Source organism: Agelaius phoeniceus, chromosome 1 (genome assembly GCF_051311805.1).
Source record: "Agelaius phoeniceus isolate bAgePho1 chromosome 1, bAgePho1.hap1, whole genome shotgun sequence".
In the NCBI taxonomy this organism is placed as follows: Eukaryota; Metazoa; Chordata; class Aves; order Passeriformes; family Icteridae; genus Agelaius; species Agelaius phoeniceus.
This window is the reverse complement of record NC_135265.1, coordinates 39,270,456-39,558,813: the sequence shown is the minus strand read 5'-3', so window position 1 is coordinate 39,558,813 and position 288,358 is coordinate 39,270,456. Positions and strand designations below refer to the sequence as shown.

The following is a 288,358-nucleotide window of genomic DNA, read 5'->3' as shown; positions in this document are numbered from 1 at the left end:
AGCTTTCCAGGATCAACAGATTATTTTTCTTTGCAGCTGGATTTTGATGTTCTTTGTTATCACTCTGACTTTTCACCTATCTTATTTAAGTGTCTTTAATATTCTCTACATTCCCCTCAGGTCCTATACAGGTATACAACTTAGTCCCCTCAACAGACTTTGTTGAAATGCTATCCTTTCACCTTTCCAAGTCATTAATGAACTCATTAAACATCATGGCACATCATAAGGAACACCTGGGGCAATTAATCCACCACTGTGATGGGATCTGGTCATTTAATCTTACTTGTTTTTCATCTCTAATCAGGTCTAGACTGCAGCAATCTTAAAATCTTATATTTAAAAGGTTCAAACTGTGTCCTGACCTATCTGTTAATGTACATTTATTTCATATTTATAATTAATTCCCCTAGGACTGAGTATAATTGAAAGCCAAAATTCAAAATTCTGTCTAAAATTCTAAAGCCCACTTTGAAGAAATCCTACCAAATGGTCAGCCTGCTGTGTTATTACCTGGTTAAGCCTTTTACACAGGTGCAGTAGGGACTGTATGAAAAATACTTTCTGCTGCTTAAAATATTCCTTTGCCAGATACAGGGTCTTATGCTGCCTTGTCCATCTACTGTTCTAATTTCTGTGTATTTTTTTAATCTCTTAGCATTTCATTTGTTCTAACTAACTAAATGGAATGCTTCAAATCTACCATAGAACTGAAAGGTGGATAACACGAGAACATAAATAATTCGTGGAGCAGAGATAGAAATCCAGGATTCCCCTATCTCAAGAGATCAACAACACCTATATCTCTTGATTAATGATCAGAGGAACAAGAAATTTATCATAATTCCCCAGTGATCTCTGCCCTGATGTTTATCTGTCATTTTCTAATTACTTTCTTCATGTGATATAGCCAGTTCTATTAGAGCAATCTCATATTTCTAAAACTCTTATCTATAGTCAGACTGTCTTGTACTGTAATTTTTCATACAATTTTCCCATCTAAGTTTTTTGTTGTTGTATGTTATAGGATACAAATGAAACTGCCAGTTTTGCCTACTTTTTGAACAATGGCATTTCTGATTTTCTATTTTTTAAAATGTAAACTGATACAAATTTTTCCAAGTATGGGCAGACAAAAGGCAAAACAGCATCTCAGAATGGATGCATATTCTAGTTACTCTTCTGCCTCCTGGGAAACTGCCCACAGGGACAAGGGAAGACAGGATGAGGGGGTTGGGGTTGTTCAGCCTGGAGAAGAGAAGGCTCCAGGCAAACTCATTGCTGCCTTTCAGTACCTAAAGGGGCCTGTGAGAAAGGGAAGGTGAAAAAGTTTTTATGAAGGCCTGTTGCAATAGTTTTGAACTGGGCAATGGTTTTGATCTAAAAGAGGGTGTATTTAGGTGGGGTATAGGGAAGAAGGTTTTTACAAAAAGTATGGTAAAATGCTCTTTGAACAGGTTGCCCAGAGAGGTGAGGAAACCATCAGGGTTTGGTTGGATGGGGCTCTGAGCAATCTGGTCTACTTGAGGATGATCCTGTTCATTGTAGGAGGGCTGGACTAGATGACCTTTAAAAGATCCCTTCCAATCCAAACTGATTCATGATTCTATGAATATCAGGAAATTAATCAATTAAAAAAGGAAAGGAAGAAAGGAAGAAAAATAGTCTTCTTAGAAATCTTGAAATTACCTTCTTTTAATCAGTTCTTCATCAGAATTCTTTAAATTTTCCAGTTTATTGCGAACGATTCAGTTTTCTCCTAACTTGACCACAAAAGCCCCTGCTTGGCCTCTCTAAATCAGAAACTTTACTTCATCTACTAGAATCTGCTTTTTTTTTAGCAAAGAATAATATCATTTTAGTTGTATTAATCACCTCTGCTGAGCTTCAGTAACTCTAGCAAGGTTAGTAAATGTGTAGATGTAATGGGCCTGTAAAAACATTCCTTATTTCTTTGAGTCTTGGTGATTATTTTTCTTTGTCTGCTGAATTAACCAAGTAATGATTAATGTTGGCCTGATAAGTCTTACATAAAAGTGAGACATTAATTTTATCTCTATCATTATAAGGCTGTCTAATGTCGTGAATGGCTGCAAGAGGTCTGAAAAGATTAAATAATTTTGAGAGAAGGCTAACCTTTCTGATCTAAAAAAAAAAAATAAAATCAGGACTATTTTAATTATTTCCTCTTCTTCTAGCACATATGTGAACTGCAGCTGAGATTTATGTAGTTTACCTTTTTTTTCTGAGTTGCAATGGCCCAAAGGGGGCTGCTTTTCTTCTTGAATAGTTAAAGCATACCTTTCATCAATCTTTTTCTCTTTCTGCCATTCCAGGGCACCTCTCCATGCCGTCCAATTTACACATTTCAAGGTGGAACAGGGGAAATATGTACCAAGAAACCTCTTGCTTTGAGAATACTCCTGAAATACCATTTGTGCTCCACTGTTTACCTGGGCAGCCTAAGAACACCCCACGATCGCAGCCTCTTTTAGATAAAGTAATTTTCTTTGGGCGAATGTTTTATAAGCACAGTAATACCCACATCCTGCTACTGCTTAATTCAGTAGAAGAGTGACCCCATATTTTAAATATTATTCACAGGCATCCATTCAACCTCACAGTGGGAATCTTCTAAAGCAGAAATGGAGAGTAAGTCTCAAATTCTTTTTTACTTCCAGCAGGACTGAGACTCCTTGTGTCTCAGAACATCTTCCATAACCAATAAAATGCCAAGCTAAAAACATTGCACTGCAGTGAGGTTGACTTATGCTGAAGATAAGACAATGTTTCTGAGTTTATTGAAGCTATTGTTTTGGGTGGTTTTATAGCTTAACCTTCAGTAAGTGTTATGAACACCATATCCTTTAAGATTACAGGGAGAAGAAATTTATCTAAAAGATAAAATGCCTGATAAGTAATGAAAAGAAAATGCAGGTTTTGTATCAAGTTCAAGATTTAATGCATACAAATCTGAACTGCCTTGATATGGTTATTGTAGTGTCTGCACTAGGACACATTTGCAGAGGAGAGGGGGCAAAGGCAGAGGAGGTTTCCCCATGAGCAATGCCCTGTGAGGTGCCTGACCCAGGCACATGGTGGGGGTCCAGCTGGGCAGTTCCCCTTGTCTCTAAAGTACACTGAAGCTGCATTCCAGTCTTAGTATCCTTTCACACATCCTTAATTGGGGTATTTCAGTTTATTGTACACTAATTAGATAGACCTGTTGGTTGAAGGAGAAGAATCAACACCCCGTAATTACTTCATTGTAAAATGTAATGAGCTTTGGAACCTGGCTTACTGTAAAAATTGCAGCATAATAAATAGAGCACGGTTTTCCAACTATAAACCAGCAGTGAATTCTGTTAGTGTATTTCTTCATGAAACATGTTTATGTGATAGTCTTCCAATTTTATGGCTGAAGTTTATCACCATAAGGTGCATTTCATGACAGCCAAATAACTACATTCAGTTAGACTTGTCACCATGTGCCTTCAGTATCAAGACACATGCTGATTGTATCAAATAGTGTTGACTGTCTTTGGCTGCAAATAGAAAAGATGATTACACTGTTCTCTTTAGATGTGATGTAATATTATTCACCTCACTAAAAACTGAAGGTCAAGGTTGTCTAAGAACATGAGAAAGATCATCAATTGAAAGCTTCATAATGTGATGATAATGCACTAAGAGAGACAGCAGTAGTTTTACATTAATATTTCGGTGATTTCTTATGCACGAGGCAGTGCACAGCCTACAAACTAAGCAAGTGACTACTGGTACATTTATACAGAAAACAGAACAATTCCAGGAATTCTGATGCTACCATATTTTGCAGTCACTTATTTATCTCAGAAAGGTCAGTAAAAACAGTTTACACTCTTGTGTGAAACTCCAGCAAAGGATTAGCACATTAGCAATGTATTTATGCCAGAATGTCATTATCAACTCCCTGAGCCTGTGAGAAAGCTCGAGCAAAATAAGGGATCACGAGGGAATCTAGTGAAGTAGTTTTAAGGAAAAAGAGTTTGCTCAGGATCATAGCCAAGCCTTGTAAAACCACTGGCAACACAGTTTGTACTGAACGTGGGTACTGGAAATGTTTGAACCTCATTCCAGTAGTAAACACAGAATACATTGCACACCATGGTACACACTGTGGAATTTGAATGGAAGCACAAGACCCACGGCAGCTTTAAGGGGAGGCTGATTTCTGTCAGTTGCACCTCAAGCAAGCAGTGCACCACTGGATGAGAGGCAAGTGGAAGGCAGGGTGTGGAATCACGGTGTGCCCCCCACCGGAGCCTGGTGTGGGGATGGCTCTGGCTGCCATGGCAACCACGAGAGGAGCTCCTGCTCTTTGCCCTCAGCTGGAGACACTTGGTCCCCTGCTGCCTTGTCGCCTGTGGCCCTGTGGCAGCCAGACACTCACCCCACCTATCTGAAAAGAGCAGAGATCCGGGAGAGACAAACTGATCTCTGGTGGGTTTTCAGCTCCCCCCACTAGCAATGTGAGAATAGGAAAATTCAGAAAATAAACACAGCTTTTATATTGAAAAAATAATCATAAATAATTAGAACGTAATCTGCTTTGAAATGACAGTTTAGTCTAATTTAGGACTGCATACAGAAGTATTTTTATGGTAGACGTTGAATGGCATTGTGAAAGCAAGGGAGGACAGGCATTTTCATCCTTAAAATGTGTCATTGTAATCTTTAACCTTAATTTCTCTCATTATAGCACCCTCAGCACAAGGATAACATATAATCTATCTAAATAATTTTCATCTAATAATACTGATCTATATTCTTAACATCAATCACACCTTAGTGTATTTTAGTTTAGGAAAACATAGAGAGCCTGGAATAATGACAAAAGTTGGAATGATCTTACCTAGAAAATGTTGTATTCAGGGATTAATTTCAATGAGGTTTTAATATAGATTTTATTGCTTTAATTTTAATTTTTCTGTTTTGTTAAATGAGATTTGTCCCCTTAAGAACACATTTAGAAAGAGAAACAAATCATCTTACTAAATAATTTTGATAAAATGTCACCCACGACGGTGCTGAAATTTTGGTAAATGTTTCAAAAGATCAAATAATATACTGGCATGATCATCCCAGGTTTTCCTTTCAATAAGCAAAGGGAAGTATAAGGAGACATCACAGAAGTTTTAAAAAAGGGAGAGGGAAAGAGAGAGAGGGAAAGTAAATGATACAGCGAGAAAAGTGAAATTGAAGTCATTGGCAGAAGGGAAGAAAGAAGCAGAGGAGCTGCCAAGTGAGTAATGAGCTAGACCCACAAAGACATGGGTGGGTGGCTCTCAGCTGGCAGCTACTGATGATGCTCAGAGCACCTCTTGCCCCATCCCCATGCCAGGGGATCTCTGTTGGGTGCCTGTTGTTTCTCATCCTTAAATTCTTAACCAGCAGGTATTCAGACAGAGATTCCTTCTTCAGATCGCTCGACACCAAGATCTGCATTGTGGCATCAGTTTTCCTGGCACAGTGGTTTTAGAAATGTGAGCTCACAGAACTGCAGCTGAAGGCAGTGACTGCTGCAGGTGCTCAGCTGTCTCATCCCCTATCCTTTTCCTCTTCCATGCACCTGCCCCTGCAAGGTGCTCTGAGAGTTCAGTCTGAGTGAAAGAGAGCTGAAAAGCTCCAGACACACCGTAGCTTCCATATCTCCTGTCCTGCTGCATTCCTGCCCCTGGAATGGTGTTTGTCCTGTGTGTGACAAGGAGATTGTGCTGTACCTGTCTGGGCACCTAGACATGGTCAGGGACATATTCTGTCCTTGGCATCCCTTCAGAGAGATGCAAGCTGGATTACTCATGTGGATAGAGTGGCAATATCACTCCTTTAAATAGTTACACAGGGGAGTTTGAGTTTCTCATATATGTAAACCATTATATTTAAATAAAAAACGCTTTTTCTTATAGCAAACATGTTCCATGCAGGCTTTGTTTATTCCCACAAAGGGGCCAGAGTTCAATTTTGTGTAAAAATATCTGGTGATCAGAAAGTTTTTGTTTCGTCTTTTTTAACTGAAAACAAAAGACTGCATGGAAATTAAAAAAAAAAAACCAAAACCAAAACCAAACCTGAACACTACTATTAAGCTTTATTGCTAATAACCCTATGCATAATAATCAGTATTTTGTCCTCCTGATTGTTTTTTCCTATCATTCAGTTTTCAAAGGGTCTAAGTCAGACTATGCAGTCCTTATTACTGAACACGCATAACACTGTCTTCTAAATTCCCTGTAACTATTCAAATAGCAGCTTGAAAAGACAAATTGTCTATCACTCCAAAGTCTTAAAACAAAACAAAAGGCACCATATTGGCACTTTAGGGACACATTTGTTGCCTGCTGTTGCTATTATATATGTCATTTCAGTCCTGCAGTTAACCATAAACTACATCTTTTCTTTTTCCAGAGAGAAATAAGAGATGCCTGAAGGGAAGCAAGAATGGAAAGCATCCTTAAAATGACTGATTTACAATTGGTAAGAAGATACAATATGAAAATTATAGCTTTCTGAGTGTGTCACATGCCAGGTTTGCACAATGCTCTCACTTTAAAAGCTGCCCCACAGGCCAGTGTGATGGCTCAGAGGACAGCATGGCACACATGCAGCTGTGTGACAGGGAGAGACCCCAGGAGAGACCCCAGGAGAGACCCCAGGACAGGCAAGAAGCTCCTCTCAGGGGGTGAGCTCATGGGACGCCTCTACTGCAGAGGCTGCTGCACACAGCCCCCTGCACAAAGGAGAGACTGCAGCAACTTACCTCTCTGCAGCACATCTGAGACTGGAATGGAAACAATAATGAAGGCCCCAAAAACATCAGCTGAGAGGAAAAAAGGCCCCTGTGATTCAAACCAGAGGCTGTTTCAGGAAGCAAGCAGCCTCTTAGCATAAAATCCTACCCAAGTTCAAGTAAATGAAAACCAATGCGTATTTTATGTGACTGTGAAAAGCAAACATACAGAATGCTATTTTTAGGCTCCTGGGATTTAGGAGTCTGATGTTAGTTAATCTGCTTTAGCTCCTGTGCAGCTTGGTCTCTAACTTAGGTTGTTAAATAGGATCCATTGCTGCAGCCTCTGCAGTGCAGGATGGTGATCTGGAGCATCTACCTTTACTTCATCTGTGGGGTGGAAGAGGAATATGGGCATTTTGGGGTGTATGAGATGCTTTATTAACAAACAAATGTAAAGTGTTTGGCCTTTTTACACTCAAACCCAATAATGAATAGGGGAACTGCTGATTTTCTTTGCATTTTAAGCAAAAAGCATGTCCATTGTGTAATTTTGGGGGAAATTTGGCCCAGTCCCAGGGCTGGTATGGTGTCAGGTTCAAACACTTTCAGCAAAGTAGAGATGGGTGCCTTGAGTCTGTATCTGAAGTTTACTGAGTTTATTTCATAATCTAGTATTTCATAAAAATCCTGCTACTTCCTACTAGCATAAACAATTCAGGATTGTGTTGGACTATCACATCTATTATTTATTAAAATGTTTACCTTCCATAATTTCAAAAACTCCTCTTCAACACCTTTTGTATTTTTGCTGTCTGGATTTTACTGTAGCATGGGATTCCACATTTTTCTTTCATTCTTTATGAAAAAGCACTTCACTTTGTGTTCTGTTGGTTGCCTGATAATTTCATTCCATGCCCGCTTGTTCTGATCTTACCAGAAACAGAAATTATTCTTTGGCAGTGTTGTTCTCCAGTCACTCAGGACTGCAAAATCTTTTCTATAACTTTCATGCTCACATTTAGGATTAGCTACTTCGAATAAAGCAGAATAATCTGCATTTTTATTCATTCCAGATTTACAATGGTTTGCAAATAATTTATGTATAATACAGATCTCATATGTAGCCTTCCTCTATTGGGCATCTGTAATTTATTCCTGATATTTTTTAGATATTAATATTTAATTTGACATTAATCCATGACAGGATCTTCCCTCTTACCAAGTAATAAACTCTAGTACTCCAAATATATATAGATTTTCTTTATTTAAAAATCTGTTATTCTATAGGGAGGTCCTGAAGCATGGAGCTAGCTGCACCAGTGTCTCCAAGAAGCAAATTTGGTTTATTACAGCTATAAGTGAGCTACTCCACGGAGCTTTACTAATAAGTTGCACAGTGATTATCACTCTGGTGTTCTTATTTCCCCATCACATGCTGGGATGGTTGTTTAAAAGTCTTGTGAACTTGTTTTGAAAAATGATCCTTGTTGCAGTAACCCAAGAGTATAAAACAGGGTGACATTACAGTTTGTGTGTCTCCAGCTTTAATTTGTATTTAATAACCTAGTTTTTGTTAAGTATATTAAATTTAGTTGACTTTTAAAAGAGCACCCACTGAGTTTTATGCACATGCAAATTGTATGTCTGTTTGCTATAGAATTAAACCCTCAATTATAATGACAATAAAGATGTAGTTATAGTTTTAATAATCAATTATCAAATAAGTATCCTGATTAGTGCTTGAGATTAAGTTACTGATTAAAAATTCCCTTATATGGGAGCTTCGGGAACAGGTTTTCTTAAGGAGATTGGTCCTGAGACCCAAAGAGGAGTACCTGGATGCAGATTTATACTTTAAAAAAAGGGTAAAAGAATTTGCTCTGATATTTTCACTTGTTGCCACAATAAAAAATAGCAGGTCTGTGTCGAGATTCCTACCTGTATCAATGATCATTTAATCCGCACCTGTTAGTCAACTGTAAATGGGAATTTAGTGTTACTTTTTGAGCTGTTCATGAGCAGTTCTGTTGTTTGAGACAAATATCTTCAATTTCTCCATGGGCAAAGTGGAAATAACAAACAGGTACTACCTATAGATGCTGTAAAAAATGCTCGAAGGCATGAAATGGGAAGAGATAAACACAAAATACCACTGGGCTGAGACGTAACTGTGATTGAACAAAAAGCTTGGGGGATAGGAAACCAAAGTAGCTAAACTATTTCTCTGGCCTTATTGCTAATTGGCTGTTGATCCTGGGTAGTGTCAGGTAGGAATTGCATATGAGACCTTCTTCACAGGGTGTTGAACTGCACACCTCAGTGCTCTGTACTCTTCTCATCCTGTATCTAGGCCTATGGCGTGTTTTAGTGAAGTGCTTGAAAGGGAAGTTTGTTCACTATTTGACATTTTGAGCGAGTTTATTTTCGGTACATTGTTAGAATTAAACCTCCAATGTTTTCTCATTTTTGTGTGCTGTTCAGAGCATCAATGTTTGCCTTGTTGTTTTCCCCCTAGGAAGATTGCCTTGTCTACTAATTTGAATGTTTTAGCCTTTTAATCTACATGGATTTTAATGAAAACTCTTTTGACTGTTAGTTCACAGATTTTCCTTGCATTAAAAAGAGCCTGAGGTTTTTTTCATTGAAGTAATTTTCCTAATATGGTGAGAAAATGCCAGCATCTAGAAGTTGTGACTTAAAAGGAATGAATTAATATTTGAATGAAAATACAACAGGATACAAATTCTGATTTTACAAAACTTTTCTAAACAGTAGTGCTAAAACCCAGTAAATCTAAGGAGTCACATAAAATCTTAGACTATAGAGAAACCAAGAATACATGTAGAGATTGCAGATTCCTGGAGAGAGCAGTAATTTAGAGGGCAAAATCTAGCATCTGGAGTTGGGAGAGCAATAGTTTGGAAGTGGGGAGATGGAGTTGCTGATTTTGGAGAGCAACCACAGGAAGCTGCAAACAAGCATTTCTTGTAGGTTCCTCTCATTTTAAAAAAAGTCTCATCTGGCAAAGAGATCTTACCTTGCCTCTATTCTGGAGCCTTTGGTTTAACAGGCCCTTCCAGGCCTTGCACTTCTTGGCACATAATTGTCTGTCTAAATAATAACTGTCCAAAGAGGTCCCTGAAAGTCTTTCTTTCTCCCCACCAGGATTTGTTATCCTTCTCTGAAAATAATACTGTATGAAACACTTATGTTGAGAAAATAATAGGTTAAAAAATTTTAGAAGTGGACAATGCCTTTCTACTTCCCAGAAAGGCACAAAGTTAAGCATTCAAGCATTTGAATCTCTGCAAGAAAAACCTCACAGGTCTTAGGGTATTCCCAAAGGACTTACTTATGGTTCCTGTTCTCCTGATAGCACTTAGCACAAATCATATTTTCCAAAGCCTTCTGACCTGCCCATGGCCCTCTGTTTTACTGAAAACTCTTGCCAGTATGCAGGACATATGCAAGTGAACAGGGACATCATTAATTACTGTAGCTTCACTTCAGGTTTCACAGATGCTGATGTCCTGGAATTTCTGCCCCCCTACTGACTCAGACTTCTCCAGACACAGGAAATTTGTCCTACTTTACAATAAAAACTTCTGTCACAAAATTTAAGGATATCCTGAACATTTGTAAAAAATGAGTGCTAAGGTGGGAATGTTTTTATGAAGATCCATAATCACCACCAGCCCATGGGGATAATTGAGTCTATGGACATAGAAAGATCCATTCTAGAGAATTCCCCAGTTCTTTTGTGTGACTAAGAGACAAGACAAATAGTGCCTAGGTTTCTGAAATTTTTTTTAATTTCCATCTCCTTTTTGTCACTATGATTGCTATGAAGCAATAAATGTTTCAAAATGCTACAGAAAAGGGAAAACTAAAGATTTTCTGACCTAGAGAATGGGCAGAAAGGGAAAAAAAAAAGGAAAAGGCAAAATCCTAATATTTAAGAATTCAAAGTTTCAGTTTTAAATAAATCACCTGCTTTACTGAAGAAGGCAAAATATTCCTGTTGAAGTTTTTGGTGTTGAGAACAAACACATCATTTCAATTTGTGGGAAAGAGGATGCAAACATAAAATTCTAAGTGGAACTGCGTCAATTGTGAATAATCATGAGTAAGAGGAAATGATAGTTCTGTAATACACACTTACTGTGCAACAAAAAGTGGTTTTTTCCTTGTGATTGTACTTAAGATTAAGGCTACATTCTGCTTTCATTGGAGTAACTGAGTGTCATTATATAAGGGACCTATCCCCCAATCTCTAGACCCTGGAACAGAGAGTGGGTGAAATCAATTATGCATCTGCTTTCTTCTGCAGCAGCCTGTACATTTTTGTTGTTTTGGCAGCATCAAATATGTATAGCAGATGCCATCTCCTGGCAATATCGTTTTCGGAAAGTAGTCCTAATCTTACACAGCTTACATGCAGGAACTGATTTTTGACTATTTTTGAAATATGCTTAATGTGAAAGCAAACTGTTATGTCCTTGGAGTTTCATAGAAAGCAGTAACAGTTCAGGGACATTAGTTAAACATTCTGATTTTCACTTGACAGTTCCTGATGGTTTTGTAGCAAAGAACTCTATAAAAGTTTAAACACATACATTTAAATACGTATTTAAAAAAATTTTGAATTCTTAAAATGACAAAGTTAGGTAGGGGTTATTTTTTTCTTTAACTACCTGATACAGTTGGAAAGAGAACAAGCTTTAGGATTCAAGAGGGGGTTTGTAAGCTTATCTTCAAATTCTTGTCTAATTATATACAGAAGGAATAGGAATCAAAGTGTAATGATTTTAAAGAGACACATGTCTTGACTAGCAGAGAAATCTAGTACAGTAACATGGAAAAAAACCCCAGAGTTCAAGTGAGTAAAATGCAAACCAGTCTGATTTGACTTGGACGTATTTAGAATATTTTATTGCATTTCATGAATAATTATTGAATTTCAGAAGCATCCCTAAGTGGCAAACAAGTATGATAAGGCCACACAACAAGCTCATGGAAATGAGCTTCTGACATGCAGTGATCAGCTTTATTACACCAACAGATTGCCTGGCGCTCAGCAGAGCATCTCCATGGGGTCTGTGGCCCTGCTGCTTTGACAAAGCTGAAGCAAAAACAATAGTGGTGAATCTTCCAGCTAACTGTAATCTGTATTCATTTTGTATTTCCGAGTCCTTTTGGACTTAGTGATGTTAAAGTAAGGAACTAGGAGTAGGTGTCTCTGCTCTACCTCTGTTTGTACCATCCTGTGTTTTGTGATTTCTGATACAGACAGATTCACACAAGACACCAAATTGGGAACAGTAAGGAGCTCAGAAATAGGCTGCAAAGTGGTCTTAAGATGTCAGGGCCACTGGGGCTTCAGGGAAAAAAGGAATTGGTAGAAAAAAACCTGACATTGAGTACCAGATCAACATTACTACACTTTAGACAAGGAGAAAACTAAAAGCTACAGACATTGCCATTGTTTCCTCTGTTAAGGATAAGAAAGTAGGTGATAAAAAAGATGCTGATGCTCAAAGAGTATCCTACATCATTTGCAGCCAATGAATTCCACGGCTGAGAAAATGAGCATTTTGCTCATTGTTGTCAGACATGGAAGTTGCAGTCAAACACTGAAGCAATAGTGGTTAAAGGGCTACCTCCTTTAATTGAATCCAGGAGTATGGTGTCTTTCTGGATAGGAAAACTGATGGGAAAATAAAAAACTCTGACAGCTGGACACTCCTGCCCCTAGATGAGGTTTCTTACAGGGCAGCACAAAACCCCGGTGATCCATGCTTGAAGCAGGGTGAGTTTCTCCCTTGGAGAATCATAGTAAAGATCACAACTGGCCCAAATAATGGCATGAAAAGGCTTGGGGTCTTTGGAGCAGACCCATCCATTTGGAATATCATATTCATGTAGAGTAAATATATCTGTGAGGGACTTTCAGACCCAGGCAATCCTGTGCATTCATGTTTATGACAAGCAGAAAACTATCTCAGCTGCTGCAGCTGGAATTGCTTATACTACATTTTAGTAATAAAGCCAACAAAGAGCTGCTTACCAAAATCATATCTTTTCCAGTGGTTTTAGAAATTCTCAAAAATTTATAGTGCTTTTTTTTTTTTTTTTTTTTACAGGGCTTTTTTTTGCTTGATTTTTCTATCATTCTGCTCAGACATTTTTTGGCAATGTTTTGCTGATGCAGCTGTATAGGGAACAGAGTCCCAGTCAGGGGCTGGTTTTGCCATTGTTGCCTATCTGGGAGCTGAGAGCCCGTCTCTCTGGAGCATCCCAGCTGAGCTGAGCGCTTCCCACCTCTCACTGAGCTTGTGATCTTGCTAGGGCAGAGACTGTTTCCATAGCCCTAATTGCTGGCTTTGCAAGGCTCCTTGTTACAAGTGTTTTTGCGCTCACTGAGGCATGTGAATCAAACTTGTCTGTGTTTGCTTCAGCCCCATAAACAGTGCTTGTTACAATATGGGCTGTTTGCCTGATTATTCAGAAGTCTAATCATTGTAGGCTTCATTTTAGCAGCACTCACACTGAGCTTGTTTTGCAAAGCCCTCTCACTACTTCCATTATCGTTTTAGTGCTATGAAATTCTTTCACATCATACCGTTTTCAGAAAAGGAGTGGGGGAAAAAAAAATCAGAAAAAGCCGACACCACAGAAACAGCTTCTTTGCACAGCACAGTACAGTACTGTTTTCCAGGTCCTGCCCAGAGCTACTACTACTTATTTTGCTCTATGGGAAAAAAAGACTGTTTCCCTTTGGTAATTCTCATCTGCCCAGTCCCGAGCCTCATTATAATCTCTTTTTCCCTGCTTAAGTAATTATTCCCTGGCTCTTAATTCCAAAAGTAGAATCAAATAATAAAACCTGAAAATTGCTGTCATTGATGTAGGGAGAATATAAACCAGCCATGTTTTCCTCCTGGAGGTTTTAACTTGAAAAACTGGAGCGTAACTGTTGTCATTGTCTGAAACTTCTGTAGCGGCTGGTAATTTACATTAATTAAGTATGCAAATAGATGACATAAACAACAAATTGGCCTCAGCGTTAACAGTTTTCCTCCCACATTTTGAGACAAGCAAAGTGGTATAATGGTATGGAAGGGATCTAATTCATCCTAATTCTGATCTTCCTCTGGGAGCAGAAGGAATCCAGCTGGGCTGCTGGTGCTGTCAGTAATTTTGACACATGGAAGATTTTGGTTTTAATGTAATTTCAGATGAAGACTGCTTGACTATTTTTTTTTAGCAACATTTACAGCAAAACAAAATGTGATGAGAATTAGGGTGTTGCTGGTCAATCATGTTACCTCAAACATGCAGAATTCCTGTTTTGTAAGTGGAAACAGAACTTTGTCATTTTTAGGAGGCATCAGATTAGTGCAAATTATTTCTAGGTTAAAGAATCTTGGTTGCAGTTTTTAGTGCCCTGAAAGGACTGTCTTGTTGGAGCTCCGGAAATTAGTACTTAGGGTTATTGATCCATTTTCTCTCCGGCCGTGGTAGAGAATGTGTGTCAGAAAAAATTTATAACAGCAATACTCATTTATCTTTAGACATACTCTTCTTTTACAGCTAACCAAAATGAATAAAGAATGTATTCACATTCAGATATCTGTGTGCATTCACTACAGTTCCCCTATCACTCTTTCCTTTATGTCCCATCCATTTTTCCCTCCCAGAAGGAGGGATGCCACAACCTGCCTCAGCCCCCAAGTCCTGGCTTGCTTCCCCAGCTGCCCCATATTGTCCCACAGACCATTTGTTCTGCTCTCACGCGTTGCTCATCTTTCAGTCATGTCATGCATGCTGTTTGCTAATTGCATCGTGGCTAACTAATCTGGGTCTCTCACTCATTTGGGGTGGTGGGGGGGCCACTTCTGCCCTGCTCACCGGCCTCTGCAACATCCCTGGCAATGTAGCTGTGGGTAGAGGACTGAGCTGCGTTTCATCAGAAGCTTAACTTTCTGGCTAATGCATTTTCTTTGCAGATCTATTTCTACAACTATACAGTGCTGAACACTGCTCTTGTCTTCATACCCATACACATTTGCTGCATATAAATAAATGGCTGTAAAGCAAAGCCACGCACTGGTGCTCTCATTGCCTCCTCATCTGCAGATCACTGCAAGTTTTACATATTTGAAGTGAGATTTGCTTATTTTGACTGGCTGCATCATTCATGTGGTTTTGTATTGTCTCTTCTAAGTGGAAGTGAGACCTAAGTGCAAATTCTACATTCTGAGGTAAGAATGTTCCATGCTTTGCCAGTACCTTTGTTCATCAGGGCACTGGCAGAAACCAGTAGAAAGCAAACCCAGATAAAAGCATATTCAGTAGTTAAAAAATCATCACAGGTATTAGCTTGGCTCCATTCATAGCCTTTTAACTTCAAATATAAGATGGAAAATCTCATATTTAATAAAGAATGAAAAACAAAACCAAACACAGCTGTATTCTACATTCTTTATTTGACGAAATTATTTACAGTTGCAAATATTCTAAGCCTTTTATTATTAAACTTTGCTATTTTGGAGGCTGATAATTTTCTTTATATAGCTTTCTGCTCAAAAAAACCACAATAGAATCATTTGATCCCATATGCTATGAGGACAAAATAAGGACTTCTCCAATAATAATTCAAGATTGTTCTTCAGAGTTTTCAGGTTATGAGATGTGAAGACAAATGCAAGTGAGTTATTTTAACACTGCTTTGGTTTTGTGTAATTTTGGTAAGTTACATATGAGCTCTACAGACTAAAGCAATCCTGTCACAGACTAGGGTTTTTAAAGATCAGTCCTAGAGAATTTCTGTGTGACCATTACACAAAAAATAAAAAAGTATTCTTAAATAATCAGCTATGTTATAATTTCATGTCAAAACTGGAGACATGGTGAATTTGCTATGATTTCACTGCAGCAAGAACTACCAGAAGACTTAGGCAGCAGCCTGGATTTCAAGGAATTAAATTTCAACAGAGTGTCATACTCACATTTTCTTGCTCTAATCTAGGTTTGTTTGAAGTGATGATATCTGGAGAGAAAGGCCTTGACTTCTGATACTAAAGAAAAATCAGTGTCAGTGAAGTGCAAACTCAAGTGATAGGGCAGGCATGAGCTTCTTCAGAGAGGAAAGAGCCAAGGAGTGTCTGCCATTTGGGACAGGCAATTCCTAGGGCTGGCAGGGTCATCTATTTGTGGTTGTCTAGTAGCATATAAGAGCAGCTAAGTTCTGTGAAAGATGGAAGGAATATGGCCATGGACTTACTTTTCCTTTGGTTAGATAAGGAAAATAGCTGTGCATAAACCTGACAAGCTCTGTTCATATGGAGATGCCATTTCTGCTTAACCTCAGACTCCCACTGCTTGGATCTTAGTTAATTGTATCATGGTCTGTTTGGACCATCTCTCTAGGCAGTGTCCGTGGGGAGCACTGCTGGAACATACATTATTGTTTGTGCAGAACGTACTGAAATACAGGTCTTGATCCAAAGAGATCTGGTCCAAATCCTACCTCTTCCAACTCTGCCTACTGTGTGGTGGTGACCACACAGCTCTGAATCATCTGTTTCTCCTAAAGGGAAACTGGCCCTGTGCCCAGTGAACCACAATGACCTCCTAAATATATGATGCAGTAGAAAACTTGATGTTGAACTGTACCATGCATACTGGACTTGAAGGCTTTACACCATGCCAGGCCACTTTTATAAAAATAATAGACTGTGGTTTTAAAAAAAGTATTGGCATGCAAGTACATTGACAGCCATCTTCACAGGAAATATCACATCTCTGTATTAAAAAAAAAAAAAAAAAAGAAAGAACAACAATATTCTTTAAAGATGTCTGTGCTTTAACCCATCTTGGCCTTGTGAAATCTTTAAGATCGCAGTGGAGTATCTGAAGTCTTTGGTGAGGTGTAATGAAATCTTTATGCTGAGGTAACTTTCTTCCTTAATAGCATGGTGAGAGAGAATCCATTATGTTTTAAATCTGTCTTTGTCTCTGTGGAGACATTTATTTTAAAGTAACATTTTAATCATGGCTTCAGCCTGTGGGGAAAAAAGATACCCAGAGCTGAATAATGCATGTCCAACTACCAAAGGGGATGCTCTATTAACTCTGATTTACATATGACTGATTGTTTAAATTTGTAATATCACCATTCAGATGGCATTTTGGAAAGGTGAAGACCTCATTTAGGGCAACCATAATTCAAGGAGTAAATGAACATAGTTTAATAAACATTATTTGAATGTATACATTGCCAAAATAAGGCTGACTCCCACCGCAATCACTTTTAAAATAAATTAGTTTCCAGGGCCCTTTTCCTACCACATGGGCTTAGAAATTATTTGCCTGGGTGTTCTTTACTGTGCCTATTTTTATGGACCATGGGCAATTTTGTGGTCAGAAGTAACATACATCAGCAAAGAATGTGAATTTAACAAATGTCACTATAGGCATGCATTTCTCATACCCATTTTCTTTCCAGAATCAAATAGTTCTGTTCAGTTCAGTTTGGCCACTTGTCTTCAGTTAATGGGTCTATGAAGAGTGATCCTTTATTTATTTTTCAGTGGTCTCTTCTGGCTTTTCGGGGCCGTGTGTGCAGGGGGGAGGCGTTTTGCCCTTCTGGCAGCGCTCGTGCATCAGTAGTGGGGTGTGCCCTAGTTTGGGAACGCCTGGTTAAAGGCTTCCCCCTCTCTCCTGGCACTGTCTTCAGTGACAGCCCTGCAGCTCCAAGCCCTGAGCTGCCACTCCTGCCTTTGAGAGTAATTGTGCCATCCAGTGCCACTTGTGCTGGGCAGAGGCACTAACAGTGCCACAGGCACACATAACCTAATATCTTATTCAGAATGCTTGCACAGTAATCTCAATGAGAATACTTTCAGGATTTTTTTTTATGAGCTAGAAGCAGTGAGCACTGTTATAAATGCTAGTATATAACACTCTGAGAGGAATAATTGCAGCACATAGTTACTTATGTTAATACTATCACATTATCTTGTGATAGCTGTGCAATTAAATGAGTCACCACTACGCCAAAATCTCATTTGTCTCCAAGCACCCTACAAATATGCTGCATTCACTGTCTGTGCTTCGGTCTGATAGCTTTTTAGTCACTGCATTCTCTTTGTGTTTGGAGAACAACAGAGCTGTAGAGCCTTTGAAAAGATGGAGCATGCTGTTTGAAATTTAGTAATAGAAGGATATTAATCTAATGAGTGGTTTTCCCAAAATGTATTTAAGAAGATGCTTTTCTGAGCGATATTTATACAGCAATGTCTGATCCTTGAAAGAGTGTTTTAAGAACAAAAACAATGTTGTGACACAACAGTCTGTATCCTATTTATCCTCCGCTCTGACTACAGCCTGTGTACTCCATATTCCACTGAAGCAAATCCCATTGGCACTGTTTTTAATTTTCAGATATTCCCAATAATATAGGCATAAGTTTTGTGATGAGCAATACTGGAAGATCCCAAAAGTGAGCAAATATTCCACTTGAAGAGTGGTCAGCTCTTGGTTTCTCGTAGGAAAAGAAAAGGAACCCAGCAAGCAGAGAGGAAAAAGCTCATTGGTGTTTGGGGAAGCACATTTTGGACAACAATATCATTCGTCCCTTTTGTGTTACCAATTTTTGCTGAAGAGATTTTATCATGAATGAGGAAGAAAACTGATTGAAAAGCATTCCTTTTCCTTGCACAGAGTCTCTTCTGTTTCTTTTCCTAATTAAAATCTGCAGTCTGTTTTTTGCATACTTGAAGATGCCTCTCTGGCCTGAAAACACAGCTAGGTATAAATGTGGGTAGAAATTGCTCAGCTTCCACCTAAATCAGTGTGGAACTAGGACATTGCCTCAATGCAAGCGAGAGCTAAGTACAGGCACAACAGCTCCTCTCCTGGTTGCTGTAGCAGCTGAGAAATGAACTGAGGATAAACAAAGAAAAACAGAGTTAAGCAGCACTTGAGAAAATGTTCCCTGTGGCCTCAGGACACCATTCTGTTCTGGTCAGATGCTGTTAAGGTTTAAGAAAACAGAAATCGGGAGTGGTACTTTTATACCCCAGAGTTTAATTGTGACCTTTTGTATTTAGGCAATATCTTTTCCCAGCCCAGGAATTAAATATAGTGCAGAGAGACACTCCTCAATGTGACATGAAGTATCTTTCTTCCCCTGAAGAAATAAATGTGAATGATGAAAGCAGGAATGTGGAAATAAAAGTGTTACTTCCACACTTATAATGCCAGCTAGCACTTGTTACCAAACTTGTGAAAATAACACGATTTACTGTAATAGTTTACACTTGACTAGTGAGGTATAAAATATCTTTATCTTATAGCCATATAAACTATGGTTAAATTAGGCTGAAGAGAACACACAGAGCAGTTCCCACAAAAGGATTAGGAGTACAAAAGCATTACAAATACAAGAGGCAAAAGCAGAACATCCTGTTCAAAATATATGTTGAATGGAATGGAAATTAAAGGAATTAAACTAAAAAAGGATGAAGCAGCTCACCTCTTAATCTAAAAGAGAAGTTGATTTAAGCTGATTTCCTTCCCTGCAGCATTTTGACTGATAATAAAACAGGGTCTCTAAATGTGAGAATGCTTGGAGATAATGTGATTAGTCTGATCACTCAGATTTTTAACCAGAACAACAAAAGCTTTGATTGAAGTGGTATCATTGTATTTGTATGCTCTCACCTATCTAATTATTTACATTGAATACCAGAAATTTTCAAGGCTTGTTTTGCTTTATTTTCACATCAGGATTACTCAGAAATCTGAGGTGAGAGTATTCTCTATTCTTATGTTTGAGAGAGATAGAGATATCAAGCTTTCCTTGCCAGGTATGGGAATTGGAGTTTCAAAAATAAAAGTAACAAACCAAACAGCTGAAAACAGCCTGAGCTGAAAAAACATCTCAACTGAATTACACTTTTCCCATTTCCCTGATGTGATAAACCTTACACTCTTAAAAGATCTGTCTTTTAAATGGAAAATCAAATGGAAAACCTCAGCGCTTTGGGTTTTTTATACTTCATGAAATATTGAACAAAAAAGAGGTCATAAGCCATTTTACTGACTTTATAGGTCTCGTGAGACTTCTTCAGGCTCTCTTCTTGTTTGCTGCTGTACATCTGGAGTAAGAGTCATGCAGAGACAAGATGGCAGGTGTAAGTTGCTCTTGGAGATGTAATACATTTTCCTCCACAGCATGCAAGACAAACACTTCCTTTCCTGTTTCCACCAGAAGGATAAAAAAAACTTTAGGCCATGCTCTTGCCCCCAAAAACCAAATTATTTTTTCCAGGAGTTCCAGCATGACTGGAATTTCCTCCTATAAAGTAAAATATGCAGCTTCCTTTAGTTGAATTAAAAAAAAAATTAGTTACTACCATGGGAAAAAGAAAAAGGTTTCACATACTCTCCTATAACAATTTAATGTTATAATTGCACGTCTAAAAGAAAGACTAAGCCATGGGAAGAATGAACATAAGTGCACTAAAATGAAAAAAGTCTATGTCTATAGCAACAGCAACCAAATTGCTCGGGAATCGTGGCCACGGTGAGCTTGTGAGAGGCACAAAAATGTTATAATCCTTTCTGACGTGCGAGCGGCTCCCAGCGCCCGCGGCGGCCCCGGCTCTTCCCAAATCGTGCCACCGGGTGCCGCTGCAGGAGAGAAAAAGGAAATGTTGTCCCTGCCTTGGCCAAGGACGAGACACGCCAATTGTCGTGATTCCGCACTCGCGCCTGGCTGAAATAGTGTTTCCCTTCCTAGTGCACACGCAGCCTTCTTGTATTAAATTTCTGTATCGTGAGTTATTAATTTTACTGCCCTTGAAAGTTATTGAGGAGAGAAAATAATGTCGTAAAATCTGTGTGTGACTCAACCGAAGGGCAGTGCAAGAGTTGATGGACCAAAATTATTTCATTTTGCTTAGAAAACCCCCAAGACTTCACTATGTAATTCTGTTGCAGTTAAACCTCTGTGGTCAGTTCTGATTTCACATTCTTTTAATTTGTTTGTTTTCAAAAGAAACCTCTCCAAAACACAGCTGTCAGCACAGCTGATTCTCCTAAAATTTTTGCACATATTCACCAAATAGTTTGCAGCTAAAATCCAGGAGGGGAGCCCATCAGTCCTAGCACTGCTGACCTACTCAGCAGCATTCAGACCTGCTGGAGAGGGATTCACTCACTCTGTGCTGTCTTACCTGAGGCCTGGTTGATTCTCATTTCATTGACAAGTTGGTTAAATTCCCCAAGAAACATAGCAGGACTCTGGCAGAAACTAACAATGTGCAGATGTTATTAGGAGTTGTAATTAAAAAGAAATTCCTATGTTATGAGGATTTGCCTAGGAACCAAAAGGCAGTATCAAAGAATATGTCTCTGCTGTATATTATTAGACTATTATGTATTATTGAAATATGCAAATCATGGCTATTAAGGAGAAATTCAAAGCAGCAGCCAAAGGAGTGGAAAGTTTGCAGGTGGTATGCCGATTGTTTCAAGATGCTGCACCAGAGACTAACAGCAAACATTTACTGCTTATCAAAAAAAGACTTTAAAAGGACCACACGCACACAGAAAGCTGGCATGACAAAACAGAAATGTGAAAGTAGTTGTCAGAAGTAAGAGGCAGTCTTCAAAAAGTGGAAATTGTGTCGAAATGAGGAAGACAGAAAAGAACATAAACTCTTATACGTTTAATATAAAACCTTTATAAAGCTGGCCAAAAATATTTTGACGAATAACTTGTGATAAGCATAAGAGTGAATAATAAAACTTGCTCTAAACACATCAGAAGGATGAATTGTGCCAGATAGTTTATAGGCATTCTATAACGTTTGGGCTATAAAAGAAGTATTTAAAGAGATAAGCCCAGAGCTGAAATGCTAAATGAATTTTTCACAATAATGTTCTCCACGGACAAGCTTAGGCAGGTTTCAATAGCAGAACATTTTTTTGGGTCCCAGTCAAAGAAATTATCTCAATTTAAAGTGTCAGAGAAGAAATTTTAGATTAGACAGAACCAAATGGTAACAAATCAAGTAGATTATATCAGGTTTTCAAAACACTTCTAAAGAAGTCTGATATATGTGACAAATTATTAATGCGATGTAACTCGACATGTAGATTGGCCTCTTTTCCAAGGGAAGGGAATGTGGCAAATGTGATGTTCATTTTGTTCTTAAATTCAGTGGGACCTCAAGAATTACAGTCCAATGAGCTTGACCTCCTGTATCAAGTGGATAAAGCTTTTTCAAAAGAAGGGTATAAGGAATAAATGACTGGAGTTTATTGAAAAATTCAGCATGCAAGAGACTGAGAATGATTTGGATGATACATTATGAAGGATATATCATAGATGGATTTCCTAAACCTTTAACCAAAGATCCTTCATTAAAGCATGCTGAAGAAAGCAAGCATGAGATAAAGTAGGTTTTCTCAGGTGTCCATGCACAATTGAAACAAAATCTTCAGGAACCAGGATATGGAATGAATGGGTAGCATTCCATTTTCACAGTGCAGGGGTTTACTCATAGATTTTCTCCAAGATTTGATGCTCACTCCCAGGCTACTTTACATTTTGAATGTTTTAAAAAAGAAGTAAATAGAGAGGCCATAAGATCAGCAGATGATGCAAACCAAGAGCCACTTGTGATGGGATGCAGGGTGTTCTCTCAGAGCAATTTGGCTATAAATGGTGGAAGAAATTCAGTGTTAAATACTGGAAAATACCCATGGGGAGAGGAAAAGCATCCTTATGCTTATGCAAGTGCAGCTTTAAATAGGTAATAACAACTACAGAAGGAGGTGTTTGAGTTCTTTGGGAGATACTGTATGCAAATGTCAGATTAATATTCAGCAATAGCAAACAAACAAAACCCCAAAGTATTAGCAGAAGGAAATGATGAATAAAATAGAAATCAGGATGCAATTATAAGCATGATATGATTTGCAGATCCAGAGTTATAAATCTGACCCATATTTTGAAGACCATATGTTGTTCTAGTTGGACTTATTTTAAAAATATTGTGGAACTAAAATATATAGTAATGATAGCAATAAGTGTGGTCAAAGATAAGGTATGGCTGCCACAAAAGATGGAACTTAATAGAGAGGGCATACTTTAACTTGGATGAGAAACATCTACTTGGGATATGAAGTAACAGAGATTATGAAATAATTAGTGGCATGGAAAAAATGAATAGGGAGAATAGGAAAATCTCCTCTTTCTGTCACAGTGTAAGAACTGGACTCCCTGAAGTGCCTCTCGCAGATAGTAGGTTTGAAATCAAAAGAAGGGAGTAGTTTTTTATTTTTAGTTGCCATGGAACAATAGCCACTGTCTCAGCAGCAACTCCTGCTCTACAGAGATTTGAAAAACCCCACAGAGACAAAAAAAATAGATAAAGAGCTAAACTGTACCTCAGTCAAGTATAAACAAATGTGGTTGCCAAGTGTTTATGAGAGACAGACACTAGCTCAGGGAGTGTCAGACACTCACTCCCTCTCTGCTGTGAGAGGGAACTGAAATCTGTAGGCTTGAGGAAATGGTGTGCTGGGTTCATCTAAGAAAGGAGTCTATTGCTTGTCCTGTTCAGTTGTACCCCTCTCATTTGCAGTAGTCCAATCTCAGCCAAAAGTTATGATTATCGTAAGAAAGCCTGGAGAATGTGTTTTCACTAAAATCTTGACTGTTACTTCTGAGTGCGATACGTTCCAGGTTTGTGATTTGTAAGTCAGTGGATGTGGCCTGAGGTATCTTCAACACCCAATAGACAGAACAGCATGCCTGCTACATGCAAGAGGCACAAATAGGCCCTGCCACAGGATTTCTCCTGTCCTGAACTACAAGCCAGATGTGTGACTTATCAACTTCCAGTGGGAGTCTCAGGAGAGACAGGGAGCATTCAGGTCTTATCAGCACTGCAGTCCTGTTGTCTTTGCTACAGAGCTAACTCGAGTTAAAGGGATACTCTGTGCAGTTTTTGTGCAGGGGCTTTTGTTCAAGACAGCATGAAAGGAGGTAATGTAGATTACAGTTTAACTCTTCAGGGAAAACAGCTCCCACGACCTAAGTATCAGTGTTCTCCCAATGTGTATTTCTGCATAGCATTTCCTCTTCTGCAGAGCAAACCTCTACTGTGGCCAAAGAAAATGCTAGGCACTGTGAGGTACAGGTTGCAATGACTAAATGAAATTAAAATAAATGTGTGCACAATCAGTGCAGGTGACCGTGAAGTTTCATGCAATCCAGAAATCTTTTTACAGTAGTTCAGAACTATGTCCAAGCTAAGTCCTGGGGGTTACTTACATTTTTACAGATTTTCAGCAATTTGTAAGGATTAGTAAGTTATTGCTGAGACTTCTAGCTAATTAAGTACTTAGTTATGATAGCAGAGTAAGAGTAGGATGGTATATGAAATGGCTTACCTCTGACACAGAGAGGTCACCTGGTTTTGTTAATGACACAGTAAGGCCATAAACTTTATTACATATGAACCTGTTAAACTCTAGTGTGTGTGGAATGGGAAATAGAAGTGCAATATCATCAAAATCTCTGAAAAGACTTTTATAAGGTCATGATATGCTGACACCAAGGATTTTAATTTAAGGTTAACATCTTCTAATAATACATTTGATAGCTATAATGAGACTTTCAATGGAAAAATTATTTAACTGTTATATTTAACTTTAAAAATTATATACCCCAAATGTATTGTGGCATATATTACCACTATAAATTAAAATTAATGTATACATTAAATAGCTACAAGAGAAAAAGGGGCATTTTTTGATTAATGGAATGGTAATAGTTCAGTATCTTTTCTCTTGTTCCTGCAGAGTGAAAGATGTTATGAATATGAAAGAGAAACAAACCAGTAAGAGGTTTAGCTTCTCAACTTCTCCTTTACTTCTGTCATGCAAGCATAATATATTCTGTACTAGTTTCCTGGGAACTTCAGAAGGATGGACATGAAAAAGGAAAAGAAAGGCTGTCTTTCTAAGCAGCCTTTGTCTAGAAACCAACATTCATATTAAAGGCTGAACTGTGTTATTTCAAGCTTTAGCATATATACCTCACCAAATAAGGGACCAGCCAACTTATGTAAAAGAATAACCTGCCTCTGAGCAGAACTTATTAGCTTGGGCACAGTTCCACAACAGCGTGTCCAAACAGCTTTTGGATTGAATGTATCTTCCATTTTGCACCTTAGAAAATGATCTAAGCTATTCCACAACTGTCTCCACCTGACTCCAGAGACATGCCTTCATAATACAGCTTGGACCAAGGCCCTTCTCCAGCTTGCTGACACAAACTGGCTGTCAACTGCTCTTACTTCCCAGCTGATGTGAGGCAGTTGCAGCATGATGAGTTCAATATCTAAATTTACAGGAAAGTCATTAGATGGGCATTAAATGAGCACTCAAGAACACATAGCTTAGTTTCTGAATTTTGTAGGCTCCTTAAAAAGTGCTGTGTGAAAGTAAACAGCTCTCTCTGCTTGCTTACTGCCTTAAAATAAGGATTGTCTGGAAAATAATTGCAGTTAAAACTGAAGACGTGAAAGGGGCAGAAGTTCCTGTCATTAGCCCGACAGATCAGTCATCCTCCAGTAAAACATAAACCGTGCTTGAATAAAATTTAGGAAGTCTTCCCTGAAAAGCACATCTTTGTCTGAGGAGCACCTATATTTCAGAGGAGAAGGACCATCCAGCAGGAGCTCTGCTCTGGTGAGTGCCTGTGACACACTCCATAAGTATTGTGTGTTTGGCATTACAGGGGATGTGCATCTTCCCAAATCCCCAGTTCCTGAGTGCATGCACTTCAGTCTGCTCAGCTCCTCCCCAGTCCCTCTTCTCAAAACCCAACGCATTTCATTTATCTGGCGTGTATGTAACAATTTCGGCATTATGGGAACATTGTCTAACGGAGTGATTGCATGCTACAGAGGAACTTGATGAAGGCCCAAAGCAGAGAAGGCTACATAAACAGGGGAAATATTAGAAAGAAAAGTAGAGACAGGGCTCAGCAGCCAGAAAAAAAGTAAAAGTGCACCCCTCAAAAACATAGGAAAAGAGAAGGGGCAAGGAGGAGAAAGAAACAATAAATAGTTTAAATATGACATTGATTACAAAGTTGCTTCATTGTTCATGTTTGGCAGTGGAAGAGGAAGGGGAAAATAGCTTTTTGGAATGCTGCATGAACATTAATATTGATGGCCTCATAAAAGTAAATTTGGGTTTCTCAAGGGAGAAGAGTGCAGCCACTCCTTTGCCATTTAAAGCTGAAGTTCATGTGGAGGAGAGTCACAAAAGTCTTCAGTCTGTGTACCACGAGTGTTCAATAGACCAAATATTTTTGGCAATGTGCCTGCTTAGATGAGTGTGTTAGTGCTGCCTGCTGGGTTATGTAAGGGGGGATACTGCAGCAGACACAGTGAAGCAGGAAGCCTGAAATGTTCCAGAGGACCAACTGGGATTTCCCCTGCTGCTGTTGTCACAGCAGAGCCACTATTTTTAATTTAACTAGTAAAAATTAATTTACTTGTCTTATTCTAAACTTAGTCTGCTACCAAAAAAAAAAAAAAAAAAAGGAAAAAAGGATTCAGACAATGCTAGTGGGATTTTAAACATGTTATAGTTTAAACACAGTAATTTCCTGACTGGAGGGGAGAAAGCTGGAAGACCGAGCAGCACAGACACACCATGTCTGCCTCATGCAGTCCTGTGATGCTCGGTGATGGGGGAAAATACTTGGCTGTGGTGCAAAGGTGGTAGAAAGCCAAGTGAAGCTGGCACCTCTGCTAACATAAACCAGAAAATAGCCAAAACTCTTGAGGGGATGCATTGTAAAAAAAATAGAGAGGGCAATGTGATGTAATTAGTTATTATAGCAGAGAGAGGGATGAGAACCAGAATGCCTTGATTTCCAGTGTTGTCCAAGTTACATACTGAGAGCACAGTCATGCCAGGTACTAAATGTCTTCTCACTCAGGCTCTTGTCTATTCAGGATATTGTTTTATAGCCTTTCCACATTCACCTGCTTTAGCCAAACATTTGGACTACAAACACCATTCAAAATGCTCCTCTCACAAGCTAGAGGTAGACACTTTGTGATGTCATTTTTTCTAGGATAAAAGCATTATCTCTTCAAAGTAAAGGTTTTAAAAGTAGTTACTTCTGAATCTGGTTTCAATAAGATGCATTGTCTTTTTTGATATTGCCTTTTTTGAGTGGTGATATATGCTGCAGTAACATAGATCCTGTGACACATCTCTGCAGGGTGTGTTTGCACATGATAAATATACAAAACAATATTAGCTCTACCATGGCTGAGTTGCTGATGCAAAGACACAGTAACCAAGACAGTGAAGTGTAAAAAGTCATGCATTAGTCACATATGAAGCTAGAACTAACAGTTCCTGGACACTGACCCAGTGTACTTTCCCTTTGGCCAAAGGGTAAATTTGAGTGTAAAACAGACATAAAAGGTTTAAATGTGTCCATGGTTACTTGAATTTCAGAGTTGAATACATGACCTAGGAGAGAGATGACTTCAGAGATGCAGAGGAATGTGGGAGAATGTGATGAGTACTGATACATTCTGAAAAATTAGGAAGTGGCCAACAAGTACTGCAACGCACTTACAAATAATTGCTTTTCAGATATTTATAATTTGTTCAGTGATTTCCATGGCATATCCCATCACAATCCCTGGCTCCAGTCCTGATATCCCCACTAAGTTCCTTGTCTGGTCATTCTGTCTTCCCTCTCTCCTCCCTGATCTCGAAATCCTACAGTCTGCCCATTATAAATTATTGACCCAGTTTTTCTCTTTTTCCACAAGCTTGCAGTTTCTTTTTTTATCAGGTTTTCTCATCATTTACCTTATGCTTTAGCTTCACACCCATTTGTACCTTATACTTCTGTCAGGCAAGCTTTGTCCTCTATCTGTAACAAAAAGAAAAAAATGAAAATAAAAAAGCGAAGATAAAACCCCAGGAAAAACAATCTCTTGGTCCTGATAGGTAAAATCCCAAAGCATCAAGTGTAGTTAGGAAAAGCTGAGAATATCATTGCACCCTTTGGATTTTCAGGTGAAAAGTGAAGTGAGTCCCTTCTGAGCACTGATGAAGAGATTTTTCCAAAGACTTGGACCCTGGTCAAACTTGGTGTGCTTTTTACTGAACACAGGAATGGACATATTCATTGCACAGAAATTGTCCCCTTACAAATTTCACATTTTCCAAGATGTGAAGTGCTTCAGCTGTTCAGAGAAAAGGTTGTGATCAGACACGAACCCACCATAATGGTAGAAGAGCAAAGTGTTAAAGCACTGTGAAGTTATAGCAAGACAATATAGGGTATTATCCCAGAAAGTGCCAGACAAACTTTCTCATAGCTGATGCTATCAGCACAACCTCTTACTGCAATTCACACATAGTAAACTCATACTTTTTCTGTCATAGTTAGATTTTATGTTTCTGAAACACATTGGAGGGTGATATTTTTCTTGCACGCTTATGGCCAAAAAAATTCTGCTGTTGATCCTTGTGATTTACATACCAGTTTGCCATTTTAAAATAAGTGCTGTGCAAACAACTGAGAGATTAATATAATGCTGTGGGAAATTCTAACCCATTCATATGCCAAGATTTCATCAGACTTTTAAAGGCAGGAGCTTCAACTACATCTTTAAAATAATTGGCACTTCTTTCTCTGTAGCCCTGAGTCTGCAAAATATCAATTGCCTTAGATGATGCCTCAAAATCTGTCAAAACATTCTGGATCAGATACTCAGCTCCTGGAACACTAAACTTCAATATGCCAATTTTATGTGGATGCTGTGTTTGGTCTCCTGTCTTTTGCCATTATAATTTACACTCTCGTATAGTCAGCTTGCAGACACCATTTCTGTTGATCACTTAAAACTTTGGCATGACTCTGATTAAAACATGCAGCATACCAGATGTGGATTAACTAAACGGTGCTTGTGTTCCTAGAAATCAAAATCCAAAAATGTACTTGTGCTTATTCATTAAATATCTATTTAATCAACCATTAAATGATTTAACTATGGGATATTTTAATCAACCATTTCCCAGACCACAGAAACATGGTTTTTATATGGTAAATCAGTCTGTGTGAGATAATCCATATTTTTCAGATTTCCCAAGGTGCTTATTTTAAATGGCATAAGGTTTTTCTTTCTTTTTTTTCTTTCATCTGCAGTATCGCAAAGTGCTAGACAAACTATAGCATTGAGCAGTAGAACATTTCTGTGGGGAAACATGGCAAATAGTGACAAACAGGAAATCTGTGTGCCATTTAAAGAGAGACTGAAAAATGAACAAAAATTCCCCACACTCCGACTCAGGATTAGATTGAAACTATTGGGATGGTTATCTCCCTGGATGTGAATCTTTGACTCACCTCATACCATTCTAATATTTTAACTGAAGAATTAAGTTTTATTACAAAAAGGACAGGTTTGCACTGGGGAGTCCAGGTTCCCTACAAGCTCTGCTTGTGCTCCTTGCTCCTGACTTTATTTATGGCAGAGGCTGCTAGGCGAGCTCAGTTCTGGGTAGTTTTGCAACGTGCATAATCACCCTGAAGAAAACAGAATTATTATTCCCTCTGTTTAATAATTATTATTGGTTGAATGGAGCTTTACAAAATACAAATTGAAATACATTCATTTCCATGCAGGCTCTCAAAATCAAATGGATCTAACTGTGATGAAGACAGAGTCTGTCCCCTTATGGGGCTGTCACTCATCTGGGGCTGTCATCTGCTTTGAGAAAGGTTTTCAGGGAGCAAAGAGTGTGCTGTGGACAAGACACTGGAATGGCTCCTACCACAGCAGTGCAGCAGCTCTATCACATTCCTGGTGGCACCAGGCAGTTTTGCTGCATGTGCATATCTCTGCTTCTGAACTGAGAGCCTGTGTAGGTGAGCTCCCAGGAGACAGTGCTGGTGCCAATCTCTTTGATTCCTGACCAAGACTCCTCAGCTTCCCATTCCTTCTGGGTCCCACTGCCAAAGCCTGCAAATAAAACAAAACCGTCTTCTCCTTTCATCCTGATGTTTTGACACTCAACTCTATTTTCCGCTGGAAAGCCTCCCATTCCTTCTTGCTTCCCAACACTCCTCCTGCAGCCCTGCAACAACCACAGGGCCCCCAGTGAGGAGCACCCTGCCCTGTTTAGCCTTTCCTGACCATGTCTGCCACTCTTTCTTTCTCTGTCCATCCAGCTGCTGCTAGTCCCCCACCTCCTACACTCCCTTACCCTCTCCTTCACTGCCATGACCCCCTAAGGATGGTGGCCTATCTGTGTCATGCCCACCTATTCTCTCCTTCCTGCCCACCAAGCAAGACTTAGCCCTTTTTCTGATATAGCATTTCACAAGAACAGGTTCCAGATATGCTTCCTGGGAGTCCTCTCTGAGAGCAGTATCAGAAAATGTATTCTGGACACAAGAGGGGCATAGGAGTAATCCCATTAATCCCACTGCAACACTAAAGAAGGCAGGAAGAACTGTGAAAAAGAACAGAGGGAAAAAAAAAACAAAAACAAACCTAAACAGAGAACATGGGTCTAGTCAGCATGAGAAGGGGAGAGATGGAGCTTCAGGACCTGAGAGAAGATAGTGCTGGTATCAAAGACTGAGTGTTCAGGTGATTTTGATGAGGGCAGTTGAAAGTAGGGAATGGAGGGAAGGAAACAAATGTGCTAATGCACATCAGGAAGGTTGTTTCATTCTTGTAACTGTAGAAAACCGCGAGGAAAGGGCTGTAGGAGTAATTTTTTGTTTGCTATCACCAAAAATAAACTAAGCAGCATTTTCCTGTGCTGGGAGGGGAATGTTCAGCCTTGGACAAAAGTTGCAGTCTGCAGCATCCAGCAGATCTTGTGTTGGATCCCACCTCAGGATGTGGACGTGATGCCACTGCCTTTGAAATAAAAACCATTTGCTTTTCAAAGCTGTGGCTGAGAGCCGCTGAGGAGCGCGGGCTGCGGCAGGCACCTTGCGGAGCGTCCCGCACCCGCGCTGTGACACAGCTGCACAAAAGCTGCCGGCCACGTCCCCGCGGCCCCGCTGGGCACGGATGATTGTCCCCTGCTAATCCGCACCCGCAGCTGACCCTGGGCTCTGTGCTGAGCACCGTGAATCGCATGACTGCACCCGCTGCTCCCATTGTCTGCGCCCGGCTGTCTGTGCGAGCCTCGCTCGGTGTGCTGAGCTCTCGGGTGCTCTGTGCGCTGTAACTCGCCTTTTTTTGCTCCTGGCTTCCATTGTCATGACACTAGAGGGTGACAAAGATTCAAGCGAGAGCCACAATGAAGCCATTAAAACTGGAAACTTGAAATTCAGATGGATTTTTTAAAACTGACAAGTCGTCCGGTGGAACGGGCATGAAGAGTCAGTGATGCTAATGGCATTTTAATAGAAGCTGGTGCCACTCAATGGAAATTTGTTTGGTTTGGATCAACCCTGAAACAGATTGTTTAAAATTAAGAAGATGATTACAAGATCTTTTTCTGGGACTTTTCCAGAACAGGGTTGAAAAAATTGAGCATTTTGTTGTGGTTTTTTTACGTGGTGCAAAATAAAGCAAATCTGAAGTAGTGATGGGAAATCTGTGTTTGTGGAAAGTGTGAACAAGGAGAAGACAAAAAACACATAATCAAATTTAGGCACAAAGAAGTACTGCTGCTAATAGGAAGAGCAGTTTTCAGATATAGAATTATAGAGAAAAAGAATACTTTTCTGTAAGTAATGCTGTTTACAAATGTGGATATATTGGCTAAGAAGTGAAAAAGGTTCAGTTGTTTTACAACACTGAGGAAACCAACCTCATTTTCTGAAACAATCTCATTATTTGCTACTGCATTTTTACCGGCATACAGTTTATTTTTCACATGAAAACAGGATCTGGATATGTATTAGCCACTTGATAACGCACACAGAGCAAGAGATTCAGGATCAAATCAACCATGTTTTCACTTTCAGACACTGTAGCAATCATGTTAAGCCTTGCATCACTTAAAACATGGTCTATTATGTATGTCAAATACTTAAATTATTTAAAAATAGTAAGAAATGCTCTGCTGAGTTAATTACCCTAGCTTTATTTCCCAACTCCAAGTAATTTTTTGAGTGAAATTTGCATGATGTTACCAGCTCCCAGGGTCTTATCATGAAATTTGGTAGAAACTGCAATGTACTGGCACTAAGGAGTGTGTAAATCTCAGCTTGCATGTCTACAAAATATTTCCAGGCTGTAAGACAGTGGAAAAGGAGTGGAAAAGAAATGAGTCTAAATTTACATCCTCTGAACTGCAATGAAAAGAGCTTCCTTTTGTTATTTTAAAGTGTTATTTTAAATTTTATTGTTATTTTAAAAATGTTTAGGCGGTCTTGTGATGTTTGGGCTCTTTGGCCCACTCTCAGGGCTTGCTGTTGGCAATACAGTTTGCAAATGGCACCAGTCTGTGCTAGCAGGATTGCTGACTGCAGTGAGGAATTTACTCCACCCTGCTCTGAAAGGAGCTAAGGATGTGTAAACCCCTTTCATGGAAACTTTGGGAAGAAATAAGAGATTTGGTTAAGGATTCTGGCTGCTTTAAGCACTTGGCCAAAAGTAATGATGTTTAGTGGTCAGAATAAGGCACAGACTGTAATATCTGCTGTTGCCAGAACTAAACCAACCCGTCACCTAACAGACCAAAAGTGCCTTTGCTCTCCTCTGTCCCTCTGCATAAGTGTCCTCCTGGATGATGAAGCATTTTCTGGCAGATAGGTTGGGATCCCATTTTTGTGACACCTGTGCACAAGGCAAAGAGAAGATGTGTTTTTCCCAAGGGAGGATGAAAGCCCCCCACAGATTCTAATGCATGTGTTCTCCACTTGGGATAACCCTGTGGGAGAGGGAGGGTCACCTCCTTTGGGGCTCCATGTGCTTTTTGAGTGATGCAAAGAGGGCAGGACACTGGTGTAGGACACAGGACTGGGAGAGGGACCCTTCACATGCTTTAATAGTCCTTGATTTGCTCCAGTTTTCTCTCTGAAATTGTGTTCCTACTATAAAAACTTCTGTAATGTGTTTTGAGATCTCTGTGGTCCAACAGAAACACTGGTAAAAGCTGGAGATGAAGTTGCTGTTGTGGACATGTGTAGGCTGAGCAAAGAGGCCTGAAGTCATCCAGCCTAGCTGCAGGTGCTCAGCCACCATGGGTCTGTTGGGGCTGGAGCTGCCTTTGGTCCCCAGATAAGCAGTGACTGGAGAGATACTGGAGTTTTTGGGCTTGAACTGGCCCTTCTGCCCAAGTCTGTCCTTTGCCTTAGTGCCATGTTTTCTGCTGAAAGAGACACCAGAAAGCATTCCAAAGAAAATATGTTTTAGAACAGTTGCTTTATGCAATCTTCTCAATGTTCCAGCAGCCCTGACTGATCCTCAGTGGTAAAAAATGAGGGGGTAGCCACCCAGCAGTTAGCTGGTCTGAGAGGAAGAGAGGGAGCTGCTTTCACACGATGCAAGGACTTAGCCCCAGCAAAAGCAGGCAATGGCAATAAGATCCCCACATAGATGGTTCACACAGCCACTGGTGGTTTGGGTGCAGAGAGGAGGAATAGCACTAATGCACTCAAGATGCTGTCCAGAGAGAACAATCTACACTGGTGTCTCAAAGGCCGTGCCCAAGGGAATATAAATGAAAGTAACCCAAAGCACAGCATGGGTGGAGAGCATCTGATTTTGGTGTGGGATCTGGGGCTCTACTTGTATATGCAGGACACTTGAAAGAACTGTAGGTGGGAGACACCAAAAGCCCCCATGGTTAAAATAATGCTGCTGAGTATAACAGAAAGGCATTTGTGTTTGTTTTGCTTGCAACCTCTTTGTTATCCCAGTTGTTTGTTTTATTAAGCCACTCAGGCCATGGGTAGGTATGCGGACAGCCACACAGTGTCTGAGGTATCTGTTTGGCAGCCCTGCAGGCTGGGCAGTGATGCCTGTGAGGCTGCAATGCCCACTGCTGCTGGGATGAGCACAGAGTCCTCCCTGAGGAACCTCACAGGAGCTGGCTGTGGTCCAGATCACCACCCTCATGTAGAAGCTGCTGTCCGCTGCTGTAGCCGATGTAACGAAGCAGTAGATCACCAGATTTGTCAATGTGTGCTGTGGAAATCTGTTTGTACTCACACAAATGGTCCCTGGAAAAGGGGCTTCAGGAGAAGGAATGAACACAACATCTTGCCAGTTTGTTTTATTCAACAAGCTGATTTGCCATTTAAAGGAAAACGCCTCCTTCGTCTCAGACACTTCTTGTCTGTGGCTATTCCATTTTTCAAGAGAAAGATGGACGGCTTTTCCCCCCCCTTTTTTTCCAGACATTTGCATTTTTCTTTCTCTCACCTAATTCTTCAGTACTTTTCCTTTTTCCTGCCAAAAAGTAACTGCTGGCGTAATTTTTTCTGTAAACTCTCTTTGTGGGAGATTAAAAATTATTATCAGTATCTTGGAAAGAAGAAATCTAGACTATTCTGCACCTTTCTTTAAGTGATGTTATGCTTTGGCATGAATTGGAAATTGTTTATAGCATTATTAATGTCAGTACCTCATGATGTGCTTTGCACAGAAACTATGCAGACACAGCATATTCCTCCAGAAACATATGGTTTTGAAGATAGTTAATAAAGATTAAAATACATAATACAGAAAATCAATAAGTACCTTGTAAATTCTGACTAATCTGCATTTTTGAATCTAAAAAGATACACTTCCTGGTTTTGATTTCTACAATTATTTTAAGGTTCCATCTATTTTTAAAATTATCTTTATAAGTGTTGCACTAAACTACACATAATCTCACCATGATAAATTTCTTGAATTCATCATTGTCATCCAGTCCTGTGCTGCTAGCTTGAAAACTTTGATGATGAGCTTGTAAGTCAGTGATGAAGTCACTAAGAAGAAATTTTTTCATAACTTGTGAATTGATGGTTGGGGTCATGATTCTTTGTTGACATTTACCATTTGTCACCACTGTAGCTTTTGTGAGCTGGATCTTCTGTGGTCCAGGAGTTACATGACTTCAGAAGTAGAGAGCTTATAACACAATGATAGTGGGGACTTCACTGGTTTTCAGAGAGATCCATAGAGGAAGAGAGCAGTTTAATGGGTTTGTGGCATCTCTTCTACCTCCCCGCTTTGGAACATTGGGCGAACAGATCAGGTTGGAGCATTACTGGGCTCTAGATATGCCTTGGCTGCATCAGAGATCTGCTGGGAATTGCCTCAGTCAAAACACTTTGGAAGTCTGTAACAGTTCTGGCTTTGGGGAGAGAGCCTTCAACAGGGTTAGAGGAAAAAGAAAAGGAACAAAGTTGCTGCACATCTATTTTCTCCCTTCCCTTCTGGATAAGCGTTAAGTTTGGGTTGTTAAGAGTGGAGGGTACTCTTCCACAAAGTTGTCTGTTGATGCTTTGCATGATCCCTAAGTTCATGATGCTATTGGTCTAGGAGTAATGTCCCTAGCTTATTACAGATCCTTCTCTCAAGTAAAGCTAAAGGAGCAAGAAAATTTAAATAGGCTAGAAGAAGCCAATTGTGGAGGTCTCATGGATTGACAGAGACATTTGGGGAAGTTTCAGAAAATGGATGACAAGTAATGTACAAAACTCCATGAGCCAAATCCTCATCTGGTTAATATAACTTTTTTCCCTATGAAACTGAAACCTCTAGATTCATTAACACCAGATGAAGATCTGGTCCTTGTCTGAATTTTTCCAGCCAGACATCTATTACTTTTGCCCTCAAATACTAGCCCTATTCCTTCAATAAAACTAAGCAGCCAAAAATTAAAAATTAGGGGGAGGGATATAGGGGGGAATTTCAAATTCAAGCCAATAATGAAAAGTTTCTTCAATCTAGTCTGGAGTAATAACATACTCCATAAGTGCTTCTCCATAATGGTCACACTGAGATGGTAAATTAATTCAATTGTAAGTGTAATTGGTAGCAATCAATATGATTGACTGCTGGCAATACATAGGTTTTGTTCAATGTCTCATGTTTTCAAAAAGAATATAAAATCTTCCTTACAGATAGATAAAATAGATAACAATAACAAGAAAATACAATTTCTTGTTTGCCCCTTCTCTGAAAGCAATGAAAAAATCCTGCTGGTTTTCCAAAAATAATTCAAGTGAATTCTGAGAAATATGGTTAGCATCTGAAAGGTCTCTCTTTCATGAAAAAAAATTCAGCATAGGCAAAAATAAATTTTTTTTTGCCCTTTCTTTACTATGCTGAGACTCTCTGAGCAAAACTAAAATGTTACTGTGGTAACTGTACAAGCTGCAAGACACCATTCTCCAGAAAATTGCATTCTTGGACATTTCTAATGTCTATATGCCAACATCTTGCTTTTTGTAATGTATACTTTGTGGCTCTTAAAATGGATCTTTTGTGATTGTTCTTAGTACGCATCTAAACCCATGTATTTCCTCTGGTTCATATAAACTTGACACTGTTACACAGACTCTTTCCTTTGTCTGGGTGTCTGTGTAAGAAATATTGTCTATATTGAATTTTATCACCAAGAGACACCCACTGTACTTCCTGTGTTATGTGCTAACACATACTCACCAGTATTTACATTTGTTTAGATTAATATAAGTGGATAAAATTCTTTAAAATAATGGGTTCCTTCAGAAAGTCCTAGTACTCTTAGGGATCTGGACTGAATAGGTAAGACCCAGCAACTCAGAGTCAGAATAGAAACTTTGAGCCCTGGATCATCCAAAAGCACAGAAATGGGTGAGAAACCAAGTATCCCATGAGTCTTCATTGCAGTGTGTAGAGCCAAGTAAGGTCACAATCTTTTTCTCTCTACTTCAGTGGTACCAAGCAACAGAGATGACAGACAGAATCCTTGTCTTTTATAGCCTTGGGATTACCCAAGAAATGAACTTCTCAGTAAAAATTAAACTGTTGAATGTCATCAGACACATTGAGTCATGTTCTTATCTCAAGACCACAATATATACAACTTTGTCAGATATGGGGTTTTCATAACTATTGTAAAATAATTAAATAAAAGGACTTTGTCTGTGATTTTGAGTCTGTTAGCAGACGGTCTTAGAACACAGCAGCTGTTTGGAGGGGTTTCCTGAAAGTCTTTGTTCAAAGAGAATTACAGCCAAACAAAACATTACTAAGACAGAATTAGTACTAGCTACAAAAGAGGATGTTAAAAAACCCACACATACATGTCAGACACTTGAGAGCTGATCATGGGCAAGATAAAAGACATGCAAAAGCAGCCAGCTTGTGTGAAATACTCTTACCCTCCCTGCCTGCCTGCTTTCCCAGGGTAATATCACCCAGGCTACCCCTGTTATGGAGCAATATGAGTGGCAGTGATGAGCAATGGTGACCCCTCTGGGCAGAACCACTCTTTTGGTCACCTCTCAGCCAAGTGTCCATTTCCTCCTTCAAATAGCAGCTGGGGTAGAAACTCTGACTGGACTCTCTCACACTTAATTCTTTGCCTTTCTTTGATATGCATAGAAAAGAATTAATCTGCAAGAATTATTTCTACAATAATTATTTTATTTCTGGGGGGTTTTTCGGTTTGGTTTTTTTTTTCCTTCTGATTTCTGTGCAAAAAGCCTGGGTGTGGTTTCAGTACTGTTCTATTAAAATAAGTGCAGTTCTTTGGCCAAAACAGACAAAATTACATGTGACACCCCAACCTATTTTTTTCTCGATCAGAGAAATCAATATCCATATTCAAATAAAACCCCAATAAATTGTCATGATGCTGCATAAAGAACTTAAATGTTATTTCATAACTAATAAGGTCAGAAGCCTTTTGAATATGTTTAGTTGGTAATTTGTTGTTAGCAAATGATAAGATGTCAATAGCATCCACTAAGAAAGAGAGGGAGTCTTCGTGGCCTAAAGTATTAACAGCTCAGAAATAAAATTTAAAAACAAACAGACAAAAAACCAAGACCTGAGTCTTCCAATTTGATGAAGTGTTTTGTGACTTCTGGAAGTGAACTATGATATCACTTCTGCTTTCTGCTGCTGTAGTTCCCATCACTGTGCTCAATGATAATTTTTTACTAAGAACCCACCTTATTTCTAAATCAGTGAATACCAGTTAAGGTACATTGACAGATGTGATAAATGGGATGCAGTAATGCCCAAACAGAGTTCCCTTGGCTTTGTTTCATGCAGTGAACTCTTGGTATTTTCAGGGAATGTTAATTTTTAAAGATGTTAGAGGCTGCCAGTAAAAGTACAAGTCAGGTTCTTTCGAAGCATTACTTATAGAATTCAGAATTGCTAGCATGCTCCTTACAAACAATATCTGCATATGATTAATAGAGTTACTCACTGTTGCCACAGGTCTCTCTAGAATGCATGCAAAAGTGCCTCCAGCTGAACTATATAATTAATGGCACCATAAAATCTTATTCATTAATATCAGAAAATGATTTATTACCACAGATATATGCATTCGATCAGAAAAAAAATCTTGCATTGGATGCACACTGTGTTGGATGAAGTAATGTGGCAAAATTATCCTTAATACTCTCTAGATGTTTATCTGAGATCCCTAATGAAAGTTACATGAAATCACCTTTCAGTGCAGTTGTTTTTAATATAATTTTTATTAACTGAGGACATTATATGCAAAGAAAAGAGAACTAAAAATGCACAAACCTTGCAAAATTGCTGTCCATTTAAAAGAAAGCTAGGTCTAGACTTTAAAAGACTTGAACTGATAATCAAATATACAAGCCAGTTAAATTTCTGATTTTGTCATTATGGAAAAATACTGAAATATGTCCATTATATTCTGTGTTTTTCCCAAAAAATACTTAATAATTTATCATTGTCAATAGTTTCAGTGTGAAAACAGATGTATTTCTCCAAGTCCCTATGGTATATTTGAGTTCCCCACGAAGGAAAATCACTACCAGAAGATAAGCAGTTCTACATGGCAGTTCTGCAAAGTAATGAAACTTCACTTTTCTCATAAAAATGTACTTGAAAAAGAAAAATCTTGATTTTTAAGTCTGTCTCAGTTTTTTCTCAAAAAAAAAGTTTAGGTCTCTGAATATCCTGTGCATTAGTCTCTGCTGGAGTTTAAAATAGTTCAGACATAGTTTCAAAATGTCATGTACTTACTGTCTGAAAACATGAAATAGCAGCCTACTACTTTTTGTGATATTCCCTTTTCCAAAATTCACTGAAGTAAGTGGAAATGTTTCCACTGATTACATGAGTTTTGGAACAGATTGTGTTTGAGCTGGTTAAGGTTCTGCCTAAGGAAAGATTACAGGAATATGATTCTATGCTGAGAATTTAAGAAAATGCCTATTTTAAGAGATTTCCATTTAACTGTTTTTTTTTTTTTTTGCTGGACAACTGAGTACCTAAATGAAACTGAAAAAAAAAATGGAGCTAAAGAAAGAGTAATCTGCTTACTGGATGGCAATCTCTTCTTCTCTATCTTCTTATTTTATTCTAAATTACACTTTTCTTCATAAATATTTAGCATCTAAAAATATTCAAATTTCAAGGAAGAAAATGGATGGAATTATTTGACTAATATTTCAATATTGCTGATATTTTGCAAATTATTAATTTAATACTCAGGAAAGTTTAATTAAGTATAAGTAAATTCTGGCATTTGCATTGCAAGATTTAATTGACTTCTTTGACTAATAAATACTTTCCTTTTCTCACATACAGTGGATTAGAAAACTACTGGAGGTAAACTTTTGAAGTATGGAGAATTGTCTGAGCTTCATGACATCAATTATAGGCTAATTATTCTCACCTATTTAATTTCTGTTGGTTCCCCCTGTATTGCAATATCCATGTTTTGCAATTATATCAATAAATACACTAAAGCTAAAACATTAAATTTATAGCAGGTCCCTTCCTATGAAATAGATATAAATGAAATAAACTTCTTCGTGTCTTATGACTAGTGAGATATTATATAAAGTGAAATTTTCATTAGAAAGTGACACATTTTTCATGTGTCATGTAAATAGCAAGGTTACAATACAGAAGTTCCACATATGGAGAGCAATCTGTCAGTATGATCTTTTTCACTAATGAGTACATATGGTTTTTCCTCATGTTTTCTCTGAACACTTGTACCTAACCCACAGTATTCCAGAGCAATCAGATATTGTGGCAACAAGCCCACACACAGAAAATAGAACTTTGCTTATGCAGGGAAATCAAAACTTTGCTATCATATGTATATATATCTACGAAGGGTGTTTTTCCTAGGAGGAAAAGAGGCAAAAACTTCAGACTACATTGAACAATGAAGACTGACTGCCCTGCCAAGTGTAGTTGCCTACGATAACACAGAACTGGACTAGATGACTCAGTCCCGTATTCCTGTTTATGACAAATCTGATTTGGTGTATAGAAAATATTGTAGGAAATCTCTAGGAGGCAGCTAAAAAGGAATTGAATAAAGGTAACTATACTTTATTCATTATCTATATGTAGGCAGAAACTAGTATGTTTGGCATATGTTATGACTTGTATTTCATTTCTTCTCACGAATCTCAATAAAGTATGGCTTTGTAATTACTTGTGCATGAGTTAGCAAGCCCTGAACCTCCTAAAGAGGAAGGTATTTTATTATTCTTTTTTTTTTTTATCCTAATGCAAACTCTATGGTGTGAACAGAACCCTGGTTTTGGCACTACTGCTTTGGCTGCTGTCATGGCTGTGAAGTTTCTTTGACATTTGGTGATGCCACCAGCACACTGGGTACCAAGGTCTGCTTTGGAGATAATCTCTGTGGTACAGAACCCACGTCCTGTTGAGGCTGGGTAGGCATAAAGAAAATCTCCCTGGGCTTACCTGAACCTGAGGTCCCAATCAGTTAGACTCATTCTACTCTTCCTTGTAACACAGGAGGAGTTTGTGAGGCCCTACTGAGTTTCAGCCCCTTTCTTCAGGGTCACCAAGGAACCTAAAACTGAGTGAAACACAAAAAGGAACAGCTTTTGTTCCAGCCAGGAAGACTATGGCTAGCCCATCTGGCACTGGTCCATCATCTGCCTGTGCTTTGGTGGTAGACATCGGTAGAGACTTTATACCAAAGGTCTGGGATGAAAGGAAAGGGATGAAAGAGGAGGTTAGCAATCTTGCTGAAATGCTAACTGGAACTGAGAGATCTGGGACATGGATGAGAATTGCTGCCTTAGTGGACATACTTCTGGGTAGCACCAAGAAATTCTACTGCTCAGCTCTGAGGATGAACTCAGGTAAGGAAAAGGAAATGTGTTGCATGGCTTCCATCTCACATCTCTGCATCATGCGGAAAGATAATCTTGAGGAAATATACTGTCACCATTAGGGGAAAGAAATTATAATGTACCTGTATCACTTTATTTCCCATTGGTTTTATGTAGTTACAAGATGTGGATAATGCTAAAAACTTTGCATGCAGTTTTATTTCTCTTCACTTTTTCTCATCTATTTACATAGCAATACACAGCACAGTCAAAACCAAGTACTATCAAACATGAGTCCAAACTGAGCATTTTTTAAAGCCATTGCAGGCTTTATCTGCCAGCTGTAGAGCAAATCAAGGCATGGAGAAGGCTGCTGATGCAACATGAAATCAGCCTCTGCTGACTAGCTCTGCCTTAAATATATATATATCAGACTATATCTGATAGCTCATCTATTTTGTCTAAAGCTACCACGAGTATCTCAACTGAACTCTCCAATCTACAGGACAGATCATTACAAATCACAGCATTCAGCAGAACTGGGCTTGGAGCAGGGTGTTTTCCAGCCCATTCCTTGAGGTGGCTGTGTCCAAGGCTACTACAGGGTGAGTTAAAATCAAAGTGCTGCTCATAAAAGTTGTTCTTTCCAAGTATTTTTAATCTGAACAAGAACAACAACAAAGATTATTTTTCCCTGGACCGATGAATTTGTGGGTATAAAGGATAGATTTTGCCTTGTTCCCATCATTTCATGGGTGACAGTATACATAACAGAGCAAGACATCCTTTCTCTAAAGTCTGAGCTCTTCTTTAATTTTGCAACACTGCTGGTATGGAGAAGGCGTTCAGATTCCCCATTCATGCCACAACACATGGACTGGAATGAAACTTGAAGAAAATGGGCTGGTTTTCAAGGGCCATTATAGTAATTTTTTCTAAGCTGTGCCAGCACTGTTCTGAAACTACCAGAGGATTTCATGACAAAGTACTCTACAAGTAACTTAGGCAAACTTGACTGTAATACTAGTCCATGCAATTTCAGAGACTAAATAAATGCTATGACGATTATATTCAGTTGTTATGTCTAATTTGAAGCCATATCTAGAAACTGAATTGAATGTGACACAAGATCAAGAAAGTACAGACTACCAAAGCTTTTTCCTCATCCACTTTTGCCTAAAGTTTGTTACTGGAGATCAGGGCTTTAGTGCTTGGGTGATAGCTGTTTTTATTAGCACTAGGGGAAAAGCCAAAGTGGAAAAAATGATGAGGCCTGTGTCTATCACATTTTATGGATTGACATAAGGTTTATTATCGTTTAGCAATATTAATGGGCTGACGTAGAAAGAGAGATTTATTGGAACTATTCTAATATCAAGACGCTTCTGCAAACACAAAAATAGATTTAAGACCCAAAGGGTATCCAGGCTCATTTCAATGTCATGTACAAGTTTGGCAGTCCTCTTTGCTTTGATTTATCTCCTCTCTTGCTGAGTCCACAGTCTCTAAGACTGGCTCCCTGCTTATTATCATAGCATTATGGATTTCATTTGCTGTAAACTAGTGGGAGAACTATGGGAGAACTATTTACATAACATTTTCACAAAATATTGTTTTATTATTAAAATGTATTTTATATAATAAAATTATAGCAGTAGTTATTAATAATTATTTCCTTTTAGCTACGTTGTTTTATATTACCTTTTCTAGAGATCTCTTAACTGCACAGGCAACAGAAAAACAAAACAAAATAATGAAAATACAAATAGATGTCAGCTGACAAAACAACATATAAGGTACGGTATTATTTTCTTTTCCTGTAAATATAAAACAGATTAAACATACCTTTCCTGTGTTTATCTAGACTTTTCTTCATAAAACTTTTGACTGCAAGGGCTTGCAGACCTCAGACAAGAATTATTTTTGATCAAAAATTTCACAAACATCCAGTGATTATTTTGTTAGCTGTGTGGAGACTGTGAAATCAATAGCCATTTCAGAGAGTTGTTGCCTGTCAGAGATAATGTTTGTCTAGCACAGTTCTGGTATTTTCTGCTTTTTACTGTTTTCCCACTATCTGATTTTCACTTCCACTTGAAATATTTTTGGACACTATCTTCCTACTGTTGTTGTGCATTGTCTTCAATAAAACTGTGCCTAAAGAGAAAATAAACATTTTTCAGCTCTCTGCTCTGATAATTTGGCAGCACCCTCTCACTGTTTTCACTGTCTCAGTATAAAGCCCAGTTTCTGTTCCCTTGTACACAGCAGAAAGGCTAAGCAAAACACTTTAAAGAACCTAAATATATGTTTGAAATGGCAGGACTGGAAGGGGAAGCAGGGAGTGTGGGAATACATACTTGATATATTTAATCTCTGATCTATTGACCCAAGATAGAACATGCCCATTTCATGACTTGTTTCTTGTGCTGATGATCTAAGAGAATTTAATGTCCGTAAATCCTTCTTCAAAACTCACCTCCGCCCTGATGTATACCCTGACCTTTGCAAGGCAGCTGGGCTGGGTTCTCTTACCTAATTTAGTCATCTAAAAGGCATTTAAGCACTAAATATAGACCAGTTACCTAGGTGCCTTCTGCAGTCAATGGACACAACCACATGCAGAAAGTGATTCATCACATCCTAAAATATGTTGGATGAATGGCCCATTTCATGGATCTGTCACTCTCCATGGACTATGGCAACAGCCCAGGTGTCTAAGACCAAATGCTTTACTTTTATACAGCTGAAGTTAGGTGAGTTAATCCCACTTCTGGCATCCACATTGGTTTTCCTGTCTTGATTGAAACAGTCCCATTGTTTCTTTGTCTATCTTGTCTGTGGTAACTATACATAGTCTTATTTATTTATTGTAGACATACGTTCTGGGTTCAGTTGTTTTTCCTCCTACACATAAATTTCAAGCTCTTTAGAGAAGGGACATGGAGAAGTCCCTCTTTTCCCAGTTTCTCCCTCCTTTCCCCCTCCCCCCCCCCCAAAAGAACAATAAGAAATAATTCTGGTGCCAACAAAAAATCATTTTACACATACCCTTTAAACTATCTATTACTGCTAATTTAGTCAGTAGAATTTATGACATCTGTTCCTGAAAAATCACCCCAAATAATTTTAAAATCGTTACTGGAAACTCTTACTCTCCCAGTTAGCACTACTAATTGAAGCAATTGAAAGATTTCTATAAATAAGGGTGTGAAATCAGTGAGAAGGCATGCAAAAATAAGAATTACTTTCATCAGTAAGATTTGCTGAATTCAGTCTTGAACTTATCATTTGCAAATGTGGCCCAGGGAAGATGTAGTAAGATTTGCTACCCACTAGTTACAGTTCAGACTGTGTTATGTGATAGCCCATGATTGAATAAGTGCATGGTATTTCTGAAGGATTGGTAAGGGATATAGAAAGATTACTTTCCTTACCACTCTTCTAGTGAAATTTCATGTGTTTAAACAGTGTATAATTTCAAGCTCATTTATGGCTATTTCCCTTTTTTAAATTAAAACTTATGAAGGTGGAAGCCAGAAACAATATCTATGGGTTCATTATGTGGCATGTAATAGGATTAAACCTTCAGAACCAAAAATGTCATTTTCAGAATCATTAAGGCTTTAACTGCTTTTGAAGTTGACTTAAACAATCCACAATGACATTGTCCTACACTAAGCTTACTGGATTCTAACAGTTCCCATTCCAGACTGTCAAATTTATACACTTTGTGCCAATTCCTGAGAAGAACTTTCTAATACTATTACACCTAGCTTAGTCTTTTCTCAGGGTTTCTCATTATAATTTAGAATTTCATCATTTCAGTTGGTTGTAGTAAATGCTTTGGACAGCTGGAATAAAAGAGGCTTTGTTTCATAAAATCATTTAGGTAGTTTCATATGTTTGGAAGAGTCGTGCTGGAAGGAGTTTGAAGCAGACTCAGAAATTGCAGCTCCTTCCACCACATCACATGTGAAGAAGTAATGCAGAGAGAATTCCCTTTGCTGAGCACAAAGCCAGACTTTGTGGAGCACTGAATCACTGCCAGCTCTCAAATTTTCTCAGCAGTTACTGTTCATCCTCACCTTTAAACATGTACCTGCAAGTGTAGTTCTGTGGAGTAATTTCCACCAATTCCTATGGCGACTAGATATTACCTATAATCAAAAAGAAATAATATCTTCCTCGACTATTTATGTGGGAAGTATTTTAAATATCGTCTTTTTCAGCTTTGCAAGAAGAGTTTGTAAATACTGAAGTGTTAGGTTGCTGTCTGTGTGATTGAACCATCTACTAACCCATGTGTCTGTGTATTTAAAATCTCTGAACCAAACTGGTATTTTCTCACAAGAAAGAAACTTTGCACTTGCCTCCATAGGAACATCTGAATAGGAAATCTCACAAATTTCATGCTGATGGTGGTTTGATGCTAGTTTTTAGAAAGCAATCTAAGACTATGTTATTGGGGAAATCCCTTAGGACAGAATCATAGAATTATAGAATCACTGAGGTTAAAGAGGACCCTTAAGATCAGGTCCATATGAGTCCAAAAGTGGAAATCAAGTCTGAATTTGTCTGTTTTTCTGGAGTATCATTTTACTTTTTCCATTATGAGAAGAGATTAATCAGGCATCTGTGGAGGATGATTCACAGTAGTCAGTGAATAAAAAAGAATTTTAGGATCCTCTTCAGCTATGTACTGGTTGAAAGTTTTCAGTCTCCTGGAGTCAAGTGGATACATCCATGACCAGTTTTCAGAAAAGCTGTCATTGTGCAGCCACATGGCTCCTGGCCTCAGGGCCCAGGTTTCTGTGGAAAAAGAATGCAGCTTCACCAAATGGAAAAGTGCTACTGTGCTCCTGAGTCCCACCTCTGACTTGAGTGACTGAAGAACCTGAACTCTGGGTTTCAGGCACAGTGTTGTGTGAGAAATGCATCTCTCTCATTTCCCCAGCTCCTTTAAATTCTCATGCTGCTGCCAAGTCACGTTGTATGAAATATGTTCTTTGGTGCTCAAGTATTCCTTGCAGGATTTTCTTATGTAATAATTTGATTGCCTTATATTTACTCTTGCATTTATAAATGATCCATCTCTTTTTAATTTAGGTAATGAGTTCCTTCTACACTGTAACATCTCATTTTACTCATAGGTACACATTTCAGCAGAAATCTTAAAATATTCATGAGTTTCTCTAGTTGTTTTTTTTTCCCTAGGCTGTGAATCAGTCCCTGATAAAAAGGACCTGACCCTGCTTCTGTTTAAATCAACAGAATAACTTTTAATTCCCCTTGGACAGAGATGAGCTCATGATGATACTGAGGAAAGTTTGTTTTACTTTTTTTCCCTAGCAAAGTATGTTTTCCTGTCCTTCTGTAAGACTGAAGTACTTGCCAATATTTAAACTTTATTTAGGCAAAGCTCCCATGAATATGGGTGTCAAGATAAGCCACAATCAAACAAAGCCCTGATTTTTTTTTGCTATTAGAGAAAAGCAGTAAGCATTTTTCCTCAGCTCCTCATACCTTAGTGTCCTGGGATTATCCCTCAGGGCAGTAGGAAGGGTGTGGAGAGGCCCAAGCTGCTGCCTCTGAGATTTTGGTTAAGGCTGGCTGCAATCCATGGCATGGGGAAGCTGTGGAGGCTGGTCCCTCTGTGAACAGCCCAGTTCATATTTATCAACAATCCAGTTCAGTATATATTTAGTATGTTTTAGAGAGCTTCACGTGCTTTTTCAAAGGAGTAGAAATATATATACATGTATTTAAAGATGGATTTTTGTGTGGGGCAGTACAAAGAAGGCTATTAACCCCCTGAAAAATCTGCCATAGTCTTCCTTAGCTAATGCCTTGACTTGTGCTTTTTCCTTAAAACTTTTTTATTTCTCCTCTGTCATATTAGGATTTAATTATTAAAGTGGAATAACCAATACACTCCAAATTCAGTGCATGAAGCTTTCCTGCCAAGTCCCACAAACAAAATTACAAGGTCTGGTGAAATCGTACACTTTTTGGTTATTAGCCCTGTCAAATGAATCATGCTTCTGGGGAATCAAATGTTCTTAGGATTTAAGCACTCATAGCTGTAAATGCAGAAAAATATCAGAATAAAAGTTTGCTGTTTAATGAATTTCAGCACATGATTTCTGCAACCTGTCCTGTTACAAGATGTAGGAATAACACAAATGTAGCATGACACAGATAATAGCTATCATAGCCCTTGCCAAGTCATTGTATGAGAAATGAAATTTATAATTAATAGTGACCCGTCTCTTGTGGAACGAGGTCCTGTTTTGGATAGTTTCCAAGTCATTCGCTGTGTCCCTAGGCATAGACTGACTGCAGAGTGTCACAAAAATTTCTTGCTTCAGAAGCAGGAAGGATAAAATAATGCAAAAAGCAATTTCAAAGCACTTGAGATGCCTAAGCTTAGGACAGGTCCATTTTGTAAAATTCACAAAGGAGAAAAAGCATGTATTGAAATATTTTCTTGCAGTTCTTTTGATTGTTGGTTTATTCATGGGTTTTCTTTTCATCTTCTCTGATGTGTAAAACATAAATAAATATATGACTGAGCAAATATAAACAGTGTAACCAAATTAAAAGGATTGTCAGCAATTACCATTGTATTTATCTTAATTTGCAAATTTAGTACTTACTCTGAAAAAGACAGAGGCAAATCCTATTTGTACTACTTTTTAGGAGAGAAAGCCCATTGCAAGGATCCCTTGTACAGCAAAGCCTCAGATGGAAGTGAGGGACACGGCCTGACTCTAACCCAATTTTGACGCCTTCTCCAGCAAATAATTGGGGAGTTCTGGAAATGTTCAGCCCTTTGGTGGTACCTAGTGTCCAATTCTACAGCCACATTGCAATTCAAGCCTGTGACAGCTCTCATTTCTTACAGTACGTGTCAGACAGAATATGCTGGCCAAACCTGCCCTAAATTATTGAGGCAAGGGACAGAAGCCCCTCATCTGCTACTTTTGCTAAGTTTAAGTGGTACCTTATTTCAGAGCCATCTCTCTGGAGCCAACGCTCTTATGCACATCCCTGCTGGCAGCTGTGTGCCCTGCACTGTCTCTGTGCAGACCAGACAGGTCTGTGTTCCAAGGATAAGCACGGAGCTGCCCACACTCCTGAAGCAATGGCACCATGCCAGTTAATCTGCTAAGGAGATGACATCAAGATACCAGGGAATCTTTCATGCCTCCCTTCCCCATGCTGTCTGATACACACAGGAATGGAATTTAGTGGTTGTCTTGGCTATCAGCCTACTGAAATCAGTACAGATTATGGCCATTGTGAGCAGCCATCAGTTTGCTCCAGTAAGGAAAGTTCCAGTCCAGCCCCAAAATTTTCAAAGCTTTTAAAGCAAAAGAAAGAAACCTCAAAACCCCCTACAAATGAAGAAGTAAAACAATGAAAAACCCTCCTAAGACATTTAACAGGCAACTGAAGTATTTTTTCCAAGTACTGGATGTGCAACAGCTTTGAAGAAGAACATGCAATAAATTGTAGGATTTAATTTCTTACTCGTATTCCCATTATGGAACAGAAACTAATTTGGATTTTGTGGGGTTTTTTTCGAGCTTGACTCTGACCAGTAAATTTCTTTCTGCTACAAAATGTCCTCTAATGTTTCCTATTGTCATAAGTAGCCTTACATGGTCTGTTCCTGAGTCTGCTATGTTTTAAAATTCATTAAAAAGAATGGCCATCTTTCTCCACTGTTAAGTTCATTAAACCTGAGAGACTTAATCTCTGTAGGAAATACTGGTTTCAAAGAAATTTAAAGTTTTGAAGTTTTAATTTACTTTTTGTTTGTCTTCTCTCTGATATCATTCTGATATCTTCTCATTGGAAAACTAGTGTCAGGAGACCTTGATGGTGTAGTTTGTATTTCCATTAATTTATTCTTGCCAGATAAATTATTGCCAGAACTTCTCAGTCACTGTCTTTATTAACTCAGTTAAATTTCTCCTTTGGGTCATTGTCCAGTAGTTTGTCCAGCTCACTGATCTGCTGGCAGACTGAAGTAACCGGTGTCAGGAAGAGCACTCTAGCAGGGAAGATGATGAAATCATAACATTTTTGGAATTACACATTTTATTTTCATTGAGAAACAGTTTTATGAAAACCAGTCACTGTGGATCACATTTGTCTCAGAATACAAAGGACAAAACAACTCTGTTTAGTAAAATAATTTGTTTGGGTCTGACTAGTTGGTTTTAAATACAGTTTTTCTTTGAACACAAAGCTTCTATTCACAAGAACAACCATAGCCTGCGCTGTTATTGAGGGGTGGTGCAGCATCCAGCAGGACCCACTGAGAGGCTTAATGTTATCTTCTTATTTGTATTTACTACACAGATAAAAGCTTCTTCCCTATCTAAATCTTCTCCCACCATGTTCTCACAAGTCTGCATAATGAGATTAATAACTAAAGCTTCAAAAGGTAACCCGATCAACAAGACTTTGTATTCCTCAGCTTTTGGTTGTGGTGAAGCAACCCGATGGTGAACTATGGTGAACTGGCAAGCTCCTGGTGCTCCCAGACACTACAAAGCACCTTAAATTACAAATCTATTTTCCAAAGAGTGATGCTAGAAAAATGATACAACCAAGTTATATTTTTATATTGTTCTAATTTGTTCCAGACAAAACATATCAAGTTTACAAGTGGAAAGGAAAGCTATCTCCCTTTTCAGTCCTAATGTATTAACTTGCCAATACTTGGCTCTATCAACTTGCTAAGAAGCTGAATGTCATTTTGGATTCTTTCTCTTGTTTTTCCAGTGTGTTGCAACGAGCAGGCCAGTTCCGCCACCAGAAACACTTGGCAATCAGATTGTCTTCAGTAGCTTTGCACACATACAATGGATTCTGACACTGCACAAGACAAATAACAGAAACCATTTCACTTCCTCTGGTCTGTGCAGAGCTAGCAGGAGTCAAAACAAACTGCCAAGCCTCCAGGCAAACAAATAACATGAACACACATGGAGGCTGCAGCAACAATGGCCAAATTTTGCAGGATCCTATAGGAAGCTGCCCTGCCTTTGAAAGCAATGGGGAGCTCTGCCTAAGGCACAGGCAGTCTCCCTCTCACCCCCTTGCAGCTCCTCAAATTGCACTGCTCAATGTCTGGTCCACTCAGCGAGGTTGGAGCAGACTTTTCCTGGAGAACTGGCCCAAATTATACATCCATCTTGGCACCCTTTCAGCCTGCAGTCTTTCTTCCCTGGTTGCCAAAAAGCATGCTAGTAATTCAGATACACTGGTGGGTCTGGGATATGAATAGTTGGCCACTGGGAACAGTATGAAAACTTTATTGTTATCCATAGCCCATCATAAACCAAAAATGATTCGCCACATGTAACTGAGCTGGTTTTGGATTTTAAATCCTAAGACATCAAGCCTTCCAATCTACTTCAATTACTTTTTTTTTCCCTTTCCATTGCTCTGGGAGAGAAAGGGAAAAAAAACTTCACTCCAACACAGTAAAAAAATCCAGAGGTTATCAAGAGGCAGTTCAGGGATTGTTTGTAGTTTGTCAGGCAAATTTATGCAGTCCTTAAGTGTACAGCTGGCACACCACTGAAAATGGGTCATTTCTGTGTATGTCTTTTGGGACAAGGAGTTTAGCAGGTTAGTCAGATGGAGAGTTATGCAAACATGGTTAAAAAAGCCACACTTTTGTACATGGTTTCAAAAAACAGATTCAGAATTTGCAGTTCATCAAAAGCTGACCAGAGAGAGATGGGGAAATAACATAGCTAAAAATCAAAACATTGGAAGATAGATAGGATTTTCTTCAACAGTGTGACGAAGAACTGACAGTGAGAGCTGACTCTTTGTGGATTCTGCTGTATTATGCTCTCAAAGCCATTAAAAGAACTGTTGAAAAATTAACCACCATACAGGAGTTCAAGAAATCTCTCAACCGTGTGTTTATTTTTCCGTCATGACACAGCTTTATGCATGCAAGAGAAAGAAGCAATCTACCATTCGTTTAAAATAGCAGAGTCCCAAGAAACCCTAGCTCTTATATAATCTAAAACCAGCAATATTAAAAATCTATCCACTAATTTCTCTAACTGGACTTCTTACAGCATATTTGTGTGTCTCACAAGCCTGCAGAAGAAGAAGAGGCTGCTCCTCTCATAACTGTCAAAGCTGTGGGCAGGTTTAGGGATAATGCCATTGCTGCAGTGGGTGGATACAGCAACATGGAAATCAGCTGAGCTTTGTCATTCTGAGTTTGTCTCATTCCAGGCAGGAACCTCACTGGTTTTCTCCACCTCACCTTCTTATGGTCTCTCACAGCGTTCAGTACATGCCAGAGCATCCTTCAGCTGTTCCAAGTCCTCATTCTCTTGACCTGTTGGCAGCTAGTAATTGCTAGCTCTATTAGACACAAACCATTGCTTTTGGTGGAAGAAGGAATAGCTCTTCCAGTCCATCAGAAAATTACAATGGAAACCTGTGTGGACAAGGTTGGGTGCTGTCCACCCACACTGCTTTCAGTCAGTGACAGCATTTCCTCTGTTCCTCCCTATTTTCCTCTTTTCCTAATTCAGCCATATGTTTGTGTTTTGTACATGTAAGTGAAGCTAGCAGGAGGCTTGCTGCTAACTTCAGTGGGGTTGGAATTTAACCCGCTATCTGCATTTCTGCTTGTAATATTAAATGAAGGAACTGGAATTTCAGCAGCACTTTTACAGACAGAGAGATGCACACTTGGGTTAAGATCACTCGGGTGAAATTCAAGCCTGTTGCAGTCAATGTGGGAGCTATTTTTTTCACTACGCCTCTGTTTAGCCCACACTTGAGAAGAAAACACACACAGACACCAAAGAATTATTTATTTAGAATAAACATCAGTTGAGGGAATTGAATGTAAATTGTTCATATCCTTAGTCACAATTATAAAAGCTGCCTCCAAAAGGGCATAGCATAGAGATATAATATTATTCCTTTGGTCTTTTTCTCTTTTTCTGTAGCAATCTTCTCAGTAATAATCTTAATGACTTGGAAATGCAGCAACAGTTTATTGTAGTACTAATTTGAGTATGGAAGAAAAGTATTTGTTGTCAGTATTAACCTTTGTTTATTACTGTGAAAAAGCCACAGTAGCATGTCGTGCAGATCTAATTTGAGAATTATGTGCTGAAATTATTATGTAATTCTTTTGTTTCCACCCTGTTCAGATGTTCTAGGACTGTTTCTGTGTATTTTGTTTTAAAGTGTTTATAAGATTGTTTACAAGGCTTTGTTTGTTTATTGTCTAGTAAGGTAATAGATGCCAGAGCTGACTTTACCTTGGTTCCTCACCATTATGTAGTATTTATAAGTAGGGTTAACTTCCAAAAATTCAAATTTTTTCAACTGTCTTTGTTGTGCAAATAATGTGGTGCATTTGGTTGCTCTTTTAATTCACTGATTTATCTGCATATTAGATTCTGGCACCAAACTGAAAATGCACATAAATTTATTAAATTGGCAGTATTTATTGGGTTTTCTATGTTGTTTTTTCATGGTTTCCCTTTCTTTCTCAGGGAAAACAAGAAACAGAGTGAATGAAAAGCCTGTGGAAGGACACAGGCAGTCCTAGTAATATCACTGCAGTCCCTTGGTGCTGAGTCTCATGCCACTGCCCTTCACTGTGGTGCCATTTGGGAACTCAAGAGAACTAGAGGTACCTCCTACTGTACACTGGGCAGGGAGTGATGCAGGTTTGAAGACTTATCCTTCAAGGCAAACCCTCCAGTACACACATGGGAGGATACTGAACAGTAGATACACAGCTTTGCTTTAACCTGCTGGTAGAGGGCTAATATTCTGCTCCCCAGAATTTCCTACAACATCCATTAATTTCTATATCTAGAACATTAAGTCCCTCTCAATACAGAGGTCCACCTGTAAACCATGTAAACTGCTCTGGGAAGAAGATGGAACACATTCACTTTTCATGAAAAACATAAATATATATAGATGTGTACGGGTATATATTTAGTATATTTTAGAGAGTTTCACGTGCTTTTTCAAAGGAGTATAAATATATATACATGTATTTAAAGACTTAGTTCTAATACTCAGCTCTGAGTAAGGAAACAAACTGGTCTAAGAAGCCAAACAGCCTGTGCAACCAAATTTAAGACTCTTCGGTTTTTTTATTGGAAAGCTTCAGGTGGGTGCTTGTGATTACACAGCAGTCTGTGCACTGTAGCAGTTCCTATAAGAAGAAGTGGTTTCACCAGTTTTGCAACCTTAATAAAAAAGTCATTCTATCACAGAGAAAAAAAAAAGCTATTTTAAAAAAGCATGCCATGATTCATCTGTGTTTAAGTTAGTTATAAGAATAAGCAAAATTTGTGCTTTTAGAGCACCAGTCTCTACCACTCCACTGCTGGTAAGATACAGCAAACTGCTGTGCTTCAGCTTCCCTGAAGAGCAAACACTGGGGCCTGTGGAACCAGTATGAACTGATTTTACATAAAGGTTTAACTCACCCATGACATGGGAGACAAAATAACTCTCCTGCATGTTTGCAGAGCCTGCTGAATCGTAAAAAATGCAGGCAGTCTGGAAAACACGCCATACCACGAGTTCAGAAATAATTTATGTTTCCCTTCTGATTATATGCTGAATATTGGCAGGCCAGTCAAGGAGGACTATTTATAATACATAGTAGTTGCAAAAAGCTATTTCTTATTTACACGAAATGAAAAAAAGCTAAGTTAATAAGTTGGTTAGAAAGGTAAGTTGATAAAGAAACTTTTTATTTTTAGACAAAAATAGTCAAATAATTTATGATTATGATTGACATTTCAGTCAAAATTCTGAGTTTGGGATGGCTTATTATAGTTAGGGAGTCAGAATTTCACTGTGCAGTGAGTGTCAGCAATTTGTCCTTTTCTCCTCCTCACAAAGGGATGCTCTTATTGAGTGACTTTCCTGTGGAAGAGGGATGACCAGGCTTTTAGTTTTTGACACTTGTTAAGTAACCTGACATGTTTTTCCTTTGTTTGTTTGTTTCTGTGGCTTTCATTTCCAAGACATATCCTGTGGATTGTTCAAGTGCACTTCAAAAGTGAGAACTAAGTATATCTGCACAGTGTCTCACTCACTGCATGCTGTCTGAAATGAAATGAATGAATGAAATGTCTGACTCTTACATTAATTGAGTCCATCTATAACCATACCAGGGTTCACATTGTTAGCCTTCTTAAAGGCTCCAAAATTTAACCCTATTTTGGAGGGCAGAGGTGGAGTTTTTTTCCACATTCCAGATGTCTATCCTAGTAGAGCACTGGTTTTGGCACAGAAAAAAAGTTCTACCTGTGAGGTGTTAACTTTTCTTGTTGGACCAGTGTCATCCTTCCTATCCTAGAATATGAAAAGTTCAAGGATTTTTTCTGGGACAACTGAGCTAATTAAATTTATAGTTTCACAGTGTCTCTGACCCTAAGATAATTTGCTTGGGCACTTTTGCCCCCTTATTAGGTTACTTTGTCATAGATTTTTATTTGGTTCCAGGAGACATCAGGGGCCAGTGAGAAATGGGTGCTCTGCAAAGGCAGGGGAGCCTTGACTTTATTCTGGTTGCAGCTTCAATTGAGGAAAGAAGAACATAAGACATTTCCCTCTCTACAGCAGAAAACCCAGTGATTTGCATAGACTCTGATCTCATCTGAATGTGGTTTTAGCATGGCTGCTTAAGATATTAATAGACTACTTTTAACTTGGACCTCCCTAAATATCCTCACAGTGGTATTGTTACTGTAACAGAGCACACTCCTACATGATCCTCTTTGGTTAGCCTTAAAAATACCTTAAAACCAGGAAGGAAGAATGGAGTCTTTGTCTATGAATGCTAAAATCTATCTTCATCCATGAGAAGCTGTCGATGATTGCCATGGAAACATTTACTAATTGTCCATGGAGCCTGTAAAATAGTAAGAAAAAAAGGTAAGATTTGTCAAGAAATAACACTTTGTGAGACGTGACCTGAACCAGAAGATTCTGAAAAGCCAGAAAGACATGGTGTGGTATAACAAGGCCTTTTCTTCTCTTAATCCTCTCTTGCACACAGACCACCTTGGTGTCCTCCCTAAAGAGACCACATTCCCATTGAATAATAGTGTCACCATGTCCCTTGATATCTGTTTACATCTTTCAAAATACAGGGGCTACTGGACTGTGACTGCAATCAGAAGGCAGGACAGCCATCCACTCTGTGTCATAGTTTGAAAGATTTGATAGGTCACATTTCTCACTTTTTAAAAAATGTAATTCTTGTCCACTCTGTAAAAATGCCATTTTCCAGGTCTGGGTGAGATGTGATGCAAACCCAGTCACAGCTCTCAACCTGTGGAATTTGCAAGGTAATTTAAAAGCTCAGAGCAAATCAGTGCAGTAAGGAAGCGAGGCAGGACAAAAGAATACACTCATGCATAACTAGGTTGGTCAAAAGTATATCTCAAGGAGCCTCAGTAGCTGGTACTTGATCTTTGTTTCTGTTTTTTTTTTTTTAAATAATCTTGAAGTGCTAATGCTAAAATCTTGTATTTGCCATTAGTTCTCCATTGGCCAACCCAAGAGGCATCTGGGCTCTTAAAAAAACACACTAATGCTCTCTGGATCTTTAAAGTGTTAATCATCAGGTAGCAAAGGAATTATCTGTTCTAGGAAGTACTTTTGTGGCTGCAATGGTTTAAAAAAAAGTTATGAATGACAGCACCAATTTTGTTCATCATCAATTCAGATTGCCAGCTATCAGTTGTTATTGACCTAACCTGCTGTGTACTACTCAATTTAAACAATTCTTTACTCATTTCATGGGTCATTTAACATGGGCAGAAAATAGAATCAAACACAAGGAGAGGCTGCGCTTTGCCTCTGTCTTCCCATTCCAGAGGACTCTGTTCCCTACTGGGTCCCAGTGTGAATGAGCAAACAATGTCTTCTCTTAAGGGGAACAGATTCCTTACCCACTAGGAAAACGGTGGAGCTTAGACTTAGTTTCTGCTGAAAGGCTTTCCTCCTTACTGTTCCTGCAGGGTTTTATAAGAAGAAATATACCTATATATAATTTGCTTAAAAGGGGATGCCATATGGACTTCTGCCATGTGGGCACTCAGAACATGTATGACAGCATATTACTACAGAAGAATTCTTAAATAAAATTGCCATTTCAACCACCACATGACTAATATTGATTTTAAACCAATGAGGCCCCCTAACAGAACTATAGCAATGGAAATTTTCAATGTGCTTTGGATCAGAAAGAAGTAATGAAATTGCTTTATATGTTCCTACTGGAAACATCACAAACCCACATTTCTTTACTATCTGAAGTCCATATTTTGACACGTGAACACCTGTGCTTTCCTGTGGGTGCAAAAAACCAGATCACTTAGGGGTTTAGTGAGTCCCTTAATATCACCTCTTGCAGATTTCACTGGTGATCTCATGAAGAGAAAGAGGTAACTGGAAGGGTGAGAGGGAGGCTTATTAGGCTGAAGACAGAAGCAATGGCAAAGGCAGAGCTGTGTGAGGACAGGAGCTGTCCAGGCAGCCCACGTTTACTGGATGAGAGCCACTGCACAGCTGAGGGCTTTTCCCTTTCCAAAATTTTTCAACTCTCAAGCCTATGTTCTTTCAGTAACAATACCAGAAAAGTCCATTAAGTGACCTGTGTGAAATTTGTCCGCTCCTTTATTTCTTCTTTGTGGATAAATCTTTTCATATGGTGAGCTGGCTGAGGCAAAGCTCATGGCAGAAACTTTGGCCCAGGTGAACTTTATTAGATATTTCCCTCACAGGACCACTGATGGCTTAGAGATAACTAGTTTACTCCTAGCTCCAGCATACACTGTGTGGTGATCTCACCTGGGACTGGTCAGCACATGACCTTAGCAGGCTCGAGTGCATAGTTTTGTATATAAACACTCGCTTATTTTTTTTGCCAGTGTAGAAAAGGGCACTTGGCCTTGTTCATGCATAATTTTTTCTGTCATGCATAATTTTTCTATTATTTTTTGTTACTTTAACTTTCCAGAGTGTGTATCAACACATTCTAAACACAATCATCAGAGGAAAACTAAATAGCAAAAAAATACGAATATAAACCACGCACATTTCACAGAAGCATTTTATATTCTCTGTTCTGATATATTTTGTTTTATCTTGATGAAATGTTTTATATCAAGGACAGAAATTAATATCAACACAGCTTTATATCCAGGTGCATCATGCACAGATAAAACATAAGTGAAAGGAGATAAAATATTCTGCTTGATGATTAACATTGAACAAGATTGTAATGAACAAAGAGACGGCAGAGTTTTTTTATATGAATGCACATCAACAAAAAATGACAGTGCAAAGTATTAAATGTTCTGGGGTTGCTACTGATTCACTATCAGAAAGGTTTAGGCAGACAGACTACTAGATATTAAATGGCTCAAGAGCAATATGTTGAAATTTTGTTCAACTAGAGACTTAGACCTTCAGTATCCACTCAGACATGTAAAACCATCTGGAAAAGTGAGCTTAAAAGCTACTGAGCATGACAGTAAACATAGGGTTAACAAAAATAATATGCAAAAAATAATTCCAACAAGAAACCTAAAATTCAAGCATTGCTTTAGAATGCAAAAGAGTGCTAGAGATGAGTCAGTCTCAATACCTTGGCAATAATATGCAAGCCAGTGGGGATATCCAGAATGAAATCATGTCACAAATTGGCAAGGCAGCAGCTGCATTTATCTGCTTAAAGAAGATTCAGTCCTTGAAAATCTACAACTTAAAGAACAAGTTGAATATTCAATTGATGTTATTTTCAACTGAACAGATGGATGGGAAAGCTGGAAATCTACCAGAAGTATAGGCAGTCATCTAAGAAGTCTGATAAAACACTCAGAGAACATAAATTTAGAAAAATAGTAATTTTTAAAATAGGTGGCTTTCTAATAAATTTTCCAAAATTTAACAGTATGTATTATCAGATATTAACAACAGCAACAACAACAAAAAGATAGCTGTATCTGTGACACGTGTTGGTAACAAACATGGAGAATGCCAGGGTAAAAGTACATCAGAAGTGTAAGAAAAAGGGAGAGCTAAAAGGACACCTTCTGCTGAACACTCAGAAGGACTCCCCACCATGAAGATCATAAAAGGTGCTGTGTATGAAGCCCACCTGGCTGCTGCCAGGAGGCTCCTGGTGCTCCCCACCAAGGAGAGCTCTGGCCAACCTCCCCTTGCCCCCCTCCCACAGCAAGGGCTCCAAGGAAGCCCTGGGTGGCTGCTTCCAAGCTGAGCAACAACCACCATCTCAGAAAGTGAGTGTCTGCCTTTCACATGGGCTTCTATGAAATCCAAGCCATAAAAAACTGAGGGTGTTTGTGAGCTCCTTTGAGTTTGTACGACGCAGCAAAGCAGGTGCTCCTGTGTGCTGGATGGAAGGGTAAAAGCTCTGCAATGGCTCAAATAAACAATGCCCGCATGCATCAAGCTTCATCTGGTTGCATTCTCTGCTTGGGGGTTTTTCCAGTAGATTCACCCTACTCAAAATTTTAAGGGCAAAATATGCAGGAGAAGATATCCCTTTTTTGTAAGCAAGTACAGAAAGACAATTCTAGTAATTTTTATTTGTATACTTTAAATTAAAAAATCATCATTATGGAAAATAGTGTGACAGTCTAGTAGGAAGCATGAATAGCAAAATTGTAGACCCTTCTCCAGACACTATTTTTCATTACACTGGGCCTTGTCTACTCTAACATGCTTCCCAGTTCTTCCTAGCTCCAGCCAGTTGCGTGTTCCTATCTGGTCCTTCAGCAAAGAGAAATATAAAACCCCATCAATAGTAAAATCCTGTAGAGTTCAGATCCATTCTTTTGCTGCTGGATGGAACTCTAGAGATTCCATAAAAAACCCAGGAACTTAAAATGTACCTCAGGGAAGGTCTTGAAGACATTTTTCTTTCCTGATGGTCACTGTCCCTCCTTGTGCTCCTGTCTACAGCACCCCTTTTAAACATCCAGCTTGTTTCCCTTGACCTACTATGTTAAAGTGAAATTTATCCTTAGTTTCCTTCACCATGCTGCTTTGTCATTGATTTTTTGATTTTATTGTCATCACTCCCCTCACCTTCTCTCATTTAACAAAGCATGGAACGTCATCTTTTGTTGGCTTCTTATAGTCCTAGCCTATAGACACCCTTCTATACAGAGCAGCTGGACTTGCAGGACGCCTTATGTATCCTTGCTAGCTGAAAATCTCTACGTTTGTATAAAAATGAATAAAGGTAATTCAGTTCATCAGCCCTAGATATTTTAAAGTACATTCTTTTTTTCTCTCTAGAGTAAGAATGGTCCTTCTTCAGGTCTCTAGAATCATTCAAACTTTTCTAGACAGCTGATCATTACGGCAGGTTCTGAATTTGATAGATCCACAAACATGATAGAGGTAGACCCTGTAGCAGTGGGCTGCCAGGACTCAGGACCAAATTCATGTTTGTTTAAATACATAGCACATTTCACCTGGATTATAAGGACTTATACTTTTTTTTTTTGAGAAAAAAGTACACTTCTCCTTTAGTGAAGACTTGAAAATACTGAACTGTGTATAGAAGTTATATTTTAATTTATTTCAATACGCTGAACTTGAATAGTTATTTTATTACTTGAAAAGAAAATCCCAACTGGCGTTGTAGGATTGTAATTCACTGGCAACATCTTCTACATATAAGCTGAGCAGAAACAGGATGCAGAAAGCACTGATACACAATCAGCACGTGCTATCCCATTTTCAGAGCAAAATCACATTATAGAGTAACTGTGTTCTAGAAGCTTAAATACTAAATGGGATGGAGCTTTAATCCTTTTACTGCCTTTGAACCACTCTCCTGTCTCAGTTGTGATATTATGAGGCTGTCTAGTCAAATTATTAGTAGGAGCCATGTAGGTGCTTTTCTTATTTCTACATTTATAGTGCAGGCAGCACTGTGACACCTAAACTACGTCCTTGTGTCTTTTTATTTCCTTTTATACTTTATCACATGTAAAATTGTCTGTAGAGACGTGAAAACCAGAAAGAAGCGAGACATTGAAAACGTGTAAGAGAAATGGATGTCTATTTTAGCGGCTCCGTAGGTCGGCCTCCACACCTGGCCACTGGTGAACAGTGGTGAGAAGGAAAAAAACTTAAAAATAAAATAAAACAAAAACCTACAACAAATAAAATTCTTTGCAATCTGTAAAGAAGTCCACGACATGTTTGCAAAACCACCTCCAGTGGGCCCGGGCGCAGCGGCCGCTCTTACGCAACCCGCTGCTGCCCTGCTGGGCGGCTCTGCGGAGCGCGGCTCGGCGCCGAGCGGCGGCAGCCCCGAGCGCTGCCGCGGCTCTCCGCTGCTAACCACGGCACCGCCCGCACCGCTCCAGCCCGCCGGAATTAACACAATTCGTTCGCCGGCCGTTCTGGCCGTGCAGAAAGGGCGCATTCCCGCGGAGAGCTGCCGCGGCGCGGGGCGCTGGGGCCTCCCATCACCGAGCCACAGGGACGCTGCAGGTCCCGTCCCCGGCCGAGCCGGCAGAAGCGCTCAGGAGAGGCGTGAGGAGCTCCGGGACCCCGCGCTGTGGCCGGCGCTCCGCGCCATCCCGGCGCGCAGCCCCGCAGCGCTCCCCGCCCGCCGCGCCGCTCGTTCCCGGCGCTGCTGCCCGCCCCGCTCCGCTCCTCTCCGCTCCTCTCCCGGCCGCCTCCCTCCGCAGGGAGAGCCGCCCGCCCGCCTGCCCGGCCCCCCCGGCCCCGCGTCCCGCAGCCGCCCCCCCGCGGGGTCACCCGGGGACAGCGCCCGCCTCCCGCCGCAGGAAGCGCCGCAGCCGCCCCGGCGCCTCCCGCTCGGCGCTCGCCTGTGGCAGGTGAGACTCGCCGCGTCCCTCCCCGCTCCCCCGGGGGCCGCCCCGCACGCTCTCCCCGCCGGCCGAAGGGACGGGGCCGGGGGGAGCTCCCCCGGGCCGGCGTGTGGGGCGGGAAGCCCGAGCGGGGGTTCCGCAGGCGGGCCGGGCAGGGGTCCGGGCCGCGCTCCGCTGCCGGCGCTGGGCCGGGGCGGCCGCGCACGGCGGAGATGGAGCGGCGCCGGGCGGGAGCGGCGCCGCCGGCCGCCCCCGCAGCCCGGCCCGGCCTGCCGCCCCGGCGGGGAGAACCCGGTGTGCCGCCGCCCGGGGAACGCCGCTCCCTCCCTTCCCAGACCTGCCGGGGCTCCCCCGCCGGCCCCGGGCTCCCCGCCTCAGCGAGGACCGGGCTAGAGCTTCACTCAGCTGCTGAGTGTCCCTCGGCCCCGCGTTTTGCCAGACGTATTTACTGGCTACACGGGAGGAAAATAGGCTCCAGGAAGGGCTACGTCGTGTTTGCTGCTTCTGCAGAGTTCATTCCACCCCTGGGAACTGCTCAGACCTCGCAGGAGGGGCCGGGCTGCTCCGTAGGGAATTCGGGCGCTTTCCCTGCGCGTCGCGTGTGGGAGCGCTGAGCTCAGCTGGGATGGCAGCATGGGAGATGGCTGGGAAACCCTGGGGAGTTCGGGTCACAGATGGCAGCGGCCGTGTGTTATCATTCCAGACTGCACTCTGTGACCAGCTGACAAATTGAAACAAGCTGTAAGAACCTCTCTGCGAATGTAGTAAGGCTGTTTGCTAATCGTACTTGTGACTGCAAAGGATCGTTTTTTTAATGGGTGCTACCGGCCTCCTACCCGAGTGAAGTCAATGCCCCTCATGCAAAAAACCAGAGTTGCATAGGGTGCTCTGTGGGATGCTTCTGCGGGAGTGATGTAAACAAACTAGCAGAGAATATTATGTGGAAAAAGGAATATGGAGTAACTTAAGTCCTGCAGCAACAGGTGGCAGAGCTGAGGAGAAGAAGAGAGTGTATGTCCTGTCTCTCTGCCTTGCATGTCTGTCATAGCACAATCTTCGTCCATTAGGGGTAGGGCTTTGTCTCACCAAAACAATGGCAAAACACGCGGCGAAGACAGCGCTGCCGTCGCAGGAGTTCGCTCTGCTGGGTCCTGCAGCATGGAGCACTTGTGCCCTGGGGCAGTCAGGAGGCGGTGAAAAGCGGAAAGAGCCTCAGCAAAAAGCAAGCACTTGCAGAACATATCCGATAATCGAATCACAGTTCTTTCCCACGTTAAAGATTTTTCTTTCCCCCCCGAAAGTACACCTGAAACAAAATACTTCAGGATACTCAGGCACTAAACCAGTGGCAAAGGAAAACAGAGAGATACTGTGTATCGTTAAAAAAAGTTCACAGAGTCAATCTATGCGGGCAAAGTTGCCAAAAGGGGTAAGGCGTGCTTGAGAATTTAAAGCACAACAGCATGCTTGGCTACAAAAGCTTAAGGTCTTGGCCTTTCTCATTGAATCAATAAACATAAACTGAAAATAGACAGATTTAATATAAATTTATACTGAGCAGTTGAGATAAAACTTGAACAGAATAAATGAGAAGGCATTGTTAGGAAAAAAGGCTTGGGAAATGGTATCAGGATTTATTAGGGAAATGAAGAAAGACATATTGTCTCAGATTTAAAAAGGAAATCTCTTAAAAAAATGAGGCCTAGCAGAAAGAAAGAAAGGGAACCTGCTAATGCAACAATACTTTGTTTTCATGGAAAAAGCAGCAGTGAAAATGTTTTGAGAAAAAAAGGGCCAGGAAAAAAAGTTAAAATAAATGTCTTTGATACTGATGGAAACATGCTATTAAAAAGAAATTGAAGCTCTCCAGGTAACATAAACATTTTAGAAAGTAATATTGGAGTAAGTTGACTAGCTTAAGAGAAACAAACAAAAAGGACATGGGGTAGTATTACTCAGAAGGAAGCTGAAATGCAGGAGATAAATTACATTAATTTTCATCACACAAATTTTCACAATCTGGAGATCAACCCGAGTAAGACACAAAAAGAGAGGTAGTTTGCAGAAAAATTGTGGAAAAGGATTAGGAACAGAGTGGGAACCAGAGCATAAGTAGATAGCTGAAATGCTACAGGCATTTCTGGAGACTTTTAAATGGGAGGGAAGGATGCCACACTGCTGTCCTATGGAATTGTGAGCTCATTTTGCTATGTGGAATGCAGATAAAGCTAGAACTCCAGACCCTGAGACTTTACCATTTTATCTTCTTGGCACATGAAGATACTCCAGAGAAACCTGAGGCATTCTTAAATGTACTATGGGCTGCACTTCCAGAAAAAGGACTAAGCAGGGAAACAGCTGATATAAGATGATGTATCTGCCATGGCAGGGGCATGTCAGAAGCAAGGCCAAGAAAGCTAAGGAGGGAGACCTGAAACTCCCTTATGGGGCATGGAAAACCAAAGCTACTTACAGAAAACACAGATTTTATATACACCTGAAGGAAAGACAAAAGATTGTGAGGTGATTTCCTGGAAAGTATTACCAACTAGAAGGGGCAACTGTGATAAGGGCTGAGGTTCAGCCACTCTTGTATAGCAGCACGTACGCAGCTGTGAGGTATGTTGTGTTACAGGATGTCCTGCAGACCAGGAACAGCCTAACAGCTATCCTGTACCAAGCTGGGCTTTCTAGGCCATGACAGACCTGCATTTCATGTAAAAAAAGGAGGCAACTAATTTCTTCATCTACCCAAAGGAAATGTGGCATTTTTAATGGGGTGTTTGGCACCATAACAGAAAAAAAGCCAAACCAAACCATGAATAAAAAGGAAGGAAAGCTTTTGCAGAAGGACAAATGTAACAATGTGGTGCAGTTATGAGAATATAGACAACTAAAGAAAAGGCATTACATAAATAAAATTAGAGAAAAAACAGAGTAAAATTCCTGACCTTTCCAGGTCAACAAAGCAATTCAGCCCCATTTGCAATCAGACATAAATTATGGCAGTCATTCTAGTAAAAGATATCTTACATTAGGATACATTCTCACACAAACTTTACACTTAGGTCTGACCTTGGCTTTCTGAATATGGACCAGTTTGTTTTCACTGCTTTTAAGACGTTCTTAACACTTCCATTACAATTATTCCATTTGCATTTCAAAACATGTGCTATGGAGGGGAAAACAATAATATCATTCCCTATCAGTTCTGTCCATACAAGTTTAGCAAAATGAAAAGGAGAGCACATGGAACCTATGAAACCCAAGGAACCTATGGAACTTAAGCTGAAAGACAGATAGAGATATGCAGGATGTTCCAAACATTTCCTGGTTTTTATAATAATGGACTAATAAACCAATAATGGGAGGAAGAAAAGCACAAAACTTTCAACATATTAGCTAAAATGTTGCGCTTGTCTGACATGTAGCAGCTATAATTCAAATGAGATATTGGGGCTGCATTCTATAAATGGTACTATGAGTTCTGTCCTCTTCCTAGGTGAATTAAGGTTTTAGCCATAATTAATATATGTTAGAAGGTTTGGTCTAGCTGTTTTTGGAAAACAACAGAACACAAAAGCTACATGGTTATTTCAGAGAGGTGTTTTCCTTTAGGTTTCTAGAGTCATAGGCAAGAGAAGCCCTTGACTCTCTTCTGTATGACTAGGTCCTGGTGGTTAACCTCAATCAAAAACATGGTAAAGTAAATCTACAGGAACTTTACCTGTCTTCCTAGTGAAGGTAAGGAGATTTTTGTTAAGAGGTTTGATTTCTGAATAACAGGTAACTGCATCAGGCACGAGTCGAGGGAATGTAATACTTGGTGTTGAGATAAACTGCAGAGATCCTGTTTGTAAATTAGCCAGTGGAAGATCGAATGACAAAGAAAACTGAGTAGCTAAAATACATAGGAGGACTTTTAGAGGGTTCTGAGTCTCAACATTGCAATTAAAGGGCATTGGAGTGGAAAATGTTGTCAATAACTTCTATGACTTCGGCAAAAATACGTCATATAACACCACCTTCCTAATTTTGTTGGGATAATGAGAGGTTAATAAAAAAGTAGAAGGGGACTGTAAATAAGTAAGTAAGTAAATAAATAAATAACCAACTAAATAACTAAGTATGGTAAAGTGTTATGAAATGGCAGAACAGGTATACATCTGGAACTGGAAACTCAGACTCTACTTACTATATGTGTGCACATTTTGTTGTCCTTTACTCTGGCCAGGATATATGGATTTAAGTTAATTTATAATGATTTTTAAAAAAAAATTAATTAATGGTCTTCAGAGTAAGGATGAATGAGTTTTTTACTGTTTTGAGATATTATGGATGTTCTTAGGATCTGAGATCTGTCCAGTCCTCTGGGATTTAGATGGATGATCTCATTAGGTTCAGAGTCATGCAGTAAGTCCAGAAATATACAGATGCTAAACATAATGCAAAATCTTAATTATTGTTTGCAGTTAATTAAAATGCTATTTTTGTTTGTTTTGCCTCCCTCTGGCATCTTCAAGTCCTAATTAATTCTTAACTGTGGGTGGTGGGATTAGGATTGGCAGCAAAACACACCTCAAACAGCCCACCAGCACCATAGGGCTGTACGTGCAGAAGCTCTGCCGAAGCAAAGATCACATTCTTGAGAAGTAAGATAAAGGTGCCTATTGTTCTTGCCGCCAAGATTATTTTTATCACATTGTCAACATAGTTGTTAATGTGCAAACATGCAGGTGAGATACAGAACACATGAAACTCATAAAAAAGGCGGAGACGTTGTATGCACGTGCGATCAGAGCGCTGGGGATGAGATGTACATAAAAATGCTGAGGGGGAGCAAGTGTTCGCTTGACAGATTAAGGAGCTGGCTGGCACTGTTCCTTGTGGTGAACTGCTTGGTGACATTTATGGCACTGATAAATAAAATTTGTGAGCAAATATCATTAATTGATGTAGTTCAAGGGGTGGCTGTTTGGCATGTTTCTATGGAGGTGGTAATTCAGGTGCATAACCAGAGCGACACTGAGGGGTTTTGGATTTTGTTCTGGTTTATTTTTTCTATAATGTTGCAGTTGTTTCAGAGTACAATGAGATTTTTTGGCTTAGAAGTGCTGCTGTAATTGGTTTCTGGGACTTTCTTGATTTGACCTAATTGGACATTTTGAAAAGTTGCCAAAGTACAGGGTAGGATTTTGCCAGTTTTCTATCAATGATTAATAAAGCTCATTTGGAGGATCAATTAGAGGTTCAAAAAGAAGATTTTGCACCAGGATTGTTATAAAACCTATGAATTCTGTTTTATTAGTGGACATTTTCAATGTTGAATGATGAAAAATGGTGCTACAGTGAACACTGAAGGCACATTGTTTTAGAGATAATTTCCTCCCTTCAGGTTATTATTATGTTATTTCAGTAATTCTATAATCAGGGTGGGGAAGCACTTTAATTCTGGTTTGTAGTGATACTTTTGGCAAAATTCAAATTGTTGTTTTTAAAAAATCATTAGACTATTAAAGAGTGGTTTAAACAGGTAAGATTTCCTGAAATGTTTATTTCCTTTTCACAGTGCTTGAAGTTTAAGTAGCAGCTTTCTAAAAGTTTTTGGAAAGAATAAGTAACTGCTCTTGGTGTGTCTGAAGACCTAGTGAATTTAAAGACATGAAGTGATATGTTTGGAGGAAGGAAAAGCTTCTAGTGTATGCAATCATCAGTTTCTAATCATCCCAGCTCCTCCCCAAGTTCTCGTTTTCATAAAGATAGTTTAAAAGCAACATGCAAGTGGTTCATCCTGTCTCTGTGCATTTATAATTTGTTTGTTTCCCTGGTACACAAGCATAGATTTGGTGGATTGTTTTTTCTACAGTCAGAGGACTGACTAGGTGGATAAGTTAACAAGCAGGAGGTTCCTGCATGTTGGAATTAGCAACTTATCTGTCTCATCCATTGCTTGTTTGTTCATGTTTTGCTCATTCAGATGTATCCTAAAGATATGAGATACCCAGCTATTACAGTAGTGCCAGTTTCTAATTTGTTCCAGGAGTTCATAGCCGTGGGTCTGAGCACATCAGGAAGGACCTGTAGGTGTGTAGGTGTTTCCATACTACTTCTTATTGTATTTGGGTCATAAGTAAGTTTTTAATCTTCATGTTATTGGGTTTCAGCTGACCGGGTATCTAAATAAAAGTGTAGCACTGCTATGCTGTGCTATGCATAGCTATGCCATGAGTTGCTATATTTACTCTTTAGAAGTCAAGCAAGAGCTTTTACTGAGGCACTTCCCTCTGCAAAGCTTTATGCACACCAGGTAACACTGCCACTCTGCTGCAGTGCTTGAAGGTCACTTGAAAAGCCAGAGTTTTGACTAAAGTGGGACTCTTCCTTCCTTCTTCCTTCCTACAGAGAGATTTTTCAAGCTGGCCTCCAAAGTACCTTCTGGGATTCCTGACAGATCAGGTTTTCTAGGGGAAGGAACTGCTTCTTTTGCAGACACTATTAGCATAGATATCACAACATGAAGCCCATAATCACACTCAGAGGACTCTTTCCTCTTGTATGTCAGGCAAATTTACATCTACTGAAATATGACTGTTGAAAATCTACCAGCATTGCATAATACACGGAGCAGGTATATATACTACACTATGTGCTACACTTGAGGCAAAAAAATGGCAACCCATTCTAAACTAATAGAATTATAGTTTATAGCATTTCTGCTAGCACCAGGGTAATATTTCTGTCCCAGTTCTCTCAAAAGAATTTAGGAACCAAAATACTTCCATGAAAACACTGTGCATATTTCCAAAATCTTCCAGAAATTCAACTATAAATGCATTCAGGATGAAGATGGTAAAGTGATCTTATTTGTTGCATGTGTTGGGCCTGCTAAAATAAAGCTTAGCAAAATACTGCTAAAGCAAGAATGGAGGATGAATGGGAAGATTAAAGAGCATTATTTTACATGTTTTTACTTACTGAAATGAATAGATGACCTAATCTTCTCCAGAGTAGAGACAGCAGGCTCCTGCTCTCTGTTCTTAGTAGAACAGGTAGAATCTCTGAACTTCTGCTGCTTCTGCTCTCTGAACTTAGTAGAAGTGTAGAATCTCAACTCCTAGATTTTGTTATTTTTACTCTGAGGTGGAGGTTGTTTCCCAGCATGTCTATGTTTCTTGCTCTCTTTTCCATAGTAATGATTGCTTATGAAGAACAAGTTGGTTTAGAATAGGACGAGCTGCACGATCCCTCAATTAATGCACCCACCCACCTGGTAGTTGAGCTCCATATGGTCTTGGATTAGGAATGAGAGAACTTGCAAAGCTCTTGCTTCTGTCAGGCCTCCAAAATCAAGACTCTCCTCAGTGTGTTTTAGCTTTGCCTCAGAGTAACCCAGTTATAATTATTCCAACTGAAGGAGCCTTTCCAAGCCCTAATCTTTTAACTGAAACCACTGAAGTTTGGGACAAGGGATCTGGTTTCAATAGGACCTCCACACATCTTCCCACTCCACCTTCTCTCCCAGCTGTGTTCACTCTTCATTTGATTCTTCTCAAAAGAGATGCCCCTTGTCCACTGCTGAAAGGGAGCTGTGTGGAAAGCCTTTGGTGCTGCCACAACCACTTCAAACTAGAGGCCAGTTAAATGCTATTTCTTCTTGCCTGGTGGGCTGTCCTTACTAGTGTGCTCCTTGACCATCCCATTTGGCATGATGGAAAAGCTACAGATCTGAGCTACTGAAACCTATCATTTGTCATCTACTTTTTCCCATTAATATTAATTTATTAATGTGAATTTGCTTCTGATATGTATTTTTGGAAAATCCAAACTAGGTCCACTATCATGAAATTTGGAGCCATGACTCATTAAAAAAATTATCACAGATGGCACTAGGACAAGAATGGTCTTGATTATCTATTTAGAGAATAAGAATGAATTACTGGTTTTGTTTACTCCAGTAGCCCATCTAGCCCAGTTGCCCTTGGCTGATGAGTAGACGATGCTTGCAAAAAGACTGGAAGAAATAGAAAAAGTGTAGGATTTCCTAACTTCTGGCAGTCAGAGGATATGGGAATTTCCTAAACCAGAAATTTCACTGGATTGCATCATCATGTTTATTGGCCATTGATGGACTTGTCGACCATAAATTGTCTGATCCATTTTGAACTTTCTTGAACCTCCACATCATCCTTTGATAACAGTCCAAAGAGCCTTTTTTAGTAAAATAGCTTTTGCAATAAAAAGGAGAACATACACAAATTCCTGTTTAGTCTGGAAGCTGCCTTCTGTCTAGGAGAGCTGAGACCTATTTTTCCCAATACTTTCTTGCTGCAATTTAGAAACACAGATCTTAAAAATAATTTTTTGAAAATAATTTAATCTTACTGTTTTCTTTCAGTTCAGATTTTTTTGCCTGTGTTCATTCGGTTTTGTGGACTGAGCACTAATTTCCTGTGTCATGTGCAACCCTGCATAACTTGAAAAAAATTCCCTGCTGTGTTTTTTCATGACAGATCGAAAATGGATATGAACTGTGTGTTGGAGGTTAGAGTGTGCCTCCAGATTTGTTTCTCTCTCTTTTGCTTTCCTTCTTGTTATTTATTTTTCTTTCCTATTTGTCTCAATTTTCATTCATTTCTCTTCTGTTCTCATACATCCGCTCTGGTTCCCCTTGAATTCTGGTGGTAGGATGGAATTGGATCTATGTACAAAAGCAAAGTATTATTACATTAGGTTATTTTTATATTCTCCAGAAATCTTGAAACAGACATATATTACACTCTATTGGAAAAGGGAAAATGAAGAGGAAAAGAAAGAGTATATAGTACTACTGGTTTATTTTCTATTTTTTTTCCAGGAAATGGATATTTGCCCCAGACAAAGACTAGAGGATGTTGGCCAAATACCTTCAGTTAACACCAAAATGTTTTGAAGTGAATTTAGAGAAGATTGGCCTCAGCATTAATAATAAATGAAATTAATCTAAAGTCATTGCAGTCACGTACTGTCCATCAGTTTTGTTGTGTGTTTAAGCACTGCTTATCCATCATTTAGAGAGGGACTCACACAGGATGCTTTCCTGCTGTGCTGACTCACTCCTGGTAGTCTAAAAAATGAAAAGGGGCATGTATGCTTCCTGATTTTCACATTCCTTTTAACACTTTTAAAACAAAATGTTTTGGATTCTCTTTGTCTGCCAAAAGGTGAAGTTTTCATTTAATCAGCAGACTGGAGTAATTTTGAAACTGCTTTACTGTGATTGTTTTCATCTTTAATCACCATGTCTTCATGCACTGTAGTACTCAGGAAGTAAGAGGCCTGGGAAATTGCAAATAAACCCTGTATGGCTTGTAAGACCCTCCTTCATTAGAGGGTCCCCTGCCCGCCAGATAATGTGTGCTGGGTGGTCAAGTGATTCAGCTTAGCTCATGTTTCATTGCCTGTGCTCTCTGCCTGCTTGTGTACAAATGAATTAAAAATGGAACAGGTGAGGTGTGTAGTACTTCTGAGAAAAACACAAAGTCATTTGCATCAGAACTGATGTGCCAAACAACCACTCTAAAATCAAAGATCTGTAGAGCAAAACAGACCAACCAGTAATAAGGAAATCTGGTAGCTCATGTCAGATGCACAATGTCCATTACCCTTAGAAAGCCCAAAGAAACTAAAGCTCTCCCATGCCTGCCCAGCCCTGAGGTGTGAAAGCCAGACAAAAATGACTTAGGGGGAAAAGTAAATTGAGAGCAATAAAGGATAAAAAGCTGAAATCCACCAAGTTACCAAGCTAAGTTGTTGTGTTAAAATGCAAAAGAAGGAATACGGTTTCATTGACAAGAGCCTTATGCCCTGAAAGGTGTAGAGATTCCCTTCCAGCTCATCTCAGAGCTGGACACATCCTAGGCATGCCTGGACCAGCTATCAGGCATTTGATGAGGTCAGTGCTAGGTCACTTTTTGATTGAGGAGAGGTTTCTGGCTCCTGCGTTTGTGAGCACAGTCACAGGCTGTGCATAACTGATGCAGTGGGAAATTGTGCCTGTACATGACCTGAACTTTGCTTCTCAGAGAGGAGGAAAATGCTGCCATTACTGTCCTGGTACAAACTATGCACTGCCTCCCTCTGCTGCTCCCTCCCTCTTTAGTGCCCGCTCCAGGTCAGGCAGCACAGACACTGCAGGGTTTCAGAGGCTCTTTGACATGTCCTGCACTTGTACTGAACCCTTATTCCAGGCATAAGAAAACCATTTATGTGAATGCATGGTAGTCACAGCTCATCCCTGAAACTCAAGGAGAACAACAGGACCTTTCCTTCTGCCAGACAGGAATGGTGTTTCAGGCACTTGGGGGGGGGGGGGGCATTGATAATGAAAGTTGCAGAGGGCTTAGGGTCCTGGATTTTCCAAATCTGGGGACTTACAGTTCATATGCAAGTATCATCTTCTGCCTAAGCAGATAGAAGAGAAACTGTGGTCATGTGAGGACCCAGGAGCATCTGTCCTCATGCAAAGTAGGTGCCTAGAGGAACATTTCAAAATACTTTGACATATCTATTCCAAAAGATACAGGGAATTGGAATCAGATTATAGGAGGAAGCCGTACCTCTACAGTATACACAAATATTTGCTCTTGCCATCAGTGAAGGGTGTTCTGTGTCAGTTTCATTTGATGGGGATGATGACACATTTTAAGGCTCCCATTCTCACCATCACATGGCTTCACGTCCCTGCATTTTAGTCATTTCAGAGCAGTGCATCACCACCCTACTGGCTCATGCTGCGCTCTGTGTTTAGCAGCACATATTTATGACATGGGGAGTGAAGAATGAAGTCTAACTCAAGTCCTTAACTAACCCGTAAGTTAGGGAGGGGATTAACTGCCTTCTGCAATCTTCTACTAAGTATTAATCACTTAACATTATTTTCATTTTTTTGAAAAGTCTTTTGCTGCCTTAGTATGTCAACACACAACTGGATTTGAAATCACATCATTTGAGGGACTGCTGATACACTGCTGTTGTTAGCCTGACAAGGGACCTGTTGTGTTACTTTCTGGGTGAAGGAAGAAGTACATGTGGATGTGCTACAGCTATCAAGGTTTGCTCTTGCTTTACAAACCTGTCTTCCTGGCTGTGGTAGAGTTAAAAAAATAATTACAAGTTTTTCAAAGGATCACCCACATACACATGGTATGAGAGCTCTTTTCTTTGTTGGTTTCATTTTATTTGTACATGACTCACTCTTGGCAAAATGAGTGAGCCTCATGAGCCTGTAAAAATTCTGTTTGGATTAAATGATTTGCATTAAATGATTTATAACTGCAAGAAGACTTTAATATTCCTGTAATTCCTTAAGGAAAAACAAACTGATCTTATTCTTTCAAGTAGCTATTTCTTTCACGCCTGTTACTTCAGACGCCATCTTACTCGCTCAAGCTGATAGCTGCTAATGAGACTCTGGGTACTTCTTCCTTGCTTTCCCTGCCTCATGAATTAGAGATGGGTGGTGGGGATGTACTGTCATCTTTTTCTGAGAACATTCTTCTGAGCATCACTGAAGGCCAGGAAACCTACAGCCTCCCAGACCTGCTTGCCTTGCTAAGAGCAAGGAGCAGCATTTGTGCTGGCCTGAGGTGGGGTGATCATGTTTCTGAGACCCAATTTACCCCGGTTTTGTAGCCCAGAGGCCCATCAGTCTTCATTTTCCTGTCAGAGCTGGTGTGCTGGTTACAGCCACCTCATTCCTGACTCCTGCATGGATCAGCTGTCAGCTGCCCTCACACCCTGACCCTTGGTTCTCCAAGCTCAGAGATGTGGGGGCAAGGGGAGAGCCCTCACTGGGCATTCCTGCAGAGAGGGGACTGCCAGCCGCCGGCAGCCACCGAGGCTGCCCGCACCCTTGGGTTAGAGCCTCGCAGCAGGGTGTGCCTGGTCAAAGCCCATGGGAAAAGCATGCGAGTCAACAGCGGGACAATCCAGCCGGATGCGGGACGTGCCATCAACAAGCCCTTTAACTTCGTGTTTGCGCAGCGCCGCGACTGCCCTGGCTGCCCACTCCAGAGGCTGAGGCGCGGCACAGTTGTTAGCGGGGGCGCTGCCTTCGGCCTCAGAGCTCGGGGAATCCTCCTCCTTTCCCGCGCCCGTGTCCCTCTGACAGGACGACCCGCGGTCGCGGGATTTTACTACTCGAAGAAGAAAAGCGCCGCGGTCCCCGCGCAGCGGCTCCCCCGGGGCCCGCAGCCGCTCGCCGCGCCCGCACCTCTCCGCCCGAGCTCCCGGGGCGAAGCGGTGACCGGCGGCGCTCCGGGGCCCGCCCTGCCGGGCACCGCCCGCGGGGCCGCGGCGCAGCCGGGGGGATCCCGGCTCCAGCGGCGCTACAAGTGGCCGCCGGGGGCGGTTTCGGCTCCGGCTCCGCCGCGGTTTCCCTCCGCCCCGCGCCCGCCTACCGGCGACCCTCTCCGCGGCGCGGAGGGGCCGCGGGGCGCGTTGCGTAACGCAGCGCTGGGCTCCGCTCCGCCGCGCGTCGCTCGGGGCGGCGGGAGGCGCGGCGAGGCGGGTCGGCTGGCCGCGGCCGGAGGTGAGCGGTGGCGGCGGGGCGGGCGGGGCCGGGCCGGGCCGGGCCGGGGGGGCGCAGCGCGGCGCGGCGTGTGCGCGGCCCCGCGGGAGGCGGCGGCGCAGGCGGGGGGAATCCAGGTCACGTCCGCATCCAGACGGCGGCTGGCGGGAGGGACGCGGCGAGAGGCACCGCACCGCACCGCGCCCGGGAGGGGCAGGCGCGGGGCAGGCGCTCCGCCGGTAAGTGCCGCGAGTCAGTCCCCGGGCTGCCGCTCGGCGGGCAGCGCGCCCGACCGCGGGCGTGGGCGAGCGGGGGGTGCCGGCTCCGCAGGTTGGCGTCCCGGAGCGCCCCCGGGCAGCTGCGGGGCGAGCGCGGGGGAGCCGAGCCGCGCTCCCCGGCCACTCACTATATTTAGCCGTCACCGGCGGGGAGAGCGGCGGCAGCGGCGCGCAAACGCTGCCGGGGACGGAGCTCCGCCGGCCCGTCGGGGCGCCGCCCGCCCGCCCGCAGCAGCAGCAGTAGCAGCAGCATCCGGGGGTGGCGGGGGGCGAACGGCGGCGCGGCCCGGCGGGGAGGGCAGGGAGGGAGGCAGGGAGGGAGCCGCGGCACCGCCGGTATTCATCACCGCGGGGGGAGCGGCGGCGTGCGCGGCTGCCGGCGCTTCCTGATTTATTTATGTTTGCAGCATAGGTGGTATTTCCCCGTTAAGAGTTTATCCATTGAAGTTTTGTATTTGACTTTCTAAAGCGGCGGCGACAAGAACGGCAGAAATCCGCGAAGTTAAAAAGCCAAATGTGTTAATTGTTAGCTGGATATAGACGAGGAAGGCTTGTAGTGGGTGGATTGATCAGGCAGCGTACGAGTAAAAAAGAAAAGGCAAAATTGTCGGCGAGGTGCCGGTAGGAAGGAGGGATCGCACCTGTTCCGGTGAGTGGTAGGAGCCCCATTGCCCCGTGGTCCCCCGAAACCTTGTTTACCCTCCTGTGATGCGGATGGAAGGCGAAACACAGGTTAAAAATGCTGTAAAAATACCAGGTCTGACCAGGAAGGCAAACGGGACATTTTTTCCTACAATATAAGCTGTGTTCCCTTTAGTATTTTAACACAGAATTCGTGCATTCGAACTGAGCCATCTGCTAGTTATAGTAACATATTTAGCGTTTATTTACAAAACTTAGTCTGTCGTAAATATATGCTTGCATAATTGATAGACTGGATATTTTTGTGAAAAATGGTTTGTTTTCCTTTTACAGTTCAGTTCTACTTGTGTGTTGAGACAATTTTCTAGATTTTCTGGTTCCTGTTTTCCCTTCTGAATAAACATATGAGAAGAAAAAACAAAACAACAGAGCAAAGGGTTTGCTCTTTTACAAGAAATTTCTGTAATAACAAGGTAATTTTCAGGAGATTTTACCATAATCAATGCAGTTGCATTGATTAGTTGCGTTGCCTCACAGAGAGGCTTGAGTTCTGTCTCTTATTTGAACTCTAAATATCCCAGCTATCTGAATGTATAGCCATTTTAAAGTGAAGAACCTGGAGGAAATCACTGGAAAGTATAGCCCTTCACTTTCTCATAGAACAGCTGTTTAAAGTGCAATAACAACAAAAGTTTTGTGAAACTGCGTTTGCCTACTTCCTTCCTGACAAGGCTTTTTTTCTTTTCTGCCAACTGGCATGAAATCACCCTTCATATTAGTCCCAGGACCCTTAAATTAGTCTCAGCCTTCTTCCAGTTTATTTGAATTGGTGACCTTTGGATGAGCTGGTGTGTTCCATTGTTACTTGCTAATGATGGAATAATCTAGTCCTGACGTACCAGTTGTGAAACCGAGGGCGCTGCTGCTGGATGGAAATTCAAATGTCTTATGGCTCCATGGTGGAAAAGGCAGCATTTAGCTGTGGTTTTCATCTGCTTTTAACTCTGTGGACTCTGATTTCCAGAACTTAAAGGGCTCAAACCGAAATCTGTTAGAGTTGATGGAAAATCTGCCATTGATTTTTACTGGTTTTGGATAAAGTCTTGTATGAGCTGGTGTTGAGCTCATCATGGCTACTCCAAATTGTTCAGTCCTTTTGAAATTCTTTGCATATCCAAGTCATTATGTAAAGTCTTTTTTTTTTGTGTGCTGTCTCTTTCTTTGTGAGAATGTTCTTTTGCTTAGTAGAAAGTGGTGGTGTTTTTATTTGCTCTCTTACATACTGCAGCATTAATTTTATTATCTGATCATTTCCTATTATGTGAGTATGACATGAGCAATTTCAGAAAAATTGAAAGTGCTTTTGCTGAAGGCTGCTTACACTGAAGACTGGTTTCTTCAGGTATTTTTCAATGACCTTGCAGCAGCGGGACGTCTTATGTCATAAGACATGCTTTCTCTGATGTCCATGTTGTACTTCCCGTGTCCAGTATATATGATTGTTTGCTGTCTTTTGTGCTTTTGGGTTTTTTCCTTACAAATGTGAAGGGGAGAAAGTTGTTAGTGATAACAGATACTGGTGTTCTGTGAAGAAGCTTGCAGAATAACACATACCTGTGGTAGGCATATATCCTCTCCTGGCTTCCCTGTTGTTGATGATGAGCAGGATTTTTCCTCTTGGCTATATGTAAAACCCCAGCCAAGAGAAAGTAGGGAGGAGAAGGACTGCTAAACTTAAATCATGGAAATTTGTCAGAGTTTGTTGTCTAGTGTAGCCTGTCTTGAAATTTGATTCCATTTGGAAGGAAGTCAAGGGATGAAACCTCAAAAAAACCCACCTGATTTGAGGCAGGACGTCCTCCAGCAAGAATTTCATTTGCCACCGGAAGGGTGAGACCAGGAATTTTGGCTCCTTGGAAAAGGAAATTCTGGAGCTCATTATCTTTCCACCATCATATTCTGGTTTACTGATTTGGGGTTTGCTTGTTACTTAAAGTTGAAGAAGGCAAAAGAGACATGCATGTGAAAGAAGCTCAGGTAAATAGGCTGAGATGAGGGAAGGCAGGTGAAACACAATTACTGTGAGCCCTCATGCCTTGGATTTCCTTCTAAGACTTGGAAAGTGCTAATTTTCCCAGCCAAACTAATTTGCTCTTAAATGAGAGATGGCTGTTGTGGTAGAAAGCAGAGCTGTACTGCAAGGTGCAGGGTAGCAGTGCAGAGCTCCATCTTTTCTCCATCTTGTCCTTTTTCCTATGGGATTTCCAAAACACATGAGAATCTGGCCTCTGGGGGAAGGGTGGAGATAGTGCTGGGGCATTCTCCACCTACCTGCAGGGACTGAGGCAGCACATCCATGCCTTGGGTTTGCAGAGATTATGGCCAGGATCTAAATGTGTGAATTCTCTGTCGGAAAGGGTCAGAGGATCAATCAGGAAGGATTTTCCTAATATTTCCACAGTTCATCTTCATTCCCTTCTTTCCAAATATCAGAAATGTCTATGTGTGTAATACTAGATTCTCTCCTGCATGGCCCCATTTAAGTAAATAAATAAAAGCTGTTTGGTAACTCTTCAGGTATATGACAGCAGAATTCTGCCAAGTCACCGAGGTGCTTTCCTTCTATCTGCTTAACTGAAGGAATGCCTCTGGGTGGGTGAGGAAATCATAGTCCAGGGAACTCCTTGGCTTAATTTAGCCCATCTAAAAAGTTAGCAGAATAATTCACATGGCCACTAATGTGGCAGTGCTGCTGCTGGCGTTTTTTAAACTTTTCATTAATGGTGCAGTGGAGAAATAATCTCCCTTCTTAGGGATGAGCTAGGATTTTATGTATTGTACAGGGATAACTAAACAAACAATGCATGTGTTATGAGAACCTTCGTCATTAAAATCAAGGGCAGACTATAAATTTCTGTGTAAAGATTAAACAATTGTATTCCTTTAATTCTGTGTTGTTCCATCAGTTGTATGTGGTCCAAGAGGACATTCTGAATAAAGTAATTGTGTCTTGCATAAGTTGTTTCTCTCATTTAATTCACAACAAGTGAATGAGATTGTTTCCACTATTCATCACTACTTAATTTAAATATGGTCATGGTAGGGGGACAATGCAAGTAAAAAGACTGGTTGGAAAAGTTGTGTCTGTTGTTAACCTTTTCAGTGTATGGTCACACTGCCAAAGTACATGTAAGCCTGCAACTAGAGAGGAGTAAATTGAAAGCAAATAAAATGGGGTTTTTTGACATACAAAAGTTAACCTGAGAATTCAATTTTGAATGCCTTTGGTAATAAAAATTCTTATTTTACTCTAACCCATTTTAGCTTATTGGAAATTAAATATCCTGTGAAACTAGTGAACTAATGAAAGAATAAAGGATTAAACCACAGTTTAAAAAATACTTTATATCCTCACATGTCTTAAATATAGAGAAGCTGTAATAATTTTTACTGATGCACTAAAATACTCTTATGTTATAATTAGATTGTAGGCATGAAAGTGGTGTGATCATTCAAAACTACAGAACTGTTCTGTGTCCTCTGGTGAACCTAACCCAATAAGTTAGGGTTCTGTTTTTCCATTGGAAGAAATAAAAGGACTGATTATCAAGCTGCCTAGCAGTAAGGTAGAAAACAGAGCAAGAAGATCAATGTCTCATCAATTGTATTTAGAGCCAAACCAAGCATAAGTCTTTCTTCTTCTGGGTGGAGTGAAGTTGGTACATGTAGAACTAAAAATCACTTGTATGTTTGCATACACAATGATTACTGTTTTATCTCGGGCAGAAGTTCATTCTGCTCACCTGCTAATTTTTTTTTTTCATTTTTGATGTTCGACTGTCTTGGACACTTCATGAGAGTTGGGTGGCATGAACTGCATGCCACAGGTACAGCACCAATGTTGCTTGACAGTAAGATGTGCTTTGCAAGAGCTGTGGTGTAGGAAAATAAAGGAGCTCTTTGAAGAAAATTAGAAGTATCTGTCAACTACGTAAGTAGTTGGATCCTTGAACAATTGCTCACTAACTGATATCTTAGTGACATGCATATGGATGAACCATTTTCAAAACATTCACAAGAAAAAATATACTTCTGTGGGTAAGAAGAGCTTTTTTCATCACCATTGCAAGTTGGCTTCCTTGAGTTGTGTGTCATGTTTGCTGTGATTATCTACATCTGTACAAGGTTCTTGAACTGTGGGCCTTTTCCTTTCTTACATTTTCATTTGTAGACCTTCACATCTTTCTTCCCCTGACTTGGTTTTGCACCTTGGCCCCCTTTAGTATCCTGTTATCTCCACACCTCCCACTCATGACTTTGCATTGTTTCTCTTGATTCTGCTATGCCAGCTCCTTGCCATATGCTCCAGCCCAGCTGTACTTTGGCAGGTGTGGAGTGCTGCTGCTGCTTGGTTTCCTACCAGTGGAAAGAATGACCACTAATAAATTGAAGCTATTTCTTCTTTAGCATTGCTTTTTTCCACTGACCTTTAGCACAAAATCATTCCTGGTTCATTTGCCTACCTTCTTGCAACTTTTGACAGGTAGGATTGCTTTCATGTGACTTTGTTCTGTTTTCTAGCTTTACATTAAAATAGTTTTATTCCCATGATTTATTAACTTGTCCCTGGCTCTGTTTTAAAGATGTATGAAATATTAAAAATAAAAAAGATGTGGTATGTTTGTGTGCAAGGTGCTTCAAAGTATAATTATGAGCTGTAGCATTTATGTATAATTCTTAAAATAACTGTGTTCCTCCTTTCAGGAAATTGAAGGGTTTATCTTGAGCCTTCTTTTATAAGTTAGGTGTCTTGCTTTCCACACTGCATTTTTTCTCATTAAAAGAAGATAAAGTGAAATGCATTATCCAGTTAGATAAACAGGGAAAGAGTCTGTACAGGGTTGTATCTGTGTAATTCCAGAATATACATGAGCACGCACATATGCACTGAAAGAATATTCCCCTGCAGAGTATTTGTGACAAATTTAATTATTAAAGCAAAATAATTACTTCATTAAATATTAAAGTATAATTTTATTTCTAAAAATACAGAGAAAATTGTGTCTGGAACAGAGAGTGCTTCCTGTGCAGTGCTGAACTGCATGTATTTTGTGTTGTGCCCAATTCACTGATGTGACTTACTGAAGTGATTTATTTTATTGAAATTTTCTATGTGACCAGAATAAAACAGCTTGGGCCAGAGGACCAACTATTTAACTGCAGAAGTTGCTGATTATTAAGGTTAAAGAAAGGAGAAGAAATACCATAATTAGGGTTTGATATGCAGCTTTAATTCAGGCATCTTTGAATATATGCAGGTAAACTAAGCTTTAGAGTCCATGGATGGTATTACTTTTCTTTTCAGGGTGTTTAGCCCTATGTAATAATTGCCGTCCTTGAAACCTCCTCTTAAATTTATTTGAAACCAGGAAACTTGGGATCAGATCACAGGGAATGCAGTTGGTTATGTAGAGTATTGTGGGCATGTGGTCCTTGCCTGTGAGTTACCCAGTTGTAACAGTAATTTTTCACTGGTTGTGAATTTTAGTTGAAAATCACCTCTGCACCATGAAGGTATCTAACCTGACTACCCAACTTTGTATTTAATTGTTGCAAACTGTTTAGCTCTCTTTATTTCTCTTGCTTCTCCTGTTTCCCCTGCCCCAAGTCCCATGCCTCAGACACTTTGCACTTTTCTCCTTTGCCAGAAATGGGAGAGGGATGCTAGAGACATTTCATTTTTTTGAAGAGTCTTATGCATGGGGATAGCATCCTTGACCTTCTTTCCTCTTAGAATATCCTGTCAGTTGGTCCAGTTCTTGTCCCACTCGCCGTTTTGTTGGCCAGAACCTGTGCTTTTGCCTTCTTGACTTTTTGCATTACCGAGTATTGAGTTATTTGGGGTTTTTTTTGTCTTCAGTCCCACTGCCATTTGGCACCTCCCTCCCTGGCAGCCCTACTGGGCAGTTCTGCTGGCTGTGTGTGTGAGCACTGCCCCGTGCTGTGAGACTTGGACAAAAATGCTGATAGCCTCCGTAGCCTCCAAAAATGCATGAAGCCTTCTTTCTTGCCGAGTAGGTTGTTGCACAAGATACCATCTTGATGCCAGCTGTCTTCATTTGCATTGAACTCTGGGAGAACCCAGAGACTGCTGTGATAGTCAGGCCTCCTAGGAAGCCTGTGTGCTTTCATCCTCTGCCCAGGGAAGATGAATCTCACCCGCTGCCACTCTCACGGTAGGATGCGGGGAATGCGCTCGCAGCCATTCTGGCCGTGACTTTCCAGTGGGTGGATGGTGGGAGTGTGTTTTGCAAGGCAGAAGGATCTTCTACTGTTATCTCTTCAACAGACCTCATATCAAAGCACTCTTAGATTTGGGAAGTGCTTTCTGTGCTTGGAGGTTAGGCATGAATGGGAATAGCATGACCTGGGGAAAGGAAAGTGCTGGATTCTATAATTCCCAAGGGAGGAAGGGCTCTGGTCGAACTGTCTCTATAGAGCAGTTCCCTGAGCTAGCCATCCTCATCTCTCCATCCTACTTGCAGTGACATGGGTAAGTCTCCCTGCTTTGGCTCTGCAGTGGCTTCTCTTCAGTGCCACTTTCCTTGCATGGAACCATGTACATGGAAAACCATACATATATAGAGTGTGCTCCCTTCTGTTTTCAGATGTCTTAACATCTTCTCAAATACCTGATAGCTTGTAAATTCCAGAATCTGGATGAAACATTTTTTTTCCCAAATACTATGGGAAATGTTTGTGAAGCACAAATAAACTGAGGCAAGCCTCTCTCCCCCACTTTCCCTTTTTGACTAGACTTTTATTTTCACTGGGACAGCAGAATTCATCCTTGTCATAAGGTCCTTTCTTGCCAAGTTACAGGTTCTCCTCCAAGAAATCGAATTCAAGTAGTTGAAAGAAAAAGAATATAATATTTTGCATATAGAAAAAAGCCCAATCCCAAACATTTCCTTTGCTACTTCTGCAGAAATAGCATGACTCTTTGTACAGGTTGCCTAGAGGCATTGTGACATCTCCATCCTTGGGGATACTAAAAAAACAGGTGGACATGGTCCAGGGCAATCTGCTGCAGGGGGCCCTGCTTGATTGAGCAGGGTGGTGGAATGGACAGTCTGCAGTCTCAGGCATTCCCTGACTGAAACTTTCTGAAAACATTTTGAAAGAGAATTGTTGTTCTCTTTGATAGAGCCGAGTGAAATACAAAATAATTTAAGGTAGATTCATTCAATGGAAAGTGTAGAGCACACTTTCAAATTAAGCTGGTCTGCCAGGCTTGCCCATAAGTTCAGGAGAGTAAAAAAAAAAAAAATTATCAATTTATACCAAATTAACAGAGCAAATCATATTGCTTCTGTCTACACAAACAACTGAAGTGCCTCTGTAACTTTAAAAGGTGCTCTAAATGTATTTTCCATGCACAGATCAGAGTTATGAGCTTACTTAAAACTTAGAAAGAGAATTCATGCTCTCACCTTTCACATAAGAGGCCAATTCTCAGGATCATTGCCTTTGATCCCATAGGAAGAATCATAGGATTAAGAAGGAGCCAGAACTTGCCTGCTGTTTAGTAGTAATTTTCTGATTATACTTTGCTCATACGAATGTAAATGTAAAGAGCTAAATTTACATAAGCAGACTATTCTGTGAACCTTTGCCCTCCTCTCTCCCTCAAACTTTGCTGTCCAGTTTGGCTCCCAGTGCATTTTCAGAAGTCTCTTTCTAGGGTTACTCGCCTCTCTAGCAAGAAACCCAAGTTCTGAAAGCAAGAAAGTGGCAGAATTGCAGCCTGAGCTGCAAAAAAAACCTGAGCTCAAGCAATCTTCTCTCTCCCATTCCTGCCACACCTGCTCACGAGGCAGCCCTGTGGGGACCAGTGTGGACACTGGCTGGCAGCCAGGCATGTACCAGACATCTCTTTACCTTTGCTCATAGATAGAGCTCATCCACAAATGGCAGCTAGAAATTCATGCCTATAATAGAAGTTCACATTAGTTTGACCTGTGTTTTACAATAACAGTGTAGGCTGCCTTTTTCCTGAAAAAAATAATTTCTCAATATTTTTACCAGTTTATTCCCTCAGCTTAGAACTAGCAGGAAGGTTTATCATCAATTTATGGTGGAGATAGAAGGGAAAGGGGAATTGGATTGCTGACAGGGTATTGCTTGCTGGCTGTGCAAACATAGTGTGCAATAAGACAAAAAGCTTGGACGCCTCTTTGTGAAGTTCAACTCCAAGCCAAATTAACTTGACCTCAGCCTCTTCAAAACGTGTCTGTATAAATATAGCTGTAGTCAGTTTTGATGATCACAAGTCTGCAGCTGAATTAATTATTTGATGGTACGAGAAAGATATGTAAAGGGAGACTTTTACCACTGAAGCCCAGATCTACAAGATCCAATCTACAGACTGATTTTCTTTTCTAATGTTTTCTTGCTAAGTGTTTCCTTATACATCATGCCTAATCTTGTGAATATTTCTTTAGGTCTTGCTCCTTTTAATAGCTTTGGTTGGGTGGAACATCCCATATTTTTTCAAAGATCTCCTGGAGTCAGTGAAAGCTGTTTGTGTGAACATGGGCAGCTGAAAGAAGCAAAGGCATTGTGAGCCCTGCACAGTCTTAGGACAGTCTGTGTTTGGGACATGAGAGTAGTGTGGCATTACTCTGTTTGCTTTGGAGGGTAATCTAATCTAAAAGAGCTTGAAACAATTTGCAAATTAGGACTGTGGAAACCTCAGTGTCGGGTTTTCTCTTCTTTAAGAGAAGAAATATTTAAACCCAGAAAGAGCATTAGGCAGGAAGAATTTGAGAGATTCAACCTGGCAGATGTTGCAAGGCATGTGATAGAATAGGACTGAGCTTTTACCTATTGCTGTGTGAAGTTAAAATCTGCAATCTCTGTTAGGAGCTCCAGATTTCACAACACTTGGGTGATGGTGTAACAGGAAGAAGGGTGTGGGCAAAACTACAGAGCTACATATGAGTAATTCAAGACCTCACCTGTTTTCCCATATGGAGAGCAGGACAAAGTGGGGAAAGCAGATGGACAGATCAGAAGTTAGAGTTTAATCGCTTAACTTTTGTTGAGCTTATCTGTATTGAGGATAATCTTCAGGGATTTGTGTTTGCTGCATGCTTTTTGCATTTTTTTGGTGGATACATTTTGAGTCAGAAAAAATGATGTCGGGTGTCACACCTTTTATATTCTGTCTCAGCATAGCAAATCTGAGCTACTAAGTTATAGCCAGCAGATGCCAGCAGTCTTTGTGGTACTATACTGTTAGTTTACTTGGAATTGTGTTTTCTGCAATGATGTTCCCAGTGGTGAACAAGCTACCGTTTTAATAATATCAAAGGGGTGGAATTACTGCCTCACTTCCATGTGAAAAAGTCTGAGTGAATATTACAGGCAGATTATGACCTTAAGTAGTGCCCAGAAGTGAAAGGTTGGAAAGCAAAAGCAATGATCCCTGCAATGATTTTTGAAATTGGGTCAGCATTACATGTGTTAAATAGATGCATGTCTTCCTGCAATGTTTGAAATCGGGGTCAGGACTCCAAAATGAAACTTAATGAGATTGTCTTCAGTGGCTATTATGGCTGGAGAATCGAGAAAGGCAAAAATAAAGGTAGGTGATACAAGCTTGCTGTTTTCCAAAGCTCAGCAGTTTTGTGAGCAAAATTATCTGCTTACAGGGTGTTTGTAAGATGGAAGTAATTTTATCTACAGTGCTAAATTTGGAATCAGTTTACCCAGCCATCTGCATCTGTGTATATGGCAAGTCTAATATCTTGATTTGGGGATTAAATTTATACCATGCTCTTATGTATTTTTCTTCAGACCCTTACCTCAGGTTTTGGTTTTGTTGTCTTTTTTCTTTTTCTGTTATAATGTGGAATCTCATTGTTGAATATTGTTGCATTTCATATTTACTGATATCTTTATGAAAAACTTGGTGAAAGTTTGTGAAAACTCAAGGCTCCTTATACTCCTATATGTCAGTTAGCCAGTGGTATTGATACTGAATGCAATTAATGCTCTTCTCTTTGTAATCCAAGCTAATGTCCTCTAATCAACATTATGTAATTCAACAAATAGAGCAAAACCTACTGAATTAAGATAGTGTTCTGTCCTATTATCTCTGGACGTGCAGCATAGCACATATTTTTGTATCTTCTGAACATTTTGTAGATCAGCAGCTGAATTTCTGGGAGTAAACACATTGTATTTTTGAGTTAATGAATTTCACTTTCTTTCAGCACTTATGTTCAACTTATGTTTCTGCTGAATTACACATTGTTAATTAAGAATAATTTTATCTCTTTGGTTAACAGAAGAAATTGGGGCATTATTAGGGTGTTGGCCATGCTGTTTCCACAACAGGTTAGCTGCTTTGATCTGGCCGTGTTGACAGTAAAATTGGGTCTTCTGCTTGGACGTGTAGAAGTATGTGTTTGTTAGACTGTTATCAAATTGGAGGAAATTACTAGAATCAGTAAAGTGAAGACAGGCATAATAATGAAAATTAAGCAATGCAGGGTCACTCAGAACACTGTCACTTTGCTGATGTAATTTGTGGCTGTAAACAGAGCTCATGATGTCATGCTACAGCTATCCCAGCTCTTCTCAGTTTTGTACCATTTTCCTGTAGCTCACACAAGCCCAGTCATAGAACACTGCATTCCCTTTTGTGTACTGCTCCTTATTTAGTCTTTTTTTCTTAACGAGAAGAGATTAAGCGGCAAAGAATTCAGGCAGGATTTTGAAAAATAATTGAGTATGAAACAAGAATTAAGCTAGAAAAGACTGCAAATATACATATATATATATATATATATATACACACACACAGAGTCTGTATACATCTGTTAGTGATCTTGTATTTACTGAAAGAATTGTTGAAAGGTTACTGCAAAACATGAGGGTTTTTAAAATTTTAACAAAGTGATTTACTTCCTAGACTTTGGTCTGTGTGTGATGGAATTACCACCCTGGGAGTGGTCAATAGGAATTAAGCTGTGTAAAGCACCTGCAGCTGCGCATTATAGAACGGTAAAACTTTGGTAGAATGAGGGGTAGGCAGCTACTGAAATCCCCTCTTCCATGAGCATTTTTGGTATTAGTGATATGTCCTGGTTTTGAACACTAAATGCATTTGCCCTAATTTAACTCTAGTGTAACAACATTGGGAATATGAGGCATTTCCATCATGGAAAGGAGGAAGGAAAATACATTGAAGTATTTCCTTATTTAAGTATAATATTTTTCCTTAGTTAAACATATGCAATAATATAAAGCAAGATACAGCAAAAATAGGATTCAGTGGTATTTGCCTAAAGTAAGCATATGCAATCTTATAAGCACTGTGTGACATTTTAGATTTTATTTAATTTTTCCCTTTAAGCTTCAGACTGGAAGTTAAAGTGCCCTAAAGGAGTCTTTATTCTAGCTGAAGTGCTCTGATTGCACTGATCTTTTCTTCCTTTTCCTTTTCCTTTTAGTACTCTTTTTGGTAGTATTTGAAGGTTTGTGGTTTGTCAGGGAAGAAGTGCCATCTCTCTTATTTGGAACATTGGCAGCTAAAGCTACTCAGTGCCTTTTCAGTGACCTTAACAATCACCACTCAGCCAGAAAAGGAGGAGGACCTTGCAGAATTGCAGGTTATCTGCGACCCTAATTCAGAAGTGTGTCTGTAATTTAGAAAAATTGTGGGGCAGGTTGTGGGATCCATGCTGTGGTTGGCCATCTCACTGGCTGTTCGGTTCTTCTCAAAAGAAACACTGTTTAAAATGTTACAACAGCTTTCCTGAAACTTGTGATTTAAAATCACAAGTTAAATTCATTTAAAATCACAAGTTAAATTCAATTTAACTCAAGTTAAATTTAATTTAAATCAAATAATCCGAACTCTAAGTATATGAATATTGTAAGTTGGTCAAAGCATGAGAGATCACATTTCAAGACCAGTGCTAGGAGAAGTAGACAGGGAAGAAAGGGGGGAAAAGCTACCCTGTCTCCATGTCAGAATTACCAGCTTTTTTCCCCTCTAGTTGCTTGGTATTCCAGCTGGGCAGCACTCCCCAAAATGGGGTGGTCATACCTGGGTTTGAACAGAGGTGTCGTGGTAGAACTCCAGTGCTTTTCAGTGCAAAGAAATCCAATGGGACTCTTTCATCCTCATGAATTTTTCAAATATATCCTGACATCCTTAATTTCAGAATGTGGCATGTCAAATGAAGAGCATCAGTCCTAACATTTGGAAAACACCCATTTCAACTGGATCTTTTTCTAACACAGCAGTGTTCACAAAGAAAGCAAGTTAGGTGCTTGGTGTTTTCTATATTCACATAATTCCTTATTGTTCTTAATATTATTTTTTTAAGAATCCAGCTTGTTCTCGTATAGTCCTTACAAGGAAACATTTCAGAAGAATAAATGAAAAGTCACAGTTCTTGCTGCAAAGTCACAAAGGATCACTAGATACAATTTAATTTGTCTTCTAAAACTGCTGATGAGCTTCACAGGTGTCCGGGTGGTTCTGCAGAATAGCTGGGAGTGAACTGTTTCAGGCAAAATCCTTACAGGTGAATAGTGGATGTAAGCTTATTTTTCATAATCTTCATTCTGTCATCATACTCCCCTGAGGAACTTCTGGAGCCTAGTGATGGTTTTAGAAATGTATAAGGTAGCATTAGAAATAAGATGCATATGGAAGTAGCAATAATGAAGGAGAGACTATTTCACCACTGTTGATGGTCGTCTGGAAGTGAATTTCCTGACGTTAAATTCCCAAAGTGCTAGGAAGTCATCTGATAACATATAATAAAAATGAGCAGTTTGCATCCCTATTATAATTATGGTGTTAAATTTGTGCTGCTTTCTTGCCTGAATTCCAATATGTTTGGTCTGAATTGTTTGTAAGGATAGAGTAGTAATCCATCAAGAATGACAAAATTACCATGGTCTGTTTGTGTTGTGTTGTCCAAATAAAAATCTCTTTTCTGTTTGTACCTGCATATATTTAAGACTGAATGTACCTATTTCTACGTTACCCATTTGTAAATGGTGCTTTACAGTCATATGAAAAGAGATACAGTCTTTTCAAGATCTTCCAACATATTTTTATATAATTATGTCTATTTTCTAAAGCTTTTCTGGTTTTTAGCACTTAATTAGAACAAATGCACCTAAGTGATTCAATTTTCAGTGCTGTCTGGTTACCCATGTTAAAAATTATTCTTTAACTCTGTGTGTTTGCTTTTTTGAGGATATCATGACTCATTATTTACTCGTGGGTAATCATCTTTAGTAAACAGTGCATCTTGTGAGAGCTAATACAGAGCTCTGTGTGTATCAGTTAGAAAGAGACCCTTCGAATCAAAAGTTCCTGCCAGCTGCCACCTCCTCAGCTAATATCACCTCATAATATCGAGCTAGTCACAAAATACAGAAGTAAATGTTTGTGTTTCAGGAAACAGGAAAGCTTGCAAATAAACCAGAACTCAGTAACATCTATGACTTCAAGGCTGCAGCAAAATATATCGGGGCATATAATACTCCGGATTTCTATTTTGTGTCTGGTATCTTACTGCTATATTTAGTGAGTATTGTATACATTTTCAATTAATGGAAGCAACAAAAAAATGGCAAAAATTAGAAAATCTTAATCTTGTCCTTTTTCCTGCTGTGGGAAGAAAATATACTTTGTATCTATTACCAGATACTTTCCTTAACATGATATCCTAGGTTTAGATTTTGAATCATTCCTTGGCTGACTAAGTGATGACTCTCTCGTTTTGTCTCCTTTTTATAAAAGAAGTGAAAAGATTTAGCTCATGAATTTTTCAAACAGACCACAGATGTACTGGTAGGGGCCAAGTGCTGTCCTCAGTCACAAGTCAGTGTCGCCGGTGAGCTGTCGATGGCAGTGCTGTGAATGCATTTCAGCCTAGTACTGAGATTTAAATGTTGTTTCTCGTGTGCATGTGGGGGTAAGAATTAAGGAGATGGTAGATAAACTGATTATAAAAATAGATAGGAAATAGAGGTTCATTTTCCAGTCCAACATGCTGCTGCCAGTACTGAAGCAAGAGTAAAACCATTACTCACTGCCCTGCGGGTGCTGCACCCTGCAATGAATGAGTACCATATTTTAAAATATCTAGTAACATTATGAAAAACTGAAGTCGAAGCAGAAGTTCAGATCTTAATTAGTGAAACTGCCTTTCCACCTTTGGTGCTCTGAGCCAGAAAAATCTGATTATATTTTAAACTTTCCCAAACGGACTTTGCCTTTTCCCTTCTTACGTTCTGCCTGTGAAACCAAGAGCAAGGAAAGGTGTAGCACAGAAGGCAGCTTTACTTGCCTTCATAGCCTGGTTTCATGTTGGAAATATCCCTCTGTAGTTTTACTGTATTCTTTCAACCACCCTGTTTTTCTGTACTTTGAAGTTAAAAACCAAGTTAACCTTTGACCAAGAATTTCAAAATCACCTGGTAGAAAGCCCTTCCCTTTCTGCTGCCTGATAAATGAAAAACTCTCCTTTGCATATAGGACTCAAAAAACCTCTGTAGAAAAGACGTGAGGCTTTATTAATTCTGAATTGCAGTTTTTCTGGATAATTCTCTTTAGGATGGGGCACCTCTTCCAAGTGTTTGAAGCTCTTCCTTACTTTTGGACCTGGAGAACAGAATACTGAGCAAAAATAATTAGAGGGAAAATGTTAGCAGCACTGTCATGATGTAAAGACCTTACCTGCAGCTGGGGTCTGCCAGGTAAAGGAAGATGACTGTCAGCCTCACCAGCTCAACACCTGATATAAAAGAAGAACCAGCACAAAGAAAGCTAAATGAAAAAATGCCTCTGCCATGTGGTTTTTGTGCTGTAATGAAAAAAAATCCCTTTGTGCTGAGCTTCAGGAATGTTTTTTTCCCATTGCTTGTCTTATTCAGCATGTATTTTCTGAAAAAGGGCAGAGCATGGGCAGAGCATGGGCTGGTTTCACAGCCCTCTCCAGCTAGTGGGCATAGGAAGTCTCAGCCCCTGTGCTAAATTTCAACACAAAATGAAGAGCATTGTCTGGTTTAGGGTAGATGGTACATTTCATATTTGAAATTCCAGTCACTGCTCCCTGCATGAGCAGTGGAGGAGCATCTTGAGGTTTCTGACTGAATCTGTTAGCAGTTTCAAAGATTTCTGTCCTCTTGTAAGGCTTTTTCAAACTTTTTTTCTGATCCTGTGTCAGGATGGCGCACAGGGGCCCTCATGAGCTCTGCTCTGTGTGTGGGAGGGTTTTGTGTCAGGGGAGGGCTGTGCATTGCTACCTCCTGGGCATGGCACCATGGGTGCTCCATGAGCTAGTGCTGTGCCAGCTGCTGCCTTACATCCCCCTCGGTGCTCCCAGCAGAAGGCTTCAATGGAGGGGGCTTTCTGTCACATGCACGGGGTAGCATCAGTGGCATGGCTCAGCAGACGGGTAGTTCTGAGTGAGAGGGGGACATTTACAGACTGCATCATGGGCTGTAGAGCTGGGTGAGTGGCCAGCACCTCCCTTGCACCCATAGGTGGTCCAACAAGCTCTGCAGCGTTGTCTGTGCATACAGGCTGAATGCTCCTGCTTCAGGTTGGGAAAGCCAGAGATTCCTGCTCATGGTGCAGCTCTGAAAGCATTGGGGTAGGACATTTTTAGTGCCTTTTCAGGAGGTGATTTGTACCTGGGAGGGACACTCTTCTAATGGAGGCAGTGTGGTTTATTGTGAGATACACAGGTGGGACACAAACTCCTGAAGTACTACCAGGATATAATGCAAGATAGGTCTTTTGAGGGAAATCATAAACATGTTTGGCACATACACACAATAAAGTGTCTCCTGTAAGACTCATTCTTCCAGTGTTGCCTAATCAATTTAGTACACTGGTTTTGAAGGTTTGATTTCTTTTATGCCTTGTGTCTCCTTCTGGTATTCAGCTGTCTGGCTGGTGAGGCCTTTTGATGCTATGTGTTGTATTTATAGCCCTTATGAACTTGTCTTGCAAAATCACTAGATTTTAATCACTTGCTTCTTTGAGAACTGAATCTTAAATGTGCAGACTCCTTGGCACTTAAACAGCTTTATTTGTCTATCAAAATATATTAAAGGCAAGTCAGTCTATCAGAGCTGCTTATCTTGAAAGGGTTACTGGTTAAGCTATCAGCTTTTTCCAGGGGCAGCACAGAGGTGAGTAACAGTAGACAGATGGACAGAAAGATTGGAAAAGAATTATTAATTTAAGTATCTTGGACTCATAAACTCCTGTTTTAACAGAGCAAGTCTGTCATTATCTGTTTTGCTCTTTGTGCAGGAAGCTCTGGTCTCTCTCAGGGTGCTGCTGAGTGCCATTTTGGAAATCTTGTCAGGGATAATTGCTGTTGCGAAGGTAGACGTTCACACATTCTGGAAGATGCCTGGGATATAAAAATGGTGATGTCTCTGACTACCCATTTTCTTGCTTTTTCTCCTCTTTTCCTGAAATTTTGAAAAAGAGGTGTTAGAGAATGATGCTGGTAAAATGGATTGACTGCCCTTGAGTTTTTCTTTCCATATTTTCTTTGTTTTGTCTTTTGATTTCTTCTTTTCTTTGAATTTCCTGGATTTGTCTTTGCCTTTTAAATTATTTTCTTTGGAGAGTTAAAATTCTCAGAGAGGTTTCTAGACATAGAGTATGAACTGTGCTAACTGAACAAAGAACAGTTCCTATTGAAGCCTGTCTGTGTGGCAACATGAACACAGAATGGAAGAAAATAGGATATTAAGAAGGAGTCTCAAAGATGTGATAAGACCCCCCCCCCTTCCTTGCTACTAAAATACCTTAAAAATTGAGAGAAAGCTGATAAGGCAGTGTGTTGGAGATAGGCAATACACTGTATGAAAGCACAAGTTTAGCTTTCAGCTTACATAATAGACAGGGGAAAATGTCACTCCAGATTATACTAGTTGCACTAAATGCCTGTCTATTAAAAGCAATTGAGTTTTTTTTCCTGCTGTGCTGGTGTATAGAGCTGCTGTCTGCTGTGCTGCAGCATTCAACCAACACAATTTCAGCTATGTTGATTTTTTTTTCCCTGAAACACTATGTCTGTCAGTCACTTTGCAGAACTTGCTTGGAATTACAGATATAAAAGTTGTGTGACAAGGAAGCAGGCTGCTGTTTCATCAGTCTCTCCTTTTCAGTGCCTTTTCTCAGGGCAAAGCAGAGTTTTAAGAGCTTTGGAATGTCAATTCTTCAAGTGTTGTGCAGGCAAACTGCTACTTATGCTAATTTTACTAGGTAAATTTTGGGGAATTTTGATCCTTAGCATTTATATTCAGTCACAAAAATATGATATGTTTAGTTTAAACTTTCAGAGGCACAGTACTTGAAATGGGCTGATGTAGCATTACATGCCATGTCAAAAAAGGAGACAAACTTTTGTTGTTGCTATTATGATTTTTTTTCTGAAACAGGCAGAAGCTGTTTAATTTGGGAGCAATCTAAAATATTTTTTCCTTCATTCAGGAAAGAGGCTTATTTTTGTGTTCATTTGTTTGCTTTTAACTGGCCAGTTTAAAAACTTGATTGTTGTGGGTTTTTTTGCTTTAGGAAAGAAACTAGCCAAAGTGATCTTTCATTTTCTCCAAATTATGGTGCTACTCTGATAATAGTTAAGGAATTTATTTTTTGGTGGATTAGACACAGGATCTTAAATTTTCAAAAGTGACTCATGATTTGGAATAAGGCCATTTTAGAGTGCGTAACCTAAAACATCTGAAAGATGGTATTCAGTTCTTACTGGAAACAAGATTCCATTAAAGACATTTCAGTTGGTCAGAGAAGTACCCAGGCATCCAAAATCACCACTTGTATGTGCAAACTGAGCTTATTAGATTTAATAAGAAATTAGATTTGAAAGCTTTAAATAGTTTGAAAAAGTTAGAAGATTAAAATCAATCAGATTTTTACATCTATCTGTAATTACATAATACAGTGTGATAATAGTGTAGTTTATGATATAATGTCATTTATTATGAAACAATTGTGCTATTATTGCCTGTACTAATGCAAGGAAAGCAGGCATAACTGATGGCTAGACGGTGTGTTAGGTTCCACTGTTTTGTATACTGCAACATAGAATCCCCTGTAATTTTCTGTTTACAGCACTTACAACACTGATTTTGTGGCTATTTCATGGAATCACAGAATCATAGAATGGTTTGGGTTGGAAGGGGCCTGCCATGGGCAGAGATGCCTTCCACTTGATCAGGCTGCTCAAAGCCTTATCCAGCCTTGTGTTGAATATGTCCAGGGCACATAGAGCATCCAGAACTTCTCTGGAAAACCTGTTCCAGTGCCTCCCCATCCTCACAGTAAAGAATTTCCTCTTAATATCTTATCTAAGCCTACTCTATTTCAGTTTAAAGCCATTCTGCCTTATCCTGTCCTTGTAACAAGTCCCTCTTCAGATCTCTTGTAGGCTCCCTTTGGGTGCTGGAAGGTGCTCCAAGGTCACCCCAGAGCCTTCTCTTCTTCAGCCTGAACAACCTTAACTCTCAGCCTCTCTTCATCAGAGAGGTTTTCCAGCCCTCTTATTATCTTCTCGGCCTCCTCTGGACTCACTCTAACAGGAAGTTGCTAAGCAGCCTGACATAAAAGAAAAAACTAAATCTTACAGAGCAAAATGTAAGACCTAGCAAAGGCTCTTAAAGCAGTAGCTTTAAGATCAAAATCAAAAGTTTCATTGAATGACAATTTATACATTGATAGATAAAAGTGGCGTGCTGTGTTTATTTCTGCCAAGGAAACATTGTTCAGATTTTTGTCACCAGTAACTACCTGTGAGAATAATCTCAACCAGTACATTGTCTTCAAAATACATCTGTGAAGACAGTCAATAAGCATGAGCTTGTTGGTGTGTTTCATTCCCAAACACTGGCCAATTCTCTTAATTGCTAAAACAATTGGGAAAATAATTTCAACATTATAGATAAGAAGATATGATTTCAGATAGATGAGACTGTCACAGTCATATTTGGTGTTTACAGCATCATTTTCATCACAGCATAAGATGGAAATAGCATAAGATGGAAATAAAAAAATTATTTAAGAGTTCACCATGGATGTGTTGTATGGGTCAGGTTTTCAGTTCATTACTGTTCTGAATGAAGAAAGCAGGTACAAAACAGAAGGAAATCTAAAACAGTTCCATGAAACAAGAAGCTGCTCATCAAATAATCTGATAGTAAGTGTCAGCATCCAGTGGAAGATGTCTTCATAGTTAATAATTTTGATTCTTTATCGGTGAGGAAACCACGGGGTGTTCTATCCAAGTTTTTAAAGATGCCATCCAAAATGCCGTCCAAGATTTTGATTAAAACAGCGTATGCCTTTTGCACAATGAGTTGTTGTGGCTGGATCTAATTAACAATGAACAATTGCAACCATGAGAGAACAAAATAAAATCATGATCCAGATAAATTATAGAGCTTTTCCATTGCGTAGTCCATATGACTGATCCCAAATACAAAAATCGCAGATTGTTTTTTGTTTTAATTTCAGGGTCAAATACCAACGTTGAGATATTATATGTAGCAAAAGCTCTTCTGGTTTGTAAAATTGAAAATGTGGCTTTCTAATCCATTGTAGCTAAGCTGTTAAATTTACTTGCTTTGTCATAGGATCACAGAGTATCCTGACTGGAAGGGACCATGGAATTGGACAAGGATCATGGAGTCCAACTCCTTGCCCTGTACAGGACAGCTCCAAGAATCACACCATGTGCCTGAAAGCATTGTTCAAACACTTCTTGAACGCCTTCCTTTTGAACAAGAAAGTAAACAATTATAAAAACATTGTCTGAATGAAATGGAAAAGAGAGAAAGTATAATGTTTAGTGTCTTACTATTGCCTGTGGACATGGAATCATGCATCAGCAGGATCAGGCTGGAAGACTGTGAACCTCTGCCTCTGTCCCCTATTTTCCTGTCCCTCTCCTCTGCAGCAGGTGATCCTCCTGTCACCACCAGCTCTATGCTGCTGTGGAAGGATAGTAGAGGTGATGCTGCCCGTTCCTCCCTCCAGTCAAATTGGGACCATTCAGCCCCCTTGTGCCTTGGGTTTGTTCCAAGTGCCTCCTACCACTTTATTTCTCCCTGTGCATTCCTGTCCCACTGCCTTCCTGCAGCCCTGAGTGGTTCAGGGATCCATGACAGAAGTCAAAACATTGTAATTAGTATATTTTTAAAAAAAGGTTATAATTGGGAAGCATATTACTAGTGCAACTGGCATCTTTTGCATGGATCTGGAATTCCCTTGACCATCTAATTAATGCCTGTCTCCATAAAAGCAATTAATAAGAAAGTGGATTTTTTTTGGTCATACATTGCGCTAGTAACTGTTCCAATGTGTTCAGGTGTAGCCATAAAAAATCAGAACTGCATGTTACTGATACCAATAACCAGTTATTTAAAAAATCTAAACTAGGAAAATGAATCACTGATCTTCGGGAAGAGGTTTGGGAAAGTAATTACAATTTTATTTACTGTATTTTCTTGGATAATTGTCAGATTCTCCCATTTTCGTTTACCAATAAGCTAGTAAGGTCAAAATTATCTCAGAATAAATTTATACAAAATATTTTGATTTTGTGATGCCCAGCTCCATGTGAGGAGATGTAGAAATCATTGTGACTCAACAAGAGTAGGAACTGTGGTGACCATTACTAAATTAAAAAATGTACATCATATAGTAAAATAACTTCTCAGCTACATTCTGCTCATGGAATATAGTGAAGTAAAACCTAACATCATCTTTAATTCAGACAGTCGGATGCTTGAAGTCATCTTTGCTTTTGTGTTTTCTTACTGTTGGGACAAGCTGGCTGGCAGCCAGCTTCAAGGCTGTAGCTGGAGTGGGTCCCCTAGAGAATGCTGTGCAATGAGCCACAGGTCTCTGGTGCACTGGGAACACCTGTCCTTGGGAAGCTGCTGGTGAAACAAGACACCCAAAATACTGGCTGTGTCCCCCATGGTTTAGACCATCCTGCTGCCGTGTGTCCAAATGCCTGTCATGGCCAGGTGGACCAGTGCAAAGGCAAGAATATGGTTTTTGTCCTTGGTGGTGTGTTACTTGGTGGGTGTGTTGTCACTCGTGCTGGTGTCCCTCCCTGCAGGAGCCTGGAATTCTGCAGCCAGGGTGGGCTCCTGGCTCCGTGGTTCTGCCCATGCCTGTCGGGCACCCACCGGCGCGGCCGCCGGGCACGGCCCGCTGCCCCTCTGGGCTCTGCCCCCCGCTCGCTGCCAAGGCTTGCAGCAGCCGACGCGCTGCGCCTGCTTGCTGGAGTGCATCATCTGCCTGTAGTGTGGCTTGTTTCGGGCTCAGGGTTTGCTCTGCTTGCTCATCATCATTAGCTAGCCATAAAAACAGGTATATTCTACCAACTTCAGCCTACGTAGGGGAGCTTGGCAGAGTCTGCGGGCATCCTTTAGCATGGAATGCATTTAAAATCCCTTTTATGGTGAAAGAGTCCTTATTATAAGCAGTGGTAACGCTCAGAGGATTTCTTTTAAAAAAAGTTATTTTGTGTATAGTATTTCTTTTAATACATCCTTGTGCATAAGCCCTCTCAGTATAATTACAGCTTTGTAAATCCCCATTATTTGTTCTCTCTTTATAACAAAGGATTTGTCTGTTGAGTTACAATTGCAAGTACCTCATAAACCCAGCAGCTGAGTATTATCTTGTGATATACTGGAAGAAACAAGCAAATACCACCATCTTTCTAAAAATACAGAAGTGTAAATGAAGCCTTTTTTACAGAGCATCCAAAGTGAGGGAAATACCACTTTCCCCTTGCCTGCTAGTTGTGCATTCAGAAGTTTTCAGTGTGCATGAATCCAGTTTTGAATTTGAATACCTTGATATTTTTTTTTGTTCTGTTTTCCTTTGATAGAAATAAACACAAAAGGCAGTTCCAGTGGATTGGGTTTGGTACATTACTACATAGCTCCTAAACAAATATTTTACTCTGTCGGTTTGTCTCTTAGTTGGAGTTTAGCGCTATTTCACCTTTCAAAAAAAAACCCCTGAAGCTTCAGCATACTTGACTTTAGCTCCAAAAAATAAAGCAAATATCATTTCTTAAGTCTTTTATCCTGTTAGCTTAGCCAGAACACCTTGATTCAACAAGATTTTGAATTTATTCATAGTTGGTTATCACTGGCAAACGATGTCATTGTCACTAACAATGGTGTCCACTGCCTCTTGACAGAAGATGAAGAGAAGTTGGGCAGCTGCAGACACTAATGAAATATAACTCAGTTTAAGTGAAGATTGATCTTTGCTCTGTATACTGGGCACAGGGAGACATTTTCCAAAGCCCTTTTTTAAAAATACATGTTTCTGTTTCGTTGTGTATTTCTTATATTGGCAACCAAAACTGCCATTTGAAAAACACTTCCCAGCAGGATTGTGGGCCTGATCATTATACAGTGTTGTTGTACAATACACCTTCAAACCTTTATGGAGTTCCATAGATAAGAAGAAATAACTCTTCTCTTTAACCTTGCTTTCACTGACTTTCAAATGTCAGGTTTCCATGTTATTTATTCTTTGGGTACTGTTCATATCTCTCAATATGCAGGATGCAGAGCTTAAGGCCATTTCTTGCTCAAATCATGCAGACTGTGCCACAGTTCTGTACTGCACTGGGACAATTTACTGGGACACATGCTATACATGGCACAGGCCATACAGGTAGGAAAAAGCAGAAGAAAGAAATGTTGAAAAAAAAAAAAGATCCTAAACTCAAAGCAGTTAGTGTGCTACAGATCAGTTCCCCATATTTTTCTGCCATTAAATGTGTGTATTAAACATTTGCTTTCATGGAACTTGCCTCAATTTTGGATGGAAAAATACCCTGACAGCTGCATTCCAGTGTGCAGGTGTGATGGTTGTCATCCACCATCCCAAGAAAGCAGAACAGCACCAGTTATTAGAAAAAGCAGTGCAGGGAAAAAAATTACATGTTCTGGATGAGTTGGAGGCTGCCAGGCTTTATTAAGTTCTAAGATGTGTTGGGTTGGTAGTGACACCTTGGGAAAGATAACATAACAAAGTCTGTCATATTTTATTCTAGGACTCAATAATGAACTTTACTGGCTGGGGATATAATGCATCAGTACTTACTGTACGTTTGTCCTTCAAGATACTAGCTTATTTAGTTTGGCCATCTCACAGGAGATAAACCTGGAACAATTAAGAAAATCATAATCATTCACTTGTCAGTGGGGTGATTACAAGCAGAAAAGTATAGGCTTTCTGAGAAAAAGCATGAAGGTCCAAGTCTTGTCTCTGCAGTGCATTTTTTATGCTTACTCAGACATATGGACAATGATTAAAATCTGGCATCTGGTGCAAAGCACTCTGAGGATGATTGAACGGCTGAAGAAACCTTGTTTTGGCTGTCTCAGCTTATCTGCTACCTGGGTTCCTCTTCAGTAAGCTGGCAGAGGAGGGGAGAATATTCCAGGGTGCTGTTGGTACCATCAATCTCAGAAGTGGTGACCTCCACCAATAGTTGCAGTATGTGGTTAAACACACATGGGATGAATAGCCCTGAGTTCCCAAAACTTCCCATATCACCATCATCATGCATTGCATATAGTTCTTGAAGGTTCCCCTTAGATTTGACTATTAGCTGGTTGGGCTTTTTTAAGTTTTTAAATTTAATAATTAAAAAATATGTGTGAAGGGTTCTTTTCAACATCCTGATGCTTTTTACACTTTAGTCTTTTGTCCTACACAAGGTTTTCAGGCCTAAGGGGAATGCAGGGTTTCTCATCAGCTATAGTGTGTTGTGCTTTCTGTGGCACTGGGCCTGGCCCTATGGAGATGACATCTTTAAATACCTTTCAGAGGAAGAAAATAACTGGATTTAGGGCATATGATTATGTTATGTACAGAGAAAATAGCTGCCCTTTTCTGGGATCTGCTTCGTTCTCTTAAATTCGGTTAATTCTTACCTTACAAAAATTCAATAGCTTTTCTTTTTAATGGCATAAGCAATGTACTTTTTCTATAAAGAGCAGTAGAATAAGTTTGAAGATTTTAAACAATTATTTTTGGTACAGTTTTTATTTTAAAGGTAAATTAATTTATCATTGTACTTTTCAAAGTCAAGAAGAATTGTGACATTAACATTCTAATGTAAATACAATGTACTGTAAGAGACCTTGAAGGTCTACTGGCCAAAGAGTTCTTGTTGCTTCTTCATTAAAACAGAGAATTGTAATGGAAATGTTGGCAAAACAGGACTGCAGACATTACTGTCTGTGGACTCATCATTTACTGGAGGGGATAATGGCTTCTGGACAGCATTTTTGTAGGATTTTCTGTAAGGCAGCTTTGAGCTCTTTAGTAAGGTCTGAACAAACATACAGCAGTAGCAATGGTTATTTGTGTTTCCACATTATTCCATCTCTAAACAGTTGGGTCAAGCTACCCGGCTGATGTTTAAGTCTTCTTATATCGAGGAGGATGACTAGCTTCCAAAAAAATCACTGAGGTCCTTGATTGCTATGACAGCCAGTCATCAAGAGCATTAATAAATGGTAACTCTTTCTTGGGCACTCTTTTGGGCAGCAGGACAGATGAGATGAGGGGCTCTTGGCTGGTCATGCTGGTGGGTAGCAGAGCACATATTCCACTTGTATTTGGCAGTCCCTGCATAGGCAGGTAAAGCTGTGGGTGGGGTTACGTGCAGTTTTTTGGCAAGAGTGGTTAATTTTTAATCTGTATGTATGCTTTAAGTGGAGCGATTTTATGGGTTTTCTGCCTCCCAGCTATGATCTTGTTCTTGCTGTCCAACCTAAACACAGGCTTTCTCCTGCCCTTTTATCCTGCAGAGAGCCTATACCTGCCTGCTGGTGATTAGCATTGCACTGCTGGTAAACATTCTCAGGATGCATCCCTAGGTCCCAGAGTTCAGGCTGAGCACATTTGGTGCCTCGCAGCGCCGAGCAATCCAAGGCACGCTGTGTGGAGTTCCAGAACTGGGAATGCCTGTCACAGATTAGACCTTGGCATGCTTCAGTCATGGCTTTTCACTCTGCAGAGTGCATGGCATGACTTGTTAACTACTGCAGATACTGGAACTGTGAAATCAAATGGCCTTGAGTCAAGACTGGTGGGGCAGGAAGAATTAAATTAACTTTCTGTGCCAGCAGAGTTCTTTGCATTTTGAGGAAGAGCTTTGTCAAGGGAGGTCAGTGAGATTTTTCCCTGCTGTCCTTTTCTTTCCCCTATGTTTTTGTTCTTTTTTATTCCACATCCACTGTCATGCTTTTAATTCTGACTGGGAGCTGCTAAACAGAAGAACTGAAAGCCAGACTTACTGGAGCAGCTTTAAGAACAAATTTATCTCCTGGTCAGGAGTGCTCATCCCCCACTCCTCTCTTTTTCCTTCCTTGGCTCTGATGGAATGAGAACTCTCTGGCTTTTCCAGGCCTGGGTGGCTTTCTGGGATCTTTTGTGAAAAAAGGAAATTGTAGTTAGTTTGTTCAATCAGCCTCTTTGTGGACTTCTGAACACCAGAGCATCCTGCAGGGACTAAAAAAGTAAACTGAAATAAATTCTGGGGCGATTCTGTGTGGAGGACTGAATAGATGCTATCTTTTGGTAACTTTGATTTTTTTTCTAAATGAAGATGTCTGTGATGGGTGTGAGGAGCTTGAAAGTAAGTTTTAATAGGATGAATAGGATTTGATGGATAAGAAGAAAAGTATAAGAAGAAAAGTACTGCTCTCATCCCTAATCCGATATCTGTTCAAAGACTTAGGTAGAATATGCACTTTATATCTAAATTTTCTGAAGAGCACTTGGATGTCTTTTCTCCTACTGTGTACTGGATAAGTGTTGAATCATATGAAAATAAGTTTTTTTAGCTCATTGTGTGTATTCCTTTTTGGGATCAAATCCATATTTTAGCTAATGACAAGTTATCTTCTGTTTTTCAGTTTCTGCTAAACAGCATACAACAAAAAAGGTGAAATAATGACTGAAACAAAAAGGAACATTTTTACTTGGACAACTTCATGCAGTCAGGAATTTTCTGTATGTTTAAGTAGGAAATTTTCATCTACGTCTATTCTGCTGTCTGGTCATTTTAGCAGTATTGGTTTCCTGTGGTTCAACAAGTCAGTGGTGAATCTTCCTTAAGAAAAATCATGGACAGCTTCAGTAGCAAAGTACGTTGTTTTAACAATCTCTATCAGTAGGTTTTTTTAGTGTTAATTATAGTATTTATAAAACTGAGAAGGTTCATAAGTTGTTCTGAAAAAGATGGAACTTGAAAAAATGTTTACAATTATTTTCTTTTTTTTTTTTTTTTTTTTTTTTGGTACCGGGATTGAGAGGATAATTGTAAATACCCTGATGAATTTACAGAGCCTCTTGTCACTGAGTGTGGACAGTTGTCTACTTAGTTTAACTTAATGGTACTGATGTGCCTTTGAGGCAGTCTGGTAGAATCCTCCTAGAGTCTGTCCAAAATTAACACATTTGGTGACTGGCAACAAGTATAGTTTTTACTGCAAAGAGGCATATGCTTAGCAAGATGACACATCTGAATATTGCAATGTAAATGTCCTCACTTTTTTACTTTTTTTTTTCCCCTGTAGCGCTCTCCCCCTCCATCTAAGCAGTAGGCATTAAACTTGAAGGCAGTGCAAGCAGTTAACAGGAGATATATTTTAATTTTAAATTCTTTGCCAAGGTGTCCAAGGCAGATAAGGCAGGAAACTCAGTAAGTCTTCTGCAGGGACCACTGAATGCTTGAACCTCACTTATCCAGTGTTGTTTGGGCACACTGGAGGGGAGGTTATCTCCACTTGGATAAAAGCCAGATCTTCTGAGGCTAGAAGCTTCCTGCTACCTGATGGAGATAGTAATTGGTCCTCTTGAACAAATGTCTACTGAGACCATTGTTCAATGGGCTAGACAGGCAGCAGGGCCCGTGAGAACCTGAGGTAGGAGGTGCTCATGGCCCTCATTATAGCTTGTCCTGTTATCAACAGCTAGATCAGATAAGGAAAACTTATGCAAATTGTTTTTTTAAGCATGCTAGGGTGGTTTTTTGGTTTTTAGATTTTTTTTTTCTGGGAGTCATAAACTCTGCCAAAGTAAGCTTTCATTCTTCTTTTAAAAGTATGTAGGATGCGTTAAATATGCTTCAAAGCAGCTTGCACTGTGAGTGTTTCTAGCATAGAAATACTTTTCTTTAAAACTGTGGATCTTGTCACAAGTCCAAGATGACTTTTAGTCTTCTTCAGACTTGCTTCTGTACCTGCTTTATATTTAAAACAGGCTAGCCTGTAAGGTACTCCTATCCCTTCCCAGAAAGAAACATTCTGTTCCCAGAAACTTGGTGCTGTGGAACGCTGTTGTATTGTGACAGGTGAGTAATAGAGAATCAGGGATGCAATATGTCCTCAGTTGCACTCTGGCTAGCTTCAATGGGTGTTTTGCATGAGAAAAGTAAGAAGGATTTGGCTCATGCTGTAATAAATCCCACTCAATCCTATTGAAACCCTGCATAGCATCCAGTGATAAAATACTTACTGGTTCTGTCCCTTGATTTCTGCATGCAAGATCTTTCTTAAATTACCTTTTGTGGGTGACCCACACCTGTAGCCAGAGGTAAATGTGAACTAATCTGGTACTGATGCATTTTTTTAATAGCTGATTATTGGGGGAGCTGTAGAAAAACTAAACCTATGAGGATTTTGTGTTTGACTAAATAATTAAGTGACCTTATAGTTATTCTTGTTCCTGTAAAGGTAACATGTGCAGGTACTCTGTTGTGGGAAATCAGACTTTGTAAATGTCAGCTCTCATGAGCTGACTCATAAAAATGGGATCTCATGGCTTTTCTCAAAACGGATTTTAATCCAGTGATTTATTGCACTCCAGGAATGCCTCTCTTTAAGTTTACCTGTTCCATGTGTAAAATAGTCTCATTTTATAGGTCTCTCAAAAATATCAGGTGACCATACTGTAAATGAAGGGAAGAGGCACTTCTAATAATCTCTTAAGCTTTGTTTCCCTCTGATTGACAGATTCATTCCTAGAAGGCTCTGTTTGAACCCTGCTGTCGCCCAAATCACAGTATTTTCACTGCAGAGCAGTGAAGAGAATTCATCTCTTCAACCATTGCATTGATTGCATGCTTTGAGGCCAAGCTTCGAATTTGTCCTTGGCAAAGATGAACAAGGTCTCTCCTTGTTTTCTCTTCATCTGTAAATCTCTAACCATACTGACTGATGGCTAATGAAGTGTACAGAAAGTGCTAGAGGTTGAGATGCTTTGCCTGTGACTCAGCATGATTTTCTCTGCTTTTCAACAAATACTGCTAATAATTGTCAGATTTTATTAGACTTGGCTTTTTTGTTTTCTTTTTCATGCTGTACATTATGCTGATTTAGAAAATGAAATAAGAAAAAGCGTGGTTTTATTCTTGCATGCATTGGTGACCAAAAATCCCCATTTACTTCAGAGTTACCAGAATCCAGTTCCCAGTTATAATGCAGATAGATGCTTCCAGATAGTTCTCCCTGGTTGTAAAGGACTGAAAAAAAATCATGAAGAAACAAAAGGTTAATGAATATTTTTGCATGCCTCACCATTCATTGATTGTTCTGAGTTATGCCTGAACTTTCCCAGAATACTCTTAAAGCTTTTTTGGTTTTTGATTTTGTGATGTGTGTTGGTAGATTGTTGACAAATGTCTCCTACAGAGCAGCTGAGTTGAAGTAGGCGTTTATTGAAATGGCTTGATGCTTTCATTCTTCTAAACTGCCACTGACCCTACCTGTTTGGGGTTTGAGCAGAAAATAGCTACTTTTAAAAAACCTTCCTTCCAGGCTGAGGAACTCTTTAAATGGGCATACTGCAATGAAACCCATCCTATAATAGAAAATACCAAATGTCCAATAAAAATAATGGCAACACAAACAAAAATACTGTTCATGAGATAGAGCTTGAAGTGAAAATAAATCTACTGAATGTGTCTAATCAGCCTGTAATTTAGGTGGTGAATTGATGAGACCAGTTGTTTGTATTGATATTTCCAAAGCATTTGAAATGTTTGTTCAGAACAGCTAATTAAGATGGCAAATAAATAAAGGCCAACTCCAGAGTGTTGAGAATGATTAACCCTGCAAAATAACAGAGACTTACTGCAGTTATGTAAAAGAACCTTTTAGTTTTGGTGTTAATTGAAGCGAAACGAAAATAGTTACTTCAGAAGGTTCTTTTTACCAAATGGATCTTTAATACAGATTTCTTTACTCTTTTCAGTGAAAGAACAGAAAATGAAGCTCTAATAAGGTAAGATTTTTTTAAATTCCACTTTAGTAAGATATTCAAGTTAATTTGAGATAACTTTAATGGATATACTCAGTATTTTAGGCTAGGTCCTGGACCAGTAGGTTTCACATTTCACTAGTAGATCACTAGTTTGTGTCAGTATGTCAAAGCACAAAAAAGAAAGAGAATGAGTCTAACAATATTTAACTTTTTTGTTGTTGTTGTTATTGAAGCACTATTTGGTCTTTAATCAAAATAAGATGCTTTCGTAGATTTGGAAACTTTTTTTTTGCATGTAAGGAATTTACAGGTAATTATTTGTCAGCAGATGATATAGTTTTCACTATGCAGTCAATGAAAATCTTTGTTTTCTTCTAGTTTGAAAATGAAACATTAGAGAATGTGCTGATAAAATAAGTAGCTTGGTCACAGATTCTTGGTTTTTGCGATGTGGTGGGGGGAGTTTATGAATTACATAGTTCAATAAGTAAAGGAGAGGTGAACTCTTCTAGGAGTGAATATTTCCCCTTATATCTAACATAGTTCAGCTGCATTCTGTAAATGGACTCTCTGTCATCTGCTAGATGGGCAAAAGGCAGAAGGTCTTTCAATACACTACCAACTGCAATGGATGTTTAAGAAGTGGTTTTATCTTTCCATTTCTTCCATTGCTAGTGAGGATGCTGACATTCATGTGGTGTGTCACCTAGAAATGAAGCATCGCTGTCGAATAACAAAGCCAGGTGTACAATAGCAAGTTGTTCTGACAGGCAGCTGAAGTATGAACCTGTTCAGAGCATTAAAAAAATACATAATTACTTTTCTGTCACAATTAATATTTCATTTATAATAGTCATTCTCAGGATTCCAAGGAAGGGAGGTGTTGTTGGTTATTGGTGTTTTTTCCTCCTGTATTTGCCTGGTTTGGTTTTTTGCATCAGTGGTTAAAGTAAAATTTTGCAGAGTTGTTAGCTGGATTTCGTACACCTATTTCAAGTCAAATGACTTCCAAATGGAATTGTGTTCATAAGAAATTTTTTTAAAAGCTGTTAACATCCATAAAAGTTGATATGTCTGCATAAACTGTGTTCCTGGTTTGCAGAGGGGCATTCTTGGAATAGGGAAGAGGGAGGCTCAAAAAAAGGCATTTAAGCTATGCAAAATATAAACTGCTGGAAACCACAAGTGAGTAGAAATGTGAAGTATTAATGGAAAAAACAGTAATGTTGTGAAAAAGTAATGAGGTGTCATAACAAATGGTGGTGTTAATAGCAGACTATCTTTGCCATTCTTACTTTGCATTGGTACATGGAGAGTATGTGCATCTATTAGCAGCTACAAAGGTGTGTGCTTATGTAATACATCTTTGAGACAGCAAGATGCTGCTAGTTTTCACCCAATCACTGAAAAGGACTGAACACCCTTCTGGAACAGGGCTAATGAAGCTAAGGAACTTTATAATGTGTTGAGAACCACATGGGTAGTGCAGGGATTTAGTAAATGCCAGAAGAAATTCTCGTTCTGAGCAGCCTTTGTACACTGATCTCATCAGCATCCGTGATGCAGGAAGAACACAAGTCCTCCTTCTGTCTCTTTACCAGGATTCAGCCATACAAGCACTGGGCAAATGTTACAGAAACAAATTAAACTTGCTGTGTCTGTAGGTGATCACCTAACACAAGGGAGCCTTATGTGGAGCCTCTGAAGGCCACAGTAACACAAATCCCTAAGTAATAAGCCTAAGTAATATAGCATGACAGCAGTAGTGGAAATTTACTTATTTTGTTTACCCAAGTCACAGCTGGAAGTATTTTAAGGTGTACATTGCTCACTCCTGGATTTCTGCCTTGGCAGTGCCTGCAGAAGTACCAGGTCATTTTTATGTGATTTGACATATGGGCAGTAGAAAACCACCTGCCATCAGCCATCTTTTTCTTTCTAAGTTAACTGTAGTGTTTAGTAACTACTGATCCAGTTTGAGCTAGAAATTTTCAGTTAAGCTGAAAATGAAGCTATGCAGGTCACAGTGCTGTTCATCCCAAATTTCCAGGTCATACAAATGGGTGCTGCAGAAGCTGGAAAAGCTTGTTAAAGATGTTTGGTGCCTTCCCCTTGCATTTGAATTGAGTTTTCTCTTTTAGTCTCTTTAGTCAAAAGCTATCTCTAATACACCAGAGCAGATGCTGCACAATTGGCTCAGGAATCCCTGTTTTGTTTTGCCAAGCAGGCAAACTATTTATCTCAGATAAGAGAATTTTGAGGTGTGATGTGGTTAGTATCTAAAAATATCAGTATAGGGAGATGGGATAGGGCTCCAACAGACAAAAACATGGCAAGATAAGGAAGAGGAGTTCACGTTGGAATTACGATACTGTGGGTGTAATTAACCACTGGAAACGCTTAGAAAGGAATGTGGTAGATCACTTGGAGTAATTAAATCAAGATTAGATCTACTTCTGAAATATCTTCTAGTAGAGTTACAAGTTCTTGTGCTTTGTAAAGAAATTGCTGCATAAGGTATTACAGGCTGTGCCAGGCAGGAAGTCAGACCAGATTACCATAAGAGTTCCTCCAGGCCTTTTAAATCCACATCTCGACCAACAAAGGCTCTTATGTGGTACAGGCTGCCACAGAATTTCCAAAATCTGAGGTGGAGCAGGTCACTCTTGTTTCAGTGGTGAAAGGTTGAAAAGTCTTTGAGCAGATCCTTGCAGAGACGCTGTGGTGGGTACTCAGCGCTGCTGAGCTTGTACATTGTGTGCTTCAGCCCTGGGCACCAATACTGGGCCAGTTCCTGCTCTGTCTGATCAGCCCATAAATTCACTTTTCTGCATAATCTTATAATATTTTACCTGATTTATTTCGTGGTTTGCATTTTTTATTGCATTGAGTAAATATAATAATTTTTCTATAAAGCTTATTGAATCCCTTCTGTGATACAAGTAAAGTCCTGAAAGAGTTCAGAATTTTCTTCAGCTACTCAGTGAGCATAATTCCATTGTCATTAACACAGGATCTTCCATAGCCACTCTTAATATCCCTATGAGTAGAAAGGGCAGGGGACATTTTTAGCAGATAATGTAGAATTCCTAGGGTAAAAGAATCTGCTTTCCCCAAAACTGAAAAAGCAATAATTTGTATGCTTGCTCTGGGATATGCATGGAATAGTGAGAGTAGAGGACACTCATCTTTTAATTCTCTTCAGCTACAGGGAAGTGTATTCTTGTCTTACTGGGTAAGAGGCAGCAGATCCTTTTAATAAAAAAGAGATTAAAATATATCAAAAAGTAATTTTATACCAGAAGAAATACAAAACACAGTGGTGAACAAGAATAGCCCTTACAAGAATAGCTTACTTTGATAAGCTCATTAATTTCAACATTCAGAATTAATCAGGAATTACTGTGCAAAATCTTACAAATGGAAAAATCCATCAACTTGAGCTCAGAATTATGTCACCCTACTGTACTTAGGTTGCATAGCTTTTGTTACAGGAATGTTTAGTGTAATTACACAGCAGCATGACAGGAAGAACAGCTAAGAGTTGTCCTGGCCATATGGGGGGATAAAAACTTACTCAGGAAAGTTTTCATGTAATTCTGGCTCTGTAGAAAGATCTGTGAAAAAGCTTTTCTGTAAAATTAGCTAGGGTAAATTCAAGAGTGAGCCCAGGAATATTAGAAGATTTTTTTTTCCAGAATACCTGATACCCATCCTGACAGCAGGTAGTTTGCACTTGGTACTTGACCATCCCTATTGCTCTCCCTCCCTGGACTGTGTACTTATGGTTTACACATGGCAGCCTAGACCTGAATTGGAAAAAATATTGGACTAAAACAATAGTAGAACTAAAGTAGAGAAGAGAGATACCATTGTGTTTGATAAACCAAAGTAAGGTGGTTGAGGTTAATAAGTTTGTGTTCCTCCATGTGGAGGCACCACCTGCTTTCATGGATATCCAGGAAAGAGGACAAGATGCTGGAAAAAGAGAAAAAAAGGTTAATAACCCTTGCTAGTAGGTTAGGGATTCATGGCTGTGGTGAAAGGAGAGAAGACTTTGGTTAGTCAGCAATCAAACATGGTTGCTTGGTTACCATGCAATAATAGTTGTGATTTTTTAGCATGAGGGTTTCTTCTGTACCACATCTCTTGAAAGTATATTACATGCCTATGGTTTTTACAAATTCCTGATAGCCATAATACTGACTATGGAGAGTGTTTAAAAACAAACTTCAGGATGTCTCTTTTTCACATGTTTTTTCAACCAGTGAGTCACTCTTAATGGATACTTCAGTTCTGAAAAGGAGTGGAGAAGGCAGTGCCATGGAAGAAAATTGCCCTCTCCATTAGTAAGGTATTTGAGACATCATATTGCTTCAATTTCCTTCCATGTGAAAACTCATGGCTAAGTCATTTAATGTAAAGCAAAACAGTCTTTTCTACCACAGAAGAAGTGCCTCTACTGGGCAGTGGCACACAGGCCTGCAAAATTGACTTTGGTTATCACTGAGGGTTTCCTTGGCGTTTCTTACTGTTCAGGGAATTAATGCTGTAAAAGCATTCCAGATGACAGAAAAGAGCAGTTGTGTTGAGGTCTGGGGAGTTCCTTTGGCGCATCTCCAGTGCACTGCTAGTCCCAAATTCATTGTTTGTATCTAAGAACTGCACTTGCTTTAAAAGCTCAGTTTTACTGCATTTGAAAGCTATTCAGTCTTGTTTCCTGCACTTCGTTTACTTAATAACCCCTATAAAGAATCCACAATTTTGCCTGGGTAACTTGCTGCTCTCTTCCAAGAGAGAAATATACTGGTTTTTAAATTTTTTAAATCCACATGCTAGGTTGGAGCACAAGTCAGTGTAAAGAAGTACCTGGTGCTTAACCCTGTGGTCGAAATGTCTGCTCTGATGAGATACAAGCATGCTGTGCTCACTGTTACAGAACTCTCCAAAAGTGTCAATTCAGGGAAATTCTGCTGCCGTGAGAGAACGGGACCATCAGGAATGTTCTCTCCCACTTAATGGAAATGTGGCTTTTGGTCACCAGTGCATTTAAAAAATAGCAGATTGCGTGTTTGTGCTCACTGACAGAGTCCAACTTGAACATCACAGTGATGTTCAGGGCAGCAGATCCTGCTGTGTGCTGCAGCCCTGGGAGACTGGAGGAGGCTCTGGTAGCAGCAGGCTGGTACAGCATATGTCTGGCTGCTACCAGAGGGATTTGCAGCTGTACAATTTTTGGTTTTGAGTAACCTTTAGAAAAGTGCATCTGAAAAATGGCCAGGGTGGCCAAACAGATTAATTCCCATCAGCAGGAGAGACAGCTGTTCATTTGACTACATCTGCTTCATTTGACTGTGTAGATCATCTTACTGGATGGAATGGGCTCCAGAGACCTGACTGTGGAGAAGAGAGGTAGGTAGGACAACATGCACTATGTCAGAAATTCTCTTCATCTTTGACAGAAATGGCCTTGCCTTATGGATGTGGTGGAGGGGTAGATTGCTTATTTAATTGTTTGACCATTGCCCATTTGCACATAGCCCCTCTGTTTCAGACCTGAGGGATCCCACATCTACAGAACAGATGGGTTAACTACAGAATATTTCAGATGGCTGCACCCTGCTGATAGCACTAGTCAAAGCCTCCCCACCCGCCCCAATATATTACTGTGAAAACATGGATAAGAAAAAAAAGACTGGAAAAGTCAATGTTGGCTGAATAATATTAGTCCTAATCTCTCTAAGCAATATGTATTCTCTGCCTTTTTGCTCACTTTAAGGGTCAAAAGCCTGTCAAGAAGGTGCTAGAGATCTAGATGGTGTTAGCTAGATTTGCTTCTAGGTCATTCTCATTCAGCACCATCAGAGCAAGCTTTGGTTCTATTGTTTCAGTTTCCCCATCTGTGGCTTTAATCCAGTTCTCTTTCTTTAATCACATCCTATGTTAAATTGTCCCGCAGCTCTTCTCTTCTCCAAGTTTAAGGTTTCAGTTGCTGTGCAGGAGACCCTGTGAATGATTTTATTTCGTCAACTGAGATAAAAGGACAGTAACAACATACACTAAGGCACAAAATCTTCTCTAATCTGTTATTTGACAAGTGCATTTAATTATTTAGCATGGCTTGTAAAAGTAATGAAGTCCTTGTAACAGGAGATCTAACACTCTCCTATTAATTTTTCCCTAAGAGGTGGGAAAAGACTGCCATAATTTTGTGTGCAAACTGAGAGCATGAAGTTAATGAGATTTGACTGAGAATACGTAAAAGGGGCTGGAACCTTTCAGTGTTTCTTAAGAGTTTTGCTAATAGGTAGCAAATCCAAGCACATCCCACAGTTAGATAAGATTCTGCCTGTGTTGGCAAACCAGAAGGTGCTGTCTGATGCTTTGCCAAAGCAAAACAGAGTTTTCTTGGACCAGCTGTATTTTTTTTTTTGGAATGTTTAGCTTAGTAAAAGGGAAAGCTGTAAGTCGCAGTCTTGCTCAAGAGGTATCATTCAAAACAATTTTTTATAGCATGATAGATTTAATGTTGCTACAAAATAAATATTTAATCGGCACTAATATTTTTGGTTCCCTCAGGCAGGCAGAGAAGTTCTAACTTTTTACTCAAGTGAGTGCAAATGGAATCTAGCAGGAAGTTCAAAGTAAAATGCATGTATATCCTAGAGATTTTTTAAATGGATTTTAGGTCCAGCCTGCCAGGATTGATGGCTGATTTTGTTCCTGACAGAGAGCATTTTATCTCAAAGTTAAAAAGCCCCTATCCCCAAAAATGGAAAGGAACCCAAGAAGAATCTGTGTTTGATTGGTTTGAGTTGTATGGTGAACTAGATCAGTTACAATTACATTGAAAAAAGAAAAAAAAAAAACAAAAAAAGAAAGGCAGCCTGAAATGCTTTGTTTACAGTCACAAAGCTGCCTCAACCATGCCAGCCCAACTCCATGACTGAAGGGAACAGTCTAGTGACTCTGTAGAATTGCGCTTACTGGTTAGTTTCTAATTCCTCCATCTTATGTCATCTACTGGGCTCTTTATTCAGGGGCTTCACTTTGTAGTACAAAAGAATATTTGTAGAATATGCAGAATATGTGTGCAGTGAATATTTCTTACCTTGACAGCTGCTCTGTCAAGCACGGTAGCAGAGTTTGGCTTTTGGAGGACATGAGCCCTCTGTGGGCTTCCTGAGAAAGCTCCAGCTCCCATGATCCTCACCAGACAGGAGGATGGGAGACAAGCACTTGAATTTTGTGCTCCTCATGTAGGAGCACAGGGGGAGGACTAAATGGATTTTTTTCTTCAAAATGTGAGCCACTGAGTGAGGCTCCTTCTGCTGTTTTCCCTTTCTGCTCAAGAGTCAGTAAGAGCTCTTCCCTGGTACCATGATGGGCAGATCTTTATTTGTAATGCATCAGTCTTGAGACAGTCATCATGCTTGCATTTAAGAAAATCTTTCAGGACACATCTGCTCATTAGTGCTCTCTATCTTTTGATCTGTTAAAAACTCATTCCCATCCTTCTAGCCATCAGCATCTTTCGTTGTCCTTTCACAAATTAATTTAAAAACCAATCATCCCTTCTTTGATTTAATAATCACCAAAAAGAACAAACAGAAGTAAAGGTAAAATAATACAATTTCAGGAGGGAAATTGTGTGTTCTGAACTGAAACTTTAATGCATGTGCATCTCACAGAAAGGCAGCAGGTTTCTCTAATGTTCACCCAGAAATTAGGGAAAGTATCCCCTGCCATGTCTGACTGTCACCAAGGAAAAATAGTACTGAATTTTTGCTGACTCTGAGGATGTCAGGTTAAAATTTGACACAGTCCTTTAGTTGTAGTAGATACATAATACAGAGAGAGAATACTATTGAGCAGTTATGACAAGTTTTGACATTTCTGATTTCCTTTACATTAAGATGCTAACCATAGACACTATTAATCTCACCCCCTGACTGGGGCTGATTCAGACAGCCTTAAGTTTTCAGATACAGATTGGTTTTGTAAAATGATAAGATGTACAGGATAGTAAAATTTTCAGTATAGAGCTTTAAAATACAGTGACAGTACTAACCCATCAAGACTTCCAGTTAAGTAGCCACAGTGCAGGTGTTCACCACCTTGATTTTCTTGAGGTACAGGATGTTGTGCTTTTTCTGGCCTGAAATTCTATTTCTGAAAACAAATTGATTGGAAAATACTTGGATTTATAGGAGGAGCTCCTGCTTTGCTGGCAGCAAAAGCTAAGTGAAAATGCCAGGGAGCCTCACTTCTTTCTGCAAGTTCTGTCTTCAGTAGGAAAATGGCAGGCTGACCCTGGTGTGTTCCAGCTCTGCGTGGGAGGATTTGATGTACTTTGTTTCCAAAACTTGGTTGTAGTTGCAGCTTTCACATATGGAAAGAGACAGAGTTAAACACGAGACTGCTGTAAAAATGTACTAGCATTCATAATTATGTTCGAATTTTATTATTCCTTTTGTCTGTGAAATAAAATAATTAAAGAAACGTGAAATAATAGCAGAAGAGAAAAAAGTAATTTCTTGTTCTTATAGACTCATAAAATCCTAGAATGGCTTGGGTTGGAAGGCACCTTAGAGGTTATCTAGTTCCAACCCCTCTGCCTAAGATATGGACACCTCCCACTTGACTGGGTGGCTCAAGGCCCCATCCAAGCTGGCTCTGAACACTTCCAGGGTTTGGACACCCACAGCTTCTCTGGGCAACCTCTTCCAGTGCCCCACCACCCTCACAGAAAAGAATCCTAACCAGGTTCCTCAGTCCTGGTTCTGATAATACTGCAGTCATTGTATCAAAACCTTTTAGATCCTATTAACTTCTTCTGCCTTCCTTAAATTGCCAGTACAGTTGCTCCAACTAATTCTTAAATGGAGTGGAAATTACACAAATAGGAGTTATTTGAAGCTGCGGAATGATTTTACACTCATTCTTATGTAATGAGCTAGAATTGCACAGCTGACCAAAAAACAGTTCTTAATTCAGAATTCCAGCCTGTTTTTCACTTCAGTGGCTTTGTAAATTTCCCTCTAGTCTTTATGCACCATTTTATGTGGTTTAACTGAAATTCTGAGAAAATAAAGGAAAATTAACCATGGACATGGAGAAATGTGGAAGGACAGATGAAGTGAGAGATTTCACACAGGAATTGGGCGTAGAGAAAGCAGTTCTGTAAGAATGGTTTGATCAAAATGTTTGGGATGGTAAAGTGACATAGAGAAAAAGTTTTATTAATTGAGAAAGAATGCATGACAGGAAAGATGTGATTTATTGGACTGAAAAAGTCCTCCTCAACAACAGCAAGTGGCATCGTCTCTGAAAGAAAGTGTCTGTCTTATTTGGGAACTGAAAAATTGTTTGAATAAAGACTAGGAAATATCAGTGTAGAACCTGTGCTTCTGCAGGTGAGCACTCTTGAAGCAGAAACCTTTCCTAAATCCATATTCTGACTTGCTTGAGAGAGCTCCATGAATCTGATTCAGGCTTGGGATAAAACCATAAGGTATGTTTTCTCTGCTTGCTCCCTTTTCTCCCTAAATGTTATTATACTGCAGCTTGGCTCTGTCCACACAGTCTGGAGCAGACTGTGTTGTAACTTGCTTTAGCCGCCGCTGAATTTAACAGCTTTTGGCTTTGTAAGGAATGCCTTAGGAGAACTCTTGCTCATCTGTTCCCTGAGCCAAAGGAAAACTCCTCCAGTAGCTTTCCCAGTGTTTTCTCTGGCTGGAACACATAGTTACCGATTGCTAGGTGAAGATACACTATCTTTAATCTTATTTTCGTATTTTTGGTTTGTCCAGCTGACATATTCCAAGATAACCACTTTGACTAAAGCAGTGAAAGAGGACTTTCACAATGGATTTTCTTTTCTTTTCCCTGTACTCCATGTAATTAAATTCTTCCACTGGTGAGAAAAATGCTTCTCCTTGATGTAAATGTGTGGCAAGTAGTTGAATGCTGAGCCAGTCAGTCGCATTTCCCTGCTAAGCATCCTATTTCCAATATTTTTCATAACAGATTTATTTATCTTTGTTTCCTGGCCCTGTGTGGTTTGCTTTCTGATCCTATTGTCATTTAATCTGTTGCAAGAAATGCATCCATTGGGAAATTATTAAATAGGATCTCAATAAACATTTGGATTATATTTAGCAAGTACAAATCACTAGGAGATGTTTGCATATTTATTTGTTGAATTTCAGCTTCCACTTCAGGTTAGATGAGACATAAACAATTATACAGCACCTCTGGCAAAGAATTATTCTTCAAAGCAAGTCAAAGTAACACTGGGAATTTGGAGGAAGATTCCTGAAGTTTTAGAAAGATCTGTGAAAGGCTTGTGCTTTGTTTTAGCTCCATACATTTTGTGTCAAGTATGGAATTAATGTTGTAGACTTTTACTCTGATACATCTTGTTTGTTTTACTCTAATATATATTTCTGACAAATATTTATGGTAGCACTGGTCAGAGTCTGCACCTTTGCCTGCATCATTAATGTAAAAATTACCCTAATTTAAAGCCAGCTAAAATATTTCAGGAGTGGTGGTTTGTTTGCTTGTTTGTTTTGTTTGAGGTGGTTTTTTGTTTGTTTGTTTTTTATTTTCCCTGGGTCTAGTGATCAGACTCTCCATTGTACTTTGTAACAGAGACCACAGATAACTCTGATCTGCCAGAAAGGTTTAATAGGTTTTCTGCAAGATCCAGGATCAGGAGACCAGGTACCACTGCATGCTTTTGTGCCCTAGCAGAGGAAATACCTCTTTGGATGCGTTCTTGGCCTGCTTCATTTTAGAAGAATCTCTGTGTAAATTATGGGTGAAAATTAACGTAATTAATTGTAATTAGTATAGTGTTTATAGTGGATACATGTTCCAAAATCTTCAACAACAGTGCTGGAGACTTCATAGTTTCCAGGAACTGTAGATTTACAGTAGCAATTAGATCATTTAGGCCAACCCTGAATAACTTTTGAACTCTGCATTTACTGTCCATTTGTGTCTTTGAAAATCCACTTATTGACAATTAAATTTGATGCCTTGTTACTTGTGTACATGAAAGCAATTGGCATACTCTTTCTGTTTGTGCCTCAGTGTGCCTTATTAATTTAGTAGCATTGTTGGATTTTAAGTTCTGGAGATAAACCAAAGCATTAAGGGCATTAAGGCATAAGACTTACCTGCTGTTCATTGCTTGTCCTTTCTTGCATGCCTAAAGGAAAGACTTGCACTTAAAGTGAGATTGATAAGCTTCCAATTCTCAAAACAAAGTCCTATTTATATTATATAGTAAAAGACTTGAGACAACACTTTGCTTGGTACTCTGTTCCTACACATTCACGTGTTCTTTGAACTCTGTCCTTAATATTTGTCCTATAAAATGTGTTGTTTAAAGGGGAAAAAAACAATAAAGTGCATTTTAGAATGTGTGAATCCCTTAATGTTATTTCAAACTTTGATGAGAATAATCAAGGGTTGGAGTCTGTACTTTGGCAGAAAGATATCCTTGTTAAATCCTTGAACTGTATTTTCTTTTTAGCTACGTGTTTCTGCAATCATTTCCAGTTTTGCAGAATAATATGCCCAAAATACTGTGTTCTGTATGAGGTTCACATAAACTTATTTTTCCTATTTCCCAAGCATGAGGAATCATTTGTTAGTACCTAGCCTTGTCTCAGAAAATTAAGATTACTCAATCTGCATTTGTGATCTATGGCAATAAATTCTTCCCACTACTTCTTTCATTTTCTTCCACCTGGGGAGGCATCCATTTTTCTTGAAGTTCTAGAAGAGCGTCGTGTACAAGAATCCCTGCCCTACATTGTGACTACTCTTCCTCTTTTTTTTTTCTTTTTATTTCCCTGGTGTTTGCAAGACCAATATGTAGTTTTCAGTGGATTAAACTTGTAGCTGAAGAAGATACGAGAATTTTTCTGCCTTTGATCACAACTAGAACTTTCCACAAAGAAAGCTTTGTTCAGGCAGATAACTGCCTTTCAGTCAGTGGCCAGAGGAAGCCAGCATTTAATGAAAATTTAGAGTCTGGATGAATTTCATCTGGGCTATTTATTTTTCCTTGAAGGCAGAGATGAGGAAGGATGTGCAGTGATGCAGCACTGAATGAAGGATAGCAGAGGAGACACCAAGACTTGATGCAGGAACAGAAGGAGATTTACTTTCTTCAGTGTTACCTGATAGAATCTATTTTTATGTAGAAATGTCACCTGACAGAAGTCAGGAGAGAGAATATCCAAGTAGTTTAGATGCAGCTGGAGGCAGGGAGCTAAAGCCATGAGGGAATAGAAAAGGCAGTTGAGGTGATCTGAGTGCACAGCTGTACATAAAAATAGTAGTTGGAAGGAAGAGGTCTTAGTGGGAGCTGACCACGTACTGCATGTGGCTATAATCACAGGATAGAAGCTGGCACTCACTGGTTGTGGAGAAATCAAGTGAAAGACTGATGTGTTATGATGGAGAACTCAGGAGAAAAAGTGAGAAACAGATGACTGAAAGAAGAGTGGCACCAGGAGAAAAGGAGGATAAGATGGAAATAAATAGAGTTTTGAGGCTGAGAAGGAAAAAGGATGTGATTAGAGAACTGAGGACAGCAAATATAAGGTAGTTGGGCAGCATCAGGGAAAAAAAGGAAAAAAAAACCCAAACCCCATGAAAATCTGGGTTTCCTTGTGGCATGAGAAAGACACAAGTGTATGAATCTGAAGACATTTTCTTTAGGTGGAAAGGCACATCTGTCAGCAGAGTTTATCTGGGGAAAGAGCAGTGTTTTGTTTTCCAAGACTAAACAAACACTATGGGAAGATAAAACTAAAAAACAGTCCCTGAGAAGAAATTTGAGACAAAGATCTCAGAATCCCTTTCGGAACAAAACGAAGATTAGTATATCACGACAGAGAAAACTCTCCTGAAATCTGTGGGTGGTGTGGTTTTAGTAGAATTGCCTTGGTCTCTGAGTAGGAAGGTGGGTGAATGACAAGCTAATGAAGGTGTACCAAGAGGCATGAAGACCTCAGGGTCATGCAGGCTTGAAGAGGTCTTCATGCAATGGGCATGTCTGTACTAGTAAATGAAATTGAGTCTAAAGCAGTCCCTGGCCCTGGAAATTAAATGTATCCACTGTTGACTGTCCCTGGCCTAGTTTTGGTGTACACTTACGGGAACTCACCTGAACTATTCCCAGGTAAGGTTTGAGAGTTATCTTGGGATTCTTCCCGGTAGGCAGTTAAAAGCAGCCTCCCTGTTTTGAAGGGTGATAGACTTTATTAGCATGGCACCTTTCTGTGCCAGTTGGCCTCAACATTCTTGGACATGTTTATTTTGCTTGTAGAAATAGAGCTGCAAATGGCTCAGTAGATGCAATCCCTTAGAAACTTAGGACGTCGCAGTCTTTGATGCAAGCTGTGACAGGTAGTGAATATGATTTCTTCTTTAAAATGTTGCTGAAATGAGATGTTGATGGGGTCTCAGATTTTGTTTTCATGTAGCACAGTGACATTGTAGAAGAGTTGGTTATACAAAGTAAGTTTGTATGAAGCGTGTATTTACTTATTTCCATTTAAATGTTATACAAGTATAATAAGCAAACATAGGTCATAAGTAACACTCCATCTCACAGAAGGACAGGCTGTGAAATTAAAGAAACAAGGTCATGAGGTTGGTAGGTAATTCAGTTGACTGGACTAAAAAGTAAAAGTAGAGAAAACATTTTTAAAAGTTCTTGAAACTTCTATAAAAACAAGGCAAATCTCCAGACCTAAGGAGATAAGATAAATATGGATCTAGAATGGAATAGGTGTAATGGGAATGTGATGGAAGCATGGAAACTTTGCAGTCAGTGTAGAAAGATGTGTAAAACAAAATTTCATGTGTTGTTCTGGATTTTGAATTCAGGAATGATTCAAACTAAAACAGGAACAGCAAGAAAAGTGTCACTGAGAGCCTTTATCTTAGCAGAACAGGCTAGCAAAGTGAAACCCAGAGCATGATAAGTTCCTTGATAAATACAACAAGGAAGGGGCTGAGGAAAGCTGGTTAATAAAGCAAAACAGTGTTGACACGTGAACAAAGTTAATAGCACATGCCAATTTTAGCAGAAAGCAGTTGACTCTGAAACTGAAGTTAGATTGTCCATGTTACTAGAAGCAGCATGCACCTCAGCTCGCATTTGCTAAATGAATTCATGAGTGTGACCTGTTCTTAACCAGGCACAGTGTTGGTTTTGTGAGGAGCTTCAGAGATGAGCAGGAGGATTTGCACTTTACTTTCAGATGCCTTAGGCTGAAGAGCCAAATGCAACATTTTTGGAAAGGACTGTGCAGGGTATTTGGCAGTTCTCCTCCAGCATATCATCAGTCTTTCAGCAGTCATCCTACACTCATGGATCCTTTCCTCTTCAGTTACAGAATTATAGAATCATAGAATGGTTTGGGTTGGGTCATTCACTAGACGGGGTTGCTCAAAACCTCATCCAACCTGTCCCTGAACAGTTCCAGGGATGGGGCATCCATAGCTTCTCTGGGCAACCTGTTCCAGTGTCTCAGCACCCTCACAGTAAAGAATTTCTTCCTAAACTAAACCTACCTTCTTTCAGTTTAAAGCCATCACTTGTCCTTACACTGCATGTCATTGTAAAAAGTCCCTCTCCAGATCTCTTGTAGGCCCCTCTAAGGGCTAGAAAGTGTCCTACGGTGTTCCCAGAGCCTTCTCTTGTTCTGCCCTTTAGATTTGCTGCATTGAGGGTTGATGTATCTTCTCCGTGGTCCTGCCATCACAGGTGCTGTGCTGCTTTCCTGGTTCAGCTGTATGGGAAATCAAGCCCACACAGCAAGTTCACCTGAAAGAGCTTGTCTCCAGGGGGTGTTAAGTTGTGTCAGACTGTGTCAAACTGTTGCACTATTGTTTTTCTCGGTTTGCCCTGTTGCTGGAGCAGGATTTCATGGAGAGCATTCAAAATGCATGTCAGTGTAATATTGGGAAATGTTTTGTTTATATGTGACTGAATGTGAATGTAAATTGATAACCCCAAATTGTGAGAGAAGATGATTTTAATGTCTTTCTTATTATTTTTGTTGGCATGTATGTATTTCTATAAATACTGTGTAGTTGAATGAATACCAGACTGATGAATGTGGAAGCCCTCCATGTCTCTAAATGAAACTTCCAAATATAAATAGCTTTAAAACTATTAATAGAAAATATTTTTACTATATTTATCACTAACCACTTTTTCCCCCTTTCATTGCATCACCCATTTTATTTTTAGTGATGCTTACTTAAAATAGTTTCCCTGCTTCCCTGTTGGCCATTATATGGCCACTGTGGAATCCAAGTGATTTCTAAGCCAGATGGTAAGGAAAGTGTTCTTTATTTGAGCAGTGTGAGCCTGAAGTCTTGTCTGTTCAGACCTTCTTCACTGATGGCATCAGCTTTGTCTGTCCAGTTAATTTCATATACATATTCCTCAGCTGGTTTCAAAATGTGATTCCAGCATTGTTCAGGACCTCCTATTCTTCTTACATTGATGTTATTCTATGTCCCCCTCATAAGATGATAGCTTTGGTTTTGCTAACTAACTAAAGTCCATACTCTTCACAAAAGTCACTATGTTGGCAGCCATAACAATTTTTAAAATTCTAATTTAATTAGTTTTACAATATTGATGTGTTGGTGGTGACCTCAGTTGCACACAAAGTAATAGGAATAGCTTTAAGTTTTGATGGCCCTCAGGCCTTAGCTTTGACTTCACTGTTGAAACTGCAGCTTCCTGTGCACTATTCCATCCCTTTCCCCCTTTGTGTCTGTGTTCATAGATACATAATTTAAAGTAGGGTTGAATGTAGTGTAAGCCACATTACTGTTTGTTAGGGTTTGCAGACCAGAGTTGTCTTCCAACACCATGTGATTGAAGAGGCTGCAAGGGCACCACATGGTTCTTTTCTCCTGAACTGTCTCAAAAGAGGGAAGTAAGTGTCTGTAAGGGCTGGCTGATTATCTGTACACTGCTCAAAATGGCAGACAAAGTGTAGAAATGCAGTTATTTAAGGCAAATAAGATCATGGTTGGTTCCTTGTAACTCTGACTCTGCATGCTTTGGTCTCAGCCTGAAACGCTGCTGTGGGAAGGAAGAGGAAGGAAGCAAGATTGGAGGTCTTATGGGAAAGAAGTAGGAAACAAGTAGGACAAGTGGACAAGTTTTGTCCCACATCACCAGCACCGAAAGATTTCCTGGGACTTCTGAGGCAGCAGTGGTTCCCTCTTGTACCAAGAGAAATGCCTTCTCCTGTGTCACTTTGCAGGAGCTATGTCTGTATGAGCAGATGAGCTGGGCCCAGGATGCACCTCAGACATGTCAAGGTGCTTGGCACCATTTCTTGTGGTGTTAGTGGGGTCCCAAGGGCAGCAGATGTGAGAGCTGATGTGATGAGATGGAGTGAGAGGCGATGTTCCTGTCTCTGCCCAAGCCTGTGCTACTGCAGTCATTGCCACGAGACCACTCGTACCTTGGACTTCTTGCAGATCTGAAGGAGCAAAGAGAGGAGCAGAAATGTGTTCTGTCATCTTTGAGAGGTGGAGGAGACATTGCTGCTTGTCAGATAGGAAGTTCCCAGCTACTACTAGTAGGGTCATGGACTGAAACTGTTTTCCTGTCCTTATCAGGCAGGAATTTTTTCTCCTGCCAGTAGGCCATCATGAAGGTTCCTTAACTGCACATCCAAGCAGATTGCTGTTGCACCCAGCCAATGACAGATGAAGTGGTCTGTGTTCATGGGGCTCTGAGACTCTGAGGAATCATGGACTCATTTATCCATCAATCTTCATGCTTTGAGGCATGCCAGCATCTGCAAGCTTCTTAGTTTAAATGTGATTGATGTAGTTTTATTTTTATGCGGCGTCTTGGGATGCCTACTGAGAAGGGCTCTTAAAATAGGTGTAACTTAATGAGCTGTTCAGACTTCTCATTAATCTGCTTGTCTTTACTCTTACCCAGAGGTAAAATACAAAAGCTACAGAGGGAGGAGTATGGAATAAAATTATATCAAAGGGGGCTCTGAAATAAAGACATTTATTATTGAGGACTAAGACTAGGAGTGGAAGAAACAGAACAGGATGTTCAGAAAGTCCAGGCCCTTTGGCATGAGTTAAGGAGCTTGGAAAATAAGCAGGGCTACAGTGAATTTGTGAAACAATGTTTGTCTTCCTAAACTGAATACTGGAAAGGATCCATTTCACACTTTGCCTTTGCCAGCACCCTGATATCTATTGTAGCACTCATCTTCTGGCCTCTTTATTTTCAGAGAAAAGTTTGACTTTGTGTTTAGAAGTTATTTGTGCTTCCCACTTTCTTATGGCACTAACACGATCATGTTGTGGCTACGGGGCTAAACTTTGGAGCCTTAATCTTTGGTCCTGGTGTGCCACCCTGTTTCTGATGTTTGTATTTCAACTGCAGCGATGGCTAACGGGCTTAAAATACTCCACTTCCACTTTGCTTCACTGCTGCTTTGTCTGCATGGGTACATTAAGCAGGGCCAGGACTTGTATCTTATGATTGTCCATATTGTTTAATTTCTAGCACATTCCATGACATGATTTTGGTCCGTGCCAACTAGCACACTCCCAGATGACAGCTGTGGCAGGATGGCGTGGGAGAGAGACTGTTCTCAACAGGCATTATTGAAGAGGTAACCATGTTTTGCAGGGGAAAACAGTGTAAAGATGTGGATTGGAACTGGCTTTGCCTTTCTCCCCAAGCCTCTGGACTCTGATGTATTTTATTCACTAGGACCAGTCTCTCCCATTCTTAGCATTTGTGAAAGATACTGAAATACAAACTTTTGCTTCCTCATTGCATCGCTAGGTGCTGTTATCCACAAAAACATCCAGCCACCTCCTCCTTCTCCCTGTGAGCCATCTGCTCAGGCTTACAGCAACACTTCCATAGTGATAAGATTTTATCTTTGAGTAAGAGTCAGGTTAGGGGCACAACTCAAGTTTTATGTCAAGCTAGTTCACGACAAAACCAATCCCTCTGAAACTGAGTGAGCTTTCCAGAAAGTCGTCTTCCATCATGCAGCATATCTGCACCCAGAGGTACAGCAGTGGCTCACAAAGCCAGTGTTGTCACAGGCCCACAACACCAAGTTAGATAAGTAATTGCTGTTCTGGTATGTGTGTATTTGCTTATCACACAGGGTCATGATGATTGCACATACAGATTGTTCATTTGCTTGCACACATGTTTTTTTTTTTTAATTTCACACCTATAATTCACTCTTCAGGGTTTGTTTGTGGCACTTTAAATGAAAATAAGGAATGTTTACTTTTCCCTGTGGGATTTCTAGTTTGTGAAGCCCTCTGCAGTTCTCTGTTGTGTAAGGGATCACTGAATTCCAGAGCATTGCTCATGCTTTGGCTGAATGTGTTTTTCTAAAAATTGTTTGTATAAGGTAAAATATTCTCCATGTGAAATATTCTTTATAAACCTTGATTGCTCTCTTTCTGACTTCATTTTTTAGTGTCTGAGCTTTTAGTTGCAAATGGAAATATTATTAAAACTCTAGTCTTCCTCACTCACTGTTGCAAATATTTTTTCATTTAGGTAGAGCATGGTGTGATGTTTGTAGGATGTGCGTCAACAGTAGCTACGGGCTGCACAGACTTGGGGTTTTGTCTTGAAAGTGATAGGATTAGCTGCACAGTGAGCCTGTATCTATCATGAAGATTTAAGCTCTTGAGCCTGTTCTTGGTGCCACTGGAGCAGCAAAGGAAGAAACCACTGCTGAGTCATTGGACTAACCAGTGTAGGTTTCTTCATCGTGACAATCTATGTACAGCACTGTTATCAAGGGGATTAGGAGCACTGAGCAGCAAAAGGGATTTTGTTGTGCTAGTGCTAGATAAAAGGGTGCTTTTACAAACTGGTGTAGTGGGCAGGTTTGAGGCTAGTGAGAGCCATGAGAGCCATGACAGTAACAGTCACACAGAAATTGTTAGGAAAAAAGAAAAGCTGTGAGGGGTGCAGGGTCGCCTGTGTAAACTCTGTTTACAGTTGTTGCCAGTCTATGCACTCCTCTCAGTATTCATTAGCTGAAGAGACTGAAAAGTCAGTCTGGAAGAGATTTGCTGACTACAAGTTTCTGTAGCCTTTGGTGGTGCCAGCTGCAAAAATAGGCAAATCTGGCTGCAGTGGAGGGCGTGATGGGGCAGCTCCAGCCCAACTGCTACCCTGGAGGTGTTTTGGAGGCTTTGGCTGGAAGCCCTGAAATGCATCTCCCTGGGGAGGACTGCATTGCAAACAGACCTTGCCCTTCCCTGTCAGTGGATTCCTTTGGCAGTAGGCTGGCATCAGAACACCTAAACATATTTATGATAAACTGCAGTGATTTTTTTTTGCCCCTCTTTGAGATGGATGTGAGATTTGCATTGTGTTCATTAATTCATCTCACATATGACCCTTTCAAAAGGTCTCATTATAGCAGCCATTCATTACTGGTGGCATTGTGCCTGGCTGAAGGCCAGGTGAAAACATGTTTCTCAATTTCTCACTCTTACATGACCTAAACCAAACATTAATAGCTCCCCATTGATTAAAGTGGCTCTTGATTGGACCAAACCTACTCTGTTGTAGGAAACAAAGGACTGGAGGAGTAGTTCCTATTTTTCCTTGGAGTTTGGCTTTCTTAAAGGGGAGAACTGAGAGGTCCTCTGCACCCCAACTTGAAGGAATACCTTTGAAATAGGATATTTGTTTACATGTATAAAGAGATTAGCATTAAAAGTAACTTACTTAGAAGTTACTTTATGCATGCTTTAGAGGACTTTCTCTTTTCCCACAGAATTATGGTCCTTGGTAACTTGGTCAACTCAGTGAAGGAAAAGTCTTTCTGAGAAGGGGTCAATGTACAGGGAGAAAAGCCCACTGAACAAAGCAAGCTCTCTGCTGAAAATGAAGAGTTTAAAAAAACCACAATGCTGCTTTATCTGTTATAATGTTATGCTTTTTTTTTTCAGGGAATAATTAATCTTTCCTGTTCATCTTATTTACTTACTTTTCATAGGAAAGGGAAACTGTTGGGATCACTCAGTAAACAAGAAGTCTCAATAAGAGCCAATGTTTGCTTCAGGCAGCAATTGGACCACAGCAAATGTAGGCAGGCTGGTGTTAGCTCCCATGAACTGTAATGACACTTAGATTGTTGCTGAGCTAAGTATGCAGGTCAATGGGTAGGTGTCTGCATCCCATACTGGAGCTCTTACTGCTGTATGATTCACTGCTTTTAGGACCTGCATTAGTAAGATTAAAGTCAGTGCTGCTTTGCCTACCTAGCTCCTTCCTGCAGGGAATGCAGGGAAACAATACTTGTGAAGTCCTGAGCACACAGAAAAGAAAGAGGTCCACACTTAACTTGTTGCAATGATTTTTGAGGCTTTTCTGCACTTTCCTGTGGGACAAATTGCTGTGTTGCTTCATTTTCATTGGTGGTGTACAGACATCAGTTATTCAGTTCCTACCCTTGTACAAGTGCCAAAAATCACAGATGTGGAAATCTTGGGCACTGTGATTTTTCACAGCTTCCATGACAAAAAGACAGTTGGCTTCAGAGATCAGAGGCATCTTTGAATATGAAAAAAGCTCTTTTAAGTGTGTTCTTCCTTTGTAAAGGCAGTTGCTCATGCAGCCCACAGTGAAGTGTGAGTACCCTTAGCTGGAATCCTCTGTGCAGTGTGGTCTTGCTCCTGTTTAGAGTCAACAGGGTTGTTTGCACCACTGCAGCTCATTACCCAGGCTTTTCATCAACTGCTGAACTTCATTTGTTTTCTGGAGTTTACTCCCTTAAAAATATGGTAGCCATCAGTAGAAAACCAACTGAAACAATAAGTGTTGGACTTGTTTTCTATTTTAGGTAATATGTGGTTCTATAGCAAATAAAAGGTACAGATTATTTCGTTTTATTCAAGCAAATAATTTGCAGCAGCTGGTAAGGAAGGGGAGCAGCCATGAGCTGAAAATAAAATTTACAGCACAATTCCATGTATGTTGTCAGGGAATCATTCCCATGCAACCACCAGTAATGGCGCAGAGATTTCAGGGATTATGGTCAGATTAAATGTCATCAAGAGCTGAGCCTTGGCAGTATGCCAGCAAGGTCATATGAGGAAAGTCTCAAACTTTTACACTCAAATAAAATTGTGTTCTGCTTAATAGCCGTAATACACTGCAAATTTTAGCACAAATAATAACTTAGGTTAGGAAATATCATAATTTTATTTTTAGAAAGTTTATTATTTAATTAAGGTTCAGGATTTTTCACTGATTTTTGGGATTTAAGACTATGCCAGCAATTTTATTTGGGGGTACAGGTTTTTTCTTTTTAGCATGACATTAAGAATCTTCATACCAAAGCTTTTACAAGTTTTAAAATTTGAAATATTTCATTTTCAAGTTAAACATGAATGGAAAAACAGCCTGCTAATGCTTCCACAATTACTATTATTTCCCAGAAACATCCCTGTTATTTTTAAGAAGTCTAACATGCTATAATTTCATGGCATTTATGATTACTTTATTATTGGGAGGGAATGAGAAAATAGTTAGCAAATGAATAGTTGAGAATTGCTTTTTCTTTTTTTTTATCTGTGGCTGGTCTGTACCATTCCAAAATACCTGTGGAATTATGAAGGAATATGCTGACAGTCTAATACTGCATTGAGAATGTGTCATTTTGGTTTAATCTGATCTGTTTACAGTGGATTGGCTTCAACTACGGAAGGGAATTCTTCCCCTAGGGGATATCTATACATGGAATTGTAGAGCCTTAGCTATACCACTTGAAATAAACACTCTTTTAATCTACTTGCCATCTCTGAAAAAAAAAAAAAGCTGAAACTATTTAAAAAGTGATTTCTTAAATCTCTCAAGTGCTCTCAAACGTGATCCTACTATGCATATGCCTAAGGGTATATGATGATTTTTTTCTGTATTGTTTCATTTGCTGCCTGGCACTGACCCCAGCAGTGGTGTGGGCACACCCCTTCCTGCTGCCCTTGGTGGACATTGGGTCTTACAGAGAGAATTGTCACAAGACTTTCTTTTGGGTGCAACAAACCTCCTGAGTCACAGCACTGCTGTTGGATTTGATTTACCACTGAGCTTCAATAAAAAGGGAGCAAAACTTGGGGTCATTAGCCAAAGCAGTGATGAGACTGTGGACTCAGGGCTCCACCTTTATTTTCTAGTTATATATGCATCCCATATTTGTAAACCTTATTTTAGGTACACTGAATATACTTAAGTATATGCTTATATACCCAAGCATGCATGTGTGTGTAAACATATGTGTGTATGTGGATGCTGAAGTTTATTTTCCCCTTTCCCCTCCTGTGCATGCTGAAGTTTATTTTCCCCTTTCCCCTCCTCTCCACTTTGCTCACCTTGCCTGCTGCAGCGAGACACAAAACAGGGAAGAAAATTGCTTTAGCTGACAAAGGCCAGCTTTGCAATGGGAGACTCTACAAGCTCATCTTCAGTTCCCTGAAGTGTAGAGGTTGGGAGGTAATGATCAGAGCTATTAGATTCTGGAAAGGTCACAGTGATAACAGTGGGATCAAAAGCCAGGCTGGAAAGCACCAGGACTGGGTGCTGCAGCAGGACCCCGGGCTGGGCGCCCAGGCTGCTGAGGCAGAGGTGCTGCCAAGTTCAGCAGAGCAACAGATTCAATTGGTTTGTTATTTATGAAGGGTACGGTATGCAACCCTAACATGGCAACAGTTCTTTAAAGTGCAGATGTAAGAAATTCCAGTTAGAAGTCAGTCCTTTAAATACTATGAATAAACAAGGTAAATTCATTAATTATTTCAATAAACTTAAAGACCGTATGTTGTACCATTAATTTGTCCTGAATTATTGATAGGATTTTTTCCATTACTTTTCTAGACCTTTATTTAAACTACAGTCAGTAAAATTTTACCATCCCACAGCCCCAGACATACAGTAATAAATCAACCCTTATTTCCTTGTTTGCTTGAGGCTAATGAGACAACAAATAGTCTGTTCACATACATTATTTCTTTGTACTACATCATATGCAAATATTTCAATTATTATCCTTTTATCTCTATAATATTTTAACAACATGATACAACATGTTTCTCTGATAAATTGAGTTACATGAAAGCAGCTTCACATCTACATAATGCTTTAACAAAACATTCCCTCTATTTCAAGTTAAAATGTGTGTTCAGCTTGGGAATATCCGCATAAAGAAACTTAATTTGCCTTATTAAGAAACACTTGTGTATTCTTATAAGTTTCAATTTTATGTTTTTTTAAATAATAATTTTATCACATTTTGGACTCCTGCCTGCCCAGGCTGCCTGGGGCTGGCAAAGGTTTGGTAAGTTGAGTTCTGCAGTTAAATTGAGTTGGTTTCTTGTTTATAAAGGATGTAGCCTGTCTTCCTTGCACCTTTTTTTTTTCCCCTTCTGTGAATATTTCTATAACTGAATGTTTATTTTCTAGTATTAATCCTTAGTGGCTTGAGAAGGATGGCTTTCCCTCTAAAGCTGGTAGGACCCTGAAAACTGATGTTACCCCAGCAGGGTTCATCCAGCTTCGTACCTGTGCAGCGCTGCATCACCAGCATTTTTTTTGAGAGCAGGATTGATCTGAAGGTCTATGAGATTCCTTGGCATGGTGCAGCCTCCCCCAGTGTGGGTGGCTGTGTCCTGGTGCCCTGCTCGGACAGGTGGGAGTTTCAGTGCCTGTGCTGTCACAGGGATGGCGATGGCAGGTGCTGCCAGGGTGCTGGAGCTGACCTGGGTGTGCTGCCCACCCAGTCTGCCTTCCTCAGGAGGAGCTGAGTATCGGGTATTCAGGGCTGTGTGAGCTTGCACTGGTTGTATCCTGAAGTATTTGAAGTGTTTATCCTAATGTGTAAAGCAAAATATGCGAGGGAGGAGCAGGTATGTCTCCCCCCTTCCCAAAGAAGGGGAAGAGAAACACATAATGATAGAAGAATTATTTCCTCTTAACTCTGCCTGTACTGTCTCGAGGCTTTTTATAAAACTAAATAGCATCTGTTTGCTGGAGGAGTGTGAAATAGCCAGGTGTGCTTTGTGTAAAAGCAAGTGATTGTAGCCTGAAACATCGCTGCAGACACTTCATGAGTCAGATCATTCATGACTGCAATAACGAGATTATTCATGGCAGGCTCCTCATTGTGACAATGGTCCTTTGTTTGAAGTCTGCATTGTGTATGTGCTATACTTCCGATTTGAAGATTCCTTCTCTGCTAGAAAACAGCATTGCAGCAGGGAACCAGAAGTGAAGATCAGTGCTGCTAAGTTCAGGATGTTACTCCGTGCTGGAAATAATTGGGAAAGTTCATAGTTCAGTTAAAACCCGTAAACATGAACTTCAGTGGGATGATACTCCTTCCTGTTGGTCCCAAGGTAAGTTCTTACTTGATTTTTAGTGAGTCGTCTCTTGGTTTTGTGGGTTTTTTTAAACACTGTCTTCTGATTAGAACTGGTTAAATACTACCAAGACAGTTTTGTTGCTCATGATCATGTAAGAGGTGTTTTGTCTTGTTAGTGACAGTCCTTTATGTACACAGCCATTTTGTTTAAGGAAAGAAAGAACAAAACCACAGCATTTCTTTCGTGTTCAGAGTGAAGTTTATTTTTAGCTTGCCCATATTCTTAACTTTTTATTAAATTATTCTTGTTTCCATTATATAACTTTCATGAAGTCCCTGTGTTAGGAGGTGATTACACTTTGTGGTGGAACCATGACCAGGGTGTTTTAGACTTAGGTGCTATAATATGGCTTGGATTTGTCTCCTGTGCCCCTGGGTGGTCAGACTGAAACCACGGCACGTTGTGCTCCAGATCTTTCTCCCAAATGGAGCATCCTTGTGTGATATTCCTGTGCCTGGTGCACAGAGCAGCTGGGAAGTTCATCCCTGGTGAGGCAGGCTGGGGAGCAGAGGATTCTGGAATCCTCCTGCTCTTCCATCTTGAGGAGTCCCACAAAGCTCACAAGCAGCTCTGGTGGCTACGCTGAGAGGAGACAACCTCTGCCACCACTGGGAAGATGATGATGGTGAGCTGGGGATGACTTTTGGGAAAAGGGAGAGACCATCCCAGTGTGGCAGCAGCACCTCAGAGGGAATCACCAAAGCTGTTTGCTACAGTAGTAGAGTTGAAAATAACTGTGTTTCCCATGGCCAGCAGCTTGTAAGGAAAACAGGGCAAACTCGGTTCTTGAAAAGCACATCTGAAACTAAAATACTGATTTTGTTTTTACTTTTGATTCCAGCTTTTGTCCTTGAAGCTCAGAGGTTTCCTGGTGTTTTCTTTTGAAACTCTGCTGTTTCATGCAAGGCAAACAAGACTAAAATAAATCCAGTGCAAGCATTACAGAGACTCTGTCCTCTATTTGGGCATGTGATTTTTAATTTTTTTACCCCCAATTAATTATTACAGTCTACAGCAGAAGATTGTTTGAATTGTTATGGATGTTAGCAATTAATTTTGAACTCCAGTTTAAATTTGAATTCCAGGTCATTTTGTTGCAAGTTCACATAATATTTATATGCTCACATTCAAAAATAAAAAAGAAGGAGTTAATTGTTTGACAGGAAGAATAAAGCATTTGAGTATTCTGTATAGTGTGGGGTTGTTATCACAGACTTCTTTGGTTGCACAGCATTCAAATTATAAATCAGTAGGGTAATGTTGCATTATATCATCTGTTGGTACTTCTACAAGCAATTTCATTACTTCATTAAAAATTTACAGTGAAATGAAAGGCACTTTGTGATAGATATAGTAATAATTATACACATGTGATTTTGTATAGTATTATGTAGATCTACATTTTCTGCATACTATAGCAAGAAATAGACTACTATTCCTCTTGAGATACTTGCCAGGTAATTGAATTTAAAACCTGATTTTTTTAATGAAGCTTTTAGTACTTGGATTTTAGCCATTTCAGTTGCAGCTGACAAAAACACTTTCACTGTTATTGTGAAGATAATCAAATTGAGTTTGCTGAAATGGAGATAATTTTTTTGAGACTTGATTTATTTACAAATGAGATTAAATGGGAATGTAATAATACTTTTTGCCCTGAGCTGTCAAAGGGAGCAGTGTTTATTTATTACCTTTTCCACACATCTAGATCAGGGCTGTTTAAATTCCAGGTTTGATTTCGGCTTGAACCATGAGCGTATTTGACCTTGCTGTGATGACATTAACTTTCCCTGATGGTGTTGGAAATGTGGCACATCTTGCTGTTTTTTCCACTTTCTTGGAGAGTGGATTCACCATTCCTAGGTGTCAAAGACTGTGCATGACTCTTGGATAGCCATGAAGATACAGATTGATCTCACAACAAATAGCTGAATAGCCCTTAGTAAATTAACTGAGTAATGCAGATTAATACAGTGTAAACTTGTTATTTACTGCAAAAGCTTATTTCTCTTAATGAAAGGAAAAAAATAAACTGTAGAAATCTGTTGTCAGTGAACTTTTGACAGTTTTATTAAAAAATGTTGTTTTCTCTGAAAATATATAAATTGCTATGAAATTGTATAAAACCTTTGTTGTGACCAGAACTTAGTTACTAGTTAATTAGGTATTAATGTAATTTTTGCTATGTCGTGCTTGAGGAAGCCCTAGATCTTATATTGGTTATAAGGATTATGAATGTCAGAAAACAGGTTGGGAGTGAGGGATATTGGCTTCTGACATAGTCCCTCATGTGTAAAAGTGCAAAATGAGCAGTAATTACATTGTGACTAGGATGACATATAAAGAGCAGTTGTTGGGATAGGGAAAGGTCTCCTTGGAGTTACTAAGTATGTGATTTCAGTTTTCTTATTTCTTTTTATGTTTTGAGAAGTTCTCAGATTTGCAGTTGAAATTTTATAGCAAATACCAGGTTTGAAACTCTTCAGCAGAACTACTGAAGTGTAGTTACTACGCGTACACAACAGAGGAAAAATCTTGACAAGAAAATCCTCCCATTTCCAGTTTCCTCAAAACTCTTAAATGGAAGAGTCATGTGAAAATATTTTCTTTAAATTGTTTGACAGTGCTGTTCAAAAATGAGATGGTTTGTACTCCTACTTGTTAGCTCAAGCACAACCAGATAATGATAATCTTAGACCTGTGATTATTCATTGCTAAATTTATTAATAATGGTACTCTTTCACTCTTATACAATTGCTTTCCAAAGCAATCTCTGTAGTGAAAGGCAGCCTGCTCATGTTTTCTCTTTTACCACCATAGCGGTTTCCTTTTTTTCTTTTTATCCTTTTCTCTTCTTTTTCTCTTTTTCTTTTCCTCTTTTTCTTTTTCTTTTTCTTTTTCTTTTTTTCTTTTCAATTTTTAGTTAATTATTGTATAAAATTATTGTATAAAATTTCATATTGTAGGAAATTTTAATATACAGCCTTGCCGGGGAAGAGAATGGAGGGAAATAAGATCAATTGGCCTAAAAGCAAATTGAAGTCTAAAATTGAAGTGAAGCTCTTAACTGAACTGAACTTTGAAATATTTGTCTAGATCAGTAATGATTTCCTCTGTGAACACTGTAAAAAAAAAAAAAGGAAATCTGGAATTATTTGCCTAAGGTTGAAGCATTTCATTATTAGATACATGTCACCACTATCTGTGGGTTATTCAGTGGTTAATATGTAACAATCATTCTTTATAGTGGTCAGTTTATTTGTATCAAATTTTGCTCTTTAAGATCTTCACAAATGTTGAGGAAAGAGTGGGAGGAGAGATTTATTTTCTTAATGTGGTGGGATTAAAAGAAAAGCACTACCACTAAACGTATTTTAGGACTATTTAGAGGATATTTTTTACACATGCTTTCAACAATACTTTATCCAAAAACATCTTTTCCACTTCTCTCATTTTTTCTCAGTCTGCAGTAACTATACCCCAAGGGTGTCTTCACTTCCTTCCAAACTTCTCCTGGGCTTGGGGTTATTCCACCCATACACAGAGACCTCAAAATACTTGTCCACGGAAGTGTTTTTTCTCAAGACCTCTGGAAATCAGTCTTTCCCTGAGACTGAATTGGTCCATTGTTCAGTTCAGCACTAAGTAAACAAAGAATCTTCATATTTATTAGGAATGGAAATGTATTTCCATGCTCATGAACTTCTACAGAGAAATCCATTTGCTCAGTCTTCAGTGTAACAACACCGTTGACACAATTTCTGCATGCTTAGCATCCTTTTTTGACATTACCAGAAGAATTTGGAATATGTGGTAAAGGCCAATGCACCACACCACAATAAGGCTGCATTTCTCTGTTTTCCTCTATCTGAACAGTTCTGACTTGGAACAGGTGATATTACCATATGAGTGAAATATTTAAAGTCACAAATGTGAAGAAGGGCTGTTTTAACTAGTTTGTCCAGGAGACAATGCTATTAACTCATCTGCATGTACACACCCTTCTTAATTGCTGAAAACTTCTTAAGGAATTTCTGGGTTAGTGTGAGAGCTTGGCTGTAGAGTAACTGAACTTCAGAGCTGGAGAAGACCTGAAATTTAGCTGGTGGATTGTCATCTGTAGACCACAGAGATTATCTAGATCAAAACTTTTCCTGTCGGAAGGGTTTCAGAACAAATAAAAGTAAATGGAATGCAATTTTTGAACTTTGATTAATTTTATTGGATTGTTGCACTTGGAAGGATCCTGGGCAGCCCATTTACAACAGCACCAAAGTGGGCAATGATCAAGACAAATGTCTTAGTAGGCAGATTCCCAGAAACCTTTTGGAAGCATCCTTTAATCTGGTGGTGTGGCATGTGTGGAATCCCCCAGGGGTTACTGTCATTAACTACTCCCATGAGACTCCTGACAGAAGGTTTTTCAACACCAAATGTGAATCATGAAGCGTGCCTTTGATTGATTGCAGCCTCTTGTTTGGGAGTGTAATTAATGCCTGGGTTCAGCTGCCAACACACTGATGCACGGTGATACTTGAGATGTCACAGAGGGTGTCCCCTTGGCCTCCAGCCGTGGCCCTAGAAGGAAGGGTGTCTCTGTGAGAGATGCCCCATAATATTGAGGTGGTACTTGGAAATAGACAGTTGAAAAAAAGCCCTTCTGTCAGGAGAGCCTTGTGTTATTTAAATTCGTATGAGAATTTGGGATGTTTTCCATTTTCATCCTTTTGCCTTTCGCTTCTTCCTCCATTGTAAATAAAACTTAAATGTTGCTGTAGAAGAGGACTAGATTGACAGCAAAGATACCAGCCACTTCTCACAAGGAAAGAATTGTTAGTCTTGGTCTTCATGATGTGGAATAATGGCCAAATGATAAAAATATAGCATTTTTTCATTAGTCTTTTTGATGTGGAGATTAGTAATTCATAAATTATTTTCTGCTTTGGCTGCTGATATCCTCATTATGAAACTGAAGGGTTCTTAGGGCAGTTCAGTGACGCCTTCAAAGTGTTTCCTCTTGGATGAGATCCAGAGGATTCCAGCATGGTCGTTTTGGCACAGTTGGTTGGTTTTATAAAACAGGTGTCTACATGTATGTAATAAATCCAGTTATGCTGATAAATCTGAACAGATAATTGAAAAGTGTGTTTTACAGTGAACAAAGCTGGTAATTTACCATGTCAGTAAAGCAAAATATAAGCAACATTTCTGTAATGCGTGTAATGTTCAGTAATTCTCTAATTTAATGGCTCTATTGTGTGAGACATTTTTAAATTCCTGCTCAAGATGTTCTTGATCCAGATGTGAATATATTTTATTTTATTACTAGCTGCCTTTCAGTTAAGATCTGCAAAACTGATTCTCTTCTTGCTTTACAGTGGTACCAACCAGTCCCTGATAAAGGATATAAAACTAATGAGGAAGTGGAGAACTGAATCATACATTAAAAATATATGTAGTAAATGAAAATCATCAGTAGGCTTGTATTACCAAAGAGTCACTTTTCCAGGTGATGTTCCAGTCTATTCTTTGAAACCAAAAAAGCTTTTTAATCCTGCTCATATCACTTACATCAGACTGTTGCTAGTTAAGTTGCTAAGATTCAGCAATATCTCAGATGGCCTGGAAATCTTAGAAAAGCAGACTGGCTGTTTTACTGTAATGAATTTCATCATTAGCATTGTGATGTTTTGGGCTCTTTTTATACATTTCCGTCCAAAGTTTTGAAGTCTCAATCCTTATTTCAGATTAATGCCTTGACCTTATTATCACCATATTCATGTGTAGTCCCATGACCTTCAGAGAAAGGTAGAGGATCTTCAATGTTTTGTAAAGCTCATTAACAGCTGAAAAAAAAATTAAGCTCAAATGTGATAACCTCCATGATTACTGCTACTGAATTAAACAAAGGAAGCATTGCAAGGAGACAGTTTTATTGCACTTACAGGTTAGCAAAAGTTCTTCTAAGACCCAAAGGATGTGCTGTAGTTTGGTCTTTGTTCCTCAAGTGTGTAACAGATTTCAAGGGTTGCCTACAGCTCTGGGAAGGGCTAGGACCTGTGACCAAAGATTTCAGAGATGCAGGAAGAACTGCTAAAGAAAGTCCTGAATTCTGCAGTGATTTGGGGTATGTGCTGAAGCTGAGGATCAGTCAGTCAGGACCAGTAGATGAGTAACTATGTGGTGTAACTGTACCCATAATGTATATCTATATTGTATCTGTACATTCAGGATCTCTGAGTTGATGTGGCCTCCATAGCTCATCAAATGATAGTCCAATCCCTTATTCCTTTAAATACTCTGTAAAAGTCCACTATTCTTAAGAGGCCACCTGGATGAGAGGTGATAAATGGGATTGTAACAGATTCTTTTCTCCTCTTTAAGGTGTTTTTTTCCTTGCACAAGCTCTGAGAATAGGTCTGATCCTGAGGAGACTGATCCCAAGTGCCTTTGTTCAGGGAAGTGCATATATTGCTCCTGTTGCCTCCCTTCCTCCTGCTCAGGATATCCAGCTAGAGCTAAGGGCAGCTTGGTGAATTGACAGCTTTTGCACTTTATTTTGAGGCTGTTTTCATCATCATGAGTTTAGGAGCACAAATTCCCTTTAGGATCTCTCTGCACTGACAGGTATGAGTGAAGGAGCTGTTCAGTATATTGTCTGAAAAAGCAGGTATATAAATCCTCTTCAAACTGGGAATATAATTTCAAGTAAAGAACTTCTTTTATGTCCCCTGATGCAATGATAGTCAGTTAATCTAGTTCTCTTAGCTGAGTATTGTGGGGGGTCTTCAAACCTAAATTCAAATATCTAAGGAGAGTTAGGATCTGTAGATGAAAGCCTTGATGTCCATGGAAAACACTGTGAGAACAATTTGTGTGTTGTGCTTAGATTCAGCTGTAATTATGTTTTGTGACCAAGAGGAGGAAGGAAGTGTAATTTACAGTGTTGAGATTTGTGAAGCTTTCCATTAGTTTTAACACAAAAGCAGTTTTGGAGCTCTTGTATTGTGTGCTGCAAATCTCCCCTAGATGAAACTAATATGGAGAGAGCAAGAAAACCATAATATTGACCACCATGCTTATAACAGTGTTGTGTGATAATCCATTCTAAATTGAATAGTGATGTACAAGTTGTGTATATGTTCTTGATTTGGGTTTTGTTGGTTCATTGGGGTTTGGGTTTTTTTGTTGTTGTTGTTTTGTTTTGTTTTTGGGGTTTTTTTGTTTGTTTGATTGGTTGGTTGGTTCGTTGGTTTTGGGTTTTTTTTGGGGGTGGTGTGTGTGTGTGGGTTTGAAATCTAAAGTTCCAAGATATAAAACTATTGAATATTTTTTTTTAAGAATTAATGTTAAACTCTATACTTGCTGCCAAGTCAACACATAAAAATAAATGAAACACTCACACAAACATTCTGCTTACCATTTCTGTGCTCAGAAAGATTTGAGTATTTATTGCCTCTCTCAGCCAATATGCAATAACCCAGCATTTCTGCTGCTGAACAAGATTGTTTTGTTGTGCAAAATTGATGATACTAATTATTCTACCTGAGCTGTTTTCTTATGTCTCTGCCCAGTACATTGGTGGTGATGTGGAAGTAAGATTCCAAGGCTTAAGTGCCTGAATTTCTTGCAGTAAATCTCACAAAAATCACAGAATATTCTGAGTTGGAAGAGATCCACAAGGTCCAACTCTTGGGGATGGTCCTGTGCAGGACCATCCCCAAGAGTCATCCATGTGCCAGAGAGCATTGTCCAAATGCTTCTTGGACTTTGTCAGGCTTGGTGCTGTCACCACTTCCCTGGAGTGGTTCCAGTGCCCAACCACCCTCTGGGCGAGGAGCCTTTTCCTAATATCCAACCTAAACCTCCCCTGAGTCAACTTCAGGCCATTCTTTTGGGTCCTGACACTGGTCACCAGAGAGAAGAGATCAGTGCCTGCCCCTCCTCTTCCCTTCATGAGCCTCTTCATCTCAAGAGCATGCACAGGGTGCATCAGAACATGAGTATATGTTATGGGTGTTATGCTTGGAGTGTCTTGGACCTTATCTGTATTAGAATATTGGAGGGTTTATGCCCTACAGATTGAATATGAGCGGAATGAATGAAGAATTGTTGTTGGATCCTATGTTGGATGGGATTCCAACACCAGCTTTCAAGTGTAACTGGATTGAGATTACTCTGCTTCTGGTTTAGAACTAGAAAAGTTTTTAGAAACCTCAACTAAACAGAAATGGGGACTTGATTTATCATCTGGTAAATCGAGAACAGTCCCATGCTTTTGGCTCAGCCACTGCATACATTATCCATAGTAATATGATCAATGCAAAAGTAGTTTATACCATATATTAGTGTCTTGTTCTTGCATGGGTACAGCCTCAAAGTTGCATATTATCTTTAAAACAGTGAATGGAGATGGACAGGAAATATGAGACAGACCAGACTAAGGAAGGACAATGCAGGTTTTATTGATGATACCTCCAGAATTGCACTGTTTTTTTGTCAGTGTGAAGTACATACAGTACTAGCAAGCCCATTCATGCCAGCCTTGCCTTGTGATTTTTTTCATTGATGATGCATACCCTTTTGTACCAGAAGAGAAAGAAGTCTGCAGGGAAAGAAGTTCATTAAGTCCTTTACAGATACATGTGAAATATGCAATAAATAAAATCTTTTAAGAGTGCTACTTATGGTTATAGTGTTCATATATCAAGCTCAGAAGAAAAGTCCAATTACAATTCCCATACAATGAGTGGTTTATGTTATGCGTGCAGTACAGGTGTCATAATAATTTTCTTCTCTTGATATATTGGTAATTTACTGAATAGTGGCATGAGGTAGTGATTTTTTATGGCTGTCTAAGATCATGGTGTACTGTTAATGCTTCATAGCCTTCAGACTGAAATTATTTGGATGCCTTCTCTATTTTATTGAGGTCTAGTGCTATACATAAATGTATTTTACCTTACTGATTTATCAGCTTTTCATAACCCTATCTGAATTGTCTCAAATATCTCCTATCCCAAATCATTCAGCTTGTGTTGTAGTCACTCAGACACCTTCCTCACAGCTGCCTGTCCTGTATAATCATCTGTGCTTTTATTCTCTGACAGAAAGTGTAATTAGAGAACAATGATTTAACTTTTGGTTTGACATACACTTAAAACTTATTACAGTATGCTTTCATCTGCTACTGTTGTCTTATCCAAGTGTTAGATATCTCTTGTTTTTCTCCAGTTCATTTCCCAGCTCTCTCAGAGGTGAAATGCTCTGTCCATTAGCCATATAAAACATTGTTGTCTAGGCGGGGAAGAGAAGAGTTATTTCTCTTAGTCAGCCTAGTGTGGGAATTTGGAGAGACAGAATGTAATTAATTATCAGACTTGAATTTTGGCCAAGGCTCTATTAGAGATGAGAGTTACAGTTTATGAATTTCTTTCATTCTTGTGATGATAGGATGAGCAGGGGGGAGGCGAGAGTGGGGTTTATGCAAACATAGAAGTTTGGGCTCTTGCTGTGGCAGCATGTTTCAGTTGTCATCATGTTAAACTGGACTGTTTTATGTGGCTGTGGTAGGAGAATGGGGGGTAAAAATGATAGCACAGCTTCGAATGAAATTGTTTGCAGGGGAAAAAATGGTTAATTATACATAAATCAAGCTCACAAAAGCCAACCAGAGCATGAAAGAGCTACAGTGCCTGCCCTCTGCCTTTCATAGACTCTTTCCAATTCACTTGGTGCTTTGTGTTGCTTTTCTGAGGCAATTCTTTTCTCTTTATGTGCACCAACACACATTTTGTCATAGTTTGTTGATTGTAATTTTGGGACCAGATCTAGCAAGTCCCTAGTAGGCTGTTTAGCAATTAGATCAAATATAAATTAAGAAGTTGCTGTATAAGTTATATTATATAATTATTTTATATAATAAGTTATATTATATAACTATATTATATATATATATAATATTTATTATATTTAAATTATTATATTATATTATATATATTTCATATAATAAGTTATATTATATAATTATATAATTATTTTATAATTCCTCTACCATGTCTAGAGTTAATTTTGTAGGGAAGGAATAATCACAGAGACAAGTATTAAGACTGAACACATCCAGAACTGGAGGGGAGGAGAAGCTGTGTGCCCACCAAGGCCATTTTTCTGCTGTGTTATTGGGAGTATATGCCACATCAACCAGCACTAAAGGAAATAGTGTTATGCAATGGGCAAACAGGACTGGAGAGTAGATGATCTGTTTTTGACAAATACCTCTCTTGTGAATTTTCAGTTGTGCTCCTTTTTACCATTAAAATTCTTCAAATGTTATCTAATAGTTTATATTAAAATGATGGAAGGAAGTAATTCAAGGTTCTAACTTTTCATAATCTCTTGCTTTTATGAAGTTGTCTTCTGAAATGCATGGTATGCCAAGTCCCAGTATGTCTCGGATCTTAAATAAGAAGAAAATAATAATTCACAGAGAATGAGATCTGTTTGTCTTCTAAGGAAATGCTTGCATTCTGAAAAGGTTGTAGTGGTGTACTGTGTAATGGTTCCCTCGTCCTTGTAAAACAAGATGTACTTTCTCCTGTTAAAATTAGAACTAAGAGAGATGCCACACTTGGTATGAAATTGCAAATAATCTCTCCTGGGAAAAGGTGATTTTCCTTGCTGAAGGAAAGGGCATTGATAAGCATATAATACATGAAAATAGTGTTGATATAAAAATGGATATTGAAGTTTCTATCTGTGGGAATAAATAATACTGTAGGTGATAGGAAGAAAAGCAGGGTGCAACTGCACAGCCATTGCTCCTCTCCGTCTCCTGCCTTTAGGACTAATTCATCACCTAACCAGCTAGTTGGGTGAAGTGGAGCTCATTGTTGAAAGGAGAACAGGTGAATGAGCTAGAAAGTGAGCCAAAAATTGAAAGAAAAAAAATCTGTGTATCTTTCAAAGACTAATCACTGGGTACAACCTTGAACCCCCAGTCACAGGAAGTTTTCTGCCTTACTTTGTTCCATTTCAGCTCTGGACCGTGGTGTAGTTGCACATGCAACGCCCTCTCTCTGTTGAGCAATCAGCACCATAAAGGCCAATAATTAACCAACACTTGGCTACTGATCAAAAATCACAGCAGAAATCAGTGAAAACCATCACAAATTCTCCCGTGCTGAGGCAGATTCCCCATGGCACTCTTTGCCCACAGAGGACAGCAGTTCACGGCTGCCCTGTCCTTGCCACTGCCTTCAGACCCTGGGTGTGCTGGCACGGTGCAGCTGTGGTGGAGCAAACTCTCCAGGGCAGGGTCCCATCTGAGGCTGCAGCCAAGGCAGAGGCAGGGGGTTTCTGCCCACACGGATTGTCTGCTGCTGCTAGGGCTGGGGAGAAGGTGGTGTGTGCCAGGCTACAAGTAGCTACAAAATAAACACACGGATTGACCTTCAGGAGGGCTTTTGTTTGATGTTTTGTTCTCAGTCATGATGAGTAGCTCCTGTGTCCTCTCCGCAACACTGATAAAATGAAGTTGTACATAGCTCGATTTTTAAGGGAAGATTTACAAAGGCATATTTCCTTAAAAAACTCTGTGAAACTATCTACCTGATTGCTGTAAGAAGTACCTCAGGCTGTGTTTCTCATTTTTTATATGTACATTTCTAACCATGGAAACAGGGGGTGTATTTTTAAATACATGTTAAAAAGAGGGATCTTTTCCCAATAAAGAGAGGTTTATTTCTGACTGAAGTTTTGGGGATGTTTCGAGTCTCAGTGACAGGAGACCTGTGTGGAGGGGCCTAAATATTTAGGAGCAGCATGTTTTAGTCAGTGTCTGAGAACATTAGCTTTGAGTTGTATATTTCTGACTTAAAAGGTTATTATTCATTTTATTCTTGCTTAAGTGAATAAAGTGCACACACACAACAAACAGAGTTTGCAAAATCAAGTGCTGTACCCCATCCGTGACCCTGTCTGTTTCCTTTCATCATAAACTCATTATCAGTCAGCTAAATCCTCTTCTTTTTAATCTCTTCAGGGGATCCCACTCTCTTCTTCTGCATAACTGGCCTGTATGGGCCAGATATACCTTAGCTCTCCTCCTCTTTCCAGCAGTTTTTCCCTGCTGGAGTGTGGGTCAGCCTGGTCCCACTCTCTGTGCTGCCTGACCTCCATCCTGGGCTGTGGCACAGGCAGCAGCAATGGCAGCAAAGGCATCTCAGCTTCCTCTCTTTGCATGAGGATAATGCTTGTCAGTGGAACCCAACATTAAACCCAGTATCTAGCAGACATTTGGAGTGTCATCACATTTGAACTGATTTTTACTGGCCTGGCAAGAGCCACTTCCCTGACTAAAATGAATCCTCTACTATTTAAAACAAAAGGCATATTTGAATTCTTGAATATAGTATTTTCTCCTGGCAAAACAGTGTCTTTTTTTTTCCTGGCTTCTATCTTGTAAATAATCGAAACATTTTGGATAATGTAAGAAAAAAATAGCCTGAACCATGCATTCAATGTACAAAGTTTCAGCCCAAACAATTAATCTGGCAAAATTATAAGCAAGTAAAAATCAGATTTATAGGAAGCATTGGATAATCCTTAGTAATGGTCTGTGTCACAGCTCCCACCTGTGTGTATTGAATTCACAAGACCACTTTCTTGTCAACATGCATGCAACTTGCACACAGTCTCATCCAGTATATTCTGCTGAAATGCATATCTCTTAAATAAATAATCCACTTAACGTGCATAAGAATCACTCTAAATATGACTGCAGCTAATGGCATGTGTTGTTAAACCTGTTAATTGCTTATCATCTGTTTGCATAGATTGTGTTTTATAACAGCAAATGGAGAACCAAATGCTCAGTTATCCTTTTTAATTGTTCCTGTTAGACATCTTTTAATAATTATAAAATTTTTGTCCATCCTCAAAAACATACAGTAAATTTATAATATGAAAGCTCAGTAATTGAAATGCTATTGTGACACAGAAAGCTGTCTAGCAATTAATGGTTCAGGAAAACAATAAGTTAGTGCAAAGCCTTGAGTCTTCATTCTCCTAATACATCATTTTGTTTATTTCCATACATATTTCATAGTGTTTTTCACAGTGGGAGTCAGAGGAAGCCTTTGGCTGAATATTCTCTACCCCTAGCAAAGAGACTCTGTTGTGTTTTCATTACATTTGCCTCACATAATTACTCACTGTTAATTTCAAAAAGCCTTTGATATTTCTGCATGTGTGTGTCCTAAACAACAAGCTGATCCATAATGCAGCATGATTTATTGCCTTCTGACCTTACCACAGCTTCTCCTTGTGGAAAACAGCTTACAAATCTGGGTGTTAACTGCAGCTTGAGTAGCACAGAAAACTTTCTTCCTGTGTGCAGTACCTGCATTCCTGGGCAAGGTCAGTGATCTGGTCAAGTGAGGCTTTTTTGTTTGGATGGCCTGTCCTGCCCACATTCCTTATAATTATTTTTTTCCCCTATATTCAAGTATGCTTCCCAAACCAACTCTGCCTTTGTGGAGAAGTCTCACTGTTTACTGTGACTGCAGGCTGGCGATGCAGTGCATCTAGGCTGAGTACTCCTAGGACCAGATGGAAAATGCCAGTGTGCTGTGGAAAAACAGCAGCAAGCATGAACACCTTTCCTTCAGCTTGTTTGTTTTGATGGGCTCACACTGTGCCACCAGAACAAGTCTGATGTAAGGGATGCTGGGGCAGGAAGGCTTAAGCTTACCAGGGAGACATGGAGAAGGAAGGTGGTGTGCAGAGAACATTGCCTTAAAGCTTATAATTTTCAGAGACGCTGTCTGCAGGAATGCTGTAGGCGTGGAGGAATGAAGATCTCAGGAGGCTGCACTGGCTGTACCCTGGGATTTACACCCATTTGTGGGAGGAGTCTTCTCACAATCTCTACCTTGTAGGTAGAACTGTGTAAATTTAAGTGGCCTAACTGAACCCAGAAAATCATTGCCCAGCGTTAAAAAGTTGGAGTTAGGAATTTGAGTCCAGGGATCTCTGCTACTTAGTTTTCTGGTAGATAGATACTTGCTGCTTAAGGTACACAGGAGGGAAAGGGTTAGAAGAAAAAAAGTAAGCAAAGATTTTGGAAATCCAGTATCTTTACACAGGACATATGATCAAAGTCTGCTGGAAACCTTTTGTGAGAGAGAGAAGGCGCAGTTAAAATAGTAATTTGTTGCTCAGGCAAGTTCTTCTGGAAGAAGGTGGCTGACTGACTCTCCAGGTGCTAATGGTGAGAGTGGCAGTGGTTACTTTTCTGGTTCTACCAGAACTGATGCCTTGCGAAGGCTGACCTAGAACAGAGGCTAGATGGAGTTAAAGAATAAAGTAGGGATTTATTAAAAGGCCTCAATGGATGCACCTTGGGCAGTACAAGAGCCCAGCCAGGGCTACACCCAAGATGACCCAAAATGGTCACAAAATGAATGACTGGTCATGAGGTCTCTCACTTTTATAAGTTCTGGTCCATCAGCATATTGGAGTTAATTGTCCAATTATAGCTTTAGGTTATGAAGTCTCATCCTTCTTGTTTTTCACTCTTCAGTCCACATTGTTTATGCTCTTGGGGCTGAAATTTGGATCAGTTGTCATTGGTCCCAAGTTAGAAGAGGAATTGTTTTGTCTAGCTACTCTGTGAAGGGAGCTTACCATCCCTTAATATGAAGCTCAGAACTGCACACTAAAGCAGCACAGAATCTGAAAAATATAAAAGCTAAAACCTAAGGCATCATGCTCACTGACATGGCTTGGCCAGTTTTACCTTCTCTGTCAGTCTTTTCAAGGTGAGCAGAGCCAAGGATTTTAAAATGGCACCATGCCTTGCAGTCAGTTCCAGAGTAAATGGAAATAATGGAAAAAGTAATAAGAAGGTGGCAGTAGTGGGGCAGGGAGAGAAAAAAAGAGAGCATAGTGGTACTGCTCTGTTCTGTGGGAATGAACATGTTAGGGGAAAATCTGGCTCTCATGTGTGTGGAGATCTGCCACACACATGCTCATGTGCTGATCATGGTCAGTGACCTCATCCATATGCAGGCCTGGATGTCACAGTGGTTGGGGTTTGCCAGCCAAGGACTGACTCTGGAGGAAAGTGAAGACTGGCTGGTTTTGGCAGAGAATCCCCTCTCTTTGCGGACTCACTTGGAATCTTGTGAAGGTTATGAATCTTAGAGTCTTTTCTTTCAGGGCTTTAAAGGTGCATGGCAGATGAAATAAGTTCATTTGCTGGTTATTTTATTCCTCAACTAAATCTGCTTTCTATTTGTACCTGCATGAGCTCACTGATTTGCATTCCTGTGATGTGCTCTTTCTCTTTTCTTTTATTTTTTTGGGCTATCTTACTGTAGAGTCCCCAAATCCAAAACCCTACTGAGTCCACTGAGACACAGAGGAATGGTGATACCCATTCCATGTGCAGGAATGATGGGAATGACCTTGGAAAGGGTCATGACAGTCTGGATCAGCGCTACAAGTCTAGGCTGAAGCCTCTGTTCCCTGCAGGTGCTCTCAGTTGCATGCAGGGTCACCAAGCTGTGTGAGCTGGGACTTGTCCTGTAACTCAGCGTTTCCAGGCAGGGAAAGGCATGCTAACAGGACTGCTCTTTCCCAGCAGTGCTGCTCAGCTCTGTCCAGGACGTGCCAAGTCCTCATTAACACCTTTTGCCCACTCTTGACATAGGTCTGGGATGGCAGTGGTTGGTATTTCCATTTAGAGGGACTGATTTTTAGGTTCCTTTCATAGTTCTCCATCTAGCAGTCCTGGCTAAAGCATACAATAAGTATATATTAAACCCTCCTGTGGTCTCCACAGCTCTGCAGTAAAGGTAGAACTGGAGATCCCAAGAGACAGAGCATTTTCCCATAAATTCTTTGCCCTGTCTGTTTTCAAATTAACTGGTGATTGATGAGGGGGAACAGGAAGAGAAAGAATAGCATAATAAAACTCCCCCGTTGCATCACTTAAAATTCTCAAGGAATGTTCATAAAAATCAATGTTTCTTCTCTTCAAGCTGCTGAGGGGCACAAGTCTTTAATCAATTAAATTCTCATTTTTAGATATATTTTTTTTAGCAAGGCTCCTTAAATGTCTTTGTGCTGTTATGTGTGTCTGGTGTTACTTTTCTAGCTAAACTATTGGGTAAGTTTTGCATATTTTAGGTATATACTACATAAGCAAATAATAATGGGAAACATGAAAGTGTGGTTTACATTAGGAATTAAAAGTTGATGTAATCTGAATGGGAGCCACATGAGTTTGAATTGTTTGGCCAGTTTAGTTCATGCAATTGGGAAAATAATGGAAAGGAAATGTAAGTATGTGTGGTACATTTGGTTACCGTGGATAAAGCAGAATATCATCTAAAATTGCGTATTTCTTTTTGTGATAATCCTTTCTAGTCTTAGGGGGCAATCAAGATAAAATAAGATGTGTGAACTGCCATTTTCCCTGTAAGCTATAAAAAACTTATTCTGGTAATTTGTTCATGAGTAGGTGAACATGGCTGTTCCTATTGTATTCCTAATTTTCATTTTGAATAAGGATATTAATCTAGCAGGCTGTACTTGATTTGTGTTTCATAAAAAAAAACTGGTGGGATATGTGTAGGCCAGATAGGAATCTGGAGATACTCACTTCTTTAATAACAAGTCATCCCTTTTTCTCAGAGTAGTTTATCCCACTACTTTTTTCACCCATTTCAACTCCACCAAGGGCTGTTATCCTGAGGAGACCTCCATTCCTTGTGTTTTGTGCCTGACCTCCCAACAGTAGTTCTTGTTTATCTAGGGAGATGATTGTTTTCTGGAGAGCATCCAGCTGATAACTTACTTTCTCATTAGACCCCTTTTTCCTATTAGTTATCTCCTGTCAGTTGATCTGTGTCATTTGATAAAACTAATTAGGTAATAAAAGACTGTTTCTGAGCTCCTCCCTTTAATTTTGGCATGGCGAAATGTGCTTCTTGGCACCTTGCTCTTTCCACATAAAGACAGCCTTCAGTTGACAAACAACATTAATCCAAAAGAAAACAAGCCAGTTCACGCATCCTCTCTTGATATATCCTTGTGCCAGAACAAAATAGTTCCTAACAAATTATTTGTACCAAAGATAGTGACATAACCCTGGCACTGTTTTAGAGTTTTGCAAATGTTTGCAGAGCTTCTGAAGAGGCCAGGCTAAAAATACTCAATGAAACCATTCAGAATTCTACTAAAAGCATTTTGTTTCCTAGGACTTTCTTCCCTTCTGAAAATGCCCTCCCACAGCTGCATGGCATTTATTAGAAGGTGATGAAGGTATAAGGTAGGAAATCACATTTTATATTTTATTTTAAAAATTGGGCTAATTTTCAGCCTTCCTTTTTAGATTACATATTTTTTTGTAAAGAAAGAGATATCTCAATGGAAGGTAAGCTTTTTAATTAGCTTCAGATTGAAGTATGCTCATCCAATGAAAAAGGCTGATCAGATTGTTCTTCATGAGAGTTTTCAGTGTGGGGGTTTGAGGTGTCATGGTATGCAGCATTTCAAAGACAAATGGCCAAGAATTGCCACTCCTTTATGGACAATGGCCTCTGCTGCACCCTAATGATGTAGGAATTTCCTGTGGATGCTGGTGGATTTTTTTTTCTTGATTTCTTGCTGCACCCCAGAATAAAATTCTTCTTCCAAATTTACTTTGAGAAGAGTATAGAACATGCTATGCTCAGATGTAAGACCTGAAGAAATCACTGTAATCATTTTCCATTCACGCCAGAGAGAATCTATCAGAGCCAGTGAAATTAGACTAACAAAAGGATCTCCACGGTAGCTGCTCTGTGTTTTACACTCAGAAATGTCATCTCTCTTTAAAGAATGGCTCCTACCTGTTTGGTGTTGAATGCAAGCAGTGCTTTGGTCAGGTCTGAAGAACTGTTTTGGTGTTAGTTGCATATTTACTGTGTGTTGTATTTATTTCCATCTCAGAAAGATCTACCATGGGGATGTTCCTGTTGTGCTTGCAGGGATTTGGAGTATTACATCTTCTGGGATGCAAGAGCCCTAAAATAGCAGTGTACGAAATTTTAAAATCAGTGGTATGATAAACCTGGATAGTACCAGCGTGTGTTTGTGAGTCATGTGATAAATACATGGTGGAAGTGATAGTGAGAGTCAGTTACAGCAACAAGAAGTGACTGTTTTAAAAACTAAGAGGAAATAAAAGTTTGTACTTTCATTTGTCCTAATTAGATGCAGAAAAGGTTTTTACTTGCTTTTTGAACTTTTTTATCGGAACTTTTTTTATCTTCTCTAGATGCACTTATAGCCAATAGTGACTCATGGGCATTCAGCTAAGATGCCTGAGATGGTTATTATCCTCTGGAGCTGCTGCTTTTCCTAACAGGAACAGTCTGAGATACTGCAGTTTATAACCTACCATAATGCTAACTACAACTTCTTCTGTCTGTTTTGACTATCATACCTTGTATCTCAAGCAGAGTTGATTTTGCATTTCTAGCATTAAACATAAGAGCCTTCCAAGCAAATGGTAGTCACCACTGCAGGGGAATTGAAAGCATGGGCTAGCCTGCCATTGTGTCAAATCTGATAATTGGTTTTCACACATAAGCAGCTCTAGAAATCCAAACTACCAAGCCTGTTTGTCCTGTGTGTGCTTTCCTTTAATGTACTACTCATTTTCACTTCAGATAGTTTCTTAGCTCTCCTGGCCAAAATTCAGTGCCACATGAAGCCCCTGTGAAAGCCTTGCTCATATTGTTCCAGTGCTGTGCTTAGTGCTGCATCAGTGAATTGTATCCTGTGTGGCATGATTTTCAGCTGTGACCAAATTCTCCAGGATTTGCTAAGAGGTAGTGTTGGGAGTCTCTGTATTTATAGGCAGCCCTGTGGTGCCCAGCAGCATGACACTCATTTTCCCTCAGGATCCTTTCCCTGTCTGGACTCTGTGCTGTCTGCCCCTGTTGGAAGTGAAGATGTGGAGCAGTGCCCGAGGTGCTCTTGCCAGCAGGGTTATGGGCTCATTTTGGCTTGACTCCAGAAGAAAGGCAACAGATAAGGAATAGAGGAGGCTACAGCCCAGTTTTGCATGGAGCTGCTCTTGGTTTCTCTGCCTTGGCTCAATGTTTAGCCATGGTCTCTGCACAGCTGTCAAGACGTGATCCATGGGAAGGGAGGGAGGGAAGCTGCTTGGCTCACACTGCTGCAGTCCTGTCCTAGGCACTGCAGAAATACATGAGGAAGGGTTGTTGGGCAGAGGCACTGCTCTGGCTGTCCTGGCAGGAGACAGCATAGCACCTCTACTGCTTTCTTGGCTGGACAGGTTGAGAGAACTCACCAGCCTGCTGCTCATCTGTGCTGCTGACAGATGCTGCTTGTACAACTGGGGGGGAAGCCAACCTTTCCATCCCCAGTCTGGCACATAAAGACAATGCAGTTTAATATAATCGTGTCCTTTTCACTGCTTATTAAAACAAAGCTATATGTTAACATTTTGTGAATTAAACCATTAATATTCACATTTTCACTCCTATGGGGTCCACAAATGCTATCTGTATGTGGAATTAAGAGTGCATAGCTGTAGGAGAACTGTCTGTACTGGATAACTACTGTGCAGCATTTTCTGAATTAATGAGAAATCCTTCTACAATTCAGTGTTGTTTTTTCTAGTAGGGATTGCTGTTGTGACACGAGATTCTTTTCAGGTTCAACTGCATTGTGCTTAAATGAGACAATTAATTGTTTTGTTGGATTTTTTTTAATTAACACATCAGAGAAGTGCCTAAACGCATCTGAAAATTAGAAGAGGAAAAATACACCCTATTTTACTGCCATGATATTGTGAGCACTACTGACAGGTCAGCAGTCGATGATGTTTTACAGTGCTTTTGTTTGGTGCTAAAAAAAATTTTTCTGTTTTATGCCTAATTCACATGTAATACATATAAGAGCTAAAATTGAGTATATGTCTTGCAAACGAGAATTAAAATTGGAAGGAAAATACATTAAATTGTGGTGTGAGTGGGTTGTGGCAGTGATTTTCTTCTATGCAAAATTTAAGATAAAAGATGAAAAATGCTAAAAGCTAAGTAACAGCTGATGCTAGTAAACAGTATTTGTGTTCAAAGAGCCATAGGGATTTTCATGAATTTCAAAAGATCCATAAGTGAAAGAGATTATTTGGCTTGACTTGCAGATACTGCTGCTGAAGCAAAGAACTTAAATAATCGTCCATAGCAGAGCCAAAATGAAATCTGACTCAGGTATTCCTGATTTCTCTCCTTGTTCTCCAGCTGCTTGACTGTCAAGGCAGACTGACACAAAATTGTCTGCAGGTTGTTCCTGATTTTATTTTAGCCATTAGAAACATTGGTTCTCTGCAACAGACAATGTTTGTACTACAGACACATGAAAGTGGTTTGAGCATGTCTGCTTGTGGATATATTTTATTTTTAGATACTGCAGAATTTTCCCCTGTTCTTACCATTTCCTGTGGTTTTACTCTGGAGCATGATGGATAAAGAAGGCTATTTGTGTGATTAAGTTATGAGAATAGCAACTGTAGGTCTTGGGTTTACAGTTGCAAGTCAGATGTGACGGTCAGTCCCTGAAGTGTAGTAGCAAAAAGTGAACTTCTTCATCTAATAAAAGAATATTTGTCCTATTAGAAGTGCATTGGAGAAGTGCATTGGCTGCATTAATATTTTAAAAGCCCTGTGGGATCCATGTAGGAAAGTGTCCGTAGAAGTGGTATTAAGTCAGTGAGAGTGTAGAAACAGTACATTCACCTGCAGTAAGCAGTGAGAGAATTAAGCTAAACAGGAACACGATGCACTGGAATAAGTGTTGACACATGGAGTTAATTGAGAGCAATTAGGTCTGTGCATAGACAAGATCTACACAGCCCGTTTGATGCACGGCATTATGTGAGTAAAGGGTGCAGGATTAGACCTTTTGTTTACAGATTTACCTAATGCTTTGAACTATTTGGATGAATGGTGTTACACAAATGTTAGTCATAATTATTATTTAATTATGACCGCATGTTTACTTTGAACATAGTCCTGTGCCTAATATGTAGGAAAGCAGGGATAATGTTGCAGCTCCAGTGTGCCAGCCACTGTTTGCCAAGCAGCGTTTCCCTAATGGCTTCTCCTTCCATGGGATGGAAATGCCTCCCTGGACGGTGAAGTTACACCAGTTGTGGTATGTAATAGGCAAATAGCTTACATAAGAATACCTTCAGCTAGAACATTTTAGAATATGCATCTGAGATAGAATGCTAACTTATTAAAATTGAGGCTATTAAATGTGCTGCTTGTATATAATTTCAAAATCCCTGGGATGCCAGTATTTCATTCTGTTTCCACTGAGAGTGCAGAAAGCAAATTTCGTAGTATGATTCATAATATAGGAGTGCTACAGAATTTCTATAATTCATGTGTTGCTACTTTAATTTGCATTTAAATGTTTAAACTGTTATAAAATTGAAGATTCTTTAAACTTTAGTCTGGTTTTTACACTCTTAAGCAGAATGAAGCTGTTCCTTGTTTAACTCTGTTTTGAGGTTTTCTTTTGCTCTGATCTTCCATTTCAGATACTGTGGAGATCTTAAGATAATTGTATGAGTGGCTACACATATAAGCAAGAAAGAGCTTAGTGGGGTTTTTGTTGTTGTCTTTTGTTTTGCTTTGTTTTGTCTTTGTTTTGTTTTTTGTTTTTTTTTTTGGGGGGGTTTTTTGTTTGGTTTGATTTGTTTGTTTGTTTTTTTAACCTTTTTATTTTTTCTTTTTTTAAAGACCCTTATAAGAAATATAATTCTGATAAATGTATGGTATCCTAGGTTGCAAGAGATGGAATGCTTTCTGTCCTATCCTTTCCACTAGGTTAATGTGGGTGGTTTTTTAAGTGACCAAAGGTAATGGTGAATATGAACCTTTTCCTTGGAATGCTCTTAGTGCTTTGAATGGAGATACCTCAGTTCCTCCGTGCCTGGCATTTTACAATTATTGTTGGTCCTACTGAGAGGGGGGAAAAAGACTTCTCTTGAGCAGACTGTGCACATGGACTTGTGTGCAGGATCAACCTCATTAATTCAACAAGTATCTGTCTTTTCTTTAACCCAAAATGGGAATCTTCTGATTCCTGACTGGGTTACTGAATCCCATAATTGCATCCCATAATTGCAGCTTATATTTTTCTCATTGTTTAAGGCACTTGATCTTCCCTTTGGGCCTCCCCTGACATGCTTGGCCCTGCTCACCAGTCTGTAGTAGAAGATTTGTGAATCTCCTGATGGTGACAGGCTTAAGGTGACATGACACTTCCCACGTGCACCAAAAAAGCACGTGTATTTCTGTACTTCAGTTTTCCTGAGCACCTGTTGGCTTTGGTGAGAAATTACTTATCCAGTAAATTTAAAAAGAAAATTAAAATAGTTGATAATTTAGAATCAGCATGTCTCCCCATTTCCCTTTTCTAAAGGGAAAAGGGGAGACATGCTGATTCCTTCAGGAGAGAAGAAACTTTTTTTCAAGTCTAGGTGTCCAAAGTTTACTTAAACTTTCTTTCACACAAAAGGCATTCTGTTCTACATGATTGTGTCTACCTGGAAATAAAGTATTTTGGTAGAAGTAATTTATGCTTGATTTGAAACAATTTCTGAAAAGAAGTTTGGTTTTAGAAAATTATTTCACCCCTTCAATTTATTATTTTGGTGTAGAAACGAAGGTAAAAATAATTTGTGAATGCAATTTCCTTGAGAGGGCTTGAGTTTCTGCATTCCTTTGCTTTTCTCTGTGTTTTTCCAGCCCGGCCATACGACTGAATGTTTGAATATTGTAGTGTCAACAGCTCCTTGTATTTTCACTTGATACAGTTGAGCAAAAATTTTGACATTCAGCTGAAATGTTTGAGGAGCCATTACCAGCATAATTCTGCTTCTTAAGTAAATCTCATCTCAGTGCTTGAAATCTAAATGGATTAATATTTTTAATGTCTTGTTTACAATGCTGCCTATGAAAGCCTGTATTTGTCTACTTGCCAGCCTTCCTTCTTGGCCAGGAACCATTCTGGCGTAAATCTCAACGCTGGGCTCCCATCCATTTTCCTTGAGTCTCTCTCTGGTTCCCTCCCTTTTCCTCAGGGGCTCTCTGGAAGATTGTCAGAAGGGCTTTAATTTCTTGAGCAAGTCAGCTTTTTTTGACTCCTAAATATTTCTGCCCCAGCCCTGAATTTCAGACTTTGCCAGCCAACCGCAGATGGCTTGCCCCAGTGGTGTTACAAAAAAATACATACGTTCTCTGGTTTTGCTGAAAACAAACCTAAAAACAAACCAGTGTTAGCTTTGGAAGGGGGCAGAAAAAGATGCTTAAGAAAAAAGACGCTTATGTGGTGTGTGTGTGGGACTTGCCAGGGTGCTCAGCAGTCATGCTGGAGTAAAGGTGAGCCAGTAGGTAATTCCTAATGTAGATTGTATCCACTATAGCGTCCTATACCATTTATACATTTTACCAGCAGAGCCATACTAGCTAGGAATGCCCCAAATTTTACTAAAATTGAAAAAAACCGCAGATATGACCATTATGGTGGCACTGGTTTAGCTGTGATTGCTGACTGTATTGCTGAGTGTCTTCAGGGATAGGAGGAGTCTTTGAGGAGAGTCTGGGGACTTGGCAAGTGCGGCATAAGCCCAAGTGCTAAAGCAGCAAGCAGGTTAGTAGAGAGTAGAAAACAGGGGTGTATGATATCAGACTACATTGCAGTAAAATTATGCAGCTGCAGGTATGGTGAACCCTCTTCTGAGCAGGCCAGCAAATCCTCACTAGTGGTTATTTTGATATGTGATACTCTGATGCTAATCTAAGGAGTTGAATGCGAAACCAAAGAAACCCCAGCAACAATGAGAGCCCTTAGCTGAGCAAGGAGCTCTTGGCAGTTCCTCTGCCTTCCTAGAAACAGAGAGTGAGCACGAGCTCATGCAGTGACAGGATGCAAGGTTCCTGGAGAGGTGTGGACAGTGGGTCCGTGCGTGGTGCCCTGACTCAGGTACATGTGGAAGGAAGAGGTGGTGTCCCCACACTACAATACTGGGACTGGTAATCAAACAGCTCCCCAAAGCAACAACAATTTCTGCTTGGTCTGGCTTGAGGTGGGGGTTTTCTGCCCAGTCTGGCATTAGAGGGGAGTGCAGTGGAGTGGCAGCCCTGGAGCAGAGTCTGGCCAGACACTCGTTTTGCCAGCCTGCCCCTGCCCTTGGAAGAGTGGGAGTCACTCTGACCCCATGGTGGAGGAGAATCCATATTGCCCTTGCCATCAGTACAGTGCTGGTCTGTCTCCTGCCTGTGCTTCCACTCAGCTCCAGCCTCATGGGAAGAGTCCCCTGCACTGGAGGTGAAGATAGACGGTGTGAGTGAGAGGAGCCAGCCAAAGCCCTGCGTGCCTGCCCATGAGACACAGGTGGGGGCCAGCTGCACCCCAGGAATGAGTGAGTGAGGGAGTGAATGCATGTGTGTGCGTGTAAGATGCTGATTTCCAAGGAGATTTTAATTTCTGGTTCTTAACATGCCATTTATTTTTGAAAACACGGTATTACTCAAAATGAGATAGGTTGATGAGCCACAATAATCTTGACAATCTTTCATTATAGATATCTGAAGGAATATGAGCTTTCTTAATGTTTTATAGACTAGTGTGTCTGGCTCTGAGAAATTATAAAGGAAATATAAATTGCAGGGATAAAGAAAAGGGAAATATGGATTTAATATATGAAGCAGCGAAGTATTTGGCTACCCTTTATCATTTATTGATCATTCTCTCTGCTGTTCAGAAATTATTTGGAGTCAAGGATTCTCAGATTTTTTTTTTTTTTTAAATCTCATTGTCTGTCTCAGACATCAGGCTTACAAGATGAATGTACAAACATGAGTGTGTGAGTCAGGAATCATGTCAGTGGAGGTGGCTGTGTGAGCAAGGCTGTAGGTAAACAGAAATAAAGTTAATTGGCACTTTTCTTGTATGCACGGGCAGCTGAAGTCCTTTTCACTGGAAGAAATTTTCTTTTCCCATTATCCTTCAACATTCTCTTGGAGGAATTGTCTCAAGGGAAGTGAGTGAGTCAGAAAATATGCCAAGTTCATGTCATGGCTGTTTCGGCGTTTCTTTCTCTTGCTGGCCTCCAGGAGCTTTATTGGCAAGTGTTTTTAAAGGAAATATTGGCACAGGAAGGCCTTATTGTTTATGTCATGAAAGTCTCTTGGCTTCTTCTGCCTTGTTATTTTCTCCCTTAAATGGGGAAATTAGGAGTGGGGGGACTGAGAAAGGAAAAGAGGAGAGAAGCAGAAACTATTGACGGTTGCTACCAAAACTCTTCCCCCTACATCAGGATGTATCTTGGTGAGTCCTCTCTTTGCTTTTTCTCTGTTGCTGCTTTTCAGGGTTTGCTACAGCTGGTAAATGGGTTTCTAAATGCACAAGTCTCCTTTTTATGCTTTTCAAGATGTGGCACTTAGAGAGTTTTTTGAAAGAAGCCAGCAGTTTTCTGCTGGACTCTCCTCTGCCAGAACGGGGCAGGGAGAGGCAAATTCAGAGCCCAGCCAGGGTCAGATCACTGCTGCCTTCTCACATGCAGATCTGAGCTCTGTGATGGGCTGTGGAGGACATTTCATTAAATTCTTTTTAGTTCTGTGTAAGGTTTGCATACAAAATACAATGTGATTTACAGGAAAAAAAATCAAATCCGTATGTTCTGCTGAGCAGATGCAGCGGGTACAGAGAGAAACAATAGTGAGATGGTGCATGGTCAGAAATGTTGCTTGTTAAAAACCAAAGCAGAAAGCAAAAGCATTCCATCAAATGTGTATTCATTCTTAAAAAAAAATAGCAAACCAACAAACTACCCCCCTCCCTCTACCTAAACTTACTCATATGCACTCAGGCAATTTTGGCATAACATAAAAGCACACAAAAAAAGAATTATGTCCAGTGCAGCAATAAAAATTGCTCTAACCTATTACCCTCAAATTAGGTGAGAGTTGGAAAGTCTCTGAGGATACTATTAAAGAATTAAATATTAACATTTCAAAGAATGTTTCAGTATTTAATTTTTTTTTTATTTGGAAAGTAAAAAGTTAACTCTCCTTGTGATACGTCATGGCAGAAATTCTGTTTCTAAACCAGGTTTGTTTTTATCTATGATATTTGCCTCTCTGATATTTGTGTATGCAGCTCAAAGATCTAGGATAAAAAATTCTTTCAGGTTAATGTAACAAAGGTATGCATTGATGTACAAAAAAAGCATAACCCTATTTCTTTTGGATTTGTTACCACAGAAAAAGAAATGTAAAGCAAATGCCTATTTTTGTGAGCTAAACAGAGAAAATGACATCTAAACCACTTTTCTTTGTATCCATTTAAACTAAAGATTGTCTGTGGAATTAAATATCTATTTCAAGGCTGTGATGCAGTTTTTGTGATGTCTCTTCAAACACTAAGTATTTGTTGGTACATAATAATTCTTTTTATTGTGGCATCTTCCTTGCATTTTGGTGATGCCTTTTTGGAATGCTCTTTTTCAAAGGAAAGAGACATGATTAATCTTGGCTCTTTAAACCTATATTGTTTCACTTTTCAATTCTTTCATGTTCTTTTGTTTTCTCACCTACCTATTTGCAGCATCTGTGCAAAATTCTGTAAGTGCATAACAGTTTAATTTGTGGAAGCTTTTCCCTTCCCCCCTCTGCTTCCAGCTTTGTACTTGATTTGTACAAACCTTGCTTCTACTTTCTTTAAAAATGTATATACAATTGAAGGTTAGTTCAAAGTTCTCGTGGAACATGCATTTCTAGACCTGAATATTCTTAGAGCTTGGTATTTTTTCAGATTTGGGATCTTGCTCAGCCTGTTACAGGAAAAGTAACTGCCTGCCAACATTAGAATCCAGAGAACAGGAACCTGGATTTTGCTTGGAAAACATCTTTAGGAAAGGTGGCTGTGGCTTTTATATTCCTGCCTTCAAGTGTTTTTACCAAGACTGAGCCATAAGAATTATATTGTAAAATGATAGTTAGAAAACCAGGAAAAAAATACCCCTTCTAGCAGCACTAGCATATTTTGTTTATAATTCATTTGTATGAATATGAATCTGTAACAAAGTAATTACTTAAAAGGATATCATAGTTTCATAGAGAATGTTGCAAGTGAGCAATTTTCACTTTGTTGTAATTGCTATCTAGAGTGAACCATAATCTTTTTCTGTTTTTTTTTTTTTCTGTGTGTACATATACCCATATCTATAAATATATTTGAATAGTTATATCAAAAGATAGGCATGGTAATACTTATGGTAATATCACCATGGATTTTTCTTCTATGTAAGGAATCCTACATTTGTCAGTTCAAGCAGACAGAAACCTTTGTGCTGTGTTTTTTGTGTCTCATGTCATAACACGAGAGAAAACAAACCATAAAACTGGGTGTGAATAACTGTACTTTGGCCTGTGTTTGCTATCCACTTTACCAGACAGCCAAAATTCTTTAGACATGGCAGTAAAAGCTCAATATTAAATCATCAGCCCATATCTGCTGCTCCAGTGTCAGGTACACTGTGACAATATTACTTTATTATTATGCTGGAGCACCGAGTAAAATCACCTGTTTCCTTAGGGACTTCCATTGGAGATGTATTTCTCCTCTATGCCCTGAAACTTTAAGGTCTCTTCTGAGCTAGGAAGCCCCCAATTTGGGCTACTCCATTGGTATTAGGCTTGTTGGTTTCCTTAGCAATGAACTGTAGGAAAGCTACATTCTCCAAGATCTTCCTCCTCTCTCCCACAGCTCCATTAATTTTTGTTGCATTGAAGAAATAGAAGAAGATAAAAGTTGGATATGGCTGATAACAGTCTTGTAAAATCAATTTCCATAATTCAGAACTTTTAATTTTTTTGACAGCCGGACTGTCACATGCGTGTAGAGAGCTGATCAGGATGAGCGTTCTCAAACCACAGCTACAGTTCAGTGCTTCAGCATGAAATGAATGAGAACAGGGAGTCAATTATAATTTAGGATTGTGCTGTTCCTCATGCAGGCTAAACAGCCTGGCTTAACTTGAAGAGGTCAAAATTCACAGGTCTACTCAATTCTTCAGGGGAGGCAATGATTTGGGTAAAAATCATGATCCAGTTATAATCTACTTGAATTTCCATAAGTTATTAATAGGGTTCTTTCCTGAAGGCTTATAAAGAATTAAAGCTCCTGTGCACTGAAAGGGAAACTCTTGTAGTGAATTAATAGCAGGTTAAAAGTTAGGAAGCAATAGGGAGTAAATCATCAAGTTTTACAGTGGGGGAATCCTGTAAGGCATCAATCCAACATAAGGAAAAGGGCTTAATATTGAAGTAATAAAGCCTGATGGTGGTGCTTTAGTCAGCTGGGAAGAATTGTACAAGGATTTGACAGTATTGGGTGTGACTGAGCAATATGTTGGCAGAGGGAATTCAGTCACAATAAATGTTAATATTTTTAAAAGGAGAAGAATTGCAATCACAATGGACTTATGACCACTTAGGGAAAAGGTGCTGGTGTCTAATAGATTTTTTATAAAGGTAACAGCTGAATGTGCATCATAAGTCAAAAGCAAACATTGCAAATTTTTAGGAAGGGGACAGAGAAAAATGTCATATTCTCCATGTTTTACTCTACATAGGACTGCATCCAAGTAACGTGGTCTTTGTTCTGACCTGTTAGATTTTCATGTCTGTAGTGTTAAAACATGTATAACAGCACAGTATTTTCCATTCTCAGATGCATCTTTTTCTGACATGATCTAAAAACCCTATAATACGAAGAACAAGTGAAGATAGACTAATGCCTACCAATGTTGTAGCACTTTGATAGAAGCATCTAGCAGTTTCTTACTAGTAATTAAGAAAGGAAAACACTGAGAGCATATCTGAAAAATAAAAGGAGTGAAGGCTGTATGAAATTTTAAGCTGGGAAAAACTACAAATGTAAACAGCTTTATGGTGAACAGAAGCCCTCCTTAATAAATAAAGATAGTTCATCTAGGGACTTTGCTGTAACAAGCCTGTCTTCCATAATGTTTTATTCTGGAATGGGTTAGTGCCAAAGGACTTTTTGATTGTGTGGATTCAGATGTATGTACATATAACTGCTGTACCCATCAAATCCTCTATTTATTCCAGAGCAATTTTACCCAGCAAAACTTATACCTGTTAGGTACTAAGCACCAGTATTGTGGCCATAAATATGCAAAATTAACCACTTTGCCAGGTACTTTCCACGTACAATAACTGCTACATATTTTGTATATATTTCAATTGTTCTCTTGGTTACAAACTTGCACATGAAGTATGGGATGCATACTGCATGTAATGATTTCTACTTTTCCCTCCCCATCCATCTGAAGATCTCAGAGATTAAAGAGAAGAAAAATATTCTAATCATGCATTCAAGAAAGTCATTGGTCTTTGGATCATTTTACTTATGGTTTTATATAATGTTGAAATTTCACAATTTCTGACAAAAAAAAAAATTACAAAATTCTTTTTCACCTGCAAAAGGCTTGAGATTACACTGACCAGACTGCTCTTCAGAATTACATAGGTGTATTCAAACAGCTTAAAAGATTATTATCGTTGCTTCCCTGATTAAAAAAAGAAAAAAAAGAAGAAAAAAAATTATGCTAATGTTGTTCTAGGATTCATCTAATATGTACTTAGAAGTAATTTTACAGTTTACACAAGTTTAAATAGAAAAAGATTAAAATTAAAAGCAGAAAACCCGATGGATAATCAAATGTGTTTCTTCACAGAAAAAGTAATGCAAAGATTTCTACTATATAAATAGACTCTGCATAATGACAGAAAATGTTACTTCTACATTGCTTAATTTCTCATATTTCTCCCTGGCATTTTGAATCCTGCATTAGTCTGTAGAACAGATTCAAAATATCAGAGGTAAAACAAAAAGCCAAACTTTGTCTTCAGGATGTAGTTTCACTAACTTGATTGGGCATTACTCAGAGCAGATCCATTTTTAGCATATTGCAATTTGCATACTGACCTTTTCTGCACTGTGAATGAAAATGATGCTGTGATGTGTTGATGAGTCCTGTAAAATAATGTTTAAGATTTCATTTAACTATATTGTTTGATGAACAATAATGACATCTACTCTATTATAATAATAAAATTGTCCATTACAATAAAAAAATAAATCTAGATTACTTCCAGATAGCTGAAAAAGATGATCTTACAAAGCTAAGCTTTGTTTTCAGAAATGCTCACTGACATTTTCTGTCTTTGGTAGCTCTCAGTAAAATGCAGAACTGTTGAAAGTTTAACAGTCTTATGCAGGATGGATGTAGACATCAGGTCTGAATTGGGGGAATGTGTACATTTGCATGTGTGCATATGCTGATGATAATAGTTCGGAAAATTGTCACCTCAAAACTTCAGCCAGAGCAGCTACTCCAGGTGAGCTACGTAAATGGATGCTTTTATTTCTCTTCCAGTGGGATCACTGCACAATTTAATATAAACTGAAAGCAGACTTACTTCAGGGAGAATAATCTGGAATAGTTAATGTGTAGATTGCCCTAAGTAATGACTGCAAAATATGTGCATAATTACTTCAACCTGCTGAGGTCCCAGGTGCAGCACCTGCTCCAGTTTAGTACTGTAGGAGAGAAAGTGAGCAACAGGAGACTGTCTAGACAGGAATATCAAGAAATACCAAGGGCATGGGAAGCTTGAGTTCTAAGTAAGGTTTTAGCAAAGCACAGCTGCTTAGTTTTGTGAAAAGGTGATTGGGAAGACCACGATAACAGTTCTCATGAAATGGATATAAGTTAGCTGTGAAGAAAAGCCAGCATTGGTTGTGGATCTAGCAGGACACTGACACTTGTGTCTACAGTAAGAGAACCCTGTGCTGGGAAAAACACTCAAAAGAAAGGAAGAGATGAGCAATAATACAAGACGTTGCCTAGGGTAGGTGTGGTGTTTGAAGCTGGCATAAATGGGACTGGGTGTGCAGGAGAGACACACCAACTGACAGATCTCTCTTTGTCACATCTGGTGAGGTGCTCACTTTGTCTCAGGTGAGACATGCTATAGCAGTCCTAATAGGTAACCTCTAGTATACCAGAATTTATATAAACCCCTAGAAGATGAAGCTCCTTTTGATCATTGCTGTCCTTCACTACTTCACCCTGCACTTATGCCAATCCTGCTCACAAATTACAGCAGTGAGTCTGTATGAACAGAAGGAGTAAATCCACTGCTGGACTGGAGCTGATCCTGCATTGAAAGAACAAACTTTTAATTGTTGAAATGCTAAAAGCCTGTTGAATGCTGCAGTTAATTTCTTAATGCATGGCTTTAGGATGTTTCATTTCTACACAGAAATTGGGAAAATAGATGCAGATTGTACTGTTTCAGAGAGGTCATTCTGTGTTTAACTTTCAGCTACATGTCTTGAAAAAAGGAAGCAAACTTTCCATCCTTCACACTCCAGTGTTCATTCTGAATGACGTTTAATGTACAGCCTACTTGGCACCTCCTTTAATTAGCACTTGCTGCTTTTCTTCTTCTGAAGACAATTGTGATAGTGGCAGACTTCATGTCTTTATTGACAGCAAGATGGGAAAGGCTCCTGTAACTTCTGTAACTGATGGGCTGAGACAGTCTGGGTGCCCGTAGCTCCTAATGAGCAGCGCATGACACGGTGCAGAGTATTGGCAGGATTAACGAGCCCCGATTTCCTGACCAGCACACTGCCTTGTCATAGCAGCATAGAGAAGGAGCCAGAGAGCATTAGCACTTAGTCTGCAATGTACTTTTGTACTGATGGGAAAATCCTCTGCAACCAGCTGCAGGAATAGATGTGAACAAATCTTCAGGTTTCTATTTGCAAAGGAGGATTTGTGCAAGTGGTTGGGGACTGATGATTGTTATCAGACTGAAGCCCTGAAGTGGGAATCTGCCATTGACCTTGTTTTGGGAAAATATTCCCATACAGGAAAACAGATCAGAATACGCTCCCCTCCAAAACTGTTCCCAGTTCTCTTGGCAGCATGAAAGGGTGTTTTTTCTTTGTTGAAGTCCCTGTTAATAATTTTCTGACATCTTTAACAACGTGCTCCATTTCAACAAGAAAACATTATCACATAAGCACCCTGAATTAAATAATACTAATTCTGATGTTTTCTAATCAATAGATTCCTGCTAAGTTTTCCTCTGTAATGAAATTTTTTTTTACATGCCTTAGTTTGGAAAGCTAATGACACTTGCAATGCTTTCTGACTAAGACTTTGCAAACACCTGATTTTCTTCTGAAGGTTCTGATTTTGTGATACAGACACTTCTAAGGAAGTGTAATCTTTTGGGCAATCTTGAGATTGTGAGGATGCAGAGACACTCACTTGAATTGAATCATATATTATAACCATTCAACTCATAATTTGGCATCTAAAGTGCTTAAAAACACCCACTGATTTCTTATATTTCCTGACTCTTAAGGAAGAGCAGAAAGATGAATTGTTAGGAGGCTGTATGAAGTGGGATGAAAGAAGCCTAACAAATTGAGTATGTGCTTTACCTTACCTTCCTTCAAGGAGAGGAGCAACTGCACATGGGAGAGACCAGAGACTTCATTTGAGATCAAAAAGCTAAGTGCTGTACAGGACTCCTGTGTAGGTAAATACATGAAGGGACTGTTTTGTGACCCATATTTCTCAGACTGAAGGTTATTTCTGGCTTAATTCTTGGTGTTCTATATTGCTTTTACACACAAACCCCTTCCAGCTGCCCATAATGAGACATGCCTTGGAGAGGAATGCAATCAAAGTCTTACCCCTGAGCTGCTGAGTTAGGGCTGACTGTACTCAGTTCTGGAGCCAGGCAAGTTGTATCCCTCCGTGTCTCCCAAAACCAGGAGGAAATGCCTGATACACAACAGAGCAGGCTGGCAGCACTGAGGCTTTCTTATTTCTGCCTGTCATCTTGTTTGATTTGATCTCTGACTGTGACTCTCCTTGGTAGGTAGGTATGTAGGTAGGTAGGTAGAATTAGCCAGTGTGGGTCTCCCAGCAGCCCTGATGAAGCTGTTTCCCTTTATTCACAAAATATTTAAATATTCCTTGAAAACACAGAAAAAAAATTATCAGTCTTTTCTGGGAGAAATCTGTGCAGTATGGAACTAAATTCAGTTTGGAGATGTCTTACATGGATTTAGAAAACAAAACAAGACAAAACAAAATATCCACCAGCTGTGAAAAAGTACTGAGAGAAGCAAGCATTGCCCAGCATCAAGTGAGGGTTCATTCAGTGAGTATGTAAAAATGTAGATTTCTTCTGATGATTTACATGGTAGTACTAATTTTGTAAGACAGAAGAATATTTCAGAAATTGGCTGTCCAGCTCCAGAGCAGCTGATACTTATAAACAATGGGTTATAAACACTGGTGAAATTTCATCAGAAAGCCTTGATCTCAGGCAGTGCATCTGAGTTGTGAGACGGTGCACCAGTGAGGGCTGTGGAATTGCAAATGAGCACCGCGCTCCTCTTCTCCTGGGTGGTGTAGGCAGCTTTCTGCTCCAGGCTGCTGCCTACCTTGCCTGCTGCCTTGAGCTATCTCTGCTTTTCCATGAAAGAATATAAGCAGTGGGTAGAGAAAAATTCTCTCAAGTGAAATGGGAACAGGATCAGGATCAGACTGCTTGTTGGTTTGTTTTTTTTTTTTGGTTTTGCAAAGTCAAAGTATTTCAGGTGAATGTCATCTTCATTCAACCACCTGAAACAGGGAACTGATGATCATTGTAAAGAGGGTTTCACTTGAGATCATTCTTGTGTACAGCTGCAAAATATTATATGTGGGCCTCAAATAAAATCTGAGTGTTACAGCAAAGACCAAGAGAACTGTGATTACCACTGCCTAAGAATTAGGAAAGTCATCTGCCCATATATATATTCATCATGATTTTTTAAAAATAAAATTAGTGCAAGTTCTTTCTGATTTAATTATTTTAAAATTTGTTGGGAATTTCAATAGCTCGTAATTAAGAAAAAAAATAGTTTTACTTGCATGTCAGAAGTTTTCCCCCTGAGCAATAACAACAAAAAAGGCATACAGGTTATTTTGTTACTTACCTTGTAAATGTGATTTTTGGCACTGCAGGTAGGTTGATCTACTTCCAGACTTGGCTATTTCAGTGCTGAACAAATCCTAACAAACAGAACTTTTTGTTTAGCAGCTTAAAATCTTCTTCCTATTAACAAACACACTGTATAAAATACTGGTCTTCTGTAGAGAGCATTAATAAAAGAATGTATGGTACTGTGAAATATTCTAGTAGCTAAACCAAGCAAGAAATATGCTGGCAATGACTAACATCCCAAATCTCAGATTCTTCCCAGGAGTGCCTGGATTCTCTGGTATTATGCCGCTCTTTGTGCAATTGTTTGCATTTTGTAGGATTGAATAGTGCTTTTGCTCAGTTGTAAATGTGCTGTGAATGCAAGTGGACATTTTTCAGTGGTTATTCAGAGACATTCAGACACTGTGTCTGAAAATTTGAACAGGTTTTAATAAAAAAAACTTGTAATTAATAAGAGTTAATATATTTAGTGATGTTTCTGGGTTTATATCTACTGTAGTTGTCTTGGTGTGGAAGCAATCAGATTTCTTTCTGCAGGCTGGTCTCTGGATTTTATTAAGTCTTCTCCTTAATGAACAAGCCTTTTTTTTTTTCTTGTTGTCTAGCTCTCTTTGAGTGTTGTAGAACCCCCTTTTGTTTTTAAGGATAATGACTCTCATATATGATTTCTTTTTGTTCTGTGGCATCTCACTTCAGAATTTGAACTAAACTTCAGAAGCACAGCTAGCACCCAAAAGACAGAACATCTGTCTGCTGGAAAACTAAGCCTTAGTTATTTCGACATCAGTAGTTTACATTCTTAGTGGGGGTACTTGGATTTGATATCTGTGAGGATAATACACTATATACTCTTTTTAAGGATAATTTGTGCAGTATCTAAAGGCACTAATACTTATAGGAAAATTTTGTCTGTATGAAATAAACTGAAAAGAGATCTAAGGGTTATTTTAGAAAAGCACCAGGGAAAAAAACAATTTGGAAGGAAGATATTTTGCCTAGTTTTCTAGCTAAGTCCCTATTGTCCCCAAAATAATGCTTTCAATGTTAGAATGCAATAATTTCATATAGCATTTTTGCAAAGAAATGGGCAATTCAGTTTCATTACCTGCTCTACCACTTACTGAATTTGAAGACATTAACTCCTTCTTTTGGACTAGGCAAGCAGTGAAATGACTTCAGATGATTTTTTTCCAGCATGCATATGTTGTGTAGAGACATCTAAAAATAATCATCCCCTCCTAGCTGGTGAAATTATCCTGGCAAAGCCCCTAATACATACGAAGCTATGCCAATGGAAAAGTGCTGCCGCCTTTATCAATTTAGCTGATGCCATTTCGGGGAGATGACGCAGTGTTGGTGGGAGAGGGTTTCCTTCTGCTGGTGTGCATGTGAGGAGAAGGTCAGGAAGAGGCTGATGCTGTCAGGCTTGGTACATGCACCACCACAACAACACGGAATGCTCGATCCGTCCGCCTTGGATGTTCCGCTGTGCCCATCCCACTCAGTCCTGCTGAGTGAGCCAGCAGGTCAGCACACATGATGTGCTCAGAACAACAGGCTTGATTGGCTGTTCCAATTTGGGACAACAGGTTGCAGTACTCAAGTGCACCCCCACCTCATCGTTACCCCCAAATGGCCCTGGTTAACATCATCTGTGTCTGCTGTTACTACTTCTGCCATTTCTTGATCCTCCTTTTTGCTGCCCTCGTACCTCTTTTCTCCACTCCAGTCTCCTCCCCAATAAACAACCCACCCTTAATTGCTTTTTTCCCACCTTAATCCCATTTCTTCCACATCCATCTCACCCTTGTAAACCTGGCCCCAGATGACAGGATTGGTCCTGATGGCCCCGAGTGGCTGTACACCTCAGCAGGTCCTCTGCCCTCCTCCTTCCCTGTCTGTGGCACTCGGCCATCTCTTGCCAAGCTCCCATCGGTGAAATCATTGAAGCCTGCATAAAGACTTCAGGAGTGACAGTCCCAGTAGACTTTATAGAGCCAGCTCAATGGAAATGAGTGCAAATGAAGAAGTACAGAATTTGGCATGAGAAGCTCTTCTTTGTGTCCTAATCCCTTGCTAGAGGAACATGGTACAAAATAGCTGACGTCAGTAGAAAGACTCCCTTGGCTTTGTAGGCCTTCCAGCAGAACCTTATCTTTTCTCTTACTATCTTAATGCTGGCAGGATGACTAGTACAGACAGATATCCTAAAGCTGACAATGACATCTTAAATCTGTCATAAAGGATCGAGCAGAATACTTATTTCTACAGCTGAGCAGATTTTTCATTAATTATAGCCCGTTATTCTACAAAAAAGTGCAAGGATGAATAAAACCAAAATTAAGAAATACTTGTAAAACATAGCAAAATGATATATCATTGAAAAAAAGATAACTGGAAGAGATACACATATTTTAGCTATAGCTGTGGACCACAATACCTGAGAAATAAAGCCTATTGGGGTTATGAAATTCCAGCAAATTGATGTTAGTTTGTTCAGGAGAGATGTCTGTGTTATTAAGGCATTTCTAATGATCCAGTGCTGTCAAATTCCAGTACTCAGGAACTGTGAATCAGGCCATTACTGCCAACTCTGCTATTTCATGCTGAATTTTTAAGAATTTTTTTTTATTTTATTGTCTGTATGTAGTAAAGGACAGCATTTATAGTCCACTGTCCCCTGTAGCTTCTGTGCCACTTCAGAAAATGCTGATAGTATACCAGTCTCCTTTTTGAGAGACCTACAAAGATGGTTTAAAAAAAAAAAAGCCTGGTTTAAAAACACATCTCATCCTGTTTCTTAAGTCTTCTTTTTCTATAATTTGGATAGGATACCTCAAAGAAAATTCTATTTTTAAGTCATTATAAATAACTTCTTATGTAAGATTCTCCAACAACTTCACAGATACTAAAAAATAAGCCCTTTCTAGAAGCTGGTACATTTTGTGCTTCCCATATAAGCAAACTGCTTTGTCATTTAGACCAAAGTATCTTAGTGGATGGCAGACCATTAAAATAAATCTGAGGATCCTGAAATAAATCTGGGGATCCTGTTCTGATAAAGTTTTCCTGCAGCGGGTTGCAGATACCTTCCACAAACAATATGAGGTGTTCTCTCATTCTGTCAATATCTTTGGGGTTTTTCTAATTAATCTGTATGTTTTTCATAGTAGAGATATTCCATTTTGAATTGCACAAAATAACAGAATCCTCCATGCTGTATTTTTTTTTCCACAGAAATTTCACTATGAGCTATTGCAATCTCCACATGTTGTATCTTGGCACAAAAGACTACCTCTGCTTCTGGTTTGCACCATTAACTATCAGATTGGCTGCTCACTGTGTTTATAGGATACAACAAGAAATAGCCTGTTAAATCTGGCTGGTTGGTACAACTGATGTTGAATCATTCTGCTCCTGTGTTCTCACATCGTACAGAGAACAAAATCCCATAAAACTAATAAGCTGTAAAACAGAATTAAAGTCAAAGGCAAAGAATATGCCCAAGTGTTGTTAATAAATTGAGAATAACTTTCCTGAAGTCTAAAATAGTAAACACTGAGAGTACACTAGAAGTGGATTCTGTAAAACTGTTTTGAAGTAAAAAATGCATGCCAAGCACATATGATATTAATAATAGCAGTTCTGATGGCTTATCTGTAGATCTTACTGGCATACTGTTGGAACTGAAGTGAGTATTATCATCTCCACCTTATGGATGAGGAAGCTGGGTAACCGTAAGAATAAACTTTCAACACAGAACATGAGGCAGTGCTGATTCCAGTTCCCGTTGCAACTCCCTAACTTTAATTATTTTTCTGTGAGCTTCTATTGTTTCTCTTCATTATACAGAACTTGTTCTTTCAGCACAAGGTAATTTGGATAACACTGAATGTAGATTAGATCCATCTATAAATACTTAGGAAACTTATTAATTCTAAAATTTCTGTGATAGATTAGCTCCTTCCCATCACTGGATGGGAAAATGCCCACATCCTTAATTTACACTGGTGTTGCTTTTCACACTTAATATTTTTCTGCTTGAGACACTAAAAGGCAACAGGAAAAGAATGTCTCTGATGCTTATTTTAGCATGATTCCAGATAAGCCTGGTGGGAAGCATGTGGAATATCATTTCTAAGATCATGTATTTCCACTGTTCTTTTTAATATCCATGTGATGCTGCTGAGATAAATCATGGGAAGCCTCAGTATCAGCAATACAAGGATGATTTCCCATTCTGCTTCTCCTAATTGATTGAGGGCGTAAAAACTGTCTCTGAGTGTCTGGCTAAAATCAAACTGCATATTAGTTAAATAGAAATGGTGCTAAATGAAGGACTGATATCTACTGAAAAAGTAGCGATTTCTATCTTGTCTTGTGCTTGGGACTCATTTTGCTTGTGGCTTCTCCCTTGACTCTCTTTGGCTTCTTTGTTGTCTTTATTTTCAGAGCAATCTTTCCTGAGATAAGCAGCAAAAATTCATCTGGTAATTTGACTTGGGTAATCCTCACATTTGTATCTTCCATCCCTTACCACTGCAGTGTGTTAAAGTAGAGCTTTAACCAGGAAACTCTTCAGTTCCTTGGAACTGCTCTGTTGTGGCACTTCTGGGAGCACTCCCTGCTTTATCACTGTCTTGCCCCTGGCACTCCATACCAGGTGGGATTCAGCATCTTCCTGCTAACCTTTGAAGCTATCTCTGCTGGGTGTCTTAAAACAAAGTTTTCCTTGAATGGTGATTGCCCCTGCTTGCAGCTATGTTCTTCAAGGATCTGTTTGCTTGTCAGGCAGCAGATGCACAGGAGTGCACAGGAGCAGCACACAGAGATGGAGTCATCAGGGCCATGGCTTTGGCATTTGGTAGGGGAGCCCCTCAGGAATGAAATGCAACATCCAGTTTTGCTGTTGCACAGCTACACAAAGAAGATGTGAAATTAGAACAGAAGGAGAGATTGAGATTAAGATTAATTAGAAAATTGGAAAGGAGGAGACAGGAGAGAATTATGTATTAAAGAAAATCCTGGCTCATCCCACTGACTCAGGAGAGCAAAGAAACTCAGATTGATACCTTGATGTTACCTCAGTCACATAGCCATCATGAAACACTCTAGTAATGAGAGTTTAATGAACTTAATAAAAGGGGTGGATAAGATTTCTGCATGTGATTTTTGGTGTGCTTTCTGGGAAAAGTGTACCTGCTCATACAAGGGTTTTGCTTTGGACACTGGGAGGATGCTGCTTCCATACTGACCTCTCTCTGCCCTTTTAAGACCCTGAATTTCACTGCTTTGATAAATACATGCTCTAAGTCATAAATAGGGGTTGAATGCAGACAACAGTGAAACTGTTAAGATCTGAGCCAACTACTGACAAACCAGGGAAAGCAAAACAGCTTCAGATGTGCAACTCACAACTCAGGGGAAGCAGGCTGAACAGGCCTTACAATTGAATTTCTCCTGCTTGATTTTTTCCATTCTTTCCTTCCAGAGGCTTGGATTCCTTCTGGGTTGTCTCCAGCATGGACCTATGCCTCTGTGCACCTTCAAGCAGGCTACCCTTAAAGCTGTCATTTCTTTCAGTGGTTTGGCTTTCTCTATCATTCTAAGCTTCTAGAACAAAAGCCTCATCATCTCAGGATAGGTTCAATATAGATCTATTTATGATGGGTCATATTAAAGCATGTTCAGAATCAGCTGTTAGAAATACCTTTCTGAGTCTTACTGCACTTCTGTTGCTGCATCTTTGATTCTTTACCTTTGATAAGCAAATGCAAGCTTTCTGAATGTATTCTCACTCTCTGTACAGAAGGTACATCTATTTGTGGAGCTTTTCATGGCTTCTCTCTGACAGGCTTTGCTGTCCCTGAAGGCCATCCAAAAGCTCCTTGTTAAAAAATTAATTCTCCTGTTCTCATTCACATCATTCTGCAGCCCCTCATGTTCCTCCTCTGTACCTGTGAGCTGTCTCAGAGTGGGAGTGCCATCACAGCAAATGCAAGGATGGGGTGTTCTGCCCAGGAGTGGCACAAAGACTGGCGGGTGGCGAGGTGACCTTGCCAGGCATGCTACCTGTGGAGGTGTGGAGCTACTGAGATCAGCAAGGAGGGTGTCAAGGTGAAAGCAGTAGCATTCAAAATGCTGCACCAGAATCTTCCAGCCATGTCTTGGTAGCCTGTAGGTGAAGGTAAAATACATAGATGACATAGTAAACTGAAGAGGTCAATTGCAGCTTCCTCACTGTTCAGAAAGATTGTCCTTTGGATGGGTTACTGTAGGTCTTATTCAGGTGTGCTCCATTAGCTACTTTATTTATTCTGTTATTTTATTCATTTTACTCCTGATTTCATACACTTGCTTTTTCCTGATAGAAACAGAGAAGAAAAGATTTAATGTCTAGGCTGGTCTTGGATTTTAGTGTTGTTAACAAATTTTCAGAACTAAGTTTGTGTGTCAAGTTCAGCTAGCTAACTCTGTCAGCTAAGTCTTTCCTGCGTGTGGTCTTTATTATTTATTTGGCCTACTGTTAAGTTTAGGTAACTTAGCGTGGACTTGGGTTCTTCCTGGAAATGTATTCTCATTAGTACTAGATTCATGGCTTTACTTAGTGCTAAAGGGAAGACTGACTTTACCAATTCATACTGTCATTCTCCAGAATATATAACTAGCACTTTTTAGTGCCTTTCTTCAGTGTATAAGGATCTAAGCACAAAAAGAGTTATAATGAATTACATTGTCTTTAGGGTTGGTTTTTTTTTTCCACAGTGCAAGTGCAAGACTTACAATCTTCAAAGGTGTTTCGGAAAGCTTCAGAAATAATTAACAATTAAAAAGTAATTTCAAAGCACAGAGTCATAAATACCCTAGTTTATTACAAAAGACATCAACCCATGCTGTGTTCCTCTGGTGTGCCGTTTTATGAGACAGGGTGAACCTCATCTCCCTCCCCTTGCCTTCAAGCAGCTGTGGTCTCCTGGTGCCAGATGTGGTGGTCACCAGCCACTTCACAGGGATAATTCAGCTCACCAACCCAGCACAAAACTTACCCAGCAAAAAGTGGATATTTTCTGCAGAGTCAGTGAAGCGAGTCAGGTCATGCAAGGGGTAGAAGGGGGCTGTGCTACAGAAAACAAAATCTTTTATGTCTGTCCTCATTAAACATTATGCCTATCCTTAAAGCTATCACCAGTTTTTATAGTGTTTTGCATGAAGATTTTTAATGGGTTGAGTGTTAGCCTCATATTTAAAACTCCCTGTGTCCCATGTGTTAGGCCTTCTTTATTCTCTTTATTGAGATTTGGCTGTTAATATATAGCTGTGTTGCATTTCAAAGAGTTTTGCTATACAGCAAAGTAAGCATTGTGGTATTGGCATTTTCTAGAACTATTAGCATAATTATTCCTTTACTAAAAATTATTTCAAGCAACAAATTAATGCCCAATGTGATCTACATACTAGGAATAAAAAATGCCCTCCTGTATTTGCAGTTAACTTTTATCCATTAGAAATATGCCACTAGACATTAAAATCAAATCACCTAAGGAAAGCAGCTTAACTCCTCTTTATCTTCAGCAACTTCAGCAGTTTTGCAGAGCCACCTGTAACTCAGAGTGGTTGAACAGCTCCCCACTCATGACCCTGTACAGCCATACCAGGAACTAAATAAACCCTACTTACTAGCAATTAAAGTGATTTAATTTAAAACACACTGACAGATGCATAATGGGTTAATTAGAAAATAAGTAATTAGCAAATAGGATGGAAAAGGTTAAAAGGTTGTGGACTTTTGTTGTTTGCTTGGGAGAGATAGCAAAATCATCAGTGATTAAACTTTTTCTTTTAATTTCTGGGCTTAATTCTATTATTGTTTGCTGTAAATGAGGCAGCAAACAAGAAGAGAGGGCTAAAAAAATAAGAAGAAATCACTGTTTTATCAGACATACTGAAAGGCCATTGTTAACACTTAGACTATGTGATTTATTTCCAGTCTGCACAGAAAAGCAGGCACACATCTATGATGTTTGTACTTAATATCAGTATGTATACATCTTCTGAGAAGAAGGAGTTGTCCTCTCCTCTCTGCACTGGGCCCCCAGTGAGGTCATGAAAAAGGGTATAAGACGTGATAGAGATTAGAACACACTTCTTAGGAAACTCTGCCTGCCTTAAAGATTAAATCAGTGAATTACTTAGTTGGGAATATGCTGTAATGTGTTTGCTCTCAAAAAAAAAAAAATAAAAAGGAATAGACTTTGAATACAGTAACTTCTGAGCTGTGGAAATCCTCAGCTGAAATCCAGTTAACTACATGCAGTGCTGATTATACAGACAAAGCCATTACAGAGGGTACAAGCAATTTTCTGTTTAAAGAAAAAAGCGAAATAAGAGCTTCTACTTCATTTTCACAAGTATTATTCCTTCTCTCCATGACTTTTGTCTGCCCGAAACCAGAAGCAAATGGGCATTTAGATAGTTTTAATACAGTCATATTTTATGACCACTAGCTTATTGCCAGGAAACTTGAAACTTTTTATTTATTTATAATAATTATAAATGTATTGATGTATCTATGAAACATGTGGTTTGTATTTTGAAATTTCAGGGAGAATGTTTGCAGAAAGCCTTCTCCAGCGTGAGTCTAATTTTTACTGAAGTCATTGAATTTTTTCTTTTGAAAAATAAGCTTTTGGGTGAACCTCAGAAATAGCAATATAAAGTTTTCCATTTCAAAATATCAATTAAAACCAGGCATGATTTTTTCTTTTTAAATATAGCTGCCTGGTAACCTAATTATATGTCCACCAGTAACCATTAGCATAATTTGACCAAATTTCACATAGCAGTCACATTCTTCCATCGTTCCTTGCTCTCTTTTGAATGTGGCTATCCCTGTGTTCACTGCCTCATCACTTCACCAAGCCATAGTTAACTCTCAACAGATATCTGTCAGTCCATCCTCATAATCATTTAACTTTACATGTTTTTCCCTCCCTTTCTATTAGTCATACTTTTTTGTGTCTCTGGTATGCCTTAAGGGATGTTTTCTGCTTTACTGCTTGATATAAAGCCTGAACCTACACATCCAGAGATGCCTTGTCCTCTTTTGGTGTGTGTCACACTGTCATCAACCCTCTGGTGCTCTTTACCCTTGAGCCACTTCTGAATGGCAGGCAAAGGCTCCAGGTCTGCCAGTTTGACTTGTGGAAAGGATCTTGCACAGATTCTAGCTAGACTTTATTCACCCACCACGGTTCTTGCTGGCTAGGGATACAGATTTTAGAAAACAACTACTTTTTCTGGTCAGTTACTTTGATTTTGTTGAAAATCAACTCTTTCAAAATTCTTTTCCAATTATAATTGAGTTTAAGCCATATATTTCATGTCTGGAATCTGCGTCAAACGTTTCAGAATTCGGTGGTTTGGCAATTCAGATATCAGTTTTTAGGAAAAATAGAATCAAATTTGGAAACTCATCAAGTTACACAATAGACAAAACCCATGACGCTAAATCCATAGCTGTAAAAGCATCTCTCATTTTGTTATCCAAATGGATAATAATGTTATCCAAGGTTTTCTTTAAACTTCTATATATTTGCACACTCTAATACAAAGCTTGCAATACAGATAACAATTTTTCATTTAGATTTGTCTTTTCATTTTAGAATTTATTATTTTCAACTAAGTGGTGACTTTCTGAAGCTCTGGTTAAGAAAAGCAGAAAGCCTAAAGCTGAATTAATTCTGCTGTTCATATCTGAATCCCTGAAAATGGCTCAAACAAATGCCAGTACCAATCTTTAGGGTAATACTTATCCCTATTCAGAGTGACATTTGTAGATTAGAACATACTCATTTCTGCTTCACTGATTTTTTAGGCACAGCATATGCATATATAAGATGCATTGACAAAATGCATTCCTGTTAACAAGATTCATCCAGGTACCTCCCCTCTTGACATTTAGAAAATATTCTTTTTCTTTATCTATTCCACCGTAAGGGGGGAAAGTCACCGGTTTCAAGGAAAGTCTTTGAATTTTATTTTCCTGGGGATTAACTAACATCACTCAGATGCAGAGTAGGTAGGTAATTCAAGACAGCATCTAATATACACTTCTAAGTGAGTAATAAGAGAAATTAGCTTCGAAGATAAACTGTCCCCTGTTGAAATTTCAGGGAGAGCTAATGTTTCCTGAGTCAACAGAACAAAACAGACAAACAAGGAAAGTTTAATGTCAAAGCTGTTGTCTGAATGGAACACCTATGTACTGGAGAAAGAACACAAAAGCCATGAAGTATCTCAAAAAACCACAAAATTACCACTGGAATTAGAGATCTTTTTTATAAACCTTCCCCCCTCTCCCCCTTTGCTTTTCTATCATTCTTGGCCCTCCAGGATCCTTGCTCAACTGGATATTTATTCCAGTTGGTACAGATTTTTGTGAATTAAGGCTTAAATCTTTAATGATAGAAACATCACTTAATTCACAGTTACAGATCAGCAACTCTTTGGCAAAGCTGGCTAGCTCACACAGTAACGCTTCAAGGTAAGAAAATCACTTAGGGCAATAGAAGCCTGGTTATCAGAATAGTGGCTGAACAGGGCTGTCTGCAGTTCTGTGCTCCTCTCATGCCCTCCTGTGTACACATGTAGTAGGTCAAAGCAAAGTGCTGGAGAGCTGACATTTCTGCTCGGGGATGAAGTAAAGCGAAGAGAAGGCTGCAGCCCATTATGCTAACCTAGTGTTAAGCTGAATGTAAGTAGATTTCTTAGAGCCTTTACATCTTAGGGGCAGTCAGCAGCTTCAGATCATAATAATAAGTGATTTGAGATACTCTGGAAATGAGATAACATTACTCATTTCTGTAAGTACAGGGCAAGAGGAGAATTACATACTCCATTTTCTGCTTGATGCCCAGGTGGTTTAAAGGTAATATTACAGTCTCCATCTGTGTTTTTTCAATGATACTTATGAAACTGCCTTTCTAATCTGTTCAGGCTGCTGGGAGACCAACAGACATGCTATAATTCTGTTTCTTTTTGCCTGTGAAGAAATGCATTATTATTATATTTTCCATGCATAATAATTCATTATTATATTTTCCACTTATAAAAAGATCTATTTACGCCAGTGCAGTAAGACATTAAGTTTTGATGAAATCATAAAAACAACTTTTATCTTGGTTCTGTCTTGCATTACTTTTTTTTTTTTTTTGTAGCTATATTCAAATCAACAGCTTTATGATTCAGGCTGTCCTGCAAACCATATGCCAGATTCAAAGCCTTACTACAATGAGACTATAGGAAGAATTAGTTTTTCTGTCTAATTCAGTAGTGTTTGTCCTGCAGATCTGCTTATTGAAACACAAGAGCTTTCAAAAACCTGTTGAACAGTGAATTTACCCTTATCTTTTTTGAGACTTAATGTCTGCATGTAATAATTTTCTGGCTTTTGTGCTGTAAAACAATCTCCTGATGCCTGCACAGAGCTGAGCACAGGTTAAGTCTGTGTGAAGGGGATATTACACAGAATTACTGGACATTCCTATTAAAAAGCTCAATAGCTCTTTGCTTTTTTGATCTTATGTTCTGGGATAGATGCAAATGTTTATACAGATAATGCACTGTGGTTTTGATTTTATGCTTTATTGCATGTTTTTGTGTCCTCGTGAGCTGAGCTATACTAGCAATAAAAAGCATGAGTCAAAGCCCACTTCTGAGCTTGTGCCTACAAGCTAGTTCTTATGGGTGCTTTTCATTAAACATATTTGGAAAACTAGATAGATTTTTATTTCTCATGCAATGCACAGTTGTTCATTATGTTTTGCAAGGGAGGAAATACTGCTGCCTCATGATAAATTTATCATTTACCATAAGCCATGGTCTAGTACATTTTATACTGAGTATGTAGAGCTTGCAAAATCCTCTGTATAACTTGCTCCAAAATACTAATTTTGCTTTGTTGTTAAATATTGCAATATTAAATATTGAAACTAATTAAAAAATTCAGTTAGACATCAATACAGCCTGTGGGCTACTTTGTAATTTTTCCTGATGCAGAGTAGCTAGTCTGGATTTTTCACTAAAGACGAACTTAAAAGTGAGAGCAACTTTCACAGAGGGAGTTTACAGAAGAAAATATTCAGATGATACATCCCATAATTCATCTTCCCCAAGCCAAGGCAGCCCTCAAGAAAAAAAAAGGAAGTGCCATAACTTGTGGAATGGCAGGGCAAGAGGGGCTGGTGTGGTGCTGGGGCTGTGGCTCTTGCTCTGGCTGTGATGGAGCTTCCTCCCTGTGCCTGGTTCCAAAACCTACATGTTCTGCTCTCCCCTCAGTGCCCTCATCTGCTCCCAGGACCTGGGCAGGCTTCCCCCACCCTGTTCTGGGTCTGCCAGCAGCCTGCCCCTCTTCTCAGCCTCCCTGGAGGCAGCCCAGTGCCTGGCAAGGGTTGTGTAAGAGCATTGTGTAAGAGTGCCGGGATAGGGCAGAGCCATCGGGAGCTGCAGGTAGGGTTACAGGAGGCACTTGTGCCAATGAGCCAGGTTGCCCCATGGCCTTTCCTATGGCTTTTAAAAGGGGATGTCAAAGAGCAGTCCAGCAAGGAGCTGGGCAGCTTGTCACTGCTTCTGAAAGGTGCAAAATCCTTTTTCCCACCTGTTCCTGCCTTGAGAAGAGACGGGAGGCAGCAGTGCCTGTCCACCCTGTGCAGCTTCTTAGCTTCTTGATGAGTAGGAGGGGAAGCCTGAGGCATTCCAGAAGGTGTGTGGTTCATGGTATGGACAGGAACCAGGATTCAAACCACAAAATTACCCTGGCCCTGGCCTAGAGGCAGCCACCATTTAAAGCCGAAGCATCAGAATATGGTCAAAAACACCCTCATCCCCTGGGCAGCACACTCCTGTTAGATAGTCATTGGTTAATCTGATGCATTCCTATGAAGGAGGAGGCACTTGGTGAAAGTGGGAAAACACCTAACTACACTGATTAATGCTAATTGGTTAATCGCCTTTCATTATGGAAAAAATAAGGATGTGCAGTAACTGGCAATATGGCTAGACAGTGCTTCTGTATTGGAGACCAGAGCCTGACAATTAATTTGAAATATCACCTATTCAGGCCAGAGGATCTCAAGATTCCAAAGATGTCTCTTTTTAAAAATTTATTTAGGGACAGTAAAAGAATATTATTTTCCTGGAGCAGGGCTGTAGATCTGAAACAATACTCCATATCAAGATGCAGTATGCATTTTGCTGCTTTCATTTGAGGTATCCAATGCAATCATGAGGACTACCTTGTTTATAAAAAAAAGAAGAAAAAGCAGGATATAATGCCAGTGATGGAGAAGGAGCACAGTGCTCAGTCTGCTGCTGAAACTCTCTAGCAGGGAGGTCATGCGGGATGTGAGATAGCAGCCTCTGAATTGATGCTGCAGTCACTCTGTGACTCAGAGCCATGAGACCTTGGGTAGCTCTTTTGTGGGCAAGTAAGTGCTCAACACACAAAAGATAATCTAACAAAGCCTGCTCCCTGCTCCCTGTGACGTTAGCAAAGCTTAGCCATAGAAATTGTGTCACTTCTGGCAAGAAAGGGACTTACTCTGCAGTGTCCGTAAAGACCCCCAGACATTTCTGGCCTGACGTAGTGGAGACTCGTCTGTGACTCATCCCCATCCTTCCCATTTGTGCCTGCTCATGTACTTTTTAGCTGTAGACACTTAAAAACAACCTGATTTCCTCCATCATCTTACACAACTATGCCTTCCAGAGGAACTGGCTACAATTAATGTAGACACCACTTAATATTCTTGCTCATGTGAAGTAGAAGCTGTGTTGTGCCTTCAGAAGGCTGTGCTATGTATGTGCCAGAATGGATAATGAGTTCTGTATTTCCACAATGTTTCCATCTATGGGCCACATTCCTTGGAAAGAAAAATAGGAAATTACTTCTGGCATTTAAAATGCAGTGTAAAAGCATCCCTTAGAAAAGATCCCAAGACATTTGGGAAGATTATTAAAATCATAAACTATTTTAATTATCACTATGATTTTAATTATTATTTATTATGGTTTAAACTAATGGTTTAAATAATCATAATGATGATTAAAGCAGGCATTACAAATGGGCTCAGTTACTATGTATCTTTTGGTTGTTGCTAAATTGAGATGGGTGAGATGCTGCACATCGACAGCAACATCAAGACCTGCTCCAAGAAACTTTATCTCTAGGCAGGTGTGAGGAGAAAAAGAGGATGCACACTCTCCATTTTAAACCACAGCACTCAAAAAGACTGCCAAAGCCAGATATGTTAGTGTAATGCTTCAAAACAAAAGACCAGCTTTTCTTACAGTTATTTTGTAATTAATTTTTTTACACAAGTGACAGCTGCTTTTATGCCAAGTCCTAGTCTCATCAGGGAAAATGGCAAAATTCCCAGGATAACTAGAATTTTTCTCTTTGTGCAGAATTCATTGAAGAACATTGTATTTATCCTTTTTTTACCATCCTTTTTAATAGATTGGTGCAAAACCAATAATTTTAGGTTTAGTAAGTAATTATTTACAGGAGAGGCAGAATTTTTGTTTAAAAGACTCAATTGTTTGCTTCAAATATGCTTGTGTGTCACTGAGTCACTAAACCACAATTAAATTCTGGGAAATGGCTTATTGTTGAGGTTCACAACGTCCCATGACGTCGTGGGATGGGTCAGAGTCTGATTTTAATTGGAGGCCTGTTCTAAATTTGTATCCTCTCAAATCTGGATTGACAAACTGTTAAGGATTTTGAAGTTCCACAAGATGTCAGCAGCAAAAAGAATGACCTCTGGTTGTGTGGTTTGTACATGGAAATATCAAGCAGAATATTTGATCTTCCCTTATAAGATTAAAGAGATTCTGTCCTGTCCAGGAGCCCAGATGAAGTCTTGGGTGGCTTGCTTGGGAGAAAAGATGAGGTAAAAACACATTGTCACACATATACTGGAAGATATTTTACCAGTTCACAGACTTGTCAGGGTTGGAAGGGACTTCTGGAGATCATCCAGTCCAACCCCCTTGCCGAGGCAGGGTCATCTAGAGCAGGTTACAGGTGACCCAGGAACGTGTCCAGGTGTGTTTTAAATGTCTCCAGAGAGGGAGACTCCGTGACTTCCCAGGGTAGCACATTCCAGTGCTCTGCATCCCTCATGTAAAGTTTCTTCTGTAAAACTTTAGTAGGTTTTACATTAGTTTTGCCTTGCAAATAGAATGAACATTTTATCCTGAAATCAGTAATTTTCATTCAGTATTACAGGGAGAAATCATTTCAGATTACTAGGAAACTAGAAAAGACAAAATAAATTGTCTCCCCAGGGAAGTGGTCACTGTTCCAAGCCTGCCAGAGGTCCAGGAGCCCGAGGCAATGCTGTAAGGCACGTGGAGCCATCCACAGAATCACAGAATCTGCTGAGTTTGAAGGGACTCATAGGATCACATTCCTGGAGTTGTCCGGGGCAGGGCCAGGAGCTGGACTTTGATGATCCTTGTGGATCCATTCCAGCTCCGGATATTCTATGATTATGGGTTTGTTTGGGTTTTTTCCTACTTTTTTATTAGGGAGAGGGGGTGTATGTGTGTTTGTGTCTTGTCGGGGTGCTTTGTGTGTTGTTGTTTGCTGGGTTTTTGTTGGTTCTTTATTGTTTGTTTTTGCTTGGTTGGTTATGTTGTTTTTTTAATTTTTTTTTATCATGAACAATTCCGACCATTGGAGTAGTAATTAATTAATTTAAAGCTACACGCAGACGTGCCCGGTTTAGTCAAGGAGGAGCGGGGTGACGGAGAAGCCCGGGAATGGCGCTCCGGGCTGCGCCGCGGGCCGCTCCCGCGCGGCCGCCAGGGGCCGCTGCCGCGCCGCGCCGCGGGCGGGCTCTGCCTGCGGGAGGGCGGGGAGGCCGCGGCTCCGGCCGGAGCCCCTTCCCTGCCTTGCCGCGCTTCCCGGTGCCCCTTCCCTGCCGGAGCCCCTCCCCTTCCCTGCGCGCTGCCTGCCCTGTTCCTCCCGGCCCTCGGTGGGCGCGGGGCACGGCCCTGCCTCACAGCCCGTCTCGATAGCTGGGGCCGTCCCGGCCACACCGCGTGTAGCTGAGCGGAGCCCCGGGTGTGGGAGCGGCCTGCAGGCCGCTGAGGGGCTGAGGTGGAGCGGCGGGGCCGCGTCCCGGATGCATTAATTCACCGGTGCTGCCGCTCACCTGCTCTCTCGTTCTGACCCCTGCCTAACACAGCAGATGTGCCCGGTGTTCAGCCCCCTGCTAGGGAAGGATATGTATTTCAAGGGAAAGGCTCCCTGTGTGAGGAATCAGGGACAGGGCTGTGGCACTGAATGGATGGAGAGAAATAAAATCCACAGTTTTGTTAGTAAAGACCAGTTTCGTATCATGAAATGGTGATCAGGACAATTTAAGAGAGGTTCTACTTCCTCTCTAAAATGTCACTTCCACACTAATGTTAAAAGAGAGGTATTTTCTGTTCAGAGAATCACAGAATCGGCGAGGTTGTAAGAAGCCTTTTAGATCATCCAGTCCAAACATCAACCCAGAACTACCACCATAACCACTAAACCACTAAGCCACATCCACATCCAGCACGAGATCCAGATGCTTCTTAAACCCCTCTGGGAATGGTGACTCCACAATCTCTCTAAGACAACCTATTCCAATAGGTGAACCTATTTCCAATAGGTGAAAAACTTTATGTAATATCTAATCTGAGTCTCCCCTGTCTCGGCTGAAGACCGTTTTCTCTGGCCCTCTCAGTGCAGTCACACCTCACTACATTCTCCTTTTGGGTAGTTGTAGAGAGGGATGAGGTTCCCCCCGAGCCTCCTCCAGGCTGAACAATACCAGCTCCCTCAGCTCTTCACCATAGGACATGTTTTCTTCATGAGCCTTGTTGCCCTTCTCTGGACATGCTGCAGCACCTCAATGATCTTTTTAGAGTGAAGTAAAACCCAAACCTGAACACAGTATTTGAGATGTGGCCTCACCAGTGCTGAGAGCGACTCTGTTCTGAGGCTAGTTTTCCTCAGGCAGTATTGGGGTCACTTGTAGGCCTGGGATTTCTTACTTAAAAATTCTAATGAGATCTTGTCTCTATTCTGGAGTAATGCCTTTAGGATTGTCTCTGCTTGGGTTGGATTGTTGGAGCTTAGACTAGGGAGCAAGCTGGGATCATCTAGCTGGGCACTGTGTTTTGGGCAGGGATGGCTGAACAAGGGCAAGCTGCCTGTGATGCCTCCGTGGGAAAAACGTGAGGGGTGGTATAAATACCGACACAGCTGAAGGATGTTCTCATCACTGGTATCCATGACTTTCTCTCCTGGCACTAAATTAGCTTGCAGGGCTTCAATCTTTGCTACCAAGCAGAAAAAGAGTATAGTTAGTATGTCTGTGTGTATATGTATGTGTGTGTGTGTGTGTGTGTGTGTGTGTTTGTGTGTATGTGTATGGATGTATGAAAGGGGGACACAATCTAAATATCAAAAACGAGATTTTAAAATGCCAGATTCGGTTCTTCACAGATGCAGATGTCTTGTTAATAAAATAGAGGATATCATTGTTCAAAAGTGTTAAGTACATGTAGATTAGTTTTCTACCATATGAACAAAATTATAATTTACATCTCAGAACTTTGTAAAAGTCAGTAGACTTTTGGGTTTTGAATGACTGGGTAAGAATTGGTGTAACTGTGACAGAGAATTTCTAATTCCTTTGAATCTTCTGTTTTTACTGAACCCAAGAGTAATGGTATATGCATATCATTAGAAACTGTAAAGTAGAAACCAGTTAGCTCCTGAGGTCACATAAGAGACTTAGAGGAACTTCTGCAGAAAAAATAATGGAAAGTATTTCATGAAATGCACAAAAGCTTTTTTTTTTAAATTTTTTTAGCATCAGTAGGCATAGGCTTTTGGACGCTGCTTCCAAATCCCTGTTAACCATAGGTCCTCCAGTCCACCATGTTTGGACCTGATTTACATTTTGTTACCTTATGCAGCTAAGCAAAGTGCTTTGAATTTAATGTGTTAAGCCATCAGACATTGACCATGCTATTCAAGATCCAGAAGGTTCCATCTTGGTTAAATGTTAATGGTGTTCTGCAGATGAGCATTTATGAACATATTACATGGGGTTTTTTTCCTTTTTTTTGGCAGGTGACATTGGTGACGGAAGAAGGACAAGAATGATTACATATCCATAACTCCCAGCAGTATGTCAGGTAATCATATTTAATAAGAACATCTGTGCAATGTTTCTTGCCTTTCTGGACAATTCTTGCTAAATGTTTATTGAAAAATGCTTCTTTAACAATTTCTGAATTCACTGAAATTGAAATTTGTTGAAATTCTGCATTCATTCCCCATTAGTGCTGGGAATGGAACTCTTTCCTCCATCCAGAGCATCGACATGTGGGACACAGTAATCTTCCCCAGCATTTTTGAAACTTTCATAGTCCTTGGTTTGCCTTCTGGAACCTAGTTGTGTTTTGTTCTGAATGCACATTCCAACTTCAGCTATCCTGCAGAAGCTGCCAGCATAGGAAAAGTTTCTGCTGAGTTTCCTGGCCTAAGTTATTTCATAACATGGACATATCCCCTGATCTTCAACATGACACAGTCAAACTTATTTTACATAGGTTGCCAAGTACACTTCAGAGAATTATTGACTAGGTCTGCAGGTGTGCTGAAGATCCAGAGTTGACATGACCATTAACCATTTTAAGCCTGCTTAGCCATCTTATCCCTGCCAGTTGCAGAGCATCTGAAGGTTACACATAAATTAGCTGTGTCAGAACCCCCATGCATCTAATCCCTGAACAGTGTCTAGAAAGACATGCTTATTATGTGGAGATCGTATAGAAGGCCATAGAATTTCAGAATTTGTTTTAGTATTCATCAATTTGCCAAAGAAAGTATTCTACTGATATCATTTGTCAATGTGTATTTCAAAAGCCAAATGCATAAATGGGACCTTTTAAAAACCTGCAAAATACAGCATGTGCTACATAGGAAAAGTCACCACTAACTAGACTGCATTCCTGGTGTTCTGCCCAAAGGACAGTTTATTTTTACTTGACTATGCAGATCAACTTCCTTTTCCTTTTCCCTAGAAGGCTCCCATCCACTTCTACTGGCCAGCAAGGGATAACAGCCGCATTCATCAACAAAGATGGTCTTCTGGTTTTAGGTTTCTAGCTAAGAGGTAGAGGGGGGAAGAAACAGAGTATTATGTAAATATATGCTTTCATAGTAAACCCCATTATTTGATAGTATGAAAAGGTGTGTCTTTTTATGGTTACTTTGCTGCCCATTGAAGCAGAGACAAAAGTAAGAAGGAAGCAGAGAGTACTGAGGCATTCTGTGGAATGAAGTCAAATACTGACCCTTTGCTGGTGTGTCAGGCTCTGACTTGGCATCACTGCCACATGAGGACTGGGAACGAGTTAGTGTCCTTGGGCTGCATTGGTAGGCCCTGCTAGAGTGGTTTTGCATTGTCCTGCAGGCATTCTGGGCATGGCAATTTCATTTAGCATTTGCCTGTTTTGGAAGAATTTAAAGCACTGGCATGTAATTTGGTCTCTTCCAACTCGATGCTGTGGTCTCCCCTGTCTCACGCTAAACTGTGTTTTATGGCATTTTACTGCAGGGCTTGACATTGCTGTGGTTTTGGAGGGAGCAGTTATTAGCTTCTGCTGTGTGATGGCAAGAGATGAGGAAGGAAACACAGTGTACCCACTTTATCCTCACCTTCTCTGTTGGGTCTGTGGCTTCCTGTGGAGGGTGGGTTTGTGGAGATTTTCCACTAGCACTCTAATCAGTCCTGTCTCCCTGGACTTGCCCCTGGCAGGGCAGCTCTGCTAAGCTCAGAGAAACACAAAGCCTAATTGGAAGGACCTATATTTTCTGCATTTCTTTTGACAGAAGTCAGGGGAGCAAATATGTGCAAAGGACATTATCATCAAGCAAAAAAAAAAGTTGAGATGGAGATGACTGTTTGTACAGCTGTAGATGTCCATCACTTTTCATTATGAGCAGTTCATATTTTCTGTTTCTGATTATAGGAATGACGTTCCCTACATGAGTGTAAATGTGCAGAGAAACATGGATGAAATGAAATACTTTCAAACTGTATAAAAACTTCATAAATACCGTGATCCAGAGCCAGACAAGAGTTGTTTTCTAATGAATGATAATGGAAGTTTAGATTCTGTTACTGAGTCACTGGAATATGGGAGCAGAATCTAATATGAAACCAAACCAGCTGGCTAAAATAACAGGCTGTATTATTCTGTGGTTTTGATAGATAATTTTTCCTCCCCATATGTTATGTTTCTACTGCAGTATGTATTTTCCACTTGTAGGCACTGCCTGAAAGCCTTCAGGTTCTTGTGCAATCTAGAGAAGTTTTTCTGACAGGAGATTGTAGAATTTGACTTTGACAGTAAAACCAGTCTTTAGTGCATTTGCAGACTAAAAAATTTGTCCCCATCTTTCTTACAGGCCCCCTTCAGGTACTAAAAAGCCACAATCAACTCTCCCCAGAGCTTTCCCTCTTCAAGGCTAAACAGTTTCAACTTTTTCAAGCTTTCATTATAGGAGAGGTGTTTGATTCTTGTGATCATCTTGGTGTCCCTCTTCTGGACTTACAAGTCTATGTCCTTCCTGTTCTGAGGACCCCAGAGCTGGATGCAGTGCTCCAGGTGGGGTCTCATGAGAGGGGAATAGAGGGGCAGAATCTCCTTCCTTGCTCTGGTGGCCACACTGCTTTGGATGCAGCCTGTGGTGTGATTGGTTTTCTGGTCTGAAACAGCAGTGTTCATCAGCAGTTTTACAGTTGACACCAACAATTACTGCCCACAAAGTAATGTCTGAGAAAAAAAAAATTATCAGCATAATAAAATTAGTACTATCTTAGCAATAAGAGCAAGTTCTTTCGTGTGCATACATTTGCATGATAGAATAGTAAAAAAGTTGGAAAGTATTATTTTCTCATTGAGAAAATAAAATAAATAAGCAAGTATGTAAAATAATTTTTAAAGTTCTTTCTATTTTAGTACTGTTATGAAACTTCTGGTTTAGCATCAGTATTCACCGGCCACAGCTGTCACTGAAGGCTCCCTTCTGTATATTTTCTCCCAAAATGCAGGACAAACCTTGAGACGTATTTTCATCTTACTTTATTTTATACAGTGAAAACTGAAGAAGAAATTCAAGAAAGGGTTCTAAAACCCAGAAAATAGTATTTGTAGAATACAGTAAATCTCATAATTTTTACTTTCATGCAAATGAAGAGAGAATGTAAAGAGTATAATAGTGGTTCCAGTAAAAGCTTCTTTCACTGATTTCAGTGAGGCTGGGGTTTTACTCTGCTTTTACTTGGGAGCTTCAAAATCAACCCAGTCATTGTCATTGTGCTTCTACTCAAATATCCACACTGTTCTATTTGGTAATGACTATAAAGTTAGATCAAGATAGGAATTATAATAAAATTAAGTGCTTACATTGGGGAATATAATTTAAATGTCATAAATGCATATTTTCAGTAAGTAGAATTTAATATGCAACGTTTCTTGAAACAGGTCCCTCATTTGGAGAAGAAATTAATCAGCTTTCGTGCAACAAATCCATTTGAAAACCAGTGTCTCCAAGGGTGTTGCACGTAGTTTCCAAGAACTGGGAAAAGTAATAGAATAGGAAAGGTACCACATTTTCTTCATGAGTCTTTTCACTGTAATGCTCATTACCCTGTAAACTTGGCATTAATTCAGGCAGAGAACAGTTTATTGTTTAACATCAGCTGAGAAATTATTTCTCCCAAATTTCTATAATGATTTTCCTAGGATAATTTAATTTGACATACATCACTGTCTGACACTTCTTTGCCTGCCAGACCATGATAAAATCTGACTAACTCAAGTGTATTATTTCTTTTAAGTAATGGACTTTTTAGAAGGACAGTAAATACTTTAATATAAGATTTTGTTATGCCAGGATTCAGCAGCTTTGTAATGAGCTTTTGGGGATTTTCAAAAGGTTAACAGGATTTATATTGTGGGATGTTTTTGCATGAAGCTATGAATCACTCCATGATGGCTCTTATTACTTAGAAGCGCATTTCTGAATATGCAGTTAAAAATATCACACTTGCTAAGTTCTAGGTTACAGACACTCTGCGTTAATTTTTGGGTTCAAAAATTTAATATTTTTAAAAGTGCTTTGTAAAAGTGCTGTATAAATACAAAAGCCAAGTAGTGTGCGAAACATTTTGTAACGTTTAACGTTTCAAATTTTGTGCAATTCTTTAATATGTTGTATTTTCTTTCTAACTTATGAATACCTGCTGTTTTTTTTCCTCAAAAGATCACACATTTTCAAAAAAAAAAAAAAGAGGGGGAGGGGAATCCAATTAGATTTCACAAAGAACAGAGAGAACAAACTTTTTTTTGTAGTAGCAGTACTTTTTTTAGTTTTGTAGCATTTGCTAGTCATTTTAGGTATATTTCATTATGTTAATGCTGATATGTTTTTTCTGTTTTCTTTTTAATGATCTATCAGTATATTTAGTCCCTTTATATAGTAGTTTTTTTTAAGCCAGAGCTGTTTCTTTTGATAACTCATTTTTCTGAAATTTATTTCTGTTGGGAGCAGACTGTTGTATTTTAAATTTTGAGTGTAATTCTTAGACTCTGTAGTTGTTTTTCACTACTGATATCAGGTAAAGGAGGACTGCAAAGTGTCAGTGTAAAATGTACTTCTTTATTTTGCAGGCAAGAAGATTTTAGAATAGTCATTTAAAAGGAGTAAAATGTCCTTCTGTTTTTTCTAAGTCTTCTTCAATAGCCTATAAAATAAAGCACTTTGCTGTGCTTGCCACAGGAGTTACAGCCTGCCATTTTATGATCTTCAAAAGCCTAACCACAGCTGCTGTTCAATTCTTCTGATAACTGTATGCCAGAGCAATCAACTTACAACTTTTGTCCTTGGTATTGATCCCTGTACATAGAGAGGACTTTAATTTTTTTTGTGCCAGTTGAAAAGCTGTTGGTAAACTGTGGGATCAGTCCACCTGGGCATTTTCCAGTTATTTCCATATAAAAATACCTTTTGCATTCTCTAAATTCCCTTCTCATTATGTTCTTTAAAAGCATCAGATTTGCTGCAGTGCTATCATAAAAAAAAGATAAATGTTTAAGGAAATGTGTAAATGTTGTCATACACAAAGGCCTTTCACTATTGTTTTGTTGTGTTTCTGCAAATGGTTTAGATCTGTACCAAGCTTGAGTTTATTTGAAGTTAAAAGAATTCTCTCCTCACATCCAAATTTGTCTTTCTTACTGAAGAAGCTTTGACTGCATTGTTTGGGCAAACCTTATTTGTTTATTTACCTTTTTTGTCTATTACAAATTATGTATTTGTCAAGACTGCTAGTTTTAGTACCTTTGTTTGTTTTACCTGGCCCTTACTTAAACCTCAGTCCTTCAATGGGAGGTGTTATTTCAAGATATCTCTTTAAGCAGTTTTAGAACTGAAATAACTTGAACTGTTTCACCACCTTGATAAAAGAAAAACCTTCAATTATGCGCTTGTATCCCCAGGATTTTGTTAGCAAGCAGTAGCCAAATGTACTGTCCACTACCCAGTGGGAGGAAATGGAAGGTCTAGTGAGAGGTTAGGGAAAGACCATGTGAATTGATTTGAAAGCTCATGAGGAAAGTAATATTCAGAATCAGGATTTTAGAAAAAGGTGGCAGTGATCTAAAGTGATTTGTAGAAGTGATTTGAGTGATTTACTAAATGGTTTCACTGTAACTTAATTGTTTTTAAAGATGTGTTTTATTTATTTTGAGCCATATTCTGAAAATGGTGTTTTGTCTTCTCACTTTTATTTTAGTAGTTCCAGGCATTACAAGAATTATCTAACACAACATGAAGAGAGTAAACATCCATTAACATTCCCATATTCACACAAACAGTAGTCTGTAAAATGAGCCCTGGAGAGGTGGATTGCTGTCTGTGGGGAACTAAATCAATGTTGTTTTAAAACATAGGGAGGTGGTTCTGCACATGAAGACAGACACTGGGATTCCTTGCTAGAGGGGACTGTGAACACAAAAAATGTACTCAAGAGTAGACTGGGCTGTAGTTCAAAAAGAGATCCAGTGGGTATTGCTGCATTTTAGAAAGGCCACAAGGGCTCAGTCAGTCCCTTGGGCTGAGGAGTAGCTGGGGATTGAGAGACTCTTGGTGGGAGCTCTCATATGTGCTTGCTTTGTTCTTACTCTTCCCTGGGTATCCATTTATGACTCCTGTTGGAGAACAGCAGCCAGGTGAGCCCTGTGGTTCAGCTATAGCTTCTTCTCAGAAAAACTCCCTCCCATGTGTTGGGCAGATCTGTGAGAGGGAAGAATGCATTTATGGCATCTATGTGGCTGTATTGGTTAGCACCACCATTCTAGTTCCGTGGTGTGTCCTGGCATTTTACTGCTTTTCCCCATATAGCTTTGGTCATTCATTTCTTTTGGTAAGTTTGTTTTATCTGTAGCTGCTACAAGATTCTGTTTTGGTCTATACAATTCCTGTTCATTTCTCAAAGGACAGGATTTCAGAGAGCTCTTTACGTACCAAAAACCCTGAACAATTTGCTTCTCTGTGCTCAGAACCTGCCTCTGGTGAACTTACAGATGAACTGCCAGGTTCTTCTGGGTATTCTTTTTCTCTGATTAATTTTTTCTCATGTTTAGAAATTTGAGCATAATGTCAACCCCAGCTCTTGATGAGATAAGTGTATGTGTAATATTGCTTTAAAAGTTAATGGAAATTTAGCTTGTTTTTAAAAGTGATTGCACTGATTCACAGAGGAGCTCATTAAGATGTATCAAGAACAAGGATAAAGCTATTACACTCTTTATTGCAAGTTTCCTAATATTGCCTTTTCTTACACATTAGAAACTGTTTACAAAGTTTATTGTAATTATCTGTGCACTCTTCTTTTCTGGTGATTTAATACTTGTCCAAAAGATTGGAAATATTGAAATTTAATCTTTAAATCCATATTCTAAAATTTAATGTTTAAATATTTTATTTATAATATTGCCACTGCTAAAGCAAGTAGCAGAACAACAACCCTGGATTAAATAACCCTGGCTGTTTACTTCTACAAGCATACACATATGCACATGTTTCTGAAATATTGAAAATCACCTAATGGACATTGCTCATTCTACCTGCTACAGTTCCTTTCACTCTACAATTCTTTTCTTATAGGCATTGTAATTTTTATATTTTAGAAATTCAGGAAAGAAATCACATGTTCTCAAAGGTTTTATTTAGCACATTTACAGAGGCAAAATTTGCATATTTAAGAAGAAGAGTCTGGCTAGTCTGTGTGAGCTGGGCTCCATCCTTCTGCTTATTCAATGATCATATGACCCTAGTTTAAAAGTAGTGAAACTCAATTGTGAAGTGTTTCTCTCTTTTATAAGGAAGCATAAGGAGAAAATGCTATTCTTTTTTCTTGGGAGAAAATGGAAGGGTAGGAGATAAAAGACGAAGAGGAGAGAAGAAGCAAAATAAATGAGAGAAAATAAAATGGTGTGAACTGACAGCAAGATTAATGAGAAGAAATGGAACCTTAGCCTTGGTGACATAGATGGTTTTGTCTTTTCCAGCACAAACACACATGAAAGCTTCACATGTTTTTACTTATAGTTTGTGGGGTTTAAAATGCTGGAACAAAGTATGAATCAGGTGTTAACTTTACTGGGACATGTCCTTTAATTGTAGCTTGGTTGCTTTTTCCTTTCTTTCTCTCAAGTCATCAAGTAAAAATCCTCTAGTTTTATTGGACTGGGTCCATACAAAGCTAGGCTGCTTCATCAACCTACTGTGCACCCCTCAGTCCTAATCCTAATTACATTTGCCTTAGTTGATCTCTCTGAAGCCAACCCACTTCAGTGTCCTTATATGCTTGCACTTCAATGGTAAAACAAAAAAAAACCAAAAAAAACCAGTGAGGTGCTGTTGTCTCTGCTGCTCTTTTTTCAGTAAACCTCAAATATCAAAAAAGGAAAAACTTTATTATGTACATTTGCAATCAAGTAAGCTAATGACAATTCAGAGATCTCCAAGCTGGTTTCCTAATTTCCCCTGTTTTGGTCAGCTGCAAATTGAAGTACTGTATAGAGAGAATTTTCAGTGGAGATTCTGCTGTGAGCAGTTTTGGAATGTAAAATAACTTTTTGTTGTTAGAGGAAGTGTCTTTGTAACTGGGAAAACAGCAATCCTCGGACTTCCCAGAACTGTTAATTTACCTTTTGTCTAAGTGACAGCCTGTTGCTGAGGGTGAAAAATAAATGTTTGCACTCCCCCAAAAAGTGTGAGCAATGTAGTCAGTCTCTGAGGAGCAGGCACTGATTGCCTTTGTGTTCACAGCAGCTTTCATCACCAGTGGATCTAGCTGTTAACTGGAGCTCCTGTGGTATAAAGCAATAACAGTAATAATGGTAATGCAGATCCAGCCTTGATTGCAACAGGGCAGATCCTAAGCAAGGAAAATTAGTGTAGCTCTCAGGGCACAGCAGGGGGAATTAAATGCAGTGTCTCTGGGGTTGTTGTGAGCATGGGGAACAGGCACTCCTCCAGTGTGGTTTTTGGTCCTATTTTGTGCACTCTGAGTTTTTGTCTGGATCAAAGTTCAGGGTTGGTATACAGCTCATTCCAGCAGGAAACACTGTCTTCCTGGCTGGCTGGCTACCACCTTCCATCTTTCTGGAGATACAACTTAATGCCTCTCTTCACTTGGGTTGTATTAAAAATGGTAGAGCTTTTTGTATATTGCTTCTTTGACCACTGTTGGCAGATACTAGTAGGAAATTGGGAAAAAAGGCCACATAACTGAGATGAAAACAAATTGTTCCATATTTTTTCTGTAGTCCTTTATATATTGACATTCAGATAACACTGCATGCCTGAGAATAGGCCAACCTTTACAATTACCCATTAAGGAGTATTTGCTTTGGTTTGTAATAAAAGAATTCTTAGGGATTCCCCTTGCCTATTCTTTTAGGTAAGCTTAATGGGCAGTTCATCTGCTAAAACTTTTCTTCTTCTGTAAAAACAAACTTGCCTTTAAAAAGACCTTCTGATGGGAATTTGAAGTCTTTTGACCTGTTGACTGCTGAGATGCCAGTTATTGCTACAGTGTGCATTTTGAAATTGTTTGGTGATTCCTTGATGAGAAGAGCTCTGGCCCTGCTTGTTAGTCCTCTTTACTCTGAAACAGGGCCTGTAGTTTTTAGTCATGGTTCATCCCAGTAGGCTGTACTGCTTCCTGCCTTGATTATACCTGTTTCAACAGTAGCTAGAGGGAGAGAGAGATGCTTCTCTTACAGGTAAGAAGTGGAGACAAAATTCCATTATCATCCTTTATCAAAGATTTTGGGTTGACAAGACCAAGACCAGATGCAGGAGATTTCAATTTTTTGGTGTTTTTGTTTGTTTTTTTTTTTTTGTTGTTGTTTTTTTGGTTTTTTTTTTTTTTTTTTTTTTTGATAAAAAGGAAAAAAAAGGCTTTGAGACATTCAGGCAGTATATGTTAGAGCCAATGGAGTAGAATAAATAATGTAGTCTTCTCATGAAAGTAATTTAACATTATAATAAGAAGAATAGTAATTTAAGAAATAAACATCCACTGTGCCTCAGTATAGGAAGTAAAAGAATAGAAGACAAAATATAAGAGCCTTCAGTGGTAGTTCCTTGCAACTTAATCTTTGACTAGCAAAACTTGAATGTGTAATGTCCCTGGTGACTGAGGAGAATTTGTGAAATAAAGTGGAAACTTGTAAAATTAAATGAACTGTAACTAACATGGCAGGCAAAATAGTGAGACAAATTTCAGAGGGAGATAAAAGGAGAAGAGAGCATATAGCTTCTTGATGTTTGGCTAGCTTTGTTAAACTCTGCCTGTGTAAATTCCAAATGATGTAAACTGTAATAGAATCAATTTCTTCTCATAGTTTAAATGTGTCTATAATCATATTTCAAAGTCCCATGGATGCTTTGCTAACGAAGAAATTGGAAGATATGTTTTGATTTTATTTTTTAAGTTATGAAGGGTTTTGGAGTTCCTTGCTAAAGGTAAAAATCTATAAGCCTTATGTGACACCCTCTCTGAATCCTTGGGGAACAGAATTTTTACCATAGTCATGAATATATGGGTTTTAATTAAAATCAAAGGTAACACAAATCCCCATAGGCTAAAAGACAGCAAAGATGGCCTTTAATATCAAAGATAAATTTGAGGAAAATATATAGAAATTTTTGCCTAATGAGATTGAACAGCCTGAATTATGAATCACTGGTCTTGAGGACTAATAGCAAGACCTGAGTACCTGAGGGTACAACTGACTTTTCTAAACAAGGTCAAGAATTGTGTTGCATCACTGGCCTGCTCAAGGAGCTGACAAAGCATGGATCTATTTATGAGTGCATAATAGAAATGCCAGTATTTTTAATATATATATTGCACATGCCTGACTCTCACATTTTGAGAATGTTATCCACACAGGGAGATAGTTAGAGTGTGAAGGAACTCAAGGGAGAGTAGCCTTTTACTGAACTAAGTACACTGTTCAAGGTTATGCAAAGTCTAGAGGAAGGGTGGCTTGTAGTGCACAGCTCTTCTTTGTGCCACAGAAAATGAAATCCTCAGTTCCCAGAGGACCTTATCAGAGAAACCCTATCTCTTTCTCTGTGCTTAAATTTATGAAGTCAAGAGAATATAAAAGTGTTCAAATTATTAAAAAAGTTTTATATTCTATTCTTTTTATATTTTTTTAAATTGCCTAGTATTTCTGGGTTACTTTCACTATTCTATTTTAAACTGATTATCCTCCTACAAGTGATATTCTCTTGCCATATTACCTGCATTTAGAATTAGTTTTTAATTTTACTTAGAAAATGAAGTCTGAACTAAGAGCAGATCTATAAAGCTAGAAGTAAGTAGGTAAGAGCAAATTATGTAGGTAACTTACCTGCCCTTTGCATTGAAGTCCATGATGCCAGGTACTTTCTCAAATTTGTGTTACTGATGTCCATCTGAGATACAGTCAGTAGAAGAAACAGATTTGTATCTGCAAATGTCAGGTGAGCTTGTATTCTTAGCAGCAAAAAGGTGTTTACATCTAAAATTAAATAACATACTCAGGAAAGCTGTATGTACATACAGGAATTAAAGTAGGATAACAGTGTTTAAAACTAACCATGATTAAGTTTTCTGAATTTGTCCTGTACTAACAATATTCCACTTAAGAGAAGTCCTAAGACAAAGGATTCAGAAACAGCAATATTATGATAGAACTGGTAACTGAAATCCCAATTTACTTTGAATCATTTTTTTCTGGAAATTACTGACTTGGCATGCCCTTACCAATATGTTGCTTTACTGAGTGAAATGCATGTAAAATTGACTCTTAGGTTGATTAGAACAGCAGAATCTTACTATGATTAAAATCACTGTGGTATCAGTCATCAGATGTCTGGAATTTGCTATTTTCTTTATGCAAGTTAAACAGCTATTTTGTATTTTAATTTTGTTACATATAATATAAAATAAAATAATTTCTTAAATACCGAATGTGATCTTTGATGGGTCATTTCTACTGATTTTAGTTTGCTGCCCAGAAATAGAAATTGGGCTGTATTTAGTTTTCCAAATGTGTCAGCTAGTGGTATCTCAGTTTCTTCTATACCAAAGAACAAGCAATGACCAGTTAGATAAAATCATGCAGGTTTGGTATTGTCCATTATCCACACTGGAGCCAAGTGTCCTTGCTCCTGAGATAAAATTAGCATCTCTGATACTCCACTGTGACCACAGGCGGAGAAAGGCAGTAGGTAGCAAAAGCGGAACTGCTAAGCATGCCCACATAAGAATGTCACACTTAGGTAACTGAGTGTCCCTCAGGTCAGCCTACGATAAGAGCAAAGTCAAACAAGGCTGAATCCTTGATGTTTTGTGTTTTAAGTATCTGAAAATTGTTCACGACCAGCCTCGACCTACAAGACCTCAAATGATCATATGAGCAAGGCAATAAATCGGTGTTAACTTGCCCTGGGGCCCATGTTGTAGTTGTGATGTTGTGAAAGTTGCATCTAGTGTTAGCCTGTCCACATAGATCTGCCTGCTTTTTCAGGATTCTCAGACAGGAAAATTTTATATTCACTTTTACTGAAGGGGAGCTATGGTGGCTGAATGGGCATGGCTGAAGGGTTCTGCATCGTATCAGTGCAGTCCAGTGGAGATGCACAGGAATACCACAGCATCAGGAGAGCTGGGGAACCACTTGCTTTCCAAAACTCCACACCTGAGCAAGATTTTGGCAAAGCCAACGGTTTGTAGCCCTGCAGTATTTGCCAAACATCCAGGACGTGGCCTCCCGTTGTGGGACAGACTGATTCACCTTCCTGACAGAAATCAGAAATGGAATGTAGTGGGCATAACAGAAAATCATTTCTGTAGGAAAAGACACTTCAAAAATTATGATATCCAGAGGAATGGACAGCAGCTTTCGCAATGCCGACATGCTTCAACTTGGACTAGTACAATTTTACAGCCAGGCTATACAAAAGCAAACTTTCAAATCATGTCAAGTGCCCAGGAATACCAAAAAGAAGAAAAAAAGTGTAAAGGTAACTGACATTATCATGCAGAGCACAGCAAATGCTGTATCTAGAAAAAACAAAAAGCAAAACCAGCTTATGTCTTTGTTTACTGTCAGGGGTTTGGCCATTGGTAAAAGCATTATTATGTGGGGATGTTTTCTAGCTACCAACCTTTTTTTAATTTATTTGGTTTTTATCAGTGGTAATTGCGGTTTTTAGTTTTCTCTTCTATTTAATTTAATAGCTTTGTGAAGAGCCCTTACGACAATGTGCTTAGTACTTACTGGGGTTTTCTGTGTGATACCTATACAGAATAATATCTCTTCTTTTAGAGCTTTTAAAAAGTATTTGTCTCTCTCCTTATGATCTTTATAAGCTGATCAAAAATCTTTGCTGAACTTGTCCTTTTTTTTAAAGCATATCTTTGATACATTCAAAATGCAAAGACAAAAGAAAGCCTTCTTTTCTATTTTCAGGGTGTTCAGCTCTCAGCAGTGACTGTGTTGTTTGCCTTCTTTCTTAATATTAACCATACCCAAAGCCTCAGTGGGTACATGTACAGAGCTCAAGTGGGACTTCTTGTTAGGAATATTCTCTGCCTCACTAGTCAGGAGAATAAACCATTTTCTCTGAGGTAGGTTGTTTTCTCATCAGCACAGCATTGAAGGAACTTCTTTTAAGAATCACAGTTGCTAGGGTATTAGCACAAATGTAGTGCTTAAGTTATTCCTCTTTAAACTTGGATAAATGGTTCTTCATTGCTCTTCACCTAAAAAATAATTACTGTATATTGTGAGGGGGGATTACAAGTTGTTTTCTTTTACTTAAGTCTTGCGTCACTCCAGGAAGAAAGATTACAGTGTCAGGCAGGATATCACCTCATGAAAAAGTTAAACTGGTCTAAGTACCTGATTTCTTTAGATTTAGTTGTGCTTTACCTCAGAATGCCTCTTTGCTAACAGATGTCAGGTGTTGATCGCTTTAACGTCTTACTAAGGGCTGTCAGGAGGCTACCAAACCCAGACAGTCCCATCCAGGAGCCTGTTAATTATGTTATGTCAAGCTAAATTAGCCTGTTTTCTGCTTGGTTTTATTTTTGAACAAATGAAACTTCTTACCTTGATGTTTTCATGTGAAGTTGAGGCAGGGAATGACTCAAAAAAGGTACATGTTTTAAGTGTTGGCCATTACTTTCTCAAGAGATAAGCTCTGTAATTAACTGATGTCTGCTAACAGGGTCTTCCAATTATGATATATGGGGAGGCTTAACAAAGTGGGTTGTCTGGGTCACAGGTCTATAATTACTCTTAGTAGTATTTGCTTGGGGACCATCTTAAAAGTCATCCAAACTATTGAAGAATTTTGTTTGCTCATTTGTTGGCTGACATCTCAAGGAGTAAATGCTTTCTGACAAGACCGTGTGCTACCTATCCATGTCATGAATAGTGCAAAAAAAAGCAAGCACAAACCCTGGAGGAGTCCTCATCAGAAAAGAGCAAGCTCCATTCTCTTTTTACCAAATTTATTCAAGGTGTCAAAAATATTTTGAGGGATAGCTGGAATTGTAGTGTATCTGAACGTTTAAATATAAACGATGACATTCTTTGTTATTCAAGCAGACTAATGAGTCTGAAGTATTTCAATAAAAGGCACATCACACTGGCATTTTATGAGTCACAGACAAATTTAGTGTCATGTCATAACCAAGGTACAGTGGGTTTTGTGAGAGGAGCAGTTTTAGAGAAATAACTAAGTTGGTACACGTGGAGAAAAGAGGTGTGCTGTTGTCTAAGTGAGATTTTCATCTAGTTTGTACCACAGGGCAGCTAGTTTGAATCTTCCTGCATCTGTTGCAAACCAAAGAAAATCATTTTATGTCCGAAAGATTTAGCTTTTTCTCCTTCAACTATTATAAATAGTTGAAGGAGAAGTATCATAGAAGTATCATAGACAAAAAGATTTTTTTAATGTCTTATCTTCCACTGAGACATACTCGTCCAGTGCCGTTGTGACTTTTCAGCACCAGAATTCCATAATCCTACCTTATGATTTAGTCACAAGTAGAGTTTTCAAAATAAAATAAAAACCATGAATAATTAATTTTCTGTTCTTGTAAATGCTTGTTGTTATTTTGGATTCTGATGTTTGAGGTTTTCTTAAGTTAATCTCTATAAGTTTGTGTAGTCATACTTCTGAGGGACCATTTTGAGTCTTTGATAATAGTGCATAAAGTGAATGAATAAGGTGGTGCAAATACATATATTAAAGAGAGATGGTAACTCATTGTGTGGGCCCAGAGAGAGTTGTATTTGACAACTTATGGGTGTTGCAAAAATGACATTAGTAGTTTTGCTCAAAAGCTGTTGCAGTTTTCAGTATATGTTCCTTATGATATGAGAAGATCTGTCTGGAATGTAGCCCATGTTATGAAAGTGCTGATTTGTGTTTGCTTAGAAAAGCCATGATCTATTTTCTTTTTTTTTCCCAAAACCATCAGAGTTGGCTGAGACAATTCAGGCAACAATAAAATCCATAAATAGGAAATATAACAGTTATTTTGTAATGTGTAAAAATTCATTTTACAAAGCTAGGAACTGATAATACAGGCATACAAAACTGTGAAGAGTTCAGAACAGTATGTTTAATCTTTGCAACTACGTGTTTAAATGTGTAAAGTTTTTTAGTAAATCCTGGATTTTTATTCATCTTTATGCATGAAGTCTGAACAGCAACCAAGATAAGATCCTTCCATTTGGTCCTTCAGCAGTAGCACTCTGCCCTGACTGATTTCTGATTTGAATGCTCTGCAATACCTCCCACATACTGACACTGCTGAATCTTTTAGAATGGCGTGCAGGGGCCCTATCTGCAGCATTGCGATACCCAGGACTCTAGACCAGGGGTGCACAGTTTGGAAAAAGTCAGGAGAATAGGACTCTTGCAGGTAATATTCCACAGCAGATTAAATTGCACTTCATGATACTTCTTTTTTCTGTGTCAGGGACCTCTGTTGGTTGGGCTGTAGTGTTCAGAGGGACGCGACAGGATTTTTGTCTTGCCTTAACATTTCTGTGGGTTCGTTTTGGTGGGTTTTCTAACCAAGCTAAATCACAAGAGAAGTGCATCTTAATGGGGTATTTCATTGTTTGTAATTAAAAATCTTAGTCATAATTTGTAAAACAGGAGTTAATGAAGAGCTGAATGGTGTAGTGTAAGGCGGTCTCTTCTGCAGATTCCCCCTTTCAGGCATTCACAGCCTTATTTTTGCCCACCCAGTTAATATCACTGACTGCGTTAGACTTACTTCTGATTTACACCAGGGTGAGTATATAAAAATCTTTGGGGCATTCCAAAGTTCAACAAGTAATTCCTGTCTTTTTTAGAACAATGGACTAACACCTTAGACTGTGAGAGGTTTGAGCTTTGGATCCTCTGCCATTACAGTGTCAAAATTTCTGTTTTATTCCTGGCCTGTTTGCTTGAATTGAAGGGTTTATTCTGATGGTGATTAACTTCCGTGTGTTCACATAATCAGACACGTGTGAACTCATAAAATTCCAAGTGTGATATTACATTGCTGGAGGCAACAAAAGCTCAACATGACATGATGTAAAGACATAAATATTCAAATAGGAATACAAAACAAAGAAAAAAATATGATTCTACTCCACTTTCAGACTTTTGATAAAGAAGACACTGACTGTCTTGTATCAGAGAATTTAATTCAAAGGCGTACATGAAATGAACCTACAGGATTGGACCCTGAAAGATTAGCATGAAAATATTTTAGGAATATTTCAGTTTTTAAAATCTTTGCAGTGTTCTTTGAAGTGATTTGTTTCCAAGGGAACAACAATCTGCAGAGCTATAAATCTCTTTAATAGTAACATATCACAGGTAAGAAACCCACATTCCCTGGTAGTGTTCATAATTTTTTTTTGTTTGTTGGAAAAGTAATTTTTCATTTTTTCCTTATCCTTCACAGTTTCATGTAATTTAATTTCCTTAAGGTATTAAAGGAACTCTTGACAAAAATAGTACATGTAACACATTTCTGAGCATCATTGATGTAGCTTAGAAAATAAGAAATGTTTAAGGGATTTATTTTGAAACAGAAAGTAACTCACAGGCTGTGCCATGTTGAAATACCATTTCCTCAGGTGCCGTCCTGGCTGGAACAGCTCTGTCTACAGAAGGCTTCAATTCTGTTTAGTTTTTCAGTAACAAACCTAAATCCAGTCAGAGGGGGAAAAAACAAGAAAATGAAAGATTCGTGAGAATTTTGACTTTGCTGGCAAAGCAAATCCACATGGGAAAAATTCTCACTAAGAATTTAAAGCCCAGCTTTTCTGGGTGGTGTCAAAGTATCTAGGTATTGTGTTCTGCTAACCTGTAAAACGCAGCCTCACCTCTGTGGGAGCTCTGCATAAGTTCCTGTTGGTGGTACAGGGCATCTTTTTGTGGTAAATTAACAACCTAGGTACGGCACTTGGGAATGTTTTATTGGGAGCATGGAGAAGTAAATTCAGCAAGCGGTATATATTTCATACACTACAGCATTACCAACCCATCCCCTCAGCGGGAATGGTTTGGGGGTTTCGGTATAAACAACTATTGCAGAATTTCTTGAATGAAACAGGCGTTTTTATGAAGTGCTGAACACCTGTTATTGAAAAATCAGATCTTGCATGAGACATGCTTTTTATCACAGGCAAACTCACTGTTTTTAAAATCTAGATGATGGGCCTGAACTAAAATTAAAATTAACTTTTATTGTGTGCTTTTCACACTGTATTTTACAGTGGTATTTTTGAGTTAGACAATGGTAAATGAGTGAGGGTTCATTAGGGTTTTACTTGTTGGATTTCAGTAACTGTTTGCGATCTTCATGAAATAAAATGTTTAAATTATTAGATTTTAGGAGAACAAGTTCATTTTAGAGGCAACTTCATTGACTTCAGTAGCACTGATCTCAATAGAATTCAGTTTGATTTACCAAATGTATTATTATTTTATGAGCAAGTTAATAAGAAATGCATGTTAAAGATGCTTCTTTTATAGTTAGAGAGGGAAGAAGAACTCCAAGTATGAATTGTAACTTCTCCGATCATTGGAAGGACTTGTCCTGGATTTGGTACTTAATTAGACATTAACTGGAAATGCTGCTTACTTAGATAGGTTAGTTACAGTTGTGTATTGGAAGGAAAATGTCTCTCTGTTGGCTATTTTTATTAGTCTGAAATATTTAGCAATATCAGATAGGGAAAAAATTTTATATGTCATGACCAGTTCTTACCTATTGCACCGAACTTTTGAGGACTATTTAAGAGTATGTTCATCAAGATTGTTGGATGTACGCTTAAGATCCTAGAAGAAAAAGGGCCAAGTTACACAGTAATTTTAGCAATCCTGTAGTTTAAAATGAATGAAGTAAGAAAGCTCTCATTATTCAATCAGTAATAACTAAACTCCCTAATAATAAGAATAGATGTTAGAAAGGGATACCGGTTTATTACTGACTTCACAAGTTTTACTGTATCTTAGCTGTGCTATAAAGAAAAAACACATTTTTCCTCATAAAAAACCAAATAGCAGTTAATATAAGTTAAAAATAAAATAGTTTTTATTTTTAAATAAAACAATGGCTGATTAAAGAAGATATAATAACCATACTGAAGCTTGAGGTATGTTAAGCAATTAGAATATCATACAGATTTTGTTGTGGCATTGTCATGTTCATAGTCCATAGGTGAGTCAAAATGGGCAAAAAACATTCCTTCCATTCCTCGCTCTCTTATTAGAAAAAAAGCTCTTCTAAAAGCACTTCATTACTGAAACAGAAAAGCTAACAAAGCAGACTAGCAAAGCAATTAGCTTATTGATAATATTTAAGCAGTGTTCTTTTTGCTGATTATATTATTTTGAAGTTTCCCACCTGTTGAACTCAATAGAAATTACTTCTTGAAATCACTGAAGTTTAGAAAAGCCGCTTTCCCGTAAATTCATTATAAGGCAGTGAGGAGGATTGTGAATGTGTGGAAGGCTGGGGAGATTCATGCATGTAATTCTGTAAAACAAAATCAATAAAGCTGATGACAGATTAAGTTGCTAAATTTTGTAACACTAGACTACTGTTTGGGTCATCAGCACAGCACTATTGGATTTTCTATGGTTTAATGCTGAAAAACAGGATTATTGATTTTAGGATTTTCAGCGTATCCCCTCTGGGAGTTCTTAAGCAGTCTTTATAATTCTTCACACTTAAGTTGACAACTACAGTGACATAACTGTGTCCTTGCCTTAGTAGTCGTTTTCTAATCATATTGGAAAAGGCTGGAAATGGTTTATAAAATGATTATTCCAGACAAATGGGGGAACAGAAGGGTTGTCAGGATGTCACTTCTTTGTCTGGTGGTCATTGCTACCTGACTGCCATCTTCCCTTGGAATTAACTTACAGTCACAGATTAAGACCTTTGACTGTCATAAATCTGCTTCCCAATATGTTTGACTGGCAGGGGAGTTCACAAGCCGTCCCAATATAAATAGGATTTTAGCACATCAGGTGCTGCTCCGAAGTAAAACGGGCTGTTTTGCAGTCGACTTTGTTGGTGTATATTCATTGCTCCTTTCCCGACCCATGTGTATGCATGCCTGCGTGTGTATGCATGTGTGTGTGTACGTAAAGTAGAAGCTGAGATAGGCTAACAAAATGAACTACTGTATGCAAGAAATATATGAAGTGCACCCAGCTGCTGGTAGCAATTGCTACATGCAGTCCACTGATTATTGCACATATATTGAAGATAATCAGGGTTACAGCAGTTGTGATGCTCAGGTCCTGCACAGTAACAACATATATATGGAACAGGCCTGGGCGGTGAATCAGCCTTATACCTGTAGTTACCCTGGAAACGTGTTTAAAAGCGAGTACTCTGACATGGACATGGCCCTGAATCAGTACAACCAACCTGAATTTTTCACAGAAGAAAAACCTACTTTTTCTCAAGTGCAGTCGCCATCGTACTCTCAGAAGAAAGGTAGGGGCATTTTATTTAAATAACAAAAAAAAAATAATCTCTGTTTTTGTTTTTGTTTTGCTTTAAACTTACAGTTGCATCAGTTGGCTCAGATGCATCTTTGAATGTGAAGGCTGCCTGTTCAAAATTGAAAGCAGCAGTAACATAGGTTGCTAGGTGATTGTAAGGTTTTCGGAGAGCGATGAGGATTTCCAAGCACTTTTTCTTAATATATAAGAGACATTTGCAAGTATATTGCTTTTTTTTCTGCTTTCCCGGGCTATTAAGTTCCTTTGCTATTCACCAGTGAGCTTGATAAGAAAGTTTCTCTCCTGAAATGTCATCATTATATATGCTGCATCTTAAAGCTGTGTTTCTGTTTACATACAAACTGTGTAAGTCCGTGTTTTCAGTAAATGTGAACTCTGTTTGCTCAGCAACTCAGGAAAAAGATTCTGAAAAAAAGGACTGTAAATATGTATGGGAAAATGTGTTTGAGTTACTGTTTTCTGAGTGAAAACCACGAGTTTCTGATTATGCAGAGCAAAAAAGACTGAAAATTCAAGAATATATCTATGCAAGAAAGATGACTTTGCATCCAAAAGGCTGATCTAACCAATACATTTGTGAGACAAGTGCAATGTCTGCTCCCTAGGGGTTAAATCATTGCCAGTTTTTAGAATTTATTCTTTTGATTTCAAGTAAGCAAGTGAGATTTAAAAGGAGCCCAAAATACTAACAAACACTTGGAAATGTTTTCAGTGCTGTTTGTTTTGAACTCGGTAACCCAACTTACGCATATGAAGTATACATTCTCTGTGTTTCTTTAAAATCACATTATTAAAGAAAGAAAAAAACCTGTATGTTATACCAAAATAATATCCTTTTCTGATCAGACCAGATTTTCTGTATGCAGTTTTCCAAAATCCAGATGAATCTGATGTAACTAGAGAGATAAAGAAAACACCATTTACTACTTTTGAAGTATCTTTGTAATGAAGAGCAGACTGTTTATTTTTATTAACTACATGGAAAACTGAAGTATTTTCCTCTGGACAGAAAATACTCATTAACTCTTGGTGCAATAGATCTCTGTGATTGATAGAAAGATGTCTTAATTTCATACATTGAACAGCATCATATTTCCTAATAAAGATAATTATTTTAAAAATCCTTCTTGGAAGCTGTAACAACATGATCAAATTGTAGGCTAAATGTAGTTGTGGATACTACATGTTTTTGTGTTATGCAACATTTTAAATGCTTTTTAAGGCTTTTTTATGTGTTGTTGGGTTTTAATTAATGACTTCATAGCCTTTGTAGAATTCTTCTATTTCTTGTTTTTGGTTAAGGGAGAAGTTTATCTCAGGATTAACTTAAAAAAATAAAGACTTGCTGTTGCAAAGTCACTGAAGGAGTACATTTTTCATAATGTTAAAGGTTATAAATAATATTTAGTACACCTAGATCAAAGCTTTAAGTTATTTCAGTGCTTAGGCACCCGACATCTGCCCTGTGTCAAGTTTTTGAACTTGTTTGGTTTGAAAGAATACAGAGTTGTTTTTAAAAATGGCTTGTATGCCCTTATTTTCTACCACCTCAGTTTCGCTGAGAAATGGCGGTGAATTTCCGAGGAAGCCAGCTCTCTAGCAGGCTTTTAATTGATCATTCACAGAGACTGAGCAATGTGTTTTGGGATTCTTTGAGCCTTATTACTGTGATAATCAATAAAAAGTGGCCTCCCTTCTGTCAAACCTTTGCAAATGTTGAGGTTGTTAAGCAGAAGAGATCTAAACTGCGTGGAACATGTGCATCTTCTCTTTTCTTTTTTTTTTTTTTTAATTTCCATCTTTTAAGCAAGCTATCGTAAAACTAACAAATCTTTTAATCCTGTCCTAAGAACAGAAGGCTTTTCACAGGGCATGTGTGTCTGTATTGATCTAGAATTGATTGGGGGAGCAAGTGAGTTTGTTAGAGAAGCCTTGGTAATAGCCCATTAAAACAAAATTAATTCCCTAAACAGGTGTTCATGAGGAGTCTTGATTGCTGCAGTTGGTATTTTTGTTAGTCCCCTGAAATTTGTTATAATCTCAATAATATGCTGTTCAAATCAGATTGTACTTTACAGTAGCACATGGACTTGTTACTTGTTTCCTATCAGAGCTTTTGCTAGTTACTAAATGGTTAAAGTCTTGTTTTCCCTCTGGGAAGAAAAAAAATCAACATTTTATATGTCGAAAAGCTTGTAATTTGTGAAACGCTATTTAATTACTTCTCTATTTTTATGTCACTTTTAAGGATTCAGAAAATAACTTGAAAAACAACAACCAAAGACCCCAGCAATGTGTCACTGGCGGCGGTGGGGGGGGGGGGGGGGGAGAAACATTTATAAAGCATAGCCAGTTGTTCTAAATATCAGAAAGCTGCTTCAGTTATTGCAGTACATTAAAAACTATTATTTCCTGACTATCTGTCAGAAATTCTGATGAAAAAATTAACTTTTAAAGAAAAGAATTGTAGTCCAGAAAAATCAGGCAGTGGAGATGTGGGTTTAGCTTTGCATCTACTTGTTTCTCCATTACCTTTTGTGCTCTTGTGTACACTTTTAAAAGGTGACAGCACAACGTTTGTGCAAGAGCTTACTGTTTTATTAAGGAAGCCCTTTTGGACCTGATCCTGCCCTAGGAAACAGACAGCCACATACACTTTGTTTTCTGTGTAATGCTGTGAAATCTGATAAGCAGAACAGGGCTCATCGTTGTGAGAACAAGGTGCTATTCTCAGTTTTGTCCCAGAGAGCTTAAACTGGAATATTTTTCCCCTCACACAGTGCTGCCAGCCATGGTGAGCTTGCAGCATTGCCTGCTGGATGGGTGATGCTCATAGGGAGCCTATGCCCCCCCTGCCCCTGTGCAGAGGCTGTGCAGACAGACAAAAATGTCCCTGGATCTCCTCACACCACCTATGCTGTGAGGAGGAGTACGCAGTGACAGGAGGAGATAATGCAGTTAGGAAGGTACAAAAGAAATACGTACAGGAGTCCATAAACATCAGTCTCCCCACACTCGGTGTCTCCATAGTGTTTTGGACATTTGGACAACATGGGAGAAATGTCTGCAAAGTTAAAACTGGGATGAGAGTTGGCTTTTCACTTTCCTTTGCACGGTAATTTCTCAGACAGTGTTAATGAAAGATGTCCACAGGTGTCTGTGAGGTTAGGCTTTAACTTCAGATTCTGTGGGGCAGAGAGCAGTAAGCAGAGGCTGCCCCCCAAACCAAGGGTTTTGGGGGGAATTCTTGAGATTAGGCTGGGGGGCAAATTCTTGAGATTAGGCTGTAGCAGAGCTGGCTTCTCATCCCTGCAGCTCACCTTGCTTCCCAGATACTAGTGAGATACCAGTGGGGTTAATGCCATGTTTGGAAGGGCTCTTGGTATGGTGGGAGAACAGGACTTTGAAAGTTGTTGTTGTAATTGTTGTTATTTTTATAATTGTATTTGCCATAATTATTTCTCTCTATTTTTTCTCAGGCAATTAAGGTGCAGCTGAGAATATGTAGTGTGTGAGTGCTAGAATATGCAACAGAATTAGCCCAAACTGAGTTCTCAGCAGTGTGAGAACATTAGGGTGCTTTCTAAATAGCTAAGAAAAAGTAACATGAAGCTTATGCCAAAATGTCATCTCATCAATGCAGGGAGTGTGTGTGGATATAATCAATTTACAGAAGCACTGAGAATTTGTCATCCTGGCCTTTGCAGTAGAACAGTTCCCAGTATGTTAATGATTATTCAAGCTTAAAAATATTAATTTTGCTCTTGACCACCTATCTAAGAAAATAGCACTAAGAAAAAAATTGCATAATCCATTGCATAAATCATTATGCATTTGCACTTATGTTTCTTTCATAACAAAAGTCAATGGAAAAATGTGTTTTCATCTCCTTCACTGTAACCTTTCCACAACCAAATGAAGGATGAAAAAGTGAAGTAAGTTATACTTTGCTTTGTTCAGTGAGGCTTAGATTTCTCAACAAATAACTTTCTTGCAGGCACTAAGATACTGTCTCTAAAAGCATTTAAATTATTTGAGGGGTGGGGAAACTGCATGATCTGACCCTTAAAATGATGTATTTTGTACCTATAATTGCTAATGGCTGCAGGTACAGTACTGATTGCAGAAGTTTAAGTGACAACACAGTTTGGGCTAAAATGTTTTCAGCACATTCTCTGCAAAAGCACTGTTGTTGATAAGGTTTCTGACTCAGCCTAAGGAGCAGAGCTAATGCACTGAAAAGTCATGGAGAGAAAAGGGACTATAAAATGTTTCAGATTCAGTCATTGCAGAATCTTTTGTCAAATTTTAGTAATTTCATAAATCAAAAAATGTCAACAGAGATCAAAATTGAGGACATGCAAGCCAGATAGCTAACAAGAAAAGTGTGAATCAGTGTGAAAAGTGTGCTCAGCAACATTCTCGGTGCTTCCAAGCTCGAAGGAGAAATAAGCCATTTTTCTCAGTGGGAGTAATTTAAAGAAAGTGGGAAACAAGGATCAGTGTATCTGCCCAGCATTTCAGATCAATGTTGATAATAGCACAAATAAGAATGAAGTATGCTTTTTCTCTGTTGGGTCTATGCTTCCACCAACACTCCATTTAAGCTTTTTCTGCTCAAGTATGTCCAGGACGATGCATGGCTGGTCCTTGTAATTTTTTATAATTTGTAAAGAGTTCAAGGTGACTATGAAAGCAGTAGAACAGTCGTACAAATTTACATATCAGTTTTAATACAGTTGAGGATTCTCAAGGTAGTAATTAATTTCATCTTTTTAATTTTTGTACTGTAGTGTCTAGTAAGTGAATACCAGCTTACTGGTAAGTCCTAACTCCTCATTTTAGTAAGTGATCTCTAGTCATGCAAATCTTACCATATGGGAGAAAGAAAGATTTCAGGGAGTATATTTAATACATGACTCTGCCAGTGTACACTGAAAATTAAAGTACTGAATAATGGTCTTGAAGCATAACTATCCTTCTACAATAGCAAAAAATGGCATTTTCTGCCTTCAAGGTATAAATCTATGGTGGATTAGGAACAAGCTAATAATGAACATCTGGCAGACAGGCATAGTTTGTTTGCATCAGTGTTACTCATATTCCTGTTTGGTAGTCAAATACCATTTGGTTCTACAATTTTTTTAAGGTGAGGATTAATTCCCTAGGCGAATATCACATTATTTGTACAGATCTGGAGAGATAAAGAATGTGCAGTGGTACTTTAACAAAACTGAAAGTGGTTCTTTACTTTTCTCAAAAGATGCTTTTTTTTGTTGATGTTGTTAACATGTACCAGATACAGAGGAAGAAGAAGCACTATAATTTTTCAGAGTTTTTTTATAATAGAAATAGTTTGCTTTGCTTTGTTGAATGGAGGAATAGGCACTGAGTGTCTTGCTTGTGTCTCTCCAGCCCATTACACTGTGCAGGGTCATATATGGTGCTGTAAGGCATCATTCCTGCAAATGGTAATTTAAGAGTCCATGCATACAGTATTAATGGAGGAGTACCTCAGATGACTGCATGGGGTAGCAAATTTCTTTCTGTCCTTATGGCTGCTTGGGGCAGACTCATTGTGCATTTTCCTGCTGAAGGGAATTGTTTCCTGCCATGCCTCTACAAAGCTACAGTTGTGATTTAGATCGCTCTCAAGATTGGCTATAATGGATTATTATGACATATTCTTCTAGAGAGGGGCAAGTGGTCCTGCTGTGTGCTTAGCCTTGCCAAGACAGTCAGATTAGGCAGACTGGCAGGTGGGAGTCTGGGAACCAAAGGTGTTACTTTAGGCTACAGGGGAAACACAGACATGGCAGATCAAGGTCATTCACTGTTATTCTTCTCTCAAAACAAAGATCCAAGGTGGGCATTGGGATAAACAATGTCAGGTCATACTTGACAGATAATTAATTTAGAAGATCATACGGGATGCAACAAGTGACAGTCCATGAGGATGCTGAATACAGCAGACAGAGACTTGAAACAACAAGGAACAATATTGGTTGTTTTTGTACAATTCAGTGAGGTTGTTGTTGCTCTTGAACAGTTTCTCTTAGATATTTACTTGAAAGGTTTTGACCAAGAAATAAAAAATAAATTCTGACCACCTGAAATAGGAACATACCTGATGTTTCCATGAAATTTATCAGTAAGTAAATTTATTAGTAAGAAATTTATCAGCAAGAAATTTATTAGTAAGAGAGCACGAGGATTACACTGTCCAGACAGCATCTGCTTTTCCACATAAGCATTTTTATTTTTGCTTCAGTGTTATTACACAGACATGAAGCAAAAGTACTTGTTGATATGAGAGACAAGTTACTAATAGTGGTGCCAAGAGTGAGACAAGTCTGTTGCTCTTCTCCTTTCTCAAAACATCTAACAGACAATTCTGCTGCCATCCGTGACTTCTCCAAGAATCTCCACTGCGCTATTCATTTCTTCCATGCCGGTACCATGTTTAGAAAAACAATGTTGAATTTCTTCCTGCTAATGCTGTTTCTAGCTCTGAGAAGCAGAAAAAATGTACTGTCTGTTTATCTGCATGTCTTTCAAATGAAATTGTATTGAATTTATACAGAGGTCTTACAGGATATTTGCCACCACTAGAAATTACTCAGAATGGACATTAGTGTTTGTGAGAACTGAATGTAAATCCACTTACTCCTTTTGCAGTGATGTCCATCTGAATTGTATCTTTTGAAAATACTACTGAAGGTCCAATCTTCCCAGTCTAACTGTTTCTAACCCCATTAGCTGTTAGAAGAAGTGTTAAAAATATGGAAAACTGTAATAGAAAGACAAAATATATGTATTGCACACTTTTGTTGCCAGTGATTTCTTGGAATAAGAATTTTCTATTCATGTTTCCTGTTCAATCACAAGAAGAGTTCCAGGTGTGTACTTCCCTTGACTCCCTTGGAGTCAATCTGTGGCAGTACTGAATATAATATTTAGGTAGCTTAAGTAGGTGTCACTTAATGCTTCTGATGCAAGAAATTGGCAGTGTGGTTGCATGTAAGGATGCCATTTTTAATGTCTGATTAGGAGTGCCCCTAAGAGATTGTGTGTTCTGCCAGATTGGAAACTTTATATTGGATAAAGTCACGAAACTCCAGGAAGGAGATGGACAGCAGTGATCACATGCATGACCTACTGTACATATTTAAGGAAGCAGTTTAGACAAGTGGTTTCCTGCTCCTCCAGTAGAACAAGTTGCCATTGCATGAGCAGCACTAACCAGCTTGTATAATTAATGAAATATCAAGGCATTTAATTCAAAAACAACTCTTGAGGAAGCTAACCAGGGATACTGAATTTTTGAGGATGTAGTTTATGCTATGCAAAGACTGTATTTTGTGAATAGCAGTAACCAGCAATAACAAGAAGCCATTGATCTTCATGATACATTTAGGGGAAAATTCTTCATCCCTTTGCTGCATCTTCTGCCCACTCTGTCAGCTCTGTGTAGTGTATGTGTTGCATGTGCAGAGGCAGGTGTGAGCAGAGTGGGGGCAGGATGGAGATAATAGCCTCTGCTAATCCCCCACTGGCACAGTGTCTATTAGGAGTCAGTGATGTAATTAGAGTTGAAACCCTGCTGTCTCTCATCTCTCAATGTCACATGGCCACCAGTCTATCCAAGCATAACTTGTTCATCATGGAGAAATATAGCCTGAATATAAATCTGCTCTTTTGCTGTCTTGTAGACTGGTTTGATACAACACTGAGATCTTAGCTCATTCCCCCACTCCCCTTCTGGAATATTGGCAGACTTGAGATGCCTGTATCCAGGAATGGCTTCCAAGTACTACTGCTTCCTTGTTTTAGAGAAGAGGATATGTACTCCTCTATAATTTGAGGTTCTCATAATTATTCTCAAATTAGGCCATACAAATACTTTTTGCCTTCTTTACTTTCTCCTGATTTACTCACCAGACTCCATAAAGTTTAAGCATTTTAAGCTCAGTTAACTTTAAGTGTTTTGTCTAATTTGGACTTTCTAGAGAGCCTCTGGAAGCATAGCCTTAGGAAGGCATTTGAATTTAAAGTGTTACTGAGCTGACCCTCAGTCATGTTAATTGCAGGAAGATGATGGCCACCCCTCTTTCAGAATCCCTTAACAGCCTTCTGCTGCCCTGAGTCTTGCTGGTTGCCCTCCAAGTGACTGGTGTCCCAAGTCCCCAAGCTGTACCGGCCCATACTGCTGTGAGGGATTCATAAAGACATTAACCTTCATGTCTAGCCTTATGTGTGGTGCTACAGATGGATTCAGCAAGCTAGTGGTAAGGGATCGTGTTACAGGCAGCTGCATCCAAAGGGCTCTTCTTCATTGCACTGAAAAATTCCACTCAGCTTGCAGTTGATGCAAAACTGGGAGGAGTGGCTGGAACACCAGATGGATGTGCTCCCCATTCAAAGCAACCTAGGCAGGCTAGAAAAATGGGATGAGAGGAATCTCTTGGAGTTCATCAAAGGCAAAGGCCAAATTCTGCATGAGGAGAGGAGTAATAAACACAGCAGTGCAGGCCCAACTGGCAGGAAACTGCTCTGCGCTGGAGTGCTTGGGGGTTCCTGGTGGGCAGCAAGTTGCATATAGGCCAGCAGTGTGTTCTTGAAGCAAGGGAGGTAAATGGCATCTGATCTGCTTTTGGAAAATCATCACCAGCAGCTTGAGTGATGTGATCCTTCCCTTCTGTTGAGCTCTAGTGAAACACATCTGCAATGTTTGGTCCAGTTCTGGGCTCCCCAATAGAAGAAAGACAAACATCCTGGAGTAAGCCTGGCAAAAGGCCACAGAGATGATGAACTGGAGCATCTCTTCTATGAGGAATAACTGAGAAAACTGGGACTCTTCATCTTGGAGCAGAGAAGGCTCAAAGGGGCATATCAGTGTGTGTGAATATCTGATCCCCCACACTGTAGAAGACAGGGCCAGACTCCTCTCAGTCCCCAGTGACAGAACTAGAGAAAATGAGCACAAATAGAAGTACAGGAAATTCCTTCTGAGAATAATAAAATAGTATTTTCTTGTCACTCTGAAGGTGACAGAGCAGAACACTTGCACAGATTGCCCAGAAAGGTTGTGGAGTCTCCATCCCTGGAGATACTCAAAAGCTGTCTGGGCATGGGCCTGGACAGCTGGCCCTGTGTTGAGCAGGGGTGTTGGAGTAGTTGACCTCCAGAAGTGGCTTCCAACTTCAGCCATTGTGGGACCCTGTGAAATGTTTATTACTCCACTAATCTTACATAGTTATACATATAGGTGCACTTTCCTCTCTCCCCTCAAAGGGAGTCTGAGATGTCTATGTTACATCTTCACAGTGAGATTTTTCAGAAGGTAAAGTTACAAACTGTAACTCCATTAGTTATGAGTCATGGAAACATTGATTTTGAAAGGTTTGTATTTTACCCTGTTAAAAAGTTGTCTGTGGTTACAAATACTTTTTGCTTGCCATCAGTATTGTTTTGGTTTTTTGCTCAAATTGAAAATATGTTTGTGTTTTCAGAACAAATGTCATTGTCGGAAAAGAACCAAGCATTGCCAATTTTTTTCACAGCAGGAATATTTTCACTGGCTGGATCTGGTAAACCACTTCTGAAGAGAAAATGTCATTCTAACACATACATGTACACACTCACACATACACACATATTTGAATGTCCACATATTTTGCTTTAAATTCAGGCTACGTTGAGTGTTCTTGTGGAACACATCCAGGTAGGCATGATCAATAAAACTTGGGCTATATGTTGCTTGTACCTTTCTGCTTTGAAACAAACCATCTGTCAGTAAATATTTCTTACTACCAAGTCCCCCAGTCACACTGAAACCTGCAGTCTCATCTACAGTATACAAGTATATTGAGGTTTTTTCTGATATATAGAACAGAAACATACTGTATGCCTTCACTGCTATTTTATTATTTCACATCAAATCTTTTGAAGTAATGAATATTTTCTGATGTAGGATTTCACTCAGGAGAGAGAAATCATGTTCCAACTTTTCCCTCTTGACCAGTAGACACTGAATCAGTCTGAGGAATAGAAAATCTTATAGGCTGTGTTTAAGTCTGTAAGAGTACAAACTTTTATTCAGGAAATTCGGTGAGTTCAGAAGTATGGCGCCGGTAGACAAGATCTGTGGTGGATTTTAATGTAATCTTTTTATATCAAATGTATCATATAATTTTGTATGGAGTTTACATGCCACATCCTCTTTTTCTTTGCAGGGTACATACCCAGTTACTTAGACAAGGATGAGCTATGTGTAGTATGCGGGGACAAAGCCACCGGATACCATTATCGCTGCATCACTTGCGAAGGTTGCAAGGTAAAGGGCATGGTGGGAAAGTGGGAATCAGAAATAGCTCTCCAGCTCCTCCATTATACAGACTTCCTGAACTGTGCTGTCAAATCAAATAAAGACAGATTAGAAGCTAATAAGAACATCCAGTACTGATGATAAGCCGCATCTGATCATGCTGCTGCTCTTCATATGCATAAGGAATATAGTTAGTTTTTGCCGTGTTTGCTTTTGAAAAGAAAACAAGAAATTTAGACTGGTGTTGCTGCTGTTTACCAGTTAGCTTTTGAATTTCCATTTTTTAATGTTTCTTTAGCCATGTTCTCAGCCAGGGTACAACAGCATGTTCCCAGCTACTCCACTGAAGCTGTTTATGCAATAGCTAAGGTTCTGCTTATGGCCATGAGATTAACAGTGTTCCAGTGCCTCTCACCATCCCTGTGAAGAAGCAAAAATCAAAATCCTTTCCACATGCTCATATTACAGTAACATCCATCAATTTGGGAAGCATTGACACCCAATTAAAATAGTTCCAAAAAGATTTTGACTTCTTTAACTTAAGCATATTGAAATGTGCTTTCAGCCCTAAAATGCATCTCCAAGACTTTGTGCAAAATTGAATTTAAAAATAGATTGCTTTGGGCAAGTAAATAAAAAAATGGAGTAACACAATCAGACACATCTTACATGATTTCACTTCCATGAATTTGCCTGAATAGCTTGAGATTCTGTAAGAAAGCTATTCTTTCCTGCAGAAAGTAAAAAAAAAAAAATTGTTTTTCTAAACAAATGGGACCACACATGTCTTGGGCTGGTGTCATGAGACTAAGCCATGAAAGTCTCATTTTGTTCACCCACAAAGTCTGGAACATTTGGATCTGATATTTTGGGTTTGGATTGGCTTTAGAGCTCCTCATTGCAGTAACTCTTGTGTTGAAGTAGTTCTTGTGGTTGTACATCATTTCCCTAAGTTACATTTATGAAATGAACAGAGACCTAAATATCCTATGTATAGCAGATTCATGGTAATACTCATAATGGCTTTATACATACACTTACATACAAAGTATAAAAAAGTACTTTTATCTTTAAAAAGAACTATGGAGCTGCACAAGTGGTTCTTTTACACATTTGCATCCTGAATACCAGATGATAACAATACATAACATGTATGGATGCAACTTAATTCAGATATAATGGGAAGTAAGCAGCACTGGGGCATTATGAAGTATACTTAGCTCCCAGCTGAACAGCTGTATCTGTTGCAAGTTTTCCTGCTCAGACTTTCATTAGTTCAAGTCAAGCAGTTCTTTTTATGCCTTCCAGCTATTTTAGAGACATATCATACAAATTTACTTTTATCTTCACATACAGTTCTTCTGTCTGATGTACAATTTAAAATAATGCTTATGCACACAAGGACCTGAGATAACAATTTGCAAAAAGTAATTATTTTCTTGAAGGAGCTGCATACACATTTCAAGCTGTATGATATATCAACAAAGTTACATGTTTTATCAATACACAATATATATAATAAATTTTCAATTAATTTGATGTTTACTAGTTGCTTCCACTCGAAGTCGCTTTAGTTTTGTAACAAGCATAATCAAGGCTGACAACCAAAGATTTGCTTTGGCAAGTGCTTTCATGAACTTCATCCTCACACATGATTTCTGAAGAGTAAATTGTGAGGAATTTAAACACAAATAAATGAGCAGTGAGTTCTGACATCACTGAAATATTTTTCCTGACTTTACCCATTGCATCTACTGCTATATAGGTGTGTAGCAAAGGAGTTTAGAAAGAGTTGCTCCCTACTATACAATGTGCTTTCTTTTATTGATGAGAATAACACTTCTGTGGTGAGGTGTTTGGACAGATATAGAGAGCAGCTTCCTTTACATCTATCTGGAGATGAACAAAGAAGGATTTTTTGCAATTTTTTTTTCTGAGAAATGCAAAGAAATGAGAAGGTGAAATGGGCTGTCTCAGCAGAGGTGATGGAGACCCTTGCCAACATAAAGCTACAGCTACATTAAGTCCTGTGCAAGGTTTAGAAAGCAGAAGTTCACTTGCTAAGATTCATTAGAGATTTTTCTATCTCTTGCTTCATAACTATTGATAACCCTGTGACCCTGGTTGTCCACAGCCATCCTAGGTCTTCAGGAAGGGGTGGAGCAGATCCTGTCTCTAGGAATTCATCACAGGGTTGAGAACAGAACTGGGTGTTCAGTAGATGAGAGTTTGAGATTTATTCCAAACCCCACATAAGGATATCTTGCCTGTGATTTCCTGGATTTTATCTTAACACAACTGGTCCCAGTCTTGCAAAGGCTCCCACACAAGCTTTATGCCACTCAGTTTAATTAATATTTCAGGTCTTACCGTAATTAAGGAAGAAAGAGTTGTACTCTTAGCTCAAGCTGAACCTCGTAAGATAAAACTCTAACGAGGACAAGGCTCTTCATTGTTTTCACAGGAGTTAGGAGTACAAGCTGAAATACAGACTTATCTGTACATGTTAATTCAACACTTTGTGTTAAAAGAAATTGCGCACTACTGTAAGATTTTACTGGGTATTATTTAACATGATTTAAAAACAGACCTTTCGCCTACTGAAGTGAAGAGACTATTCATTAGACAAAATCCCAGCTGAAGAGACTATTCACAAGGTAAAATCTCACTTGAATTTTGCCGTTGTTTTGACTAAAACCAAAGCCATTCTGAACAGCCTCAGTCAAACAGGACCAGAGTGTAAATGTGTTCTCTGTGTCAAGGTAATCCTGAGCTGCATTGCTGAATCTAGGCAGTCTCAAATAATGGTGAAACTTGAAATTAAAGTGAAGCCTAAATTTTCTGCTTTACAGCCTATCTTGTTCATATCTTGCAGTCTTGGGGAGTTTATCCAGCCCTTGCAAAAGTCAGTGAGAAAAGTCATGTTGAAATTAATACCAGGATTTTGTCCATAATGTTTAGAGATAACTTTTATCTGATTTCATCACCTACAGCAATGTTTTATGGGGCGTTTGAATGAGTGAATTCAGTGGGATTGTATTAGTTCATATGGTCTTAGGATCTGTTTAAATTTGCAAGATATATCTGTATTATGATAAGATAGATAGATAGATAGATAGATAGATAGATAGATAGATAGATAGACAGATAGACGAATCTTTGGTGGTCATGGGGCTTTTGGGGCTTTTGAAATTCTGTGGTAAATACAAATTAAATCTACTTCTCAGAAATACAAATAATTTATAAATTCAGGATCCTTTGAGTTTAGAACCAAACTCAAAGATTGTGTAGACTGTATTTGCAAAATCTTTTTCTTGCACAGATTTGGTTGGTTATTTGGCTTTTATGGAAATAAAGGAGTGGAACTGTCTGTCCTCAATCCTTTAATAGCACAAACACACCACCATTCTTACTATTTGCAGAAGCTGCTTTTTAACTAAAACTATGTGTATGCCTTTCAATATCCTTCAAAATGATTACAGAATTTGAAAAGGGGCTCAAAAATACTTCATATACAAGAAAAAAATTAACAGTAAAAAAATATGACTACAAGAAGACATGTACACAGTATTTGTGTCTCAAGACAGCACTACTTGCACCTTTACTTATCTAAGATGTCTATAAGTCTAATTGTTAAGGAAAATCAAGAGAAATGCCATACACTATAAACTGGTTTGAGAGCTTTGAGAACTTTTGGGAATGAAGTTTGTTATCTTGCATAGCTAGGTACATGCCTAACAAATCAAGCATCTCCCAATTTTTAAAATTTGCTCAGTGCTAATGCTTTCCTATGTACTTATTTCTTGCACCTAGGGTTTTTTTAGAAGAACCATTCAGAAGAACCTCCATCCAACCTATTCCTGTAAATATGAAGGAAAATGTGTGATAGACAAAGTAACAAGAAATCAGTGCCAGGAATGTCGCTTCAAAAAATGTATCTTTGTTGGCATGGCAACAGATTGTAAGTATATTTTCCTGGTTTTTCTTTATTTTATTTTTTTTTCAGTGTCTGTGTTTGCCTAAAGTATGTTGATTGATGAAGCTTGTTAAAGTAAAGTAGAAGTGCCAGCCCTTTTCTGGATTTAATAATACCAGGGAATCACACTCATTGCATTAAGCCACTTTCACAGGGCTGTAATTTTTTGTTTATCCTTCATCATGCTGCACCTTCTCCTGGCCTTGCCAAGCTGAGTAACAATAGGAATGTTCACTATTTGGAGGAGAGGAGGGAGAAATGCATCTGGATGGACACTTAGCTTGAGATAAAAACATCTTGTTTAGAAAATTCTGGAGGATGTGAAATTGAATGTCATTGTATGAGTCATGCTGCAGTTGTTTGTTTTATTTTTAGCCCTGAAGAAGTTATCTGCTGCAAAGATTTTGAGTCTTTTCTAAAGAACTAGAAAATATGGCTGTAAGATTAATCCTTAGGGGTCTTCTTTTCCTGCCATTGCACAGGGATTTACACCAATAACTTCAATTACTACAAATGGGAAGAAGTCACGTAAAGCCCCCCAGAAGTCATATGAATCCCCTTGTGCCTTCATGGTTGTTGCCAGTATAATCCTTTGCAGAAGAACTGACAGGAAAACAGGCCCAGTAAACAACAGAAGAATAGTCTAACTTAGTATTTTCATTGTTAATGTAATGTATAACACTGCCCTCTGTCTAGAGGGAAATAGAATAAAGGGGACAATTTCATTGTGGCCAGGTAGGACCTTCAGGAAAGGGGCTGGATGCCAGTGAAGTGGTGAGCAGAGAGCCCTGGGACCTGTGTATCTGGAGTCACTGGAAGTAATGGGGCTCTACAGGAACACCACTTGTGGGGATCAGGGAAAGAGCCAAAGGCATGTTGACCTATTTGTGTCGTGCTTCAGGCAGATGAGCCTTCTGTGAATAAGTGCTCCCACTTTCTTTGATCCATGTTACCCTCTGCTGGCATCCAAGTACATTTTCTGCACTTCAGAGCAGTGAGTGTGAGCATGCTGATATGACTTCAAAGAAAACAGAAGTGCATCTTTCCCAATATGGATTAGTCCAAGTCGATTATAGGAGCACTTGGACACCTCACAAAGCTTTTGCATATTATTTTTATTGGTGGAACAACCCCTTGAGGGCAATGGCAGTATACAAAGCATTACCAGGATGGTAAGTCACTCTTTGCTATCCAGGCTTCTGAGAAAATGAAGTTTGGAGGGAGAAGTAAGAGAACTGTCTCAACTGTGGGTCTTGCCAAGGTACTTCCTTACTGATTAGTAAAGGTGTTTGTAAGCAACTGGTACCTCAGGCACACAAAAGACCAAAGTTCTGGCAGTCTTATGAACTTCCTGTCATTTTTGTCTGTTTTTTCCCCTGCTAGTGGTGTTGGATGACAGCAAGAGGTTGGCAAAGAGGAAGCTGATAGAAGAAAATCGAGAGAAGAGACGTCGGGAAGAGCTGCAGAAAACCATTGGGCACAAACCAGAGCCAACAGATGAGGAATGGGAGCTCATCAAAATTGTTACTGAAGCACATGTGGCCACCAATGCACAAGGAAGCCACTGGAAGCAGAAAAGGAAATTTCTGGTAAGGGCTGTAGCCTTATATGCTGTTCTTAGGGCCAGGTTCTGTTATTTCTTCTGCAGTGCCTTCCCAGCATTGCAACCCCTACGAGATTTTATTGCCAGTGTACTGACGTTTGTGAAAAAAGGATGATTTTGCGTAGTTATTGCTTCATTTTTCGTGCCTGAACCCCTCAGTGTTTGATCAGACCATGTATTTCAAAAGAATAAACAGTGTGTTGCTATGTTAAGGCTTACTTAGTTGGATACTTTTATTGTGCTGTGATAAGAAAAAGTAGAAAAGTTGTTTCTCTCCTGATTGAGAACAGAAGCGGTCTATAATACATACTGTATTTTTTTAATATATTCTATCTTGGGATAGTTGGCTTTACTAGGGACTTCATAAAACATATTGAAAGTGTTAAAACAATATAAAGTTCTAGATGAAAGCTGGTACTTTTGGTTAATAACTCAGGGGTTTTGCCTCTTTTGGTTAATGGTGGATACAGTAATGAAAATAAATTATGCAAGGAAAATTAATTTCAGTGAGAACAGGATGATGCATACACTATACCATTGGGCTTGCAGCCTACAAAACAACTTGGATTTTCATCCTATAACTAAGGGTCAGAAAATAAACGTTGATTTATGATGCTTGAGCTTAAAAAAGGATTTATTTGATTTTTCTAAATCGATTTTTAAGGGAAATAAGTGCAGAATGCAAAATGCTTCTACCACACAAAAGAGGGATTAGAGACTGCATTTCAGAAATACACAGGAGTCTTTAACAGTCAGAGTATACTAAATCAGATAGAGCACACTCATCCTTTTGCAAGCCTAGGCTCCTACTGCGTAATTCACCATGGGAATTTCAACTCACTGTTGAATTGCTCAGAGAAATTATGTATTCAAAGCAGCTGATCTCTTTTATAATGTTAGGGTTTTTTTAATGCCAGTGACGCCATCAAAATTTCTATATGAATGGCTTGTGTTCATAGACTCTACAGTCAGGAAACCACAGTCATCACTGGCAAGAACCAAGAGAGCACTTTCCAGAGGTGTTGCAGAGCAAGGTGTGAGCAGACCAAGAAGCAGCTGCAGTAGTACTTTTGGTTGCTTAAACAGGAGTGCTGTTCTTCAGGTATCAGCTGATTTGGGATAAAAGCTAGGGAGCTGGGGGTTGGGGCTGGGAATGAGCTGTTGAAGAGCAGGAGAAGCTGACAGTCTGCCCCAGGAGCTATGGATCTGTCCTTATGTGGCTGAGGCTGGTTCTTTGATGAGAGGGACTTTATGGGATCCATTTTACCTCTTCTCCTGTTGAGTTAGGTGGAAGGGGCTCCCCTCCAGTGCGTTAGCTTTAGCTGGCTCTCCTGACTTCCTTTGCCTTTCCCAAGAAAATGCTGTGCTCTTCCTTTTTCTCCATAACAATGGTTCGCGTGGGTTTAAGCATTTGGTCTTTTTTGCTTGGAAGGGATGAAGTTTGTTTATCATGAGCACACAGACAATGTGGTTTAGTTACCCAAGATTCAGGGAGGGAGAGAGCCTAGAAATGAGTTTTTTTGAGTTTTTTAGTAGAAACCATCAGATAATTGAGCCCAGTCTTCTTCATTGTTCCTTTACAATTGGTGCTTGCTTTATTAACACATTGCTGAGTTTTTTTCTTATAAGACGTTAGATTTGGATTTAGATTAGTTACAGAAGGATCTTTTATGATGTGTTTCTTTAAAAAAGTGGTTGAACACAAGTTTTTATTACAGACAGCACTTTCAGCACCTCCCATGTGTCTTATATAAATATCATGGGGCCCATCAGTCTTAAAGGTCTGTTTCTCTGGGTTTTATCTAGTTTTTGACCTTAATGTGAACAGAATGAAACCTCTGCATGGTGTTTGGTAGGTGCTTGTAATTGCAAAGCCACACTTTAAAAAAAAAAAAAAAACAGCTTTGATGTGCCTGTTTTTAAAATACATGGTGACATTGACCAGCTGCATAAAAACCAAGTGAACAAGTGCAGTTGGAATAAAAAACACTCATTACAGATTCTGCTTGAAACTATTTCATTGAAATCCTCAAAATATGATTTGTTTTTCATTTGGAGAAGCCTTGAGCTGAAATCATGCAACAGGCAATTTTCAACCAAAATTTTACACAGATGAGTTCAAATTCCATTTACATTATCCAGGCCACCTTTAGGTTAGCCTGTTCTTTCTTGCTCATAAGTTGTTTTAGCTTTGCACATAAGTTGTTTTAGCCTTTTGGAAACTGGCCTTGGCAATTGCCTGGGGGGCCGTGTGATACCTGGCAATCTGTTCTGGGGAGACTTTCCAAGCTTTGAGTGGGTAAAGAGCCTAATTCTGCAAAGCATGCAGCATCTTCTCAAGGTAACATGTCTCCTCAACTCTTCTTTGCTTTTAGAGAAACTTGAGAGCTTTCAGCTGAGAGCTTTCCTGTTAGGAAAAACGTGCCTATGTTTTTAAGCAAAAGATGCATGTGCAGCACCCATAAAATACATAGATACAGACACAAGGAAGAAACTGTGTGCACAACAGCCCAGCTGTCCACAAAGAATGGGTAGAAGCATACCAGTCACCCATTTCTCTGTGCAGTCACTTCTTTCACAAATGCCTTACAAATGAATTCACATTTTGTGACATAAACTGACTTCACTTATAAAGCAAATAGTGTTGCTTTTTATTTTAGTCTCTTCCATACCAAGTAGGACTTTTTGGAGTATAAAATAGTTGCTCTAAGACAGACCGCTCCTTTAAATGTCTTTGTTTATATCCTTAGCCAGAAGATATTGGGCAGGCACCAATAGTTAATGCCCCAGAAGGTGGGAAAGTGGATTTAGAAGCCTTCAGCCAGTTTACAAAAATTATCACACCAGCGATTACAAGAGTGGTGGATTTTGCCAAAAAGTTGCCTATGTTTTGTGAGGTAAGAAGACTTTCTTGCACTCCTCATTTATATGCCTGTTGTTAAAAGCTACTCAAAATACTTTAGCATGGAACTTAAAAATTCAATGTGTCTAAAATTAAAAAATTAAAGACACTCAAAATCAATGGAACTAGAATAATCTGTATTTTCATGAATTTTCTTTTTCCTGTGATAATTGAAAGCCTGAGTTTGTTAATCTGGAAGTCATTGTGGTTTATTGGGGACTCAAATATGTCTTTAGAGGTGGCCTTGAACAAAGTAAACTAACAAAAAGATACTGTCTAGAAGCATTGCTGATATATTTAATAAAATCTTCCAGCACATGGTTCCCTATGTATCTTCTGGTTCCTTGGCAGGTACAGTATTGTGGAGTTAGGTCTAGACAGTAAAAAATTCTTGAAATTCAGGAAAGCGCCCCTGTACAGGAGTGGCACTTACCTTACTGGGTTCCCTAGGCTTGGTTTTTCTGAATGGGGAGGTTGTGCATAAAAGAGTCTGTGAAAGCAGTGGATTGTCATTCCAAGTAGATACTCATATGTAAATATACAGTAAATAGACTCAAAGGCTTGGTTGCACATAAGGAATACAGAGGCCTTATGCTGATCTCATTTGTACCAAGGTATCATTTTTATTGTAGGAGCAGATGCAATGGCTGATTATATTTTTTTCCTCCAATTCAATAAATGGTATCAGAACTGCAGCCTGAAATAATATTTCAGTCTTAATAATCTAAATAATTTTCATAGAACCACAGAAAGATTTGTGTTGGAAGGGACCTTAAAAATCATCCAGTTCCAACCCCCCTGCCGTCAGCAGGAACACGTTCCATTTCATCCTTTGAGGTCAACACCCTACCAGAAAGGAAGGGTAAGGCAGCCATCAAATTTTACTCTACTGTGGCTGACAGCTTTATTTTAAAGTCAGTCAGGCAGTGCTATATGTGTTCTCTGGCAAGTACAGAACAAGAAGAGGTAAATATCAATACTAGTCACAGTGTAAATATCTCATCCTGGCCAGCCTCTGCATTGGCACCATCAGTCAAGGAAGCATGAAATGCAGCCAAGCATGAAGATTTTAAAATACAAGGAATATGTCCATAGCTCATGAGCATTTAGTGTCTGAGGGAATCAGTCTCCTCTGATCTGGCATTTGTTGGTGGGAAATTGCAGTAACATACCAAGGTAGTCTTTTTAATTTAGAGAGCTCTGCCAGTCACACACAGACCCCAGTGCACATCTGACATCTCCTACCCCTCCTGGCTACTATGGACCCACTTGTGTCAGAGCTAGGATGAAGCATGGATGAAGAAGTCAAGGCATCATTCAGCATGATGTCTCTATGTTATGTGGCTCAGCTGGCCAGACTTTGTTTACAGCTGAGCCACTGTGTAACCCTGACACCTGCCCATGTACAGCAAGATCTGATGGCTGGGTGAGGGACAACTCCTCATGAACACAAAGGAGTAGGACAGCTGTTCTCTGAGTTGTCATATAGCACTTCCTGTATCATGAAGAAAATTACAAATGTTTGCTTCTTTTTGAAGGGGCACCCTCCTGTTAACTTTGTTTCCATTATGATTTTTAACCCGTACCTTTTTCTTAGAAGCAACACTGTGTGGGCTGTAGATTTTTTGCAGGAAAAAATACTTCTTTCTTCCATAGGACCTGCAGAGCATTTAAACATTAACTCATTTCATAATTCCAGAAGCTGTCTGAGAATGCAGTAAATCTCTATGAAAGAGGGACATGATAGGGAACATCCGTGGCCACTTATATTTTCATGGCTACTTTTCCTTCTTTTTCACATCTTTGGACACATGTAGAAGCCAGCAAAGCACTGAGTGCCCAGCTTAGCTTGTGTGCACCCATTGCCCCCCCCCCCCCCCCCCAAACCAAGTATCCAATCCCAGACTAATCAAAGTGTAAGGAAAACTTGATTTGCTTCTCAGCATCTCTCCTGTTATTTCCTTCCTGCTTTTCTTTCTGCTTAGAAGATGAAGATTGAGGGGAAAGTAATAAGTTTAATGTGAGTTTTAAATGTCAAGACATCAGTGGTTCCACAGTGGGTGAAGCTGTGTGAATACTCTTTGAGGTCACTCAGCTCAGCTCAGTTCCATGGTGCTGCATGGCACGTGTCCTGCAGAGGTGAGCCCTTCAGGTTCTGCCTTGTGCCTTTTCTCCCTGCAGAGAGAGAGGAAAGGAAACATGGCAGAGTTTCAGTCACATTTATTGATCCTGCTACTGGAAGATGCTCTGGTAGCAACACTCAAGTGATGAATGTAGGTAGCATTAAAATCTGCACAGCTGGTAGTAGAACTGATGTTCAAGCCTCATGTCTCTAGTAACTCCTGCTACTGGCAGATAAGACCTGAGGCCTGGCATCTGTGAAACAGGTGTCCCATGTATCCTTCAGAATTAGAAAAGCAGGTGAAAGACAGGCATAGTCAGACTGCCACTACCATAAAGATGTTTTAAGAAGGATCAAGTAGAAAGAATCGCATTCATTTCATGGCTCACAGCTGAGCTTCACAAAATAAAACAGCTGAAGCATCACAAAATATCCTCTCTACTGTTACCTGTTTCTTTTCTGCTATTCTTCCTTCTATTTAGAGGCTTGGTGTTTTTTTCAATTCTCTTTTCTTGTCCCTTCTCTCTGCCTTTCTTTCATGTTCTTTTTTTCACTTCCATTGCTTTTTCCAGTATCTCTTCATGGTTCCTCTCACATATCTATTCTCATTTTAATTTTTTTTTAACTCTGTTTCTTTCCCTACTTCAGTCTCTGCTGCCAAACAGTGGAATTGTCATTGGGTAGCAAGACTGCTGCTGTGCCTGTGCAGTCTTCCCCACACTGCTGCTGAGCTGAGGGTCATCTGTAGGGAAACTGATTTGCTCTGAACAGGATGAGTCAATTTTCTTGTGTATTAAACACTTCACACCTGAAGCTGGCATTGGTGGAAAAGTAGCTGCATGACTCAACTCATTTTCCTGACCATGACTAGCTCTGTGCTTAAAACTCTTCTCTAACAGGGAACTGCTTTCCACTTGCATTAGGCAGCTCTGCATCATTTCCCACCAAATCAGTGCACTTGCTTTGCAAGTACACCGTTGCCATGTAAACCTATAGTTCATGGGGTTGTTTTTTTTTTTGAATTGCAAAACAGGTAAATATAATAATTTTATATAAATCAAAAATAAATGACTTTTTGCCTCCTTTCAAGCCAAGCAGAAGTGTGTTGCTCTTTCATTTGTGGGACCCTTGCTGTTTGCTTACAGTCTCAAAACTGTCTTGGTGGGTTTTGTTATCATTGAATAACCTATGAAAACATAAGGACATTCTTTATAGAACACGTTCTGCTCAAATGTCAGCATCCTGGTTATAGTCTGTAAATACAGAACCGTGGGACAGCTTGCCTTTGTTAATGGCATGGAAAAGTCACATGCCCTGAAGATCACAGTTTATGCACCAGCTTAAAAGCTGTAGCTATACCATAGATTTTCTGTCTGTCCAGCAATAGTGCAGGGAGAACCACCTTACTAGATTAAGTCTAGATTAATAAATTCTCTGTTGTTAAAATGGGCCGTGAGAATTCCTGCTCCACTGATTGAGGTATATCCTCTAGATATATTTGTTTAAAACACAGTCCACTCTTACAGACCCTCCCAAATGTCTTTCCTTTCCTCTGGTCAGGTAAGAAATAAGTATGGCTGGTAGTGAATTTAACTGGGATGGCTGAGGTCTGCACCAGCCCCAATTATGGTTTATTCTGCTATGATAAGTTGTAAGCTGAAGGAACCAACAGCTGTGTTACTGCTAGATTTGCCAAGGGTGTGTGGAGATGCTAACCAGGGAATGTTAACCTGCTGGCCATTCATGAAGGCAGGAATGCAGATCCTGGGGGTTTGTGCAGAGCAGCAAGTTTGGAGGGGAGCTGCACTATGCAGGGCAGTGTCCTGGGCTGTGAACTGCAACTTCATGTTCGTGGATCTATTGTAGCTGAAAAAGCCTCTCAGTCTGACAAACATGAATTTTTCTTTGCCATTTATAATTTCTGCAGCTGCCATGTGAAGACCAGATCATCCTTCTGAAAGGCTGCTGTATGGAGATCATGTCCCTCCGAGCAGCAGTTCGCTATGACCCCGAGAGTGAGACTTTAACACTGAATGGGGAGATGGCAGTGACAAGGGGCCAGCTGAAAAACGGGGGTCTTGGCGTAGTGTCTGATGCCATTTTTGACCTGGGCATGTCTCTTTCTTCATTTAATCTGGATGACACCGAGGTTGCCCTTCTTCAGGCTGTTCTGCTCATGTCATCAGGTGAGAACAGAAATATATTGGGATCCAAGCAATTTTGAAACTCTTTGGTCTTTGTCACAAGCCTCTTTGTAAAAGAAATAAGATAGGTTACATCTTGTAGTGCTGACTAGAGTAATGTGAAAGAAATTTTCTCTCAAAACCCCAGTGATTTATTTTGATGAACAATAGGAAAAAAAATGCAGGGTGTTCAGAGAGTTGGACATAAAACTGGTTTTGGTAACACACCTTGCTCAGTTTGGTACTTAGGAATGAGCCAGGGATGGTCATCAAGCGGAAATAAGTTCTGATTCTGAGCCAGTTTGCCTTAAATGAAAAATGGATAATTTAGCAACAGTGGTCCTTATGATAAGTTCCCCCAAGTAATGTCGTGCACTGGGCATTCATACACATTTCCACCAGTCTCATATGTTTAGTTTGACTTGCCCTCTTGTTTTCCTAATTAACAGCACCACTGCTTCCTAATGGGCATTTACAAGCTGTGCTGCTTCCCCACGCTGGGAGCATTTGCAACTGGTTATGATACAAAAGCAGCAGAGACAACTTCCTATGATTTCCAAAGAGTTTCTAACCTTCCCAATTTGAGTATGTTTTCATATATGCTTCCAGTGATTGTGCCAGCCCAAAGAGGAAATTCCATTCTTGGGCAGTGGCAGATCTGGCAAGATTTTATTTTAAGATGGCTTTGAAGATTGGGCACTGAATAACAATACACAATCAGTGATTTACAAGCATTAACTGCATCTGAGATAAAAAGGTTTCCACAGTAATCACAACACAGCACTACATTTTCCCCATCAAAACATTTTGATTTCTTTTTTAAGTCCCTACAAACTGATACGGGAGCAGGGTTTTCAAAAGGCAATTCAAAAATGACCTGCTTTCCCAGAGGTGTCTCCTGAGAAGTGATGTGAAAGGGGCTTTCCCAGTCCTTATCTGGGTGCCAGTTGAGACAGCCAGATTTTTAGCCTTTGTTGTTCCTTGATGCTCCATAACAGCCCACCTGGGATGAAAGCATGATCAAACCATTAGTCAGATTGTAGAAAACCAGATAGAAAGGAACTGTAATTTAGATACCTGAAAAGGATTTTTTTTTTGTTTCTTTATTAGTTGTTTTACAGAAAAATGTAGATGGAATCCTTAGCTGAAATCAGGGATCTGATGTTCTAGTCACTGTAAGGAAACACTTCCCAAACAGCTTCACTCTGTGTAAGTGTGTGTAAGTGAGCAAAGCAGGCATTGGATGAAGAAAGGAAGGATTATCTTCTTCTTCTAACAGGCATAGTACTAGCAAGTGAGTTGGCTGGAGTAAAAGAAGTTTGTAGCAGAGCCACAAATGCCCCTGGTCTCTCTCCTTTCTTTCCTAGCATCAGAATCATCCTATTTTTCCTGATTTATGATCAGGCATTTGTTAAAGCAAATATGTAAGAATGCTAATTCTGCTGCTTTGTATCTACAGATCGCCCAGGCCTTGTTTGCGTCGAGAGAATAGAAAAGTGTCAAGAGGGTTTCCTCCTGGCATTCGAACACTACATTAACTACAGAAAACACCATGTTGCACACTTTTGGCCAAAACTGCTGATGAAAGTGACAGACCTGCGAATGATCGGAGCCTGCCATGCCAGCCGCTTCCTGCACATGAAGGTGGAGTGCCCCACAGAACTGTTCCCTCCGTTGTTCCTGGAAGTGTTTGAGGATTAGAGACTGAAGTGGTTCTCCACACCCCCGTCGCACTACTGGCTGTCATTTCATCCCGTTGCCCAGCTCTTCTCACCTGTTTGTTCTTCTTCTTTCGTGGTCCTCTGTTTCTTGAGATGGGGCTGGGGTTTTGTTTGAGTTTTCTTTTGGGGTTGCTGGGGGGCAGTTGTATACACATGGATGAAAACATCCCTTTAATGCGGGTACTTGTGACTCTTGCAATTTGTTCTTCAGTCCTTTGATGTGAGTGCTTTGACAGCTTAACAGTGAAAATACGAACAGACCAATCTCATTCACCAGCATTTGCGTGGTCACCAGCTCACACCCATCATTGCCTGGAAAACAGGGGAGAGAGACTGAAGTGGCAGAAAAATAAATTTGCCTTCTAGTTGAAACAGCTATCGTTAATTTGACCTTGACAATTCTGTCTTGTATTACTCCTTTTGCAGGGTACAACCGACCAATTCATAGTACGAAATTTCTGGTCTTTGTCATGGTTTCTATTGTAACAATTACCACTATGATCTAGAATCTTCATCATCATCATGGTCCCATCATTCTCTGAGGTTTTTTCCAGAAGATGCAGTTTAACTGTGCTCTATAAATCAAGTACTTAAAATAATGCAGTGTTAGAAGGGACTGAGTCTTGTTGTTTTTGGTTTTTTTCCATGTGTATAAGATATTAAGATCTTCAGTTTCTAAATTTGGGCTCCAGGTAACTTCACTGGAAGGTTTGTTGGAGTGAGGACAGAAATTTGATTCTCTGAGGTGCTCCTGATAGTGGAGGGGTCTGATTTTTTTGAGGTGTGTGGAAAATCCATCACTCTGAGGGAGAAGGCTCTCTGTCAGGATACCAGGCAGTGTCTCAGAGTTATTCAGGGATATGAGAGCTCACGGAATGATGACAAGGAGAATGGAACATATGAGGTGACCTTCAGATAGGACAGAAACCAACTGTGTTATTAACAACACTCAAGACTGTAGAGCTTTATCCCAGGAATACAAATAGTGTTGCTCAGCAGTTATCCTTTGTTTTATATGTATATATATATATATACACGCACACACACATATATATATATACATATATATATGAATATATATAAAAAGTTTATATGCACCTATAGATATAATTTTTTATATATATACTTACAAATCTTCAGCAGATGTCTTAAACATATTTCCATATTTTTATCTTCTCTCTCTCTCTTTCTCTGACTCTGCCCTGTGTCTGTGTGCATGTGGATCAGCTGAGTTCTCCCTCCCTACAGGTATGTCTGTATGTGTTTCATTAGGCTAGATGCTCTCTTGACTCTTTTAATTTATTTCCACTAACTGCACTAGCAGGAACCAAACTGAGAAATGACTAAATGTCCTGCTGCCGAAGTCTGCAAGCCAGTACACACAGTCCTGGAATGTCTGGAGGCCAGTGATGAGGACATTGTAGGTAGAGGTTCCTCTCTGTCACCATCTCCATTCAGGGATGTTGTCCCTGGGTTTTATAAACTTGATATTAAATCATCATCTGAATTTGTATGACACTTCTAAAACATCTTTCTCTTCTTCCTGGGAACCAGAGACTTAGTTCATGTTTTTTGCACTGCCTCATACCCTACATTCTTTCATGTTGTTCATTGATTTGTACCGGTTTCTTTCTCTGCTATTTATTGACCCATTTGCCCAGCAAGTTGTGGGCATTGTTAGAGTGGATGTGTTGACTTTCAAAGCTCATGGCCCATATCTGAACCCATAGGTTATGTGCTTATCCCCTCATAAAAACAGGATACTCAGGAAAACTAATAGATGGAACATGATATACGTGTGTCAGGAGTTAAACTCTTTCTACCCTTCTTTCCCTACATCATTGATAAAGCATTTGGAGTGCTATTGGGCACGTTTTTAGGGATGTGGAATCTTGTTCTCTCTGTTGTTTGATACCATATGCACCTGTGATGAGCTGTGAGCACTAATGTTATCACTTAGGTGTTTTTTTGTCAGAACATGAAACACATTGGGGTGTGTAGGAGTTTTTCTGCAGGTAGCAGTGAAGACACACCATTGGAGATTAATTCTTAAATATTTGGTGTAAAACCTCTTTTGTTGGCTGTGTTGGCTCCATCTTAAAACGTGTGTCTAAACAACATCTCTATCCAAATTCCTTGTAGAGCACTGTCTTGGGGCAAAGAGTCAGAAACTGGCTTTTTGGATAGGTGATTTGGGGTGGCTTGATGGAGGACTTACAGCATGTAATAGGGAACTCAGAAAAGCAGCCAATCCCTTACTTGCACTGATGCCTTCACAATGTAGAAACAAAACAACATACTTTTGAGACAATATTAATATAGCAAGGAATATAAAAGCAGAATTGGAGGCCTCCAGGTGCAAATATGGCAAAATGCACATGTGATCCAGGACTTCTGCAATTTTATGAGTTTAATAAATTAGCATATTTAACAGTAGTGTCCAATTAGAAGAGCATTTAGTTAAGTAATCCCCCCTTTTGGTTCTGCCCATTTGGAGCCCCTCCTGAGTTTCTAGTCCCATATTTATTATGTCTAGGATACATGGTAAAAGGAAATAAGACATCCTTGGCTAAAGAAGCAAAACTAAATAATATTTCAGGAATGTGGCAAGCATAATATGTCTTAGAGGTTATCTTATTGATCTAAAACATAGGGGCAAAGGGGTAGGAAAAGTACTTTACTTGGAGCTACAGCCATGTATCAGAAATCTACAAAGCTACAAATATATGACAAATATATGAAAAGCTTAGGCATCTGTGCTTATGCCCACAGTGGCTTGCAAAGAAAAGAGAAATGTGCATGTCTTTTGAAGCCCTGTTCTGCCATGTATCTGAGCATGGAATTCCTCCTGAAGCCAGTGCAAGTACTCCACCAGTTTCCTTAATGTGAGCTTGAGTAGGCATTCAAGCTTTTGACTGTGCTGCAGGTGAGACCCAGGAGAGGAAGCATCACATCTCTTCATGTTCCTAAATACCAATGCAGTTTGGAGCTGTGCCTAGTCAGGGTTCAGAAAATCAGGCCTCCTTCCTTAGGTGACTACAGATGGACTGAAGTCTAAAATCTAAAATCAGGCAACCAACTTAGTTCTGGCAGTGCTCTAAACAGAAAGGACATAAACATCAACATGTTTTTCTAGCTTTTCAGGTTAAGTTGGAGTCTGGCACTAATTAACAGACTGAGTTAGTAATATTCCCTAACTGAAAACTAAGGCCAAGCTCATAGTTGGACAGATTTGATGAACTGACATCTAATGGCCTCTGATCTCCTACTAGTCTTACTTTGTCTCATTTCCTTTACTTTCCTCAGTATGACATCTGATTTATGTGATCATGAGGGCAAAACTAACTGACCTTAGCTCTGCAAAGACGTACTTCTAAATAGCAGTGATCTCAAGCCATTGTGGGATTGAGCCCTGGACTGACCACCTCAGTGGCAGACACCAATGCCACAGTCAGCACCCTTTGCAGTAACTGGCCTTGTGAGTGAAATAGCAAACTTGTGCTTTCCAGTGCAGTCCAGAGTCTTGTTTCTGCTGGTGCCATGTGGCTCTCGTGTTTGCTTTGTGGTCTACATGTGGGTCTCACACAGAAGGTTTTTCCTGTCAAACCTGACTGTCACCATTCATGGTATTGCCCTGAGTAACACGTGCATTTAGATACTCATTTCATGTGTAATCTCAGTTAAGTCGTGATATTTATTATAACATATATAGTGTGTGCTAATGATTTTTGTTTACATTCTGCCAAACTGTAGACCTTAGAGTTAGACCTCCCAGGTCCAAAATCATCTTTGAGCAGACTGCTTGCTTCTTCAGAGGCAGGTATCAGAAAGAGGAAAAAACTGTCCAGAAAGACCATTTATATCAGAAATCTGCCAAGAGAGGGCTGTTAATCACAAGCAGAGCATGTCATTGCTAGTGATGTATTTTTATGCTATGGAACTCTAATCTGTATGTGTCATATTGACTTCTTGCTGCATGAATCATAAATTTTAAAAATCAGTCTTACAGTTTTGAGATGTAGCCAGCATTCCTAAGGCTAAACCTTTTTCATTGACAGAATCAAAATCCACAACCAAGGAACGTTTTCCTCTCACTGTGAGAGCAACTGAAAGTGTTCAACATTTATCTTTTCACAAAGGAAGAGGCAACAGAACCTCTTAATGTGTCTTGTTATTGTGATCATCTGGAAATGATTGCCAGACGTTTCCTTTTGATATAGTAATGAAGTGATCTGTATTTAAATTTTATAGAGAGAATTTTATTCTAGTGTGATAGAGATTTATTTTCCACTTAAAGACTCAAAACGGTGTGAGCACGTTTTTGGTTTGTTTTTTTTTTTTTTTTACTATGATATATTTTTGCTTTAAAATTAAAAACAAAACAAAAAAAAAAAGGTTTGGCCTTATCACAAAGTTTTAGTATAGATGTTAGCAAACGCAAAGAGTATGCATTATTTGTGTGTATCCACATTGACTGATGTCGCCTTCAAAAAGCAATATTGTGCAGGTAATAAGTTGTTTGTGACTGTCCATTGCACAGTTTACCTTCTTTAAAAGCTAACCTTGTTTATGCACAAGACAATCAAATGTAAATCTACATCAGCACCCAGGTGTGGATTAAATTTATGTAAATTACTGAGCACAATGTAAAACATTAAAAGACACTTTATTTAATTACACATTTAATGTTGGTAAAGATAGTATCAGGGCATGAACTAGCTGACATACTGTAATTTCTTTTTTCTCTTTTCCTACTTCCTTAGCACTCTACAGTTTCAGTTTGCTCATAAATACATCAAATTAGTCATTCATAATTTTTTTGAGGAGGAGGGTGGTTTGGGTTGTTTATTTGTTTTTATGAAGTCAGTTAGGAGGACTTACTACTTTGTCTATGAGGTTTGTGGGTTTTACTTATTTGGTTTATTTTTTATATCAGTTTCATGCCCTGAGGGTAAGGCAAACATTACACCATACAGTAAAAAACAAAGTACCTTGGATGATGTATTTTTTTGCAAACAGTGTTAAGAGTTATGCTAGATTGGTAATATTTTTTCAGCCTAAAATATATTAAAAAAATCTGTGATCACAAATGTTTTAAACTATCTAAAGAGAAAATTTGTATATTTGGGGAAGAAAATAATTTTTACATAGCTTTTGTATGCAGATATTAAAATGTAATTATGAATATAGTGGGCATAGATAACTGTGTAAGCTTGAATTCTAAAAAAGAAAAAGCTTATAACTGAAAAGTGGTCCTGGTGTCTCTGTCTCTTTGTTGCAGGCTCTTTTGTCAGCTCTGTCTCACACTTCCAAGCCACTGGAATGGGAAAAGTAGAACCTAAAGCACAATGTTTTATCAGCTATAACCTGTTCACATTTTTGTGCTTCTGCATCCCTTTCATCACCTACCTCATATCTTATCTCCTCTCCTCCCTTCCCTTGGGCAGCCTACCAAGGGTTTTCACTTCCTCACTCTTCACAGCAGCCAACCTTAATTTACTCCAGTGAACTGACTCTTGATTTATGTCTCACTCAATTACATTTTTAAGGGAACGCCCTTTCTTTCCTTCTCCACTCCCAGTCTAAACAGGGATGGTGTGACAGGAGCAATAAGCTTCCCATCCTTTCATACTTTCCATACCTTGGTCCCCTACCTATTGGAGATCATTCAGATATTTTCTCTAGCCTTATTTTCCTTAGCAGTTCTTATTTCTCCTCCAGTCCTTTCATTCCCATCAGGAAGAAGCCAGGCCTATTGCCTGGATCCAGAGTAGTGTCTTGGCCTGTCCCACATGGCAAAGCCCTTCTGGGCTCTTGTTTCATGGTGATTTCCACAGGCATTCCCTGGCTGCCTGCCACCTCCTGCTCCTGGTCCCCTTCCACAGGAGGTGCCAGGAGCCTTCCAAGGGATGCTGAGCTCCCCTGGGAGCACATTCCTGACACCTGGCTTAGTGTCCCTGGGCAGTGCTGTGGCAGCAGCTGGAGGGTTTGTTCCCACTGTGGCCTGGGGAAGAGGGGCTGCCTTCAAAGGCAGGAGCTGTGTGTGAGGAGCCAGAGGGCAAGCATGAAATCCCTGCTGTGCCTGAAATGGAATCCCTCCAAGCACTGCAGTTCAGGCACCACGTGGGGAAGCCTTGCCAAAGCCTCTGCTGGGTTTGCACTGAGCGAGCAGCTCTGGGACAAGGCATTAATCTGGTGTGTAAAAACTTGTTTACTTAATGTGAAGAAATGGTTCTGCTTCCACATATGCCAGTGCTCTGGGTGCAATGTTTTCATTTGTAGTGGTGAAATCTGTTTTTCAAAAAGTGGTGCAGTATCTGTGGATTCTGAGAGCCACATGAATTTGCTTCAGTGTCTATTTATCACTACAGAGAAGGACATAAGAGATGGTAGCTTTTCCTCTGGAGCTCTGGCAATAAAAGCAGGAGTGTGTTCTTGACCTGCTGTGGGCTGCCTCTTGCACCTTGAGCTGTTGATGAACACAGGTGCTGTTTGTTTGCCCACTTGGTGAGGTGGGTGAGGGTTTTCTGTCCTTGAAAACTCAGCCACATCTGAAGGATTTTTTCTGTGAACTTGGAAGTCTAACAACAAACATATGTCACACTCATGGCCACGTGTGCTGTGTGGTATTCCCCATAGTATCAGTAGTTCCAAAATGAAAACCTGCATACAAAAAGTGACTGTGAGCACATCACCTTTGAAATAAGTAAAGGGTATGTACAAAAGTCCCTCAGCTCTGTTTATCATATTGCAGCCCTCCTTTCCAGAACTGAATCACAGAGCATCTCTCTCTCTTGTCTCATGCCTATGCCTGGTGGAAGCACTGACCCTGCAGGTACTGCCACATGCTGCCTTCGTACACACAATGAAAAATCAGAAAAGAAACCTGAGGAATCTCCTTTGTTTCATTTAGGAGAGCTTTGAGACTTCTAAGGTCAAGGAATATTGAAAGGCCTGTGGGATCTTTAAGTCAGAGGCCCCAAAGGGAGAAATAAAATGTCTCGCAGGTCATCCTGACCTTGTGGTGACTTGGAAAATTACAAACTTGGAAAAGTGGTTCAAACTCTGTACCCTGCTGTGCAGAACTGGGGTGGAACCTGCAGGGAAGACAAGACAATCCTTAGTGGATTGTATTTGGAAAACACCGTGTAATAAAGTAGAGAAGGACATCAGCAAATCAAAAGCATAACCCAGAATGAGTCATTTTTCTGAATTTCATTGGAATCTGAATTTGCTAGAGACTGTCTGACTGGGTATGGGGGTAACTTCAAGCAGTGTTTCTCTGAACAGAAATGTTCTATTTACAAGAAATAAAAGCAATTTTTCAAAATTCAAAGAAAAGCTCTATTTAAAGAGGAAAAACAGTGTTATATGTGGCTGCAAGGTCTTTGGTATCTCCTTTGGTAGCTCAAAGATAGGAATAAAGAGAAGTTGTCTTTTCTGGGATAACCATAGAAGCAGAAAGCTTCACTGCCTGATGTAATATTTAAAATGGAAATGAAAGCTGGAGCATGTCTTTGTGCGTATATAAAGTTGCAGGAAGAGTTGGCTAGGGCTGAAAACATGTCCCAGGTGAAATCTCAAAGACATGTTCTCTCAAGGAAGGAAGGAAGGAAGGAAGGAAGGAAGGAACTGTGCCCCCTGAAGCTGGAGCTGTAGATAATGACAAAAAGTGAGATCCAGGCTGTGGTTTGGTGAAGTAGCTCTTTGTTCCAATGAAGTGTAGGAGAGGTCACAGGTATTGTCAGCTGCTTTCACAAAAGGCACAAGAAAGTGTTTGGCAACTGAGACACAGAAATGTAACCCACCCTTTAAAACCAGCACATCTTTTTGCAGTGGGTCAGAATCCATGCCAGTGAGGAGCAGAGAGCCTGCAAGATACATAACCATGAACATCCCAGAGGACTGAGCCAGAGAGGGTAGGAAACACCTAACTCAATGTGATTGTGCTGCCAGCAGTTCCTTTACTTCTTCTGGGCAGGAAATCCAGAAGCAGGGCTTTTCAAAGACTCAGAGGGATCTGATAGACATTAGCTGCCAGTGCCTTTAAGCCTCCATGGCCAAGTGGGACAACCTGGATGTCCTCTTGGCCTCCCACTGCTATGCTCCCCCACCAATCCACCTAGGATACAAGTGTGGTGGCTTTGTCTGGCTGCTCTGTGACCATGGTGGGAAACTTTTCAGAGACTTCCAAAAAAATGGTGGGGCAAGCAGGGTAAGTTTTCTCCTGAATGCCAGAGCACACACCAAAGCTGGGGACCTCTCCCTCCTGCCAAAGTGAGCTCCTTGCTCTCTGTGCCCGCAGTCCTGGCTCCAGCCCTGGAATGGAACAGCTGAGCATGCTCTGTGCTGGCTCAGCTGGGTCCCTGGGAGGTGAAGCCCATCTTTGTGACTGCCTGGGCAGTGAACAAGGCACCTTTCCATTCAGTCAGTGCCTGCTTTGTCTATCCTGCGTTGGTCACCTCAGTCCTAGACACTGTTCCAGGGAGATCAGAGAGCTCTTCCAGATCTCCCACTAATGGCCTGTGAAGGCAGGGCCTGACATCCATCTAGCATTCCAGAGCAGCTCGTGTGGAGAAGGAATGTACCCCAGAGGCATGAGCCTCCCTGGAAGTCCTGCTGGCACCAGAGATGGGATGAGGGACACCAGAACAGACTTCTCACCAGGTCAAGAACTACAGAAATGGAGTGATGGTCACAAAGGTCTGCCTGGAGGAAATGGGTGGTGACAACAGGGACAGGTTTGTGGCCTCCAAAACCTGTTGCAAAGCTCAGGAGCGGAGTATTCTTTGTCAGAACTCTGTAGTGATAAAATGGGCATCTTTGGTTCTAAAATCCCAACATTCACTTGTTTGTTCTCCTCAGAAGTATCCTGTCACTGGAGTTTGTAAGCTGGTATTGCAGCCAAGGCCCAAGGGAGAGCTGAGAGATTAAGGGGGAAGGAAGCTGCTCCATCCAGAAAGAGAAAGGGTTGAGCTCCCTGCAGACTGTGCATGTGCACAGCTTTGCACTCAAGACAGGGCTAAAAAACTAAACTGGGCCAAGCCATTTCCAGGCTATGTCCCTAAAGCCCTATGTTGAAAAGGAGGTGCTGATTGCCCTTTAAATCAAAAGTCCTCTGGGCAGATCATTTTGGGGATGGCTCCAAGTCCCAGGCTGCCCTGTGCTGAAAGCAAGGGAACACACTGGGCTGGGAATATCCATGGTGCAATCACCACGTGCCCTGGGCAGCTGACAGGCACACAGCCCTGTGAGCCTGGAGCTGTTGGAGCTGCACTCCAGCTCCAGCTCTAGCACCTGGCCTTGCCTGCTGGTCTGAACCCAGGGCAGAAAGGACACATAGAGTCCACTTGGGGTGTGGGATTCTTCTTCATTTCATTTTTATTTCAAGTTCTGTTAAAGAAATCAGCAGTGAAACAGGGCAATCAGCTAATATTAAGGAGAGCTTGTCACATTTCTAGCTGTACTGATCTGATCAGATTTGCCTCTAGCCTTGGCTTCAGACAGTTGAATGCACCTACACTCCATTATTACCACACCTGTTTTTTTCCTGAAATGGGCATGATGACAGTATTTCAATTTCAAAATAAACCTCTCAATATCCATTCCTTTTTTATGGTGGAAAAAAAGGTGTTTATAAGGATTTTAACCAGGAGACATCAAGACAAGACAGGTGTCTAGGCCAAGAGAAGAGGCTGGACTAATAAGCCAGGTTTCAAAATCTTTTTTATAAATTGTAATGCTCCATTTTTATCCATCCATGACTCCAGGAGATTGACCCCAGTCATATTTTTATTTTCATCAAGGAAGTAAAACTTTTTTCCCTTCTTCTGGGATTCATAAGAAACTTAGGAGATGTTTGCCTTTCTCAGAGCTAAGATACTTGACTCCTTCAAAGTCAAGTGAGCCCCTCTCAGCTGTTGACATTTGTCTGTGCTGCAGATGAAGTTCTCTTCCTATTCAAGGTGTATTTTAAGTAGAGAGGTTGATCAAGAAGAGGGAGCACGTGTAGCACTGGCCATTTGACCTTTGTTCCTACATGTCACCTGTATGCACACGCTGACTCCTGGGCATTTTCCTTTCCAGCATGTCAAAGCAGCTGCTGCCTTTGGATCAGAGGTCAGGTGCCAAGGGCTTGTAAGAAGGAGAATTGTTCTGGGTGGCTGCCAGTGCTCTCTACAAACTGGAAACACATCACTCTAAAAGTACTGCAAAAGCTTATATTCTTTGTGAGAGGGTGCAGATTTTTCCTGTTGTGTGAGTTAAGGGTCAGTTGTGAGGACCTAGCTGTTCTTTCCTTTTGCAAAGTCGTGAGATGGCTCAGGGCTGCATTATTCTTGGACCAGATTTGGAGTGGTCTAGCACTGACCATAAGAACATATTCTGAGCTTTAATTCACTCAGCACTTATTTTAGAAATTGACCTAATACCATTGTATTAGGAAATCTGTTGCCTTCCCTCTAAGCAGCCATCATGCTCCTGAAACAGGTGCCGATTAGTCTGTACTGAATGTTCCCTTTATTTTTTAAGTGTGTCATTTCAGGCCCACTGGATGGAATAATTTTTGCACAGTGCAAAGTAACTGATGACTAATAATAAGACCCAAGACTTGAAGCAGCTTTTGAAATTCCACTTCTTTAAAACAGACATTGAAAAAAGTCTCCATTTCTCTTCTCTGTACAAATCTCAGTGTAAAATGCCTTATCTAATACAGAAATATTCCATACTTCTTCTGCATTGGAGCATCAGTATTTTAATGATTTTTAAGTGCCAATTGGTTAACAAACAGATGACAACTATGACCTACAACAGGTAAGCAGAGAGAAGGGATCGCTTGAAGTTTGTTTTATTTGAAGAGCTGATCCAACTTATGATGATGTGCTTGGGTTCAGGCCTAAAACCTGTTAAAGCTGTTCAGAAATCAAGTGGATATAGAAAAAAAATCTTACTTGCGTGTACGTCAGTGATCCCCAAAATATATTTGAGTAGGAATCTTTCTGAATAAAACATCTATTTTTTTTCCTTAAGTGGAAATAGTGGCATAGATAAGTGGTATACTTGTCTAACAAAAAGTGAGAGAACTTTGGCCTTTTTCACCAGTTTTACTCTGCACAGAGCCTGTGTAAGGGGGAAAAGCCCCAGAGGAGCTGGTCTTTGCAAAATATCTCATTTGGTTGGAAAGCCAACTTTCTAGCTAACCCAGCTGGAAACACCATGTTCCAGCCATAGGTTCAATGCACATACACAAATGAAGCTACAAAATAAAGTGGTTTTTACTGAGCCCTGACTTTGTGACAGCAGCCTAGCACACTGAGTGCCTGGTCAGCTGTAAAGCAGGGCAGAGTGTTGGCTCCTCTGTTGTTTAAGATGTCAGGACTCTTCCTACATGGAAAGATGGTGCATTATGCTGTCAATGTTGATTTTGCAGCTAGACAATAAGTGATAACTTGTGTGACAGACACACTGATGAATAGATTTAGGGAGCTGTTTATCATCTAAAATGTCTCTGCTGAGAAATATCCCTTGGCTGTCAGTCTGGAGGGACCAGGGTTGCTGTCAGAACCTTTGTAAGCACCAGGGTGGTTTTGGTGTGATTCTGCACAGTCTTCTTTGAAGTGCTCCATGGTTCTTACAGCACACAGCTGGTGAGGACACACGTCAGGGAGGGAGGAATTTTTGCTGCCTGCAAATCATGTCCTGTTCACAGCACAAGCATCAGTTACACTCTTTGTAACTGGGCCATGAAGACAGGATGAGCTTGTCCCTTTGAGGAGTCTGGGCAGAGAAGTGCATTGAAAGCACAGGTAGCTGTTTCCTTTGGATCATCACTTGGGAATGCACACTGGGCTCTTTGGAAGAGTGCACTTCAAACTGGTTTAGAGAGAAAGATGGTTTTCCAAATAAATTAGATGTTTGGTGAAAACATTCTTCTTTCCATCAACTTCCTTGATTCTGCAGTTCAGGTATTCTTTTTCAGATATAGCACTGCAGTTTATCCTGGGTCTGCAGCATGGGCGTGAATGCCCAGAAACACCTTCAGCTGGAACAAACTGAAACTGGCTTTGGAAATAAAACCACAGGGTCTTCTGAAGCTTATCTCCCTAGCCAGGCTGCTTCTCTCCTTCCTTATCACCTGGCCTCTGTGCACAGTGCCAGAAACTGTGTAATGAGCTCCAAAGTCTGAAGACCCCTTCCCTGCTGCAGAATGGGGACGCATAGAATCCACACCATGTGCTGTTAGAAAGCCTCTCTGCCATCTCTGATTAACTGCAGGAGAGCAAATGAAAGCTTCTCCTTCAACTATTTTCTTTCCCAAAGTACTTTGCCAAAACTGCAAAAATCAGAGAAAGAAGAAAAATCCAGCTAATCTAAACTGCAGCAAACCTCCAGTCAAGGAGCTTGCCAGGCTGATGAACAGGTTACAGAAATTACTGACTTACATTTACCCTTCTGCCTCCTCCCCTCAGTCATTTGATTTCACAAGTTTTGCTAGGGAGATGGTAGATTAAATAGATGAGCTTTGCCCAAACCAGTAGCAAAAAGTACCGGAGAGCCTGAAGTGAAAAACAGGAAGCTTCTACACCACAGGAATCCTGAATGTTCAGTTTAAAGAGGATTCACTGATTGGGAAATGCTAAATATTGACTTGAGGGCAATAAGAATGATGAATGTTCAGAAAGGAGGATGTGAGAGCCATTTAAAGAAAGAAAGAAAGAAAAAGAAAATTAAAGAGGGGAAGTAGTCCAGCTAAAAATCTTATTTTGCACTTTGGGAGGGGAAATCTAGAATTACATAACTATGCAAAAAGAAAAGTGTTTAAGGCTTCACAAGCTAAGAAACTCCACTGAATACTGAGTTTAATATGGCCTCTAAAGCTTGAAAAGGAATGGTAAAGTAGTTCCCAAAAGGCCAGAAAATGTCCATTTACTTTCTTCTGAATATTAAACAGACCTCCCAGACATGGGAACAGACCTCAAGAACCTGTCACAGCCTCTGGCCAAGCTGAGGGCTGGAGTTTGTGGTGGGCAGCCCTGAGCTCTTCACCCAGCCCCATGCAGTGCCCATCTGGCTGCTCAGCAGGAGGCTGGATGTGGGCTCTGGATGTGGGCTCTGTTTCCAGGAGCAAAGGCTCCTACTAAGTTCTTTCACAGCCTGGAGGCAAGGATCTGGCATTGCTCTGACTAGGAGCAGCACCTTTGTCCCCTCCCTGTGGCCAAGAGCATTTGCACTTGGCCAGCTTGGTCAAGAGAACCCAAATGGGCAGGAGCAGCAGGAGCAGCAGGAGATGTGGGAAAGGAGTGACTGCCACACTTCATTGTTCCCTGGGTTTTAGAAACCTTCCAAAGTCAGGTTGAAGGCTGGGACACACAACCCTTTCTAGGTCCTGAGCTCTTTGATCTTAGAATCATTAAGGCTGCAAAAGACCTCTGAGACCATCAAGTCCAGCTGTTAGCTCTGCACTGCCAAGACCACCATTAAACCACATCCCAAAATGCCATTTCTACATGTCTTTTGGTCACAAGAATAATGTTTGTACTGCTTTCCTGGGAACCTTATTCCAGTGCCTGACCACTCCTTCAGTGAGGAAATTTTACCAAATGTCCAATCCAAACCTCCCCTGGTGCAACTCAAAGCCATCTCCTATTGTCCTGTTGATTGTTAGCAGGGAGAAGAGAGTGACATAGAATCACAGAATCCTGAGGCTGGAAAAGATCATCAAGCCCAACAGATGAGCCCACCCGAAGCCCAAACTCAATATGCTGCATGCCCTGACCATCACTGCACCTAACAGACACAGTCTGGAGTTCCTGCACCAGATCCTGCTGTCTTCAGCTCCATGGGACCACACAGGAATATTGCTCCTTGATTCCCCCTTCAACAAACTTAATTCTGAACTGCCACCGAGGCACAAATGCATTCCCCAAATTGTGGGGGAGTCCAAAGAGGCCTTGCACAGGTAGGAGACCTCACCAGCCTGAACAGCAGCTCTGTGAGCCTCCCTGGCCTCACAGCCATCTGTGGGACTGTTCCTCATATCCACAGATCCCAGCCCTGTTGTCAGCTCCAGGCACACGTGATGGGAGAGTAAAACCATCACCTTGCTGGTTGAAAATACTAATTCCTACCTAGTTTGTACCATCACAGGGCACCTTTCCAGCCATTCCAGGTATGCAGAACCAATGATCCATTTTCATCTTCCCTCTACTCTGACTTCCAGCATTCAGAGAGACAATGCTGTCCTTCTGTACATGGAAAAGTCACTCCTTTATTTCACATAATCCCATTTTTCCTGTTTGATCTTTGCTGATTTTCATCTCTGCCTTAATTCTGCTTTTCTATGAAATGTGGTTGCTTAACTTTTTCTTGTTCTATTTGCTTTCCTGGACAAAGATAACACATTAATTTTTAATTCTTCACAAAAGTCCCATTGCTGCACATAGTAATAAATTAAATAGTTTATCGCATATAATTCACTTTTATGATCATGTGCTAGTTCAGCTTGAAAGAGTGAAACTTATGCAGAAATAATTGAGTAAATTAACATAGGAAAGCAAAGTTAGGGCTTAATAATATCCAATATACTTGTGTACTTGAACCTTATAATGTGTAACACAAACAGTTCTTGTTCTTTCTCACCTTTTTGTAGGACAAAATAGCACCTGTGACAACCAGACCGTGTGCCAGGTTTGCCAATGTCTCAAGAAACTGAAAATCATGGCCATCATCTTCTCCAGTATGTCACAGAAGCAGATGGCCTCCCAAGTCAGCACTAAACCTCAGTCCCCAGTGCTCTGATGGGGGACTCCCATTTCTCTCCTCTGTGCTGCTTGTAAGATACACCACGGACAGAGTGCAGACTGAGCCAGCCTTTTCTGGCAGGTAAGGTCACTTACCAAGAGCTCTCTTATTCTTTCAATGTATATTGAAGAAAAACAGCAAGCTGGAGCCAGTTGATAGTCTGTTCCCAATGTGTGGGATCTGACAGGTCTGAAAAAGGCATGGAAAAACAGGTAAGACTGTTTGTATGCTAGTCAGGACAAGTCCACAAAAGTAGACCTGTCATCTATCCTTATCTCACTGGTTCAGAGCAATTCAGTGCAGAGAAAAATTATGTAATGAGAACATAAAAACATGCTAGAGAGGACATATACTCTGGAACAGTTTGCCCAGAGAAATTGTGGCTGCCCCACCCTTGGAAGTGTTCAAGGCCAGGCTGGATGGGGCTCTGAGCAACCTGGTCTGGTGAAATGTGTCCCTGCCTGCAGCAAGGGGGTTGGGTTTTGAGGACCAATTCAACCCAGGCCATTCTGTGATTTTATGATCTTGGCAATAACTCCTGATGATTGAAAAGCAAGATGGCAGAGAGTAATGCAAGTTCCCTGAGCTGTTACAGAAATTATAATAAATGTAATGCAAAAGCAGAAGCCAGAGAAGCTTTTACTTAATCACACTTCTTTAATTAAAATGTCCCATGCATGTGGTCAGGAGAAGAAACATTCTAATGTGAGCACAGTGTAGAGAAGCTGTTTATAGTTTAGCATCCTCTCATTTTTTCCTCTTGGGATGTTCTGTCTGTTATACTATAAATAACTTCTGTCCTTTCTTAGTTGTATTAAGAGAAATTAAGAGAGAAATGGGGAAAAAATGGCAGATATATTTTAAAAACCTATCATCAGTAGCAGGATCTCATCAGTTTAGAAACAGTTTAGCATCAACATTCTGAACTTGTTTAAACTGTGCAAAACCAAAAACTGACAGCTTTTGGTTGCATCTTACATGTTTGCAGATAAATTCCCAAATGTATCTCAGCTTCATTTCTGTCCCATTTCAATGCATGGTAGTGACTGTTTCCTCAGCTGGCAAGGCTATGACAGAGTAACTAAGAGCAAAACTATAAAAATTTTGATTTCTCAAAACATTTAAGTCCTCTGATTCTCATCTTTCTTTCTAGAATCTGTTGTTTAAAAATCGTGACTTGGAGAGCTTTTCCACCCGTAAGGCGTTTTCCATTTGCGGAGAAATCTGGCTCCACCAAGTGACAATTGTTGTGATTGCTGCTCTGCACCTGCAGCTAAAATAACCCAAATCTCCCACTAGGTCCCACAACTAGCCCGTGCCTCAGATTGTCATTGGAGAGCTTTAACTCCAGCAGTTTTGGACTGTAGGGTTTCCTTAACTCATATGATGCCAGTGTGGAACACAGAGCATTGTCACTGATATTTTTGGGCCTTCTTGCACTGCACTGTGCCACCAGCACCCAGGTTTCTGTGTGCATCCATAATGGATAATTTAAAGATATACATTCCATGGAGGAGCTCAGAAAAAGTGAAACGCAAATATGCATTTCATTGTCTGTGTTTCTCTCTTCACTAACATACACACACAAACACATATACATAAATATATATATATAAAATAACATTATACATGTTACTACTGTATTACTAGTAGTATCAATGTTGTTAAAAGGTCTTTATATATATAAAATATAAAATATAAAATATATTAATCATATATCATACATTATCTATTTTATATTATATATTTTATATTTTATATTTTATATATTTTTTTTTATTTTTGGGGGTTTTTTATTTTTTAGTTTTATATTTTATATTTTATATTAACTGTGCTATGTGATGAGGATATATTTGTGGCATTCTAGCTTTTTTTCTGAACTTAGACCAGTGTAGCTAAAGTATTCATAATAAATTTTGCCTGAAAAAACAACAGTTTCTGATCTATGTAATAACCCCTGCATATATTTTCTAATTTTGAATTTCCTCCATAAATAGATGAGAAGGTTTCTTCATCTTTTACTTACCTATTTACACTGGTGAACTGGTCAATGACCGAAAGAAGTAAAAATCTTTTTCTACAACGGACTGTACTACCAATTTCTGTTACAGAGACCCAACGTAAATGTTATCATTCCAGTTATAATCTGAAGAACTTGATCATGGAATCAGAAAAACCAACTAATTAGCATTGGGCAGGACATTTCAGATCCAGCTTGCTGCTCAGCTGGGAAAAGAAACTTTCTGACTTAAAAGCACTACGCACAGTCATGGAGGTGCTCCGTGTTGGCCTCCACACCACGTGTCACACAGCAGCGTGTAGCTCAAGTTCCAAACTCCAGGGAGAAGTGTCTGGAATGCTGCCAGAAGCACAGCTCTGATTCCTGTGGTTTAATGTAACTGTGTGGTGTAGCTCTATCCACATGATTTAGTAGAGTGAGAGCAAACCTGACTTGAGGTTTTGTCTTTGAATCCTCCATGGACTCGAGTCAATGTAACAACTGTTTTGCCATATGAATACGCTTACCTCCAATATTAAACTAATATTATTGACAGATATAATATAGCATGATCTTCATAGAGAAAAACATCATCTTACAGTAGAGAGTTGCTTGAGCTAGAAGTATTGACTATTTGAGGGGAAATGCCCAAATCTTGGGATAAAAAACAGTGGAGGGTTTGGGAGGTGTTAGGATGAAGGTAATGTGCAGTATCATAAAACCATTGCTGTGTTGGGCACCTGTTCCATAACATCCAGTGGAACCCCTCTTTTCCCCCAGCTTGTGGAGCTTTTTATGTTTAGGAGGAGGCTGGTGGATGTTTGGAGGAGGTAGGAAGAATGAGCAGGGGGAGAGAAAGGAGAGTGGGGGAAAGAAGAAGAGAAACTGAAATGCTGGTTTGGCTTTCTGTGACATTAGGAACTAAAGCTTTAATTAACTAATTTGCTCATCATTTTCCATATTGAAGACTAAGAGATTGTCACTCTTTGTGATATTATCAGGTATTTCAAAGCGGGATCTTTACACTGGATTAATGAAATGTGTTCCCGCAGAAACTTACTTGACAGAAGGAAAGTGAATTCCAGCTTTTTGGTGTAAATGAAGAATAAGTTAAACAAAATAAATGAATTTACATCATTGTAAAAGCTATGCAGACAAAGCCAGTGATTTTGAGCTGAAGAAAAAAAAAATACAGAACCTTCCAAGGACTGGGTACATATAAATGATTTCTGTTTCCATTCTCAATACATGAGAGGCTTCTCTAGTTTGAAATATGTCCCTGCTCATGGCAGAGACTGGGACTAAGTGATCTTTAAAGGCCCCTTGAAACCCAATCCATTCTATAATTCTTTGTTCCTATGTTCTGTGTAAGTAGCTTTCATTAACCTGTATTTATATTTGAAAATTCTACAGAATACACTTATCCTTCTGATTACAACAGAACTTGTTTGCTGCCCTAAAAATGTTGTTTTTCATTAAATTCTATCTTTTTTCCTCAGACAATTTCCACAGTGTGCTGCTGAAGATGGTGAAACATTTGGATGTGAAATCCAAGGTTGATAGTAACAGAAATGAGCCTTCTCATTTTATTTCAGACTGCCAGCAGTCTGACAATGCTGTTTCCATAACAAAAATGGCTCCAGACAGAAGTAAACAAATCTAAGTAGAAATTAGGCATTGTTTCTACAACATAATTACTGCTTTTGAAGTATTTGTGAAGCAATTTTAGCTAATTATCATAAAAAGGGTACATTAATGTCAGTAAAGGATAGAGCTTTTGGATGGAGATGCCTAGCAGAACAGAAGAATTTGAGGATGGGCTTTCTTATGTCTGAAGTCTATTTTCATTATCTGCTGAGCAGTTCGATAGAGACAACTATTGTTCAGTGGTGCAATTAGTATTTATGTAATCAACAGCTGTTACAAAGTAAAAGATTTAGAAAACCTATTTAGAAAAACAGATGTGGCCTGCAGCTAAAATTCCCAAACTGCAGTAGTTTAGAGGAATTCTCAATCAGTAGTACATTTATGAGTTCCTTTCTGGAGGATGGCTTAAACAGAGATTATTTGGTAACTATATGCTGGGTCATGCAAGTCTTTCTAAAAAGCTCCTTACACCCTAGTTGTTTACAGGTAACAAATATGATCAAAACTTTTTTTTTCTGGCTTGTTTTCATTTATAAAGGTATGCAGCAGGTTCTTGTCTGGACAAAATAGTGTCAGAGCTGGGAGATACTTTTTTTTGAGTGAAGAGAGGCCATTTTGCAGTATATTACCAAAAACCATGTCCACTGGGCATCACTGCTCAAAGGATCACTGAACTCAGGATGCACTTGGTGTGTGTGATGGCTTGGGCCTTTAAGAGCCAGCAGATTCAATAGGAGAGTTGTGTAAATGGAGGGCAATTGGACTTGAAAAGCTAGAGGAGGGCACTCTAGGAAATATAATTCCAGTATTTTCCCAAGATATATCCAGGATGAAGCAACTGGAAGGACAGATTGACTGATTTCAAGAGTGTCAGTGTAAATGTTTATTTATTCTTAATTGAAAGTTGTGTCTGTGACATACAGCTGGGAGTTCCTGTCTGGCACCTTCACAGACATGGCCTCTTAACATCCTTGTTGGCCTGAATCATCCTCAGTGCATAATGATCCATACCTTACATTTTTAAATAGCAGAAACTTCTGAGCCACTTTCTGGTGCTGTCAAAAGTACTTCATCGTCACAGCACGGTGAATGCACATAATTGCCCCAGAAATTGTCCCAGCAGCTCCAAAAGGCATGTGAATTGTGCATTGCCATCTCTCAAGAGGCAAGTATTGAAGGAAAGATACTTAGTGAAATTAAGCTGAAAATTAAGTGCATCAGGCTATCTTTAAATGCAGTCTTGGAAGAAGAGGTATTTATATATGAAAAATATATTCTTAATTAGAACCTTTCCAGAAGGATTGGGTAAGGGCAATACAAAAGAGTTCAAGTAGAAAAAGACTTCCTGCACTGCCAAATGTTTCATGGTGTACTACCTATTGGAAAAGGTTTCCTCATTCAGATGTTATCTCTGTTCCCATACTCCTTTGCAATTTTAAATTATTCTCCAGTCCTTTCATTCCCATCAGGAAGAAGCCAGGCCTATTGCCTGGATCCAGAGTGGTGTCTTGGCCTGTCCCACATGGCAAAGCCCTTCTGGGCTCTTGTTTCATGGTGATTTCCACAGGCATTCCCTGGCTGCCTGCCACCTCCTGCTCCTGGTCCCCTTCCACAGGAGGTGCCAGGAGCCTTCCAAGGGATGCTGAGCTCCCTGAGCTCCCCTGGGAGCACATTCCTGACACCTGGCTTAGTGTCCCTGGGCAGTGCTGTGGCAGCAGCTGGAGGGTTTGCTCCCACTGTGGCCTGGGGAAGAGGGGCTGCCTTCAAAGGCAGGAGCTGTGTGTGAGGAGCCAGAGGGCAAGCATGAAATCCCTGCTGTGCCTGAAATGGAATCCCTCCAAGCACTGCAGTTCAGGCACCACGTGGGGAAGCCTTGCCAAAGCCTCTGCTGGGTTTGCACTGAGCGAGCAGCTCTGGGACAAGGAATTAATCTGGTGTGTAAAAACTTGTTTACTCGATGTGAAGAAATATTTCTGCTCCCACAATGCCAGAGCTCTGGCTGGGACATTTTCAGCTTCTTTCATTTGTAGGAGTGAAGTCTGTGTTTTTTAAAAATAGCATAAGATGTCTGCAGGGGCTTCCAGAATGTGTCAGAGCAAGTCTGCCAGGCCACTGTGCAGCAAAAAGGCCCTTGAAAGGGATGGCAACAGTGTGGGGAAAGAACTACAGCCTGCACTTGGGTTGTGTCTATCAGGTTTGAGAGCAAACTGGGACATCAGCAAGTGTTGTGAGGCTTGGGACATTTTGAAGGGCAGACAGAAGAAGGACACAGTGGGCAGCTAATGACCCACTGGTGGTTTGACCAGCAGTAGTTAGCATCCCCCAGGCCTTCCTCATTTCCCTTTAAATCAAAGTGCCTCTGGGCAGATCATTTTGGGAGCCAGGGATGGCTTCAAGTCCCTGTGCTGAAAGCAAGGGAACACACTGGGCTGGGAATATCCATGGTGCAATCACCACGTGCCCTGGGCAGCTGACAGGCACACAGCCCTGTGAGCCTGGAGCTGTTGGAGCTGCACCCCAGCTCCAGCTCTAGCACCTGGCCTTGGCTGCTGGTCTGAACCCAGGGCAGAAAGGACACATAGAGTCCACTTGGGGTGTGGGATTCTTCTTCATTTCATTTTTATTTCAAGTTCTGTTAAAGAAATCAGCAGTGAAACTGGGCAATCAGCTAATATTAAGGAGAGCTTGTCACATTTCTAGCTGTGCTGATCAGATCAGATTTGCCTCTAGCCTTGGCTTCAGACAGTTGAATGCACCTACACTCCATTATTGCCATGAGTGTGCCTCTTCTTGAACTGGTCATGATGACCAGTTTTCAGCTTTAGAACATACTAACAATATTCCCCATGTTTACTTTCTCATGGGAAAGAAGTCAGTAATAAGGACTTTAAACAGGAAATGTCAAGACAAGGTATGTGTCTAGGCCAGGAGTAGAGGCTGGACTAATAAGCCAGGTTTCAGAATTGTTTTCATGAGCCAGCAACTGTGGTGCTACACTGCTAAAGAGCTATTACAGGACTAGTTCTGCAATTCCCCTGATTTTACTGATAATGTAAAAAATATTTATTGTTTTCTTTTTGTGAGCTTCAAAGGAAAATGAGATGATGCTCACAGCAGAGGTGCTCCACCCCCACAATCATCTTGGTAGCCCGCCTCTGGACTTGTTCCAACAGGTTGATGACTTTCCTGGATCCATCCTCACTACAAAAGTACTGCACTTGCAAAAATATGTGTTCTTTTTTAGGTAAAGTTTATCTGTTGCTTTTACAAAGAAGGCGAAGGAAATGGAAGTGTGGATGTTTGGGAAGCCCGGCTTTGCCCTCGACACAAAGCTGTGATTTGTGACTGGAAGGCTGGGTGCTTGATCAGAGCATGGCAGCTGAATGTTTGCACCTCCATCATTCAGAATGTTCTTCTCCATGAAATGGTTGGTTCTTTGTGCTGTGTTTTTGTCCACCTATGCAGCACAAACAATCAGATTGTGACAGACATACCAATACTTTGATTCAGGGAACCATTTATCAGCCAAAGTCTCCCGGCTTTGAAAAACAGCCTGGCTACAAGCCCTAACAAATCTGGTCTCCTGACAGAAATTTTGTAGGTCCAGGCTGATATCAGTCCAATTCTGTCCAGATTTTTTCATACTCTGGTCCATGTTTCTTGCAGCACACAGCTGGTGTGGACATCTTGGCCTGACTGAAATTCATGTAGTATTTTTTAAATCTGCAGGCAAATGACAGTGCCCTTACCTGCCTTTGAAGGACTGAGCAGGTCATCAGAAACCACTGGCATGTCATGAGCAATGGCCAGACATGCCAGGTTACAAGGGAGTGAAGGGATCTGTACCTGCCCCTTCACTTCCCCTCCTGAGGATGCTGAAAACCACAAAGAGGTCTCCCCTCAGTCTCCTCTTCTCCAGACTGAACAAACCAAGTGGCCTCAGCCACTCCTAAGACCTCCTCCCCAGGCCCTTCCCCATCTTTGTATCCCTACATCGTACGTTCTCTAATAGCTTAATATCTTTTTTATGTTGTAGTGCCCAAAACTGCACACACAACTCAAGGTAAGACATGCAAGGTTAACATATCATTATCAGAAGCACATAATTTGGATATGGGTCCAGCCAGATTATGATTGAAAAGAGAAAAAGTAATTAGGGTTTTCTTGTTTATTTGGGAGGAGACTAGGGTGGAGAAAGGAGGGTTGGAACATGGGAAAAGGCCTAATGGATGCTAATGACGTAAGCAGAGCTGTCCATGGGTACCTGCCCTTTGTCACTACAGCCTGAAGCAGGACAATTAGCCCAGCCTGGTGCTGGGATCATACCATGCATGTCTAACTTGTTCCCAGAGCCAGGAGGCCCAGTGGGCATTCAGTTGCCAGCAGGAGAACACCCAGGATGGACAAACTGAGCATCCCATCATCACCATGCTGGTATCTGTTCCAGGACTGATACTATCAGCCTAACATCAGCATTCGTGACACGGATTGATTGCCCTGCTTCAAAATGCTGTGTGTGTTTTACTGACTCATCTTGGAAAATTTCTTGTTCCTCAACCAAGATGTAATAGGGAGAAAAGTTACAGTCTCCAGGGAGGGGCTGTGGGATGAAGCCTGCAGTTGTCCCTTTGAGGACTCCAGAAATGCTCTGAGAAGCTTATACAGTTTTTATGTTGTTTCTTTTGGATCTTCAAGGCTCAAGCTAATCTGAATTACTCCAAACCCCAGGCTAAGGAACTTGCCAGACTATATGGTGAACAGGTTTCAGAAATTACTTCTTCATATTTATCCCTCTGATTTCACAAGATTTGCTACATTAAGTAGAGAAAAATTTTCCCATGCCATTTTTTGTGTCTCTGTAGTACTTTTTAGTAGTGGAGAGTTACGAAAATTCAGAGTCCTACACCACAAAGATATTGAACACCAGGTGAGCACTTGGGTCTTACAACACATCGTGTGCTTAGTGCATGTTCATTCCTGCATCCTGTATCAGGTATTCTCACAGCACTGCACTTCCAGAGCTGATCTTGATCATTGCCCTGCTTACCTGCTCGTCACAGAATGAGCACTGAAGGGGGAGGATGGGGATATTTGGTCTGTCTCAGATGTATGGTTTGTAAATGGGAATCCAGGAGTGGAGTTCAGTGGGAGGTTCCTTGAATAGGGGTTTCTTCATGTGCTTCTCATTCAGTTCTCGGAACTCAAGATCCCAAGTGAATTCTGTTCCCAGAGCTCCAGCTTCTCTGCCTGCAGTTCTGGAGGCTCACTCAAGGCTAAAGCCTGTGTCACCTCTTACCCACTCGTCCTTCTTCTTGTTTTGACTTCTGGTTTGGGTTATGCAGTGCACTGTGGCTGCCATTTGGGTATAGACCCTGTTCACCATTGAGAATGAGACAAGAAAGGGGTTGATGAAGATGGAACTGAAACTCAGGAGGTTCAGAGTACATTCCCACTTTAGCCCCAGATCCTCTGTGTGATCTCAGGCATGGGTCTCAAGCTGAAATGTCTGCAAAAAGGAAATAACATAACTCTGCCTTCCTAGAGCACTGATGATATAGAAATAGCACAATAACAAGAGTCATACTTACACCTTTTAGAGCAGTGTAGGACAGCCTCATCTCTTCCATATGTGTCACATGGAGTGTCACCCTTTGTATACAACACTGTTGGCAATTGCCTGAGTCAGATTTGCTTGTTTGAAAGAATTCCTCTGGATGGTGGATTTAATGCAGTTTATTTTATCAAGCCTTCCTAGGCTTTCTGACAGGGTAATTAACAGTAACACACACACAGCATTGGTAGGTTTTGCGTGTCTCTTATTGTGAAACACTTGTAATGATGAAACATTTTCACCTGAAGTCTTGAGGACTGAGTCTGCAGGGTGTTAATAAAATTAATTGAACAGAGTGAAAAGAATCCCAGGGAGGGCAAGACCTTTCCTTCTGGCAAGCACAGGTATTTTGCAAGTGGGTGTGCTGTTCTGACAGAGGAACAGAAGCAATGGAATAAAAAACCTGCTGGTTTCCAGACAAAGAATAGCCTGGTCCTCATTCTCCATTCACTTTTTTATGTCTGCAGCAGACAGAAGTGTCTTGAACCCCTCCAATTCTGCCTTCTCAGTATCCTCCTGGCATGTAGGACATGGAATTGAGCCATGTGGAGCAGAAAGCTTGCTCCTGCTCTGCTACACTTGATGTTTTCTTCCACAGGTCAAGTAACATAAATTCCACTGCTATCTTCTCTGTGATTTCTTTGGCTGTTGCATTAATGGATATGGATTAACACTGAGGAAGAAATGCTTATGAGTTGTAGGTTCAGGATGTACCTCTCATTGCAGTAATCGATGTCTGAGAGTGCTGGCTGGCTAAACTCCACAGTTCAGTCCAAGAATGAGTTTATTATTCAACCATTCAGGAGCCTGGATAAATTGTGGCCACAGGTTTTACCTCAGGAAAAGATTAGCCTCCCTAAGAGACTGGCATCTTCATGCCTGATGTGACACATAACACATGGAGTTGGGGGAAGGCAAAAATATGAATCTCAGGAGTGCTGGTTAAAGGGCCTCAGGTTAAAGGAGAGGTTCTGTTCCCCTTCCTATGGCAAAAGACAAGCTCAGTGCTTATTCAACAGAAAGGGTTCCATGTGGGTTCCATGAGAGAAAAAAGGGGGAAAGTGGATGAGTGCCCACATTGTGGAAGTGCATCATTTCAAGATCATGTGGAGTCCCAGCTAATTATTATCAACATGCTCAACACTTTTTGCACCCCGTGTTATATTCTTATTATCAAACACGAAATTTGCTCTTCAGCAGCAATGAATAAAGTCTGAAAAAATGTATACAACTATTCTAAGGCTGCTGGACTGAAAAGATGAAGATATGAGCTTCTGAGGGGGAAGAGAATGAGAATAGGAGAGGGAGATTAACAAGCTATTTAAATACTTTATGCCACATATTAAATTTCTTAATATTTATTCTTTCTTGATAAGGATAATGAGGGCTGTTTACATTACTCAGGGGTGCCACACAGAAGGGCTGCCAGGAAGGCTTAGGAAAAAAAAGGCTTTGTGGATGAACTACAGCTCCAAAGGTTCAAACTCTGAGCTGCAGGGTGTGCCAAGGGGCATGTGATCTTGTGCAGCTATGTAGTGGTTTTCAGGGATGTGTGGCATGCAAGAGGCAGTCCGAACAGGCCTTTGGAGTCTGAAGAAGGATTTGGATGCTTTTGAACCATGTCTTAATATTATTCCTGCACAATTTTGTTGTTTCAGAAAGTTCAGAGAAACAGATTACCTTTGAAGAGGCTTAAAACCAAACTGTCAGGTGTATTCTCTTTTTTTCATAATTTACCCCAGCCCTCAAAGTGTTCCACATATTCTGCAGATAAGGAAGGAGGCTGAGGGATAATTCAGCAATCTTCATGCACAATAGCAGCCTCTGCAGTAAGGCTTACTCTTCTCTGAGGGATTTAGGATTTCTTACAGAAGGGTCAACTAAATAAAGAAATACAAGAAAGTGATGGTATGGGAAAACTTAGCTGTGTCTTCTAGTTTGATCTCACTTTGCTATTAATTTTTATATTTATATTTGGCATCTTTCTGAAGTGCTTCTCATCACAATGGAAGAACAAATCTTGTTAATTAATGAGAGTAGCAGCCAAAAAAAAAGAGCTAGCACTTCTTTGCCATAGTCAAGAGCTCTTGAAAAACTTGTCCTTGATGTTGTTTTGGCTGAACAAAAATTAGATGCATAATCACTATTAGGCTTGATTGACTACATAATTCTTTCTATTACACTGATGAAAAGCACATGGCAGGAATTCCTAGCCTTGTACAGCTTTATTGCCACATGCACATATTGCTAAATATCTGAGCATCTCCTTGACTTGAACATTCATCACTGAGGGCGTTGAAATGTCTGAGGTAGTCCACAATAGTTTTGGCATGATGGAGAAAAAATCCTTCCTGTTGATGTAAAATCTCTGTCAGGCACAGGGTTGGGGTATGATGTTGTGAATCAGAACAGCCCAGATGGAGAACCTGCAAACTCCAAACCCTTGGTAGCTTTCTTGTACTCATCTACAGTCGTTCAGTGAGGCTGAATTTAATAACCCCCTTTTTTACCTTAGGTACCTTTAGCTCTCACTGCTCACTGTGGGATGCTGTCCCCAGGCCACGCAGCAGCAGAAAGGTGAGAGAGAGAGACCACGAAGGCTTCTTCAGTCACGAAACACAGCAGTGCAGCCCATAGATCCCATGCCAGAAGGGAAGGGTGCAACTAGTAAAGTTCTCAGCAAAGGCTGCCTTGTGTGCCATTCAATTCATAACCTATCTGTCATTCAGTGGTTGCTCCCCAGCTCTCCCACAGCAGCCAAATGTTTTTCCTGTGGGCTCAGATATGACAGTGAAAGAGAAATAGAAATTTACAATGAGGGTTTATTCAGTTCCTTCCCCATCTTTAGATGAGAGATGATGAAAATGTCATCATCATGGCTCACTCACCACCAGCATCAAAGTGGTGCAAGTGGCTTAGCAGGGACACGCAGAGTGTCTGAAGGACAGACTTTCCCCTGCACTACTGTTCATCTCAAAGCTGAATCAGGGTTATATGTAAACAAGGAAGAAAATGAACTGGGTTTCCCCACAGCTAAAGATCAATGTTGTCTGAAGATTTTAAGTGCAAGACTGGTCCTGAAAATGCACTCACAACCTTGCTCTAAGAGCCTGCCATCATTCAGAGCTGCTGCCTTGGCAGGAGTTTAATGAGCAGAGCTGGGTTCTTGCCCTCCCACCTGAAGAGATAATCTTTGAGATCTCTGGTACAGTAGCCTGGTGTTGAGTCAATAGGCAGAGAAACCAAAATACCTCAAATGGTTGACAGCTTAAAGAGCTTGAAAGCCGTGGCTGACACAGCTGCATCTGTGGCATCACTGAGGTGTCAGTCATGTGCTGCTCAGTGCTTGGGAACCATTCTTCTGCTCTTACAGTAGATCACCCCTTGGTTCTTTTCCCCTCCTAAATCACCTGTCTCTAATAGAATGCTATTGCTTGCTACTGGGCTTCCCAGGCACAGATCAGGCTCTCAGTGCAAATTCAGGTTGCCTTTGTGGCCAATTCTTGCCCGTGTCGTAGGGTGGTGGGATGGGAGAGGCTGCAAGGGAACATTTTCATCAAGGAAGGGAAGGGGGAGAGGACCAACAACAAGCAGGGAAGTGTCAGTGGGAACAAGGAAGCTCCAACAGCCCTGAGTCAGACAATCTGAGCTGAAGAAGGCAGCCAGAAAAGGCAGGCAGGACACAGCAGGATGTGGGAGAGAGTCTGAGGCTGGCTGCACACTGCCAGAGGTGAGGAGAGGCCTCAGGAAAGGAGAGGATCTGCATGGCTGGAGGTGCCAGAAGGTCAGAGCAGGGGTCTCTGCTCTTTGACCAGCAAGTGGGCAGAGCAGGAGCAAAGGGAGCTGTACAAGAGAAGATGTAAACCTCGATGTTACCTCATCTGGCAAGCACAGGAGGTATTGCTGGAGATGGGACTTGAGGAGAGGCACAGCAGAGCTGAATTCCTTCCTCTCAACTGAAGTGCAACTCCAGCAGGATCCTCTGGAGTTGGGGCCTGGCATAGAAACACATTGAGCTGCTATTCATAGGACCAGTGCAAACAACCCAGGGGGCTGGCTCACAGCTCCCATCAGTCACACATGAAACTCTATTTATACCTTCCTACACAACCAAATGAGCTGTGATTAACAAACACAGGCCATTTCAAGCATCACAGACTAGGCTTGATGGTAATTAAAAAAGGGAATGGAGAGAGGAAGAAAATGTTTTCCAGCTCCCCCTTGTGCCTCTTCTCTGTCTTTGTTTTGTTCTCAGTTTTACTGGCAGTCTCCATGTCCTGCCTCCCAGAAGTGATTTAAAGGTTATTTGATTATATGAGGACTGTTTTATACAGTCTTACAGGACAAAGCATCATCCCCTGGGAAAGTTAGGAGATGCTCATGCTGCAGGTCCTTGGCTGCATTCTGCAGCTGGTGGTCCCCATCAAGCCCCAGGTGCTGGAACCGTGTTTGTGTGTGCATGTGCACTCATGAGTGTTTATATTTGTGTGTCTGTGTGTGTCTGTGTGTGGGCATGAGCACTCAGTGGCTGTCCAGGTGGAATCTCTGTTTAAACAGGAGAAAGTTAACTTGTGAGCCCTCCTGGGTTTGGGAAGAAAAAAAAAAAAGAAAATCAGGAAAAGGTGAATCCTAATACACAGATACAAAACAGAAACAAAACAAAAACGACAACAAAAAACAACAAAACAAACAAACAAAAAACCAGCAAAAAACCCCAAACAAGCAATAACTAAAAAGGAGGAAAGTTAAAGGTATCTGGTATTACTATTTCCAGGCCCCAGAGGAAGCACAGAGGCTGGTGTTGAGCCCTATTCTGTGAAGGGCTGCTTGCTCTTAAGGCTCATTCTCTCGTGTTTCTTTCAGCAGAAGAAACAGCAGCTGAGAGGGGAGAGGAGTGGCAGGAGCCAGGGCAAAGGCAGGGACCCCACAGAGGCGTCACTGTGATGCTGCAGCTCTAATGCTGCAACACCTCCCCCCTTCCCTCACCAAATGCCCACGACCAGGAGAAGCTCAGTAGACCACATTGCATCCCAGTTATGCTCAGCATTGTTTTGGGGCTCTTCCCCTCCCCTAATCCCCTAATTTCTCCTGCTGCCTTGCTGTGTTCCAGGGCCTGTGCCTGTTTGTGGGGCTGATGCTCTGCCCAGCCCCGGTGCAGAGGCTGCAGTGAGTGAGGAATGACTGTGCATTGCTGAGCAGCTGGAAGCAGTTATTAACTGAATTTGGCATCCAAGCTGAACTACAAATGCATCTGGGTGGCTTGAATTGTTCTTAATTATATTTTTGCTTTATTGTTTTCATTTCGCGCTGTGCTCCACCACCACTCTCTGTACAGCTCTGTGCTGTGCATTTTCTTTGCTTCCAGCCCAGGGTAATTGCTCCTTGTCGTGCTGTGTTTGCCATTTTAATTTTTTATCATCTCAGATACTTTCTTTTCTTTCTCCCTTTTGATTATTTGGTTATGTCATTCCCATTTGCCCTGACATTTCAATAAATTCACTCCTACATTATCTTTGTCCCTAGAGCAGCAGTTTATCCCTCTCTTTCTAATGTCTCTGTCTCAAAGCTGGATATGAACTGTTTATTTTTTCCTGAGTTTCCCTTTTGGGCTGAGCAGCAACCAGCAGCAGAGAGCAGCGTGCTGGGCTGCAATTCTGGAGCCAGAGTGCCCCCTTCCAGAAATTCTAAGGAATGACACAGTTCCCTTTAGGGCAAGAAGCACAGCCAGGCAGGACTCTGCAGCTCAGGGTCTAGCCACAGGTTAATATCCAGGTACTTAAATGAGACTAACTAAAAGGATGATGCTGCAAATGATGTGTAAAGAAGTGAAGTTTATGGAGTACATTCCTAGACTGAGGGAATGGCCTTTGTCTACTGGATTTCTAAAACTTCCCTCTCTCCTTTAGGTGCTTCTTTTATCTCTTTCAAACTTGCATTTTGATCCTTCCAGCTAAGAGCTCAGAGGAAGGGTGTCATAGACATCTTTTTGTGAAAATCCTTTCTTAGGATTTTTTCCCTTCTGAGAAGCTAAGAGGCCTCAGAAACAAAATGTAAACAATGGTTACCTGCTGCTGTGGAATGCAACAGGTGGATCTGTGATTGGTCTCATGTGGATGTTTGGATTTAGTGACCAGTCATGGCAGAGCTGGTTCTCTCTCTCTGTCTGAGCCACAGAGCTTTGCTTTTCATTCCTCTCTATTCTTAGCTTAGCCAGCCTTCTGAGATGAAACTTTTCCTTCTATTCTTTTTACTATAGTTATAATGAATATATATATCATAAAATAATAAATCAGGCCTTCTGAAATATGGAGTGAAATCCTCGTCTCTTCCGTCATCCAAAGACCCCTGTGACCACTGTCACAGAAGGGTCTACAGTGGTGGTGGGCTGGGGACAGAGTTCTTCTCCTGCATGCTCAGGCTGTGCATGAGGAGGTTTAGACTGGATATTAGGAAAAGTTCCTTTACTGAAAGTGTGACCTGGCATTGGAACAGGAAGCCCAGGGAAGTGGTGGAATCAGCATCCCAGGTGTGTTCACAAAAGTGTAGATATGGCACATGGGGACATGGTTTGATGGTGGACCTGGCAGAGTTAGGTCAATGGTTGAACCTAATAACCTTAAAGGTCTTTTAATGCTTCTATGATTCTGTGATTCTTACACTTTTTTGATCAGCAAGGCAGCATGAATGGAAGGGTTCAGGAGCCTTGTCTCTGGTCTTTGGCTGCCATGGAGCCAAATCTGGCAGCTCAGTTTAAAGAGGCTGATGAAGATGGGTTTTGAGGGAGCTGTTGGCCTTTGTGGGATGGCACAGCCAGCCACTGCATCCCAGTGTTCCTGTGGGAGACACAGAATACTGCTGGGGTGGATACTGCTGGGTGGAGAGGTGAGTGGAACAGAGGAATATGATACTTTATTGACCTGCATCTTTGGGGGCTGAATAGTGCTTACCTTGTCACCACTCTCTAAAGAAAGGTCCTCCCAAATGGTTTGTTTTCTGTAGCAACAAAATGAGTAAGACCTTGAACTGTGGTTTGAGCTGTGAGTTCACCCCAGCAGCTCTGTGTGTACAGGGCTCTCTGAAGTGCTTGTGTTGAAAACATTTGTCCATTTGAAGCTAGAACACAGAGACTGAGACAGACCTTCATGTAAAAACTATTCTCAGCACAGACGAGGCTGCAGTCACACCTGCATCAAGAGGAAATGTGAAGGAAACAGTGTCCACACCTCATTCCAGGGAGGCATGAGCACAGATGGTTCGTTTGAAACTCTAACACCAGGTTTAAGGTAACTGTAACAACATTATGCAATCCTCTCCAAATACTCTTCTTATTGCTATTAAACTTTATTAATATAAGAATATAAGTGCTTCAAGGCACTCCTTTTAGACTTCAATAAAGTCCTCTTGTATTAACAAGCCACTGGAGTCTTGCCCTTTCTTGTATCTTTTAAGACACTCCAAAGACAAAACCTACCCTGGTGGCTGCGTGTTTAAGTTCCAGGGCAGGAAGGGCCCATGGCAGCTCCTCAGCACTTTGGGAAAGACACAGGCTCCTGTCAGGGCTGTCCCAGCAGCCAAGTAACATCAATCATGGAATGGGAGCTGTGTTGTTCTCACGTGGTGAGCTCTGTGCTGTGCAGCCGGGGAAGTTTGGGCAGAGCGAGGGAACACAACGTGTCCGAGAGCACGCAGTGAGTAAGGACAGAGCAAGCACTGAACCCCAGCTGCCCCTCTCTAGGCCTTGCCTTCACTACACCACTTTGTCCTTCTAAGCCATGGCTGCAGCAGCAGCAGGAACGTGACCCACAGCCATGCACTCACACTCATTCAGGTTCTTCCACTGCCAGGCTGGACAGACAGAGCAGCACCTCAGGCTCTGAGGCTCTGGCACTGCTCTCTCAGCTGGGGATGCACATTGCTGAGGGATGCACACTGCTGGGGGATGCACACTGCTGAGGGATGCACACTCCTGGGAGATGCACACTCCTGAGGGATGCACACTCCTGAGGGATGCACACTCCTGGGAGATGCACACTCCTGGGGGATGCACACTCCTGAGGGATGCACACTGCTGGGGGATGCACACTGCTGAGGGATGCACACTCCTGGGGGAGGCACACTCCTGAGGGATGCACACTGCTGGGGGATGCACACTCCTGGGGGATGCACACTGCTGGGGGAGGCACACTGCTGGGGGATGCACACTGCTGAGGGATGCACACTGCTGGGGGATGCACACTCCTGAGGGATGCACACTGCTGGGGGATGCACACTGCTGAGGGATGCACACTCCTGGGGGATGCACACTCCTGAGGGATGCACACTGCTGGGGGATGCACACTGCTGGGGGATGCACACTGCTGGGGGAGGCACACTGCTGGGGGATGCACACTGCTGAGGGATGCACACTGCTGGGGGATGCACACTCCTGAGGGATGCACACTGCTGGGGGATGCACACTGCTGAGGGATGCACACTCCTGAGGGATGCACACTCCTGGGGGATGCACACTGCTGGGGGATGCACACTGCTGAGGGATGCACACTGCTGGGGGATGCACACTCCTGAGGGATGCACACTGCTGGGGGATGCACACTCCTGAGGGATGCACACTCCTGAGGGATGCACACTCCTGGGGGATGCACACTCCTGGGGGATGCACACTGCTGGGGGATGCACACTCCTGGGGGATGCACACTGCTGGGGGATGCACACTCCTGGGGGATGCACACTGCTGAGGGATGCACACTGCTGGGGGATGCACACTCCTGGCTGAGGGCCCCTTCCCATCCCTGATCCAGCCTCAGGAGTGCCCCGCTGAGCACACAGGAATGCCCAGGTGCTGTGCTGGGAGAGCAGGAGAGCACAGAAATGCGGCTGCAGCCCAGCAGGATGAGGCTGAAGCTGATCTCTCCTCTGGGGAAACCTCAGCAGCTGCTGGACATCAGGGGATTTGTACAGAGCAAAGTGCTATGGCTGGGTCACTGGGCTGAACCAGCCACTGAGCCTAAACTGGGCCTGTTGAAGCCAAGAGGCAGTCACTGCTTCAGGGCTGCATCAAAAGCAGCGTGGCCAACAGCTCAAGGGAAGGTTCTCTCCCTCTACTCTGCACTCATGAGACCCCATCTGGAGTACTGCACCCAGGTCTGGGTCCCCCACCATCAGAAGGACATGGACCTCTTGAAGTGAGTCCAGAGGAAGGCCACAAACATGCTAAAGCAGCTGGAGTACATCTCCCATAAATACAGGCTGAGATGGTTGAGGATGGGAAGAGAAGACTCTGGGGAGACTTTATAGCAGCCTTCCACTGCCTAGAGGAGGCCTACAAAAGAGCTGGAGAGGGATTTTTCACAAGGGTATGTTGTGATAGGACAAGGGTTAATGGTTTTGAACTGAAAGAAAGCTGGTTTGGATTGGATGTTAGGAAGAAATTCTTTACTGTGAGGGTGGCGAGGCACTGGAACAGGATGCTCCACCCCTGGAAGTGGTGAATGCTCCATCTCTAGAAGTGTTCAAGGGCAAATTGGATGGGGCTTTGAGTAGCCTGTTCTAGTGGAAGGTGTCTCTGTCCATGCATTGAGCTGACCTTTAGGGCCCCTTCCAACCCAAACCATTCTATGGTTCTGTAATCAGTAACTGCACAACAGCGAGGGTACACGTGCACATCTGCAGACATTTGTGAATAGGCACACAAAGCTGTGCCCTGGTTCTGATGGTCTTACAGTTTTATTTCTCTTAGTTCTAATGAAATGATAGGGCTAAACAATGGTGGTGCCATTGTAAACTTGTGTCACTAAGGCAAACTTAGCTCTGTCTGTTTCTGGCCATTTTAGGGGCTCAGATGGGTGAAGAGGCAAAGCAGCTATCCAGGGTTTGTGCTGAGTGTGTTTGAAGGCCAAGCCACAACTGGAAATGCTCACCACAGACGAGCACAGTGTGGACATCAGAGTCTGCAAGCACTTCACCCTTCAGGCCCAGAACTATTTTTAAAGATCCTGACCTGGTTACAGACCTGCAGACACCTGTTGGGTGGGAAGGAGCAAACACAAGGACCTTCTCCATGATCTGAAAATAATTATTAGCTGTGAATGTAGTCACCAAGACTTATTATCCTGGCCCATCCCATGTTTGTCATCTCCTCATCTCCTCCAATCCCCCAAACGTGACACACTCTTGTCTTGGCTGCAGTGCATTAGGAGGTTTTTCAGAGCCACCTTTTCAGTCTGAGCGTGGATCAGAAGCTGTGGAGCCTGGGGCAGCCAGGGGAGGCTGACACCTACAAAGGAGCAAAGGCTGAGCCCTCAGCCTGTTCATTCATGCCAAGGAATTTTGGCTGCAGGTGTAAGTTAATTCCTGGTATTGCTGGCAGGAGATCCCCCTAGCTATTCAAAGCAGTGCTTTAATTCAGCCCACCTATGCTCAAGAGAGGATCCTGTGCAAGAACAACCCTGTGCAGAGCTTACATGAATTTAGATACCAAGAAAGGCTTTTTTAAGGTGAAGTTAAAAAGTGATGTGTGGAGTTATAAGTGACACCACATCTTGCCCCAGAAAACAATGGAAAGACCTCTCCATTGGTGAAGCACCTGTATGAAAAATGGTACTTTTGTGCCTGATTATCACAGCATTTGCTGCATGCAGATGTTTTAAAAGCAAGCAGCCACTTAGTGATGGTACTGGGCTTCCTCATATGTTGGTATTGTAGCACAGAGCTTCTATGAGGCACAGGGCAGATGACTGTAAATAATGATAGAATCATAGAATCAAACAATCATTTGTGTTGGAAAAGATTTCTAAGATCACCAAGCCCACCACTAAATCATGTCCCCAGGTGCCACATCTATGTGGTTTTTGAACACTTCCAGGAATGGTGATTCCACCACTTCCCTGAGCAGCCTGAACACCCTTTCAGTGAAGACATTTTTCCTAATATCCAATCTAAACCTGCCCTGGCACAGCTTGAGGCACAACATTTCCTCTTTTCCTGTTGTTTGTTATTTGGGAGAAGAGACCAACCCCCACCTGGCTACACCCTCCTGTCAGGTAGCTACAGAGAGCAAAAGGTCCCCCTTTGGAGCCTCCTTTCCTCTGGGCTGAACAAACCCAGCTCCCTCAGCTGCTCCTCATCAGATTTGTGCTCCACATCCTTCACCAGCTTTATTGCCCTTCTCTGGACCCACTCCAGCCCCTCAGTGTCTTTCTTGCAGTGAGGGGCCCAAAACTGAACTCATGATTTGAGGTGTGCCCTCACCAGTGCTGAGCACAGGGGGACAATCCCTGCCCTGCTCCTGCTGGCCACACCACTGCTGATACAGGCCAGGATGCCATTGGTCTTCTTGGCCAGCTGGGCACAGACTGGCTCATGTCAGATGTGTCAGATGGCTGTCAACCACCCCCTGCCCCCCTCCCAGAACATTTTCCACCTGGCAGCTTTCCATGAATTCCACAAACTATGGAAAACATGACTGAATTCTCTTTGTGAAGTGTAAGAACCAGCATTCATTTTGTGATGCATTAACCTGGCAGTTTTGCTCATGCTCTCATAAAGGCAGTACCAGGACAGATGTGCCCCTGCAGGTGTGTGTGCAGGGGCTCAGTCTGGCCCCGTGTCAAACTCCCAACAAGGGGGAGCCTGTGCATGGGCACACAGGGGGCAAAGGCACACTGCACAGCAGCAAGCAGGGCTGCCAAGCCACACACGTGTTAGGCAGCATGAGACAAGGCTGGAGAGGCTCCTACTGGGCAAGGATAAGAAGGTGAAAAGAAAAAATCCTTCATGCAGCGTTGGCTGAGCTCTGCACCACAAGCCACCCTGAGGGGTGCTAGTTTAGACACCATGGAAATGCAACGTTTTTAAATTGTTAAATAATTTTTGCCATCTGCCTCTGGGAAGCCAGGTGCACGTCAGGCTGACCATTTACCCATGTGCTTTCTCTACCCCAAAGTGTTGTGCAGAAGAGAAATCAGCTATCAGGACTGGATTCACATGTCACCTGTGACTGAAGCCACAGGTTTGGATTGCTTCCTTGGCTTCTCCATGAGCAGAGGGAAGGGGACCAAAGGATATTTGAGGTTCTCCTCGAGATCCTCCCATATTCTGGGACTATGCAAGAACCAAGTCAGCCTCCAGCCTAGGTCAGAGACAATCTTCAGCTGTGTGCTGGCAACTGAACCTGCCAAGGTGGCAATACAAGAGGGCATTGGTGTCAGCCTCATTTTACACAGCATTACCACTGCAGCTAATCCAGGGCTGCCTGCATGAGGCCCATGGAGCATCACCCACAATGGAGAAAAGCTATTGTACAGCAGCAATCCAGCAGCAGGCCTCTCTAGCCATGCTTCATTTTGAGTTACAGTTTCTGACTCAGATGGGCTTTTGGCTGCTTTCCTCTGCCTTGTACCATCTTACAAGTAGTGCTCAATGCTGCTGCATGGAATAATTTGAGTTACAGTCTTCTTAAACTGAGTGGGCGGGGGGGGCAGATAGAAGGGCCCTTTGGGAAGATAACTCCCCCATTAAGTTTTAAGCATGTAATTTTACAAGTAATCCCCTCTCTCCAGCCAGAGGCAAAGGCAGTCCTGGGGCACAATGCAGGGGAGCAAACCCTGCTGTGGGAATTCAGGCCAGGCAGGAGACAGAACAGCTCAGCCCCGTATCAGCGCAAGCTGTGCGTTCACCAACAATGCAGGTGTGCATTTACAGCAGGTACAAACTGCTCTGTGAAGGAACCTGGTGTGGCAGAGCAGTGTCTGCACAGAGGAAGGTTTTTTTAGTGTGAATGGGCATTTTTTTTCCAAACAACCCAGAGTGTGCTGCTTGTCAGCTTACACACACACCTGCTCAGCTCCTCTCTTGCTGGTGATGCATCTGTGTCCTTGGCCAACTTTCCTGGCCAGCAAGCACAGCCTCTGCAGTGCTTTCAGCAGGCTGCCCATTGCAGCTCAGTCAGCTGCCAGGGGCGGCTGCCTCCAGGCTCTCCTCATACCTGGACGTTCCTCCCGCCCCACTCCAAACTTCAACTTTAAATAAAAAAAAGTAAATTAAAAGGGGGGGGGGGAAAGGCGGCATTCACTGATGAAGGCTCTTGCAGCTGCTGGCTGTACTCATCAAAGGGGAGGAAGTGCCAATTACTTCCTTGTAGGAACTGTTTCTGTAATCACAGCGCTCTGCGGTGGAGCTGCAAATGCCGATTCCCTCCCGCCCAGCACAGCCCCTGGGTCATGAGCCACAACAGCAGGCACACCCTCATCACTTGACACTTTCGCACAGGAACGCTCATACCTCTGTTTTCCTTGTGACAGTCACCATTTCCTGGTGGAGTGAGGAGAGGCCAGGCTGCTGCTGTGGGCAGCACTGCAGACCCAGAGCCCAGCAAACCGCCCAGAACAAGCACAGATGCTTCCTGCTCCCAGCCCCAGAGCATCTTGCCACACTGGGAGGCTGGGAGAGTGAGGGGAACTGAGTCACGTTTTTGCTGGGAAATGTCTGTCCTGCCCCCACCATTTGCTGTGGTAAGGCTCTTGCAGCCAAACAGGGAAGCATTACTCGGGGCCCAACCACAGAAATTCAGGAAGAGTTGAGAAGAGCTCTTCCCAAGGACCTCCCAGGCTCTGGAACCTCTGTGCTTTGTCACACTATTCACAGGGGCTCAGACTTCATGGCAACAAGAAAAGCCATGTGCAAACGTGGCACCAGAGAAAACATATCACAAAAAAAAAAAAAAAAAAGGCTTTTTTGTGCTGTTATTTTTTTTTTCCAATGCTGGCAGTACTAATTTTGTTCAACTTTTTTTGGTGTGCACCTTTTTATAAAAATACCAGTAGATACATCTTCTGGAGAAGCTTATTTCCTAGAAAAGTGCACACTCTAAACTAGGAAATGAAGCTGGAAAAATAACAGGTCTTTGCTTCTCCTATTCTGCTTTTTTGTACACTTTATAAACACAAGACTTGTCTTAACTAAACAGTATTTTTTTCAGCTTCATTCTTTAGCGTCTTATCTTTTTCTCAGTTACAAAGTTATATTCTCCACATTACTGCAGTGTTTAAAATAACTATTTTAATGACACACCCCCAAAAAATCCTGTAACTGTGGCAAATGGAGTGCACCAGAAAACCCCATCCAAACACCTGGGAAGGCAGAACAGTAGATGACAGAGGGAGGTGCTGGCTCTCTCTCCCTGCTGCTGTGCCCCAGCACAGCCCCGTGACCTTAGAGCAGCTGATGTTCTCATCCAGAAGAGAATCTCTTCTGCTTTGTTCATCCCAGCTTGCTGTCCTTCCCCCCCAGATTTCGTACAGAAAAATACAAAGAACACAGACACACAAGTTTAGCTTGCTGACATAATGCCCATATTTAATCTTTTAAAACAAGAACAAAATCAAGAATAAAATCAAGAATAAAAATTTCATTTAAGTCATACAGTACATTAATCTTTCAGCAATGACCCAATCTACAGTACTCAAATGCCTGGCATGAAGCCTATTATCTCAGCATTTAACAAGTGTATAACCAGTGACACAGTAAAAGAAGAGCTCACAATACACAGCTAACACAATGAGTTTAGATTTTCTTCTAAGAGTCCAGCTAGGGTTTGTAATACATGGGTCATTTTTGAACCATACTTTAATCAGCTTTTTGTTCAGTCAATCTGTTTGGGGCTTTTTTTTTTTCTGTTATGTGAGTTTTTCCATTATGTACAGGAAGATTATTTCAAATGAAATTGCACAAGTTAGAATATCTATCTATAGGCATACATGGTCAATCTAACTAAAAAAATTTAATAAGCAGTAATTACTCAGTCCTGGTTATACATTCCTAAAGGCTTAATAATACAGTTTTAAGAAGAAAAAGAAATAAAACAAAACACAACAAAACACAGCTGTAGGGTGGCAATCTCTGTAAGAAGCCTTCTTCCCTCCCGAAACAACCAAGGGCTAACTGTACTTTCCATGTTTGAAATGGGGTCTACAAAGAAGTCATTTCAGCAAATAAACAACAAAAACCATGTGACTGTGTCCTCTCTAAAGTCTGAATGGTTCGATGCGTAATTCAGTGAAGCTCTCAAACAAATAATACTGGTAGGATGCAGACTGTTAACAGAAATTAGGACAATATGCCCTGATAGAACATTTGGGTAGCAAAACTGTTATGTATGAAAGGGCCATTACCCAGTGGTTAAAGCAGCTTGAAGCAGGACAGCCCTGCCAGGGGAAAGGGTGGGCGCTTCTGCTCCTCAGCCAAGGCTACAGCTGAATTCTCCCCACCTCTTACCAAGCACTTGCCCTGCCCACTCTCAGCCCCTTCCTCCTGTCTGAGGTGGAATCCCCAGCCCAAGGGCCAGGGGAGCACGGCAGGGTGTGAGCCCTCCCTCTTCCCATCCCAGATCCTGATGCTGAGCAGCAGGCACGGGTCTGCTTCTGCTGCAGCTCCACCACAGGCAGGAAGGCTCCTCTCAACCCACCGTGGTGCAGGCAGGAGCTCTGCAGGCTGGAGGCTCCCTCCATCCTGGCCCTGACTGCCAGGAGCAGCCGCTCTCCCAAGAGCAGCCAAACACTACAGACCCCTGAGGGCTACCTCTAAGGCAAGTTAACTGAACTAGGGTGATGGAGCATCTTCTTCCCACATTAGCAAAACATAAACGCAACTAACACAACTGCTTTGACTTCTTTTAGTCTCTCTTTTCTGGTGCCAGGTCCTGCTACAAATGGAAAAAAACCCATAGAGAGCTGCTTTCCTAGATGGAAAAGCAGCAGAATCTTATGCCTTGTGGATCGGCCCTGTAATTTGCTACTGGCATAAACAACAAAAAAAAAAGTCCCATTTATTTGGTTGGTTTTTGTGGTGTTTTTTTAAGGGAAAAAAAAAACCAATCCAGACCATCTAATGCACCTTCTCTGCACATCACACACGCTCACATGCACACACACCAATGGAGAGCTCCAGAAGAACAGGCATGGGAACCACAAAGCCCAGACGGGGAAAAGACATGGGGAATCTCACATTTCTGTTTTCAATTCTCATTTAGCAATGAAGCAGCAAAATGATGTATTGCAAGAAATAAACAGTCACAGAACACACATACACCCGAATGCAACCATGGATACATTTTTCCCATTTTTTCTTTTTCTGACAGACATTGCTATTAATCTGACAGTTTCTTTCTGGCTGTGCTGAAGTTTTTGAAGAGCATCTGGTGCTTATTTAACCTTTATCAAAACACAAGAACCTCAGTGGCAATGGACAATCCATCTCATTAGTGCCACAAACAACCATCTCTGCTTGAGATTCTCTACAAAACCCTTCTGGAAGTTGAATCTGACTCTGCCTCTTTAGTGCCACTCTTGGTTGTTGCTTTTATTTTTTTTTTTAAATTAACAAACACAGCATATTAATGCAAATTCGATGTTTTCTAAAAAATGCTCAGATAATTAGTTCAGCAATATGCAAAGTGCATCTATTTGGTTCTTTCCATAGATCACCTTCTGTTTTAAGTTTAAATTCCTTCACAGTTTAAAATATTGTGAAGAAATTATATGTATACTTTATGTATAGAACTATTTATATACATACACATATATACACACAACTCTGTACTTTATATAGCCATAAACACTCACTACTTAACTATTTATATTATATACACATGGCATGAACACACGCTCAGTGAAGAGTTGGTGCAGGCTGAAACCATTCCATCGGGTTTAATGGAATAACAACAGTGAAACCATGAGTGAGTTATCAAGAGACACAGACATACATCTATTAGATAAGTGAAAGACCAATTAAATCAGCTCTTCCATTTTCCTATTAGCACAGGATTGTTCCCACCCCATTCCACGCTCCATAAGCACATACACAACTACTCTGCATTCAGTTTAGGTGAGAGGGCAGTGGTGGTTCTTTTTCCTAGATGAAAGAAGAGTCCATATTCACTCGGGCTCACCGCAGCCTCTCCTGCAGGAGTGGGCACAGCTGGGCCTGGGTGCCGTGCAGGATTCCAAAGGCTGCGCCGCCGCCAGCTGAAAGCACCTGCCAAAGCTTTATTGCATGGTTATGGGACAGCTATCAACTGTTCACAGTCTGTGAACTCTCTCCAACAAGTGGTACAACTGTATAAATACATACTTTAGCACAAAACAGTTTAACACGAGGCAAGTCCAAGTACAAATGAGACCTAAAGGCCTATGGGTGAACTTTAAAGGCCAGCAGTTCTTCAGAGTGCATGTTGTTTAAGGAACGCAAGTCAGGTAATTTCAAAAGAAGTTTTGTGAAAATAGAGGCTTCGTTTGGATGATTTTTCATAATTAAGGTCCTTAATGCACGGATTAGTGTTTCCTGAAGTGCCTCCACAGAATTGACATTTTCTATTCCAGAGCGATCTAAACAAAAGGGCAGGGTGAGAGGGAGAGAGAGAAATTTAAAAAACAGGAGGGTAGGGGGAAAAAAAACTTGATTGAACAGATGTAGCCTGCAACATAAAACCAGGGCAAGAATCCCTTACTAAATTAACAAGCACAAGAAAAATCAGATACTTATGCCAGAAGTTTTAAATCACACCCCAAAGGTCTTTCAAAGGTTATTTAGCATTAACTTTTCAAAGTACTAAGTTCATGCCAAACTGGCAGCATTCAATCACTATTTCTGTGATCCCTAACCCATGTTTCCAGAGGATGACAGATTGAAGCAAATGTTTAAATATGTTGCTGAATCACAACTTTCAACCCAAGGAAAAAGACAGGGTGCGTCAAAATAAAAATTTCAAACGTTTCTTAAGGCTAGATATAGATAGAATCCTAAACTTAAACTGAAGGTTTGAGGAGGAAATCCCACTCTGGACAAGCCACAGTTGTTATCTGCACAATGGAATTCTCAGGGGCAAAGGGAGTACAACCCTTCATATGACTGGGCACTATTTCCAAGTGTGTTCTGAAGCACTTAAAAAAATGAAACATGATGCACCCAAATATTCCCAGCTGAGGAAAAGAAGAATGTCAACATCAAGACAAATATTATGTTCTCACATACTGCACTCCCACCACACCTGAAGCACTCCTTTCAAGAGAGCTGTATTTAAGCTGAACACACCTGGTATCATTAGGTGGAACCTCAGTAAGCGGCTTGAAAGGATGAATTTTTAAGTAAAACATCTCACCACATAATCATGCACAGTAGCTGGTTTTTTTCCCAAGCTGTAGCTTCTTTTCTTAAACACTATGTAAATTCAGCAGGGCACACAGACAGCCGAGTGACTGGCACAAACAGAAATGTGCTTTGATGTGTACGTGTACTTAAGCACTTTGCAGAACTGGGACGTGGAATGACAACAGCTTTCCGGAGTAACACTGAGTCAGATCCTACAGAGTGGGAATCCCTTCCTTCTGCTGTCAGTGCCAATCCCATCAGATTGCTCAGGTGAACAGGCTAGGAAGTCCTCCTGGACTACTCAGTGCAGTTCCCTACTGCTATAGGGAAAATGATTACATAATCCAATTAAGGATGCATCTTGAAGCAGTTACATGCGTTTTGTTCCTTTAGGAAGATTGTTCCAGAATCTTCTACAATTAGGAGCTCTGGTTACTATTAAACAATTTTTATTAGCACACATCCCACTTTTCTGTGAACACTGTCCAATAGGTTTGACAGCTACTGTCCCAAGAGAACATGAGTGAGGAGAAATCTCTCTGCCTTCATTTATTAAATGATCTCTCCTGCTTGTCCCCTGCTCTGCAAAAGCTTTGCTCTATTCTGAGCAGGTACAGTGACATTTGCACAGAACATGCCTAACAGAGTTCCACAAGAGCTCTGGACAGTGAGAATAGCATTGCCTTGCCTCTGAAGGTGGAAGAATGCAGCCCAGCCTTTCCTGGCTGGCCTGAGTGAGTTACTGTAGCCTCCTCACTTCAATTACTCCAAGTCTTTCTACCCCCTCTCAGTCACTTCCAGTCACTCCCAGTGGCCAGCAGAAGATTTTATTATTATGCCAGCAAGGGAGAATAATAGAGGGTGTGTACTTCATATTCTTCTACCACAAAGCAAGACCCTTAGTTAAGGGATTATCTGCTCTCTAGACCTGCACAAACCACATTCCTTCAGCTTTGCTTCCACCCTGCTTTTTCCTCCTCCAGTGGCCATGATCCACCTTGCTACCTCTCCTCCATCTTCAACACATCCAGCCAACTGAAGCCAGAGGTGAAGCATTCTTTTAATTTTGGAACAGTACCAAGATAATTCCTCAGCACCACCCAAGTGTGAGCCTGCTTTTTCTTCCTTTGCCATATGACATGGGAAGGAGAGGATGTACAGAGTTACAAAGTCCTTGCTACTACCCCTGCTTCTTCTGTACATGCTAAATACTACTCCTAAGAGTGGTTATTCATCCAGTGTTAAGTGGAGATGTCTCTCACAAGCAATCTCCTAACTAGCAGTATTTAGAGACTTAATTTCTTTTTCCATTGGTGGGTTTTGTTTTTTTCTTAGTTTTAATCAACTAAAAGTCTTTAAAAAGATCTTTAATTAGTGCAGCATGGTACTTTATATTGTGGATCACCTAAGCATTCAAGCATTGGGGTATTTTATATTGTGGATCACCTAAGCATTCGACAGTCACACTCCCTTCTGCTTTTGGAACTGATGTAAATCATGACTCCTAGCTCCCTTTCACTCTTCTCTTGAATAACCTTCATTCTGATGAAGTAGTCATAATGGCCTTTTTCTTCCACCTCCAGTCCTTCTTACATTTATGGCATTTTCCCTTTGCCTGCATCCCAATGTCATTCTCTCTGATCCTGTTCTTCAATTCTTCATCTCCAATGAAGCACCACCTCCCCTTATAGGAAATTACTTTTTTGGTTACACTACTCCTCAAAGAGTGGGATGCAGGGATCTGTCTTTCAAGATCTGTTTAATCAACACATGCCCACAATCCTTCAGCTCTACAGGCAAGTTCTCTTCCTGGCAATCCCTCTCACTGTAAGCATCTTCCCCAGGAACTCTGCTGAGGCCACTTCTGTTCTTCATTACCTGCCTGAGCACAAAGCCTGCTCATTTACTCACTTGTGCAAAGTAACAACTGCAGCATTTCAATCCAGTCTCATGTAACAGAAAAGTTGCTCTGAAAATTTTTGAACTCACATTTATCATCAGGGTTAGCCTTGTGTCTAGAATACAGCCCCAACATTGGCTAATAAAGCTGTACTTTATAAAACTCTACAAAATTTTGTGAAGATGTCCAGGAAGGCTGTGATCAGACTGCAGATCAGATCATGAGGCAGCTAAGATAGACAGCAATAATATCCAAAATATGATCTGAAAAACCCTCAGCAACTGCAAGAAGCCTGAATACCAAACACCTTCTCTTTGTCCTGCTGCATGGCTGACACCACATGCTGCACATGTTACATGCCATCCCTCAGCTAACCCCTGCTGGGAGCTGGCAATCAGCACAGTGCATTAAAGGCTGGGGAGATGGCACTGTGCTGGAAGCACATTTAACAGAACAGATACAGCCACTTAGACTGAAAACAGGTGGCACAGAGATTGAGATATTCTAGGACCCAGGAGCTGAGCAAGCAAGAAGAACTGGTGTAAGCCTAGTTAGAGTGCTCAAGAAGAAAAGAGACCTGGTTGTCAGTCCTTATTTTAAAGGCTGCCTGCAGTTCTTGTCAAGAATTTCCAGGCAACTAAGGCCTCAGGTTTCTCTCTGTTATCTGAACATTTTCGTTAACAGATTCCATGCTTCCTTCAGATCACAGAGCCATGCTTCCTTCACACCATTTGTTCTGGCTCTTGAAGCTTGCTAATTCTGTGCTACCCTCTGTTCATCATCATGGCTCACAACCTGAAGAAGCGACAGCTGCCCTGTCCTGTGCTGTGACATTTCAGCTCAGCTATGGGCAAAGCTATTAGCCTGAACTGTCCTACCTTGTTACAGAGGCCTCACAGCACCATGCCTGGGTGCCCCTCCTTGGTAACACATGGGTCTAAATGGCTCATGTGAAAGGGGTGCCCTTGTTCAAGGAGTTCAGTGCTCCCCAGCTGCTGCCTCGCTGTCTAAGCAGGCACTGTGAGCATTCCTGCTACCTACCCCTAGGAGAGCTTCTTCCCCAGCAAGCAGGGATTCTGCATCTTGCATTCCAGGCATTATATGCAGAGCTAATGTGCCTAATTTGAGGCTTGAGATAATACTACAGAAGTAGGTGCTTAATCCTTCTTTGAATCTGGGCCAGGGTGTTCTGTCTATCCAGGGACTGAAACAAGATAGGAGGCCGGTGAAGATGTCAGTGGATTGGCAGGCCTTTAGTGGAAAGAAGTCACGATGCAGATGATGGGGCTTTCTTGCTGACATAGGCAGAGATCAAACTGGTGGATTTAGACTTAAGTAAAATACGCAATAGACTTAAATGACAGCACTTGGAAGCAAAAATACCACCTTATCCAAAGACTTATGCTGTGCAAGTCAGGAGTAATTTCAGTGATGCCGTCCTGTGAAACTTAGAGAAGCCAGACAAATAGCATCTAAATGGCCATGGAGCAGCTATTTGTTTTTGCACTACATAGAAAGCAGTAGAAAACATAAGCCCATTGTCACCTTTTTTTTTAAAGGTAATATTAGAAACACTAGGTATCTTAGAAAGTACATTACATGCTGCTAGTACCTTAAAACCTACTCAACTGCACTTATACATGAAATAACAAGGTATGCATTTTACAGAAAACTTTTAATAGTCACACTCAATTTTTAGCAAAGGTGCAAGGTAACTTTCTCTCCTTACCAGCAGATACCAGGACAACCGCTGTAAACAAGCTCATCTCCTCATCACTAAGTTGCAGGGCATTTAGTTTCTCACTAAATTCAAACATTGAGTTGAGCAGATCACCAGCTCCCATTGAATGCAAGTCATCCACACTGTACTTCTTGCCACTCAGGAAGGTGACAGTACGTTCCTTTGCATCAAATAAAGATGCAAATCGTACCATTAAAACCTGGAGAAAGAAAAAGGAAGAAAAAAAAGAACAACAAAACCAGATAAATGGAGGTGCATTTGTAGAAAAGCCAAAGAAAAAATTAAACCTTTTAACATCATTCAAAGTGTCTCATTAACCATTCTAAAAGCATTCTGTACAGAAACTGTCAGCATGCTATTGAGCTGCAAAACACAGTGCAAGCTCTGGCCCCGTAATCTGAGAGAAACAAACAAGTGACAAAATTAGGGAGCGGATGCAGGGGAGGGGCTACAGCATATGAAAGGCAGGAAAATTAAAATTTAAGCCTCAGACAGCCTGAGCCACACAGACCATGTCATTCATAAATATGCCAGTAGGACAACTTGCTTAAGCCACACAACAGCCAAAGGCACACAGAGCATTAAAAGAAATGTTTTCTTGCCAACACTCATGAGGAGCAAAATAAAGGTACTGAACCAGATTCTCACTTGGCATAAAGTGGAGCAGCTCTATGGAAACAATGCTGATTTACACCACCTGATGATCGGGCCCTCTAGGCATTCTTTGGAAAAGTACCATGCCACATCACTGTACCCACAGGAATGTTAGTTAATGAGCTCTGCTAGAAAGGAGCCACATGTAGAGCTTTTAAGAGACAGGGGAAGCACAGCTTGAGATGGCACCTGGTCTGCTGCAACTGGGAATACCCCTTTAGTACAAGCACCTGGGCTGGAGCAGTTGAAGTGTGCTAAACTTACCCCTTTGGGCTGAAATTTCTCTTGTGGTTTCTCAGTTGTACTGTGAAATGTTTCCCTCTGGAATGGCTTGTAAAGTTTCATTTGCTCATGTTCAATAACCTTATTTACATTTTCAAGGTTTAAGTTGCACAGAACAACTTTCTTATTTGAAGAAAATGAACTAACTGGCACTGGTTAAAACTTCAGACTCACTGTAATCTCCTGGTGTGACAGTTGTCTCTTCTCATTTGCCCTATTAACTGCATGAATTCAAATGTTTACTACAGGTGAGAGGAGAACCAGGTTTTCCAAGACTAGTACCTTTGACAAGCTTAAAGAAAGGAGTGTTCAGAACAAACAAAAATATTTGAGAATTCAAACACTGTTCATGCACATTACACGACCTGCTCCTGAATTTAATGAGCCAAACAACATGCAGCAACCTTGATGGACACAGGAGCACTACGTACTATTCACTTTTGTCAGCTAAGCTATCTGTCCTTTGATGACATTAACTACAGAGTGCAGAAACCCAGATGCAGAAGCCATCAGAATACAACAGAAACAAGCAAAGGGCAGGCAGACAAAGCTGAACTTGTGCATTAGCACAGACCCACCAGGTATCCAGCAACCTTTCAGTTCAAAACGGTATTCTCCCTATAGAACTGGGCTTTAGAAACATCTTTAAATAACAGGAGCAACCAGGATTAGTGCTGATATTCAAAACTGAAGCCCATAAAGTTGTGCTGACTTATTCTAAGGTAAAGACCTCACCTACTTCAATGCCGCCATTCTAAACAAAGAAGAACAGTTTGGACTATGGCATAGCGCAGGATTGATTCATCCCATTTCACTGCAAACCAGGGTGCACGCTGAGGACACACCTGATCAATCCTATCACCTGACCACAGCAACACAGGCACATAAAAATCTCCACTCTGGGAGGTTGCTTGATCATGTCCCTAGCAGCTATAGTCAAATCTGAGTCACTACTCAAAGGGATCCTAGGGCCTTGTTAGCTCTACCATCAACTACATGTGGAGGGGAGGTGGAGAAGGGCCCACTCAAAACCAGTCGAGTTCCTTATTTTAGGCTCAGTGCTGTTTCTGAGCTGGCTCTCAAAGGAAGCCATGCAAATGCCACCACGATACACTGAGCTCCCCAGTACTCCCAGTTCTGAGAGACCTTTACAGCTTGCGTGTGTGTGAATATAAATATAGCTGTGCAGCTTCTGCACCAACATTGTCTCCATGTGTCCTCTTACCCTCACAGGAACAGGCACTCCTCGAATATGACCTGCTAAGAAGCACAGTGCCAAGCCAGCCACACCAGACCTGGAGGCAGCACTTTCACTCAGGTTCTTCTATTAACATGCAGACATTGGAATATCCTGGCTCAGTTACCCAGAAGACAGAAATGACCTTGGATGCACCAGGCTTTCAAGATGCTTCTGCCTCTATCGCAATGGTTTTGTTAATCCTGTGGTGGATTTTTTTCCACTGTTCTGCAGCCCTACCTTTTTTTTTTCCTGTTGCTAAGATGCCACATAGGCCTTTAACTGCAAGTTGTAGCTCACTAACAGGAATCATTAATGTTTCTTATAAATAAGTGAAAAGTGACAAGCATGCAGCCATACATTATTACTAATTCCCCTGGATACAGAAACCTCCTTATCAGCAGTGCTTGTAAACCGGCAAAAAAAGCATAGGAGTGAGGCCTGAGAAAAGCTCTCAGGTGAAGCAAGGCCAAGACAAAATGTTTTACTTGCAAAACATGAAGGTTTGGCTTTACATTATAGGGACAGTTCAAGCCAAATTTTTCACTCTCCTCCTCCTTTGCAGAGGAAGGAACCAACATTTTTGTGAAAGGTGAAAGTAGCGAAGAAGTAAAAATACAGTCCTTTCACTACAGGAGTTGTAGATGAATATTAAAAGAATAAGTATAACAGAAAAAAATACATGACAGCAAAATGAAGGAAACAAGAAAACTAATAGACTCCAGGCAACAAGTCTTCCTGTATAACTTGTATCTTCCAACCCAACAATTATCCATTTTAGAACTGAGCTGTATAAATGCAGACAGAAGACCCAACACATCACACAAGAAATTACTTCATTTCAGGTAAATATAAAATCCAGCATCTCTCTTTGAAAGAGTAAATCATGTGAACAAGAGCAAAGGCATCACCAATGTTACACTCCCCAGAAAAGCACAGTAACACCAAATACTTGGGACTTCGGCTCCTCTGCCCCTCTCTATTCAAATTTCACATTTGAATATTTATGAAATGTGTTCTCTCTACTCAAATTTCACACTTGAATATTTATGAAATGTGTACGGTCTCCAGCAGACACAAGGGTCTGGAAGGGCAACTAAAACATGATGTGAAGGTCATCTAGTGAAGGTCACTAATTATAAAACAGCACCAAGCTCTGTGGTATCATTTCCAAATTAATACCACTAATTCACATATACGTCATGACCACAAGTGGATGCAATTAACCACGAGGACCTAGTGGGATTAGTCTAGAGTAAGTCAGGCTGCAGCTGGCACACAGCACCTACAGAGCTGCAGCAGTACACGTATTTACCATTGTTACTGCATTGGACATGGGTGCTTCAGACACTCCCAAGTTGCCACCTAAGTGGTGACTGGTCAGGATTGGATACTCTGGCTTTTGCAGGAAGCAGAGTGGCACAAGGAAGGACATGCAGAGCAGTAAACACATTCCTTGACAAAACTTGTAAGTCAGTAGACAGCTTTCTAACCTATCCACCCTTCCAGATGCAGTACAGCTCCCCAGAGTAAGCAAAGGTAGCTAGAAACCCATAATTATGCATTTATTAATGTCCAGGAAGGAGGGAAGAGTAGAAGGGCTGAGCAGTTTTGAGCTCAGTGGAAGAAGGACAGGCCACCAAAGTCTGACCAAACAGATCCCTCAGACACCATCACCTCAGAGCATCCATGAACAAGGTGGTTTCACCTGATGCACCCCAGTTCTATTTGGTTCTGTTTGTACAGGGTCAGATTGATGCACAGCTTGTCAGGTTTGCAATACACACACAGTGGTCTCACCTCAAAGGTCCCAGCCTTCAGAAGATTGACCTGGTCATGCTGGGAGAGGTCTCGGAAACCTGGGATGCGCTTGGCAAATTCCACCACTTCCTTTACTGCAGGAGTAAAACTCATGGAAAACTCTTCCCAGATTTCATGGCCAGACTTGTTTGGGTCCACATGAGGAGTCTTACTCATTGGGCAGACCTGATGTTTGCAAAACACAAACAGAAAACAACTTTTAAAGGTATCATCATTCCAAATACTGACAAATACTCAAGAGAAACATGTTTATTATTCAACAAAAGTCTGCAATAATGACATGGAGAAAAAAAAGAGATCAGTATTCATCAATCAGTTCCCAAAGAAACTGTATTTCTTCCCCTTGCTTTAAAACAAACAAAAAAATCCATGGAATTTTTAGCAATCTGTTTATAAATTCGTTAACTCTGGAAACTACAACATTGTGTACTGCAAAAGACCTGACACAACCAAGGTTAAGCTATTCTTCCCTGATCTCAACTGATCTGCTCTGACATCTGAATTTCCCTTTACTTGTATTATCCCTGTAATTTCACAGTAAATTGCAATTTCACAATCAATCAGTTGCATCTCACAGTCACTACGACATTCATTCTCCTATCTTTCTTGTTCTGCAGGCAACTGAAGTGCTTCAGTCAGGGCGACAAAGATGCCTTGGTTGCTCAACACCAGAGCAAGAAAGCGAGCCTTGGTTTCCTGAGTCACAGGTTTACACCCTCATTACAAGGATAACCCTCTTCTGCAAGTTTGCTTTTACTTGCAGAAAGGAGAACACCAAGGAACTGGTATTCCAGTATTTCTCAGTCACAAGATGACAAAATGCTCTTTCTTTTATACAAATATACAGCAATTTTTTGTAGGAAAGTCTGAATCCATTACACTGAGATCAGACATATCAGTCAGGGCTGACTGCCAATAAATTCCCTCTGCAAGAGCCAACCAGAAGCTCTGCGATATTTTCAGTTCTAGCTTCTAAAATTTACATCTTTTAATGAAGCTTAAACCTTTTAATATTCATTTCACCTGTCACCATCAAGGACAAAAATTCCTTTTAAGTATTCCTCACAAGTATACTAAATGGTGTATGTAATCCTACATAATGTCAGCAAAACAAAGAGAAAACAGTGAAATAGATTAGCAATTCCTCAGAGCTGTGCTGTTTTTTCAGGGCATCTTGAATACGGTAATTGCCGAGCAATTCTTTGCGTGGGAGGTCCTAAGATTACAAGACTATAATATTTTGGCAAAAGAAAAAGTCTAGGCACACAACCAGAAGGACAGCAGATGCCAACCACTGCTCTGCCTGTGATATTGCAATGGTTCACACATAGGTACTGTTATAAATACAGCACTTTCCAAAAATAAGGAATCTCTGGTTCTGTACCCTGATCTGTAATGGACACAAAAATCACCTTAATTTCTCATTCTACAACAGCATACCCTTACCCACAGGCACTCAGTCCCAAGGGGAAACTACCACTTCCATACCCAGTGCATTGTGTCTGTGGTCTCCTGATAGACCTCAGCCCAAGAACCAGAATATTTCAAATTAGAGGAGACCCAAAAGGATTGAGTCCAACTCCGTGCTCCTTTTAGAACCACCTAAAACTAAATCATATGCCTAAGAGTGCCATTCAGGCACTCCCTGAACTCTGACAGGCTTTCTATGGAAGCAGTTGTCAGCTTGTACAGTCACCGGTTCTCTTCAGAGGAACCTCTTCAGGAATGACCTGTTCTGCTTTTCTGGTTACAGGGATATTGAGTAAAAATGACCAAACCCCTGAACATCTGTCTCCATACAGGTTCAGAGCCTAATTACTTGCCCTTATTGCTGATGACTCATTTTGGTCAGATTCTGAACTCACTGAGTTCTTGGGCAGAACCCTCATTCATATCAGGGATGTGGGGCGGGGAGGGGGAGCTGCAGTGCTCTGCTGGATATGGTTTTGTCTCTTCATCACTGATTAACTCCTGCCTGCAGCTGCCATGCACAGGTCAAACTGACTGGTTGAGTCTCTGCAAGGCAGCACCACTCCCTGCCCGCCCATACTGACAGGCTTAACCTCTGCTTCTCAGGAGTGCCAAGAATGCCGCTGTAGTGACACCACATACTTTCCCTGCAAGGAAGAAAAGGCTGGGAATTATTATTTGCTATGTTGCAGTGCCTGGAGTCTGCAATTAAGGTCAGACCCTGCTAGGGATGGCATGGTCTATATATGCAGTAGACAAAAAGATCTTTTTTTTTTTTTTTTAAAGAAAAAACCAAAAAACAAAAAAAGCCCCCATAGAAATGCAGCATCAAAATAAACACCTTTACTGTGGAGACCTTTAGGGGGTCTTCAAGAACACGTGAAGGATCTTCACAAAGTAGGAGGCAGAGAAACACTGGCAGCTCAAGTACATCAGAAAGGTCAGGGGCTCGCGCTTCACACCAGGAGCGCAGGATGAGAACGAGGATGTTATGTTCTCTCATCCCAGGCTCCAGCGATAAAGAGAAGGACAATCTATTTTAAGGGGCTTACAGAACTGGTTGCCTGAATGGCAGAGAAACAGCAGGTGCAAGGCAAATGAGAGGGACCTGTTAAGCAAAGGCAAAAAAAAATCCCAACCAAACCAAACCAACACCCATATGCATAAAACCAGGAAGCATCCTTGTAAGGAATTAAGTGAGAAAATGCTCTAGCAAAGTCATCTAAGGTACCCAGAAGCATGTCCAGAGCCTCACTGGCATAAGTACTACAGAGAAGACCCTAACTCCCTAAGAGTTTAACTGTGCATCTTCCTCCTGCCTCTGTTCAGATCTGAACATGTTCTACAGTGAAAAGGATGCACAGCCTGTGGGCCTCATTAAAACAAAACAAATCAAAAAATCACCAAAAAAGCAGTCTACCCTGCAACAGAGATTTTAGAGCCCATAGTAAGGCCTGTAGACTGGCTTAAAATCCTCGCCCTGGGGTTTGACCCCAGAAATTTGCTCTTAAAACCCTTAAAGAAAATACAATACCTCTGACTGTATAGATTATTTGAAAGTAACGTCTCCAAAAGGATCAAGTGAAAAGGGGAATTTATAAACTCCTGTTTTCATTTTAAAGACAAGTCACATAAAAACCCCATGACTTTTTTTCAGCCAATAATCTTCGATGTTATTTTACTTTCAGTTAGCTAAAAACCAAGCCAAGAAACCCCATTAGTAGTACGATTTCCAATCCTTCACACCTTGAGCCATTTTTGTCCTTCATCGCAATTTGCACTATTAAACTTGTGTCACCCTTTAAAGTTTCAGCAGTTGTGCCAACTGCGTGCCGCTTCACTGACTATTGAGTCACAGCTGGATCACACCCACCAACAGCTAAGTCAAATCAAACAATTGATATCAATATACCAGATGCATTCTTCCTCCAGTGCTGCAAGAGTAAGTGGCGTTCTTGTTTGGAGAAAAGCCATCTTCTGGGATCCTCTCACACATTCGCTGAGTGTAACCACTGGTGAAGTTCATGCAGTGGCTGTTTGTGAAGCACACAGGGTGCGCACTTGGATAATGCATTGTGCTTCTCCCTTTGTACTGTCCACCAAGGTGCTGCTCCCTGTCAGGGTACTGAGGGCCGCCGAGGCCACCAACACAGTGCTCGCTGCTCAGGATGTACTGCTCGGTGCTTTTTGACACCCTCTCCCCACTCTGGGGCTGCATCATCTCTGCTGGGTTTTGGGACTGTTCTTGGTTGTACATGAAAGTGTCTTTGTGGGCCCTGGTGACCATGCCGATCACCTCCTCCTTAGCCATGTCAGCACTAGGAGGGGGAGAAGGGCTTTTGATGGTTTCTCGCTCTTGTTTGGGCTTGGAGGAAAGATCTTCTTGAGGTGCTTGGTCTTGATGTTCTGCCAATGCTTCGCTGGGCAAGTGACCACTGAACTGACTGTTCATCATGGTTTTCATGGCACTCTGCATTTCAATCAACATCCTCTGTTTTTCACGTTTGGGAATACGGCCAAATCGAACAGCTACCGAGGTGGAGAAACGGATAGTGGTGGAAAGGGGGGGAAAAAAAGAAAGAAAAAAAGAAAAAAGTCAGTCCTGAAAGTGTTAGCATGCACATGCAAAATAACACACCCCAACAAAAAATCCTGCCTTTTAAGGCAAGATTTTAACTGCTCTTACCAATACTACAGCTTGGGTATTACCAGTGAATCAAAGAGCTTTTGGGGCACAGGACTGGCATGAATACAAATGTATGCCATTGTTTAGGGAGAAGGCAGCTCTAAGGAACACAGTCTGCAATGCCTTTTCCCCCTTTGCCTCAAACAATGGTTATGCATTATACACATAGTTGTGTTAACTGCAGAAGTGTCTTTATTAAATCAGCACACCTTCATGAGCTGATAATTAGCTGAATGTAAACACAGTTCATATCATCTTTGCATAGAAGTCCTACAAGACAGGTCCTCACAGACCAATTACGTAACTTACCAAAACAAGAGAATCAATGCTTGAAGCTTACCTTGGGAAATTTTCTTGGTAACTTTGCCTTGACAAGGACACTTTCTGCTGGCAAAGGGATGGGCATCATTGTGGCTGCAGCACTTTTGACCCTGTCCTAGGGAATCTACAACTGCCTCTACCACCCTGTCCAACCGCAGCTGCACATGGGCTTATAACCAGTTTCGACTGATGTAATTATGCAGTAGTCCATCATTAATGTAACTAAGTCTCTTTCATTAAAGCAGGTGCAACCTTGTGCGCAAACAAGCGCCTAGGGGATGAAATAACTCCTATGCACGACAAGAACTCGGAACAATTATTTAAAATAAGTTCTGGCACTCCACCCACTAAATTATTAACAGCCCGAGATTCCTAGTTCTTGTGAAACAAACACCCAGAGAAAATTTAAAAGTGAAACAGAAGGAAGAGTTCTGGTTGTGGCAGTAAGTTGTAGCAGACAAATGAACTACACTTGCAGCATTATTTATTAAAATGGCTTAAGGAGTGGACAGCAAGCAAGGTGGTCAGAGACACAGACCAATATCAACATTTCCTCCTTGCCCTTCCTCTCCCTCTAAGAAAAGAAAGAAAGAAAAAAAAAGAGCAGATACATGCTCATCCTATGCACCCAAAGCTAACTCTTTAGGCTCTATGGTGACTACTCTAAAGCTATCAGGTTGGGCAGAATTCCCTTTCATTGAAAAAGCAATAGTAACAAAAGAAAATAGAAAAAAAAACAAAGACAAAAAAAAGAAAAATATGAGTCTTGTTCAGATTCAGGTAGGATACAGCTGTAAGTCTTAACATTAAACCAAAATTGAGACACTTGTTACAACCATCCCCCCTAGCAGGCCACTGCAGCACATCCCACTGCATCAGCTCCACAGGCAGAGGTCAGCTCTGCAGCTGCCTGCAGAACCACCTCACCAGCCCAGGACACTCATGGAGCAAGAAGGCAAGCTGAACTACATGCTCTCAGACAGGGAACTTCTCCTTAACACTAGTGCTTGGCTGCATTATCTGCCATTAAGACCCTCAGCAATTGTTTTTGAGGTGGGCAGCAGATTCCCTCTCAGAGGATCCCTGCTCAGTACAGGAACGTACCATCTCTCGACATCCCAACAGACAGGCATTTTTTGAAACGACACTGCTGGCATCTGTTCCTATTCATTCTCATTATAGAACAGTTGTTATTCTTCAAGCACTTCTTATACTGGATGTTTTGCTGAATGCTTCTTCTGAAAAAACCCTGTAAGCAAGCAAAAAACCCCACAACTATCATTACAGCACATGTCAAACCCTTCCATCAAGATTCATGTCTCTGCGAGCACGGTAAACCTCACTGCATCACATCAGCAGCTTCAGAGCCATCAGCCCCAAGAGATTTTAAAGAACTTGGTACTCTCATGACTTACTTCCCCTTTGTGTGTGATCTGTATGTAATGTGAACTAGTTATGATTTCTAATTACAGAAGATGCTAAGTTGTTCCCTGCAGAGTCAGCACCTAAGAGCAAGTATCTCCAATATTACCCCTATTGCTGTACCAACAGTTCCTAAGACATGCTCTCAAACAACTATGACATCAAGTGCAAAGGTGGGAGTCAAAATAACTTATTTTGACTTCCATCTCTGCAGTTTGCAATGTTACAGATTACAAAAATACATATGTAGTTCTGGCTTTCCTTGTGGTAAAGAATTGCTTTTCCAAAGCTGTTTTGTTCTGTGTCCCAGCCCAGGTGACAACTCACACCCACTATCTCTTAATGCCATTAACATGCACATGTCTTGCGTGACATGGTCCTTACCACCTCTGCTTCCAGTTCTTGCTCTCTGCTGTGCGCTCCAAGTCAGGCAGGATTGGACAAGGGGTGGGAACAGAAAGTACTGCAGAGTCTGGAAAATGCTGTATACTCCTAAGTGGTTTGCCTGCTCCCTACAGCTTCTGCAATTTCTCATATTTAACGGAGAACTATACCAAAATCTGTTTTGGCAGTATCACCCCTTTTTCCCCTATGGGGAGAACTTGAGCATTTCACCAGCAGAAAGGTGAGCAGAAATATAGCTCACCTTGCAGCCCTCACAGGCATGAACACCATAATGAAATCCTGAAGCGACATCTCCACAGACTTTGCAAAGAAGAACCATGCCATTAAATTCTAGAATCAAACAAAAAAGTCAAGGATATAGAAACCAGTGACAACTGCAGGAACACATTTCCAGCTTTTAAAACCTGGACTTAAATTGAAATATGTCAGGTCAGTTCAACGCATGAAAAAATACAGCAGAAGAACAGACAACATGAATGTACAAACCCCCTGAACAGTTCAGAAGGTACCAGTGCAAGGGTGGGGGGAAAAGAGGACAAACACGAAGCACTCAAACAAATAGGGAGAAAGCACACATTCACTGGGCTGTCAGAGTAGCACTGCACTCAGCAGCAGAAAAAGAAAGTCTGCTTACATTTAAGCACTTTTAAAAGGACCATTCAGTTAACTAGGCCACCAAAGTTCAGGCTCAATCTGTTTTTTCCATCAGGACAAGAAAGCCTATGAAAGGCTACAGTTTCCCCAACAGAGAATAAACACTTTTTCTTAAAAACCAGAAATACTAAAGGACACTTTAGAATATATTCAACACTGGATATACACTGTACCTATCTGGTAACAATTTAGGATAACTCAGCCATATCTACATGTGTAGAGACCACTCATTTGAGTGCATATCCAGAATGGCTTGCACACTTGAACTTGAAAATACCTTCTCAATCCCATAAAAATGCTCATGGTTTGGGTTTTTTAAGTTTCTCCCCGGCTATTTTATTTCAGCTTGTCAATAAAATTTTTTGCAAGTCCTAAGTGCTGGTCTAACATGGGTTTCACTGAAGCCAATGGGAATTTTACCAGTGATTTCAGTAACCACAAAGTTACCTTAATCCAACAGAGACAGCTGGAAATACTCCCACAGAAACATACTCTACCAGCAGAGTAACTTATTTGACATTTGGATTTCATTTGTAAAGTGGAACTAAAACCTTTTTTTTAAGGTTTTCAAAAAGAAAAAGAGCCAAACGGCAACTTTTTCTTTTTTTTTATTTTTAACACAGTTAGTACTGAGCTAAAAAAGTTATCTATCTATCTGAACAATTTACAACAGGTTTCATTCCAGGAACCTCTGCCCTGACACCAAAAATCTAGTTACTTAAGAATTTTTAAGTAAAGGTTCTTACTAAGAACTTAAGGTAGGAATACTTAAAAAAATACCCCAAACAACAATGCAACAAAAACCCCCTATTTGAGGTAGAACTATTGGACAGTTATTCTAGCTTCATAACAATCCAAAACAATAAAACAGTTCTGCCAGTAAAAGAATTCAGCCTCCAAAAGACTAAATTATAGCTGTTTGCTGAATCACTCATTCCAATATTTATTTTGAATCCTGCCCTTCCAAAACTGTTCAAATATACTTCTCTATCACTGATCTTTTCTGACTACCAAAAGATGTGTGAAGTAAATATGTAGATTGTTCTATGTATTTTAAAAGGCCATTCTTTAGTTCCAGTTTATGAGTATTTTGTTTTTCACATCCACAGAATTATGACTTGGAATCAAAAAGATAACTGTTCCACCCACAGCTATAAAAGTATTACGCTTGGGTAATTTATTTTGTTCCTCACAGCTGGTGGGGGGAGGGAAGGTGAAGGGGCAGGGAACAGGGTATGAGAGAACAGAAAAACTAGATTTCCAAGACAGCTCCATAAATACTCCTGAAGGCAATTTCTGATTAGATCACCTTTACTTCATCACTTCTTTTTAACCGACTGTTTGATTTTCCTAAGATCAGTTTTCACTTGTGACAATTTGAAGTAAAGCTGGACTGTATTTATGGGCTGTTTGAGGTTGGCAGCAATGGGACCCCCATCGTATGAGCATTTGTATGGCAATACCTTATGCATTACCACATACATAATGCCAAAAGACAAACATGGAGGCTTTGCTATGCTCCTACACCACAAGCCAAAGGGAGACCTGGTTGTAACACACGGGGCTGTAACACAGAAGGGGAAAATGGTGTTTTCAGGAACTGGCACCAAACATACTTGTGACTCCATTATGGCCTTTTGTCAAACCAGCAACACTCGACTGGTTTGTTTTAATAGTCTCCTCCAGCCGATCGCTCTTGGGTGCCCCGTCAGAGCCTTCACTGCTCCGGCCATTGCATCCGCTTTCCGAGGAGGAGCTGTTTGGAGGAGATGGAACAGGCGAAGAGGACGACTGGAAACCGCTGTCTGAGCTCTCGCTGTGACATGAGGCTGGGCTAGATGCCGAGCTCGAAGAGCTGATGTAAGCTATCACACCCCCTAAGGCAAGAAAAAAAAGGCAGCATGTAGTGACATAACCAGCAGACATGCACCGCTGCCATGTGAGCCACGCCGTGACCCAGCACCACCAGATCAGCCATTACGTGCTCCTGGGAGCACTCCTTGCCCTCCCTCTCTCCCTCAAGCTTGTTTGTCTCCATTCGTTTTCTACCGCTGACCTCCCAGTCTGCCTCATCCCCTTCTCCCATCCTATCAGCCTCCTCTGGTCCAGGCCAGGATGAAATGGCATAACCAAAAGATGGAGCAACAAGCCATGGTGCTGGAAGGATGGGGCAGCAGGGACAGGGCATGGAGTGACCCAGAGAGGGTTTCCCTGGCCACCCTCTGAGCAGAGCTCATCTGGAGCCAGAGCCAAGACAGGATCTTACAGCGCTGTGGAGCCAGAATGCAAACAAGCTAGGTTAGGGACAGAAATAGGGCAGAGAGAAAGACTTCATGCAGGCTACACGCCAGAGGCACAGAAAGGAAGGGCTGGGAGGTGCTCATGATGCAGAAGGGAAGGGGGCAAGGGAAGGAAATAGCACTGCAGTCTGGTTAGCCTACTGAACGCCATTTGTCCAACTGCAAGCCTCTGTAGCCTTTCTAGCAGCAGCTGAACTCCGACTGCCAAGCTGCTATTTGCAAACAGCCTCTGTCCTGCCGCGTCTTGCAATCTGACACACTTGAGAATCCCTCCTATGAAACAGCTTTTTGTCCTCAGGCAGACCTGGGAGCAGTTCTGGCTTTTCACAGGCTCCTTCTTCTTGCTCGTAAGCAAGAGAAATTGTTTGCACTTCATATGAGTTTGTCTCCAAGACTCAGCATTTCAAAAGTCAACATAAAAACATTTGATATTTCACTCAAGAATTTCAAAAGCCATAGCCATGAAACTGTTTAAATAAATTACACTCAGTATGTTCTACATTTTATGCCTCTATTGCTCAGTAGACTCTCTTCACTGATGACTCAGGACACTGCAGCAAGGAACCCCACACACCAGTAAGAATTCAAAACTTTAAAAGGGCCATGCACTGCCTTCCTTTAGAGGAGAAAAGCACTGGTGTCTGTAGAATCCTTGATCAACTGAACTGGCAAGGCAGGCAGAGCCTGTAGCATCTTACATCAGCCATACTCTCCTCACAGATAAAAGCAGTGGTATTATACAACCCTGGAAACACCACTGCTTGCAGGGACCAATTCTGACTTACAAATAAATTTTCAGTACTTTTATTAGACATAACGGTCCTCTTAGCGCCTCTGCAGCAGCAAAACTGGCCCACTTCCTCTTCAACATTTCATTTTTTTCTACCAAGGAAACCCTTGGCAGGAGGGTTCCCTAAAGAGCACGCAGCCCAGGAGCTCCTGGCAGAGCTGCCTGGGAGCAGAAGTCAGACTAAGGGGCCATGTGACACGTGCAGGACAGACAGACTCTGCTCACGTTCCCAGACAGCAGTGTCCCTGTACCCTGCCACACGGGCTGGTCCCGCGCAGATTTTTTTTTTTTTTTTTTAAGAAACCCTGCACACAGCATAGCACGCATTCCGGATCAGGTTTTCGGAGAAAGGAGGATTGGCAAGGCGGGGGAAGGGGGGGGGTCATGAGTTCAGCCAGGGCATGAGAAGCAAGGCATCATCAGGCACCCGTGCTGGGCTAAGGCACCACCTGTTTGACAAAGGTCTGTGCCATCCCCCAGCGGCGCACGCGTCTCTGCCAGGTGCCAGGGCAAAGCTCACTGTTCACCAGGCCCAAGGGAGGCACCGGGCTTCCCAGCAGGCGCCATCCTTATCGGCAGGGGCAGATCGGGACACGCAAGCACAGCCAGCCCCTGCAGGGAGCTCCACGTTTCTCCACGCTGCCACCGCGCCCCATTATCTTTAAACCCTGCTCGTAAAAGAGATGCTCTTTTCCCTCAAGGGTAGGGCCAATGTCACAGAGGAGCACAGAAAGTGCGTGCCTGTGGGGCAGTTTCACCCCTCTTCTCCTTAGAGATGGAGGAGCTCCAGAGAGCTGGCTGCTCTGGCACCCTAGAGAGCTTGGCAAGCTCTCGCAATTCCTCGTACTTTCTGTTATTTTAGAAATTACACTTCCCTGTGAACCCTGCTTTTGTTTGGTCAGCAGTCAAAAGTTGACTCTCACGCAGAGCACAGGGTGACATGTCAGAACAAAGAGCACAGACACGGAGCACGTACACGTGCACAGGGATGCCGGCACTCCGCAGAAAGGGGGTACCGGGCTGCTCGGTGGGGGAGGCAGCCCCGGTGCTGTGAACTGCCCGGGATTTTCCTAGGGAACCCACCTGCCGGAGAGTGGTGAAATGAATCCTTTGGGCTACGCGGAGCCGCGCTACTGCTGCGGCGGCACCGCCGGCTCGGTAACAAGGACCCTTTGGGCTCTACCTGGCGGGATTTACTTTAGGGATGGGGCGGGGGACACCGCAACCTGCTGGTGTTCCATTAACACAGATCTGGCAAGCGGTAACGCCGCAGGGGCGCCAAGCAGGCGGCGAACTGCCCGGGCGATCCAACCGGCCCCCGGGACGCTGCGGCTGCAGGGGCTCCCCGGCGGGCACCCCCGATCTCCCCGGCTAACAAAGCGGGAAGGGAGCGCGGTCGCCGTGCCCGCAGCCGCCCTCCCGCCTCACCCCATTCCACCGCACCGGGGCTGCGGCTTTTCCCTGCCGCGGTCACGCGGCGCCGGGGCTGGAAGAGCCGGGCCCGCCCTGCGCTGCCCCCGGGCCGCCCCCTCCCCGTTACACAACACCACCCCCGCGCCTCGGGACGGGCCGCGTGCCGCCGCCGCCGCACACGGCCGCACCGCGTGTCCCCCCGCGACCCCGCGCACTCCCCCGCACCGCGCCGCCGGCCCGCCCGGACCCCCCCGCGCTCTCCACCGCGGCGGGGGCGGAGCCGCGGGAGCCGCGGGGGCGGGGCCGCCCGGCGCCGCAGCTGCGGCGCGGCCCCACGTGTCCCCGGCGCGCCCCCGCCGCCGCCGCCGCCGCCCCGAATGTAGGTCACCAAAACAGCGGCCGCCCGCGCGCCTCACGTGTCCGCGCCGCTCGCCGCCCCGCGCCGCCGCCCCGCCGCTATTATGCAATGCGCGCGTCACCGCCCCGCGCGGCCAATGAGCGGGCGCGCCGCGCGGAACGTAAACACAGCGCGCACATGGCTCGCCCGGCGGGTCCATGTGAGGCGGCGCGGGGCCGTCCCGGCCACCAGCGGGGCCGGGGCCGGGCAGCGCCGCCGCCCGCCGCGCTCCCCCCGCCCCGCCGCGCCCCGGCCGACCCCCGCCCGCATCCCCGCGCCCGCCCGGCCCCGCGGGACCATCCCGCACAGCCGCCCCCCGCAGCGGCCGGCCTCGCTTACCCGCGCTGACTTCCATGGCGACCTCCTCCCGCAGGGGCACGGGCGGCGCCGCGCTGGGTTCCGCCGGGCCCGGCTCGGCTCCGGTCGGCGCGGCGCGGCTCCGCTCGGTCGTTGTCTTCCCAGCTCCGTGTTCCCGCTGCAGCCCTACATGCAGCCGGCGGGAGGCTGGCTGGCAGAGAGGGAGGGAGGCGACCGCGCTGTCTCCTGTCAGAGCAGCGGGTGCGCGTCCCCGCCGCGGCGCCCTCCCCTTTACAACAAAAGCGCTCTCGGGGAGCCGCGCAGAGCGAGTGCGGCACCGCCGCCCGCCCCGCCCCGCCTCTGCCCCGCCCCGCCCCGGCGGCCGCCCCGCCCCGCCCCCGGCCGCCCCCCTCACCCAGTGACACACTTTCCGCGCCGGCGGCACCGCTCACGTGCGGCGGGAGCGTGCGGCAGCGCGGGGCACTGCGGCGGCGGCCGCGGGGGCAGCACGGAGCGGGCTCCCCCCGCCCCTCGCCGGGCGGTGCGGCGGGGCAGCCCCGCCGCGGTCACCGCCGCTGCCGCAGCCGGAGTGGCGCTCGCCCACCGCGGCCGCGGGGCAAGGTGAGGGGCGGCGGCGTGTGTCAGCTGCTCCGGCGCTGAGCACCGGCAGGAAATGCCACCGCTGTGACTGCCGCAGCTGACGAGCTCTCTCCTATCCCGACACGGGCATCTGACAGCTCCCAATTCCAACTGTCAGCGCTCCGTGCCCTTTTAACCGCGTGTTTTCTCACTGCCGGGAAAAGGGAATATCCGGGAAAGACCCTTCTCGGCAGCGCACACACAGCGCTGCAGCCATAGTCTGTCCCTCTGCAGCCATAGGGAGAGGCCATCACACAGTTGATCCCAATCTCCGGCTCTCCTGTTTTCTGCCAGGACGTGATTTAGTCACTCCCAGAGCGATTCCAGCCTCTTATACCTTATACCATGCAGTGATGTCCCTGGGAACAGACCCCCCGCAACGGGGGAGGAATGTGCCCCAAGAGGACCTAAAGCAGAGGGTGTCCCCACCGGGGTCCCCATACTCCCGCTCCCGGAGGAAACCCACGAAGAAAATGCACCACAACAAAAAAGAGATCAGAAACTTGAGGAAGACTCTCCATAAGCTAAT

General features: G+C 40.6%; 2 protein-coding genes across 13 annotated transcripts; one reads left to right on the top strand and one right to left on the bottom strand.

The window, feature by feature from the left end:
• The first annotated feature begins 60,935 nt into the window (after positions 1-60,935).
• On the top strand, positions 60,936-230,455 carry THRB (thyroid hormone receptor beta). 12 transcript variants are annotated; one of them, XM_077176767.1, is made up of 10 exons: positions 73,383-73,613; positions 103,902-103,931; positions 145,676-145,746; positions 180,795-180,859; positions 210,605-210,705; positions 214,510-214,657; positions 216,056-216,261; positions 219,026-219,172; positions 223,227-223,485; positions 224,942-230,455. In XM_077176767.1, the coding sequence occupies exons 4-10, from the start codon at positions 180,853-180,855 to the stop codon at positions 225,181-225,183; spliced, it is 1,110 nt and encodes a 369-aa protein (XP_077032882.1). In that variant the 5' UTR covers positions 73,383-73,613; positions 103,902-103,931; positions 145,676-145,746; positions 180,795-180,852; the 3' UTR covers positions 225,184-230,455. The 12 variants fall into 12 exon arrangements, with proteins under 12 accessions (XP_077032879.1, XP_077032915.1, XP_077032882.1 ...); XM_077176773.1 differs by lacking the exon at positions 73,383-73,613 and adding an exon at positions 73,688-73,831; XM_077176764.1 differs by lacking the exons at positions 73,383-73,613; positions 145,676-145,746 and adding an exon at positions 60,936-61,051.
• Positions 230,456-263,584: 33,129 nt separating this feature from the next.
• Positions 263,585-287,541, bottom strand: NR1D2 (nuclear receptor subfamily 1 group D member 2). Its single transcript, XM_054641966.2, has 8 exons — positions 287,233-287,541; positions 283,610-283,870; positions 281,581-281,669; positions 280,617-280,761; positions 278,418-279,034; positions 275,015-275,200; positions 271,030-271,240; positions 263,585-266,637 (listed from the first exon to the last, which is right to left on the bottom strand). The coding sequence occupies exons 1-8, from the start codon at positions 287,246-287,248 to the stop codon at positions 266,441-266,443; spliced, it is 1,722 nt and encodes a 573-aa protein (XP_054497941.1). The 5' UTR covers positions 287,249-287,541; the 3' UTR covers positions 263,585-266,440.
• Between the last annotated feature and the right edge of the window lie 817 nt (positions 287,542-288,358).

Excerpts from the sequence above, each read along its gene's own strand:
- THRB (XM_054637904.2), top strand. The coding sequence starts at position 192,881 with ATGGTGGCTGAATGGGCATGGCTGAAGGGTTCTGCATCGTATCAGTGC. Across the intron at positions 193,329-210,604 it reads AGAAGAAAAAAAGTGTAAAG|GGTACATACCCAGTTACTTA; the intron begins GTAACTGACATT and ends TTTTCTTTGCAG. Across the intron at positions 219,173-223,226 it reads AGTTGCCTATGTTTTGTGAG|CTGCCATGTGAAGACCAGAT; the intron begins GTAAGAAGACTT and ends TAATTTCTGCAG.
- NR1D2 (XM_054641966.2), bottom strand. Across the intron at positions 281,670-283,609 it reads AGGCCATAATGGAGTCACAA|AATTTAATGGCATGGTTCTT; the intron begins GTATGTTTGGTG and ends GTTTGATTCTAG. Across the intron at positions 279,035-280,616 it reads TGTTGGGATGTCGAGAGATG|CTGTTCGATTTGGCCGTATT; the intron begins GTACGTTCCTGT and ends CCACCTCGGTAG.